Source organism: Pongo pygmaeus, chromosome 1 (genome assembly GCF_028885625.2).
Source record: "Pongo pygmaeus isolate AG05252 chromosome 1, NHGRI_mPonPyg2-v2.0_pri, whole genome shotgun sequence".
Lineage (NCBI taxonomy): Eukaryota > Metazoa > Chordata > Mammalia > Primates > Hominidae > Pongo > Pongo pygmaeus.
This window is the reverse complement of record NC_072373.2, coordinates 187988657-188234990: the sequence shown is the minus strand read 5'-3', so window position 1 is coordinate 188234990 and position 246334 is coordinate 187988657. Positions and strand designations below refer to the sequence as shown.

General features: G+C 40.5%; 3 protein-coding genes, 1 non-coding gene and 1 pseudogene across 13 annotated transcripts; 4 read left to right on the top strand and 1 right to left on the bottom strand.

The window, feature by feature from the left end:
- Positions 1 to 6746: 6746 nt before the first annotated feature.
- ZMYND12 (zinc finger MYND-type containing 12) lies at positions 6747 to 32534 on the bottom strand. Of its 2 annotated transcripts, none has more exons than XM_063657187.1 (8): positions 32346 to 32534; positions 25913 to 26054; positions 24468 to 24639; positions 16280 to 16449; positions 12842 to 12964; positions 11698 to 11809; positions 9575 to 9720; positions 6747 to 7288 (listed from the first exon to the last, which is right to left on the bottom strand). In XM_063657187.1, the coding sequence occupies exons 1-8, from the start codon at positions 32354 to 32356 to the stop codon at positions 7166 to 7168; spliced, it is 999 nt and encodes a 332-aa protein (XP_063513257.1). In that variant the 5' UTR covers positions 32357 to 32534; the 3' UTR covers positions 6747 to 7165. The 2 variants fall into 2 exon arrangements, with proteins under 2 accessions (XP_063513257.1, XP_054348300.1); XM_054492325.1 differs by lacking the exon at positions 32346 to 32534 and adding an exon at positions 31894 to 32263.
- PPCS (phosphopantothenoylcysteine synthetase) lies at positions 31999 to 49367 on the top strand. 5 transcript variants are annotated; one of them, XM_054492360.1, is made up of 3 exons: positions 31999 to 32278; positions 33254 to 33357; positions 35597 to 36416. In XM_054492360.1, the coding sequence occupies exons 1-3, from the start codon at positions 32002 to 32004 to the stop codon at positions 35918 to 35920; spliced, it is 705 nt and encodes a 234-aa protein (XP_054348335.1). In that variant the 5' UTR covers positions 31999 to 32001; the 3' UTR covers positions 35921 to 36416. The 5 variants fall into 5 exon arrangements, with proteins under 5 accessions (XP_054348335.1, XP_054348319.1, XP_054348325.1 ...); XM_054492344.2 differs by lacking the exon at positions 31999 to 32278 and adding an exon at positions 32521 to 33080; XM_054492350.2 differs by lacking the exons at positions 31999 to 32278; positions 35597 to 36416 and adding exons at positions 32573 to 33080; positions 49238 to 49367.
- On the top strand, positions 49363 to 239953 carry CCDC30 (coiled-coil domain containing 30). 5 transcript variants are annotated; one of them, XM_054492286.2, is made up of 20 exons: positions 49363 to 49419; positions 58822 to 58975; positions 66323 to 66394; positions 72392 to 72507; positions 74135 to 74233; positions 111889 to 112014; positions 114797 to 114934; positions 120703 to 120872; positions 131417 to 131666; positions 141562 to 141741; positions 152302 to 152511; positions 157203 to 157357; positions 167873 to 168035; positions 189638 to 189750; positions 219734 to 219875; positions 224974 to 225110; positions 227185 to 227299; positions 228627 to 228809; positions 235845 to 235912; positions 236291 to 237370. In XM_054492286.2, the coding sequence occupies exons 1-20, from the start codon at positions 49402 to 49404 to the stop codon at positions 236499 to 236501; spliced, it is 2820 nt and encodes a 939-aa protein (XP_054348261.1). In that variant the 5' UTR covers positions 49363 to 49401; the 3' UTR covers positions 236502 to 237370. The 5 variants fall into 5 exon arrangements, with proteins under 5 accessions (XP_054348261.1, XP_054348282.1, XP_054348287.1 ...); XM_054492297.2 differs by lacking the exon at positions 49363 to 49419 and adding an exon at positions 56615 to 56714 and having other exon boundaries at positions 236291 to 239953; XM_054492302.2 differs by lacking the exons at positions 49363 to 49419; positions 114797 to 114934; positions 120703 to 120872; positions 131417 to 131666 and adding an exon at positions 56615 to 56714 and having other exon boundaries at positions 236291 to 239953.
- On the top strand, positions 68482 to 69248 carry LOC129038889 (small ribosomal subunit protein eS1-like; annotated as a pseudogene).
- LOC129022947 (U6 spliceosomal RNA) lies at positions 144303 to 144409 on the top strand. Its single transcript, XR_008496612.1, has one exon. It is a non-coding gene; the product is annotated as a U6 spliceosomal RNA (small nuclear RNA).
- Positions 239954 to 246334: the final 6381 nt, after the last annotated feature.

Sequence of the window (246334 nt, the reverse complement as noted above, 5' to 3'; positions counted from 1 at the left end):
ACTCTCCCAGCTTCATGCTGCTGGCACCCACTTGTCTATCACGCTGGTATCCGCTGCTTTTCCTGCAGCTGCTGCTTTCACTAATGGCACTTCTTAAATCTGGTGAGAGGCTTCTCTCAAAAATGATCGCTCTTCACTAACCTTAGGTCTACTGTACTCTCGGTGAATCACAGCTCTTTAGAGCTCCCCAAGGGCCTAAGCATCTTTTGTTAGAAAATTCTGGCTGAAATTCTCATGAGATGGGTCAGGGAACCTTGGAGTGGCAGCACTTGTGTCACATCTAAAGGCACTCCTCTGACTAAACAGAAGTGGCAGCTGAGCACACTGCCTGCCCAGGAATTTTCTTCAGCTCTAAAGGACATTATTAAGACAACTGGTCTGTACTGTATTGCCTGATAGTATCATATCAATGTCAATTTCCTCATTTTGGTGACTGTTCTAATAAGAATACACAAGAATGTGTCCTTGTTTTTAGAAAATATGCATTAAATATCGAGGGATAGAGGGACATCATGTCTGCAATTTACTTTCAAATGGCTCAGAAAATAACGGATTTCTAGAGAGAGAAAATAAAGCAAATGTGGTAAGACATTAACATTTGGGAGATCTGGGTGAAAGGTATTACAGGAATTCTTTGCATGAGTAGGCTGAATAAGTCTGAAATTACATCAGCCTCCTGTGCTGGGTTCACCTTCTCTCCATTAAATGTTTCTTCCGGCATTTCCTTAGGCTTTCTTCTATTCCTTAGCTGCGGGTTTCATCCCTACATGATCTCCATTTGCTTGGTATTAATTACCATGTACATGATACTTTCAAATTTATCTCTGAACCCAGGCTTCTTTTCCTTTCTTTCTTTTTTTTTTTTTTTTTTTGTTTCTTTGTTTTGTTTTGTTTTGTTTTCTTGAGACAGAGTCTCACTCTGTTGCCCAGGCTGGAGTGCAGTGGCATAATCTCGGCTCACTGCAGCCTCCACCTCCAAGGTTCAAGCAATTCTCCTGCCTCAGCCTCCCAAGTAGCTGAGACTACAGGCATGTACCACCACGCCCAGCTAGTGTTTTTGTATTTACAGTAGAGACGGGGTTTCACCATGTTGGCCAGGGTCGTCTCAAACTCCTGCCCTCAGGTGATCACCTGCCTCGGACTCCCATAGTGCTGGAATTACAGGCGTGAGCCACCGTGCTCGGCCCAGGCTTCTTAATGTCAGATGGCATATCCAGTTGCCCACCCTTCATCTCTCTTAGAATGTCTGATAAGCGTCTCAAATTCACCATGTTTCAAGCTGAATTCATGTTTTTATCTCTCCCCGACAAACCTCCCCTCTTTCAGGGCCTCCTCAATTGAGTGCACAATGCCAACCACTTGCTCAAACCACACACACAAAAAATAAAACAGAACTACAGTGGTCATTTTTGGCTGCTACCTTCCTCAACCCTTACCTCCAACTTGGTTTCTTGTGGTAAAACTTGACTTTTAAACTATGAACCACCTTTTTTCACTGAAAACTTTTCTTTTTCTTTTTTGCCATGTTCATTAAGATGTTCTGGGAGATACACAATCCTGAAAAAGGTCTGCATGGGATAATGCTTATAATATATAATCCTGGTTTTACATCTTGCTCCCAATAGTAAACTTGTTCATATGTTTTTAAAACCTGCTACTGCTTATTTAAATATTAGCTGTTTTTAAGTGTGTGTGTATGTATGTACATAATATAAAATATTTATCTCTATCACATTGTACTGATCTTGATGAATATTAGGAAAGACATATGTTTTCTGTTTGGCAAAATGATTGCATGGTTCTGTCATCCAAATAATGCTTCACCATCTTTTCTGAAGCATTTTCTTTGCCAATTGTTTGTTTTGTGTGACCTATTGTGTTTGAGAAATGTCGTACCTCACAGAGTCATCATGAGAACAGAGACACCTCATTTGTACAATGTGTATCTGTAATGGGACATGGCAAGGCCTCTGGTGCTAGAGCAGTTTGGTTCCAGTCTTGGTCATCTGAGGCCCTGCGGCACAGCAGAAAGCCATGGAGTGTAATGATAAAACGTTATATAGTGAGAGCGTAGAGCAGCAACTCAAAGTGAATTTTTGTTAAATAAAGATTCATAGACGATATGATATATTTGTAACAGTGCATATGTGCTTGCTAGTGGAAAATTTTAATCAGGCCTTTCAGAGATGATCCTTCAGCTCCACCCTTATGAATTCTGCTGAAGACGCTTAGGAAAGATGTGATCAGCAGGTGGAAAGATAAGAGACACTCTATAGGGAACCTGCAGCATCACCAGAAATCCTGGCTCATTTCAACCTACTTATACCCTTTGGGGTCAAGTAAACCACATTTTTTTTTTTTTTTTGAGATGGAGTCTCGCTCTGTCGCCCAGGCTGGAGTGCAGTGGCGAGATCTCCACTCACTGCAAGCTCCGCCTCCCGGGTTCACACCATTCTCCTGCCTCAGCCTCCCGAGTAGCTGGGACTACAGGCGCCCACCACCACGCCCGGCTAATTTTTTTGTATTTTTAATAGAAACAGAGTTTCACCGTGTTAGCCAGGATGGTCTCAATCGCCTGACCTCATGATCCACCCATCTCAGCCTCCCAAAGTGCTGGGATTACAGGCGTGAGCCACTGCGTCCGGCCAAGTAAACCACATTTTGTAGAGCTGTTCAGAACTGAGATGATTTCCTGCATCAATAAATCATATATGAAAATGAAATACATTTTCATTAAAGAGTAAAAAAAAATTAGGGCAAAATAAGAACATTTTCGAATTAATGAAAGAAAGAAAATCTGAGAATTTGCCATCTTTAGGCCCTCACTGTAGGAAATACTGAAATATTTATCAGTAATGTGAGCCGAGATGGAAGATGTGAAAAGAAAGAACATGATGACTTTACAAAATAATTATGACATGAGTTTAAGATACATTTGAAATAAATAATAAGGTATAAGTTAGTGGGAGGTAAATATATTTAAAAGATTCTAAAGACCTTCTATTGTCAGGGATGAGAGTTTCCCAAATAACTTTAAATTTTGATAAGTAAGGAACAAATGCTTAGATTTCTGGGGCAATCACTAAAAGAACAGAAACACAGAATATAAACTACAAACTCACAGAGTGGAAGAAATGGAAGGAGAAAAAATATGTAATCAATCCAAAAGAAAGAAAAGGAAAAAATAGAACATGCAGAACAAATAGGAGGCATAAAATAAGATCATAGATTTAAACTCCAATAACTTTTAAAAACCCAAATCATTTAGTGTGTAAACAAAATGTAAATGGACTAAATGATTCTTTAAGAATGACAGATATAAAAACATCTAATCATATTATTTTTACAAGAGATGCATCACAAACATTACGAGCTGGGCCCAGTGGTGCCTGCCCCAATTCCACTACCCAGGGGGCTGGGGCAGAAGGATCTCTTGACCCCAGGAGTTCAAATCCAGCCTGCAAAACATAGTGAGAACCCCTCTAAGGATATAGATTGTTTGGAAGTATAGGAGACATATAGATTGTTTGGAAGAAATATCAAGAGTTTCAGTCAGAGTTTAGTCAGGGAAACAGAAACCTCTCTAGGCATTTTGAATAAAGAAATTTATTTAATACAGAGAATTAGAGGCATACACAATCTTTGAAGTAGCTAGGAGATCAAGATCAGGGGGTAAAGGGCAGCAAGCTGCTTCCACAGGAAATCTGCATCAAGGAAAACAACAGTGGATGACTTGCAGGAAGGTAAATGGTTGCTCCTTATGCAGCTTCCAGATTTTGAGCAGTTGGCCCTCATTGACAGAATGTTATCCAGAATCATAAAAGGAGAGGGATACTGAGAACTATAGCTCTAAGCTTCCCCTTAGAAGCAGAGGTAAATGATGAAGGGAATGGTGATGATGCCTAGCTGATAACGAGCAATCCAGCCCCAAAGGAAGTGAATGCAGCTATATTAATATGAGACCAAAATAAACTCTAAGGCCCAAAACATTACTAGAGATAAAGAGAATCACACTTCATAATACAAAAAAATTCCATTCACTAGGAAAATATAATATTTAAATGTGTAGACACCTAATAACAAAGCCTCAAAAAATATAAAGCAAAAACAGGCCAGGCATGGTGGCTCATGCCTGTAATCCCAGCACTTTGGGAGGCCGAGGCAGGTGGATCACGAGGTCAGGTGTTCAAGACCAGCCTAGCCAAGATGGTCTCTACTAATAATACAAAAATCAGCCGAGCATGGTGGCACATGCCTGTAATCCCAGCTACTTGGGAGGCTGAGGCAGGAGAATCACTTGAACCCAGGTGGCAGAGGTTGCAGTGAGCCAAGATCGCGCCACTCCACTCTAGGCTGGGGGATAGAGTGAGACTCCGTCTCAAAAAAAAGAAAAAAAAAATGTATATATACACACATATATATTATATATGTGTGTATATATATATTATATATGTGTATATATGTATTATATATGTATATATATAAAATATATGTGTATATATATTATATATGTGTGTATATATATTATATATGTATATATATATTATATATATGTGTGTGTGTATATATATATATATATAAAGCAAAAACTAACAGGACTACAAGGAGAAATAGATAAATCCACAATGTTAGTGGATAGATTTTATACTTTTCTTAGAAATGAACAAAAAGTCAGCAAAAATATTCAAGAATTGAAAATATGAACAAACTTGACTTACGGGGCACTGCTCCCAATAACTTCATTATTTTCTAGCACACACGGAACACTTAAAATATTGACCACATTCTATAAAGAACATTTCTAAAAATCAAAATTATATACAGTATGTTCTAGGACCTCAATAAAGGTAGAAATCAATAGCAAAGAAGTTGTTTTAGAACTTCTCTTTTGGAAATTAAGAGTCATATTTCTAAGTGACTCATGAATCATAAAAAATAGGAAACATTTAGAAAAATAAAATACTGCATTTTTAAAATATATGGGATCAGCTAAAGCAGTATATAGGGTAAAATTTATAGCCTTAAATACATGTGTTAGAAAAGAAGAAAAACGAAAATTAAATTACTAAGCATGAAAAAAAAGCAGAAAATTATGGCCTATAGCCAAGAAGTAAATCAGTCAATAGAAACAATAAATTGGCCGGGCGCGGTGGCTCACACCTGTAATCCCAGCACTTTGGGAGACGGAGGCAAGCAGATCATGAGGTCAGGAGATCGAGACCATCCTGACTAACACGGTGAAACCGCATCTCTACTAAAAAAAAATACAAAAAATTAGCCGGGCGTGGTGGTGGGTGCCTGTAGTCCCAGCTACTCAGGAGGCTGAGGCAGGAGAATGGCGTGAACCCAGGAGGCGGAGCTTGCAGTGAGCCAAGATCACACCACTGCACTCCAGCCTGGGCGACAGAGCAAGACTGCATCTCAAAAATAAATAAATAAATAAAAATAAAAAAATAGAAACAATAAATTTAAACAATAACTTTATAAATTTATTCAGTGCAGAAGGGTTAATGAACAGGAATTCAGGGAGAATAGATAAGACAGGAGTGAGAAGGCAGAAAGAGGCCAAGGAATAAAGAAAAGAATAGAGTGAGAGTCTAATAAAATGGACTTTTTAGAATGTTTTTAGAATAGGTAAGTTCTAATATTTTCTTTGAAATTATCTGCTGAAGAGTTGTTGATCCTCCTCCTTACCCCTCCAGTCTTCATTAAGAGTCTATTTGAAAGAGCTGACTCATATTTGGGGTTATGGGTTAAGAGCTAAGAAGAAGGGGCTCTGTCTTTAAAGGGAAGAAGAAAGTGCTACACAATGTTGACTGGAGAATGAGAATTCATCTGAGGCTGAAAATTAGATTAAGAGATGGCTGAAAGACAAGTAAGCCCCTGGGACTTCATAGCCATCATGGAGAAGCATAAGAATGCCCAGAAGTATGGAAATGGGGGGGTAGGAGCGGGGGGCCGGGGGAGCGGTTTCCAGCTGATTTTACCTGAAGGGGCAGGGTGTCTGAGTGAATTAATTTACAGTGAGGAACATAAAACTCTCTGACAGGTTCTTGACCTGCATATCTTCTCCCTGGGTGCAGATCTACTCACAAAGCAAAATGCTGCTTGGCAAGTCTGGAGAGGAACTAAGGGAGAAAAAAAAGGATATGCTAAATTACCAGAGTCATCAAGATGGGATGAGCTGATACAGCTGTGGCCACATCTGGGCCATTTTACAACAGTAATGGATGAGGCTATGGGGAGATCAAGGTCACAAACCAACGATGTGAGAGAGCTGGAATTTGAGCTCAGGCATGTCTGAGTCCAAGGCTCACCCTCTGTCCTCTCCATCACAGGGGATCTTTCAGAGTGCCTCTCCCCTAGACTGTATAGATGGCCCATGTCTGCTTCAAATTATTGTCAGAGATAAGAAAGATACCACCCTGGAATGGCATCTCAGTCAATCCATACTGAAGCTCCTTGACAGGCGCAGGGGCCTCCTCTGGCACAGAAAGACCTTATGTCTAATTTATGCCTGCATTTTGCTATTTGTTTTCTATGTGTCTCATGTCCTTTTTGTTCCTCTATCTCACCTTTTCTTTAAGTGGATATTTTCTAGCATACCATTGTAATCCCTTTGTTGATTTTTAACTATTTTTAGAGTTATTTTCTTAGTGATTGCTCTATTATAATGGGTACTGTATCACAATCTACCTCAGATTAACGCTAAATTAATTCCAGCATAGAATTAAGAATAGAGAAACTTTGTTCCAATATAGCTTTATTCCCTACCCCCTCCATTACCCCTCCATTTCCCCTCCTTTAGCAAAAGTATATGAAACATGCATCGTTGGGAGACTTCTGGGAAATGACAAACTACTTGTAGTTTAATTACAAATACCATATTAGTGGTTACAAATACATAGTACTCTGTCATACAAAGTCATGATAAATCAAGTAAAAAGGTCAAGACAAACACAGTTTTTAGTGATTTCTATGCCTAAAGCTTTATATTCCCTTAATATGCCGTGTAAGAAAAAAATAACAGCTATGTGTGCAATCCCAGGGGAAGAGGGTGGAAACTTCAGCAGTCTACAGTACCTCAAAGCAGTTGTGCAAGGCTGGAATATATTAGATCTTCAGTAGCCCCTGGAATAACCCTTGATGCAGAGCTCATGGGTCACTAAGTAATGGGATGGTCTTCAGTTGAAATGAGACTTAATAACTCTTGAATGGTGCTTTGCTCATGGACATCAAGCTGTTGTTCCTTGGCTAGACTGAGGGCCCTCATGCCATATTCCTGTGCCTGAAATAGAATTGCAGTGACAAAAGGAAGTTGTCACAGGAAAGCATAACAATGGGAAGCCCCATCTGTGCTCAACTCCAGAAACATGAGAGAGAACTCACCACCTTTTCATACCACCCACTGAGCTCTTGTTGATAAACCTGTAAACACACTGGGCCCTTACAGCTAGCCACATGTGCACTGGGCAAGGCAGCAGGCACCAGAAAAAAACCCCACCTGACTTGACGAACTAAGTACAAACTAAGTATACCTTCTTAACAAAGTGAGATCTTTGTAGGACCTTAATCAGGCCCTAAAGGCCATCACTGGAAGACATAGAGGTGACAGGTGCCACAAGTAAATTACCACTCTGGGGTGGTCCTGGGGACCATGTGGCCCAGAGTTTTGACTTGGAAAGAGGCTCCCATTTCTTCCTCCCTTCTTCTCTTCCTTCCTTCCTTCCTATAAATTGTTATTGAATGTTTACCATGTTCCAGGTCCTGTGAGTATAGGCAGAAATTCCTATTCTCATGGAACTTACAGTGTAGTAGAGGAGAAAGACAATAAAGAAGACAAATAAGTAAAACACGATAGTCTCTTAAATAGGGATAAATGCTAAGGAAAAAAATAAAGCATGAAAGGGGATAGGAAGCATTAGAGGTAGCAGTGGGGGTTTGCAGTTTTACACAGGGAGAGCAGGGAACGCTTCACTGAAAAGAAAACAGCTGAGTCAAGTGAAGGCCTGAAGGAAGTGAGGTGCCAGTCTTGATGGATAGATAGATGTGTGCCTTTTGTCTAAGGCCTCTTGTAGATCTAACACACCCTGGGGTAATGACTTCCTTGAGTATACAGTGGAAAATTGGACATTGCACCGTAGAAATGAGGTTTTGTCCAATGTAAATTTGAAAGTTCAGTGGAAATGTTTTCCTATTCCTCACCCATTCCTACCCCTATCCCAGACAGGGTTAGTGCCCTGTGCACTGTGCTCCCACAGTGCTCTGGGCTTCACTGTCACACTCTATTATAACCTGTGAGCTCCTCCAGGCCTGGTATACTGCAGGTGCTTAGTAAAAGTTAGCTGAAGAAAGAAAAGAAGAAAGGGAGGAGGGAGGAAAGGAGTCTTAAATTTTCCCATGTCACCCACACAAAAAGGCCTCCCTCCAACCAGCCTCCTCTGTCTCCCCCGCCTACTGCTTTTTCTTCTTCTTCTTCTTCTTTTTTTTTTTTTTTTTTTTTTTTTGAGACAGGATCTTGCTCTGTCACCCAGGCTGGAGTGCAGTGGCACAAGCATGGCTCACTGCAGCCTCAATCTCCTGGGCTCAAGTAATCCTCTTATCTCAGCCTCCCGAGTGGCTGGGACTACAGGTGCACACCTCTAGGCCCGGCTGATTTTTTTATTTTTATTTTTAGTAGAGAGTGGGTCTCATTATGTTGCCCAGGCTGGTCTTGAACTCCTGGACATAAGGAATCATCCCGGCTCGGCCTCCCAAAGTACTGGGAATACAGTCATGAGACACTGTGCCTGGCCTAGTTTTCTTTCTAGCAGTTTCTACTATCTGAAATTATATTAGACATACATGTTTATTTCCACTCCTCCAAAAAACACCAGAGCCATGGACATAGGAAACGTATGGATCACCACTGTATCCCCAGTCCCTAGATTAGTGCTTTACAAATGGTAGATTTTCAATAAATGTTTGAATGAATGAGAGAATCAACCAATAAATCAATAAACCTGAGATATGCCACTTACTGTCTGTAAGACATTGGGCAAAGAATTGACCCTCTCGGTGCCTCAGTTTCCTTGTTTGTAAAGTAGAGATAATAAAATAGCTACCTCATTAATGTTGGTGTAAGCATTAAGTATGATAATTATGTAAAGGGTTTAGGCCAACAACTGGTATGTAAAAGTACTCAAAAACAGTTACTTTTTGAATCATTTCATGGCAATGCATTTCTGCCTGAATCCCCGCAGCAACAGGGAACTCAGTAACTGAGTGGAGTTAGAGCGGCTACTTCATCCGTCCAAGGCTCCCCAGAGCCTTCCTGCCCTGCAGGCTTCCCAGCACTGCCCCAGACTCCCTTTATCTATGCAAGACTGGGAACCCTCGGGGGAAGAAGACAATCCAGTTTCCATTATGCAGGCTAGACTCAACACAGGAGAAACGTCGTGAGCATCTGAACCTCTTTGGAGTGAGGGCTTGCTCTGAGGGCAAAAGCTATTGGAATTTGGCAAAACACAAATGAGTTCAACTAGATGAATTTCTACCTTCATTTTAAACGTGTTGCTTTTTTAGGGAAACTTGCCTTTGAAGAATTCATCATTAGGTAGTAAAGCATGACCAGGATCTTCAGAACAAAGATGGTTTTTTGGGGAGCTTTGTCAGATGTAGATTCTCGAATGTTCAAGATTGAAGTCAGGATGCGAATGGCTTCTGCTTCCTGGGCTTCATCTGCATTGGAAGGGGAAGAAAGAAAAAACGGGCTTTTGGCAACTGAGTCTGCCTCATCAAAAGCACTCAGCTGTTAAAGGGCCTGGTCTGCTGAAGCCTTCCCAGGGGCACTGGTGGAAATAGCACCAATTACAGCAAATTTTTTACCTAGAGGACTCCCTCCAGGTGCAAAGCAGGAAGCCCCAAAGCAGGAGTTTCAGACCACTTTCCAGCTTTGCTTAGCATGCCATTATCAGAGTAGCCTAAAAATATGCTCACTCCCACAGGTCCCAAAGTTGCTAAGGTTTCTCTCTTTCGGAGTCCTGAACTCTAGATATCTTGGGCTTGCAAACACAGAGAATCTGTCACAGGCAGATTCCTTGGGTCCAATTCAGCTTCCACTCTATAGCTGAGAGGAGAGAACTGGGGGAAGGGACTTCTTGCAGCTGCAGCAGCTTAACTCTTCTCCTCTAGGCCATAGATGTGTAAGCAACAACCTTCATGCTTCCCTCTGAGAGTCTGTTTACTATTTTCCCCGGTAGTTTTTGGTCCTACTTTAGTCATCATTTACTGAGAAGTCACTACATGCACTTAAAAGCACTTATACAAGTACTAAGCTTAGAGAAAAAGACAAAAAGGATATACACCATCAGGTTAAGGTTGGCTATCTTTGGATATCTATGATTTCCAAGTTTTCAGCTGTAACATGAACTATTTATATAATGAGAGAAAATTCAATAAAGTTATTAATTTTTTAAACTTTAGCTCAAAATCTCTCCTCCAAAGAGTCTTCCTTCTTCAACACCACCCAGCTGTCCTCACCTCTTCATTCTGGAACTCATCTTGTAATATAATTTGGACTCACAGGAATGTTCTTTTGTTATTGCCTATAGGTTCTATATCACCAGCTGCACTGTATGTCTCTTTTGAGCAGAAACTAGATCCTCTGTGTCTTTTCATTGTCTTTGAAGGCATGATGCTGTACGGTACTATTCAACACTTAGCCCTTTGCTGCGCTGGGGAATACAGTTTAATCCAATTGGGCCCTGCCACTGAGAAGCTCACTGTTCAGTAAAGCACGAAGCTAAGGCACCAGAAGAAATCAGCAATGCACCTTCTGTGTAGAGTCTACGTTGGCTTACGTGTCCTGGAGCAAGAGTCCCCAACCCCCAGGCCATGGACCAGAACTGTTTTGTGGCCTGTTAGGAATCGGGCTGCACAGCAGGTAGTGAGCAGGGGTGGTGGGGGTGAGTAAAGCTTCATCTGTATTTACAGCCACTCCCCATTGCTTGCATTACCACCTGAGCTCCACCTCCTGTCAGTTCAGCGGCAGCATCAGATTCTCTTAGGAGCGTGAACCCTATTGTGAACTGTGCATGCAAAGGATCTAGGATGTACACTCCTTATGAGAATCTAATGCCTGATGATCTGTCACTGTCACCCATCACTCCCAGATGGGACCATCTAGTTGCAGGAAAACAAGCTCAGGGCTCCCACTGATTATGATGCATGGTATAATTATTTCATTATATATTACAATATATTAATAATAATAAAAACATAGTACACAATAAATGTAATGCACTTGAATTCTCCTGAAACCATTCCTCCCACACCCCCCAGTCCATGGAAAAATTGTCTTCCATGAAACGGGTCCCTGGTGCCAGGGAGAGATTGGGACTGCTGCCCTGGAGGGATAACATAGAAATGGATGCTCTGCAGAAATCACAGGGGGCTTTGATGGGGTCTTTTTTTTCCTCTAAATCTGTCCCTTAGTAACCCACGAATGGCTATGTGTGATGATAAGGATCTGAATTCTTCCCAACACTGGTAAAATCTCTTTGATCCCCGTGTCTCAGTTTTCTCCATCAGCAACATGGGGAAGGTGGCAATGGTGTGATTCATGACAGGGACAGATGCTTTCCCTCTTAGGGACAAGATCTGTGTATTGGATGAGATGAAGTCACTGCTCTCCCTTCAGGGAAAACTGCCACTTACCCAAGCCAGTGTCATTCTCAAATAATTTGCCCAGTAAATCCATTTGTTGGGTGTGAACCTGTGAGAGGACTTGATAGTGATTGTTCAAATATGCATGCCAGATCTCAGAGACCTGTTGGGAAAAGAGACAGTAATATGACAAGCAGGCCAGATCTCAGCTGTCGGACCAGGCAGGTGAGGAGAATAGCGCATTTGGCCGGGCTTCTGGACAACCTGGAGGTTCTCTCTCTTACTGTGCCTAGAGGCAGAGGGAACCCTAGGAGCCCAAACAGGCCTGGCCAAGGTAAGTGTGACAAGTGACGGGCTGCAAAGGGCCTGTGGCAGCTCATCTTGGGGTAGCCCTAGTGGGGTCTAATAACAGTGGCTATCTTTTGTACAGCACACACAACACGAAACCTTCACATCCTCACAACATCCTGATGTAATATTCTTATTATTCCCATTTTACATGTAAATAAACTGAGGCTCAGAGAAGATCACACATGACTTCTGGTAAGAGCTGTTAAGTGGCATAGCCAGAATTTAAACCCTGGTCTATCTGATTCTAAAGCTTTTAAGCTACAGCAAAATGCCTCTTTCTCAGAAGCAGGTCTAAAACATGAATCAACAATCAGCAGAAAGCCTATATTACACATTTATTACACAAATGAGTGCCTGCTAAGTGAGGTGTTACTATATGGATACAACTGACATTTTAATATATTGGAAACAGTTTAAAATATTTTATATGTAATTATGGAAATTTCTCATGTTCTTGGATCCCTTGACAGGATCTTGTAGCAATAGACTTCCCTTGGAAATCTCCTCTATCGCACACTTCAATATGCCCACATTAGCTTGCTGCTATGGGTATGACACAGCATACAACAGTCTATTTGAAGGGGTTTGGCTCTTACGGACCTGTCCTTCATTATTCGTTAATCACCCTATGGATGTTAAGGGTTAGTCTATTTTGGTAGTGGAGACACTGGAAGAAAGAAAATGGTGTATATCATGTATCAGGCTATATAATCTTGGGCAAGCCACTTCATCTCTCTGTACCTCTCTTTCTCATGAATGGTATGTTTTTCATGAATAGTCTAATACAAGTCGTAAGACACCAAGCCTAAGAGTGAGGGCTCAGCTCCCACATTCCCCAGCTCACCTTGGTGTACAATGTGTCTGCCAGGTCCAACTTTTTAAGGTCATAGAATATGTTAGCCAGGTGGAAGTAGCCTCCTGAAGTCCTAATGTCCTCTGTTCCAAAGGCACAACTGGCAAAATAAATCTATAGCAGAAGGAAGAAGGAGAGTGCTTAAGTTCCTTTTGCAAATCATATATCTGATAAAGGACTTGTATCTAGAATACATACAAAAAACTGTTACAACATTCCAATTTAAAAATGGGCAAAAGATCTGAACTGACATTTCTCCAAAAAGATATTCAGATGAATAATAAGCACATGAATAGATGCTAACATAGTAATTAGGTAAATGCAAAACAAAGCTATAATGAGATATCACTGGATGGCTAGAATCAAATACAGAAAATCAAAAGTGTTGGGAAGGATATGGAGAAAATGAAACCCTCACACACTGCCAGTGGGAATGTAAAAGGGTGCAGCCTCTGTGGAAACAGTTTGGTAGTTCCTTAAAAAGTTAAACATAGAGTTACTACATGACCCAGCAATTCCTCTTCTAAGTACCTACCCACAAAGACTTGTACATAAATGTTTATATCAGCATTATTTAAAATACACAAAACATAGAAACAACCAAAATGTCCATCAAGTGATGAACGGATAGACAAATTGTGGTATATCCAGGCAATGGAATGCTAATCAGCAATAAGAGGAATGAACTGTTGATACACGCAACAACATGGATGAATCTCAGAATAATAACCCTAGGTGAAAGAGGTCAGATGCAAAGGACCACACATGATTCTGTCTGTATGAACTGTCCTGAGAAGGCAAATTTGTAGAAACAGGAAGTGGTTGCCTGGGGCTGGAACAGGGATGGGAAATGACTGCAAATGGATACAAGGGATCTCTTTGGGGTAATGGAAGTGTTCTGAAACTTGATAGTGCTGATGGTTGCGCTACTCTGTAAATTTGCTAAAAATAATTTAATTGTATACGTAAAATGGGTGAATTTTATGGTATATATCAATAAAGCTGTGTGTGTGTGTGTGTGTGTGTGTGTGTGTGTGTGTGTATTTAAAAAGCTAGGCTAAGGAATCTGAGCTTGTGCTAATTTTTTTTTTTTTTTTTTTTAAAGACAGAGTCTCCCTCTGTCGCCCAGGCTGGAGTACAGTGACGCGATCTTGGCTCACTGCAACCTCGCCTCCCGGATTCAAGCGATTCTTTTGCCTCAGCCTTCCGAGCAGCTGGCACTACAGGCACGCATCACCACACCTGGCTAATTTTTGTATTTTCTTTTTTTGGAGACTGAGTCTCACTCTGTCGCCCAGGCTGGAGTGCAGTGGTGCAATCCTGGCTCACTGCAACCTCTGCCTCCCAGGTTCAAGCAATTCTCCTGCCTCAGCCTCCCGAGTAGCTGGAATTACAGGCATATGTCACCACACCCAGCTAATTTTGTATATTTAGACAGGGTTTCACCATGTTAGTCAGGCTGATCTCAAACTCCCAACCTCTGGTGATCCGCCCACCTCGGCCTCCCAAAGTGCTGGGATTACAGGCATGAGCCACTGCGCCCAGCTAATTTTTGTATTTTTTATAGAGACGGGGTTTCACCATATTGGCCAGGCTGGTCTCGAACTCCTGACCTCATGATCTGCCTGCTTCGGCCTCCCAAAGTGCTGGGATTACAGGCGTGAGCCACCACACCTGGCCTACTAATTCTTAACTGTGTGGCCCAGCTCAGGACAGAATGTGCCTCTACTTAATTTGTTGGAGGATGTAGAGTATAGAGAGGAAACGCAAAGAATTGTATTAGTCAGGAGCCCAGGTGGAACTAGATGGCACCCTCAATAAGATTGCCTGAAGATAGTTTAGTGGAATTATTATTTGACATGTACAAGGGTGAAGAAACCAACAAGGGCTAGGGAAAAGCCCTACGAGTAAAACCAACAAGGCCTAGTGAAACACCAGGGACTACCAATAGCAAGAAACTATTACCATCCCTACACCTGAAACAGCAAGGGGAGGAAACAAGGTTACCAGGGCCCAGCAAGAGCTAGCACTATGGAAGAAGGCTGCCTGACAGGAGCTGTGGCCACAGAGGAACACTGTTCCTGCCAGATTAGGGGTGGGGCAGAGAGGCAGCAGAGAGAATCAGTGCCCCAGCCTTTTTCTCCTTCTACTCTCCACTCCCCAACTGTGCCTTCCACTCTCCAAACCCAACCAAGGCCAGAGAGCAATGGAGTCCACAGAGGTTGTGGAGTCCATAGAGGTCAGGCTCCCAGGGCACAGAGTAGGGCAGAGAATGGATACGGGGTAGTGGAATTTAAAGAGTAACCAGCGTAAAATTTAATTTATGGACATTGTACAGGCAGGCAACCAGAGTAAGGGCTGCTTGGTGCAGAGGCCAGAAGAGAGGCTGAAGAGAGAACCAACCTGCATGGAGACTGCAGTCTGACTCTACGCTAACTCAGATTTCACACCCAGGAACTCTTTTCTCTGGTAATATTTTCCAGTACTGAAATCCTAATAGAAACCCCTTAAATTTTGAAAGAACAATTCAGTATCACCCTCAACATCCCATCTAACCTTTGTACAGAGTTTTATCATCGATAAGTGCTTTCTTATACATTTAGCTCTTTTAAATTTAATAACCAACACTCTGAAGTAGAGATATTACTGTTATTTTTAAAAATAATAGCCAAAGTACTGTACATATATTGCCCTATTATTAATCTTCGCAATGACCCAATGAGGCAGAGACTATTTTATTATTCCTGTCTTGCAGGTGATGAAAGAGGTTAAATAAATTTTCCAAGACTATGTGGCTAGTGAAACAACAGATCTGTGACTAGAAGCAAAGCCCTTCTCTCTCTCTCTTTTTTTTTTTTGAGACAAAGTCTTGCTCTGTCGCCAGGCTGGAGTGCAGTGGCGCGATCTCAGCTCACTGCAACCTCCACCTCCTGGGTTCAAGCAATTCCCCTGCCTCAGCATTCCGAGTAGCTCGGACTACAGGCGTGCACCACCATGCCTGGCTAATTTTTTGTATTTTAGTAGGGACGGGGTTTCACCATGTTGGCCAGGATGGTCTCAATCTCCTGACCTTGTGATCCGCCCACCTTGGCCTCCCAAAGTGCTGGGTTTACAGGCGTGAGCCACCATGCCCGGCCAGCAAAGCCCTTCTCTTAACGAGTATGCTGTTTTGCCTCCCTTTACTCTTCAGGGCAACTGAAACTTCAGGAATATGTGACCTGGCCAAGGTTGAATAGCTATGAAGTAGAAATGCTTGAACTCAGGCCGGTAGAATTGTGTTATGGCTAACATCCCACCAAATAATCAGTTGTAAACAGAAAGTTTTAGAGAAATGCACAGTTTTAAAAAAATTAAACAGATTTCGGAAATATACAGGTGTTATAATTTAGATTTTGGAAATATCCAGGTGTTATAACTTAGCTTGTTTACATCATTGGCCAGATGATAACGGGCTTCTTCATAGTTTTTCTTAGCTATATAGAGAAGTCCCAGGTTCCGATGCAGTAAAGAGTGGGTGGCATTACTACAGTCAGTTGATTTGAGGACTGTCCACTGAGCTTGGAATAGATATTCTTCAGCCTGAACGATTCGGCCCAGACCTGCCCAACAGCAGAAAAGAAGGTTATAATTCATATCCAGGCCAAAGAACACATGAGGAAATATGAGTCATTACCCATTCACTCATTTATTCATTGACTCAAGTATTTATTGACACACAAAAACTCATACAGGAATGTTCATAGCAGCCTATTTGGAAGAGCCAAAAAAAAAAAAAAAAAAAAACAGAAACAATGTAAATGTCCATCAGCTGATGAGTGGATGACCAAAAGGAGGCATCTCTATCTCCATCTCCATATCCAAGAGTGGAATATTACTCAGTTATAAGAAGGAATGAAGTAGTGCTACCTGCTATAATTGGATGAACTTTGAAAACACTATACTAAGAGAAAGAAACCAGACACCAAAGGCCACATATTGTATGATTCCATTTATATGAAATGTCCAGAATAGGCAAATCCATAGAGATGGAAAGTAAACTAGTGGTGACCAGGCGACAGGGAGTCCAATGCAATGGAGGCACTAACAGGGGGTCCAATGCAAGGGAGGAACTAAGAGGGAGTAACTGCTGACAATTACAGGCTTTCTTTTAGGGGTGATTAAAATGTTGTGGAAATAGATCATGGTGATTGTTGCACAACCTTCAGAATGTGCTAAAACCACTGGATTGTCTTTTTTTTTTTTTTTTGACGGAGTCTCACTTTGTTGCCCAGACTGGAGTGTAGTGGCGTGATCTCGGCTCACTAAAACCTCTGCCTCTCGGGTTCAAGTGATTCTCATGCCTCAGCCTCCCAAGTAGCTGGGACTGCAAGCATGCGCCACCACGCCCCGCTAATTTTTGTATTTTTAGTAGAGACAGGGTTTCACCATGTTTGCCAGGCTGGTCTCAAACCGCTGACATCGGGTGATCCACCCACCTCGACCTTCCAAAGTGCTGGGAATACTGGCGTGAGACACTGTGTCTGGCCTGAATTGTTCTTTAAAACGGTGAATTTTATGATATGTGAATTATATCTCAATTGTGAAATATATTATGCATATTTAATACCCTTTATGTGCCAGGCCTTGTGTTGAGTGATGGGGATTCAAAGTGCAACATGAAAACAAATGTATTTACAATATAGTATAATTGCAATAGAAACATAAGCTTTGGAAGTGTGAGAGGATAGGAAATGTTTAATTCTATAGATGAGATGGAGAGGGACACTGAAGCAGAGTCTGAGCTGGGTTTTGAGGATGAATAGAAGTTTTCCAGGTAGATAAGGCAGGGAGAGCATTCCAGGCAGAAGTAACAGCATGTGCAATGTCAGAGAAATATGAAATAATATGTTATGTTCATAGAACTATACAGAGTCATAGCTGCAGGGAATTGGTTCCAGAACCCCCATCAGATACCTAAATATAAGGATGCTCAAGGTTCTAATATAAAGCAGTGTAGTATTTGCATATAACCTATGCACATCATTCCTTTTACTTTAAACCATCTCTAAATTACTTATAATACCTAATACAATGTAAATGCTATGTAAATACTTGTTCTACTATATCATTTTTGTCTTAAGTTTAAATTTTTTCTTTTTTTGTTTATAAGCCCACAAGTAACATCATGTATTGTTTTTATTTGTATCATTTTTAATCATTGTATTATTTTAAAAAATATTTTTGATCCGTGGTTGCTTGAAAGGGCAGACGCAGAACCTGCAAATATGGAGGGCCGACTATATTGGCTTGTGATGCTGGAGCACAAATTGTGAAGGACAGAATGGCAGAAAATGAGGCTATGGTGATAGGCAGGGGGCAGGTCACAGAGGGCTTAGTGAGTTATGCCAAGGAACTTGATGCATGCGGATAAAAACGAGGATTTTCAAAAAGGGTGAGAGAATCGGATTTAAATTGAGAAAGATCCTCTGGAACCAATGTGGAGGAGGGACCAGAGGAGAGGAATAAAGGTAGAAGATTCACTGGAAGATGTCTGAAATAGTTCGGGCAAGCACGCTTAAGAGCCTGAAATAAGACAGTGAACTAAGGAAGAGGAGATCAAAAAGACAGGAGGTAGAATGGACAACACACAGTTACTAAGTAATGTGGGAGGTGAGAGAAAGGAAAGCCACCTTTATTGCTAATATTTAGACACTCTTGACACTTAAAGCTTTTTGTTTATTACATATCATCTTTACATATACAGAGGCCTGCCTACCTGCTTGGCTCCTGGGGAAATTTGTCTGAACTGAATAGAAAGCCACTATGTCAGCGTGCTGCAGGGCAGGAGGCGTGCTCTGGGGGTGAAGCATTGGTGTGATACGTGCTGCAGCAGAAACGGCATCAATGAAGGGTCAGGAGATAAGGACACGAACCCCTCATAAGCCAACCCTCTGCTCCTCTGTGTCCTTCCTGTCAGACCTAGTTCATATGTAAGCATGCTTTTATTCTACTTGTAACCCTACATCACTGAATTAAAGGAAAAGAGATGAAGAGGAAGCAGTCTACAAGAAGAAGCAAGTAACTTTGCCTGACGGAAGGTCAAAGTGCAAACTAAAATGGGAAACTACTAGATTAGGAGCATGAGGCCTAGTCCCTGATCTTGGCGCATGTGAACATGGCAAGTCACATCTTCCCTCCAGGCTTTGTCTATAAAATATGAGGTTTAGGCTGAAGTCCTCTCACATTTGAAGAATGTTAAACAATCTTAACTAAGATTGTTTAGATGGGGAAAAAATGGTACAGGGCATTGACAAATATTGGAAGTTTAAAATTTTCAACATCCAGTTCTCACTCAAGGAGGCAATGCCAAAGAAGGAAGACTCCAAGGCCCAGCTGAACTAGCATCTAAACAAGCATCAGTCCTAAAGGAAAAGGCGTACTTGGGAGAATAAACTGTGAGGCTAGAGAGAGAGAGTACGATGAGAAGAATGGGCTGCTACTAGCCCATGAGATTACAGTCAGAACTAAGACTGTGACCAGTGAGTGCGTAAGTTCAGGCCTGCCTCTTATGGACATTGCCTATATGGAGAGGCACAGGGTGAAGTGGAGGTGGTGGAGACACAAAGGAAGAGATACTACCCCTTAGGGTGATTTTCCTAGTGTATGGAATTGAGAAAGAACAGCCACTTACAGATCAGTGGTACCTGTCCGAAGGGTGAGGCAACAGGCTTACACTGGGTTAACGGCAGATCTGGGAGATATTACGGGGGAAGATTTTGCAGGACTTGGTGATGAAAGTGAAGGAATGCAGCATACGGCAGTCACAGCTGAGTCAAAGGTTGTGGCTGTGAGGTGCCCAGGGGAAGAAAAGGGAATCTGCATTTATTGAAGACCTGTTATTTGCCCGACATTGTGCTAGTCCCTTTGCATCTGTGGTCTAAGTCTGCCAACAGCCCTGTGAAATAATCATCAGATGAGGAATTTGAAGAGGAGGCAACTTCATTCATTCAACCAACCATATATTCACCTAACTGATTGAGTCTCTATCACAATGCATTATGCTCAATGCACACTAAGACATGATCCCTGACTCCAAGAAGCTTAAAATCAAGTGAAGTAGGCATACAATAAATAGACAAAACATGAGTGCTGTGAAGGAAATGAACGGAACACAGTAACCAAAATCCTAGGTCACTGCAGCCTCCACCTCCTGGGCTCAAGCAATCTTCCCACCTCAGCCTCCCAAGTAGCTGGGACTACTACAAGTGCATGCCACCATGCCCGCCTAATTTTTTTTTTTTTTAAGAGATGAGGTCTTGCTAGGTTGCCCAGGCTGATCTTGAATTCCTGGGCTCAAAAGATCCTCCCATTTCGACTTCCTGAAGTGCTGAAATTACAGGTGTGAGTCACCACACCTGGCCAGTTTAAGCAGACACCTGAAGGATGATCAAAAGCCAGCCATGTATGAGAGAGGAAAGAGCATCCCAGGCAAAAGGAACCATATATGTGAGAGCTCTGAGTGAGGAAGAGCTTGGTGCCTACGATCACTCAGCCAGTAAAGAAAGAGCTGATATTTGAACCCAGGCTCTCCTGCTTCCAAAACGCTGGTAACAGTGGGGGAAGATGAGTAGGGTGGCTCCTCCTTGAAGTGTTACTGAAAATGTCATTTCTAGTTGATTAAAATTTCAAAGTTTTACTAAAAAGAAAAAAAAAGCTGAATTGCTGTTATCTGTCCACTCCAGTCTGAAGGAATCTCTAAGATGGGAAATAAACATGTGCACAGGAAAGTGATTTCTTTAGACTTCCAAAAATGTTAGCAAGGTTTTAAACCAATGACTGTGGAGTTACAGTGAAATCTTCTATTTAGACAGCACTTTCTAGACTTCAAAGCACTTTCATGGTCATTACACTCGAACTCATTTCATCCTTAAAAGAATCCTGTGAAGAGAACTCAGATTCAACACATACTTACACAGTGCTCGCAAGGTTTCAGGTACTATGAAATTATTTTTTTAGTACCTTCTCTGTGCTAAGTACTGGGCTGAGTGTGAAGACATCTGTGATGAATAAGAATAGACACAGATTCAGTTCTCCCTGAGCTTACAGTCTACTGGAGCAGGGAGACAATTAAATAATCTCATCAATGAATACAATTATTAATGGAGTAAGTGCTCAGAAGAAAGGAGTAGGTCTTTAAATGAGTATATTAAAAAAGAGACCCAGCTGGGTGCAGTGGCTCACACCTGTAATCCCAGCACTTTGGGAGGCTGAGGCAGGTGGATCATTTGAAGCCAGGAGTTCAAGACCAGCCTGGGCAACATATTGAAACCCTATCTCTACTAAAACTACAAAAAATAGCTGGGCGTGGTGGCGCGTGCCTGTAGTCCTAGCTACTCGGGAGGCTGAGGCAAGAGAATCACTTGTCCCTGGGAGGCAGAGGTTGCAGTGAGCCAAGATCAGGCCATTGCCCTCCAGCCTGTACAATATATCGGGACTCCGTCTAAAAAAAAAAAAAAAAAGGGGGAGACCCAACCTGGTCTGGAGCCCTGGGAAATCTTCTACACAAGGCAGTAGTAACCCTTGAGCTGAAACCTGAAAGATGACAAAGAGTTAATTTGATGAAGGGAAGAAGAGGAGAAGCAGAGAGAGTGGCTACAGAAAAGCTTTTCCAAACAAGGAAAGCATCGTGCTTCTGAGGAACTGAGAAAAGGCCGGTCGGTGTAACTGGAAGGGAGGGAGAGAATAATTCAAGAGAGACAAGGTGATAGAATTGAGGTGAGAGAATTTGTTAAGGGCTAGATCAAGCAGAGCCTCATGGGTTGCTTTAGAAATTTGATCTTTATTTAGAGGAGTGATGGGTCACATTTTTGTATGCAAACCACATTGGAGGGAGGCCAGAGAAGATGTGGGGAGACCAGTTAGTAGGCAGTGGTCTAGATGAGAGATGATGAGACTTGGGCTAGGGTGACTTTTCCAGAATCCCATAGCTAGCCAGTGTCAGAAGTAAAGAGAACCTGGGCTGTATTTTTTTGTCCAGTGCTTTTCTCATTAGTTTGGAGGAAAGACAGTCTGGAATGGGGTGTCAGACCTGGGCAGGGTGAGCAGGGCATTCCTGCAGGCAAACAGCCTGGTATGGGGAGTTGGAACCCACACAAGTGAGGAGGGATCCATGCAGCAGAGGCAGCCTGGAATGGGGAGTCAGAGCCCATGGAGCGGGAGGAGGTATTTGTAAGGTGGAAAGGATGGAGTTAGAGAGCAGGGATTGATTCATATAGGGGAACTCATTAATATGTAAATAAACTAATGAAAGTGAAAGCTGTCAGCAAAGGGAGTTGCAATTATGGAATGGAAGTAAATCAGAGTGAACCCTGTGGTGCTGTATTAAATCTGGATCAAACAGTATAGACTAGTGGTCATACAGATATTGATGTAGATATATAGATATAGGCCAGACATGGTGGCTCACACCTGTAATCCCAGCACTTTGGGAAGCTGAAGCAGGTGGATCACTTGAGGACAGGAGTTCAAGATCACCAACATGGTGAAACCCCGTCTCTACTACAAATACAAAAATGAGCCAGGCGTGGTGGCACACACCTGTAGTCCCAGCTACTCGGGAGGCTGAGGCAGGAGAATTGCTTGAACCAGGGAGGAGGAGGCTGCAGTGAGCTCAGATTGCGCCACTGCACTCTAGCCTGGGTGACAGAGTGAGACTCGGTCTCAAAAAAAAAAAAAAAAGAAGATATATAGATGTAGAAATAAATACAGATGTAATGTGTGTATACGTACACCCATTATTATATTTACACTTACTCCCTAACTCCACTGAGAAGGCCTGGGAGCAGTAATACCCCAATAGCATGAGTACATCTAGTGCACAGCTTTCGGCTTCTGAATTTCACTTTCCACTGAAAGAAATCAGGGCTCTTTAGAGGTATGTTCCAGAAAGCAGTCAAGTGAGCAAAGAACAAATGGGGTTGTATCTAGGAGATGCAGAAGCCAGCTTGAGTGGGGGCTGTCACTGGTCAAATCAGGGACAGTTTGAGGATCAAATTAATGATGGTAATGGATTTAAGCCCATTGAATAAAGAGGCAGTACTGATATAAATAACTAAATGAATACATTGAAAATTCGATGAGGAATGGGATATTTATATAGTTTCAAAGGACCTCTCCATGAAATGAAAATTAAAGTTATTAATTACAGAAGGGTGAAAGAGTAACATTACAGGGAGGAAGCCTGGCAGACACCATCCTAATAAAGTAATTAAAATGAACACCATCAGTAATGAAAAAAATGAAAACATGCCAGTTTGTAGGATGGGATGAGAACACAGCATCACCTCTGTACTGTTTTTGCCAAAAATCCATAACGTGAGTCCCATCATTAGCAAATATCAGACAAACTCAAATTGAGAAATCTATTATACAATTGGCCTGTAACCTTTAAAAGTGTCAAGGTCATAAAAGTCAAGAAAAGGTTGAGAAACTATTCCAGAGTTTTGTTGCCAACACATGGCAACAAAATGAAAAGTGTGATCCTGAACTGTATCCTTTTGCTATAAAGATGTTATTGGGAAAATTCGAGAAACTTGAATGGGGCCTTCTTAGATGACAGGGTCCCCTTGTGTGGTTCCCACAAAGACATTCTCCTTCATAACCACAATACAATCTATCTCATTTACTAAGGGGACACTGAAGTATTCTAAGGATAGGGAATCAGGTGAACAACTTACTCTCAGAGAACTCAGGGGATAAAAAAGTTCTTTATATTGTACTTAATTTTAACAGTTTTACTTTTAAAAAAGTTTTACTTTTAAAAAAGTATTTTTTTAATGGTGGCTATTAAAACATATGAAGCATTTTTTAAAACGGTGGCTATCAAAATATAAGAAATGGTAGCACAGTGCCTAAAACACTGCAGATGCTCAAGAATATCAATTCCTCTCAAAATGCCAATTTTCCTTTTGTAGTAGCCACCACGTAGGGTATCTGCTAAGTCTGCTCTATACTCTCAGAATTGCCTCTCCCATCTATAGGGGTGGGTTCCTGTATTTCTAAACTATGTGGCTCTGATCCCAGGGAACAAAGGTGGATCCCACACTCAAGCCATGTCAACAAAATTCTGTCTTCTACAAATTTGTAATTGGAAATCAGAAACTAATTAGTTTCTACTGCCTACTTCAAACTTAGAAAACATGTAAACTGAAAAACTCCATCTGTCATTTTGGGGTAGTTGTCTTCTACAGTGAGCATAGGGTAGACAAATCTGGTCTGCAGAGAGGGAAAATAGCAAAGCAGATACCCAGAGAGAAGTACATACAGGAGACAAGGCCCGAGAGAGAACAAAAGGCACTCCAATTCTAGTCCCTCATGAAGCCTCAGCTCCTGTAGGATACTACAGCACCCTCACAAAGTTCCTCCTTTTTGTGCAGGCCAGCGTGAGTGGATTTCTGCCAGCTGTAGACAAAAGTCTGTGACATCTCCTTCCCTACCTTGTGCTTAACTTTACAGCAACCCTGCTCCTTCTACAATAGGTCTCTTGGTGCCACTGTCAAGAGTGACTCTTTGATCACTGGTGTGACCCAAACATAACACCACTTAAGGGATCCAAGGATCTCAAGTCGGTTTCACTCACCAAGGCTGGCCTCGGCCAATAGCAGGTAAGCAGGCACAAGCTCTACGGAGCTCAGGCCGTACAGGTTCACACGGAAGCGAAGGGAATGCAAAGCTGCTGGTACAGCATCTTCGTGTTTCCCTTCAAAGAGGTATTTCTGGGCTACGGTGTAGCAGAATTCAATCAAATACTTCTGTGGAAGAGAGAAACAGACTATCTGAGACAGTCTAAAGTTAAAGGCAAAGGTGGATGTAGACGGCCCTGGGGATAAGGCCAACACCTAATGACCCAGTTAAAGTCACATAGTGAGCCTGCCTGTATTAGAGTGGACGTGAAGCCCCACATAAGTGATATAAGAAGGCAAACTCTGGACTATGAGTTGCTTAAGGCCCAGGAACATGTGTATTTTCATCTTAGTTCAGTGCTTGGCATAGATGAATGCTCAATATAGTTATCAGATGAATAAATGAGTATTATTTTATAGTTCTAATAAAACTTTACTTTAGCAAAGCTAGCATGTCTCAGGACAATCTGAAACTTTCTGCCTTCCTAATTGAGTTAATTTTGAGAGAAACATCTCATTTTCCCTTCCAGAATTATTGTTTAGCTAATATCACAAAAAACTTTAACTCTGCATTGTTCTAAGGCCACTATCAAAGTGTCATAACAGTAAAATGGATGGATCTTATGTTTAGAGATTTATGGCTTATAATAAGGGGCTAATTTTTTAGAGTGATTGAGATGCTCAATACTCAATAATACTCAACACTATACATAATAATAGTGGCAGGTTTTGCTAACCTCCTTTATTCAGTAGTATATCCATACATCATTCTTAACCCTCCTATTATGTGGCCAGGCTCTTGGTATCTGTGGATGTTATGGGCTGAACTGTGTCCCCTGCCAAAATTCATGTGTTGAAGCCCTATCCTGCAGTCTGTCACAACGTGACTATAATTGGAGCTAGGGCCTGTAGAGAGGTGATTAAGTCAGAATGAGGCCATTAGGGTGGGCCCTAACCTAATCTGACTTGTGTCTTTATAAAAAGAGGAAACTGGACACACAAAGAGATACCAGGCATGCTTGCACACAAAGGACCATGTGAAGACACTGCAGGAAAGCAGCCATCTGCAAGCCAGGAAGAGAGGCCTCAGAAGAAACCAAACCTGCTGACCCCTTGATCTTGGACTTCCCAGCCTCCAGAGCTGTGAGGAAATAAATGTATGCTGTTTGAGCCACCAAGTTTGTGATATTTGATTGCGACAGTGCTAGCAGACTAATACAGTGAGTATTTAGTAAATGGGGAAAACAATAGACTGGATGGTGTTGAGGACTTAAAAAGATATAAAACAAAGTCTCTGCCCTCAGTGAGGTTACAATTTAGTGATCTCAATACAGTTCGACCCTTGTCTTGGGCAGCTTCACCGCACCTACGACTTAAACTTGGAAAGTGCCATAGGCCCTACCTGCCGCTGCTGCAGCTGCTGCAGGCCATGCTGCCGTTCTTCCTCTGAATTGTAGAAGGGTATGGAAGTGCGCAGTGGAATCAAGAGCTGACATATTTTCTCATGGATGCTGTCCCAGTCAGCTTTCTGATGTACCACCCCACTGACAACAGAAACATAGACTTCATGATCTTTATATTTGGCATGACTTAAGATTCCATTAACCCTCCTACTGGCCTATCCCTAGACACCAGAAAAGTAAGCCAAACACAAACCAGGCAGGGAGCTCAAAGCCATTTCTGAGACTCAAATCTCTTTCCTTTCATGTGGTTATTTGATGATGTATAAACTGTGTTGGGATTGGAGAGTATGTTGTTTCTGCAGGCACTCATTCACATTCTGAAGTCACACAGGGATGTTGGCATGCAATTGCTCATAGTGTTCTCTTATAATCTCTTTTATTTCTGCAAGGTTGGTAGTAATGTCCTCACTTTCATTTCTGATTTTAGTAATCTGAATCTTCTTTTCTAGGCCAGTCAACCTAGCTAAAGGTTTGTCAATTTTGTTGGTCTTTTCAAGGAGCCAACTTTTGGTCTCATCGGTTCTCTCTGTAGTTTCTTTATTCTGTTTTATCTCTGCTATAATCTTCAATTTTCCTTTCTTCTGCTAGCTTGTATCTATACCCAACACAGGGCTGTGCATAAAGGAGTTTATAAATATGTTTTAGTTTGCTCTTCTTTTTCTAGTTTCTTAAGATGAAATGCTAGGTTACTGATTTGCGATCTTCTTTTCAATGTAATGTATATTAGTATAAATTCATATGAGTACTAAATTCATATAGTAACCTCTGAGTACTGCTTTGCCAGCATCTAAGTTTTAGTATGTTGTTTTTGTTTTCATTTATCTCAAAGCATTTTCTAATTTCCCTTGTAATGTCTTCTGTGACTCATTGGTTAAAAGTGTGTTATTTCTACATATTTGTAAATTTACCAAATTTCCTTCTGTTATTGACTACTAATTTCATTCCATGTAGGTGGAGAACATACTCTGTATGAAATCAATCCTTATAAATTTATTGAGATTTATTTTATGGTCTAACATATGTTCTATCCTGAAGAATGTTCTATATGCACTAGAGAAGAATACGCATTCTCAAGTTATTGAATGGTGTTCTACAGATATCTGTTAGGTCTAGTTGGTTTATAGTGTGGTTCAAGTCTTATATTTCCTTGCTGATCTGTCTAATTGTTCTACATATTACTGAAAGTGGGATATTTGATCTTCTATCTAGTTGTTCTATTCATTACTGAGAGTGGGACACTGGATCTTTCATCTAGTTGTTCTGTTCATCACTGAAGGTAGGATATTGAAGTCTTCAACTATTATTATTAAATTGTCTATTTTTCTCTCCAGTTCTGTCTGTTTTTGCTTCATGTATTTTGAGGCTCTGTTGTTAGATGCATACAATCATGGGTTTTTGCATTTCTATTGCTTATTACAGATTTTCACTTAAATGTGAGTTAACTGTTTGATTCCATTTATACATATTTCAAAACAGGTAACAATAATCTAGAGGAGGGATCAGAAAAGTTTTTCTGTAAAGGGTCAGATAAATATTTTAGGCTTGAGAGCTATAGGGTCTCTGTTGCAACTACTCAACTCTGCTGTTGTAGCACAAAAGCAGCCACAGACAATATACAGCCATGTTCAAGCACCTTCTTGGACAATATTGCCACCTTCTTGGACAATAGAAATGCAATTAAAGTATTTTCTTTACAAGTTGTGACTGCTACCAAAGAAATGACAGAAACCATTTAAAATGTTTTTGGGGAGGTAGAGAATTATTATAAACAGATCAATAAAAGCACTTAGCCAGGATATAGCTGAGTTCCACAGGGAATTTATCAAGTGGGGCTTGTAAGCAATGGAAATGTTAACTTAGATGCCTGAACTTTTGTTCCACTGAGAGCAACTGACATATCTTGCCTTTCTAAAAAAGTGAGCTTTATTTATATATTTGCGGGCTTCCTGCTTATTGATCTGTCCCATCCGTAACACCTAACACAGGGTCAGGGATAAAGTAGGAATGGATAAATGCTTTCAATCAGGGCTCACAATTTAGTAGCTTGTGAGCCAGACATGTTTTGTTTGGCTATTATCATGTTTTTTTTAAGCTGAATTTGAATGTCTTTAGGTAGGGCATTCATTCTACAATTCACCACTGATCCTACAGCTTCCTATTACTGAATACCACTTCACTGTTTGTTTTCTTAGTAATCTGCAATATTTTTTGCAATAATTTTTCCTTTTTTTTGACATATGAAGTGCAAATTTAAATGCCATCACTGGCAGTGTGGGGGAGACCAATGGTGAAATGGTATTCAAGAACAGGAAGCAATAGTATCTGTAGTGATTTACAGAATGACCCCCCTGACTAAAGACATTTAAATTCATGCAAACCTATGGTACTGAAGTCTCTTTTACCTGTCACCAATGTCTTAGCATGTACTTCCATAAAATTACCTTTTCTTAAAAATGTTCTAGTGTCCTGTAATCCCAGCACTTTGGGAGGCCGAGGAGGGCGGATCACAAGGTCAGGAATTCGAGACCAGCCTGACCAATATGGTGAAACGCCGTCTCTACTAAAAATACAAAAAAATTAGCTGGGCGTGGTGGCACATCCCTGTAATCCCAGCTACTTGGGAGGCTGAGGCAAGAGAATTGCTTGAACCCGGGAGGTAGAGGTTGCAGTGAGCCAAGATGGTGCCATTGCGCTCCAGCCTGGGCGACAGAGCAAGACTCCGTCTCAAAAAAAATAATAAAAAAAAAGTTCTACTGTGTCTCTAAAGTAAATAAAAATGTGCTATTCTCTGAGAATGGTCATAATCCACTACACAGCAATATGCACAAGATTACACACAATATATAAAATAAATGTATTCAGAGAAAAGAAGGAAATTCACCAAAATTTCAGGTTATTAATCTCTGGGTTGTGGGATTATGGATTATTTTTCTTCTTTATTTTTTATATTTTCAGATTTTCTGCAGTGAGCATGAATTGCATTTATAATCAGGAAAAATATTCTTTTGCAGAAAAAAACTTTCACAAATTCAAACTGACTTTCTTGCTCCTTAAACTTGGGATGATGAAAAAGAACATTTATTGTGTGCCAACGTGGTTCCAGGCAGGGTACTAGATGCTTTACATTCAACCATCAAAAGCTATAGAACAACGACCTCAGTTTTGTTTTATCAAAAAATCTTGAAATCTCCAAGACACAAAGACATAGAAATCTGGAGAAAAGGAAGCAAAGAAACAAAAGGAGAAGGTCTTAAAGAGAATTAAAAGCAAGTAAAAGAAAAAAATTGAAGGGCATAGAAGATGATAATTTATACATGCATTCATCAGGTATAAGTGCCAACTATGTCTTTCTTTTTTTTTCATGTTTTTATTTTTTATTTTTTGGCCCAAGGGATAAAAGCACAAGTGCCAACTATTTCAAGACACTTTGCTAGAGACTATGGGGCATACAATGACAGGTCAGACATAGATCAAAAGTTAGCATACTTGACAGTCCCTCTGTACACATTTAACATAATATCTAGCATTAATGGAACATAACAAAATTGAAATAACACACTCACCAACAATTAAAATGAAGGGAAATATGAGTCATCTGAGAGATACAGAGTACTGTAAAGTTAGTTCAGAGGAAGAAGGAATTACTTCCGGCTGGAGGGATACAGAGGACAGGGGTGTTTTAAGGAAAAAGTCAGTGCTCACACCAAGCAAAAGGGTTGAATCTTTCCCAAGCCTGAGTGGCAGGTTTTACTCACGGCGGTTTACTGGCCATCTCTCCAGGGGTGACCCAAAGCCTCTCAAACTCTATGCCCAAAACCAAATCTGACGCCCGTCATCTTTTCCCCCTGTGTTCCTTGCCCAAGTTAATGGGTTTATTATCCATTTAGTTTTATTCAACAGATGTTCATTGAGTGTCTGATATGTGTGGGCACTGGGTCTAGTAAAAGACATAGACATCAGACAAGCAAACACAAAAATACAAAAGTACAGAAAAAGCAAAGAAAAATGATACTGTGAGAGAGAAAAGTATGACGGGGAGTTGAGACTGGGTTTAGACCTCTTTGAAGAAATGACATTTAAACTGAGAACTGAAGGATGAAAGGGAGCCATGAAGGCTTGTACTTGAAGGGGAGTTTCCTAGCAGAGAGAACAGTCTGGGAAAAGAAACTGAGGGAAGAAAGGGCTTAGCAAATTAGAATTTCAGTTCTCTATAACTACAGCAAAGAAAAAATGGGGTAAGTGTGGTGGGAAGTGAAGGTAGAGAAATAACCAGGGCCTTGTATTTTCTGTTACAAATTCTTAATTATATTCTAAATGCAATAAAGCCACCAAAGAGGAGATAGCAACGAAAACACAGATGCCATCCCTGCCCTTGTGGGGCATACAGCCTAATGAAGGAAATAAATAAATGATTTCAGTCCATGTCCTAAGTGTTAGGATAGGGGACATACTCAGTGCTTTGAGAGCACTGAGGAAGGACACCTAGGCCAGTATGAGAAGGTACTGCAACAGCTTCTTAATCTGTTATGCAGCCGTCAGTGTCTACCTTCCTCTGTATCTTCCACACTGCAGCCCATCCTCTTAACACAAATGAGAGCATGTCAGCTCAAAACCATCCATGGTTTCCCAGGGGATAAATTCCAAACCCTTGATCTCATGTCACTGTCTAGCCCTAACCTTTATTTTCTTAGTTTAAACTTCTACTACCTATCACAATGATGTTCCAACTTTTTTTTTTTTTTTTTTTTGAGACACAGTTTCACTCTTGTTGCCCAAGCTGGAGTGCAATGGAGCGATCTCAGCTCACTGCAACCTCCGCCTCCTGGATTCAAACGATTCTACTGCCTCAGCCTCCCGAGTAGCTGGGATTACAGGCCCGCGCCACCACATCCGGCTAATTTTGACTCAACCTATAGTAAGAAATACATTTTCCCTGTACACACACACACGTCCACATAAAACACTAAGACAAAAGTTTTAAGAAACAATTCAGGTAGAATTAACCTGATACTTTCTACTCATTCTATGCTCTTTTTTGTTGTTGTTGTTTTCTCTAAATGGTGATTGTGACTTATTCATAAATTGCTAAAGGGCCCTGGCCTGCAGTTTGAAAATCACTGACTGCTCCCTCCACTACTATGTTCTCCACTCAGCTCTTAGCAAACTCTGTTCTTTTGCCATTTGCCCTAGCAGTCCCGGATGCCAGGAATGCCCTACCCTTCTTCACTACTCCTGTACACAGCAGGTTCTGACTGCTCTCTCAAAATGCAGCTCAAAATGTTTCTTCCACAGAGAAAGCTTTCCACATACTGCCCCATTCACTATGGTCTCACTCTCGTTGCCCAGGCTGTAGTGCAGTGGCGCAATCTCCACTCACTGCGAGCTCTGCCTCCCGGGTTCAAGCGATTCTTCTGCCTCAGCCTCCCGAGTAGCTGGGATTACAGGCGCCCAGCACGACTCCCGCCTAATTTTTGTATTTTTTAGTAGAGACAAGGTTTCACCATATTGGCCACGATGGTCTCGAACTCCTGACCTCAGGCGATCCGCCCGCCTCGGCCTCCCGAAGTGCTGGGATTACAGGCGTGAGCCACCGCGCCCGGCCTGTTTCTTTACTGATTTGTCTCCCACATTGGAATGTTAGATCTTTGATGGAACTGATCTACCGAGCTGCCCCAGTAACTTTAGCACCTAAAATAGTGCATAACACATAGTACGCCTTCAGAAAACATGAGTGACGAATGAGTAAGTGGGAGATGAGGCAGACGAGGCCACGGGAGTCTTAGGGGCCTGTCTTAAAGCCCTTTTGAGGTGTCCCTTGCAGAGTCAGGGGCAACGGCTAACGCAAGGTACCCAAGCCAGACCCGGGAAAGGGAGAGAGGGAGGGAGTTAAAGCGCCCAGGTGCCACGTTTCAGGGCCTACCAGTAATAAGTGACTGTGCAGGCCGCGCACACCCGCTCGGCTGGGGCTTCGCACACCTCACAGCAGAGTCTGCGCCCCTTGGGGACCGCCAGTGGGTAGATCACATTCATGGTGCAGCCAGCGGTGCTGGTCTCTAAGACGGTTGCCCAGCAAGGATACGCTGAACCCTGGCGTCACGTGACGATCGCAGGGCCGCGTACCTGCCAGCATTTCAAGGGCAGACGGCGGCGGAACGTGACTCGACTAACATCTGGGTGTATTGTTGAAGTTGAAAAAGGGGAAGAAAGAAAGAAAAAGAAGCACAAAACCCACAAGTCCCACAGGTCAAATGGCCAAGAAACGACTCCCATGGAGTCCAAGTCCAGGAAGGCTCGTACAGTGGCCGGTAAGCGTCAAACATGGCCAGTTCTTCACCCAGGCTAGGAAACGAAAGTGAGGGAACGTGACCCTACCAGATGCCCATCCAGCCGGGGAATCCCCCTCTTTGCAGTGTCACTTTCGCTGGGCTCTGGGGCAGAACAACTATGCATTTCCAGACTTGGCGAGATCGGGACCTAGTGTCAAAAGAAGGGTAGTGAACCGCCCACTCAGTACGACGCGGCGCGTACACCAGGTAGGGGAGAAGGGGCGTGGCGCGGCGGCCGCGAAACGTGCGCAGGCGCTGGCTGCTGCGGTGCAGATGGCGGAAATGGATCCGGTAGCCGAGTTCCCCCAGCCTCCCGGTGCTGCGCGCTGGGCTGAGGTTATGGCTCGCTTCGCGGCCAAGCTGGGCGCGCAGGGCCGGCGGGTGGTGTTGGTCACGTCAGGCGGCACCAAGGTCCCACTGGAAGCGCGGCCGGTGCGCTTCCTGGACAACTTCAGCAGCGGGCGGCGCGGTGCAACCTCGGCCGAGGCCTTCCTAGCCGCTGGCTATGGGGTCCTGTTCTTGTATCGCGCTCGCTCCGCCTTCCCCTATGCCCACCGCTTCCCACCCCAGACTTGGCTGTCTGCTCTGCGGCCTTCGGGTCCAGCCCTTTCGGGCTTGCTGAGCCTGGAGGCTGAGGAGAATGCACTTCCGGGTTTTGCTGAGGCTCTGAGGAGCTACCAGGGGGCTGCGGCTGCAGGCACCTTCCTGGCGGTAGAGTTCACCACTTTGGCGGACTATTTGCATCTGTTGCAGGCTGCGGCCCAGGCACTCAATCCGCTAGGTGCGTGCCCTAAGAGTACCCCTTTTGCCTGGAAGCACAGCCTTTCTATCCAGATACTTATCCCCTTACCTCCCGCTTACCCACGGATCTCAGCTGGGGAACGCGAGTTGAGAAGGAGCTGATCCTATATCGTACCTCGCTGATTTGTTAACACCTTGTGTTTCTCTTTGCAGGCCCTTCTGCGATGTTTTACCTGGCTGCGGCTGTGTCAGATTTCTATGTTCCTGTCTCTGAAATGCCTGAACACAAGATCCAGTCATCTGGGGGCCCACTGCAGGTGATAGGCACTTCTCTTCCAGAGATCTAATCCCATATAACCAATCTTGGGTTAATTTCCTCTTGATCTGGAGATGGCCTTTCTGCATCTGTATTCGCTAGGCACAGGGGATACAGAGATGAATAAGACACCGCCCTCCCTCATGGACCTCACAATCTAGTGAGGGAGCTGGACACAGACATAATTACAATACAGAGTGATAAATGCTCTAGTGGAGGTATGTACAAAGTGCAGTCAGATCATGGGGCGAGTGAATCCTGCGGGAGTCGATGAAGCTTCTTGGAGGAGATGAATTGAACTGGGTTTAAAAGATGAGCAGAGCCGAGCGCGGTGGCTCACGCCTGTAATCCCAGAACTTTGGGAGGCCGAGGAGGGCAGATCGCCTGAGGTCAGGAGTTCGAGACCAGCCTGGCCAACATGGTGAAACCCCGTCTCTACTAAAAAAAAAATACAAAAATTAGCCGGGCGTGGTGGCAGGCGCCTGTAATCCCAGCTACTCGGGAGGCTGAGGCAGAAGAATCGCTTGAACCCGGGAGGCGGAGTTTGCAGTGAGCTGAGATCTCGCCATTGCACTCCAGCCCGGGCGACGAGAGCGATACTCCGTCGCAAAAAAAGAACAAAAAACAAAACAATATGAGCAGTGGGTGTACGAAGTGGGAAAGGTCATTCCAGGTGGAGTATGGCAGTTGGAATTTGAAAGTGGGCAGTGGGCTGTGAACCGAAGTGCTTTGGTAAGGCTGGAGAGCTGACTGAAGAGATGGCTTGCTTTGTAGAAGACTTTGTTTTCCTTTTTTAAGGAGCTTGGACTTTTTCTTGTGGAGCTAAGGGACATATAAGTAGGAGAATGAGATAAAGTTTTTGTTTGAGAACAGCATTCTGGCATCAGTATGAAAGACGTAGTAGAGAGGGAGAAAGTGGAGTGGGTAGATTAGTTGGGGGCTATTGTAGGTTAAGGAAGAAATATGGATAAGGTAGGTGTGGTTGTGATTTTAGATGATCTGGCTTCTTGGAACCTTCAGGAGTTCTTAGTCATTTATTGGGTGATACAGGTAGGATTTTATTAGGAGAAACTCTTACCTGTGGGGCATTTGCCGACTTTGTAGAATAGTTTATTGAGGTTCTACACTGCTGTAGGACCTGGAGATGAAAGCAGTGAAAAGAAACATACCCTGCCTTTGTGTTGCTTCCTCTGCAGAGGAGACAATAAATAAGTCAAATACATAACTCGTTTAGTAGTGATAAATGCTAAGGAGAAAAATAAAGTATAAATAAACTGGTACATGATCCCTATCACACTAACAGCTTTTTTTTTAGGGGAAAGTCTGATGATTAGCTTAGTGATTTCACACTTTTAAATCTCTGGGATCTTTAGTTTATCCCACAGTTTTTAGTTCTATCTTGAAAGTAACAAAGCAACTGAACATTACCCTGAGAAGGGATTGGGGATGAGGTACTAGGAGTTTTGGTCAAGTGAAAATAAAATCAGTTTCCTCACTGCTAGGTTGTGTTACACGTGACAATTTAAAAATGGAGTCTAATAGCCATTCTACCAATGCAAGAAATATTTTAGGCTGAGAGGTTTAAAAACCCAACTTTATTTGGGCTTCTGCCAAGCATTTGTATGAACAGATTATTTGTATCTGTTTATTTGAGAGTTTGGTTCAAAAATAAAGGGACATGCTTGAGAAAATATTAATGGTGGTAAGGGTGGCAGAGCATGGCAGGGCTTATTCAGAAGGCATGGTTTGCCCCAGAATATGTATGGGCCTTGAATTTAGGCATCACTGTGAACTCTACAGAGCCAAGGCTTTTGTGTGTGTGTGTGTGTGTGTGTGTGTGTGTGTGTGACAAGGTGTCGCTCTGTTGTCCAGGCTGAAGTGCAGTGGCACGAATACAGCTCACTGCAGCCTCAACCTCCCAGGCTCAAGTGATCTTCCCATCTCAGCCTCCTGAGTAGCTGGGACTACAGGTTTGTATTTTTTTGTAGAGACATGGTTTTGCCATGTTGCCCAGGCTGGTCTTGAACTGGGCTCAAGCGATCCACCCACCCTGGCCTTCCAAAGTGCTGGGATTACAGGCCAAGCCACTGTGTTCCCCTAAGACTTTAAACTAAGCATTTAACTGAAAAGTTTGATGGTTGAGAAATCCCACTTAAATTTGATTCCTTAGTTTCCCATGAGATTGACCTGGTAGGTAATGACCATTGTTTGCTTATTAAGCTTTTCTTTTTCCAATACAGATAACAATGAAGATGGTGCCAAAACTGCTTTCTCCTTTGGTTAAAGATTGGGCCCCCAAAGCATTTATAATTTCCTTTAAGTTGGAGACTGACCCCGCCATTGTAATTAATCGAGCTCGGAAGGCTTTGGAAATTTATCAGCATCAAGTGGTGGTGGCTAATATCCTTGAGTCACGACAGTCCTTTGTGTTTATTGTAACCAAAGACTCGGAAACCAAGTTATTGCTATCAGAGGAAGAAATAGAAAAAGGCATAGAGATAGAAGAGAAGATAGTGGATAATCTTCAGTCTCGACACACAGCTTTTATAGGTGACAAAAACTGAAGTAAAAAGCCCTTATAGGATCAGAAATTGTTCAGGGCTCTTAGAGATGGTGAAAACTACAAAAAAACCATGGCTTTCATATGGACAGAGAAAATGAAAGAAAGGGAAAAGGCAGTGGTGTGCAGGCAAATACGTTTGGCATTTGTCTTTTAATGACACCTGATAATGCTCACCTGATGTCATTTTGATTTTGAAATTGAACACTAGAACTGTTAATCACCTTTAAAAAGAAGAGCTTATTGGGAATTATATATTCCTTAAAATATACGTGGGGGCCTGAATATCAGCCATCTTTATACTATAAAAAGAGGATTATGGATGCATGAATGGTCATGCTTTGGAGATCAAATATTGGTTGAATGCCTATGTATGTCAGGCCCTGTGCTGAGCCATGAGGATTAAAAAGATGAATAAACATATCTTGTTTAGGAGATGGATGTATAAAAAAATCAAGTGCAATAAAGTGTGTGTCCAAAAGCCGACACAATGGAAAGGATGTTTTGTTTTGTTTGAAATTTATCAAATATAGTAGTAGGAAAGAAGGATACCTCCCTGAAGATAGATTGTAGAATGGTGAGCTTTTCACTGCATTTACTTTTTGCTTCTTACTGTAGATTCACCTCATGTTTGGGTAATAGTTTACATTTCAAGTATTTTAGGACTGCTCTTCAGTTTAACTTAATATGTCCTTCCACCTGGGACCAGGCAGGGGCCACTTGGTGATCTCTGTCCTGAGGGATGCATTACAGTGTGGTAGAGTATGGGCTAGGAGTCAACTTAGCCAGCTGTGCCACCTATTAGCTTTATAAACTTAGGCATTTGATTTAATCTCAGTGTCCGCATGCATAAAATGGGGATAATCTTTCTGCAAAGTAATGCCATTTATTGTGAGGATCAAATGAAATAGCAAAAAGAAAGCATCAGTCTGGTGCCTAGCATTTGATTCACACTCACTAAATGGTTGCAATTATTGTTTTTCTCACTTAGCAAAGCAGTGTTATACCAGTGCCCTGCTTAATCTTTGAATCCTTGAGAATCTTTGAAAAACTTTCAATACTTCTCTTGCTGTCCTACGTTTTGGGTTTGGAGTGCACAAGTAGCATAGTGCAAAAAAATTCCCTAAATGATCTGTAGGATAGTCTAGGTGCAATTTGAAAAATTAGCATTGATGACTAAGGTAGAAGCAGGTACTGTGTTTCACATAAATATTTGACTTAAAATACAATTCATGGTGTTTCATGGAGTAGGGAAGGGTAGCCCCTGTGTCTGTCTGATAATAGAAGTACAATAAATTTAATTGAGAAGATTTGACAGAAATTCTAAGACTGAAATAGTTCATTAATCAGGAAGTGTGACCTTGAACAGAGGAAAAATAACTGCAGCAGTCCCTTTGAACAAAAAAATGTTTTTCTTAAGAGATAAGGTCATGCTTTGTCACCCAGGTTGGAGTGCAGTGGTCCAATTATGGTTCACTGTAATCTTGAACTCCTGGACTCAAGCACTCCTCCTGCCACAGCCTTCTGAGCAGCTGAGACTACAGGTGTGTGCCACCATGCCTGGCTAAATATTTTATTTTTCATAGAGACAAGGTCTTACTATGTTACCCAGGCTCCCTTTTTTTTTTTTTTTTTTTTTTTTTTTTTAAGCGGAGTCTTGCTCTGTCGTCCATGGTGGAGTGCAGTAGCACGATCTCGGCTCACTGCAAGCTCCGCCTCCCAGGTTCACACCATTCTCTTTCCTCAGCCTCCCTAGTAGCTGGGACTACAGGCGCCCGCCACCACGCCCTGCTAATTTTTGCATTTTTAGTAGAGACGGGGTTTCACCTTGTTAGCCAGGATGGTCTCCATCTCCTGACCTCGTGATCTGCCCGCCCTGGCCTCCCAAAGTGCTGGCATTACAGGCGTGAGCCACCGCGCCCAGCCACCCAGGCTCCTTTGACAATGATTTTAAGTGAACTTCAGGTCCAATTTGCAAAACCCCAAAAGCAGTGGGCTCTGTCGGTGGCTGCAGTACTGAAGGGCAAGAAGTAGAATATGTTCTTCTCTGCATTCATAGCTTTATGTGGATGATGACTGTCATCATCTTTGAATGTACAGTGGGGATATATGGCGTTAAAAGTAGAAGTGATCTTAATGTCTGTCTTTACCATAATTATTACCTCCCTTGGGAATTTTATATCCTGTCTTGTTAACGCTTAAAAACAATCAGTGTTCTACATGAAATTATTTAGTGTTTTCCACTTCGGTTTAATTTATATTCAGAGCACTTAAAAAGATTATTTACACAAGTAAAAATTCCAGGGGGGTGAGAGAGAGAGAGAGTGTGTGTGTGTGTGTGTGTGTGTTTTAACAGCAAATGGAAGTGTATAAAGAAAAGGAACATGAGTCAATGTTCCTTAGCTAAGAACCTGATCTTGGATGGAGGATCAAGGAATGTCTCCCTGAGTAGGTGATACTTAAACTGATAAACAGGAGTGAAGTGGGCTACAAGTGCTGGTGGTGAGCATTTTAGTTCAGAAAAAAACACTTGCAAGAGGTCTAGTGCCAGAAGGAGAGGTTGAGGCACTTTATTATATAAAGAGTAAGATACGTCCAGATAATGCATGTAGAACCAGCAAAATGTGGAAAGTATTCTCTTGGGGAACTAGAGTAAGACCAAGAAATGTTGTGTTTGGGATACCAGCAAAATGTAGAACCAGCAAAATGTGGAAAGTATTCTCTTGGGGAACTAGAGTAAGACCAAGAAATGTTGTGTTTGGGATACCAGCAAAGCAAGGGCCCCCAAAACATGAGTAAAATCGAGTTTGATAATTAACTAGAATTTTGCAATAAGAGCATCTAAAAAGATGACATAAATTGAGTATCTTAAATTTTGTGTCATTTATAAGTTTTTATTTTGCATTACATAGGTGGGGAAGATAACGTTCACCTTACCTGAATTTTCAGTGCTTAGGACTTCTAAAGGGCTTCAGCCTTAGGGACAATTCTAGTCAAGCCCAGTTTCTTCCTTTTTACAATAATAAGCTGGATCCAAAAATTGTGATTTATCTTGCGTGCCCCACGTGGCTAGTGACATGATCTACGCCTAAAATTCAGAACTCTTGAGCTAGCACTCCCTGTCCCTTTAAGAATGAAGGAACTTGTAGAAAAACAAATCCAAGGTTAGTAGGCAGGGGCTCCAGCTGAGGCCTGGCGGGAAGTTCTTTGAGAACTAGAAAGCCCCAAGACAAAATGTATTCGCTAAGTCGCAAACGCTGGACATGACGTTACCATGGTTACAGCTGTCTCCAAAGCCAATGGAATGAGTTGTACTATCGATACGGCCGGGACAACTCCGCCCCCGACCCGAAGGCCAGTGGTGTGAGCCATAATAACAGTCTCCACAAGAACCACAGTCTCTGGGTCCATTGGCGTGCGTCGTCTCTATGGTTCCCGCCGGAAGGACGCGTGTGCGTCTCTGCGGCGAGCGCGGTTGCTATGACGCCCAGGTCTCCGTCGGCACCTGCAGCTAGCAGCTGAGCGCCTAGGGGCCTAGCGACCCCGGGACGCTCGCGGCACCCTCCGCAGGAAAATTTCCGACTTGGTTCCTGAGGTTCCTGCCTCAGCCCCAAGGAGGAAAGCACCCACTCTCCCCTCTTTTCCGCATTCCGGGCCTTTTCTGCTTCTCCCCAGTATGGTCCGAAACTATAGGAGGGGAACCCCTCCTGGCCCGGCCTTTCTATTCCCTGGCTGGAGTGATTCCGCCTGAAGGAGAATTCGCCCGTTTTCCCCGGACCCAGCTGCCACAAGCATTTAATATTAGGCTGCCGCTTATTATTAGAGCGGGCTTAGAACATCCTCAGCGAGGTAGGTCGGCGTTCCTTTTCTCACTTAAAGGTGAGGTGTCGAGACGCGCCCCTGGACAGACAACGCCCGAAGGTCCAGGCCACTACGAAGTCCACGGAGGGGCAGCTTTCCCCTACGTGTAGGCCCGCGAACAAAGAACTACCGTTTTCTGGGTTTTTTTTGGCCGATGTTCGTCATGCAGAACCTTGAATCCCGATGAAGATTTGGAGGCCTTTTGTATCCCTCAACATCAGAGGTCATGAAGTCAGTTACCTTCTGCCTTTCAAGCTACAACTTTTTCCACTTCTCTCATCACTCCAAGCACCAGTTTTCTCATCCTGCTTATTTCACAGCCATTTTAACCTTTCCCTGTTCACGCTGCACATTATTGAATGTCCATTTGTCTGCACCACCTCTGTCATCTATAGACCACCTCCTTCTGCTTTCCTGCTGCAATGCTTTGCGTACCTAAGTATTTCGCATTCTTTAGCTCTGCAGTCATTGGGAAGATTTTCTGTTTTTCTTTGCACTATGGCAACCTTTCAGTCTTGGGTAAACTAGAGACTAGGAGAAGTGCACATTGGTAAATATAAACATTAAATACTGCAGGTCTAGTGTGTTTTGAAAATGGAAAAACAATCAAAATTGCAGTATTGAACGCATTTCAGGCTTACATAATGAAAGAAGGTTGTTCCTTGTTTAATTAAATTTTATTGATGTGTTTATCAATGTGAAAAGGGCATTCAAAATGATCATGTAAGACAGGATTTCAACTTTAAGCCCATATGAACCCAACACTGGGGATATGATGTAATTTTCTGGAGAGGAGATGATTGAAATAGTACTTGTGCCTTCTTTTCCTGTCAATTTCTGAATCAGAAAACATTCCTTGTGATGTAAGCCAATAAATGAAAACAATAAGGAGTGATTGAAAATAAATATTTTTGGCAAGGGAGCAGACACAATAGTTCTAAAAAGGCTGGAACAGAGGGCCTTAAATATGGCATAAGATTAATTTAGATCCAGTGCAATTTTATTTTAGCTTGGAAAGCTTGACTTAATTTGTCTTACAATACGCATTCCTTGTTGAATCTTACTATTTCTTCTTCAGTATTCAGGTTTGAAAGTAAACCTATTTTGAGGACATACAGAACATACACATTTTAAACAGCTATTTGGGGCTACAATGATTTGGATATTTTGATTTCTCAGTCCAATAGAAGCAGTTGTTTGTGATGTCTCATGCTTAGAGCCAGGTCAAGTTTTTAAATACTGAGAAATTCAGCTTTCTCCTCTAGAATAGATCGGAAAACAAAAACAAGTTCTGCAGCCTTTTCAATCTTGCACATTAAATTGGAACTGGATAAACCCTAACTCTTGAAAAAAGAGTGTTAGATGCTATATTGTAAGGGGCTTTCCTTTCCTCTTCTAATATGTATTTATTGAATAGCAAGGCATAAATTTAAAAAAAATTTAACCTGGGCAAACATGGCAAAAACCTGACTCTACAAAAAATGCAAAAAATTAGCCAGGCATGGTGGAGCATTCCTGTAGTCCTGGCTACTCTGGAGGCTGAGGTAGGAGGATCACTTGAGCCTGGGAGGTCAAGCTGCAGTGAGCTATGATCGCACCACTGTGCTCCAACATGGGCTACAGAGTGAGATCCTGCCTCAAAAAAAATAAATTCCTGTCATTCTAGCACAGTTTTTTTGTTTTTGTTTTTGTTTCGTTTGTTTTGTTTTGTTTGAGACGGAGTTTCACTCTTGTTGCCCAGGCTGGAGTGCAATGGTGCGATCTCAGCTCACTGCAACCTCCGCCTCCCGGGTTCAAGTGATTCTCCTGCCTCAGCCTCCTGAGTAGCTGGGATTATAGGCATGTGCCACCACACGCTACTGATTTTGTATTTTTAGTAGAGACGGGGCTTCTCCATGTTGGTCAGGCTGAGTCTTGAACTCCCGACCCCAGGTGATCCGCCCACCTCAGCCTCCCAAAGTGCTGGGATTACAGGTGTGAGCCACGGCACCCGACCTCTAGCACAGTTTTAAACCTGGGGAGTGGGGTGGGGTTTTGCCCCCTGTGAGACATTTGGCAATGTACCTAAGCATTTTTAGTTGTCGCAACTAGGGATATGCTACTGGCATCTAGTTGGTAGAGACCAGGGATGCTGCTCCATATCTTAATATGCACAGAACTGTCTCCACAACAGCTCAGAATATCAGTAGTGCCAAGGTTGAGAAACTCTGTCTTAACACATCAACAGTTCATTTTTTTGTTCTGTGTCACTCTTGCTTAGCTGTGTACATTTTTACATAGTTATGTACATTTTGCCTTTCTTTTTCACTTAATTTTATATTTTAAACATTTTTTACATTGCTACACTGTTTTCAACTTTTGAAAAAAGTATACTAATTTTATTTGGGAATTGAAAAACTGTGCATAATATGTATTGTATTTAAGATGTGTGTGAGTTTTAAATTATATTTGTGTGAAAGGAGTGGAAGATAGAAGAAAGAAAGGTTACAGTGAAAAGTCACCTGACCGCATATTTCAGTTTTTGTGGCCGTGCTATGTACTTTGTTCCCCAGTGTCACTCAAAGACTTTGGAATCCAAAGCTCAGCCTTTGCTCAGAGGCAGGAGATCTGCTATGGCATAAGATAGGGTCCTGGCCCCTGCAATGCAGTTGGAGAGTACCTACTAGGAGAAAAAACAAGGAGACTGCACCCATTCTCCTTGCCCTCTTCTCATTTAAAATTCTTTGTCTCAGTTTGCTTTACCACCTTATTCTTTACATCTAGAAGTTTTTGGAGGCCTAAAGCCACTTCAGGATGCGCTTCTTTCCAGAGATTGGATTTTTAAGAGATTTAATGAACATTTACTTAGTATCTACTTTGGACAGAATAGTTTTTTTTTGTTTTTTGGTTTTTTTTTTTTTTTTTTTTTTTTGAGATGGAGCCTTGCTCTGTCGCCCAGGCTGGAGTGCAGTGGTCAGATCTCGGCTCACTGCAGCCTCTGCCTCCCGGGTTCCAGCGATTCTCCTGCCTCAGCCTCCTGGGTAGCTGGGATTACAGGCACATGCCACCATGCCCGGCTGATTTTTGTATTTTTAGTAGAGACGGGGTTTCTCCATGTTGGCCAGGCCAGTCTTGAACTCCTGACCTCAGGTGATTCACCTGCCTCGGCCTCCCAAAGTGCTGGGATTACAGGCATGAGCCACCACACCCGGCCAAGAGTAGTATTCTTACGTACTTTGTTGTGTGGGCAATTTTAGGTACAGTTTAGATGTCAGAGCATTTATAATTTAGTTTTATTACTTCAAGATCTGGTTTACTGGAATTTAAAAGTTAATCATCAGGTCTCAATAAATCCACTGGGAAAATGTCTGTTTGGGGATCTCATAGCACCATTCCAGGCAGAGTGACCTGAATGTCAAAATTTGTGGACATATAAGCAGCATGATGGGGACCAATAAGTATACTGACATGAATGGCTAATGTCAAGGCGCAGCAGAAGACAAGGCTAGAGAGACTGGGAGGAACCAGATTGTGAAAAATATCTGGTCCCAAGCTAAAGGGTTTGAACTCTACCTGAAAGCAACGAGAAGGTTAAGCAGCAAGTGATTTGCATTCAGGAGGATCAGTCTGGAGTTCTGCTGAGAATGGATTGGATGAGGGCCAGCCTGGCAGCAGGAACATCAGTTAAGGATGCTGTTATACTAAATTGAACAAATAGTAGGCAAGCCTAAACTAAGGCAGTAACCCTAGACATGGAGAGGATGAATTAGAAAATGATGAAAGAAGTACTGCAAATTCAGTGACTGGTTGCATACCAGAGTAGAATGAATAGGAAGGAGGATCAAGGATGACTCCTGGGTTTCTGGCTTGGGAAACTATGTTGACAGTGATTTTAACTATGAGATACAGAAGGAGGAGGGAAAGATGAATGGGTTGTTCAAGCTGAGTTGTTCACTAGAAAACTGGACACGCATTGGTCTTAAACAGTAGACTCATTTTATATTGCCCTCCTAGCTTATAGCCTCTTCTCTGGAACTTGCATCTGTCTGCCAAATCTTGCTTAAAGAGTAGGCCTTTAGAGGCCATATTTGTACCTCTACTTCCAATCCATTCCATGTACAACTGACTGAATGGGGAAAATACAGGTAACTTTGGAGAAGGGGGCACAGCCTATTTCGTGAGCAACAAACAATTGTTTCTTTCAAAAATTTGAACTAAGAGATACGAAGATAGAAATGGCTTAATCTAAAAAGTCACATAGACTAAGGACTTGAATAGCTGTTTTCAGCCTTGCTGATGAGCAAGCAGAGGAAGTTTATCTCTGTAGAGAAGCAAGAGGGGCAAACTCACAGGGAAGCTCAGAGACAAAAGACCTCTTGGGTCAGGAGAGACTGTTAGTGGCTCTGTAGTTCCGTATCCAATTCCTGTATAGCCACATTTAGTTTCCAGCATATGTCCTTGTACCTCATCCACTCAATAACCCTCGTATAGTAGTTGGGATTAGCTGGTTGTGTGAGGGACAGAAAGCCCAAAATAATAATGCGTTGAAAAAGAAAGAAATGTATTCCTCCCACATAAAAGTCAAAAATAAAGCAATCTATAACTGGTAGAGCAGCACCTTGAAATGGTCAGAGACCCAGATTTCTTCTCTCCTGATATTATAGCATCCATGGCATGTGGTTTCCAGCTTATGGTGCCCAGGATGGCTGCTCAAGCTTCAGCTATCTTGTCTGAATTGCAGCTAGTAGAAAGGAGAAAGGAGCAAGAAAGGGGGCATCACGTTCCTTAAGGACAGTTTCTGGAAGCACCACATAATTCCATGTACACCCATTGGTCAGAACTTGGTCACCTGGCTGTATCTATCAGTAAGGAAGTCAGCCTTGTGATCAGTCAAAACACTAAATATCTTATTTCTGTGGAAGAAGGGAATAGTAAATATTAAAGGACACCAGCAGTCTCTGCCACACTCACCTGTATTTGTTTGAACTTCAGTGTGTTTCTGTTTCTTTCCACTTCTTCTAGATTGATCTGGAGCATAGCAGAGAGAGGTTCTTATTTAATCTTTCAAATAACAGAGTGAGGTAGGCATTACTATTACATTTATTCTACAGACAGAATAAAAATTTAAAGAAGTTACCTGACTTGTGTAAGTCACACAATTACAAAGTAGCGAAGCCAAGGTTTTGAGCCAATGTATGTTAGACTCTTGTGCCCAAGCTATTAATCACATGGTAGTGAAAAGGACAGAGAGCTAAAGGCAGGGTTTTCTTGGAAATGGCAGCATTTGAAGGGATGGAAGAGGAGGAACCCAGGAAGAATACCGAGAAGGAAAGGCTAGAGACATAGGAGTCAAAACAGGAGAAAGTGACATCACAGAACAGAATTAAAAAAAAAAAAACTTTCAGGGAAGGAGTGAAGAGGTACAGCAAAGAGATCATATGTTAAAACAAACAAACAAAAACAGGGCCAGACACAGTGGCTCACGCCTGTAATCCCAGCACTTTGAGAGGCTGAAGTGGGAGGATCACTTGAGCCCAGGTGTTCAATTCCAGCCTGGGCAACATATCAAGACCCTCGTCTCTAAAAAAATAATTAAAAAAAATAAGATGGGTATGTTGGCACATTTCTGTAGTCCTAGCTCCTCATGAGGCTGAGGCGGGAGGATCACTAGAGCCCAGGAGTTTGAAACTGTAGTGAGCTATGGATGTGGCATTTGAGTTCATTGTTGACTGATAATTTGAGTACAATGGTAAGAGCAGAAGGCAAAATGCAGCGAGTGTGGGAGTGTGGAAGCCAAATACAGAAGCCACAATATAGGAGTGTGGGAGACAAATTGTCCAAAAGAGGACAGTAGCTAGAGAGGTATATGGTGGGGCTAAAGGAAGGTTATTTTTTGTATCTTTAAGACCAGAGATGTCTTGAGCTGAGGACAAGAGAACAGTAGAGAAGGAGATAAGGAACATACAGAAAAGAAAATGCTTCCCTAAGGAAGCAGTATAGGATGGGGCCTAGAATACAGGTAAGGGGATTAACCTTGATCAGGAGGATGGGAAGCTCTTCCACTGAGAAGGGAAAGAGGACAAGATTGGTAAAGATGAAGATTGGTATGTTGGTGAGGAGAAGCAACTGACAGTTTTATGATGACCTTAGTTTTACTAGTTCTCTGGGAGACAAGGTCATTTGCCAAGAGTGAGGGGAGAGATGAGATATTCAGTTCGATGGGAGAGGTGAAAGTTTTGAATAGTTGCTGAGTGAAATAGTAACAGAAACTAGCAACTCATAAATGACCCAGCGGTTGAGAAGCTTGGCTCAGACCAGAGGCCATGAATTTGTAATGGTTCAGATTTGCATGCCTGTTTGATTTTGTTCTCTATCAGCACTCAGCAACCTAAAATATGTGGAGAATAGTCAAATGCATGAACTTTTCCAGGGCTGAGATTTGCAAGGAAGGTGGGACAAAGGGGTAAGATAACTGGGGATGTTGGTGAAGGATTGAAATGATCCACAGTTGGGTTTAGGCTTGAGGGGCAAACAAGTGAAGCCAAAGAGTATCTGGTAGTTTGAGAGAGGATGTAATGGTCCAGAGACTGGAGGTCTCACTGTAATTGTAGAATTCTTTTAGTTTAAGAGAGCAACTGCTTCACACCCATTAGGATGGCCATTTTTTTTAAAGTAACCCGAAGTAAGTGTTGACAAGGATGTGAAGATATTAGGACCTTCTGCATTGCTGGTAGGAACGTAAAATGGTGCAGCTGCAGTAGAAGACAGTAGGATAGTTCCTCAAAAAAAAAGTTAAACATAGAATGATATATCTAGCAATTCCACTCCTACGTATATACCCCAAAGAATTGAAAACAGGGACTCAGATACTTTTATACCAGTGTTCATAGCAGCATCATTCACAGTAGTTGAAAGGTGGAAACAACCCCAATGTCCATCAACAGGTGAATGTATAAATAAAATGTGCTATGTACATACAATGGAATATTATTCAGTCTTAAAAATAAATGAAATTATGATTAGCGATACAACATGGATGAACCTTGAAGACATTATGCTACATGAAATAAGCCAAAACAAAAGGACAAATATTGTATGATTCCACTTCTATGAATTATATAAAATAGGCAGGTTTATAGAGACAGAAAGTAGAATAGAGATTCCCAGGGGCTGGGGAAGAGGGGAATGAGAAGTTATTGTTTAATGGGTATAGAGTTTCTGTTTGGGATAATGAAAAATTTCTGGAAATGATTGTGGTGATGGTTAGACAACATTGTGATTGTACTTCATCCCATGGAATTTTATTAAAAATGGTTAAAATGGTAAATTTTAAGTTATGTATATTTACAACAATTAAGAAAAAGAGGGGAAGAAGCATAGAAGGTGTTAGAGGGAGACACATGGAGTTTAGGATGGCAGGGTTTCAACATTAGTTCAGGCTGTTGATAAGGACTCAGGTGTAGCCATGAGGATGGGCAGCTAAATAAAATGGTGAATAAAGATCACTGGCTTTGGGAGAAGGGTCAAGTGAAGGAGCTTGGGTGATTTGTGCACTTGAGTATTGACCTGAAGCCTATACCGTCCTCCTGATCAGCAAGGATCAGATCCAAAGGTATTTTCCAATATCCCTGATCCCCTTTTCCTTTTAACATCCTCCAACCTAAGACTCCCCTACTCCACCCCTACAGCATGGGGATTATGCTCTTGGGCAAGCAACCCACAGTACAGGACTTATAATAATTTAAGCATTTATTTTCTAGTTACCTCATCAGTTTATCACAACTGCTTTTAGCACTTTGAGGTATTTGCTTCCAGTCTTTTCTTTCTGTGTCTCGTGTTCACATAGTTATAATAATACTTTTGCATTGTGCCTTTTCTCAGCATTATCACATAAGCATTTTTCCATATTGCCAAATAGTTCTCATAGGATGCTATGTATTCTTAGTATCTTGGGCTCTCTGCTACCCAGGACTAAAACCGCAAGTAACTGTATGACGCTCAGAGACCTTGTAGGGAGAAGGGGGAAGATATGAGTGGGGACCAGGTGAAGGAGGTCGGGGGAACAAAAGAAAATTTTTAGTTATGTGTCATGAAGAGGACCCACAGAGGTGCAGAATTCAGACTTGGGTGCTTTTTCATCAGTATGAGTATCAGCTGATAATTAAAACCATGTATCTATAAATATTGTTGATGTGGAAATGGTAAGATTCTAGAAAACTTAGCAATCAAGGAGAAAAATAATAAAAATATGGTTTTGCTTTTTAAAAAGCAAAATAGTATATTTATGTGGACTGAAGTACAATAACAATTATGTCTGTCACTGCAATTTGGGTCAGATTAACTTGGTTAAAAGTTGTATTTGATTAGAACAGCAAGTCCTATTAATAGTCAGTGGTTCTAATCACTTGAGGTCAGGAGTTTGAGACCAGCCTGACCAACATGGTGAAACCTCGTCTCTACTAAAATTACAAAAATTAGCCAGGTGTGGTGGCACACACCTGTAATTTCAGCTACTCAGGAGGCTGAGGCAGGAGAATCACTTGAACCTAGGAGGCAGAGGTACAGTGAGCTGAAATCATACCACTGCACTCCAGCCTGGGTGACAGAGCTAGACTCCATCTCAAAGAAAAAAAAATAGTTAGTGGTTCTAGTAACACAGATATCACTTCGCCAATCAGCAGATATTTATCTTTCATATACTGTCATACTGCAAACTGTTATGTCATGATTACTTGCAACCTAAAAAAATTAATATTGATAGCAGGCTTAGATCAAGAAGTTGCAGAAGAGAACTGAATTAATGAGAAGTCAACATAAATTATAAGACATATTCTGTGAGTAAAATAAATCCTGGATAGTACAGAATTAGGGGCCTCTCTAGCTTCCAGAGGAATCCTTTTATTTCTAAATATGCAATAAAAGGAACAAAGACTTCTTTGGACTTTAACAAAGAGACAAGAGCCCTTTGGGAGGCTTTTCAGATAAAAGTTGCAAACTTCAGACAGAAAAGCTTTTTTTTTCCATCGTACATAATTTTCATTAAGTATATCATGTCATTTGTTATTTTAGAAGATATACAGTTGTTCAAAGCTTAAAGTTTTCGATGTTACCAGCTGTTTCATTTAAGTGCTCATAACTAGGTAACAACAGGAAAAGTAAAATATACATTGTAGAGAGTCTGACTCTAGTCATATATACATAGACTTTATTCCTGCTTTCAGTTTTCCTCACATAGCAGCTTTGTATGTATATTGCCAGCTATATTTTGTTCTTTAGAAATATCTTGGATTTTCCAAGATATATGTACCTACACATACATAAGTGTGATGAAGGATCAGGTGGCTTACTAGCTTTCTGTTACTCATACCCTAAAGACTGGTACTCTAATAAGGAGCCTAAGGTGGCACCCACATAGATGTCTTGCATCCTCAGTTGTGTGTGTGTGTGTGTACATACACATATGCTTATTTCTTCTATCAAGGGAAAAGTTCAGTTAGAAGACATACTTCACCATCTTGAAAAAGAAGAAATCAATCCCCTTGCTACTACAGAAGAACAACTCTCTTTGGTGCTTATTCCAGCCAGCACAGTGAAGACAGCCTGAGGACCGCGACCAGAGATGTAGAAGAGCTTATAGTGAAGCACATGGACGAAACAAAAGAAGTAAGAACTAATAGCATAGAATTTTAAAGACACCTGTGATTTTGTTCATTGCCCTTCATTAAATTGACATATTAAAAACTAATGTTTGGCTATCACTGTATAGTTTGAAAAGCACCCATGTGTAGACTCTTTTTTTTTTTTTTAAATGAAACATGGCAACAGTCTGTGTTGGTTTCCATTAAGACTACATGTATAGGATGTTGCCCAGTGATGACTGGTTGAACATCTAAACAGGACTGCTCCAGGTAGCTTTTATTATCTTGGTAAAGTCATCCTTCTCTCAGGAGCTGACCTTTTAGGTGATTCTTTTCTTTGAAGGCTTAGAAACGAATGTCAGCATAGTATCAGTGGATCTGCTTCTCAAAGGTGGACTTGTATTAACCAAAGTCATAGAGATGAGACACCTCCTTTTTAATTGACAATAAGAAATATAATTGCCAGAGGAACTAAACGTGTATTTTTGGTGGCTGATGTATTCTCTTACAGGCACATTATGTGGGAAGCCAACTTTTAATTAGATGTTTACTTGGTGAACAAATGGTTCTAAATTTTTATAGCATTGGCTGAGATAGCCAGGTTTCCACAATAGGGCTATCTATATCTACCCTCATTTCTGGACCTCATATCCTAGGACCAGGCACCTACTGCTTAGAGGAGTAGATAAAGCTATTTTTTTGACCCTATTGTTACTCTTCTGGATGTTTCCAATACTGATCAACATACTTTCTTTAAATGAACTAATGAATTATCTCAGGTTGCCTGGGAATCACTCTGCTATGTTTTCATGTCTCAGCTCACACAGGTAACATTTTTAAATTTAGTTCTTAAAGGACAATCCAATCTCCAAATTCTAAAGAAGAATGCAGCTCCTTTAGAGTGACAAGCAGTATAGCATCATAGAGTGTGAACTTTAACATTAGGCACATGGGGGTGAAAAGTTGCCTTTAGCATTATCTTTCTGTTTAATCCTGGGCAAGTTACTCCAACTGCTTTGAGCTTGAAATTTCTGTCTGTAAGATGGAGATGTTAATGCACCTTCAAAGGGATTTGTGAGATTTATACAGGTTAGTGTGTATAAATTACCCATGTACTTGGCACCTAGCAAGTGTTCAATAAATGATAGCTATTATCATTAGAAATGGATATTGTTCCTGCCATTTTAAAGAGGAAACTGAAGCTTGCCAGGAAGTGATAAAGTTGGACTGTGATTCCTATTCCTTCTATACTATTCATCTTTTTGTACATATTTTGAGGAGTTTTCCTATAGGCTTCCAAAGAATCCACCAAAATGCAATTCAGTTATTTTGGTAGTCTACTTCCAAGCACTTTGGCATAGTAAGAGCTCAGTCTCTGGTTTCTACCCATGAGAGTATGAATTCTAGCTCCTCCCCTTATTCCCTATGTGACAAGGCAAGTCTCTTAGCCTCTCTAAGCCTGCTTCTTCACCTCCAAAGTGGGAAAATAATAGTTCCATGTGGTTGTGGTGACAATTAAATATTTGATGTACTTAATATAGTGCCTGGAGCATATTAGCTTTCTACCTGTTATTATGCACATAAAAGTAGCTTTTTGTGAAGCTGTTATATTAACTGGAAAGTTTTCAAAGAATACCCAACAATTTGTTTTAATGTAATCTCCTGTTAACATTTAATCATCTTAGCCATCAGTTTCAGTATAGCAATATAAACCTAATTATTATGTAGATTTTTCTCTGTTCATGGATATCATGACCATATTTCCTAAACCACAGATAGGGAGACTTGATTTGAAACCTGGTATGTTGATAGAAAAAAATATTAGAGATTGGGACTGTCCCAGAAATTTGTGGTTACGTATCATCATACCTATGAGAAACAGTGTATGATAATGTAAGACAGCTGGAAGGAAGTTTAGAGCCAGATGCTAACACTTGAGGAAAGCTGAGTTTTCTGTTGATTTCTCAGATTATAGTCATATTAGAATGGTGATCTCTTAATTGCTGTTTCACTTCCTGGACCTTTAATATGGATTAAAATATGAGCCATGGACTAAAAGTAAGAAAATGTGTTTTTTTTAAGGTGGAAAATTATGCAAACTATATTTGTAACCTAACAGAGGGAAGAGAAGCATTTTTTCATGGTTATGATGAAAAGGAAAATGAACAGCTTAGACATGAGTTTAAAGAGCTCCAACTCAAACAGAGTTGTTTTTCCTTTTGTGGGCATGTCATTTTAAAACTTCTTCCCTAATTCTAGAAATTAACATATGACATTATAGAAAATTTGAGAAATGTATACAAGTATAAAGAAGGGAAAAATTATATCTTCTACCCCAAGAAAAGTATACTTCTAATGTTTTAGGTGTATTTTCTGCCTGTCTTTTAAAAAGTATGTATTCTGAAATAGTCTGAAATGTGTATGAGAGTGCAGGGTATTTTCTTTCAGTGTCTATTACAGCACTTACCACACTATATTATAATCTGTGTCAGCTCCTCTGGAGTAGAGATCATGTCCTAGTTTTAGTGATTTGTGTCTCTCACAGTACCTGGCTTGTAAAGTACCTAGTTTAGGGGAGGCAAAACTTTACCTCTTCCTCTTTAGGTTTTTTTTTTTCGCAGCTGAGCCTGAGAATTACGTTGATATAAGACAGATTAACAGGAGAAAAGCATACAAATTTATTTAAACTGGAAATAAATGGAGATGAAGACCCAAAGAAGCACTTAGAATCAATGTCTCATCTGTTCAGTTGGACAGACAATAGTAAGTTGTGAAAAAGCAACTAAATATATGGAAAGGCTGAAAAGATAAGAGTTACTTTAACAAGGTCTGTACAGAATTCTCTTGGCCTCAACTTCCCATCCTTAATCATAAGAGTGTTGCTTTCCTTCTAGCAAAGGGAGGGCATCTTTCAACATGGGAATTTCATCTCCTGCTTTTAAGACATAGAAGGAAGATCAGAATGATCTTGCACCTGCTGTTTTTCAAGTGTGTTTAACTCAAAATAGTCAATACACCAGAGTGGTATATTTTTAACTCCTTCACTAGCATATTAAGGACTTAGAAAATATTAAGTACTTCAAAGCTGCAAAGGAAAATACAGATAGAACCCCTTTAGAATATTCTATATTTGTGTAGCTACACACTTAGGTGCTATTAGGCCAGCACTTTGGGAGGCCGAGGCGGGTGGATCACCTGAGGTGGGGAGTTCGAGACCAGCTTGACCAACATGGAGAAACCCTGTCTCTACTAAAAATACAAAATTAACCGGGTGTGGTGGCGCATGCCTGTAATCTCAGCTACTTGGGAGGCTGAGGCAGGAGAATTGCTTGAACCTGGGAGGCAGAGGTTGTGGTGAGCAGAGATTGTGCCATTGCACTCCAGCCTGGGCAAAAGGAGTGAAACTCCTTCTCAAAAAAAAAAAAAAAGATAAAAAAATTAGGTGCTGTTATTATACCTATTATTATATATGGTCAGTGATTATATTTACCACACATTTATTATTTTCTTTGCTCACCATTTTTCCTTGCATCTCAGATATTCCATTCGGGATCATTTTCCTTTTTTCCTTTTAGAAATTTATTTTACAAGAGTTTGTTGATGGACTTTTTTTTTGCCTCAGGTGCAGAGAAAATTGAGTTAATTATAGGACATATTACTGTACTGTACCCTCATTTTTTCCTTTCTTGCTTTCTACTGGGTAGACTGAATTTTCTTCTGATGATTTAAAGTTAATATTCTATTTTTGTTTGTATAATGGTTGCATTTTAAGAGTTTTCTTTAATTCCGGCTTTTTTTCCTCTACAAAGCTTCTGGAAAATTTCTTCTGGCATTTCTGGTAATTCTCAGTAGGAAGGTTGTTCAAGGGCTCTAATCTGCCACACTGCAAGAAACAGAAGATACTGTATGTCCTACTGCCAACATGTGTTTTTCTTTGTTTTGTTTTTGTTTTTTGTTTTTTTGAGACGTAGTTGCACTCTTTTTTTTTTTTTTTTTTTTTGAGATGGAGTCTTGCTCTGTAGCCCAGGCTGGAGTGCAGTGGCGCGATCTCGGCTCACTGCAAGCTCCACCTCCTGGCTTCAAGGGATTCTCCTGCCTCAGCCTCCCTAGTAGCTGGGACTACAGATGCATGCCACCATGCCTGGCTAATTTTTGTATTTTTAGTAAAGACAGGGTTTCACCATGTTGGCCAGGATGATCTCGATCTCTTGACCTCGTGATCTGCTCACCTCAGCCTCCCAAAGTGCTGGGATTACAGGCCATGTGTTTTTGCAATATAAATTAGCTCATGATGGTTGATAAATAGGAGAATGATGTCATTATAATGCAAAAGTTCATATACAGTTTTCCCTAGCATGTTAATGATTTGGACTACCAGTAAGCCTCAATTTGTAAATGAATCCTATTCATCCCCCATTCTTCAAATTAGACTTGATCTGGACTTGCAATAAATCTGTAAACTATGAAGGAAAGAGATAAGCCAGTGGTTGTAGTTCAGTGTGGATAGTCCTATGCTAAGGGAAAGCACAGAACACTAGGAACATTCAGGGGAGGTGATGAGAAAGACAGGATGGATAGGGTGACCAGAAAAGGCTTCCAAAGGAGATTGTATTGAGTTGTGTTTTGAAAGGTGCTAGCTAGATTAAGAAGCTGGGAAAAGCATTCCTGGCAAAGGGAGCAGAGTCGATAATATATACTGGTTCACGTGAGTGAATGCTAAGAAGAAATGTGGCTGGAGATATTTTCAGGAACCACATCATGGTGAAACCATATGCTAAACTAAGGCATTTGGATTTGACACCTGGACTATGCTTGATGTTCCTGGACTATGCTAAAGGCATACAAATATTTTTGAATATATAAATTATTGACTTTGTTATAAAATATCTGGAGAATCACTAAATATTTTAAGAGGGCAGTTAACATGATCTGATTCATGTTTTAGAAAAATTACTCTAGCAACAGTAGAGGGATGGATTACATAGGGAACAGATTGGAAGTGGGAAACGTAGGGGTAGTTTTGCAGTAATAATCAAAAAATGAGAACAAAAACAAGGCTCATAGTGTAAATGGTGAAGGGAAGATGAACTCAGTTATTAATGAAAAGGAATCTATAAAACAAATTGAGAATGGTGGGTGAAATCTTGGATGACTCTAATGCCATCTACTCAATCATTTTTAGATCATAGTTTTCCAATAATCACCAGAAAGAATTAACACAGATTCTCTGGCCGTGCACGGTGGCTCATGCCTGTAATCCCAGCACTTTGTGAGGCCAAGGCAGGTAGATTGCTTGAGGCTAGAAATTTGAGACCAGCCAGGGCAACGTGGCGAAACCCCATCTCTACAAAAAATACAAAAATTAGCCAGGCATGGTGGCACACACTTGTAGTCTCAGTTACTTGGGAGGCAGAGGTGGGAGGATCACCTGAGCCTGGGAGATCGAGGCTGTGGTGAGCCATGATTGCATCACTGCACTCCGGCATGGGGAACGGAGTGAGACCCTATCTCAAACAACAGAACAAAACAAAACAAAAACCAACCCCCGCCCACCCCCAGATACCCATTTTATGATAAAATATAGCCTGTAATATTTGTGTTGCATTCCCAATTTGATTAAAGCTAATATTTTGTTTTAGCTAATGTTGTAAAGAGCCTGAGCATAAAATAATCAGCAGAGTCACTTTTTTTATTTGTAGAAACTGACAAACTGATTCTAAAATTGATGTGGACATGCAAGGTCCTAGACTAGTCAAAAAACTGAAAAAGAACAAAGTTGGAGCACTAACACTTCCTGATTTCAAGACTTAACCATAAAGCTGTAGCATTCAAGAAAATATACTCTTGGGCTGGACGCGATGTTTCACACCTGTAATCTCAGCACTTTGGGAGGCCGAGGTGGGCGGATCAACGGAGGTCAGGAGTTCAAGACTAGCCTGGCCAACATGGTAAAACCCCATCTCTACTAAAAATACAAAAATTAACTGGCATGGTTGTGGGTGCCTGTAATCCTAGCTATTCAGGAGGCTGAGGCAGGAGAATCGCTTGAACATGGGAGGTGGAGGTTGCAGTGAGCCAAGATTGCACCATTGCATTCCAGCCTTGGCGAAAGAGTGAGACTCCGTCTCAAAAAAAGAAAATGCATTCTTGGCATTCAGATAGATCTATAGATCAATGGAACTCTCAATAGAGAGTCCAGAAATAAGCCCACAAATACACCATCAACAGATTTTCAACAAAGGTGACAAAGTAATTCAATGAGAAAAGGATAACCTTTTCAACAAATGATGCTGGAACAGTTAGATATAGACATATGCTAAAAAAAAAAAAAAAAAGGCCCCAAAATCCTGATCAAAGTTCTGTTCCCCATTGGTGAGGAATGTCTGCTCTAAATACCACAAGATGGCCAAATACATGACACCTGACACTGGAGAGAGATGAGATTGATAACAGTTTATTAGTAACATATACTCACAGCCCAGGGAAGAGGATAGATATGCTATGCTATGCAGGGCCACAAGGGGTTACTCTCAGGAATAGAATGATCTCATAGGGGGTATGGGAGGCAGGCTTTGTAGTAACAAGAAGATGAGGTGCCTCCTGGTTCCCATGGGAAGATGTGATTGGCTTGTCTGAAAAATTCCGTGGGCTGGCAGGGAAGTGAAACTCATTAGTTTGAGGACTGGGTGGAGTACAGCTGCTCCGGCTGATAGAGGAACTGGCCAGATGGGGACTCTTTCTCTCTGGATGGGGGACATCTCAGGTGCAAGCCGAGTAACTGATGGCTAGGCTTTTTTGGGGCTTCTGTGAGGCTGAAAGATGTCAAGGCAATACATGAAATTTTAGACCTTGCAATAAATTTATCTCACACCATATATAAAAGTTAACTCAAATTGTTTGATAGATATGATCTGTGATTATGAAATATCTATTCATTTTCTAATGTATATAGGTAAATTTTTATAATTTTCCCCACAAAGATCTTGCACATTTTTGTTAGATTTATTCCTAGGTGCTTCATATTTTTAGATGCTATTAATAATAAATGCTATCTTTTTAAAAAAATTAATTTTCTACTTATTTGTTACTGGTATTTTAAATTATAATTATTTTTATACATTGACCTTATATCTAGCAATCTTGCTAAAATTTATCATTCATTTTTATACTTTAGTTGAAGATTTAAACATTTTCTCTCTCTTTTTCTTGTCCAGGTTGGAGTGCCAGAGTGCAGTAGCACGATCTCCATTCACTGCAGCCTCAACCTCCTGGGCTCAAGTAATCCTCCTGTCTTGTCCTCCCAAAATGCTGGAATTACAGGTGAGCCACCACACCCAGGCAAAATGACATTTTTGTTCATGAAGACTGATTTATGTATGTTGCATTTATATGTTGAATTTTGTTAAGAAGAAATTGGAACAAATCTACCAGTCTCTACAAAGAGAACATCAAGAACCTGTGTAACAGTCTAAAAAAACTGAGTGAGGTAAAAAAGAAATTATAATCCTTTACTTAATAATTGTGGCTAATTACAAATCAGCTTTTACCTTAGAAGTATTTTGTTTGAATATATGATAATGTATAGATTCATGGCCAGATGTGGTGGCTCATGCCTATAATCCCAGCACTTTGGGAGACCAAAACTGGAGGATGACCTGAGGCCAGGAGTTCAAGACGAGCCTGGGTAACATAGTAAGACTCAGTTTCTATGAAAAAAAAAAAAAAAATTAGCTGGGTGTAATGGCACATGCCTATAGTCCCAGTTACATGGGAGGCTGAGGTGGGAGGATTGCTTGAGCCCAGGAGTTGGAGGCTGCAGTGAGCTGTGGTTGCGCCACTGCACTCTAGCCTGGGTGACAGAGCATGACCTCATCTCTTTAAAAAAAAAAAAAGAGTCATGCTGTAAAAATTATCAAATTATGCATAAAAGTATTTTGAACACATCACAAAAATTTGAGGAGGAAAAAATCACTCATTTGACATGATAGCTGATTTTTTATTGAATGTATCAAAATTTAAACAATCAATGTATGTTATGTCCTTTTAAAAATCACCATGGGACTAGGCCAGGTGCAGTGGCTCATACCTGTAATCCCAGCACTTTGGGAGGCCAAGGCAGACAGATCGCCTGAGGTCAGGAGTTCAAGACCTGCCTGGCCAACATGGTGAAACCCCGTCTCTACTAAAAAATACAAAAATTAGCCAGACATCGTGGTACACAGCTGTAATCCCAGCTACTAGGGAGACTGAGGCCGGAGAATCACTTGAATCTGGGAGGCGTAGGTTGCAGTGAGCCGAGATTATGTCACTGCACTCCAGCCTGGGCGACAGAGCAAAACCCTGTCTCAAAAAAAAAAAAAAATCACCTTGGGACTATACATATTTTTTATTTACAAATATGTTTGTAGTTCCCCTTTTAAGGAGTTCTTTAGAATATATAGCACATTATTTTAAGTATATTCAATTCTGTTCATGGAATTTAATGTTTTTGATCTAGGGAAATGTTATTAAAAGGTAAGTCTGGTGAATAAAGTGTACACTGTGAATTTAAGTATGGGAGGTAACCCAAGATTAAACTGTACATCACAGTATTATTTTCAATAGCAAAAATCAGAAGCTATCCAAATTTTTAAGTGAGTACAGAAATAATGTTATAGCCATGCTAGAACACAGTACAGCCTTTAAAAATTATCATTACAAGCTGGGCACGGTGGCTTATGCCTGTAATTCCAGCACTTTGGAAGGCCAAGGTGGGTGGATCACGAGGTCAGGAGATCGAGACCAGCTTGGCCAACATGGTGACATCCCGTCTCTACTAAAGATACAAAAAATGAGCCAGTCGTGGTGGTGTGTGCCTATAATCCCAGCTACTTGGGAGTCTGAGGCAGGAAAATCACTTGAACCTGGGAGGCGGAGGTTACAGTAAGCTGAGATTGCGCCATTGCACTCTAGCCTGGGGGAACAGGTGAGGCTCCATCTCAAAAAAAAAAAAAAAAAATTATCATTACATTACAAAATCTGTACAGCAATTTAAAGAGAAGTGTTCCTGTATAATGTTAAATTTAAAAAGCCAGACAAAACTTGTACATGTGTTAGTATTATGACTATGTAAAAATGTATATGAATAAAAAATACTGCAAAGAAATATAACAATACGTTCATATCTCTTGGATGTTAGGTTGAACCACATGAAACCAAATATTTATAAGTAAAAGCAATCAAATATCACCAGTTTTATTTGGTTCAACCTAAGAAAGGAAATACACAGACACACACACATACATACACACTCACACACAGAAAGAAATACACATAGATATTGTTTGCTAATTTTCTTTATTGGCTTTTAAACATTAATAGAAAATAGCAAAATGTCATGAGAGTACATTTGCTCTTTGTTTTATTACTAATAGCAGTTTTATTTCAGTATCATAATGAAGACCTGGAAAAAGACAAAACATCACAAAACTGCCTAGGAAGAGGAATGGAACAAGTAGCAAAGAAGTTAGGGGTGGCTCATGAAGAGATTCAAAGGCTCACTGATGAACTCCAAGTGAAGGAGAAAGAACAGTGTAAATTAGGTAAGCTGTGGTTTCAGATGACCATTTCCGATCATGCTTTAACTGTACTGATCTCATCTCAGGGTGCAACATGAGAAAAAAAAACACTGAGAAAAAAAGTCTTTAAGATAAACACATAAAAGTGATGAACAGCCTCATTTTCTACCATGCTAGGAATTTTTGTCAAAGCCCAAACATATCTACCAAAAGTGCACAACTCATAAGTGTATACCACTCACCACAAGAAATTCCCAGCCTCTCAGAAGCCCCCTGTGTTCCTTCTTTCTATCTCTACATCCTTTCTCCTCCTTCAGAGTAACTACTGTCCTGACTGAATGCAGTTTCTGCGTTTGACTATATGCAGTATGCCTTCTATGGTTTGCTTCTCCTGCTCAGTCCTATAAGATTCATTCATTTTGTTACATGTAGCAGTTTTTTGTTCACTCTGCTGTTTATAGTATTTCATTAATAAACATACTGCAATATATCCATTCTACTGATGGACGATTGTGTTGTCAGTTTTTGTCTATTATGAATATTGCTGCTATAAACATTTTGATATATGTCTCAGTGTGCTTATTACACATTTCTGATTGTGGTAAGAGCAGAATTACTGAATCAAAGGGCAGGTTCTACTTTGGTCTTCCAAGGTAATTATACTAATTTAAACTTTCCTCAGTTGTATGTGAGATTTTAGTTCCTCCACCTTGGTTTTCAATACTTGGTACTATCAGTCTTATTAACTTCACCTTTTATGTTGAGTGTATCATGGTATTTAAGTGTGGCTTTAATTGGTATTCCGTGACTGCTAATTAAGTTGAAAATCTTTTCATATGTTTGTTGTTGTTGTTACTTGTTTGGATATACAACTTTGTGAAGTTCCTACTTGAGTCTGTTGTATATTTTCCTATTTTATTTATTTGTGGGAGTTCTTTATATATTGTGGATATGAGCCTTTTGTTGGTTATAAATGTTATGTTGTTGTTATTTTTTTTACCATAATTGCTAATATTCATCAAGTTGGGTTTAAGTGAATTATTCTTTATGCTTTCTGAGTTTTCATGTTTAAAGCCTTTTCTTCACTACAAGATTATTGAAAATATTTACCCCTGGTTTTGGGGGGGTACTTTTATTGTTTATATTTACATCTTTGCTTTATCTAGAATTTAGTATAAAAATTTTAAATTATAATTGTCTCCTTTCTATATTTTTAATCCGTGACTGATTCTTTTACAAATGCAGTATATAGGTTACTTTAGAATCATAAACATTAAAAATGTTAAATGCATAAAACAATAATGATTATGCCAAACTGTGTGATTAAAAACAAATAATAAAAAAACAAAGAATATCAGGATGTAAATTTTTTATAAATACATTTTAAACAGTGGACACAAATAACTTTTCAGAATGATGGAAATGTTCCATATCCCTTTTGAGTTGGTGGGTATACGGTTGTATATATTTGTCAGAATTCTTCAAACTATACACTTAAAAGGGTGAATTTTACTGTATGCAATTTATTCCTCAGTAAACACTATCTAAAAAGAAAATAAATTTGGTCACATGAGCATGATAAGAAGCAATATTTGCTGCTTGCCATACAAGAAGAAAAAGGAAAAGCTTGATATTCAGTACCCTTAGTAGTTACATTTGGACACAACAGAACACAATCACAAAGCAACCTGTTCTATCAGCAGTTGCTCTGTAGAGTAAATCCCAAATGTATCAACTGAAAGCCATCTCCACAGTGAGTCTATTAGGACTGTTGGGAAGCTGAATTAGCAAGTCCTTTTGGAATGTTGTATGCAGTATCAGTGTGTGCGCCATCTGTAACTTCCTGAGTCATCCACTTATAGCAGAATTTGTAGCTAGGCATGTGTTATATGACAGTGTTTCCCAAGTATTAGCTTGTTTCTTTCAACAAACTCTTTTTAAAATAAATCCCTTTAGCTCTCTTTAGTTTATTCTTTAGCTCTCTGTCACATCATAAAATTTGGATGAAAATGAAAAATTTTTTCAATGATAATTTTTTCAAGAATAAAAAAGAATTTATATAAAATATTTATTCCTCAACAAATGAATATCAAGAAAAAAGATGAATTTTTAAAGATTTAAGAGACTTATTAACCAATTATGATGTGTGGCCTTTATTGAATCCTGATTCAAATTTTTAACATTTATAAAACAATTTGAAATTTGAACACTTGCTAGACATATGAGTTAAAGAATTATTGTTAAATTTTTGTTAAATTAATTTTTTGTTTAAAAAGAGTTCTTATTTTTTAGAGATATATAGTGAAATATTCATAAGTGAATGAAATGATGTCTAGGATTTGCTTCAAAATATTACAGGTCTCTACCTTACACCTACACAAAAATTAATTCAAAATGGATCACAGAGCTAAATGTAAGTTAAAACTGTAAAACTGTTAGAAGAAAACAAGGAAAACATCTTCATGATCTTGGGTTAAGCAGTGATACATTATATATGATGCCAAAAGCAAAAATGATGAGAAAAACTAATACATTGGACTAAATCAAAATTTAAAACCTTTGCAGTTCAAAACATACCATCAGAAAGTGAAAAGACAACTCATAGACTAGAAGAAAATATTTGAAAATCATGTGTTTGATATGGATCTTACATCCAGAATATGTAACAAATTCTTACAATTTAATAATTAAAAGCCCAATTTAAAAATGGGCAAAAGGGCTGGGCGTGGTGACATGCGCCTGTAGTCCTAGCTACTTGGAAGGCTGAGGTGGAAGGATAGCTTGAGCTCAGAAGTTTGAGGCTGCAGTAGGCGATGATTGTTCCAGCCTGGGTGACAGAGCAAGACCCTGTCTCAAAGAAAAAAAATGGGCAAAGGATTTGAAAAGACATTTCCAGGAAGAAGATATGTGAATGACCAACAAGCACATGAAAAGATGCTCAGCACCTCCCATCACAAAAATTGATAAGTATGTGAGGTGATAGATGTGTTAATTAACTTGATTTAATCACCCCACAATATAAATATATATCAAAACATTACATTGTACCCCATAAACATATACAATTATTATTTGTCGATTAAGAAAATGATGTTCGATACCATTAGTTATTAGGGAAGTGCAAAGCAAAACCACAATGAGAGTCTACTTCATACCCACTAGAATGGCTATGCTAAAAAAGACAGACAGTGACAAGTGTTGGTAAGGATGTGGAAACATTGAAACCCTTATACATTGCTAGTAAGAAGGTAAAATAGTGAAGATACTTTGGAAGACATTTAACAGTTTCTCAAAATATTAAAGGCGACCCAGAAATTCTACTCCTAGCTATCTACCCAGGAGAAATGAAAACATGTATCAACACAGACTTGTATGTAAATGTTCATAACAATATTAGTTACAGTAGCCAAGAGTTAGAAACAACCCAACTGTCTGTCAATTGGTGAACAGATAAACAAAATGCAGTATATCTATACTGTGCAGAAAGTAGCTAACAGCACACCCAACACTGCTATTCTTAAGAAAGGACTGCTTATAACAGTCACAAGCATCTGGCTGACATCTGGGAACTTGGATTTTGGGAGGGTTTCCACCATTCCTTAACCAATACTGGCTCACTGTGCCTAAGCTGTTTATACAATGTGGTCCATGCAGAACACCTGCTTTCCTTTAAGAGTCTTGGTATATGCTAGGCAGAAAGTGTGTGTGTGACCAGCCCTCAACAAAACCTTAGGTTCTGAGTCTTTCATGAACTTCCCAGGTAAACATTTTACATGTATTGTCAAGGTTCACTGCTGGGACATATCCTGTGTGACTCTACTGGGAGCGGACTCTTGGAAGCTTGTTCCTGGTTTCTTCTGGCCTTTGCCCTATGTATCCTTTCCCTTTGCTGATTTTGCTTTATCCTTTTGCTGTAGGAAATCTTAGCTTTGAATATGAACATATGTTGAGTCTTGTGAGTCCTCTTAGCACATCACCAAACCTGGGGGGTGATCTTGGGAACTCCTGACACTCATATGATAGAATACTATCTGCCAGTAAAAAGGAAGGAAGTACTTATACCTGCTACATGGATGAATCTCAAAAACAAGCTAAGTAAAAGAAGTCAGATGCAAAAGATCATATATTGTGTGATTCCATTTAGATGAAATGTACATGAAAGGCAATCTTATAGAGATAGGAAGTAGATTGGCATAGCTGGGCACAGTAGCACATGCCTATGTCCCAACTACTTGCCACTTGGAAGGCTGAGGCAGAAGAATCACCTAGCCTATGAGTTTGAGTCCAACCTGAGCAACATAGTGATGCCCTGTCTCAAAAAAAAAAAAAAAAGGAAAGTAGATTAGTAGTTGTCTAGGACTAGGTATGAAAATTGGGATTGACTAAGTGCATATGATTTTCTTAATAGGGTGATGGAAATGTTCTAAAATTAGATTGTGATGGTTGCATACCTGTAGATATACTAAAAACCATTGAATTGTCCATTTGAAATACGTAATTTTGAAGGTATGTAAACTGTACCTCAAAGCTGTTAAAAATATAAGAACTGGGTGAAATAAGTGTATTAGGTGAAAATCTAAGGTGGCCTCCAAGAGCCCCACCCCCTGGTATACACACATCTTTTCCCAGTTATTCAACCAAATACAATCTAGATGCTGCTGTGAAGAGATTTTGTAAGTGTAGTTACAGTCCCAAACCAACTGACTTTAAAGAAGGGAGATTATTTTACATGAGCCTGATCTAATCAGGTGAGCTCTTAAAAGAGTCAAGGCATTTCCTGTCAAAAGAGATTTGAAGTGCAAGAGGGATTTAACATGAGGGAGATTCTTCATTAATGACTTTGAAAAACAAATAAATAATGACTTTGAAGATGGAAGAGACCACGTAACAAAGAATGTGGGCAGCCTCCAAGAGCCAAGAGAGACCTCTAACTGACAGTCAGTGAGGAGATGGGGACCTCAGTCTTACACCCTCAAGGACTGATTTCAGCTAACAAGCTGAATCAGATTGGAAATGGATTCTTCTGCAGAGCCTTCAGAGAGAAACACAGCCTGGCCAACACCCTGATTTCACCCTTGTAAGACTTTGATCACAGAACCCAGGCACACTGTGCCCGGACTCCTGACCTAGAGAACTGTGAACCAGTAGATGGATGCTGTTGTAAGCCACTAAGTTTGTGGTAATTTGTTATACAACATTAGAAAATTAATATAATATGTAAGGGTATAAGTGAAACAAGATTGACCGTGAGTTGGTAATTGTTAAAAGCTGGGTGATGGATGTAGGTATTACCATAACTCTGCCCTAGCTACTTTTGTATATATTTGAAATTTTCCGTAAGTAAAAAAGTTGTTTTTTAAATCGATGCTAACCAGACTTAGAAAGAGACTTAGAAATAGACTAAGAAAGTAAAACTGTTAATCTGGTAGAGAGATCTCAAGAAAAGTTACAACCAATACAGTTTTAGAAATATTACTGGTTTAGGAGGACTGTTGGAAAGCTACAATTTTCTTTTTTTTCTTTCTTTATTTAGAGACAGGGTTTCACTCTGTTGCCCAGATTGGAGTACAGTGTCACGATCATCACTCACTCACTGAGTTCCTGGGTTCAAGTGACCCTCCTGCCTCAGTCTCATGAGTAGCTAGGACTACAGGTGTGTAGTGCCACAGCTGGCTAATTTTTAAATCTTTTGTAGAGAAGGGGGTTTTACTTGCCCAGGCTGATCTCAAACTCCTGGCCTCAAGCAATCCTCATGCCTCAGCCTCCCAAGTGTTGTATAGGTGTGAGCCACTGTGCCCAACCCCAGAAAGCTATAGTTTTCAAGTATCTTCACAAACATGGCAGAAACTAACCTGACCATGCAAGTTAATAAATTTGGTAGTCTGATATTATCTAAATTTGGAGCAATATATTTCACTATGTGTGCTATTCTAAAAATAGTTAATTTTTTTCAAATGGCAATTAAGTCAAATGTTTTCAGAACACCTGAAGTAACTCTTCAGAACTTTGAGGTTCATAGAATACAGTTTGGAAGCCCCTGGTTCACATAATAAATTCTGAGCTCTCTTATGTGGCAAATAAGGTCTTTCTGGTTTGGCCTCTGCCTATGTATCCAGGTCATATCCCACACTGTCCTAATTCTCTGCACTACAGACCAGGCAGTATTAGACTATATGTAGTTCCAGAACTACTCAGTGTTCCCTCCTATGTCATCTCCTTTGTTCTGTCCTACCTCCTATACTACTCGTCTTATTCCCTCTTTCCAGAATATCCTTTCCACCTGCCCTCACTTTACTTTCTCTCCTTCTTCCATAGAGGAATACATTTGGAAAACCGTTCTTTTAGTAAAACAGAAGCTATTTTTACATCTTTGGCTCAGTGTAAACAGACCTAGGTTCACATCCCAGCCATACCGTTTACTAGTTGTGTAATGTTGACCAAGTTGCTTAACTTTTCTGAGTCTTGTTTATCTTATCTATAAAATGGAAACATGAATATCTACTTTGCAGATTTGTTATGATGATACATATATCTGGCACTGTTAGTTGCTGCTATGGTAACAGTAGTAGTAATAGTATTGCTATAGTTAGGAATGCAGTTTTAGGTGAATCTGGTAGGTTATCCTGGGATTTACTCTAAAGAACTGAGTGTTAACAGATGTAATAATAAAACCTTCACAATTGTGCTGATGTACTCACTCTGTGGTTAGAAGTGACCTGTTATAAAATTCAAGTTAGTCTCTTACTTCTGGGAGATTCTTCATTCTGATAATATAGGAGATCCACGAGCAATATTGCTGGTGATGAGGAGACCATAGGAGACAAAGGGATAAAACCTGAAGTAGAGAGCCCAAATCCAATAGACTCCAATGCGTCATGTCTTCCTAAATATCACTGTGCCATCCTTATACAGTTCTTGCATAGTACCAAAAGCTATTTCCTGGAGTTTTGTTATTTTGATATTTCTAGCAGCTATTGGCAAAATTCTAAATATGATTGATTGCAGGAATTATTTTTACTTATTTCTGGGTGTAATTTCTTTTTACTAAACTGGTAGTACCATACCTAAAAACTTTCAGCTTTTCCTATTGTTTACAGTGGTTTAAATTCCTCTTCATCATGAAATCTGGTGGAGGAAACTATTAGGGAAAGACAATTACAAGATCAGATAATCAGGGATAGGGCTAAATATAGGGTGCGGTAGGAACTCAAAGAGAGAAGTCTGGGAAAATTCCCTGAGGAGCTGACATTTAAGCAGAAACTCCTAGGACAGTAGCCAGGTGAAAGAAAGTGTTCCAGAGAGAGAGAGTCATTTGAAATTTGATTATTATACTAATCATTTGCTCCTTATACAAATATTTTATTTTTTTAGATTCTGCACTTAAGAAGTCTCAACTAGAAATTGACAAATTGAAGGAAAATTTGGTAAAGCTGAAAGAAAATGGTAAGTCATTCTAGAAGATATGATAATTATTATTTAGTAGCCAAGAACGGTGGTACATGCCTGCGTCCCAAAGACTTGGGAGGCTTGGGCCCAGGAGCTGGAGGTTGCAGTGAGCCATGTCTGTGCCACTGCACTCCAGCCTGGGTGATAATGCAAGACCCCATCTCAAAAGAATAAATTTTTTTAAAAATTATTATTTAATAGTAATATATTAAGAAATAATATAATATATATTAGTAATATGCTTTAAAATAATAATATTTAGGAATTAAAATAATAAGTACTACTACTATTATTGCTGTTGCTACTCCTATTATTATTACTGCTACTACTACCACTACTACTACCATTTATTGCTCACTAAGTGACAGGTACTCTGCCAGGCACTTCACATGCGCTATCTCTAATCCTCACAACAGTCTATGGCCATACCGCCCTGAACACGCATACCTCATCTAATCCTCACAACAGTCTATGGCCATACCACCCTGAACACGCATATCTCATCTAATCCTCACAACTGTCTATGGCCATACCACCCTGAATACGCATATCTCATCTAATCCTCACAACAGTCTATGGCTATACCGCCCTGAACACGCATATCTCATCTAATCCTCACAACAGTCTATGGCCATACCACCCCGAACACGCATATCTCATCTAATCCTCACAACAGTCTATGGCCATACCACCCCAAACACGCATATCTCATCTAATCCTCACAACAGTCTATGGCCATACCACCCCGAACACGCATATCTCATCTAATCCTCACAACAGTCTATGGCCATACCGCCCTGAACACGCATATCTCATCTAATCCTCACAACAGTCTATGGCCATACCACCCTGAACACGCATATCTCATCTAATCCTCACAACAGTCTATGGCCATACCGCCCCGAACACGCGTATCTCATCTAATCCTCACAACAGTCTATGGCCATACCACCCTGAACACGCATATCTCATCTAATCCTCACAACTATCTATGGCCATACCACCCTGAACACGCATATCTCATCTAATCCTCATAGCAGTTCCAAGTAGTGAGTAGTAGTATCCCCATTTCTTAGATAAGCAAACTGAGTCATGGCAGGTAAGAGAGTTATCCAGTAGCTACATTAAGTATCAGAGCTGGTATTTGAATCTTTATATGTCTGACTCCCAAACCTGTGATCAACACAAATCATGCATATTTTATTGGGACCACTGACACCAATATACTTTATAATGCATTTAACAATACTTTATACATATTTGTTAACTGGGAAGCCAGTAGGCTTGAATCAGTGGTGAATTAATCTGACCCTAGCTTGCCTATATAAAAATGCTACCAGTTATCAATAATATAATGAAATTTGACTATTTTAATGGTAACAGCTAAACAATTTTTAAATACGTTTACCAATTTTTCAATTCTAAAACTACGCATACCCTCCTTTTAAAAATGTATGAATGCAATTATAAAATGAACACTGCTTTCTTAGTAATTAATAGAACAAGTAAACAAAAAAATCAGTAAGGATATAAAAGTCCTAAAAATACTAGCAGTCAACATGACCTAATTGATATTTATAGAAAATTTTACCAGAATACACATTCTTTTCATATACCCATGAAACATTCACCAAGAGGAACCATCCTGGTGGAACTAGAGGTCATTTTGCTAACAGAAATAAGCCAGGCATAGAAAGACAAACATTGCATGTTCTCACTTATTTGTGGAATCTAAAAATCAAAATGGTTGAACTCATGGACATAGAGAGCAGAAAGATTGTTACCAGAGGATGGGAAGGAGAGTAGAGGGGCAGTTTCAGCGGGAGGTGGGGAATGGTTAATGGGTTAAAAAAAAAAAAAGAAAGAATAAGACCTAGTATTTGATAGCACAACAGGGTGACTATAGTCAATAATAATTTAATTGTACCTTTTAAAATAACTTAAAGAGTATAATTGGATTGTTTGTAACACAAAGGATAAATACTTGAGGAGATGGATAACCTATTTTCCATGACATGATTATTACGCATTGCATGCCTGTATCAAAACATCTCATGTAGCCTTTTGGCTCTGTGAGCAGCACCATGGCTGTTGGCAAGAACAAGCACCTTATGAAAAGTAGCAAAAAGGGAGCCAAAAATAAAGTGGTTGATCCATTTTCTAAGAAAGATTGGTGTGATGTAAAAGCACTTGCTGTGTTCAATATAAGAAATACTGGAGAGACACTAGTCACCAGGACTCAAGGAACCAAAATTGCATCTGATAGCCTCAAGGGTCGTGTGTTTGAAGTGAGTCTTGCTGATCTGCAGAATGATGAAGTTGCATTTAGAAAATTCAAGCTGATTGCTGAAGATGTTCAGGACAAAAACTGACTAACTTCCAGGGCATGGATTTACCCCTGACAAAATGTGTTCCATGGTCAAAAAATGGCAGACCATGATTGAACCTCACGCTGATGTCAAGACTACTGATGGTTATTTGTTTCATCTACTCTGTTGATTTTACTAAAAATCACAACAATCTGATACAGAAGGCTTCTTATGCTCAGCACCAACAGGTCTGCGAAATCCAGAAGAAAATGATGGAAATTATGACCTGAAAGGTACAAATGACTTGAAAGAAGTGGTCAATAAATTGATTCCAGACAACATTGGAAAAGAGAAAAGCTTTGCCTATCTATTTATCTTCTCCATGATGTCTTTGTTAGAAAAGTAAAAATGCTGAAGATGCCCAAGTTTGATTTGGGAAAATTCATGAAGGTAATTGTTCTGGAAAAGCCACTGGGGATGAGACAGGTGCTAAAGTCGAATTAGCTGATGGGTATGAAGCACTGGTCCAAGAATCTATTTAAAGTTCAAAATTAAAAGAAAAGAGAGGCCATCCTGGGCCATAAAGCAAATCTCTATGAAAAAAATGAAATCATACAAATTATTTTCTCTGATCATAATGGAATTAAACTAAAAATTGGTAACAGAAGTAGATTAGTTGGAAATATTTGGAAATTAAAAAGATTTTTTTTTTTTTTTTGACAGATTCTCACATTGTCGCCCAGGCTGGAGTGTAATGGCATGATCTCAGCTCACTGCAACCTCTACCTCCTAAGTTCAAGCATCTCTGCCTCAGCCTCCTGAGTAGCTGGGATTACAGGAAACTGCCACCATGCCCAGCTAATTTTTGTATTTTTAGTAGAGACAGGGTTTCACCATGTTGGCCAGGCTGGTCTTGAACTCCTGACCTTGTGATCCACCTGCTTCAGCCTCCCAAAGTGCTAGGATTACAGGCGTGAGCCACTGCACCCGGCCTAAAAAGATATTTATAAAAAGACCATGCCTTCAGAGAAAAAAATTAAGAGAGATATTAGAAAATATTTTGAATTTAAGAAAATGAAAATGCAACAGTATCATCATTTCTGTGACATAGCTAAATCAGTACTTAGAGGGAATTTTATAGTATTTAATGCTTATACTAGAAATCAAGAAAAGATTTAAAATAATCTAAGTCTATACCTCAGAAACCCAGAATAAGGTGAGCAGAATAAGAACAATAAGAATATAATTAAATATAATAAGAATAAGAAGAATAAGAACAGAATAAGAAGAGAAAATTAAATCCAAGGCATGCAGAAGGAAGGAGATATTAAAATAAGAGTTAAAATCAACAAAAGTGGCTGAGCACAGTGGCTCACACCTGTAATCCCAGCACTTTGGGAGGCTGAAGCAGGTGGATCACGAGGTCAAGAGATCAAGACCATCCTGGCCAACATGGTGAAACCCCGTCTCTACTAAACATACAAAAATTAGCTGGGCATGGTGGCACATACCTGTAATCCCAGCTAACTCGGGAGGCTGAGGCAGTAGAATCGCTTGAACCTGAGAGGCAGAGGCTGCAGTGACCCAAGATCATGCCACTGCACTCCAGCCTGGCCACAGATCGAGACTCCATCTCAAAAAAGAAAAAAAAATCAACAAAACTAAAAACAGAACCACAATAGAGTAAATCAGTGGAACCAAGAGCTGCTTCTTCAGAAAGAACAACATTGATAAACTTTTAGCTAGATTGGTCATGAAAAAAGAGAGAAGTCACAAATTACCAATATAAAAAATAACAGAATAATTCTACAGAATAAAAAGATAATATGGGAATATTATGAATAACTTTATGCCAGTAAATTGATGACCTGGATGACGTGGACACATTCCTTAAGAGATACAAACTATCAAACCTCAGCTAAGAAGAAATAGCTCTAAATCTATGTAAAGAGGTAGAACTTTTAGTTAAAAACCTTCCCATGGGCCGGACGTGGTGGCTCATGCCTATAATCCCAACACTTTGGGAGGCCGAGGTGGAGGTGAATCACTTGAGGTCAAGAGTTCAAGACCAGCCTGGCGAGCATGGTGAAACCCCGTCTCTACTAAAAATACAAAAAAAAAAAAAATTATCCAGGTGTGGTGGCCTATGCCTGTAGTCCCAGCTACTCGGGAGGCTGAGGCAGAAGAATCACTTGAACCCAGGAGGCAGAGGCTGCAGTGAGATTGCACCACTGCATTCAAGCCTGGGCAACAGAGCAAGATTCTGACTCAAATAAAAAATAAAACAAAATAAATAAATAAAAATAAAAATCTTCCCATGAGGAAAACTCCAGGCTCAGATGGCTTCATTAGTGCATTCTAATAAGAGGAATTATTTAAGGAATAAATAATACTAAATTTATATAATTTCTTCCAGAAAATTGAAGAAGAGAATACTTCCCACCTTTTTAAGTGGCCAGTTAACAAAGAAGTACAGAGAGTAAGAAATAACTTGTTGGATAGTAAAATTAAATGCAGTATGCTTACCAACAATAGATTGTTAAATAAGTGACTATACGAGGCATACTTTGCAGCTATTAAAGATGACATGGAGCCAAGTGTGCACTGACATGAATAGATTTCTGTGATATATTATCAAGTGAATAAGGCAAGTTGTAGAGTAAGATGTGTGGTGTAATGTCATTTGGGTTTTTTATTTGTGGAGTGTGTGTGTGTGTGTGTATGTGTGTGTGTGTGTGTACCCACAGGACCTCTGTGAGCTGGTATATACTAGTATGGCAGTAATGTTGTGAAGATACTGGAATAATTCTGTGTTGAGTTGTAAGTAGCTGTTGTCCTGAGTCTTCCAAGCATTTCTACCTGCCCTAATTGTCTTAGCTCCTTCCAGCCCCATGTCTTCCCAGCCACTAAAGAGATAATATTTAGCACAGCAAAATGTTCTCTAGCACTCTACTTCAGAGCTACATTCTTATAGATGAGGGTACATGCTTAACCAGCTGTTAAATATTTTTAACACAACTTTGTCTGTTTGTATATTACTATAAATATATATATAAATGTCTGAAAATATTTACTATGTGTTAAAAATATTATTTTGGGACACGGTACTAGGTGAAGGTGGGATAAAAATATTCACTTTGAACAAAACTATGTAGTTTGATTAACAAAAAGCCTGTGTTCCGTTTGTGATCAATAAAATTTGAGGTGTTAACACTTTACAATTTCAAGACTTACAATAAAGCTACAGCATGGAATTGTTCTAAGAACGGATATATAAACTAATGGACTAGGAGGTATGTAAAAGAGACAGGACTGAAAGGCATGTAGGAAGACCATTTTTTTGGTCATTTAACTTTTAAAAGGTAGGCTAGGCTAAATTGTTTTAAAATTCTAGGTCCTAGAAGAACCTCTATTGCTGCAAACCCTACACTCAAAAAGTCCAATTCATTGGTCTTGTGTGAGTAATATAAAACTTTCTCTGTTATTTCTTTGAGTTGGTAGAATATTCTAGGACTAGACTTGAGAGCCTAGTGGCTCTCCTGCACAGAGAGCCAGCCACATATGCAGAGACATGGTAGGACTGACAAGAAGGGCAGGCAATAGCACTTCTTTCATTTTTAGAGTTAGTGCCCCTGAAACGAAAACTTTGATCCAGTTGAGTAAACTGTGTTCTTCTCTGTTTTAGATGCAGCTGACCTACAGAAAGCAAAGGAACATAATCAGAGACTGGATGAGGAAATTCTGGCTTTAAGAAATAGGGTTCGATCACTTCACTTAGAAAAAAAGGTGCTTGGTGAAATGGTAAGTTTAATTTACTTCTTAGAACTTATTTAAATGTGTCTATAACAATCAAATGTGTTGATACCATAACAATCAACAGCATAAGCAACACAGGTATACAACATGTAAGTTGGTCTTTAGCAGGGACCAATACTGGTGGCTGTAATATCTCAGGGGGATGCCAGGCTTTGACCTAGATGCATTCTATCAGTACTTATATTTTATACATTTTAACTACCTATGCTAAACAGCAACATTGTTGCTATCATGTAAATCTAGGATCTTTTAAATAAGGAATTAGATAATAGTTTATAGTTAACACGTTCACCACGTAGAAAATATTACTCTATTATATTGGATAAGTTTAAGATTATTAATACTAAATCTTTAACTGTTTATACTTTTAACCATTTCTTCTTAGCAATTTACTGATTTTTATAAATATGTACTTCCAAATTTTAAATACATCTCTTCAATTTTAGTTTATATTCATTAAATAATCATATATCTAATATCTAAGAAAATACCTGGCATAATACTAGGTGCTTTAGAAATTTTTTTGCAAGAGTGACTAAAGACTCATCAGGATGGCTACTATCAAAACAACAGAGGATAATAAAGTTGATGTGGAAAAATTGGAACCCTTTTGCATTGCTGGTGAGAATCTAAAGTAGTGCAGCCACCATGGAAAACAGTTACTCTAAAAGTTAAATATAGAATCACCATGTGGTCTGACAATTCCACTTCTGGATATATGCCCCAGATAATTGAAAACAGAGACTCATACATAGATTTGTACGTCCATATTCATAGTAGCATTATTCACAATAGCCCAAAGTTGGAAGCAGCTCAGATGCTCGTTGATAGAGGAACAGATAAGCAAAATGTGGTATAGCCGTACAATGGAATATTATTCAGCATTAAAAAGGAAAAAAATTCATACACATGCTGCAACATGAATGAACATTGAAGACATTATTGTAAATGAAATAATACAGTCACAAAAGGACAAATAATATATGATTACACTTATATGACATGCTTAGAGTAGTGCAAGTCGTAGAGACAGAAAGTATTAATAGAATGGTCGTTGCCAGTGCCTGGGGAGAGGGAGTAACGGGAGTTATTGTTTAATGGGTATAGAGTTTCAGTGCAAGATGAAGAGTTCTGGAGATGGATGGTGGTGATGGTTGCACAACAGTGTGCCTGACAATGTACTTAATAATATGCTTAATGATGCTTAATGCCACTGAACTGTACACTTAAAAATGGCTAACATGGTAAATTTTGTGTTATGTGTATTTTACCACAATAAAAATGTAATCATAAAAAGAATGAATAAACAAGTGAAGATCGGTAAGTTGTCTAAGTCTTCGTAAATTTATGTATCTAATACATTTATATATTTAATACATGTGTGTATGCGTGAAAAAGTTCAGGTAGGGTACATTCCAAGCAGTGTTATTTCTGGAAAGGGAGGACCAGTTGTAATATGAAGGAAAATACCATTTTTTATTCTGTATACCTATGTGTTGAAGTTTTACAAGGAGAATGTATTTATATATTACTTGTATAATTAAAAAACAAAACAATAATTTATCCAAACAAAAATTGAGAAGTCTACAAGATGTTTACTTTTGTGTTTAAGGTTGAAAGACTTAAAGGAGAGGTGTGTGAATCTCAAGAGAATAAGCAACTTGGAAACCACTCCCCTGGAAAAACTGTGGGTGGTGAACAGAGAGAACAGGTATTGTATTTTAAAGTTCTGTTCTTTCTGATTTCTAATTTTTGAGTTGCTTTTTACAGTGTATACTAGAGTGATTGGTGCTAATCATTTGCTACTCTTCTTATTGGGCTGTCTTTTTCTATTGCTCAGCTAGTTAGAGTGGAAGAGGAAAGAGGGCTACAGAGGATGTGTTTCTGTTTACTTCTTCCTCATAGAGAACAATTAATTTGGAGAATATAGTAGATTGTTTCTCTGAAGAGAAAAGAATCTTATGAAGATACAACCAATTTGAGCATATCATGGTGAACTAATAAGATGTAGGCTCCAGTGTGTACAGTATCTACTATATTCAGCATGATCAGCCTCTGAAGTGGTGAGCAGAGCAATCAAACCCAAAACAGACTGATAAAAGTGCCAGGGTATATCTAGTAAATAGTGGTTTTAATTTGCCTTTTGAAGGTGTCTAATGACCATGAATATGTTTTGGCCATTTATATATGTTCTTTTGTGAAGCATCTGTTCAAATCTTTTATACATTTTTAATGGAGTGGTCTGTATTCTTAAAAAATTTATTTTATTTTTATTATTATATTTTTTTAGAGATAGGTTCTCACTCTGTTGCCCAGGCTGGAGTACAGGGGTGCAGTCCTGGTTCGCTGCAGCCTCAACCTTCCAGGCCCAAGCCATCCTCCTGCTCCAGCCTCTCAAGTAGCTGGGACTATAGGCATGCAGCACCACACCCAACTAATTTTAAAAAATCTTTTTTGTAGAGATGAGGTCTCACTATGTTGTCCAGGCCAGTCTCAGACTCCTGGCCTCAGGTAATCTTGCCTCTCAAAGTGCCGGGATTACAGGCATGTGCCACTGTTTCTGGCTTGTATTTTCTTTTTTTAAGTTTTTAAACTTTTTATTTGCATATTTAAAACATTGTGCATTCCAATAATTAAAATCATTTGAACAAAAAAAATGGCACTCTGATTAAACTGCATTACAGCCTGCAGGACACCTTGGGCCAGCTTGGTTTTACTCTAGATTTCACTGTCGTCCCACCCCACTTCTTCCACCCAGAAGGTTGTTCCTTCACCAACATGCAAATTCTTTCCTTCCCTGCCAGCCAGATAGACAGATGGGAGAGACAGGCGCAGCCTTCGTTGTCAGTAGTTCTTTGATGTGAAAGGGGTAGCACAGTCATTTAAACTTGATCCAACCTCTTTGCATCTTACAGAGTTAAACAGCTAAAAGAAGTAAAATAAGAAGGCAATGCTTGTGGAATGTACAGTGCATATTGGCGGTGCACGCCTCATTACGATTCGCCTGCTTGCTTCTCCTGTTCAATCATTTCTTTGGAAGGCAGTGGATTTTTCTCTTGCTTCTCTTCAGTTTCGACTTACCGAATTTCTCGATCTCAGCCATATCGGGTTTGTCAGACATAGTTGCCGAGGAAAAGCGGAGCAAGGCGCGCAAGAACGAGCGAAGTCTGGTCTGTGCACTGGCCACCACCTAGTTCTCTTTTTTTTTTTTTGAGACAGAGTCTCGCTCTGTCGCCCAGGCTTGAGTGCAGTGGCATGATGTCGGCTCACTGTAAGCTCTGCTTCCTGGGTTCACACCATTCTCCTGCCTCAGCCTCCCGAGTAGCTGGGACTACAGGCGCCCGCCACCACGCCTGGCTAATTTTTTGTATTTTTAGTAGAGACAGGGTTTCACCGTGTTAGCCAGGATGGTCTCGATCTCCTGACCTAGTGATCTGCCTGCCTCAGCCTCCCAAAGTGCTGGGATTACAGTTGTGAGCCACCGCGCCCAGCCTCTGGCTTGTATTCTTTCTTTATATTGAGTTGTAGAAGTAGTTTTGTTTTGTTTTTTACATATTAGAGATGATGTCTCACCATGTTGCCCAAGCTCTCAAACACCTGGCCTGAAGCGATTCTCCATCTTTGGCTTCTTAAAGTGCTGGGATTACATGCATAAGCCACCACACCTGGCCAAGAGTTCTTTATATATTTTCAATACCAGTCCTTTGTTTTAGATATATGTATTATAAATCTTTTCTTATTCTATGACATGTCTTTCATTTTCTTAATAGTGTTTTATAAAGAGTAGAAGTTTTAAAATTTTGATGGAGGTGAATTCATCAAAATTTGTGATAGGACACAAAAAGCCTATTTAAGAAATCTTTGTCTACTCTAAGGTCACAAAATATGTTTCTTATACTTTCTTCTAAATTTTTTATAGTTTTAGTTGCTACATTTAGATTTATTGTCTACTGCAGGTAATTTTTGTATATACTGTGAGGTAAAATTGAGGGGTTCATTCATTTTTAGTGTATATCCAGTTATTCCAGAAAGATTTGGTAAAAAGAGTTATTTCCTTACGGATTAAGGTTGGCACCTTTATTAAAAACATTTATAAAGATCTACTTCTGGACTCTGTATTCTACTCTGTTAACCCATGTGTTTATTCTTAGAACAATTCCATGCTGTAACTTTATTGTAAGTCTTGAAATTATAAGGTGTAACACCTTCTTCTCTCAACTCATCAAAGTCATTCTCTGTCCAGCTTTGTTCCATTGCTGGTGAGGAGCTGTGTTCCTTTGGAGGAGAAGAGGCGCTCTGATTTTTAGAATTTTCAGGTTTTCTGCTCTGGTTTCTCCCCATCTTTGTGGTTTTATCTACCTTTGGTCTTTGATGATGGTGATGTACAGATGGGGTTTTGGTGTGGATGTCCTTTCTGTTTGTTAGTTTTCCTTCTAACAGTCAGGACCCTCAGCTGCAGGTCTGTTGGGGTTTGCTGGAGGTCCACTCCACACCCTGTTTGCCTGGGTATCACCAGCAGAGGCTGCAGAACAGCAAATATTGCAGAACAGCAAACGTTGCTGCCTGATCCTTCCTCTGGAAGCTTTGTCTCAGAGGGGCACCCGACTGTATGAGGTGTCAGTCTGCCCCTACTGGGAGGTGCCTCCCAGTTAGGCTACTCGGGTGTCAGGGACCCACTTGAGGAGGCAGTCTGTCCATTCTCAGATCTCAAACTCCGTGCTGGGAGAAACACTACTCTCTTCAAAGCTGTCAGACAGGGACGTTTAAGTCTGCAGAAGTTTCTGCTGCCTTTTGTTCAGCTATGCCCTGCCCCCAGAGGTGGAGTCTACAGAGGCAGGCAGGCCTCCTTGAACTGCGGTGGGCTTCACCCAGTTCGAGCTTCCTGGCTTCTTTTTTTACCTACTCAAGCTTCAGCAATGGCGGACACCCCTCCCCCGGCCTCGCTGTCGCCTTGCAGTTCGATCTCAGACTGCTAGCAGTGAGTGAGGCTCCATGGGCATGGGACCCTCCGAGCCAGGCACGGGATATAATCTCCTGGTGTGCCATTTGCTAAGACCGTTGGAAAAGCACAGTATTAGGGTGGGAATGTCCTGATTTTCCAGGTACCATCTGTCATGGCTTCCCTTGGCTAGGAAAGGGAATTCCCTGACCACTTGCGCTTCCCGAGTGAGGCAATGCCCCGCCCTGCTTCGGCTCATGCTCCATGGGCTGCATCCACTGTCTGACAAGCCCCAGTAAGATGAACCCGGTACCTCAGTTGGAAATGCAGAAATCACCCATCTTCTGCGTCGCTCATGCTGAGAGCTGTAGACTGGAGCTGTTGCTATTCGGCCATCTTGGAGCCTCCCTCATGAATTCTTGTCAGGAAATTTTTATCCCTCAAGAAATAAACTCTAACCATTAGTATTCATTTCCTATTTTTCTACCTGCCCCCTCCCCACAGCCTCTGGCAACCACTAAAGTACTTTCTGCCTTTGAATTTGGCTATCTTGTACATTTTACATTAGTGGAACTGTACAATATGTGGACATTTGTGTCTGCCTTCTTTCACTTGGCATAATGTTTTCAAAGTTCATATTGTAGTATGAATTAGTACTTTATCCCTTTCTGTGGCTGAATACTTTATTGTATGGATTTTCTTTTTGAGACAGGATCTCACTCTATAACCCAGGCTGGAGTGCATGCTCACTGCAGCCTTGACCTCCCAGGCTCAAGCAATTTTCCCACCTCAGCCTCCTGAGTAGCTGGGACTATAAATGTGCACCACCACACTCAACTAATTTTTGTGATTTTTTAGTAAAGACAAGGTCTGGCTATGTTGCTCAGGCTAGTTTCAAACTCCTGAGCTCAAGCAAGCCTTCCACTTGGCCTCCCAAAATGCTGGGATTACAGACATGAGCCACTACACCCCACCCTTAGTGAAGTGGCATTGGTGTCAGGGGTAAATACCCGGGGTTTGTCATCTCACACTAAGAAGATTAAAGACATAGACACACATGGGTGAGCTAAGGAGTGGAAAGTTTAATAGGCAGAAGAAAAGAGAGAGGAGAGCAGCTTTCTCTCTTGTGAGAGAGAGGGGCATCCAAAAGATAAAAGCTGGCCTGCAGCAGACCGCATCAGATTTTATAGGCAAGCTTGAGGGGGCAGTGTCTGATTTATGTAGGGCCTACAGATTGGTTCAACTAGGTGTGACGTCTACATAGCATGTGGGGAAGGCTTGTCACCCCACCCTAATCTTAATATGCAAATGGGCTTTCTACTTGGCCAGCACCATCTTGTCTGCTCCATACTGTACACGTGGCTGGCAAAGAGAAGGAAAGATGGAGCCGCCATTTTGATCATGCCTAGTCCCAGGTAGCCTTTTCCTATTGGCACAAACTGCTAGCATTCACCTTTGCAAGCTTCCAGATTACTTGTCTATTTCTGCAGCTCAATTTTACAGGCTTCTCTTTGTTACAGAAGAAAATGATTTGGGGGCTGCTTTTCATTAAAATTAAAACCTTAATGAGGACTTCCTTACCCTCACTATCTGCCTAAATAATTTCTTTTTAACTCCTATCTTATTCCCCCCCTCAGGAGTGGTAACCCTAACTGCCAAGACCAGCTTGGTTGGGGAGACCCTAACCCAGCGGCGCTAGAGGAATTAAAGACATGCACACAGAAGTATAGAGGTGTGAAGTGGGAAATCAGGGGTCTCACAGCCTTCAGAGCTGAGAGCCCCAAACAGAGATTTACCCACGTATTTATTAACAGCAAGCCAGTCATTAGTATTGTTTCTATAGATATTAAATTAACTAAAAGTATCCCTTATGGGAAACGAAGGGATGGGCTAAATTAAAGGAATAGGTTGGGCTGGTTAACTGCAGCACGAGCATGTCCTTAAGGCACAGATCGCTTATGCTATTGTTTGTGGCTTAAGAATGCCTTTAAGCGGTTTTCTGCCCTGGGCGGGCCAGGTGTTCCTTGCCCTCATTCTGGTAAGCCCACCACCTTCCAGCGTGGGCGTTATGGCCATCGTGAACATGTCACAGTGCTGCAGAGATTTTGTTTATGGCCAGTTTTGGGGCCAGTTTATGGCCAGATTTCGGGGGACTTGTTCCCAACACCTGTTATTAAGGGGTATTAGATGATGACTCTTTCTGACTACTTTCTGCCGAAAAGGGGTGCCCTGTGGAGAACACCAGCTAGGGCTTCTCCTGGGGTCCTCAGAAGAAAGGTATGTCCATGCATGGTTCTGTCCACAGCACCATTTGGAGTTTGATTGCTGTCTGCCATTCTGATGGGTTGTAATACTTGTTTGCCTCCACCAGATGCTGCTGAAATGTTAATAGTGTTAATATAAAAGTAACATTAACAAATGTTAATAATGTTAATATAAAAGGGTAAGAGACATTGGATTTGGGTGGCTAGAATAACTAGTGTTAACCTTGGCTAAATCTTTCCTGCAATTATTAATTCTTTTGCGACTCCCACACACCATTTATGACATTCTTAAATTTTCTGACTTTTCCTAAATATCCCTCTTTTTAAACAAGCAGTTATTCTCTTCAGGATAAGAATTTACCATACAAGATCCTTTCTTATATAAAATCTATTTTCTTTATTAACTTCTTTGCATAGCTAGGGTGTGACATATTACCAAACTCATTAAAAAGTCCTGGTGGACTCAGTGATAATAAAACCTTCATGTTTACCTCTTGTCAGTAGCTATTATTCCTGCTATAAGGATAATAATTAAGCAAAATACTACAGCAGTGGAAACTCTGTCCAATATTTCAGTTAGAAGGTGCTACCATGTATAACTCTACCACAAATAGTAGAGTGAGTGTAGCGATTCCCACAACGGTGGTGTAGTAGATCATTTCCATCTAAAATTTTAGTTGCCAAGATATAGAATTTCCCTTTTGGAAGGTCTATGAAGTTTCTTGGTTTTATTTTCCTAAAGAAATCTCTGGGTTATGAGTAACCTACTCACTTTTATTACCTGGCAGGATTTGCAGGATAATTGGCCAGAACTAGCATATTGATCCAGATTTTTACATTACCCATACATTTTTCTTTTTCCCAAGCTGCAGGAAATCATTACTTGATTCACAAGAATAAGCAGGGCTAGTCTAAAATGTAGGGAAAAAAAAACTTAAAAATAACCAGTGAAACTAGAATTTAATGACAAATGTATAAGTTTTGGAGCATAATTTTTTTCTCTCCAGTCCTCATTTTCAGTAAAAACAAATTATGTTAGGACCATCTTGTTTGTAGAATAAAGTTTAGTCATATACTTGGCCTGATTATTTGCATAAAGTGCAACAAGAATAATTATTTCTACATAGGGCTTTTGGATTGGATTTGATGAAACTCTGTTCCAGGAGGAATCTCAGATAAGACCTTTTAAAGCCAAGTCCAGCCATGGGTTTTTATCCTTAAATACCTGTGAGTTGAGTGATCCTTTCCTCTTAAGTTCCTAAGATAAGCTTGGAGCAACTGGACCTGTTAGAAAGTGACATTTTTACTGACCATAGGTCAGGAATCTACCTGAGGGACTGTGTAGGCAAGAGTATGAGTCCAGTCTTCCCCAAAGGGCTTTTATTGGCTCTCCAAGTCAAGCTTGATTCCTTTAGAAGAAATACAGCCTTCCAGTCAAAGTCTTGATAAAGACAACCAGTTTCTCCAATTGTATTCTGTTGAAAAAGAAAATGGATTCTTATTGTACTGATGCAAATAACTATATTGCCGTAAGTTAAGAATACGTTTCAAAATTTTAGAGGAACCAGGCAATGAAAAAGAAGTATGCCTTAAATTTTGTTCGCAAGAGTATACCTTACTTAATTGTTAAAAACTGTAGATAGCTTAAAATAAAAGTTTCCTTGACACTGAAGGACAAAATAAGGATGAGCAATGTTTCAAGCAAAAAGTTAAAAAAGATTATGTCGGACTTCTTTTAGTGTAGTTCCTGCAGTTACCTCCTGTTTGATATTCATGAACATTTCAGCTCCTCATGAATCCTCTATATTTTTTCTCTATTCCAATGTTAGAAACCTGCATTTGAGAACACCTGTAAAAGTCCTATAGCTTGATTATAAACTATCTTTTGAAAAGGAACAAAGCAAGACAACAATTGCCTGCAGATGACAAAATTGCCAGCATAGTTACAGTTAAAAACACGACTGACAAAGAGATTTGGTTATCTTTGTGGTTTACAATAACTTCAATCTTAATTATGATTAATAGCATATACATAGACATTAGAATTTTAGAAATCCCATACAATTTTGGAACATGTATTAGTATTGTTCAACAAAATATAACCTAAAGAATATTGGACATCATTTTAGCAATTCCGTGTAATTAAATATGTCAAATAATCCTGTTTACCTCTTCTCTGGATGGTTTAGAGGCCCTCTGAACCATCCAGAAAGCCAGGCATCAGGAGAGACAATTTTGAAACTTGAAGTTTGATTTTTGGAAGCCTGATATATATGTTAGAGGTTTAAAACACTTGATATGAAATAGAAGTCTAGATTACCATAAATTATTTATTTTGCCAAAATGATACCTCAAAAAGCAAAAATCTTTCATTAACCTTTACTATTACGTGAAAATCCTGTTCAAAGCCAGAATTTATCCTTTCATTAGTTTAATGTTAACCCCATTTTTTTTTAGATGGAATTTTGCTCTTGTTGCCCAGGCTGGAGTGCAATGGTGCAATCTCAGCTCACTGCAACCTCTGCCTCTCAGATTCAAGTGATTCTCCTGCCTCAGCCTCCCAAGTAGTTGGGATTACTGACATGTGCCACCACGCCTGGGTAATTTTTGTATTTTTAGTAGAGACGGGGTTTCACCATGTTGTTCAGGCTGGTCTCTAACTTCTGACCTCAGGTGATCCATCTGCCTTGGCCTCCCAAAGTGCTGGGATTACAGACGTGAGCCACCACCCCCAGCCTCAATTTTTTAATGAAACCTCATAGACAATACCATCTAATCTTAACCAATTTGACCATGAGGTGAAATCTTTACAAACCTTTTGTAACCCTTTTGCTGAAATGCGAATTAGCGTCTTAAGACAACTTTGCTGTGCTTTTATTTCAATGCTCAATTTATGAAAAAACCATACAATACCCTTTTGAATTTAGTTAAGGTTTACACGTGGGATTTTTGCCAGATTAATTTTTATAATCTTTCCATAACTTGCTTAAACCTTCAGCTTTATCTTATCTAATTTAAGACAATTCTTTATGACTAGGTAAAATTTACATTTCCATGCTTTCTTATAATCTCTTACTAAAAAACATATTTTACTGTTTTTACACACCTTGCATGTAAATCTATTTTTAGTAGTCAAAATTACATATTATGATAGTAACTCATAGCAATTTTTAACTTTAATGTGAAACCTGGTAAGTTGTTTTGATTATGTACTAGGCACAGAGAAAGTCACTTACTTTTTCCAGCATAGTTAGGGGATTGTTAATTTTGTGTGTCCCCAGTCCTTACCAAATTTTGAAGCAGGTGGGTTACAACCTTGAAACCTTTAGCAAACCTAGTATTTGACTTATATGATTTAGATCACCTGTTTATATTGGTAACACTTGTATTTTACCGATAATCTTTAAGACTTTTTTATTTCTTAAAAATTAAAGTCACGTTAATTAAGCATTACAGCTTTTATCTTTCCTTTAAAATATTTAATTTAAGCATTTATTTTTCTCTAAGCCAATTAATTAGAGCTCTTTTTTATAGATATTACACACAACACGTATATAGCTACCCAGACAGAAGATTTAGCACTTGTAAAATTTTTCATTTGCTAGTTTCTTAATTGGATTACTGGCTTCAGGGTGGAGACCTTGGAGGAACATGACTAGGAAAGCATGCATTTTTAGGGCTGAATAAGCTGGCACAGCTGAAGGCAAAGACAGATCCTCAAAATTAAGGGTGCCATTTTATAGTGGATCCTGGATTCCCAAAAGGAGGGAAATACTATGGGGAGAAGACAGTGTAGTGCTTCTACCATGCATTTCATTGCAAGGCAACCCAAAGGCAATCAGCCCATTTTGTAATCAGCCCACTCCCCATGGGAGCCTTATCCCTTAATTTGGGGTGGGGATGTTTCCAAATCTTCCAGGTAGCCAAGAGCATGCTTCTCTGATCCAGATGTGCAAAGAATTAAGTATCCCTCCATAACTACCATTAGCCATCCCTTAAGGTATATTTTTTACCTAGTTGTTACACAAAGCCCTCTCATAATGCAAAGTAATTTGATACCCCCAAAACTTAAAACCATCAGATAACACAATGCAAAACAGAACAGCACCTTTGATTTTGAGAGAGATCTAGCTGCTTTTAATTCCTGGGGTTTCATGAGGGAAACAGAAGGTGTGTGCATGTGTGTGTGTATGTGTTTTCCCAAAACAGGGTCTGTGGCACCTCCTCTGTTTTTTCCCAAGAAGTCTCAGACTACCAGAAGTTATCTTAGGGCCTGTTATGTGTGCATTAAGAGTGGCAAGACAAAAAAAAATGGAGAAAAATAGTTCGGTCGACTGAGAAGAAAAAAGCCCTTTTTCAAAAAAACAGGATCCAAGAAGAGAAAATCATAAAGGTTTTTAAAATATACCCTTGCTTGGATATTCACTTTTAATCAAACTGAGCACTCTTTAAGAAAATCCTTTTAAGTCCCTTGTTACTTGACTTTAGCCACACCAAGCAGTTAAGTTTTTCAGCTTTTGAACTTTACAAAAAGTTACCTCACAGGCGAAACCAACCAGCCTAAATTAGGTTATGACTTAGCTGCGAGTGTATGAGGTATTTTCAAAGGGGTGGTAAGCAGCTTTTGAAACCTTCACTGCAAAACTGTGACTGAGACAGTGAAAGAGTTTTGACCCAACCAACTCCATCTTGCTTCCAGCCCCAAAGCTGCCCTTCCCCATCCGTAGACATAGGCTGAACCAACTCTGGAAGGAGTGTGGTTTACAGTTTATAGTCTAAAACAAAGATGATAACCATCCCTCTTTCCTGGGGAGCAGACCAAGAAACTAGTCACAAGATTAGAAACCATTGCTTGGGAGCCATGCAGCTGGAGGCTACAAGATTTTGACTCTCCCTAAACTACTCTCAAGGTCAGTGCTTAAGATATTTTGCAAACCCTGCCCTTGATGGATCAACTAGCACCACCCAGATCGATAAACTGGCTTATCTGAGTTTGTGACCCCCACCCAGGAACTGACTTAGCACAGAAGACAGTCACCATTTCACAGTGGTGGGGACTAAAACAAAGCATTGCCATGTGGTTACGGGTCATGTTCCCAAGGACATAAAACAAGATAGAGGCCTGTAGCAAAATTTGTTACTGAACATTTTGTTGGGCTGGCTTGATCAACAGGCTTATGACGTCTTGGGCCTGTATCCTAACCCAAGGTACCCTTTCTTTTAACAGAGTCATGCAGAAAGACACACAATGCACACTAGACTGGCTGCAACTTAAGACCAACCTCACAAATCCTCTTTCATTAATTAAAACTTTACAGAGAATATAAACAGTGATCTTATTATTCATTTTACCAGTTTTCACAGAGAGAGAGAAGCCAAAAGCCCAACTGGTTAAAAAAAAAAACACCGTAAAACTTTTACCCTTTTGCCAGCATGTCAAGTTTCTGGGTTCCCTTCCTCCAGCTCAACTCTAAGCCAGGCATTTTAAGGTTTGGGGAAATTAACTTTTCCCAGTTTGCAGGAACATTATAAACCATGCAAAAAGGAAGGAAAAATACCATAGAAAAGTCTAGGGGTTTGTGTTGTAGAATTGGAGGAGCTGACAATGTAGATGGTGGGCAGGAAGAACCAGGGCATCTGGAAGTTGCATTTGAGGGTTTCAATTAGGGTTGTCAATAAGTACTGCCTCTCTTCCAATTGGGAATGATGATTCCCCTGTTTCTTTACTCTCTCTATTTTCTCTTTTCCTTTTGACCTACCATAGGAGGCATATTGCTCATCTCTGAATTTCTCTGCTGTCTGCAGAGCTGCCTGGTTTTCAACCTTGGTTAGAGTTTGGCTTAGGAATAGCATAATATCCCTTTGTGAGAGGTTAAACACTTGAGTTAAATTTTGGAGGCCAGGTGTGGTGGCTTACACCTGTAATCCCAGCACTTTGAGAGGCCAAGGTGGGAAGAGCATGAGGTCAGGAGATCAAGACCATCCTGGCCAATATGGTGAAACCCCGTCTCTACTAAAAATACAAAAATTAGCTGGATGTGGTGGCACACGCCTGTGGTCCCAGCTACTTGGGAGGCTGAGGCAGGAGAATCACTTGAACCTGGGAAGTGGAGGTTGCAGTGAGCTGAGATCATGCCACTGCACTCCAGCCTGGGTGAGAGAGCAAGACTCCGTCTCAAAAAAAAAAAAATGTGGAAAGCTTCTATATACTTATCAGCATTGTCAGAAAATTGGCCTAAATCTCCCTTTATTTGCCTAAGGTCCTGCAATGAGAAGGGAACTTGAGGGGGGCCCCGAATAAAGGGGATCCTCATATGGTTTCCCTGGAAGTTGCTTCTCTAATTTGGGGGAATCATTCTCTGTTGGTCGCCTAATATGACTGCTATAAGGGCTGGGTTGATTGTGCAACTCTTGTGAAGATCTAGTAAAAAGGCCATGCTCTTGTGTAAAAGAAAATGAGCCACTTTTTCTTCAAAGTCTCAGGGTCAAAGCAGTCTTTGTGCTTCAGAATGCACTACAGAGAGGTGCAAGCTGAAGATGATCTGTTACCCATTTAGAAAGAGAAGCAAGAAAAAGACGTCCCTTTAATCCCATTCCTTTCAGTGTGACCCAGGGTGGAGGGGAAGACAGTGAGGGTATCCCCCTTACTGTTTTCCCTCCTTGGTTCCTGGGTCCCAGCACCTTGTTAGATGTGCCACCCATGGTTGCAGGCACGACCCCCAGCTGTGGAACCAGAGGAACTAAGCAATTGGGATTAGTCACGATTACTCATGTAACTCTAGTCCTCCACTTGTGATTTCCCTTTGACTTCCTAGACTTATGTGATCTGCATGGCTCCCTCAAAGATGGATCTCAGGAAATACTATGTAATGGTTGCATTTGGACAAGGCCCCTTTAATGGAGAAAGGGTACTAGATTGAACTCTATATCCTACTATTATGGCCCATGCTAAAGCATTTCCCCTTAGAGAATGGTTCCAGTTAACTTCTGGACCTAAAATTCCCTTACTATTTAAGTACTGTTCTAATTGGAGGTAGAATAGGTGCCTTAAAAGAACATAGGGACCAAATGGCATTTTTCCTGCTGATGGGACAGTATCAAGACTAAAAGTTGGTGCCAGAGGCCATTTGTGACCAATTAGGACTCCTAATTGTCAAAAACAGAGTTTTCCCATTTACAGAAGGGGCATAGAGCCTGATTTTTAGTATATCGGTGCAAAAAGGGAGGAGAATTGGGAAGCTAGAGTGTTTTGGCAAAGGGACGACATTGTGCCTCATGGAGAGGATTTTTATTCCTCTAGGTGGCACTATTGACCTTGAAATGCCATGTGCTCTCCAGACCAAGGTCAGAGAGTGACCTTGACATGCCATGTGCTCTCCAGACTAAGGGCAGAGAGTGACCTGTGCTGAGGCCAGCTTGGTCGTGGAGACCCTAACCCAGCAGTGCTAGAGGAATTAAAGACACATACAGAAATATAGAGTGTGAAGTGGGAAATCAGGTTTCTCACAGCCTTCAGAGCTGACAGCCTTGAACAGAGATTTACCCACATATTTGTTGACAGTAAGCCAGTGATAAACATTGTTTCTATAGATTATAGATTAACTAAAAGTATTCCTTACGGGAAACAAAGGGATGGGCCAAAATAAAGGGATGGGCTCTGGCTAGTTATCTGCAGCATGAACATGTCCTCAAGGCACAGATCGCTCATGCTATTGTTTGTGGTTTAAGAACACCTTAAGCGGTTTTCCACCCTGGGTAGGCCAGGTGTTCCTTGCCCTCATTCCGGTAAACCCACAACCTTCCAGCGTGGGCGTCAAGGCCATCATGAGCATGTCACAGTGCTGCTCAAAGAGATTTTGTTTATGGCCAGTTTTGGGGCCAGTTTATGGCCAGATTTGGGGGCCCATTCCCAACAGACCTGGAAATGCCATATGCCTTCCTGACCAAGGGCAGAGAGTGACCTGGAAATGCCATGTGCTCTCCAGACTAAGGGCAGAGAGTGACCTCACTGTGGGGCGTGGGGGGAGACCCTCTGATCCTAGAAAATCACAACAGCATTCCCCTGAGTTATATCCTTTGTTACTATAGTGTTTCCTGATCTTGCCTAACGGGATCACTTCCCTGAGCTGTAAAACTTCCTGCATATTGCACACACAGAGAGGATAGGAGACATGGCAACCATGGATAGAAAAGAAGGAAATTTTGCAACAGGATAGCTGGAGATCCTTTTTGCCAACACCCAGTCAAGCAGTCAGAGGCTGGAATTAGTCCAGAAGCCTTTGGATAATAGCAGGGTGTTGCCCTGACCAGAAATCCTCAGTTGTTTCAGGACCTCACTCAGCCCCATGCGGTGGCTAGGCCCAACATGAAAAGAAACTCATTAAAACATGGCCAACATACCCAGCAACCCGTGGGTGCTGGGGGATTCTCCATGTTCTCCTCAGTACACCTCACCCCTGTGTCTTGTAAGGCTGGCAGCCACACTAACCGTGTTTTTAAATGGTTGATGGGAGCCCAGTATTTTTTATTTAGTTTGATTTGATTCTAAAATGGAGGCCAAGAACCTCAAAATTAAAGGACAGATTTGAGGTTTGCTCCCATTCTTACCACTCTGATGATTATACCTTCTGTTCCTGTTCTGATCCTGGACGAGCATCATTGTCTGGGGAAATATCCAGGGTTCATTGTCTCATGCCAAGAAGATTAAGGACATGGACATGCGTGGGTGGGTTAAGGAGGGGAAAGTTTAATAGGCAGAAGAAAGGAGAGAGGAGAGCAGCTCTCTCTTGTGAGAGAGAGGGGCATCTGAAAGGGAAAAGCTGGCCTGCAGCAGACCACAGCAGATTTTATAGGCAGGATTGAGGAGGCAGTGTCTGACTTATGTAGGGCCAACAGATTGTTCTGACCAGGTATAATATTTACATAGTGTGGGGGGAAGGTTTGTCACCCCACCCTGATCTTAATATGCAAATGGGTGTTCTATATGGCCAGCACCATCTTGTCTGCTCCTTACTGTACATGTGGCTGGCAAAAAGAAGGGAAGATGGAGTCGCCATTTTGATCATGCCTAGTCCCACGTAGCCTTTTCCTATTGGCACAACTGCTGGCATTCACCTATGCAAGTTTTCAGTTTGCTTGTCTATGTCTGCAGCTCAATTTTACAGACTGCTCTTTGTTAGGAAAGAAAATGATTTTGGGGATGCTTTTCATGAAAAGTAAAACCTTAATGAGGACTTCCTTACCCTCAAAGTCTGCCTAAATAATTTCTTTTTAACTCCTATATCATTAGTGTATTTTGTGTTGCTATAAAGGAGTACCTGAGGCTGGTTAATTTATAAAGAAAAGAGGTTTATTTTGGCTTACAGTTCTGCAAGCTGTACAAGAAGCATAATGATGGCATCTGCTTCTGGTGAGGGCCTTAGGAAGCTTACAGTCATGGCTGAAGGCAAAGGAGTAGCAGGTGTGTCTCATGGTGAGAGAGGGGGAAGGGCTTAGCCTCTTTTTAACAACCATGTCTCATGTGAACTTATTACTGTGAGGAGGGTACTAAGCCATTCATGAGGGATTCACCCTCATGATCAAAATACCTCCCACTAATGCCCCACCTCCAACATTGGAGATCACATTTCAACATGAGATTTGGTGAGGACAAATATCCAAACTATATCAGATATACATCACATTTTGTTTATTTATCAATTGGACATTTGATAGTTTATACTTCATGATTATTATGAATAATGCTGTTATGAATGTTCATTTATAAGTTTTTGTATAGACATATGTTTTCATGTCTCTTGGGGATATTCCTAGAAGTGGAATTATTGGGTCATATGCTAACTCTACATTTAACCTTCTGAGGAACTGCCAGACTGTTTTCCAATGAAGATGTACTATTTTACATCCCATCGGCAGTGTATGAGGGTTGCAGTTTCTCCACATCTTCTCCAACACTTATCCTTCTTTCTTATTATAACCATCCTAGCTGTTGTGAAGTAGTATCTAAATGTGGTTTTGATTTATATTTCCTGAATGACTAATGATATTGAGTATCTGTCCTTTCAAGTGCTTATTAGCCATTTGCATATCTTCTTTGGTGAATATTTTTTCAAATCCTTTGCCAATTTTTAATGGAGTTATTTATTCTTTTTGCTGAGTTTCAGGAGCTCTTTATATATTTTGTATATTAGTCTCTTGTGTGTTTTGTTTTTGTTTTTGTTTTTGAGATGGAGTCACGCTCTGTTGCCCAGGCTGGAGTGCAATGGCGAGATCTCAGCTCACTGCAACCTCGGCCTACCAGGTTCAAGTGATTCTCCTGCCTCACCCTCCCAAGTAGCTGAGATTACAGGCACCCGCCATCATACCCAGCTAATTTTTGTATTTTTGTATAGATGGGGTTTCACCACGTTGGCCAGGCTTGTCTTGAACTCCTGACCTCAGGTGATCCACACACCTTGGCCTCCCAAAGTGCTGGGATTACAGGCATAAGCCACTGTGCTTGGCCTCTTAGGTGTTGAATTGTGTCCTCTACACCAAAATATATTGAAGTCCTAACCCCCAGGACCTGTAAATGTGACATTATTTGGAAATAGTACTTTTGAAGAAATAATCAAATTAAGATGAGTTAATTAGGGTGGGCCTTAATCCAATATGACTGGTACAATTATAACAAAAAGAAATGCCATGTGAAGACAGTCATCCACAGAGAGAATGCCATGTGATTACAGAGGCAGAGACTGGAATGATGCAGCTACAAGCCAAAAAAAAAACAAGGATAAGCAGCCATCATCCGAAGCTAGGAAGAGTCAAGAAAGGATGCTACCCAGAGTCTCAAAAGGAATATGGCCCTACTAATACCTTGATTTCAGACTTCTAGCCTTCAGAACTGTGACATAATACATTTCTATTGTTTTAAGACCCCAGTTTGTGGGATTTTGTTATGGTAACTAGAATGCAACAGTATTAAGAGATGTGGCCTTTGGGAGATGATTTGGCAGAGCCCTCATGAAGGACATTAGCATTTTTATAAAAGGCCTTGAGGTTGAAATGAGAGTGTGTGGACAGTGTTCATTTATTCTGGAAAATGCAGCAACAAGGTGCCAACTTGGAAGCAGAAAGGTGCCTCACCAGACACCAAACCTACCAGCACCTTAATCTTAAACTTCTCGCCTCTAGAACTCTGAGAAATAAACTTCTATTGTTTGTAAATTACCTAGTCTATGGTATTTTGTTATATAGTCCAAAGGGACTAAGATACTCCCTGCGTCCAGCCTCTGGAAACCACCATTTTACTATCTGTCTGTATGATTTTGACTACTCTAGATATTTCATATAAGGGGAATCATGTACTATTTATCTTTTTGTGATTGGCTTATTTAATTTAGAATGATGTCTTCAAGGTTCATCCATGTTATAGCATGTGTCAGAATTTCCTTCTTTTTTAAGGCTGAATCGTATTCCATTGTGTGTATATACCACGCTGATCTATTTGTCTGTCAGTGGACACTTGGGTGGCTTCCACATTTCAGCTTGTGTAAATGATGGGTATACAAATACATATTTGCATCCCTGCTTTAAATTCTTTGGGGTATATAACCAGAAGTGAAATTGTCAGATGATATGGAAATTCTACGTCTACTTTTTCTTGAGGAACTGTCATACTATTCTCCACAGGAACTATATCACTTTACATTTCCACCAACCATGTAGAATCATACTAATTTCTCCACATCATTGCCAAATTTGTTGTCTGTTTTCTTCATGGTAGCCATCCTAAGTGTGTAAAGTGGTACTATGGTTTGGATATGGCTTGTCCCTGCCAAAACTCCTTTTCATATTGAAATTTGATTCCCAGTGTGGTGGTATTGGGAGGTGGGACCAAGTGACAGGTGTTTGGGTCATGGGGAAGATCCCTCATGAATAGATTAAGGCCTTCCTGTGGGAGTGAGTCTTGCTCTTGCAAGATTTAGTTTACATGAAGAATCTGACTTCCTCGGGAGGCTGAGGCAAGAGAATCGCTTGAACCCCGGAGGTGGAGGTTGCAGTGAGCTGGGATTGCGCCACTGCACTGCACTCCAGCCTGGGCGAGAGAGCAAGACTCCATCTCAAAAAAAAAAAAAAAAAAAAAAAAAAGAATCTGTCTTCCTTGGTTTCTCTCTCGCCTTCTCTTTTTCCACGTGCTCTCCTTGCTCATGCCTGCTCCTCTTCCATTTTTCACCATAAGCTGAAATAGCATAAGGCCCTTACCACATGCAGCTGCTCAGTCTTGAACTTGCTAGCCACCAGAAGCATGAACAAAATGACCCTCTTTTCTTTATAAATTATCCAGCTCAGGTATTCTGTTATAGCAATACAAAATGGACTAAGGTAGTATCTCATTGTGGTTTTGATTTGCATTTCCCTAGTGATTATTAATTTTAGCATCTTTTGAAGTGTTTATTAGTCATTTGTTTATATTCTTTGGAGAAATGTCTATTTAAATTATTTCCCCATTATTGAATTTGGTTTGGTTTTTATTATAAGTGTTAAAGTTCTCTATATAGTCTAGATGTTAATATTCCTTATCAGATACATGATTTGCAAATATTTTCTCCTACTTTGTAGGTGTTATTTTATTTATTTATGGCACAGGGTCTTGCTCTGTCACTCAAGCAGGAGTGCAATGGTAAGATCATAGCTCACCATAACCTGCAACTCCTGTGCTCAAGGAATCCTCCTGCCATAGCCTCCTGAGTAGCTAGGACCAAAGACAAATGCCACCATGCCTAGCTAATTAAAAAGAAATTGTAGAGATGGGATCTTGTTGTGTTGCCCAGGCTGGTCTCAAATTCCTGGCCTCAAGCAATACTCCCACCTTGGCCTCCCAAAGTGGTAGGATTAAAGGTGTGAGCCACCACACTTGGCCAGTAGTGTTATTTCCATATTCAAAAGTTTTTAGTTTTTATGAAATACAATTTTTAAATTTTTCTTTTGTTGCCTGTCTTTGATGTCATATCCAAGAAATCATTGCCAAATCTAGTCATGGAGAGTTCCCCCTAAGTTTTCTGCAAAAGAATTTTATAGTTTTAGCTCTTGTGTTTAGGTCTTTTTATCCTTTTTGAATTACTTTTTGTGAATAGTGTAAAGTAAGTGTCTAACTTAGTTTTGTCATGTGGATGTTCTGTTTCATCACCATTTACTAGAAAACTTTCTTTCCTCAATCGTCTTTGCACTCTTGTTGAAAATCATTCAACCAAGAAAAGCCCTAGACTTGATAGCTTCATTCTACCAAATATTTAAATATCAAATATGCAAGATCAAATATGCAAGAGTTTGTTTTTGGGATGTCTGTTGTATTCCCTTGGTCTATATATTTGTCTTTATTCAATTATGATACTGTTTTGAACACTGCAGCTTTGTAGTAAGTTTTGAAATCAGAAAGTGTGAGTCCTCCAACTTTGTTTTTCTTTTTCAAGATTGTTGTGGCTGTTTGGGGTCCCTTTAGGCTCTGTACAAATTTTAGGATGGATTGTTTTATTTCTGCAAAAAATATTGTTGGAATTTTGATAGGGATTATATTGAATCTGTAGATAGCTTCGGATAGTATTTACATTGTAACAATAGTTTTCCAATCATAAACATGAATGTCTTTCCATTTATTTTCATCTTCCTAATTTTTTCACCAATGTTTTCTATCTTTTATTGTACAAGTTTTTCATCTCTCTTCATTAAGCTAATTCCTAAGTATTTCATTCTGTTTGATGCTATTATAAATAGAATTGTTTTCTTAATTTCCTTTCCAGATTGTTCATTGTTAGAGTATAGAAATGCAACTAATTTATGTATGTTGACTTCATGTCCTACTACTTTTTGAATTTATTAGTTCTAAGAAGTTTTTTTGGTGAAATATTTAGGTTTCTACTTATGAGATCATATAATCTGCAAACAGAGATATCGTTATGCACCATAATGGACTACATTTGCGACAGCAGTCCCATATGGTTATAATACTGTGTTTTCATTGTACCTTTTCTGATTAGATATGTTTAGATATACAAATACCATTTTGTTTAATTGCCTGTAGTATTTAATACAGTAACATGCTGTACAGATTTGTAGCCTAGGAGCAATAGGCTAAACCATATAGCCTAGGTGTGTAATAGGATATACCATCTAGGTTTGTGTAAGAACATTCTATGATGTTTGCACAATGACGAAATCACCTACTGACACATTTCTTAGGATGTATTCCTGTCATTAAACAATATACGACTCTAATTTTACTTCTTCCTTTTCAATTTGGATGCCTTTTATTTCTTTTTGTTGTCTAATAGCTCTGGCTAAGACTTCCAGTACTTTGTTGGATAGAAATGACAAGTGCAGGCATCCTTGTCTGATCTTGGAGCAAAAGCTTTCAGTCTTTCCACCACTAAGTATAATGTTCACTGTGGATTTTTCATATGAATTTTATTATATTGAAGCAGATTCTTTCTGTTCCATGTTTGTTAAGTGTTTTTATCTTGAAAGGATGTTGGATTTTGTCAAATACTTTTTCTGTATCAACTGAGATTATTATATGGGTGTTTTTCTCCTCATTCTGTTAACCTGATGTATTACATTGATTTAGTTTCATATGTTGAACCATCCTTGCATTCCAGGACTGAATTCTACTTGGTCATGGTTTATAATCCTTTTAATATGCTACTGAATTCAATTTGCTAGTATATTGTTGAGGATTTTTTCATCAACGTTCTTTAGGGGCATTGGCCTGTAGTTTACTTTTCATGTGGTATCTTTATCTGGCTTTGCTGTTAGAGTAATTATGTCCCCTTCAAATGTGTTAAGAAGTATTTCTTCCACTTCATTTTCTTAAAGGAACATTGGGAAAAAGGATATTAGTTCTTTTTTAAATGTTTGATAGAATTCACTAATGAAGCCTTCAGGTCTAGGGCTTTTCTTTGTTGGGAGATTTTACTTACTGATTCATTCTTCTTACTAGTTAGTCTGTTCAGATTTTCTATTTCTTTGTGATTTAGTCTTGGTAGGCTTTGTGTTTTTAGAATTTCTTTTTTGTTGTTTGTTTGTTTGTTTGTTTTGTTTTATTGAGATGGAGTTTCTGTCTTGTTGCCCAGGCTGGAGTGCAATGATGCCATCTCAACTCACTGCATCCTCCACCTCCTGGGTTCCAGCGATTCTCCTGCCTCAGCCTCCCAAGTAGCTGGAATTACAGGCACCTGCCACCATGCCTGGCTAATTTTTTTTGTAGTTTTAGTAGAGACAGGGTTTCACCATGTTGGCCAGGCTGGTCTCAAACTCCTGACCTTGTGATTCGCCCACCTCAGCCTCCCAAAGTGCTGTGATTACAGGTGTGAGCCACCATGCCTGGCCAAGTTTTTAGAAATTTCTGCATTTCATTTAGGTCATCCAGTTTCTAGGCATACAATTATTCATAGTACACTCTTATAATCACTTTTATTTCTCTAGTATCTGTTGTAATGCCCTCACTTCCTAATTTAATAATTTGAGTCTTCTCTCTTTTTTCTTAGTAAATATAATTAAAGATTTTCAATTTTGTTGATCTTTTCAAAGAACAAAGCGTTTTGTATATTTTCTCGATTGTTTTTCATTTCTGTCTTTCATTTATCTCTTTTCTAATCTTTATTATTTCCTTCCTTTTGCTAGCTTCAGGTTTGTTTTGTTTTTCCTTTTCTAGTTCTTTAAGTTGTGAAGTTAGCTTGTTGATTTGAGATCTTTCTTATTTTTTAATGTAAGCAGTTACAAATTTCCCCCCTTCACTTTGCTTTTTCTGTATCTATAAGTTTTGGTGTGTTATGGTTTCATTTTCATTGATCTTTAAGTATTTTCTTTCTTTTCTTTTTTTTTTTTTTTTTTTTTTGATATAGAGTCTCACTCTGTCACCCAGGTTGGAGTGCAGTGGCATGATCTTGGCTCACTGCAACCTCCGCCTCCCAGATTCAAGCAATTCTGCTGCCTCAGCCTCCTGAGTAGCTGGGATTACAGGCATGCACCACCACGCCCAGCTCATTTTTGTATTTTTAGTAGAGACAGGGTTTCACCATGTTGGTCAGGCTGGTCTCAAACTCCTGACCTCATGATCTGCCTATCTCAGCCTCTCAAAGTGCTAAGATTACAGGCATGAGCCACCATGCCTGGCCTCATCTTTTTTTTTTTTTTTTTTTTTGAGACAGAGTCTCACTCTGTCGCCCAGGCTGGAGTGCAGTGGTGCGATCTCAGCTTACTGCAGGCTCTGCCTCCTGGGTTCATGCCGTTCTCCTGCCTCAGCCTCCTGAGTAGCTGGGACTACAGGCACCTGCCACCACGCCCAGCTAATTTTTTTCTTTGTATTTTTAGTAGAGACGGGGTTTCACTGTGTTAGCCAGGATGGTCTTGATCTCCTGACCTTGTGATCCACCTGCCTCAGCCTCCCAAAGTGTTGGGATTACAGGCGTGAGCCACCGCACCCAGCCCCCGGCCTCATCTTTAAGTATTTTCTTTTTACTTTTGTTTTGAGACAGTGTCTTGCTCTTTTGCCCAGGCTGGAGTGCAGTGGCGCAATCTTGGCTCACTGCAAGCTCCGCCCCCCCGGGTTCACGCCATTCTCCTGCCTCAGCCTCCCGAGTAGCTGGGACTACAGGCGCCTGCTACCACACCTGGCTAACTTTTTTTTTTTGTATTTTTAGTAGAGATGGGGTTTCACCATGTTAGCCAGGATGGTCTCAATCTCCTGACCTCATGATCCACCCGCCTCGGCCTCCCAAAGTGCTGGGATTACAGACATGAGCCACCACACCTGGCCAAGTATTTTCTAATTTCTTTGTGACTTATTTTTTGATCCATTGGTTGTTTAAAAGTGTGTTCTTTAGTTTCTACAAATTGTGAAGTTTTCTGTTTTCCTCCTGTTAATTTCTAACTTTATCCTTTTTCAGTTGGAGAAGATACCTTGTATGATATCTATTTTTTAAAATCTATTGAGACTTAATTTGTGGTTTAACATATGATCTATCTTGTAGATTGTCCTGTGTGCAGTTGAGAAGAATGTGTAAGCTATTGCTATTGGATAGAGCATCTTGTATATGTCTGTTAGCTCTAGTTGGCTTATTGTGTTTTTCAAGTCCTCTATTTCCTTACCTACTTTTGGTCTGGTTATTTAGTATATCATTGAGAGTAGGGTATTGACTCCATTTATTCTTGAACAGTCTGTTTCTCCCTTCACTTCTGTAAATTTTTTCTTTATGTTTTTTGATGGTCTGTTATTATTTGCCAAAATATTTATAATTATGATATATTTTTACTATATTGAAGCTTTTATTAATATATAATATATTTTACAATATTTTGTAAGCTTTTTGAAATTGAATGTTTATTTTGTCTGATATTAGTATAGTATAGTAATTTCCCTGTTCTAATTTGGTTACTGTTTGCCTGAAATGTCTTTTTTTATTCTTTCACATTCAATCTACTTTTGTCTCTTTTAGACCATATATACAGTCATCCTGCAGTATCATAAGGGGATTTATTCCAGGACCCCTCACAGATACAAAATTTTCAAGTCCCTTATATAAAATGGTGTAGGTATTTGCATAGAACTTATGCACATTTTCCCATATGTTTTAAATTATCTGTAGATTACTTGTAATAATACAGTGTAAGTGTTGTATAAATAGTTGTTATGATGTATCATTTTTATTTGCATTTTATTGTCATATTGTTATTTTTATTTTTTAAAAATATTTTCAATCCAGGGTTGGTTGAAATGGCAGATATGGAACCCACAGAAGCAGAGAGCCAACTGTAGTTGGACTTTTTTTATCCAATTTGCCAATCTCTGTCTTTTTATTGTAGAGTTTAATCCATTTACATTTAAAATAATTACAGAAAAGGGGGGTCTTACTTCTGTCATTTTGCTATTTGTCTTCTATATGCTTTGTTAGCTTCCCCCACATATTTCCTGCATTACCCTTTTATGTTTAGTTGATTTTGGATAGTAAAACACTTTACTTTTCTTCTCATTTCCGTTTGTGTATATTCTGTAAGTATTTTACTTAAGGTTAATGTGAAAGTTACATTTAACATCTTAAAGTTATGATACTCTAATTTGAATTTTTTTAGGTTAACTTCAGTATCATACAAAAACTCTGCTCATTTACAGCCATCACTATCCCTTTCAGTTTTGATGTCCCAAAATTACATCTTTGTACAAATGTGTTTCCAAAAACATAAACTAACAACTAAAAAATAAATGAATCTTTTCAATTATGTGGAAGCCAAAATGTGGAGTTATAAACCAAAGTTACAATAATACTAGCTTTTAGACCAATAATTTTCTTAAAATATACTTTCTTAAATCATGTAGACAACAAAAAGTAGAGTTACAAACTATTGTTACAATATTACTTTTTTTCTTTTTTTTTGAGATGGAGTCTCACTCTGTTGACCAGGCTGGAGTATGTGATTTTCCAACCTCGGCCTCCCGAGTAGCTGGGATTACAGGTGCACACCAGTATACCTGGCTAATTTGTGTATTTTTAGTAGAGACAGGTTTTCACCATGTTGGCTAGGCTGGTCACAAACCCCTGACCTCAGGTAATCCGCCCACCTCAGCCTCCCAAAGTGCTGGGATTACAGGTGTGACCCACTGCACCCAGCCAGTACAGGTTTTTATAATAGCCAGTGTATTTACTTTTACTGAGATCTTTATTAATTTCATATAGCTTTGAGTTATTGTCTACTGTCCTTTCATTTCAACCTGTAGGACTCCTTTTAGCATTTCTTGAATAGCAGGTATGATGTAAACAACTTTACAGCTTTTTTCCCCCAGACATACCTAGGAATGTCTTAAATTCTGTCTCATTTCTGAAGGACCAGTTTTGCCAGATATAGGATTCTTGACTGACAATTTTTTCCTGTTAGAATTTTGAATATTTCAGCCCACTGCCTTCTGGTTGCCAAAGTTTCTGAGGAGAATTCTGTTGTTAATCTCATTGAGGATTCCTTGTGTGTGATAAGTTGCTTCTCTCTTGCTGCTTTCAACATTTTCTTTTGGTTTTGTCTTTCAACAGTTTGATTATAATGTGTCTTGGTGTGGTCATCTCTGAGCTCATCTTATTTCAAGTTGGTTGAGCCTCTTGGTTGTTTGTATTCATGCCTTTCATCAAATTTAGGAAGTTTTCAGCCATTATTTCTTCAAATAATCTCTGTGCCCTCCCTTTCTTCTGGGACTCCCCAGTGTGTATGTTGCCCCACCTGATGATGTCCCACAGCTGCCTTAGGCTCTGTTCACTTTTCTTCAATTTTTTTTTGTTGTTATTGTTCCTCAAAGTCAGTAGTTTCAATTGTCGTATCTTCAGGTTCACTGATTATTTCTTCTGCCTGCTCAAATTTGCCTTTGAATCCCTATAGTGAATTTTTTATTTCAGTTGTTGTACTTTTCAGTTCTAGACATTCTTTTTGTTTCTTTTTAGGTTTTCTATCCCTTTATTGACATTTCTCTTTTGTTCATACATTATTTTCTTGACTTTCTCCATGTGTCCATAAGCTTCCTTAATATAGTTTTTTAAAAGTCTTTGTGTAGTAGATCTGCCATATGGTCTTTTTCAGGGACAGTTTCTGTTGGTTTTGTTTTCTTTTTTTTTTTTAAGTTTTAAATGGGCCACACCTTCCTGTTTCTTTGTATTTTTTTTTTTCTTGAAAATTTAACATTTGAATCTAATGTGATAACTCTCAAAATCAGATTCGCCACCCTCCCAGGGTTTGCTGTTTTTGCTTTATTTTGTTTTGTTTTTTGTTGTTGTGGCACTAGCCTGATATATAAGCTTAAGGTCTTCTAGAGTCTTTTCTGAGCGTGTGCCTTTCCCTTATCATATGCAGTGGATTTTCCAGTTTCCTCTCTATATGCAATTGCTTTCAAATGTTCTGCTCTTTAATGACTGGCTTCCAAAAAGGGAAAAAGAGAAAAATTAAGGAGAGAAGAAAAAGGATGCTAGCCCTTTGAATCCCCTGAATGTCACCTCTGCCAGAGGGGGAGGGGCTTGCAACAATGGGTGGAGGTGCAAAAACAATGGCCACCTGACTCTGTGTCTGTACCTACATAAGCGAAAGCAGCAATCACCCATCAGAACACAAATCCCCAATACTTAAAGGAAAGCATCCTTGTCCATTTTGACTCCCACACGTTGCATGCAAGCTGTTCCAGGAACTCATGCACACTGCCTGCCACAGGGGTGGAGGAGAGGAGATGGCTGCTGCAGGACTAAGAGCTTAAACTGATAGAAATTAACAGCAATTGACCATCCAACCCTTTCTCTAGAAGTTTCAAGCCTTTAATAGACTCCAGAGTTCGAAAATATTTGTATCAGACAGATGCCACCAGCAGGATTATTGTTTAGGTGGAGAGACAGATTTCTGGTGCTTCCCAATCTGTCATCTCTCCTGGTCTTCATTTTTGAAGAATGTTTTCACTGGATATAGAATTTTAAGTTGACTTACTTTTAACAATACTTTATAGATATCATTCCTTTGTCTTCTTCTTGCTTTCATAGTTTTTGACAAGCTCATAGTCATTCTTATCTTTGTTTTTCTATATTTACTATTTCTTTTTTCTCTGGCATTTATGAAATGTTTTTTAGCAGTTTGATTACAGTTTCTCTTGGTTTTCGTAGTACTTATCTTGCTTGGGAGTATTTGAGCTTCTAGATTCTGTGAGTTTATAGTTTTCCTCAAATATGGAAAAAGTTTAGCCATTATTTCTTCATTTCTTCAAAATTTTTTGTATTGCTCCACTTCTGTGACTCCAACTACATGTGTTTTACATCCTTTGGTATTTTCACAAAGGCTCTGTTCATTTTTTCCCCAGTTTTTCTCTCTTTGTTCTAGTTTGATAATTTCTATTGTTGTTTTCAAGTTCACTCATTTTTTTTCTGTAGTGTTTATTGTGTTTTTAATCCCATCCCATGAATCACTCATTTAAAGTGTTGAAAATTTTATCTCTAGAAATTTCATTAGTTCTTTTTTGAATATCTTTTATCTTTTATTCATTAGGTCTCTTAAAAAATACATTGTCACTTCTAGGTCTGTTTCTATTCACTGATTTTTTTCCTAGTTGTGTTGTACTTGCTTCTTTGAAGGTTTAATAATGTTTTACTGGATATTGGACATTATGAATTTTATATTGTTGAGGATCGAATATTATTGTCTTGCTGAAATAATATTAAACTTTGTTTTCACAATAGGTTAAGTTACTTGCTGAATAGCTTAATTCTTTCTGGATTGTTTTTAAGCTTCCTTAGGGCAGATTTATAGGAGCTTTTATTCTAGGGCTAGAATAGTCCTACTCTCATGGTGTGATCCTGGGTGTTCAATAAGGACTGTCTGATCTAGCTGGTCAGAACTCAAACATCTCCCAACCCTGCTGACCTCTGAGAATTGTTCTTACAGCTCTCTCATTGTTCTTTGCTTATCTTTGTGGAGTTTTGCCCTACTCACGTGTGGCTCAGTATTCAGGAAAGACTTGAAAAACTGCAGATTTCTGCAGTTCTTTTCTCTGTGTGGCTCCCTTTTCTCTGGTACTCTATCCCACGTATTTCTGCCATTTCATCTTTCTGAACTCCTTTCTCTGTCTCCTCAATTCCACAAGATTGCTATGCTCTATACAGGATTTCCCTCATATCACCACACTCTAGAAAGTATTTCAAGGCAGAAATCCCTGGCAATTGTAGTGTCACCTAATTTCCATCCATCTCTAGTGGAGTAACGTCCCCTAATGTCTCTTGTCAAGTGTCTGAGAAGAGTTGTTTTATAAGTTTTTTTCCACTCTTCCACATGTAAGGGTGAGGAAAATCTCATCCTCATTATTCCATCATGGCCCTTTTTCTCTTTTTCCATGACCTGTTTTTCATGTCTATTTTTTTGTTGGAGGGTTGGATTTTGAGGTCGTTTTCTTCTCCCTGAGTAATTTCTAAGTTCTGGCTCATTTTGTCAAATCATACAAATGATATCATCCCAGAACTATCTCTGCTTGACTACCTGAATAATTCATATCCTTTTCCCAGGTCTTGTTTTTATTTGGATCTCTTTTCTAGGTGCTAAAGGAATTGATCTTTTAAATATTGATCTCCAAGGTTTTTGTCCTCTATCAGAGGGAATGGCTCTCTAGACTTAATGTTCTGTGGTTTAAAATCAATTTTTTTTTATTTTTTAAGTGAATACACCAAAATTTATTTACCCTAATATTGTATATCCTTCAGTACAGTTTTCCTGGGGTGCTTTAGTCATGTTTTCCACATGCATTGGATAAAAACTATTTTTAAATTTTTCTTTACAAATTGACTGCATAGTTACATAAGATAGTTTGTCTTATAGAATGAAACTTCTCCCAAACTGTTACACAAGTAAATTTTCAAATTTGTCTCTGAATATCTGAACATATTAACTGTTCCCCCTAAAATCAACCTTTCCCAGAAAGATGATTACTTATCATCTGGGTTTGTTTTTGTTTTTGTTTTCTTGCGTGTATTCACCATTTCAGAGGTGATTTTAAACATGGATTTCCAGCATACTTTGTGTTCATCATTTTTCAAAATAACTACTCTGAAGGGTGTAAAGCTGACCAGGAAGGTAACCTGAAAATAAATACATGTGTTTCTAGTAAAACTTCTTGCAAGTATAAGGATTTGGGTCAATACATAATGTTTTCCAACTGCCTCAGTACTTGTTGTGCACCACTACTACAGAGCTGATAACTTTACAGGGTTACTTATCTGCTTGCCATATCTGTGCTTTCCCACTGTGACACTCTACTAGGATAGGACCACAGGGATATTTGTAACACAGAAAGATGTGATCAAGCAAGTTTAGTTTAGATGTTGGGAGCACACTTTGGAACCAGTCTGCCTAGGTTCACATCCTAGCTCTTATCAATTACATTGTGACCTTGAACAAATTACTTAGCTCTCTGTCCTTAACTTCCTTATCTGTGAAATGAGAATAATAATGTCCCTAGGACTCAGCAAAGTATGAAGGCATATTTTGTACTCAGTAATCGTTGAGTGAATTAATGAGTAAACATACAAACAAATCAATAAGAAGAAAGGTGATTTTATTTAACAAGATAACATTTTCTTTAGAATTACTGAAGGAAACTGTTGTACACATGTAACACTACAGTTTTTAAAAGGTCGAATTTTTCAAACAAAACATAAAGAAAAGCAGGCTGAATCTCTTATGCAAATCTCACTAACCTCCCATTCTTCCTTCCCACATTCTAGGAAAAAGATTAATGACGTTGAGTATTGCTCCCTCCTGTGGTGTCTGGGAAGGAGGGTAGTTGTGTTTTCTAATCTTTTAACCTCATCTTCTCTACTCTTTCTCTTTTTTCTTTTTCTTTCTTTCTTTTTTGTTTGAGACTGAGTTTTGCTCTTTGTCGCCCAGGCTGGAGTGCAATGGCGTGATACCGACTCACTGCAACCTCTGCCTCCTGGGTTCAAGTGATTCTCCTGCCTTAGCCTCCCGAGTAGCTGGGATTACAGGTGCCCACCACCACGCCCAGCTAATTTTTGTATTTTTGGTAGAGATGAGGTTTCACCACATTGGCCAGGCTGGTCTCGAACTCCTGACCTCAGGTGATCCACCCGCCTTGGCCTCCAAAAGTGCTGGGATTACAGGCATGAGCCACTGCACCCGGCCTCTTCTACCTTTTCTAGTGGCAATGAAGTCTAGAACAAACCAGTTGGAACATAGAAGAGGTGTGCTAGCTCTGATAAGTTGTCTTCCAAAAGAGAAATATTTTTCCAAAGACTACCTATGTGAGAACGGCTTAAATTCTGACTTCTTTTTTCTTTCGTGGTGACCACAATTGTGGCCCACACCTTGCTCTGTCATTCATATATCCACGTGAAGGAGGCTTGATATGGGAAGCAGGCCCCAAGATGAACATAGAATTTCAAGAGTTATTGAGGGGGGCATCTGTGAAGAATAAAGGAAAGGAGCAGACATGGCCAGGAAAAGCCTTCAGATCACAATGCAGGTCTAACATCTGTTAAACGAGAGGGAGAAAGAAGGAATATTGATTGGGTAGGAAGAGCCTCAAACTGTAGTGTAGCTCTGAGAAAGTCTCTGCCAGCCCAACAGACGGTTTTGGAACATTGATAACCTGTAGAGGAATTACACATTGGGCAGAATTGGGTGGGCCTTAATATTCCCACAATGCTCAGTTATTCACTGGAGGCTATCTGGGAAGAGTGGAAAGTACTTTCTTGAAGGGAGGTATCAGTGGTATACCTCCACATGGCTCTCTGTATCGTAGAACTTGTGCTTGGAGAAGATTGCTGGAGAATACCTGGTTAATCTACCTCCCTCTTTGACAAATGTTATCTGTGACATTCTGGATAAATGAGCATCTGTTTTATTTCAAAAGATGTTCAGAAAAGATCACATAGTTTTCCCTAATGTTTAACGTTAAGTACCAGAATTGTGTACGTGTGTCTAATCTCAATCCTCTAAGTTGTGATGTAAACCAGTTTTCTTTTCCTTGTCATCGAGACTGAAGTTTGTGTGGATTTCTAAAATTAGAAAATAAAGCTTTATATTGACTCTAATGATCCTTTCACTTACATCATCCCACATAAAGCAAGCTGGATTGGACTAATGAACACTGTAAATATTTCTTCTTTTTAAAGATGTTAGCAAGTAGAAATCTTTAAAACTGGAAAATGAGTTGGCACGGTGGCTCACGCCTGTAATCCCAGTACTTTGGGAGGCCAAGGTGGGCGGATCATAAGGTCAGGATTTCGAGACCAGCCTGGCCAACGTGGTGAAAATACAAAAATACTAAAAATACAAAAATTAGTTCATGTGTTTATCTCCTGACCTTCTCTCCGCTATTATCCTATGACCCTCCCATATCCCCCTCTCCGAGAAACACCCAAGAACGATCAATAAATACTTCATAAATTTAAAAAAAAAAAAAAAAAAAAATACAAAAATTAGCTGGGCATGGTGGCGGCCGCCTGTAATCCTAGCTACTTGGGAGGCTGAGGCAGGAGTATAGCTTGAAACCAGAAGACAGAGTTTGCAGTGAGCTGAGATTGTGCCACTGCACTCCAGTCTGGGCAAAAGAGCGAAACTCCGTCTCAAAATAAATAAATAAATAAATAAATAAATGGTCTCAGTAATAATCAATTAGAGTTAAATGACCTTCTAAAATCATTTCCTAAAGAAAGATTTTGCCTTCCAAGTTCTCTCTTAATCTTTCATGAAGGAAAAGCCTCAAGATTTCTTGATGGTGTTTGGCAGCCAGATGATGGTGATAGCAATAACTATTAACCGAAGGATCATTTTCAGCATAGGAATTAAGTGAACTGAGTGCTGTAGTCAGCAGGTGAGGAGTAACAGCCCATTCCCATTAACTTGTTTCCAGACCTTGACCTAGTAATATGCTATTCCTGGCATGGGTTATTTCCTTCAGTCATTCCTTCCTTATTGCTGACTACAGTAGTTCCCCCTTATTCTCAGTTTCACTTTCCACAGTTTCAGCTACCTGCAGTCAACTGCAGACTGAAAATATTAAATGCAAAATTCCATAAATAAGCAACTCATAAGTTTTAAGTTGTGAACCATTCTGAGTACCATGATGAAATCTTACACTGTCCTGCTGGGATGGGAATCATCCCTTCGACCAGTGCGCCTACAGCATACATACTGTATACCCATTAGTAATGGGCATTAGTCAGCCTGCTCCTGACATGCAACCATGGACATCATCATGGCTCAGTGATCCAAGATCACTCAAAGCAGATGACTACTTTTCATGTATCATCAGAAGGTCAGTAGTAGTTTAATGCCACGTCATAATGCCTAAGTCATTCACCTTCACCTCATTATTTAGGCATTGTACCATCTCACATCATCTCAAGAAGGATAAGTACAGTACAATAAGATATTTGGAGAGACAGAGACCACATTCACATAACTTTTATTACAGTATATTTTTATTATTGTTGTTGCTAATCTCTTACTATGCCTAATTTACAAATTAAACTTTATCTTAGTTATGTATACATGGAAAAAACAGTACAGTTGGCTCTTCATATCTGTAGGTTCCACATCTCCCAATTCAACCAACTGTAAGTTGAAAATATTAAAATAAAAAATAAAAATACAACAATAAAATAATATAAAATTTAAAATATAGAACAGGCTGGCCATGGTAGCTCACTCCCAGCACTTTGGGATGCTGAGGTAGGAGGATTGCTTGAGCCCAGGAGTTTGAGACCAGCCTGGGAAATATAATGAGACTCATCTCTCAATTTAACATTTTAAAAATAGTGTAACAACTATTTACATAGCTTTTACATTATATTAGGCATTGTAAGTAATCTAGACATGATTTAAAGTATATGAGAGGATGTGTATGGGTTATATGTAAAATACTATACCTCTTATATGAGGGACTTGAGCATCCATGGAATTTGGTATCTTAGTGATCTTGGAACCAATCTCCCTCAGATATCAAAGGAGGACTGTATAGAGGGTTTGGTACCATTGGGAGTTTCAGGTGTCCACTGGAGGTTTTGGAACATATCTTCCAAAGATTAGGGGGACTGCTGTACTTTATTTTCTGTTTCTTACAAAAAGGAAGTAAAAGGATGGTGGTATTGTTTGGATTTGTGTTCCCACCCAAATTTCATGTCGAATTGTAATATTAAATAAAAACCCCAATGTTGGAGGAGTGGCCTGGTGGGAGGTGATTGGATCATGGGGGCACACCTTCCTCCTTGCTGTTTTAGTAATAGTGAATGAGTTCTCATGAGATCTGGTTGTTTAAAAGTGTGTAGCACCTCACCCTCTCTCTCTTCCTCCTGCTCTGGCCATGTAACACATGCCTCCTTCCTCTTCCCTTTTTTGCCATGATTGTAAGCTTCCTGAGGCCTCCCCAGCCATGCTTCCTGTATAGCCTGAGGAACTGTGAGTCAATTAGACCTCTTTTCTTTATAAATTACCCAGTCTCAGGTAGTTTTTTATACTATTATAAATGCAAGAATGAACTAGCATAGATGGTGTACTGGTTAACTTCATATGTCAACTTGACTGAGGTTTGGGATGCCCAGATATCTGATTAAACATTATTTTTGGGCTGGGCACAATGACTCACACCTGTAATCCTAGCATTTTGGAAGGCCAAGGTGGGTAGATCACTTGAGTCCAGGAGTTTGAGACCAGCCTGGGCAACATGGCAAAACCCCACCTCCACAAAAAAATACAAAAGTTAGCCAGGCGTGGTGGCACATGCCTGTAGTTCCAACTACTCAGGAGGCTGAGGTGGGAAGATTGCTTGTGCCGAGAGACAGAGGTTGCAGTGAGCTGTGATCATACAACTGCACTTCAGCCTGAATGATAGTGAGATCATACTATATATATATAAAATCTTCTTTTGGTTCTGTTTCTCCAAAGAACCCTGTCAAATACAGATAGAAACTAATATATGAGTCTCTACAGTGTTATAATGACTCTCCTGGGGGTTTGACATAACTTATTTTAACAGAAATTCGGAGAGGGTAGGTATTGTTCACCCTGATTTACTGATGAGAAAACCAAGATCACAGATTTGTAAAATGTGAAAGTCAAGATTTCAAATCTCAACCTAACTACGAGACCTATGTTTTGGCTGGGTGCAGTGGCTCATACCTGTAATCCTAGCACTTCGGGAGGCCAAGGCGGGAGGATTGCTTGAGCCTAGGAGTTTAAGATCAACCTGGGCAACATGGCGAGACCCTGTCTCTTAAAAAACAAACAAAAAAAGACTTAATGTTTTTGCCATCGTGGTTTCCAAACTGTGTTCCAGGGATCTTTGATGTTCCATAAATAGAAAGCTGTGGGTTTTCTACCTCCACATCAGTCAGAGAAATCTCCACTTCTGGGAACTCTGTAGAGGGCTTTTCCATAAGAATTATTCTGAAAATAAAAGGGAGAGGGGAGTCCTGTGACTTAAAAAGGAAAAATAATTTAGGAAATCATTCCCTCATATCAAGCACTCTTCTCAAGATGTAACTGTGTTCCTTACCCATTTCTCTATGGAGATAGACTTATCACTAAATAGATCATCTTAGTGCTATTATTACACATGTTCTCAGAGAACATGCTTAAAATAGAAGAAATGCTAGGTATCTGGTAGGAAAATAATAGCCACAATATATTGAACATCTATCATGTGTCGTGATCTGTTCTAGGCGTCTAACAAACATAATCTCATTTAATCCCAATAATACCCTGTTAGAAATAGACCTTGGAGTTGTAAGGAAAATGAGCACTTAGATAAATGATTTTTCAGCAAAGCAAATTTACTTTTGTGCAGGGGGGTGCCGCCCATATGGCTGGTCGTTATGAGAGCATATAGAATAAAGGAGGGTGAAAGTTTTTATTTATTTATTTATTTATTTATTTTTTGAGACGAAGTCTTGCTCTGTCGCCCAGGGTGGAGTGCTGTGGCACCATCTGGCTCACTGCAAGTTCTGCCTCCCGGGTTCACGCCATTCTCCTGCCTCAGCCTCCCAAGTAGCTGGGACTACAGGCGCCTGACACCGCACCCGGCTAATTTTGTTTTCGTATTTTTAGTAGAGATGGCGTTTCACTGTGGTCTCGATCTCCTGACCTGGTGATCCACCTGCCTCAGCCTCCCAAAGTGCTGGGATTACAGGCATGAGCCACCGCACCCGGCCGAAAGTTTTCATTTTTGATGTAAATCTTGTCCCTGTGCCCTTTCCCCACTGGCTGGAGTTGGACTGTATAATTTAAGCTAGACTTGATTGGATAAACATTTAAACTTTTTTTTAGATAAGGTGGACACATAAGGGAGAGAGGAGAGAGAGGGAAGGGGTTGTCTGTGGCAAGTTAGAGAGTCAGTTTTTTAAAAAATAAGGAAAGGAATGTGAGCTGGTGTTGATAATGTCACTGGTGTTGTGGCATGCCTGGGCATGTAGTAAAAGCAGAAAGAAAGAAGAAGAAGAAAGAGAGGTGGAGGGGTATTGAGAATTAAAGAATAAAGGATTAATCAGGTTGTTTGAAGAGAAACCTTGTCATATCTTACACAGCCCTCCCCAGAGTAAGCAGTAGTATTCCCATTACATATTTGTGAGAACTTAAGGGAACTTGACCAAAGTAATAGTTGCAGCCAGGAGCTGATCCAGGTTTATCTGGCCCCAGGGCTCATTTTCTACACCATAACAACTCTTGGGGCAACTTATAGAGGAGATTTATATAGGGGACTTATTATAACTCATGGGGGCTACAGCATGCCCAGCACTGAGCACATAAACCACCTCCACCTAGGTGATGACCAGGCAGTATTTTATTTTCCACAGTGCCTGCATTCATCTTTTCATTTGACTGTGCCTGTGAGAGGGCACAGCACAATGCAAGCACATAGTGGGATGACAATAAAACTTGTCATACTATGTAGGGAGGCACAGTTTAGTTCAGAGCATTATTAGGTGATCCCCACCTTTCAGGGAGTAGAACATTGAAAGTGGAAAATTCTGAGCCGTTACACCATCTCCAGAGTCGTTGGTGGCTACCCATGCTAAGGCATTAGTCCTCTTTGCTTACTGCTGGCTGGCAGGTGAGGTAGGCTCCCTCAGCTACTCAGAGATCTCTGTATCCTATTGCTCATCTCTCACATTATTTACTGCCCCTTTCTTGTGTTTTTCTGCTTTAAACTTTGGTTACTGGGCTCATTAAGTATACAAATTGCCTAAAGGCATAACTATATTCAATGTGCCACAAATTATGGTAAATTTTAAATATATATTCTTTGGGAAAGCTATCTTTTAAAAATTATAGCATTGAAATACATGACATTCTTACTCTAGGAAAAGACAAAGAAAATGAGGGGGGGTTCATATTTAAGAGTTGAGATGTTTCTTCTACTTTGTACTGAAGCATCTCAGGTGGCATAAGGGTGGGGCTAAAGGAATTCTTGCCTTGAGTGTTGAATGCATCAGCATGTCATGTGTGAATTTGAAAAAATATTCACCAGTGCAGATGGTGGCTGATGGGAAAAGGTACTCTGGGAAAAAAACATTTTTTGTTCTCCATTTCCTTGTGCAGTGCTGCTAAGCTGACATGATTCTTGACTACATCTTTTGTCCATACCACTGGACAGGAGGAATTATAAAAGTTACGCTAGGATTTTAGTATCAATTTCTCTAATAGCATTCCCCATTCTTTCCAACTCATCAGCTTGGGATTATTATTTCTGTTTTATTAACATTAAACATGAGTAAGGTAAATTAGTAGTTTGATTAATTCAGAACAATCAGGATTCTGTAGTGTATTTTTCTAATACTTGTTCCCTTTGGCTCAGCTACCAAACAACAGCAAAGTCTCAAATCCATAATAAAGCAAATCTCTTAAGGATCCAAGACCAGATAGGAGGTGAAACTTGTTGCTAGGAAGCGATTTCAGGGCTACTAGCTCAGAAGAAGATGCTTAAGAAATGTAGCTTTTTTTCAGTATTTTTTAAAATGACATTTTGTAACTGGTGATTTATTTAGATTGAGGCTTCCATTTTAGAGCCTGAATTATCAGTAACATAGGAAGATAGAAGAGAAACCAGTACAAAAGATCAAGAGACAAAGTACAAGATTTTAATGAGGTAAGAAAAAAGGGATAATTTTCAGTTACGTTTTCTAATACAGGTAAGGCAGACACCATAAGGATGCTCAAGAATCACTGAAAATAGGCAAAAGGAGAAAGCACACTTCTAGGAATATACATCCTATGATTGTGACCAGTGGTTACAGAAAACCTTGCCAGGAGTACTCAATCAGTAAGGAGCCCATTTACTAATGTATTTAGGATAAACTGGTGTGTTGAAATTATGAAAGGATTATGAAAGGATGATTTAAAGGTATTGCCTTACTGACAAATGAATGTAAAAATTTGGAACAATCCAACAATAATATAAACTGCCACTTACAGAGCATTTTCTATAAGTGAGGAGCCCATATATATCCAGGCATCATTATCCGTATTTTTAATATGAGGAACTAAGGCTAAGAAAAGTGAGGTAACTAGCTCAGGATGCCATTGTTGGAAACCAGTAGAACAGGACTGGGAGGGCTGTTCCTACATACCACTCTGCATTTCCCAAGTTACAAAATATAGATGTGCCAATTTCAGCTGCTTCCTGACTGGCCAAATCAAATGTGCAATTAGTTCATTTGACAGGTTGGCTTTTACAATGGAGAGGGGTCGGCCAGGCACGGTGGCTCACACCTGTAATCCCAGCACTTTGGGAGGCCGAGGCGAGTGATCGCTTGAGCCCAGGAGTTTGAGAACAGGCTAGGCAACATGGCGAAATCCCATCACTACTATATATATATATAAAATATATAAAAAATATATATTATATATATAATTTTTAAAAAATTTAAAAAATAAACAATGGAGAGGGGTCTGCTGCTTGGTGATAGTGTGATCATCAAAGAAATTGGCTCAGTTTTTGTTGTGTTCCTAAGTTGTATTTTGATCTCAATTTTATCTCCTAATAGGTTTTTGTACATAACAGAAAATCCACTTTGGCAAGGCTGAATAGAGTAGATATTAAAAGTAAGAGATTTAAGTTAGACTTGACTTAGAATCCCAGTACTGACTGTGTGAACTTGGACAAATTATGTAACGTATCTGAGCCTCACATGTCTCCTCTGTAAAAATAATGTAATAATAATTCCAATCTCATAGGGGTCCTAGAAAAACAAAATGAAATAATGCATGTAACATACTTACCATAGTCTCTTACATGTGGTAAGTCCTCAATATAAAGTAGCTGTTATCATTATGACTCCAATTTTTATTATTGTCAAATAATTTGGAAAGATTTCAATAATGCTTTATATTTGATAAGTGATTAAATTTTATAAAATACTTTCAAAATCACATTTTATTCCTACTGTGATGGCTATAATGTAGGTAGAACAAGTGTTACTACATTTTACCATTGTGTAAATTAAGGCTTAGAGAGAAAAATGTATCTTATGAGCTATAAACTAGTTTTCCTAGGTTCATAAATCCCCTGGATGATTTCATTATTGAGTTAGAAAGTTGTTATTATCAGAATTTGTAGGAAACATTGCTATTATATATAAAATTAATTATGTAAAATGCTTTTTACAGATCCTGAAAATGAGCCAAGAAAAAAATGAAATGTTTGAAAGTGAGTGGTCAAAAGAGAGAGAGAGAGAGAAGCAGTTGGCATCTGGTCTTGACACTGCAGAGAAGGCCTTGAAAGTTGAAAGTGAGGTATTACCATTCAGGAAGCTGTTTTCTTCTTGTTGTAGTTCTAATTTAGGGATTTCATGTTATCATTTTTAAATAAAGTATAACTGTATGTCTCAGCTTGGGCTGCCATAACCAAATACCACAGACTAGGTGGCTCAAAGAACAGAATTTTATTTTCTCACAGTTATGGAGAATGGGAAGTCCCAAGATCAAGGTGCCAGCCAAGTCAGTTCCTGGTGAGGGTTCTCTTCCTGACTTGCAGATGGCCACCTTCTTGCTGTGTCCTCACATGACAGAGTGAGCAAGCTCTGGTGTCTCTTCCTCTTCCTATAAAGGCACTAACCCTATTGGATTAAGGCCCAACCCTTATATCCTCATTTGACATTTATCACCTCCTTATCAACCCTATCTATCTCCAAATACAGTCCATATTGGGAATTAGGGCTTCAACAATATGAATAGGGAGGGAGAGCACAATTCAGTCCATAGAACTATAGAATATGTGTTTCTATAATAATAATGGGGTAGCTCTGTTGTTTCTCCAAGCTGAGTTCTAGCACTAATCAAAGAGTCCTTTATTTAGCAGATGTTTGATTGTTGTAGTGTTCATAGAGTTGTGAGCTTATCATTTGTTTTAACTTTTTGTCCTGCCATCTTGGAAAGATCTATCAGGAGACATAATCAGCCTATATTATGAAAAGAGACCTGGAAGTGAGTTCATGGAAGTCTAAATCAGTAATTTAGAGAATAGTGACACTCAATCAGTTTGTAGTTTGCAGTGCCCCTAATCTCATCCTAATGACCTACAGGAATTTTTAGTGAAATAAGATAGGAAATCAATTATCATTTACCCTCTTCCTATGGTTTCGGGAGGCCACCCTCTACCTTCTTGCCTTGGAAATTTTTTGTGAAAAATTTTGCCTTTTTGTCTAAGCCTTTCTATTCAGCATTTACCTCCCACTTTGACTTCAAGGCTTTGGGAAGATACCAAGTAGCTCCTCTCCTAAAGTAAATTTTATGTAACCTATTCCCTTCATTGAGCACCACAGGCTGACTCTCAACCCAAAGTCTTCCACCAGTCAATCAGTGCACATCCTGTGTCATCAATGTAAAAATCTGATAAAAATCTGCATTTAGGCTGGGCGCGGTGGCTCACGCCTGTAATCCCAGCACTTTGGGAGGCCAAGGTGGGTGGATCACCTGAGGTCACGAGTTCGAGACCAGCCTGACCAACATGGAGAAACCCCATCTCTCCCAAAAATACAAAATTAGCCAGGCGTGGTGGTGCATGCCTATAATCGCAGGTACTCGGGAGGCTGAGGCAGGAGGATCACTTGAACCCAGGAGGCAGAGATTGCAGTGAGCTGAGATCACACCATTGCACTCCAGCCTGGGCAACAAGAGCGAAACTCCGTCTCAAAAAAAAAAAAAAAAAAATCTGCATTTAGCCAAAGTGTTTTCTCTCGTGGATATATATTTTTAAAAATCAAGCTGGGCACAATGGTTCACATCTGTAATCCCAGCACTTTGGTAAGCTGAGGCAAGAGAGGCACTCCAGCCTGGGCAACAACAGCGAAACTCCATCTCAAAAAAAAAAAAAAAAAATCTGCATTTAGCCAAAGTGTTTTCTCTCGTGGATATATATTTTTAAAATCAAGCTGGGCACAATAGCTCACATCTGTAATCCCAGCACTTTGGGAAGCTGAGGCAAAAGGATCACTAGGAGCTCGAGACCAGCCTAGGCAACACAGTGGGACACTGTCTCCACAAAAAAAAAAAAAAAAAAAAAAAAAAATTTAAGTTAGCCAGGTGTGGTAGCATGTGTCTGTAATCCCAGCTACACAGGAGGCTGAGGTAGGAGGATCACTTGAGCCCAGGAGGTCAAGGCTGCAGTGAGCTGTGATCGCACCACTGCACTCCAGTGTGCGTGACAGAGGGAGACCCTGTCTCAAAAAAGAAAAAAAAAAGAGAAAGAGAAAAAACATCAGAGGATTAAAGAAAACCCTGGTTAATTAAGTCACTGAATATAATTAAATAAGCATAATTTGTAGTTAGGAACACAGAGTTTAAGCTGTCCATCATGGCACCCTTATAGTACGAGGTACTTGGGAGACTGAGACAGGAGGATGATTTGAGCCCAGGAGTTGAGGACTATAGTGCACCATGATCACACCTGTAAATAGCTACTGCACTCTAGCCTGGGCAACATAGCGAGACTGCATCAAAATAAATAAATAAATATATATATATATTTTTTTTTAAAAACCACAGAGTTTAAAGTCAGACAGATTTATGGATTTGGAATCTCAGCTTTATACTTCCTGGCTATGTGAATTTAGGCAGGTCACTTAAGATCTCTGAGCCTCACTTTCAACAATTCCCTTATAAAGTTGTCAGAACTTTAAAGGTAAACCACATAGCACTTTGTTCTATAAATGGTACTTCTAAAAAGATACATCTTAGAAACAGATAATATAACTATTGGTAGTCATTGCAAGCATTGCCAAAGAATTTACCTGTATATAAGCCTTGCTTAATGTAGGAAGGACTCTAGAAACTAAATCTTTCAACCTGTGAGTGATAGAAACTAAGAATGCTCAGTTTATTTAACTGATTTAATTGATTTAGGTAAACTTTGTTTTAACTACTAAGAAAGGCATCGGTCTGCCAGAAGGATAGGTTGGAATATTTAAAACAAAAAATTTGTCAGGACCATTTCAAGATTCGTTCTTAAAAATATTATATCTTTTATGGGGAAAATAGTCTTATTTTATTCTACTAAATGTCTTCATTTCTTAATCAGGAATTGCAAAAATCAAAGTCAGAGCTTATATGCCTTTATAATGAAGTTCACAATCTTCCGGGGGAATCAGAAAGCAAAGACCATTTTTTAATAGCATGTGACCTGTTACAAAGAGAGAATTCTGAATTAGAAACAAAGGTGAGACTGAGTTAGGTATTTAAATGTTCAATATTTAACGTAGCTTTTATGAGGATAGGTTAAAAGGAAATTAATTTTAAGCAACAGATGATTTGGGAATTGGAGTTTCTTCTATTATTATAGCATAAATTGCCATATACTGCCATATACTGTGGATTATGAGTCAAGCTATATGTCAAGATAAATATTCAGACTTCAACCAGTACTTGGCAATTAGGATTAATCTGCAAATTTTTTTACTTTAAATCAGCTTCCCACCAACTTAATTTGTGGAGCACATATTATAATGTAAAATATTTATTTAAATGTCTTCAATTTAAAAATTTAGGATCAAAGCATCTTTCTATAATGTAAAAGATTTATTTAAATGTCTTCAATTTAAAAATTTAGGACCAAAGCGTCTTTCTCAGTTACACTGAAAATTGGGCTTAGAATTAGGAAAATGTTCAAATGTCCTGATTCAAGCTTGTTCCTTAAGTTTAAAAATGGCTTCCAGGGAGCCTAAGTTTAAAAATGTGCCCAGGAGTTAGAGGCTGTAGTGTGCTATGATTGTGCCTGTGAATAGCCACTGCATTTCAGCCTGGGCAGCAGAGTGAGAACCCATCTCTAAAAAAAAAAAAAAAAGAAAAGGCTATCTGGCCAGGGCAATGAATTCCCATCTAGTCCAATACTAGACTGAAAGGGTGCCTGTATAATTTCTAGAGTCCCACCTATTAGGTTATCACTATCTCCTCCTGGCTGAAAATTCCTTTCCTCAATCACTCTTTTGACCTGGACTAAAGATTAAGGAGCAAAGTCTTGAATACAGCAGTTAAAATATATTAGGCTATATTTTAACACCATATGTAAGGTGAATAACTAAATCAAAGCCTAATTTAACCTATGTGTAGTTATCCCAGAAAATCAGGAGCAGGTTGCTGAGGGATTGGGACATAGATCAGATAGCATGTGACATGGGAGGGAAAGGTCCAGAACATAGGGTTTGCTGCCTGGGAGAGTAGCTATGTAGAGCATAATATACAACTAAGCCTTTTTTGTGGGACCTTGTCAGCAAGGTAAGTTATCATCACGTTGTACAGTTAAAGGACCAGGCCTTTTAAAATATCATTGAAAAAGTTAACAACAGATGAGCTGAAATGAGAAGAATATAATATAAAATGAAGAGATCCAGATCTGCTCTTCTGGTAATCTGGGTCTCCTTTTTTCTTAAACTTTTTATGTTGAAATAATATCAGACTCACAGAAAAAATTATGAAAGTACAAAGACTTCCCATATACTTTCACTCTTCCAAATATTAACATGGTATCGTGTTTACCTTATCATTGTCTCTCTTTCCCTCTACACACACACACACATACACACACACACACAGATAGTTTTTTGTAAACTCTTTGAGAGTAAGTTGGAGACACAATCTCTTTTACCCTTAAATATTTCCATGTGGGTTTACTAAAAACAATAACATCTCCTATTACCACAGTACAAGTCTCAAAATCAGGAAATTGACATTGACACAATACTATTAACTAATCTATAGCTCATATTCAGATTTTATTCTGATTCCCCTCTATAGCAAGAGAATAACTTTTTTCCTAGTCTGCAATCCAGCCCAGGATCATACATTGCATTTAATTGTCATGTCTCTATAGCTCCTTCAATCTGCAAAAGTTCCTCAGTCTGTCTTTGTCTTTTATGACTTTGATATTTTCGAAGAGTACTGTCTCAGTCAGTTTGGGCTGCTATAACATAATACGATAGACTGGGTAGATTAAACAACAAATATTTATTTCTCTCAGTTCTAGAGGCTGGGAAATCAAAGATCAAGATGTTGGCATATCTGGCATATTCAGTGTCTGGTGAGGGCATTCTTCCTGATTTGCAGACAGCTGTCTTCTCATTGTATCTTCACATGGCCAACAGCAAAGAGAGAGAGTGCAAGCTCTTTCCTGTCTCTTCTCATAAGGGCACTACTACAATCATGAGGGCTGCACCCTTGTGAATTAATTACTTGCCAATGTGTCCTCCTAATGCCATCCCATTGAGGGTAAGGCTTTCAACATATGAACTTTGAGTCAACACAAACATGCAGTGCATAACAAGACCATTGATTTTGAAGAAAGTCTTTTAATTTGGGTTTGCCTGGTGTTTTCTCACAATGTAATTCAGATTACCCACACTACAGAGATAATGTTGTATCCTTCTCTGTGTATTTTATCAGGAGAGACATGACATTTTTTGTTCTATTGCCCATGACATTAATTAACTTGGATCGTTTGGTTAAGGTACTGTCTGCTAGATTTCTCCACTACAGAGTTATTACTTTCGCCTTTGCCATTCATAAATATCTTGTGGGGAGATACTTTGAGACTATGTGTTATGTTTCCCATCAAACTTTTACTCATTAAAAGTTTCTGTTTTGAATCTTTGATTTTTAAATTATATTCTAGTTTTTCTTCAGAATATAGAGTGCTTTAGACTTAAAGATAGTCTTGCTAAAGAAGTTGTATGTATTTGCTGAAGCCCACATTTTACAGGCTGTCGTTTTGTTTGGGTTACAACATCTAGACTCATACAGAATTTTAGAGCTGAAAGGAGTATGATCATATAGGCCAACTCCTTCAGTTTACACATAAGAACAACAAGCCCAGGGATATTAGACTGCTGCCAAGTTACATGGTGATTCTCAGCCTATGCTCTTTTCTACCCTAGCCTAAGGCCTCAATCAGAAAGTGGAACCATAAGCTTAATTCTTATGCTACTTAAACATGGCTGATTATTAAACTGAGCTGTATCACTAAGATATAATTTTGGTAGGAAGAAGTCTGTGGAACAGAGTTGGTCCTGTTCCACAATATCCATGTCATGGAGGTCTGATGGCTTTAACTTTCTTTGTTATAAAGAATAAAGCTTCTACTCACTTAAGATATACACTACTTTGTCATGTGAGAATTCAGAATACCTAGAAAATGCTTTGTGTTAGTGTCACCATCCTTTGCAGAAACCCTCAGCAGCTTTCAGTTTGCTATAACATCAAATCTAAACTCCACTGTTTTAGCCTTTTTTTTTTTTTTTTTCCGAGATGCGGTCTCTCTATCACCCAGGTTGGAGTGCAGTGGCAAGATCATAGCTCACCTCCCCTTCCTGGCCTCAAGTGATTGTCCTGCCTCAGCCTCCCAAGGAGCTGAGACCACAGGCACATGGCACCACACCTGGCTAATTTTAAATTTTTCTTTAATAAAGACACGGTCTCCCTATTTTGCCAGGCTGCCTTTCTTTACTTCTTAAGTGACTAACATTTATTATCTGTAATGTTTACATTTTTACAATGACCACAAAGATTAGTGATTAAGTAGCATTTTGGAATATTTTTTCCTGCTTACAAAAATAATGCAAGCTCATTAAGAAAACTGTCTTTTACGTTCCTTTATAATCTGACCTCTCCCTTCAATCTTGCCTTATTCCTTCCGAGTAGCTGGGACTACAGGCACCTGCCACCACGCCCAGCTAATTTTTTGTATTTTTAGTAGAGATGGGATTTCACTGTGTTGGCCAGGCTGATCTTGAACTCCTGACCTCATGATCTGCCCACCTCAGCCTCTCAAAGTGCTGGGATTACAGGTGTGAGCCACCATGACCGGCCTTCTTCTTTTTTTTTTTTTCCCCTCCTTCCCTCCCTCCTTTCCTTCCTACCTTGCTTTCTTTTCTTTCTTTCTCACTCAGTTGTCCAGGCTGGAGTGCTGTAGCACGATCTTGGCTCATTGCAATCTCCACCTCACAGGTTCAAGTGATTTTCATGCCTCAGCCATCCGAGTAACTGGGGTTGCAGCATGTACCACCACACCTGGCTAATTTTTCTATTTTTAGTAGAGATGGGGATTCACCATGTTAGCCAGGCTGGTCTCAAACTCTGGCAATCTTGCCTTATTTCTGCAGCTCCTTACTTTGTAGCCTCTATTCCAATGAAATCATCCTCCTTACTTTCCCCCAAATTACTCTGTACTCAGTTCTACGTCACTGCCTTTGACCATATTGTTCCCCATGCTTAAAATGTGCTGTTTGTAGTCTCTTCTCTTATCTATATCTTCCCAACTCGAAAGGACTAGTTTAAGACCAACCTTCTCCCCTAGAAAGGTTATAGTCCATATGAGATTATATAGATTTTATGAGATTATAATCCATTTTACACACTGTAGTTTCTCTTCAGAGAATTGAAAAGGCATAGGAAACCAAAGGGATCTCTTAAAGTAAACTTAAATTGATCTTTATAATTAAGTCCATTGTGTTCTTAGAATCAAACATGTAGAAGCTTTGCATTTTCAGACAGGCTCAGGATATGAATCAGGCAGGCTATTGTCTACCTTAGCACAATACTTTGATGGGGATCCATTTTCCTTTCTTATTTTTTATTCAATTCTATTTGTTTGTTTATTTGGGTACAGACACAGGGTCTTGCTATGTTGCTTAGGCTGGACTCAAACTCCTGGCCTCAAGCAGTCCTCCCACCTCAGCCTCCCAAAGTGCTAGGATTACAGGCATGAGCCACTGTGCCTAGCCCATCTTCCTTTCTTAGAATCATTCCCCACCCATCCTTTCTACTCCCTGAAGGAAATGTTTTTTCATTTTATATGAAGATATAGAGTAACCTTTCAGGAAAGGAAATCTTTAGAATCTGTTTGTCAAAACAAAACAAAAAGACTGAGCAAATGGTTTGCCAAATCACAAAAGGCAGTGACTCTCAAAGCATCTACTTACAGAATTACATGGGAGGCTTATTTAAAGTACAGATTTCCATTTCCGCCCCCAGACCACTGATAGTGAATCTCACTCAGGATAGGGGCTACAATATAAGATTGCATTTTCTTTAACAAATATTTTATTTTTTATTTTTATTTTTGAGACAGGGTCTCACTCTGTCATCTAGGCTGGAGTGCGGTGGCCTGATCTCAGCTCATTGCAATCTCCACCTCCCAGGCTCAAGCCATTTTTCCATCTCAGCCTCCTGAGTAGCTGGGCCTACAGGTGCACACCACCATGCCCAGCTAATTTTTCGTAGAGACAGGATCTTTCCATGTTGCCCAGGCTGGTCTTGAACTCCTGGACTCAAGCAATCCACCTGCCTTGGCCTCCCAAAGTGCTGGGATTACAGATGTGAGCCATTGCACCCGGCCAAGACTGCACTTTTAATAAATTCTTCAGCTGATGCTTTTATATCATAGTGGTTTGAGAACCACTATGGAAGAAAGTTCTTCTCTGTAAGATATATCTAATATTCTTATAGATATAGAAGATATCTCTGTAAGATATGTCTAATATTCTTTCTAATGTTTTCTGGCAGCAATATATTATTGCTTTTTATTATATATTATTGCTCTTATGAATCAATGAAGTACATTCAAAACTTGAAAACAAAAATGTGTGGTGATAGTGTAAAACTCTGTAGATCACATATTTGTGCTTGTTAAAAGGTATAACCAAATGCTAAACAGCACTCTGAGAACCCAACCCCAGAGACCAAAAATACCTTTTAAAAAAAAAAAAAAAAGGAATTTACATACCCTTATGCCTGTGGTAAAAAAAAAAAAAAATCGATTAAGTTATATAACAACTGCAAAGTATTAAATTAAGTTGGAATCAGACTTCAATTAGGATGTCATTTTATATTATATAAGCCAATAGTTAAGCATTTAATGAAATCAGTATACTTTTTTCACAGCTATAAATAAAAGTATGCAAAATAGAATATTTGTCTTTTCACTTAATTTTGCAGGTCTTGAAGCTTTCACAAGAATTTGCACAATTAAATCATTTTACTCTAAGGGGAAAAACTGCACCTTCTAATTTAATTACAAGTGAAAATACCTGCAAAGATCCTGAATCTAATGAACCAATTTTGGAAACACAAATTCAAAGCCCAAAGGAAGAGAGAGAGGAACTCTGGTAAATTGGGAAAATCCTATATCACATTAATTATTCGGAGAGGGTATATTTTATTTGGCTTGATCATTATAAGAATTTGACATTCGGCTGGGCGCAGCGGCTTAAGTCTGTAATCCCAGCACTTCGGGAGACTGAGGCGGGCAGATCGCTTGAGCTCAGGAGTTTGAGACCAGCCTGGGCAACATGGCAAACCCCATCTCTACAAAAAACAAAAATTAGCCTGGTGTGATGGTGTGTGTCTGTAGTCCCACCTACTCGGGAGGCTGAGGTGGGAAGATTGCTTGAGCATGGGAGGTGGAGGTTGTAGTGCGCCATGATTTTGTCACTGCACTGCAGCCTGGGCAACAGAGCTAGACCCGGTTTCAAAATAATAATAATAATAATAATAATAATTTGATATTCATTTCCAAATTATGTGAGTGGAAAAATTAGTTATAAGCATTCTCCAAAAAGTTCGTCTTTTGATTTATTACATTTTAAAACTTTTTTCCTGCTTTTAAACAACGAATATATGCAGCCTGTTACATATGCGCAGTTGCTCACGCCTGTAATCCCAGCACTTTGGGAGGCCAAGGCGGGCGGATCACCTGAGGTCGAGAGTTCAAGATCAGCATGACCAACATGGAGAAACCCCATCTCTACTAAAAATACAAAATTAGCTGGGCGTGGTGGTGCATGACTGTAATCTCAGCTACTCGGGAGGCTGAGGCAGGAGGATCACTTGAACCCAGAAGGTGGAGGTTGTGATGAGCCAAGGTCACGCCATTGCACTCCAGCCTGGGCAACAAGAGTGAAACTCTGTCTCAAAAAAAAAATATATATATGTATATATATATATAGTATTCTAATAAAAGGACATATATATATATCCTTTTATTAGAAGACTTAGAAAGCATGCAAAAGTATAAGGAGATTATAACAACCCTTAATTCTCACCAGGGAAAGGTGTTAAGATGTTAAAATACTAATTTTTCTTTCTTTTTTCTGTATACATACACATATGTATATTTTTACATAATTATGACTATACTCTGCAGAGTTTGTTTTTTGCTGTCTCTATTTAACATTGCATTTGATAATTTTTTGACCACTTTTCTCTTATTTATCTGTCTTTCTATCTATTTGTCTGTCTGTCTATCTATCTATCTTGTTAATTTTGCCCTCTAAAAGTGCTTCTACTTTTTTAACCAAAAGTACCTTTCACAGAAACGTGAGGCTTTGGCAAGTGCACTACTCTTCTTGGGCACATAAGTTAATAGTTGCAATCAAATTTTGTCTGGGAAGAAGTCTAGAACTAAATAATCAAAAGGAAACGATGCTGTCAATTTTGACATATACCATACTAAAGGACACATTCATCAATTAAGTGAGAAAATATAGTCTAGATGTAGACAAATTTATATCTTTGTAAATGTTCTAAAGATAGAAGGAGATTATTTTGCCAGTTTGGGGTTCCTGAATATTATGCCCTCTTAAAAGTTGCTTTTAACTTTAGAGTAAGCTTTGAGTCCAAGATTCACAATCATGAAACCTAGTTGCAGATGTGGGAGAGCATCTTGGAGAGATGATGGGGAAGGGGTATGATAATGATCACAAAAACAGAGAGCCAAGAAGCTACATCACAGCATTTAGGTTTGCTGTAGGGAAAAAGAAAGTCTAGTTCTTAAGCACTGGAACAGTGTCTTACAGGATTTTTGAGGAAGATTGTTCTAGTATCTCTTTATTAGATAAAATGGAGATGTAAGATAGACCAATTAATCTATATATGAGTGATAGATGAAGAGATGGTTGCCTACATTGAGTAAGTGGCAATGAAGATGAAATGGTCAATCTGAAAGTTCTTCAAAAAGGAGCTGACATAAATAATCAAATCTGACAAAAGTCCACCCAGGTGATTTTGGGTAGTTGGCAGGGATACTTGCCTTGGGGAGCAAGGATGTGGCTTTAATTCATCTAGGGGTGGGAAACCTTGCCATAAGAAAGATAATGGCCTTTCCTCTTAAGAGCTCTTTGATGCCACCTGTTTCCAGGACTTTGTCCCATCTGCTTCCCATAACTGGGACTCTGAAAAGTCTAGGTATCTGCCATCTGCCTCCTTCTCCTTTTTTTCTCATAATGTTTTCCTACTTGTTTATCTCCTATTCCCCTCTTCACAGCCTCCCCTCATCATGGGTCCATAACACAACCACATTCAGCAAGACATTGTGTATCTACCATGTGTCAGGCACTGTAGGGAGGAACTGAAGATACAAAATAAGACACAGTTTCTTATCCTTATGGTCCACATAGTCTGATGGAGAAAAATGGTTAAACAAGGCAGTACTGAGTACTATGGGAACACAAAGCATGGGCCCTGGCCCAGGCTAATGAATCAAAAAATATTCTTAAAGGAACTCTGAGTAATCAGAGGCCAAGCAAAAAGATGGGAGAATAATTTTCAGGGGAGATATGGCATGTGCAAGAGAAAGCATGATTTGTTTGAGGCCCTAAAAGTGACCTCTATGCTGCTATAGCATGGAGTGTGAAGAGAGGAAATGGGGAACGGGATGATGAGAATGAAGAGGCAGGCAGAAGCCTGATCATGAAGGGACACGGAGACCTGTATTAGGGAGTTTGGACAGTGGGAAACTACTACAGTGTTTGCTAGCGTGGAGGATACTAGAACAGGCTAGAGAACCTGAATTTATTTGGCTCATCTGTCTTTGAGAATAGATGATATTCTTTAGTAATATTCAGTAGTTTAGTATAGGCAAGAGAAGACAGTTGCATTTATCCAGGGTTGGGGTTTTGCCATGTGAGTGCAGTGGAAGGACAATGGGGTAAGAGAGTTGACCATTTTATTTAGACAGTGATTGAAATAATGAACTCTAAACTCTATATTGGATTTGGAAGCAAGTAAAAAAAGGGCTTTTTATCAGTAAAATGGCTAGAAAAATAGATAAGGAATTGCAGATACTATGATTGCCCTGGGACCAAGTTATATAAAAAGGAAAAGCTGGAATCCAATATTTAATTTTAATATTTCAGAAGTGAAATAGTTGCTGCTGTTGACAACTCATGACATGGTCATGCAAGTAGTTGGCAAAATAGGAGAGATGAGAAATGAGAAGGTAATTGGAGAGAAGGAGATGGAAGAAGCGATGCCAAGGCATTCATGGGTGGTCTCTATGGGACTTGCAATCTTCCAGTATGATGGCAGGACTTGGGGTGAAGAAGGTGACAGAAAGCCATGAGCCAGAGTCTTCAATTGAAGTGAAGTAGCAAGTGGTACAGCATACCTAGCATGGTCTCATGCACACAGAAGCTGCTTATAAGCCAAGTTGATTGATTGATTCTTACAGTACATCTCTTCTACTAGATTTTAAGCTCTTTTAAGGTATTAAGGTAATGGGCCATGTCTTGTTTTTCTGTTTATGGTGCTGTTGTCATAGAGTAACGGACTCTTAGAATTGGAAGGACCTTCAGGAGATCTTCCAACTTAGTAGTTTTCAAACTTCTACTTCCCAAAACTTTAGGAATTCTGCAGAGGGGCCTCAGAAATTACCTTGTAAGATGAGGAAAGACTGATGAGCGGGACCATTGAGCCCTCCATTCCCATTTCACCCAGAGAAACTCCACTTTTATGTTTCGTATATTGGGTTTTGTGTAAGATTTTTAATTCAATAAAGGGTCCACAGCTAAAATAAGTTTGAAAACCACTGATATTTAGCTAAGTCTTCTTTTTTCACAAATGAGGTCTCTGAGACCAAGAAAACTGAAATGACTGTTTCATTCACAATCACATACACAGCAAGTTACCAGCAGGACTGGGATGAGGACCCAAGTCTCCTAACTCTGAGTCATGAGAAGTACTACTTTATCTGCTTTAGAGAAGATGTAGTCACAAATATCGCAAGGGCAAGAAGGTCTTGGGACACTTGGGTTCTAGGTCACTTTCTCAGAAAATGAGCTTTATGGTGCTGAAAAATTGCTTAGGGCACAGTCTCTCTATATGTATAACATGAGAGGTAGGGTGGGAGGAACTCTTCTAAGCCCAGCCTCTCTTGTTCTTGACTATGTCTCCAGTGTCTAGAACAATGCCAGACACATAGTAGGTACTCACAAAATATTTGAATAAATGAAATTTTCCCCCTACTCCTACTGTGTACAATGGGTATACAGTTGCACTATCTTGCAACTGAATCTGAAGTTGGAATTCCAATAGCAGCCCCAAGCTTATAGAGCCCAGCTGATCTCAGCCTGTCCTTGTTTTATTAGGAAGCTTGGGCCAGAACAGCTGGTGGCTTCCTTGACCTTAATGAGCTTTGTTCTTTCCAACACACTCTCATTCACTATTTCATTGCATTATTTCTACCTTTATCAAGGGTTGTTTGATAAGTGTTCAAGTCCATTTTAATTTCAAGTTCAACTTGATGCTGACTTTCTGTCTCCTTCACAGACTACCAATGTATTTTTTGTCCTCTTCCAAACTATTTCTTCCCCAGTCCAATCTGTTCAGTGAATAGCCCCTCCATTCGCACAGTTGATCAAACCAAAACCTAGGAGTCACCTTTGATTCTTCCGCACATCTGTTCCACCAACACATCCTGTCACTTCTACCATGAAAACATAAAATATTGAATCTATTCACTTCTATCTATATTTCCACTGTTGCTACCCTACTCCATAGCACTGATATCACTCATCAGGACTGTTATGTATCTTCCTAATTGTCCTCCCTGCTTCCATACCGTCCTCCCAATCCATTCTCCATGGAGTAGCCAAATGGTCTTTTTTAAATGCAAATCGAATAATATTGTTCTCTCTCTTAAAACCCTCTCCATGGCTTCCTATTGCACTTAAAATCTAAACCCTTACCATGACCCATAAGGCCCTCCATGACTTGGCCTCTACCTACCTCCTCCTCATCTTGCTGCCTTTTAGATCCTCCAACTTTTAAAGCACTTTCCTGCTTCAGGACCTTTGCACTAAAAGGTTCCCCTGTTCAGAATAGTCCTCCCCCAGCTTTTCATGTGGCTAACTCCTTCTCAGAGTGGTAATTCCTAACTGCCATGTCTAGGAAAATCGTAACTCCTACTTTCCAAATACTTTACCGTGTTACCTTGTTTGTGACTTATCATAGTCTGTAATTATCTTATTCGTTTGTGTGTTTGTTTTTTGTCCTCCTCTAGATGTAGGCTATGTGAGGGCACAGACCTGGCTGTGTTGATCACTTCTTTGAATCCTTAGTATGTGGAGTAGTGCTTGTCATATAATTGATACTCAACATATATTTGACAAATAAATGACTGAATCTTTTTCTTCCTCTGTGGGAACAAAGTTTCATTGTTAGCCACCCCTATTCTGTTCTACTAGGCTTTAATTCACTTTAATGATTTTTTTATTTTTTATTCTTTTTTATTATACTTTAAGTTCTAGGGTACATGTGCACAACGTGCTGGTTTGTTACATATGTATACATGTGCCATGTTGGTGTACTGCCTTGCGGGTTTTCAAAATGCCTTTACATTTTACTTCAAAAGATCCCAAAAAGCTTATGAGAAAGGAAAGACCACCTTGCAAATGAAGAGATTGAGACTCTGAGTGATTGTGCCTTGTAGAAGGTTACATAAATAGTAGGTGGGAGATACAGGACTAGCACTCATGGTTTCTACTGTACTGTGCTCTTTCTTGAATCTGTATATGTCTAAGACTGCTATGCATGTACGCTACTAGAAAATGAATAGGATAGGGTTGCTGCCTAGATACCTCCCACCAGCTGAAGACTGGTGACAATTGCAAAAGTATTGCATGATATAAAAAAGCAGAAGCTGGGGGAAGGGAGGTGTTTCAATAAGAACTAGGTAATAAATCCTTTCAGTTAAAAATTAAGAACTACAACAGGAGGAAGCAAAAATTTGAGAGTCATGGTGGGTTTTCCAGTTCTTAAGATGCAGATATGCTGGCTATAGGACATGTTCTCAACTCCATATAATTTTTGGCTGATAGTCTGCTTTTTGCCCACATAACTTTAATGCAATACATAATATTATTATTATGTGAACATAATAATAAAGTAATACATACTATTAGGTATTACTTTTAAAAATCTGTTCAGCCTTCCTTTGGTTTCTAAGTATACACATTTTCTCTTATACCTTTTGAAAGGATAAATTCTGGTGTGTGTGTGTGCGTGTGTGTGTGTGTGTGTGTATGTGACTGGATCTTGCTGTGTCATCCAGGCTGGAGTGCAGTGATGCTATCACAGCTCACTACAACATCGACCTTCTGGGCTCAAGTGATCCTCCCACCTCAGCCTCCTGAGTAGTTGGGACCACAGGCACATAGTTACATGCCACCACATCCAGCTAATTTTTAAAATTTTTTTGTAGAGACGGAGGTTTCCCTATGTTGCCCAGGCTGGTCTCGAACTCCTGGGCTCAAGTGATCCTCCCACCTTGGCCTCCCAAAGTGCTGGGATTACAAGCATGAGCCACTGTACCTAGCCAAATTCTGTTCTTTTTGGGGAGCATTTATTTTCATGGATTCTTGTCCTGATGTATCAATATCACTTAAATATTAAATCCCTGTATTCCCAGGTATTGCTAGTTCTCCTTAATTTACTAATTAACTGATTCATGTGAATGCAATTTATTTATCCAGCCCATGAATAAAAATGTAAAATGGCATTAGCCCAGAATTGCATCCTGGAGAGCACTGCTCATTCCTTCCAAGTCAGGGAAAACTCCTTGACTGCCATGCTCTGAATGTGGCTGTACAGGCACATCTCATGGACCCATCAAAGAGGAGGGACACTTAAACCTTGTCTTTAAACTATGGAAACAACAAAGGCCACTTCTGTTCTTGTATGGCCATTGTGTATTTACAGAAGGAAATTAAATTGGTCTGGTTAAGTGTGGTCTTTACAAAGTCATTCATCCTTCTTAATGTGACAAATGAAGCACCTTCATATATATTAAAGCACCAGTTCATGGATTTTCCATTTTTTAAATGGAAAAATATACTTTAAATGGAAAAATTAAAAAAAAATTATTTTGAGGTAATTGCAGGAGGAGGGGTTCCTTATTACAGCTGGTGAGGGTGGGAGTTCCTGTTCTCCAGTAGCCTCCACTTACAGCACCTGGCTGAGAAGGGGAGGAGTGCCTTGTGACTTCTCTCCCTGGGGCCACCACTGATACCACAAGGCAGGTGGGTGGGGGTGGCTTATTGTACTAGGTAGTGGCCTCCTCTGACACCGCCCCAGTGGAAAGGGAGAAGTGTGCCTCCTCCCTTCCAGGTGGGTTGGAATTCTAAACTCACCACCTGGTCTCCCCTCACACTGCAGGGTAGGGGAGCTCTTTACTAGCCGGCAGGGATAAAAGTCCCTTATCCCTACTTGGCCTTCTCTGACACCACCCCAGTCAGGATTGGAATCCCTTATTACAGCCTGGTGAGGGTGGAAATCTAGGCTCCCAATTCGGGCTTTGCTGGCATAAGTGGAGGTGAAGCCACAGTTTTTTCTGTGACGTTCAGCTGGAGTAGGTAGGTGTTGTCCAAAATTGTGTTTCTTCCTTGGCCTTTTCTGGTGCTTTGGCTAAAGATGGCAGACTTTTGTTGGGACTTTTTTGTTTTTTTTTGTTGTTGTTTTTGTTTGTGCTTATTGACATTGTCTGGGTTGCTGTCTTCTTCAGCTCCAACTCAGGGATCTGTGAGGCAAAAAGAACACCCAGGAAACCCACAGCCATGTCATTCCTTGGGTCTTGAGTTCTCTAGCTGGTCTGCCTTCTTCTCTCTACCTTTCAAAGTCTTTTAATGTTTGTTTTATATATAATGTTCAGGGTTTTTAGTTGTACTTAATGGTAAAAATAGGGGGAAAGTGTGTCTACTCCATCTTCTTCGAAGAAAAAGTCCATTTTCTCCATTTTAAAAAAATATGAAACTTCTGGATGCAGTGGCTTACACCTGTAATCCCAGCAACTCAGGAGGCTGAGGCAGGAGGATTGTTTGAGCCCAGGAGTTCAAGGCTGCAGTGAGCTATGATCGCCCCACTGCACTCTAGCCTGGGTGACAAGGTGAGATTCCATACACACACACACACACACACACACACACACACACACGGTATATATTTGCATTTTCCCAGTCTTAATGTGTGTCTAGCTTCCACTGGATATAAGAAAAGGAAAGGGGTTTATAAATGATGGAAAATTTCATCGTTGTTTTATAAAAATTTTTAAAGGCATTTTACCCTTTATCTCATACTGTTTTGCATCATTTGAATATATTATCTTTTAAAAACTGCTAAATTCAAAATAAAATATTTATTTTCTTTATAGTATTAGAGGAATTTTAAAAGGAATAAAACACTCCCTAGACACAATTTTTCTCCCTGTTCCTTTCCAGCTTTTTCTAGACATTTTCCCATAGTATATATATGTATGTATGTGTGTACACACGTTAATACATATATGTTTGTTTTTGTGCCACAATTTTACTTTGATAAGTAGTTTTCATGTTTATGAATAGTCTTGAGGTCACTTTTAAGTTGAAGCATCTTTAATTCTGTTAGCCATTTCCATATCTCTATTTAGTATGGGCATAATTGTACAGTCATCTTTTTTCTTCTTATGAATTATTTTAGTGCAGTAAATTCATTCATATGCAATTATTCGAAGAGTATGGACATTTTATGGCTTTTTTTTTTTTTTTTGTGGAGACAGAGTTTCCCTCTGTCGTCCAGGCTGGAGTGCAATAGTGCAATTTCTGCTCACTGCAGCTTCTGCCTTCTGAGTCCAAGAGATTCTCCTGCCTCAGCCTCCCAAGTAGCTGGGACTATTGGTATGTACCACCACACCTGGCTAATTTTTGTATTTTTAGTAGAGACAGGGTTTCACCATGTTTACTAGGCTGGTCTCGAACTCCTGACCTCAGGTGATCCGCCCACCTCACCTCCCAAAGTGCTGGGATTACAGACGTGAGCTACCACACCCGACCATGGCTCTTGATCTGTACTGCCAAATTGCTTTCTTGAAGAATATGATTACCAACTATAATCTGTGAAGCATGCTGTGCTAGGTTTCAAGGTATGCAAAACAAAATTTAAGATTGAGGGAATAAAAATAAAACAAGCATATTTGTGTTCATTCTCCTTGTCATCCACACTCTCTAACTATTGAAGGTGCATTCCCTCCTCTTGGTTTCTGTGGCTTTCACCTCCTCTGCTTGTTCCTTAGAAGTTTTTAGGCTTCTGTCTAGGATGATCTGCCTCCTCTTACTTTCCCCATTCTCCCTGGTTCGTCTTATCCAATCCCAGTGTTTCTGCTCACATTCTTCTGTGTCTGTATCCTCACCACAGACATCTCTGTAGTCAGTCTATAGCCACATTCCCCCATGTTGGTCTACCATCCACTTGCCGATTTCCCAAGTCAGAAATCCAGGTCATGATGATTCCTTTTTCTCCCTTACCTGCCACATCCAATAAATGACAAACCTCATCAATACTGTCTTTTAAATATCTCCAGAATCCATCATAGTTCTATTTATTGTTATTTATTACATGGATTATTACAACAGTCTCTCAAATGGTTTCCCTGCCACATGGCATCCAAATAATATTTCTAAAGCACCTTCTCTCTTTTGCTTTGGGGTTTTACATATTTATTAAATCATTTTGGCACACCTTTGCTTGTTCATGTTCTCATCTATACCAACACCCACCCTCCCCAACATCCATACACACATGCAAGTACATACACACTCCTTCCTCCCTTTACATTTGTTTAGCTTGTGCCTACTCATCCATCAGGCCTTGTATTACTTACTACTCATTTCTCACTAAATTGTAAGCTCATTTCTTATCCTCATTCATCACTAAATTGTAAGCTCCTTGGGGCAGAGATCATGTCCTGTTGAAGCCCTAGTACCTGCCAAAGTGGCTAGTGCTTATTAAAATCATTATAACCTGTGTCTGCTCAATGCCGCACTAAAAGTTGAAAAAGTATAAAACTCATTTAAACTGGCAGTTTGGCTGTAAATGAAAACCTGTGATGGGTCATCTCCCTGAATGTAAGTAAAAAATGTGACTCATCTGTGGGTTTTCTTTTATTTTTTATTTTGAGACACAGTCTCACTCTGTCACCCAGGCTGGAGTGCAGTGGCACAATCTTGACTCACTGCAACCTCCACCTCCTGGGCTTAAGTGATTCTCATGTCTCAGCCTCCTGAGTAGCTGGGACTACAGGCATATACCACCACACCTGGCTAATTTTTGTACTTTTAGTAGAGACGGGGTTTCACCATGTTGGCCAGGCTGGTCTCCAGCTCCTGACCTCAGGTGATCCGCCCATCTCGGCCTTCCAAAGTGCTGGGATTACAGGCGTGAACCACCATGCCTGGCCGACTTATGTTTTTAAAGTTTATTTTTAAGAATAAGATGACTGCTGTGCTATAGAATTCAGGTTGAAAATCTTCTTTGCGACACTGTCTTGACTTGTAGCTTTTTTTTTTCCCGATTCTACTACTATAATAAGCATTTTGATAGATTTTATTTTTATATTTGCACCAAGTCCCAAATTAGGAGAAAGAAAGCAGAAGGAAATTCCAGAAGAGTCAGTAAAGGAGGGCAGTTTTCCAAGAGAGGGGCAGAAGGAGGAGGGCTCACAACAGAATCGAGATATGAAAGATGAAGAAAAAGAACAGCAGTTAACCATGAAGCCTGAGGAAGTTGTGAGGCTTAGAGAAGAGCTGAGCCGTATAAATCAGAGCCTCCTTCAGTCTCAGAGCTCTGGGGATAGTTCAGATGACAGTGGTGCCCAGGTAGGTGCTATAAACACATGCCCTGACTGGGTTCATTTCCTCTGATTGGCTGTTGATATAAGCATCATTTTAAATACCATCATTCATACATATGTATTTTTTTATTTTTCTAGGTACATAGTAGATGTGTGTATTTATGGGGTACATGAGATGTTTTAATACAGGTATACAATGCATAAAAACCACATATGGAGAATGGGGCATCCATCCCCTTAAGCATTTATCCTTTGTATTACAAACAATCCAGGTACACTCTTTGAGTTATCATATACATTTGTGAGCAATATTATAACCTTGGCCTGAATAGTAACAAAATAGCAAGTAAAATCTGAACTAAGTCCATCAGTTGGTGCACTTTATTATAAAATGTTCGTAAACTCCATCTAAGCTCAGCAGGAAAATTACTGATTGACGGTTGACATCTGCCCTAGCCAGATGAGATTTGGGGATGGTAGGATGCACCACATTTTCCATTTCTGGTATGTAGCTTACTAGACAGAGTACTTCATTTTAGTGAGGAAAAGACGACAGACATTTTATTATTTTAATTATGGCTTTTGCTATTTTACTAGGGATCTGCCTGTAGGAGAAATAAAAGTAGTGACTGTAGCCACATTTTGGTTCTTATACCTCATTTTACAGGTTCTCTCTTACACAGATTAAAATTTCCCTACATACACCTTTCCAGAAATTATTTTGAGATCCACAGAAGGGAGGCCTTTGTACTCATAAGTAAACAGAAGGCCGATAATATACATTTGAAAAGTGATTCAAGTATACATTTAGAAAAAGAAAGAGTAGCAATAAAGGAAGTTAAAAAATATATTTGAAAGGATTCAGATACAGAGTTTGAAAACCAGACAAGTCACAGTAAACGGGGAAAATATTTACCTGTAAGGAGATTTAGATACACCTGTAAAAGGAAAAGGAGTCACTGAATTTGTTCAGAAGACCAAAGGGGAACATGACATCAAATATTTAAGAAGAGATTACTTTTACAGCTCCGGATGGACATTGGTCAGTGGACATTGGCCAGTGTGGGAGGCTTGAGCAGAAGCTGAACACTGTGATCACAAAGATTATCAAATATTTTCTTAGCCAGTAGTCTTCACTCTATTGCCACAATAGGAACGAACTTGCCATTGGGACCAGTATTTTATGAAGTTCATTTGTACTTAATGTTTATTTTATTAAAATAAAATGTTAAAAATTTTAAACAATAAAATATTTAAATAAATAAAATATTTATATTAAATATATTAAATAAAATATGTAAATAATATTTAAAATTTTAAAATATTAAAAGCTGATAAAATTAGGATAGTTAAGGCTAGTTCCAATTTGTTTTATTTTAATTCTTAAGGAATTTGTAATTCTTTAAGACGGAAAAGATGTTAGGCATCATCTGGTCTTATGTCTTTAATTTACAGATGAATAAACGAAGACTAAAAAAGGGTAATTGGCTTAATAGATCTGTTGACTGAGAAAAAGACAAAAGACCCCCGTGTACTTACCTTGCTCTTTTATGTGGTTCCTAGTAGCCTGATTGAGTGTATATGCTCTGCAGTAACTTTCTACCAGGATTATATGGTGGGAAAAAAAACAGAGACTCTTGTTGGCTGCTTGTCTAGTAGCTAGCTGCTTCAACAGTTGACTTTCTTGAAAAATAATTTGCATTTCTACTCTGGCAGAGTGACTGAACTGGAAAATGTAGATGGGAAGAACTACTGTTCTGGTTTTTCCATCCTTCAAAAGAAGCTAAAACTTTTGGGCCTTTGTCTTCTTGGTAAAACTGGGGTGCATCTCTTGTATACAGTATCTCTGTTTTGGTATGTTAACCTATAGGCTGTTGATTATGAATTAATTATTAAAAGCTGTTATATAATGGTTAAACAAGAAGGTAGAATGGTGATCAAGGCATTCCATGTTGTTTGCAAATGGAAAATGAGGACAGTTAAGGGAAAGTTAGGAAGCATCAACAGTAATGGGAAACATTATTGAGTGCTTATTAAGTGCCAGACATTGTGCTAAGTGCTTGCATGTGTTATCTTTCTAACTCATCACCCCATCCAGCAGTAATCATTATTATCCATATCTTAAGATGAGGGAATTGAAGTGTAGAAGATGAAGTAATCTTTCCAAGATCACCCATTGATAAGTACTAGATTCAGGATTAAAACATACGCGTATCTAATTCCAAAGTGAGGGTTCTGCTACGATTGATTGGAGTACCAGAAGGAGACGGGGAGACTGGAAATAAGCTGGAAAACACACTTCAGGATATTATTCAGGAGAACTTCCCAAACCTAGCAAGACAGGACAACATGCAAATTCAGGAAATGCAGAGAACACCATTAAGATACTCCATGAGAAGATCAACTCCAAGACACATAATCATCAGATTCTCCAAGGTTGAAATGAAGGAAAAACTGTTAAGAGCAGCCAGAAAGGCCAGGTCACCTACACAGGGAAGCCTATCAGTTTAACAGATAGGACCTCTCAGCAGAAACTCTACAAGCCAGAAGAGATTAGAGGCCAATATTCCACATTCTTTAAGAAAAGAATGTTCAACCCAGAATTTCATATCCAGCAAAACTAAGCTTCATAAGTGAAGGAGAAATAAAATCCTTTCCAGACAAGCAAATGCTGAGGGATTTCATTACCACCAGGCCTGCTCTGCAAGAGCTCCTGAAAGAAGCACTAAATATGGAAAGGAAAAACCGGTACCAGCCACTGCAAAAACACACCAAAATATAAAGACCAATGACACTATGAAGAAACTGTATCGACTAGTGTGCAAAATAACCAAATAGCATCGTGATAACAGGATAAGATTCACACATAACAATACTAACCTTAAATGTAAATGGGCTAAATGCCCCAATTAAAAGACACAGACTGGCAAATTGGATAAGGAGTCAAGACCCATTGGTGTGCTATGTTCAGGAGACCCATCTTACGTGCAAAGACACACACAGGCTCAAAATAAAGGGAGGGAAGAAAATATACAAAGCAAATGGAAAGCAAAAAAAAAGCAGGGGTTGCAATCCTAGTCTCTGACAAAACAGACTTTAAACCAACAAAGATCAAAAAAGACAAAGAAGGGCATTACAAAATGGTAAAGGGAACAATTCAACAAGAAGAGCTAACTATTCTAAATATATACGCAACCAATACAGGAGCACCCAGAATCATAAAACAAGTTCTTAGAGACCTACAAAGAGCTTAGACTCCCACACAATAGTAGTGGGAGACTTTAACACCCCACTGTCAGTATTAGACAGATCAACGAGACAGAAAATTAACAAGGATTTTCAGGACTTGAACTCTGCTCTGGATCTAATGGACCTAGTAGACGTCTACAGAACTCTCTACCCCAAATCAACAGAATATACATTCTTCTTAGTGCCACATGGCACTTATTCTAAAATCGACCACATAATTGGAAGTAAAACACTCCTCAGCAAATGCAGAAGAACTGAAATCACAACAAATGGTCTCTGAGACCACAGTGCAATCAAATTAGAACTCAGGATTAAGAAACTCACTCAAAACCATGCAATTTCATGGAAGTTGAACAACCTGCTCCTGAATGACTCCTTGGTAAATAATGGAATTAAAGCAGAAATCAAGAAGTTTTTTGAAACCAATGAGAACAAAGAGACAATGTGCCAGAATCTCTGGGACACAGCTAAAGCAGTGGTAAGAGGGAAATTTATACCACTAAATGCCCACATAAGAAGGCTAGAAAGATCTCAAATCGACACCCTAACATCACAATTAAAAGAGCTAGAGAGGCAGAGCAAACTAATCCAAAAGCTAGCAGAAGATAAGAAATAACTAAGATCAAAGAAGAGTTGAAGGAGATAGAGACAGGAAAAACTCTCTAAAAAATCAATGAATCCTGGAGCTGTTTTTATTGTTGTTGTTGTTGTTGTTGTTGTTGAGTCAGAGTCTTGCTCTATCACCCAGGCTGGAGTGCAGTGGCGTGATCTTAGCTCACTGCAACCTCTGCCTCCTGGATTCAAGTGATTCTCCTGCCTCAGCCTCCCAAGTAGCTGGGATTACAGGCACGCACCACCATGCCTGGCTAATTTTTTGTATTTTTAGTAGAGACAGAGTTTCATCATGCTGGCCAGGCTGGTCTCGAACTCCTGACCTCATGATCCACCCACCTCAGCCTCCCAAGTGCTGTTATTACAGGTGTGAGCCACTGCGCCCAGCCCAGGAGCTGGTTTTTTGAAAAAATTAACAAAATAGACCACTAGCTAGACTAATAAAGAAGAAGGGAGTTAAGCATCAAATAGACACAATAAAAATGATAAGAGGATATCACCATTGACCCTACAGAAATACAAACTACCATCAGAGAATACTATAAACACCTCTATGCAAATAAACTAGAAAATCTAGAAGAAATGGATGAATTCCTGGTTGCATACACCCTACCAAGACTAAACCAGGAAGAAGTTGAATCCCTGAGTAGACCAGTAACAAGCTCTGAAATTGAGGTGGTAATTAATAGCCTACCAACCAAAAAGAGCCCAGGACCAGACGGATTCACAGCTGAATTCTACCAGAAATACAAAAAGGAGCTGGTACCATTCCTTCTGAAACTATTCCAAACAATTGAAAAGGAGGCACTCCTCCCTAACTCATTTTATTAAGCCAGCATCATTCTGATACCAAAACCATGAAGAGACACAACAAAAAAAGAAAACTTCAGGCCAATATCCCTGATAAACATTGATGCAAAAATCCTGAATAAAATACTGGCAAACCAAATCCAGCAGCACATCAAAAAACTTATCCACCACAATTAAGTTGGCTTCATCGCTGGGATGCAAGGCTGGTTCAACATACACAAATGAATAAACATAATCCATCACATAAACGAAACCAAAGACAAAAATACATGATTATCTCAATAGATGCAGAAAAGGCCTTTGATAAAATTCAACATCCCTTCATGTTAAAAACTCTAAATAACCTAGATATTGATGGAACATATCTCAAAATAATAAAGAACTATTTATGACAAACTCATAGCCAATATCATATTGAATGGGCAAAAGCTGGAAGCATTCCCTTTGAAAACCAGTGCAAGACAAGGATGCCGTCTCTCACCATACCTATTCAATATAGTATTGGAAGTTCTGGCCAGGGCAGTCAGGCAAAAGAAAGAAATAAAGGGTATTCAAATAGGAAGAGAGGAAGTCAAGTTGTCTCTGTAGATGACATGATTTTATATTTAGAAAAACCCATCATCTCAGCCCAAAAACTTCTTGAACTGATAAGCAACTTCAGCAAAGTCTCAGGAAATAAAATCAGTGTGCAAAAACCACGAGCATTCCTTTACACCAACAATAGGCAAGCAGAGAGTCAAATCATGAATGAACTCCCACTCACAGTTGCTACAAAGAGAATACCTAGGAATACAGCTAACAAGGGATGTGAAGGACCTCTTCAAGGAGAACTACAAACCACTGCTCATAGAAGTAAGAGAGGACACAAACAAATGGAAAAATGTTCCATCCTAACATCGTAATGGATAGGAAGAATCAATATCAGGAAAATGGCCATACTGACCAAAGTAATTTATAGATGCAATGCTATTCCCATCAAACTACCATGACATTCTTCACAGAATTAGAAAAAACTATTTTAAATTTCATATGGAATCAAAGAAGACCCCGTATAGCCAAGACAATCCTAAGCAAAAAGAACAAAGCTGGAGGCATCACACTACCTGACTTCAAACTGTACTACAAGGCTACATTAACCAAAACAGCATGGTACTGGTACCAAAACAGACATATAGACCAACGGAGCAGAACAGAGATCTCAGAAATAACACCACACATCTACAACCATCTTATCTTCGACAAACCTGACAAAAACAAGCAATGGGGAAAGGCTCTCCTATTCAGTAAATGGTGCTGGGAAAACTGGCTAGCCATATGCAGAAAAATGAAACTGGACCCCTTCCCTACACCTTAAACAAAAATTAACTCAAGATGGATTAAAGACTTAAATGTAAAACTCAAAACCACAATAACCCTAGAAGAAAACCTAGGCAATACTATTCAGGACATAGCCATGGGCAAAGACTTCATGACAAAAACACCAAAAGCAATTGCAACAAAAGCCAAAATTGACAAAATGAGATCTAATTAAACTAAAGAGCTTCTGCACAGCAAAAGAAACTGTCATTAGAGTGAACAGGCAACCTACAGAATGGGGGAAAAATTTTGCCATCTACCTATCTGACAAAGGTCTAATATCCAGAATCTACAAGGAACTTAAACATATTTACAAGAAAAAAACAAACAACCCTATCAAAAAGTGGGTGAAGGATATGAAGAGACACTTCTCAAAAGAAGACATTTACGTGGCCAACAAACATATGAAGAAAAGCTCAACATCACTGATCATCAGAGAAATGCAAATCAAAACCACAATGAGATATCATCTCATGCCAGTCAGAATGGCAATTATTAAAAAGTCAGGAAACAATAGATGCTGGCGAGGTTGTGGAGAAATAAGAATGCTTTTACACTGTTGGTGGGAATGTAAATTAGTTCAACCATTGTGGAAGACAGCATGGCGATTCCTCAAGGATCTAGAACCAGAAGTACAGTTTGCCCCAGCAATCCCATTACTGGGTATATACCCAAAGAAATATAAATCATTCTACTGTAAAGACACATGCACACATATGTTTATTGCAGCACTATTTACAATAGCAAAGACATGGAACCAACTCAAATGCCCATCAATGATAGATTGGATAAAGGAAATGTGGTACATGTACACCATGGAATACTTTGCAGCCATACAAAGGAATGATATCATGTCCTTTGCAGGGACATGGATGAAGCTGGAAGCCATCATCCTCAGCAAACTAACACAGGAACGGAAAACCAAACACCGCATGTTCTCTCACTCATAAGTGGGAGTTGAACGTTGAGAATACATCGACACAGAGAGGGGAACAACATACACCAGGGCCTGTTGGGGGTAGGGGGTGAGGGGAGGGAACTTAGAGGATGGGTCAATATGTGCAGCAAGCTACTATGGCACACGTATATCTATGTAACAAACCTGCACATTCTGCATATGTATCCTGGTTTTTTTTAGAAGAAATTTTTTTTAAAAGTGGCTGGGCGCGCTGGCTCACGCCTGTAATCCCAGCACCTTGGGAGGCCGAGGTGGGTGGATCACATTCAGAAGTTGGAGACCAGCCTGACCAACATGGTGAAACCCCATCTCTACTAAAAATACAAACATTAGCTGGGCATGGTGGCACGCGCCTGTAATCCCAGCTACTCAAGAGGCTGAGGCAGGAGAATTGCTTGAACCCAGGAGGCGGAGGTTGCAGTGAGCCGAGATCGCACCACTGCACTCCAGCCTGGGCGACAAAGCGAGACTTCATCTCAAAAAAAAAAAAAAGTGAGGCTTCTTCATAATTACATTATAACCCATTGAAGATTTTTTTTTTCTAGGGATGTTGCAGCTCTAAGAAAAGCAGATTGTATTTAGATTGCCTTTCTAGCTAAACCAAAATAGGAATTGAAGAGCTAACAGGACTTGAGGGCTTCTGTGTTACTTTAGGGACATAAGCAAGATAAAACTAAAATAATGACATGGGCTTTTTAGAAAGTTGTAGACAGGAGCATACTGGACCAGGACTAAGGAAACTCTAAGAATATCTTATCTATTGAATTGTATAAGATTGAATTCTTTATCTATTCAGCATACTACTTGTGCCTACCTTTTGTAGAAAATCCAAATGACTATTCTCTTATTTCACTGGAGAAGCCTGATAGGAAAGTGTATTGCTGGTGTTTGATACATGTGCTTTTTTTACAGCTTTATTCAGGATTTTTTTTTTTTTTTTTTTTTTTTTTTGAGACAGAGTCTCTCTCTGTCACTCAGGCTGAAGTGCAATGGCATGATCTTGGCTCACTGCAACCTCCACTTCCTGGATTCAAGCAATTCTCATGCCTCAGCCTCCCAAGTAGCTGGGACTACAGGTGCACACCATCACACCCAGCTAAGGGTTTCACCATGTTGGCCAGGCTGGTCTTGAACTCCTGACCTCAGGTGATCCACCCACCTCAGCCTCCCAAAGTCCTGGGATTATAGGCGTGAGCCATCACGCCCAGCTTATTCAGGATTATTGACAAATGTTGTATATTTGTGGTGTACAACCTGATGTTTTGATTTACGTGTACATTGTGAAATGATTAAATCAAGCTAAGTTACGTATGTATCATCTCACATACTTTTTTGTGGTGAGAACATTTAAGCTCTACTCTTTTAACAATTTTCAAGTATACAACACATTAAGTATAGTCACTATGCTGTATAATACATATCCAGAATTTATCCTGTCTATCTGAAACTTTGTACCCTTTGACCAGCATCTTCCCATTCCATGCCTCCCCTCCCCAGCCTCGCAACCACCATTCTACTTGCTGCTTCTGTGAGTTCAACTTTATGAGTTCAACTTTTTCAGAGTCCACGTATAAGTGAGATCATGCAGTATTTGTCTTTGTGTGCCTGGCTTATTTCACTTAGCATAATGCCCTCCAAGTTCATTCCTGTTGTGACAAATGACAGGATTTCTGTCTTTTTAAAGGCTGAACAGTTTTGCATTGTATGTGTGTTTGTGTTGTGTGTGTATACTATATTTTCTTTTCCATTCATCCATTGATTGACACTTATGGAAAATGTTTCACATTTTTCTTAGCAAAGATTTTTTGGATGTGACTCTAAAAGCAAAAATATACAAATGGGGTTGCATCAAGTTAAAAAGCTTCTGCACAGCAAGGGAAACAATCAACAGAGTAAAGAGACAACCTACAGAATGGGCAAAAATATTTGTAGATCATACGTCTGATGAGGGGTTAATACCCAAAATATAAGGAACTCAAACAACTCAATAGCAAGAAAACAAATAATCCAGTTTAAAAATAGGCAAAGGATGCAAATAGACATTTCTCAAAAGAAGACATAGAAAAGGCCAACAGGTATGTGAAAAAATGTTCAGCGTCGTGAATTATAAGGGAAATGCAAATTAAAACCACAATGAGATATCACCTCACACCTATTAGAATGGCTTTTATCAAAAAGACAAAAGATAAGTGTTAGCAAGGATGTGGAGAAAATAGAACACTTCGACACTGTGGGCCGGAATGTAAATTAGTACAACCAATATGGAAAACAGTATGGAGGTTCCTCAAAAAATTAAAAATAGAGCTACCCATATGATCCAGCAATTCCACTTCCAGGTATATATCCAAGGGATTTGAAACCAGTATGTCAAAGAGATATCTGCAGAAGTGATGTGTGTGTGTGCACACAATGTAATACTATTCAGCCTTGAAAGAATGTGTTTTATGGGAGTGTGTTTATGGGAGAAGAATCATCAGGAAATAAAAGAAAGTGATGAGGAAGGCTAGAAACTTAAGGTCTCTTACTAAATTTCCTCTTTCTTTTTGCCAACAGACACCACACAGACACACACACACATTCACACTCTACTTCTTAACATATGGACTCTTTGAACTTCCCATTTTAAATGTGTTTTACTCTAAAATTGTCTGTGCTTCTATCATTGATATGAAAAATAAGGTAAGTTGTCTGTGCCTAACTGCTTTTGTTAACATAATTTTATTGTTATTTTCACTCTAATATAACATGTATTATATGAACATGTATCAACTATCCATAAATGTAAAAGAGTAGTTTGTTGTAGATAAGCTAACTCCAAAAACATTTACATGTGAATAATCACATTCTGACGATTCCGGTTCTGACAACTTGAACCCATGTTTTACCAATATTCTTTCCAATTGTCTGTGTTTCTCTTTTAAAATGTTTGCTTTAGCATCCATCATCTGGAGAAAAACTAAAATACAACCAACAAGGGGAAGTACAACAACTTCACCAGAATTTGCACCGGCTCCAGATTCTGTGCAACTCAGCTGAAAATGAGCTTCGATATGAACGAGGGCAGAACTTGGACTTAAAGCAACATAATAGCTTACTTCAGGAAGAAAACATTAAGGTACCTCTTGTGGGCACATGCTTTATGGAAGGGTTTCAGTTGGCCCTGGGAATAAACGAATCTAAGTTCCTCTACTTGATAATTCATGATAGGATCCACAAATGTGTGGACAATGTGAGCTATCTGGTAACTTCCTCCTTTAACTTTTCCCTGCTAAGTAAGAATGTGTGTATTATCAACCTGTAAATAGAAAAAGGCATTAAATTACATAATTTTCTGAAAACGCTATCTAAAATTTTTAGTACTTACTAAACTTCAGTGACCTGAGCCCTAAACCCTGGTTGTCCTGCCTGGTGTATCACTAGACTTATTTATCCCTATTAGATGTATCCATTATTATTGGTTCAATCAGATCTCAACTGCACCAAGGTACAATTAGTGGGAGAGCAAAGTTGTTCTTCCTAATACAACAGCATGAAATAGTTAAGGCAACATCCCCCAAAAGCTTGTTTAAAAATAATCTATGTAGAACTGCCATACACAGATTCAACTAAATTTTATGAACCACATAAATGTTTAAAATTAACCTCCATGTAAAATAGTACTTCCTCTTAATTATGGTTCAATTCTGTAAATATATATTAAGGACTTAGTTTCTATAAGCCTCTATTGAAGGTTCTAAAATTCAACATTCAATATTCATATGCAATCTTGTAGACACACTGAGAGTTTAATGGTAGGCACAATAGACACAATCCTTATCCCCATGGTGCAGGTGTCAGCAAACTTTGGCATGTAGGTCAAATTCTGTCTGCCTTCTGTTTTTATAAATAAAGTTTTATTGGCAGCCATATCTGTCTGTTTATATATTATGACTGCTTTTGCGCTACAGTAACAGATTTGATAGTTGTGATGAAACCATATGACCCACAAAATCTAAAATATTTACTACCTGGCCCTTTATGAGAAAAGTTTGCCCACACCTGGTCTAGCAGGATAAAATGATCTTATTTGAAAAGTGACATAAACATGGATAAGAAAGGTCCCTACTTTTCAAGAGCTCACAGTCTAGTGGGGGAGATATAGAGGAAAACAAATATCCGTTTATCCCAAACTTCAAGGAAGGCCTTCTAAGGGAGTTCTCGTATTCCGGGATTATTTGAATAAACCTCTTCCCTGTCCTCACCCTTCATGAGTTTTTGAAGACTGATCATATTCCTTCAAGCCTTTGTAGTTTTAAATTAAATTCTAAATCTTTATCACATGTTCTCATAAGACAGTCTTTCACTTTCCCTTCAAGGACATTTCTTAGATCATTTTAACTCTCCAACTCGGGACATATTCTAACCATACTACATATTTCTTAAGGAACAATGGCCAGAACTACACAGATTATAATGCCTTACATATGATTGGTACCCTATAAATATTTATTGGATTAATGAACAGTCTTTCAGGGATGGATAAATGATAGCTTGGTAACAAGAGAAGATTTTTATTTTTCACTGCTTGTAAAGAGCATGCAGTAAATTTAAAAAAAAAAAAAGAGAGAAGTTTTTTATCTATTTTAATCTCCATGGTGGATAAATTATTGGCCATTTAGAAATAAGACATCAGCCTCTTGATTAGCTCCTTTGGCCAGGCACCTATGAAAGTTATATACGATGAGTATCCTTTATTGAGAGTTTGTCCACTTTATCTCTTTTCGTTTGTTTGTTTCTGAGACGGAGTCTCGCTCTGTCGCCCATGCTGAAGTGCAGTGGCATGATCTTTGCTCACTGCAACCTCCACCTCCCAGGTTCAAGAGATTCTCCTGCCTCAGCTTCCTGAGTTGCTGGGATTATAGGCGCATGTCACCACACCCAGCTAATTTTTGTATTTTTAGTAGAGGCAGGTTTTCACCATGTTGGCCAGGCTGATCTCGAACTCCTGACCTCAGGTGATCCTCCCGGCTTAGCTTCCCAAAGTGCTGGGATTACAGGTGTGAGCCACCAGGCCCAGCCTGTCTACTTTATCTCTTATGAACAGCCTCACAACCCTAAAGGGTCAGCACTTTATGGATGAGGAAACTGTTCAAGATTGCAAAGCTAACAAATTATAGAGTCAGAACTTAAACTCAAGTCTGTTTCTCTCTTTCCTGTATAGACATCTTTCCATATTACACCCCTCCTCAATTTGGGTCATTTTGGAACCTCAGCTTTACAAACTTAAGACTCACTTTTAAAAATCCACTCAAGGCCAGGTGCAGTGGCTGACGCCTATAATCGTAGCACTTTGTGGGGCTGAGGTGAGCAGATCATTTAAAGTGCTCACGAGTTTGAGACCAGCCTGGCTAACATGGCGAAACTGCATCTCTACTAAAAATCCAAAAAAAAAAAAAAAAAAGTTAGCCGGGCATGGTGGCACACGCCTGTAGTCCCAGCTACTCGGGAGGCTGAGGCACGAAAATTGCTTGATTCCAGGAGGCAGAGGTTGCAATGAGCCATGATCGGGCCACTGCAATCCAGTCTGGGTGACAGAGCGAGAATCTGTCTCAAAAAAAAGAAAAATCCATTCAAATTATCAAACTTGAGTCTCTAGCTAATGTTAGGCATACTTATGAGACTAAGAAACAAAAATACGTGCTCACTTTAGCAGCACATATACTAAAACTGGAATGATACAGAGAAGATTAGCATGGCCCCTGTGCAAGGATGACACGCAAATTTGTGAAGCGTTCCATATTTTTTAAACTAAAGAGTTTCTGCACAGCAAAAGAAACTATCATCAGAATGAACAGCGAACCTACATGGGAGAAAATTTTTGCAATCTGTCCATCTGGCAAAGGGCTAATATCCAGAATCTACAAGGAACTTAAACACATTTAGAATAAAAAAACAACCCCATCAAAAAGTGGGTGAAGGATATGAACAGACACTTCTCAAAAGAAGACATTTATGCAGCCAGCAAACATATGAAAAAAAGTTCATCATCACTGGTCATTAGAGAAATGCAAATCAAAACCACAGTGAGATGCCATCTCATGCCAGTTAGAATGGCGATCATTAAAAAGTCAGGAAACAACAGATGCTGGCGAGGATGTGGCGAAATAGGAACAATTTTACACTGTTGGTGGGAGTGTAAACTAGTTCAACCACTGTGGAAGACAGTGTGGCTATTCCTCGAGGATCTAGAACCAGAAATACAATTTGACCCAGCAATCCCATTACTGGCTATACAGCCAAAGGATTATAAATCATTCTACTATAAAGACACATGCACATGTATGTTTATTGCAGCACTATTCACAATAGCAAAGACTTGGAACCAACCCAAATGCCCATCAATGATGGACTGGATAAAGAAAATGGGGCACATATACACCGTGGAATAATATGCAGCCATAAAAAAGAATGAGTTCATGTCCTTTGCAGGGACATGGATGAAGCTGGAAACCATCATTCTCAGCAAACTAACACAGGAACAGAAAACCAAACACTGTGTGTTCTCACTCATAAGTGGGAGTTGAACAATGAGAACACATGGACACAGGGAGGGGAATATCACACACCGGGGCCTGTCAGTGGGTGGGGGACAAGGGGAGGGATAGCATTAGGAGAAATACCCAATGTAGATGACGGGTTGATGGGTGCAGCAAACTACCATGGCACATGTATACCTATGTAACAAACCCGCATGTTCTGCACATGTATCCCAGAACTTAAAGTATAATTTAAAACTAAAATAAGTTAATTATTTAAAAATTTAAAAATAAATAAAATTAGTGGCTGGGTGCAGTGGCTCAAGCCTACAATCCTAGGGCTTTGGGAGGCCAAGGCAGGAGGATTGCTTGAGCCCAGGGATTTGAAGCTGCAGTGAGCTATGATCACACCACTGCACTCCAGCCTGGGTAATAGAGTGAGGCCCTGTCTCAAAAAAAAAAAAAATTAAATAAAAATTAAAATATCATTTTTTCTTTAAAAAAAAAAAAAGAAACCAAAATACTAACTTATTGCTTTTAAATCATTTTGTTATAAAATATAACACTTAGAAAATGCATAAAACATACAGTTTACCTAGTTGTCATAAAGTAAATAGACATCTAAACACTACCCAGGAAAAGAAATAGAACAATGCCAGCACACTAGTGGCCCCTGCACACCTTGTCCCCATCATAATCCCATCACCTTACCACCCCAGTAGTAACCACTAATTTTGGTAATAACTCTCTTGCTTTACTTTATAGTTTTATCAACTATTTATGAATCCCATACAATATAGTTGTCTTCCCTATTTCTCATATTTCAAAAATATGATCAGTTATTTATACCTTGTGTCTGCCTTATGATAACTTTGTCTGCAAGATTCATTCCTGTTATAGTGTATAGCCATTATTTATTCATTTTCTTTGCAATATAGTATTCTATTGTAAGAAAATGCCATACTTTATTTATTTTTTCTGTGGCTTATGGACACTTTACATGTTTCCAGCTTGGGGATGTTAAAAAGAATGTTGTAGGCTTGCAGAGCCTCAGGCAGATTGCTGCTCTGTCACCACCAGTACCAAGACGCTGTTGTAGATCCTCTTCTTGGTGCTCCACTGTCCCAACTTGAAGCTGAAGAAGCTGCCTTGGATGCATAGGTCATTGGCCATAACAGTGTTTGCCCCAGTGTTGTCTTATTTCATCATTACCAGCATCGCCAAAACCCTAAGTGTTGACTCTTTGATTACAGGCCCAAGAGGCCTTTACCTTTCTTGGCCTGTGGAGTAAATAGACAATATATTATGAAAGGACTTGTATATACCCTTTCTGTTTACAATGAGACATTTAGGTTTCTTAGTTTTGAACAAATTCAATTTACCAAATATTCCAGAACACTTGATTTCTTCTTTTTATTTGATTTGTTTCTTATCTATTCATTGTCTGTGTCTTACTTTTTTCATAGTAAGATTGTCCTTGAAAAATTAAACTTCTAGGCTTTCTAAAAGGCTAGAGTGCCTTTTTAGAAGAAGTCAACAGCTAATAGATTTGTTCTTATCATTGAAATTTCAAAAGTTATACCAACCCTCCAAAATAAAATGAGAAAATGAAAAAAAAATGAGACAGAAGGTGAGCTGGTTTAGAATGGCAAGGTGGGAAATGGGTTTTTACTAGAAAAATAGGAAGTTTATTAAAACTTGATTGAGAATTTCTTTTCAGTAATATCAATGAGATAAGCTTATTACATTTTTTCCTGTTGACCTACATTGATCCACCAATTATATTAAGGCATTTTGCTCTTAGGGTTTAATTTCTTTACTTCTACATACACTCATTTCATTCTGTTTAACAAAGCGTTTGACCATTTTTATGTGTCCGCTAACATTTTTGGAAATGGCATTTCTGGTCTTCAAAAATTAATGCAAAATGAGGAAATGAAGTTTCATAAGCTAAGCACTCTACACACTTGAGCAGCTTTTATTGAAAGAACTTTGCCTTTGAACAGAGGGTTTAACAGCACATTATTTCAGATATGTTCAGTCAATGAATATCAGATTCTTTCCTGAGTAGCAAGATATATGAATAGAACTGAGTAATGTTTCTACTTTTTAAAGAGTGCTGCAATGAGCATTCATGCACATGTATCCTGATGTCCATAAGTACACATTCCTCTAGGAAGAGATTGGGAGTGGAATTATTTTATCATAGAATATGTATTACTTCAACTCCTTCTAAAGTCTTCCACCAACAGTGTCTGAAGGTTCCCATTGCTTTACATCCTCACCAACTCTTGGAACTGTCAGACGTTAAAATTTTTGCAAAGCTAGTATACATGTATAGTGGTAGTTCCTTGTGGTTTTAGTGTGCATTTGCCTGTTTGCAAACAAGGTTGAGCAGCTTTTTATATATTTAATTGGCATTTGAATTTCTGTTTTGTGAAGTGCTTATTCAAGATTTTGTTCATATTTATTTGGGGTTTCTGTCATTTTAATTTTTTCATTAATTTATAGAAGTTTTTTAAATACATGAACCCTTTATCAGGTATGTATTATAAACATCGACTCTGTGGCTTGCATTTTCATTCTCCTTATCTATCTTTTGATGAATCAAACTTTTTAATTTTAATAATCATTATTTTTCATTATAACTAGTGATTTTTGGGGTCTGATTTAATAAATATCTTACTACTTCAAAGTCATAAAGCTATTCTACATTGACATTTATTTATGTATTTATGTATTTGCTTATTTATTTTTGAGATGGAGTCTCACTCTGTCACACAGGCTGGAGTACAGTGGCATGATCTTGGCCCACTGCAACATCTGCCTCCTGGGTTCAAGCAGTTCTCCTGCCTCGGCCTCCCGAATAGCTGGGATTACAGGCACACACCACCATGCCTGGCTAATTTTTTTGTACTTTTAGTAGATAACAGGGTTTCACCATATTGGCCTGGCTGGCCTCGAACTCCTGACCTCAGGTGAGCTGCCCACCTCAGCCTCCCAAAGTGTGGGATTACAGGCATGAGCCACCATGCCCAGCCTATTGTGGTGTATTTCTGAGATCCCTATTCTGTCCATTGTTCTATTTGTCTGCCCTTGTGCCAATACTATGCTATCATGATTATTTTAGCTTTATATAAATATTAACATTTGATAGAACAAATCTTTTCGCTTTGTTCTTCTTTTCTGGGATATCTGGGCTATTCCTGGCCTTTGGGGTTCCTATATAAGTTTTATAATCAGTTTGTTAAGCTACACACAAATACTCACATGAACTCACATAGAACGCATGTATATTGACACACAACCTTTTGGGATTTCAGTTGGAATTACATTGAATCTATAGGTCAATTTGGGCAGAATTTAAATCTTTGCAATATTGAATCCTCTAATTTAAGAAGAGAGTGTGTGTATTTAGGTTTTTAATTTCTCTCAATATTTAAATTTTCTTATGTATCTTTTGTTAGACATATTCACAGGTGATGATATTTTCCATACTATTATAAATGGTAACTTTAAAAATGTTCATTTTCTAATTATTTCCCAATATATAGAAAATATATAATCATTTTCTAATAAAAACTTTCCCATACTTTTTTATTCTTACAATGTATGTATATGTTATTTTGGATTTTCTATGCAAGTAATCATATCACCTAAAGATAATTTGCTTTCTTCCTTTCCATATGTTAAACCTTTCATTCTTTTTTCTTGTTCTGTTTACTGGCTAGCACAGTGCTGAATAGAACTGGTGACAGTAGGCACCCTTTTCTAATTCCCAGTCTGAAAGGAAAAGCTCTCAAATTTCACCATTTAGTATGTTTTTATAGCTTTTTAAAAATAGATAGTTTATCCAAATGTACTTTAGAAAGAAAGGAAAATAAAAATATATTATTTATTACATTAAGGAAATTGCTTTCTAGCATTAGTTTGTTCAATGTTTTATGACAAATACATGTTGAATTTCATAAATTTTTTTTCTGAATATTTTGAGAAGGTTTTTAAAAAATTTTAATCTGTTAATATGCTGAATTACTTTGACTGATTTTCTAATGTTAATCCAATTTTGCATTCCTAGGATAAACCTAACTTCATCATAAATTATCATTCTTTTCCTACAGTGCTGGATTTGGCTTGCTAATATGTCTTTGGGATGTTTGCAACTTTGCTCAAAAGTGAGACTAGTCTGTCATTTACTTCCTTGCAATGCCCTTGTCAGATTTTGATATCAAGGTTATCCTAGCCTCTTAAAATAAAAATGGGTAATATACCCTCTTTTTCTGTCTTCTAGAAGAGTTTGTCTTCTAGAAATCATTGTATTACAATGATTTCTTCTTAAATTATTGCAAAAAACTCATCCCTAAAGCCTTCTGATTTTGCTTTCTTTTGGGTAGGTTTTCAATTTCTAGTTCCATTTCTTTAATAGTTATGAGAAGTCAAGTGCTTCTTTTTTTTGCATCAACTTTGTTATATTTTATTTTTCTAAAGTTTCCATTTCATTTAAATTTTTTAAAGTTTTACAGAAATTTATTCATCTTGTCTTCTTTTTAAAATATATATATTTTAACAAAGGTAGCTTTTGAAAAAAAGAAGAAAAGATATATAATGATGGTCATTTCACTTTTATAATATTAGTTACCTTTGCCTTGTTGCTTTTTCTTTGGTCAGTCTCGCTAGAAGTTTATTCATTTTATTAGACTGTTTAAAGAACCAAATTTTAGCTTGTTGATCCACTCTAATGTATTCTTTTTAGAGAAATAATAAATACACATATTTCACAGTTTAGAGTAAATATAGTATAGAGTACTGGATTAGAATCAGAAAATCTATATTCAGACCTTGATTCTATCATCTGGCAACTATTTGAGATTCAGTTTTTTATCTCTAAAATGGGCTAAAATACCAATACCAGCCACTTCATAGATGTGAAAGCCTAACAAATGTAAAGTAGTAATATTAGCATATGCTTCAGCTCTGTATTTCAAATGCAGTAGATATTCTAAAAGCAATTATTGAATAGCAACACTTAACTGTTGTTAGGTCTTTCCTATGTGTCTGGCTCTATTCTTGAGGCTTTAATTGCTTTGTCTCATTTAATGCAGCCTCACAACTATCCTATGAGGTAAGTGGTTATTATCCCCATATTACAGATGAAGAAACTGATGCTCAAAGTGGTTGAACACAATTAACTTTTAGATTCACTTTATATAATCTGATTGGTTAATATAGAGAAAGCACAGATGAAGGACATTATAGCTATCATCCCTATTAATTCAGTTGAAAAGCTTTGAGACCAGGGAATTCTATTTACCATTAAAACAAAGTAAATTCTCTCTCTCACCACTTTTGTCTATGAGCCTTCCCTGCCCAGTGTACACATTCACTATGTTCTGATACTTTTTAGAATATCATTTATTTACTTGCTCAGTAAATAATTGATTAATCACCTACTCTCTGGTTCTTTGATAGGCCTTGGTATTAAGACATGAATTAAAAACATAGTCTTGGCTGGGTGCGGTGGCTCACGCCTGTAATCCCAGCACTTTGGGAGGCCGAGGCGGGCAGATCACAAGGTTAGGAGATCGAGACCATCCTGGCTAACATGGTGAAACCCTGTCTCTACTAAAAGTACAAAAAAATTAGCCAGGCATGGTGGCGGGTGCCTGTAGTCCCAGCTACTCAGGAGGCTGAGGCAGGAGAATGGCGTGAACCTGGGAGGTGGAGCTTGCAGTGAGCAGAGATTGTGCCACTGCACTCCAGCCTGGGCGACAGAGAGAGACTCTGTCTCAAAATCAAACAAACAAACAAACAAACAAAAAACCATAGTCTCCGCTTTCTTGGAATTTAAAGTGAGGAAAGGGGATATAAACAGGTATATAAATGCATACTTAATTATAAATCATAGTATGTTTGATGAAGGAAACAAATGTGGTAGTGATGAGTAAGGACATTTCAGATTAAATGATTCTGAAAATTGCCCCCTGCAAAGTGACATTTAAGCTAAGACCTGCAGAATAGGCAGGCAACTATACAATGAGAAGGGAAAAGGGAAAGCATTTCCGGCAGAGGGAAGTATGGAAAAAATTTGGTGTATCGGAAACTCTTAATACAAACCAGTGTGACAGGAGTTACAGTGGGAGAAGGAGAAATAACAAGATGGTTTTAAAGAGATAGACAAGGGCCAGAGAATACAAAGCCAGGCAAGCTGGTGGGATCTGGAGTGCGGGACCACTGAAAGATTCTAAGCAGGGGTGTCAAGTAGTTCAATTTATGTTTTTAAAAGAAAATTTGGCCACAGCATTAGAGGATAGATTAGAAGAGAGTAAAAATGGAAGTGGTAGGACCAGTGCAGAGGCAGTTGCTATAGCCCAGGCTAGAGATGATGCCCCAGACTAGGGTGGTGGCAAAAAAAACGACACAAATGGATTAATGCAAGTTGTATTGTGGGGATAGAATGACAGCATGTGCTAAATGATTGGAATTGGTTCATAATGGAAAAGGAAGACTCAGGGATTACTGACCTGCACAAAAGTTTGGATGGTGGCATTATTTACTGAAATTGGGAAGACAGAGAAAAAAAGACTTTGGAGATATGGGCAGAATCAAGGAGTTTCATTTTGGCAAGTATTGGCATAAAATGGCATTTCAAATTATAGAAAAGAATAGCAAATCATCTACTCTCTAGGCCTAGAAGAGTCCAATAATGCTCACATGTTGGGTAGCATTGGAAGAGTCTACAAAGAAGACCAAGAAAGAACAGCAGAGAGCTAAGTGAAAACCAGCAAAGTTTGGTATCACAGAATGTTACTGAGAAGTCACTTGTCCATTGGATTTATTTTGGCAGCGAAGAGGTCAGTTAGTACCCTTGGCAGAAAGTTTCACTGGAGTAGTGGGGATGAAAGCCAGTTTGGACTAGATTGAAGAAAGGATGGGAAATGTTTAGACCATGCATATATAGAAACTCAGGAAAATTCCTTTGTCTAACTGCCATCTGTCTAAACTTTGGAAACTCTTACATGGCAGCTCTAAAGAGGTACTCAGCCATGTGACATTGGTATTTGTTGGCTTTTAGGGGACTATACTCCTTTGAAAGCGGCTTATTCTAGTTCACATTCATTCCACAGTTATTTATATTACTCTTACTTATTCTTTACCTCTAGATAAAGATTGAACTAAAGCATGCCCAACAGAAGTTATTAGACAGTACAAAGATGTGCTCTTCACTCACGGAAGAGTGCAAGCACTGTCAGCAGAAAATCAAGGAACTGGAGTTGGAAGTACTTAAACAGACTCAGAGCATTAAATCACAGAACAACCTACAGGAAAAGCTGGCTCAGGAGAAATCCAAAGTTTCTGATGCAGAGGAAAAGGTAATTATCCTCATGCTTAATAAATAGCATACACTGAATACCACCACTGAAATCTTATTTCCCTGAGGATTTTAAGAAATAAATATGATGCAGACTTGATAGAATTCTAAGATTTTTTTTCTCTCCCATGTTTTCTTCTGTTTTGATTTCACCTGTTCCTACAATTTTAGGAATTCTTGTGTATTTGTAAAAACTTCATGGGCTTAAAAAGGTTAGTTTTATTAAAGCTATAACATGAACTTAAAGAACTGAGTGATCCCATATGGCTTTTGTTTTATATTTTCACATTTGAGAAGGCGTATTCTCTCATTTGGATTGGCTGTTCATGTAAATGTTGTTTTAATTTTGTTTTTTTAATAGACAAACAATTGTACATGTTCATGGGGTACATAGTGATGTTTACTTTTTATTTATTTATTTATTTATTTATTTTTGAGACAGAATCTCGCTCTGTCACCCAGGCTGGAGGGCAGTAGCGTGATCTCACTGCAAGCTCCACCTCCTGGGATCATGCCATTCTCCTGTCTCAGCCTCCCGAGTAGCTGGGACTACAGGCGCCCGCCACCACACCCGGCTAATTTTTTGTATTTTTAGTAGAGATGGGGTTTCACCGTGTTAGCCAGGATGGGCTCGATCTCCTGACCTCGTGATCCACCCGCCTCGGCCTCCCAAAGTGCTGGGATTACAGGCATGACCCACCGTGCCCGGCCCACAATGATGTTTAAATAGATATAATGTATAGTGATCAGATCAGGGTAATTATCATATTCATCACATGAAACATATTTTGTAATTTTGTAGGGGGATTTGTGTTGTGAAATGAACCATTTTGAAATATTGTCCCTTCATTTTAGATTGCCCAACACTAGGTGGCAGTAGTATGTAACAGTTGTACATTTTGATGTGCAAGTTTGAGAGTTAAATTGGATAAAAAAATAATTTCATCAAACCATATAATATGAAGCAAACATCAAAAAGTAGATGACAGCAATCTGAATTAAACTAAAAAATCTAATGTTGAGTTAAAGAAACCAGAACAAAAGAGTTCTTACTATACAATTCTATGTATACTATAAAGTTCAAGAATAGATAAAACTAAGCTATGGAAATAAGATAGTGGTTATTCTTGTGACAGGTATTAACTGAAGGAGGCATGAGGGAATCCTCTGTGGTGCTGCAAGTATTCTATATCTTGGCCGGGGAACTAGTTATACAAGTCAGATTTCATTGAGTACACTTAAGATATGTATGTTATTCATCATATGTATATATGTATGTTACTTTACCATATGGATGTTATTATTCCATTAAAAAGTAATTGGTAAAATTGGTAAAGATTGGCAAGATTTTAAAACTTAGACAATACTAAATATTGGTGAGGATTTGGTGCAACAAGAACTCATATATATTAACTTCACTTGGAAGAGTTAATTAGTATAAATGTTTTAAAGATGTGTGCATCATACAACTTAACACTTCTACTAGGCATAAGAAAAACTGTTATATGCATGTATGTATCAGGAAACAGGAACATAGTCATGTTCATAATATCATTGTTCCGAATAGCGGAAAACTAGAAACAACCCAAATGTCCCCTGGCACAAGATCAAAAAAATAAATTGTATATTTATATGGTAGTATTACTGGTAATCTGAGTTCTTTCCCCCAATTTGTATCAGTTGCAAAGAAAGAGCATCCAGGCTACTCTGCCTATGGGGTAGCCCTGCTCTGTCTATGGAACAGCCATTTCCCTGGAATTACCTTTTTTTTTTTTTTTTTTTTTTTTGAGACAGAGTCTCGCTCTGTCACCAGACTGGAGTGCAGTGGCGCGATCTCAGCTCACTACAGCCTCCGCCTCCCAGATTCAAGCGATTCTCCTGCCTCAGCCTCCTGAGTAACTGGGACTACAGGTGCACACCACCACGCTCAGCTAATTTTTGTACTTTTTAGTAGAGATGGGGTTTCACCATGTTGGGCAGGATGGTCTGGATCTCTTGTCCTCATGATCCACCCACCTAAGCCTCCCAAAGGCGTGAGCCACCGAGCCTTGCTGAATTAACTTATTTTTAAGAAAGGAAAGGAGAGGCGAGGTGAGGCAAGTGGCCAGGTGAGGTGAATGGCCAGGCGCAGTGGCTCACACCTGTAATCCCAGCACTTTGGGAGGCCAAGGTGTGTGGATCACCTGAGGTCAGGAGTTTGAGACCAGCCTGAACAACATGGTGAAACCCCATCTCTACTAATAATACAGAAATTAGCCAGGTGTGGTGGCACGTCCCTTTAATCCCAGCTACTCAGGAGGCTGAGGCAGGAGAATTGTTTGAACCCAGGAGGCGGAGGTTGCAGTGAGCTGAGATCACACCATTGCACTCCAGCCTGGGTGACAAGAGCGAAACTCTGTCTCAAAAAGAGAGAGAGAGAGAAGCAAGGAAGAAAGGAAGGAAGGAAGGGAGGGAGGAAGGAAGGAAGGGACTATTAGCATGGTGGCTCATACCTGTAATCCCAGCACTTTGGGAGGATGAGATGGGAGCATCACTTGAACCCAAAGTTCAAGACCAGCCTGAGCAACATAGTGAGACCCTATCTCTACAAAAATAAAAAAGTTAGCTGGGCATAGTAGCGCATGCATGTAGTACCAGCTACTCTGGAGGCTAAGGCAGGAGGATCACCTGGGCAATATAGCAACACCCCATCTCAAAAAAAAAAAAAACCTCTCATATATTAAAAAGAAACAGCAAGGATGCGATTAACACAAAATTCAGGATATTGGTTTTCTTGGGTGGGGAGGGATGAGGGATAATCAAAGACGGTCACAGAATGGGCTTCAAAAGTATTGGAAATGTTCTCTTTCTTAAATTGTGTGGCAGATTCAAAAGTCTGGATGTATCCTTGACAGAGAAACCAATGAGGTGATGATTTTGTCCGTGGAATTCGTACTGAATTCCTTAAGTAAGAATTCTCCCTAGACAGAACTAAATAGAACAGCTCCAAGGAACTTGAGCTGGCCTCAGGTGGCTGGCTGCCTACTACCATTCCCCTTGAATCATTCTGCATCTTCTCCTCTCTCATGCTGTGTGGGCTATGCAGAGACCTAGGTGCAGGGGCTTGGGATTGATGCGGAAAGCCCCTCTCTTAGAAAACGGGTGACACCCACTGGCATTCACTGAATATTTGTGGGGAATGTGATGCCAAGCCATTGTAAAAGATTCTTTGTTGGGTCAGAAATATATTAGAGGGATAATAGCTACCCTGCTGAAATCTATTCATTCAATAAATATTTATTGAGCACCTACTATGTATGAGGCACAATTTAAGGTGACACAAGAGTTTATAAAAATAAGTAAACAAGTGTAAAGGAAATTTATCTTTAAAAAATGTGGGGTTTTTTTTGCTGCTACATGAAAAAGGCAAGAAAAAATGTTTTTAAATGACACTTTGGCATATAAACTCTAAAATATAATGGTCTCTCTTTCAAATTCATAAATTGTATTTTTAGTTATCCCAGAGCATTAAAAAACCTATTATTGATGCTAAGCAATATGCTAATAGGTGCTTGGTTTATAAGAGACTTCTATTTTGTTTTGCAGTGTTATTCATGAATCTAGCCACACTGTGGAGAAACTAGGTGCACTCACAATGCTGTTGGGAGTATAAATTGGTCTAATACCTGTGGAGGCAGTTTGGCATTATCTATCAAACAAACAAATACTCATAACCTTTGCCCTAGTAAATCTACATCTTATAATTTAATCTGCAGACATTGTTTGTAATAATATTGTTTATAATAGCAAAAGATTGGAATCAGCTTAAATGTTCACCAGTAGAGCATTGGTTAGATAAGTTATGGTATACCCTTGCAGTGGAGTGGTATGCAACTATGAAAGAGAAGACAACTCAATATGTGCATATAATATGGAAAAATGACCAAATGTGTATTGCTATAAAAAAGTAAGGTGCCTAATTATATATGGTATAGTATGTCATTGTTTGTGTAAAATTTATATGTATGGGGGATAACTATATAATATGTGTTTATATATGCATACATAAATCTCTGGAGGGATACATAAGAAATTAAAAACCATGGTTACCTATTCAGTGGAGGAAAATTTGGAGGAAGCAGGAGAGGGATGGGAAGGAGACTTTCCACTATATAGCTTCTTTTTTTTTTTTTTTTTTTTTTGAGACAGGGTCTCACTCTGTCACGCCACGCAGGCTGGAGTGCAGTGGCACAATCATTGACTCACTGTAACCTCAGCTTCCCTGGGCTCAGGCGATTCCCGCCATCTCAGCCTCCTGAGTAGCTGGGACTACAGGTACTCACCACCATGCCCAGCTGATTTTTGTATTTTTTTGTAAATATAGGGTTTTACCATGTTGCCCAGGCTGGTCTCGATCTCCTGAGGCTCAAGCGATTCACCCAGCTCAGCCTCCCACAGTTCTAGGATTACAGGCATGAGCCAGTATGTCTGGCCTGTAGCCTCTTTTATATACACACATTGAATTATATGAATGCATTACGTACTGCAAAAATTAAACAATTTATTTTAAAATTAAATCTAGCTACTCTTTTTACGTCAGGTCAGATTAATATGTTAGCACTGCTATGTTTGCTATTTATATGTTATTCCCCTAATTTGAAAAAAGGTCACACTCTTCTTAATGCTTTACTTGTAAACGTTTTTTCATTCAAGATTTTGGACCTGCAGCGGAAATTAGAACATGCTCATAAAGTCTGTCTCACAGACACTTGTATTTCAGAGAAGCAGCAGCTAGAGGAAAAGATAAAAGAAGCAACAGAAAATGAAGCTAAAGTAAAGCAACAATATCAAGAAGAACAACAGAAGAGGTAAGAGGAGCAGAGATCTCAGTTTCCTGTGGATTTAGCCATGACTGAGTTAATCAGCAATATCGATTTTTTCTAACAGAATATCAGAGAGTATTTCTGCTCTGTCCCCACTGAAGTAAACTCAGCCACACACAATTCCTGATATACTGCACTTACCACACTGTATTCTAATTGTTTATTTGCTAGTTTACCTCTGGCGCTAGAGTGTGAGATTTTTAAAGGCAGAGATTATTTCTTCTGGTTCTGGGGCACACCTAGTGGTAACAGTAAATATTCTTGACTGACTTGCCTATGAAATACTCTGGAATTTGCTCTGACATGTAGTCTGACAAAATTCAAACTACAATGAAGTTGATATTTTGTACAAGGGGACTTCAGAGAGTTTGTGGAAAAATTGAATTGAAAGATAAAATAAAAAATATATTGGCCAGGTGCAGTGGCTCACACCTGTAATCCCAGCACTTTGGGATGCAGAAGCAGGAGGATCACTTGAGCCTAGGAGTTTGAGACCAGCCTGGGCAACGTAGTGAGTCCTTGTCTCTACCAAAAAAAAAAAAAAAAAAAATCATCCCTCTCCCTCTCCCTCTCCCTTTTTCGGTCTCCCTCTGTTGCCGAAGCTGGACTGTACTGCGGTGATCTCGGCTCACTGCAACCTCCCTGCCTCGGGCTCCTGTGATTCTACTGCCTCCGCCTGCCGAGTGCCTGGGATTGCAGGCGCACGCCGCCACACCTGACTGGTTTTTGTATTTTTGGTGGAGACGGGGTTTCCCCGTGTTGACCGGGCTGGTCTCCAGCTCCTGGCCTGGAGTGATCTGCCCGCCTCGGCCTCCCGAGGTGCTGGGATTGCAGACGGAGTCTCGCTCACTCAATGCTCAATGTTGCTCAGGCTGGAGTGCAGTGGCGTGATCTCGGCTCGCTACAACCTCCACCTCCCAACCGCCTGCCTTGGCCTCCTAAAGTGCTAAGATTACAGCCTCTGCCCCGCCGCCACCCCGTCTAGGAAGTGAGGAGTGTCTCTGCCTGGCCGCCCAACGTCTGGGAAGTGAGGAGCGCCTCTGCCCGGCCGCCCCGTCTGGGAAGTGAGGAGCACCTCTGCCTGGCCGCCCCGTCTGGGAAGTGAGGAGCGCCTCTGCCCGGCTGCCACCCCGTCTGGGAGGTGAGGAGCGCCTCTGCCCGGCCGCCACCCCGTCTGGGAAGCGAGGATTGCCTCTGCCTGGCCGCCCCGTCTGGGAGGTGAGGAGCGCCTCTGCCCGGCCGCCACCCCGTCTGGGAAGCGAGGATTGCCTCTGCCTGGCCGCCCCGTCTGGGAGGTGAGGAGCGCCTCTGCCCGGCCGCCCCGTCTGGGAAGTGAGGAGCGCCTCTGCCCGGCCGCCCCGTCTGGGATGTGAGGAGCGCCTCTGCCCGGCCGCCCCATCTGGGAGATGAGGAGCGCCTCTGCCCGGCCGCCCAACGTCTGGGAATTGAGGAGCGCCTCTGCCCGGCCGCCCCGTCTGGGAAGTGAGGAGCACCTCTGCCTGGCCGCCCCGTCTGGGAAGTGAGGAGCGCCTCTGCCCGGCCGCCACCCCGTCTGGGAAGCGAGGATTGCCTCTGCCTGGCCGCCCCGTCTGGGAGGTGAGGAGCACCTCTGCCCGGCCGCCACCCTGTCTGGGAAGCGAGGATTGCCTCTGCCTGGCCGCCCCGTCTGGGAGGTGAGGAGCGCCTCTGCCCGGCCGCCCCGTCTGGGAAGTGAGGAGCGCCTCTGCCCGGCCGCCCGGTCTGGGAAGTGAGGAGCGCCTCTGCCCGGCCGCCCCGTCTGGGAAGTGAGGAGCGCCTCTGCCCGGCCGCTACCCGTCTGGGAGGAAGTGAGGAGCGCCTCTGCCTGGCCGCCCCGTCTGGGAGGAAGTGAGGAGCACCTCTGCCTGGCCGCTCCGTCTGGGAAGTGAGGAGCACCTCTGCTCCGCTGCCCCGTCTGGGAGGTGAGGAGTGCCTCTGCCCGGCCGCCACCCTGTCTGGGAGGAAGTGAGGAGCGCCTCTGCCCGGCCACCCCGTCTGGGAAGTGAGGAGCGCCTCTGCCCGGCCGCCCATTGTCTGGGAGGTGAGGAGCGCCTCTGCCCGGCCACCCCGTCTGGGAGATGAGGAGGACCTCTGCCCGGCCGCCCCGTCTGGGATGTGAGGAGCGCCTCTGCCCGGCCACCCCGCCTGGGAAGTGAGGAGCACCTCTGCCCGGCCGCCCCGTCTGGGAAGTGAGGAGCACCTCTGCTCCGCTGCCCCGTCTGGGAGGTGAGGAGCGCCTCTGCCTGGCTGCCACCCCGTCTAGGAGGAAGTGAGGAGCGCCTCTGCCCGGCCACCCCGTCTGGGAGGTGAGGAGCGTCTCTGCCCAGCCACCCCATCTGGGAAGTGAGGAGCGCCTCTGCCCCGCCGCCTTGTCTGGGAGGTGAGGAGCGCCTCTACCTGGCTGCCCATCGTCTGGGATGTGAGGAGCGCCTCTGCCCGGCCGCCCCGTCTGGGAGGTGAGGAGCGCCTCTACCTGGCTGCCCATCGTCTGGGATGTGAGGAGCGCCTCTGCCCGGCCTCCCCGTCTGGGAAGTGAGGAGCGCCTCTGCCCGGCCACCCTGTCTGGGAGGTGAGGAGCACCTCTGCCCGGCCGCCCCGTCTGGGAAGTGAGGAGCGCCTCTGCCCGGCCGCCCCGTCTGGGAAGTGAGGAGCGCCTCTGCCCGGCCGCCCCGTCTGGGAAGTGAGGAGCGCCTCTGCCCAGCCGCCCTGTCTGGGAGGTGTACCCAGCAGCTCCGAAGAGACAGCGACCATCGGGAGTGGGCCATGAGGACGATGGCGGTTTTGTTGAAAAGAAGGGGGGGAAATGTGGGAAAAAGAAAGGAGAGATCAGATTGTTGCTGTGTCTGTGTAGAAAGAGGTGGGCATAGGAGACTCCATTTTGTTCTGACTAGGAGAAATTCTTCTGCCTTGGGATGCTTTGATCTATGGCCTTTCCCCCAGCCCCGTGCTCTCTGAAACATGTGCTGTGTCAACTCAGGGTTAAATGGATTAAGGGCGGTGCAAGATGTGCTTTGTTAAACAGATGCTTGAAGGCAGCATGCTCTTTGAGAGTCATCACCACTCCCTAATCTCAAGTACCCAGGGACACAGACACTGCGGCCGCAGGGACCTCTGCCTAGGAAAACCAGAGACCTTTGTTCATGTGTTTATCTCCTGACCTTCTCTCCACTATCATCCTATGACCCTGCCATATCCCCCTCTCCGAGAAACACCCAGGAATGATCAATAAATACTTAATAAAAAAAATCATCCAGGCATGACAGTGCACTCCTGTAGTCCCAGCTACTCAGGAGGCTGAGGCAGGAGGATCACTTGAGCCCAGGAGTTTGAGGCTGCAGTGAGCCATGATTGAAACACTGCACTCTGGACTGGGTGGCAGAATGAGACCCTGTCTCAAAAAACAACTTTATTTCTCAACATAAGCTCCATCAAGGTCAAGGCACTTTTGTAAGTGATGATGCACGCCATTTAGTCCATCCCTAAAGAACTGAGTGAGAATCCTGGGAGTTTAACCATATCATTGCAGTCTTTTGTACATTATTAACTGAAGAGAAATGGGTGCCCTTTAAATATTTTTTAAGATTGGGAAACAAAAAGAAGTCAGAAGGAGCCAAATCAGGACTGTAAGGTGGATGCCTAATAGTTTCCCATCAAAACTCTTGGAAAATTGCCCTTGTTTGATAAGGGGAATGAGTAGGAGCATTGTCATGGTAGAGAAGGACTCTGGTGAAGCTTTCCCAGGGATTTTTTAAAATAAAGCTTTCTCAAAACACTCTCATAATAAACAGGTTATCATTTGGCTTTCTAGAAAGTCAATAAGCAAAATCCTTTGAGCATCACAAAAAACTGTTGACATGACCTCTGCTCTTGACTGGTCCACTTTTGCTGTGACTGGGCCACTTCCTCCTCTTGGTAGCCATTTCTTTGATTGTGCTTTGTCTTCAGTATCATATTGGTAAAGCCATGTTTCTTTTCCTGTTACAATTCTTCAAAGAAATGCTTCAGGATCTTCATCCCACTTGTGTAAAATTCCTATTGAAAGCTTTGCTCCTGTCTGTAGCTAATCTGAATGCAACAGTTTTGGCACCCATCAAGTGGAAAGTTTGCTAAACTTTAATTTCTCTGTCAGAATTGTGGTAAGCTGAATCAATTGAGATGTCTATGATATTGGCTATTGTTTCTGCTTCTAATTATCAGTCTTCAATTAGGGCACAAAAAAATATTTTTTTTTCTTTGTAAATTGGTGTGGATGGTCTGTCACTGTGGGCCTCATCTTCAACATCATCTCATCCCTTCTTAAAATGACTTATCCATTAGTAAACTGCTGATTTCTTTGGGCTATTGTCTCTTTAAACTTTTCATTAAAGCATCAATGACTTCAGCATTCTTCCACCTTAGTTTCACCATAAATTTGATGTTTGTTCTTGCTTAGTGTCCTTATGTCTAAAGTGGGAATTGTAATGTCAGTTCTATACATCTTTTGTGAAGATTTGCTAAGAAGAAATATGTATGCACTATTTAAACTAAGTGTAGGAAAATAAAATATATAGGGAAATTCTTCTACCAAAAGGGGACTCTATAGTATATATTGTTTCATAATCTGGAAGAAAGTAACCCTGATTTAAATAGTTAGATTGTAACCTACTTTTTCACTTAAAATATTACGATCTGTTTATCTGACATTACATTTTTTTCTAGAATATTCTTTTAATGATATGTCACATTTTATTTAATAAATCCTTTATTATTGAACATTTAGATTTTTCCCAGTTTCTTCTATTTCAGTGACATAATATATATCCTGACACATAATAAGCACTTCTACCAGGAAATAGAATCAGTAGGAATATATATTTAATAAAAGCCTTATTACAGGGACTTGGTCTTATGCAATTGTGGGAACAGGTTATGCAGTCTGTATGGCGTCATCTTTGCATCTTATGCTAGAGCTTGAAGTCTGCAGGACTTCAAACAATCAGGAAATGAAGTTGAATGTAAAGTGGGAGAGCAACAAGGTGGAAACCATGAAGATGGACTGGAACCCATGTCAGTTCTTGCTGCCTCTAACCTTGATAAAGTGTAGGTATCCTACAGGAGAAACTGGCACCCTTCATCAAGGAGCTAAATAGACATCTGGCCCAGGAGATGGAAAATGTGAAGGAGGATTCAAGGGAAGGTGGAGCAGTTGTAGGCCTGGCTGTTGCATCATGCCAAGGTGAGCAGGAGATATCTAGCAGTGTTTATAAACTATAAAAGTGCCTGCTCCAACCTTCCACCTGGAAAAACCAAAATGTTTCAATTCTGTTCTCTAAATCTTACACAAATATTATCTCCTGTGGCCCACTATAACCAGAAACTTACACAGAAGGAATTCTGGGAAACTAGACAAGTCAAAATGTTACAAAGCTACTCTATTAAAAATATATTTGTTAAACTATAGTTAATTTTATTTAGTTTAAATTAGGCCTGGCACCAGTGGCTCACACCTGTAATCCCAGCACGTTAGGAGGCTGAGGCAGGCAGATCACTTGAGGTCAGGAGTTTGAGATCAGCCTGGCCAACATGGTGAAACCCCATCTTTACTAAAAATACAAAAATTAGCCAAGCATGGTGGCAGACACATGTTAACCCCAGCTACTTGGGAGGCTGAGGCAAGAAAATTGCTTAAACCCAGGAGGCAGAGGTTGCAGTGAGCCAAGATCGCGCCACTGCACTCTAACGTGGGCAACAGGGCAGGCTAAACAGGTGAGAATCCATCTCAAAAAAGAGAAAGTGTTGTTGTTATTATAATATTGGATGTTATTGTTGTTACTATTGTTGTCATTATCATCATAATCTTCTCAGTAAGATGAAAAAAGTTCATTTGGCCAGAACAAAATGTTTAGAGACAAGGAAAGTGGCAAGAAAATGAGGCTAGAAAGGTAAGCTAGACCTAGGTCATGTAGAACTTAACAGACCACACTGAGTTTGAACCTGTTCATGAAGGTATTGGTCTGTGGTTTTCCTATCACATAATATCTGTATCTGGTTTTGGTATTAGGGTAATGTTTGTCTCAAAAAATTACTTAGGAAGTGTCCCCTCTCCTTCAATTTTTTTTGGAAGAGATTGCAGAGAACTGGTATCATTTCTTTCTTAAATGTTTGGTAGAATTCACCATGAAATCATCTGGGCCTAGTGCTTTATTTTTTGGAAGGTAATTAATTATTGATTCAATTTCTTTAGCAGATATAGGCCAACTGAGATTATCTATTTCTCCTTGTGTGAGCTTTCGTAGTTTGTGTCTTTCAAAGAATCAGTCCATATAATGTAAGTTATCATATTTGTAGGCAGAGTTGTTCATAATATTCCTTTATTATCCTTTTAATGTCCATGGAGTTACTATTGGTGGCCCCTCTTTCATTTTGATATTTTAAAAAAATGTTTTATTTGTAAAATAGAGATGAGGCTTTGCTGTGTTGCCCAGGCTGGTCTCAAGTTCCTGCATTCAAGTGATACTCCTGCCTCAGCCTCCCAAAGTGCTGGGATTATAGATGTGAGCCATTGTGCCTGGCCACATTTTTTATGTTATTAATATTTGTCTTCTCTATTTATTAGTTAGCCTGGCTAGAGGTTTATCTATTTTATTCATCTTTTCAAAGAAGGAACTTTTGGTTTCATTGATTTTTCTCTATTGTTTTCTTGTTTTCAATCCCATTGACTAATACTCTCATTTTTACTATTTCTTTGCTTCTGCTTGCTTTAGGCTTATAATGTTCTTCTTTCTCTAGTTTCCTAAGGTGAAAGCTTAGATTACTGATTTTAGATTTTTCTTCCTTTATAATATATGCATGTAATACTACAAGTTTTCTGCTATGTTGTATCCTATAAATTTTGTAAGTTGTATTTCGTTTTAATTTAGTTCAAAATATTTTTAATTTATTGAGACCTCCTTTTTGACTCATGTATTATTTAGAAGTGTGTTGTTTATCCCAAATATTTAGAATTTTCCATCTCTCTTTTTCTTATTGATTTATGGTTTCATAATATCAGTTTAAACAGTTGTATGACATTCTGTTACATAAATATATCATACTTTATGTAATACTTACATCTTTTAGACTTTTTTGCTATTATAAAGCTATAATAAATATCTTTATACATAAGACTTTGCAACTGCAATGAAGTATGATGAAGTGTGGTAAGTGTTATACTAAAGAAGGTTTAGGTTGCCATGATAGTACATAACACGGCTACCTATGGAGTGAGGGAGCTTAAGAAAGACTTCCTCAAAGAAAGTGATTTAAGTTGAGAAGGAAGTAGTTGGTATCAAGAAGCTAAATAGAGAATAGTATGGAGGACCACTTTGAGGAAGTGAAAAAGTTCATTGGCTGAAAGAAAATGAGGTTAGGGACAGTGGTGAGAAAATGAGATGAGGAGGTGAGGTAGGTCTAGCTCATTCAGAACCTTAGATTTTGTTTGTTTGTTTGTTTGTCTAGAGTCAGGGATCTTGCTTTGTTGCCCAGGCTGGAATACAGGCACAATCATGACTCACTGCAGCCCTGAACTCTTGGGCTCAGATGATCCTCCTGCCTCCACCTACTGAGTAGCTAGGACTATAGGCATGCCCAACATGCCCAGCTAATTAAAAAAAAAATTTAGAGACAGGATCTCCCTATGTTGCTCAGGTTGTTTTAGAACTCCTGGCCTCAGGTGATCCTCCAGCCTCAGACTCCCAAAGTGTTAGGAGGTGTGAGCCATAGTGCCACAGATCCTCATGAGCCACAGTGCCCAGCTCTTGTGAGCCACAGTGCCCATTTCTCATGCAGAATATATCAAGCCATGGTGAACAGTTTGGACTTTACCTTAAGAGTATGGGGGTTCGTGAATCAAGGAACAGAAGAAATATATATATAAGAAAAAGTAATGGGGAGCCACTATAGGATTTTAAGCAGAGGAAGTTATGTGATTAGTTTGCAATTTAGAAAGAACACTCTGACTACTAAAAGAGGCCCAGGCTGCAGAGAATGCAGGGAGTCTTATCAGTACACCAATTTCTTAATTTTATTCATTGGCAGACCTGGTTTGTTAGTCTTTTATTTTTCAAACTCTTTATCAATTAACTTCTCGCATATTCTTGAGTTGCTCTTTTAATTTTGACTTCCGACTTTGCTTTTCTTCTTTTTGTAGAGATGGAGTCTCACTCTGTCACCCAGGCTGCAGTGCAGTGGTGCGATCACAGTTCACTGCAGCCTTGACCTCCCAGGCTCAAGCACTTCTCCCACCTCGGCCTCCTGAGTAGCTGGGACTACAGGTGCATGCCACCATGCCTGTCTAATTTTTAAAAAATTTTTTATAGAGACGAGTTCTCACTATGTTGCCCAGGCTGCTTCTGAACTTTTGGGCTCAAGCAATCCTCCCACCTTGGCCTCCCAAAGTGCTGGGATTATAGATGTGAGCCACCATGTCCAGCCAACTTCCTATTTTCCAATTCTAGTTTTCAGCTCTCAAATTTTACTGCCAATAACTCAAGTGTTTTTAGTTTCAGTGGATCAAAACTTTTCTTTTAGTTTCAAGTCTTATCTCTTAGTCTGGAAATTGAGAGTGGAACCAAAAAGAAGTAGGCCATAATAGCAGGTATACAGTGAATCAGATGAAGGAGAGATGAAAGAGAGGATATTGCTGTAGAAGTGGATATGAATGGTAGAAAATTAGCTATAGCAGTCCTTGGAGAGTCTGCACTTACATCCAAGAAACATAAGGAGAAGAACTAGAGGTGGAGAGATGTGAGCCCATGTCTCAAATATAATTGTCCCCCAATAACCTGTTGATTTCTCAGAATACTGAAGTTAGAGAAAGCAAACTTAATTGTCTAATGTCAGGATTTTACTGCCCTAGCATGCAGGTGAGACTTTTGCCCACCAGTACTATTTCATTGTCATCATCACAGTCTTCAAGATGAATCTCCTAAGTCCAGAGAACCTTGGTCTGAAATCCTCAGAAAACTCTTTCCACAAACTGTACTCTATTACTGAAATGCCAGGGGTTTGGTCTAGGTCCCATTGCTTAGTGCACAGAAAGCCAATTACTGAGACAATGAGTATTGCCAGGGTAAAAGGCTTTATTAGGGTGCCACAGTTGAGGAGAATGGGAGATCAGTCTCAAATCTATCTCCCTGACCAACTAAAATTTGGGGGGTTATAGCAGGGAAGGAATGTAAAACAGGAATTAGTGAGGGGTAAGGAACCAATCATGAGGAATGAGGCATCTCATTTTCTGGATGCTACGATCTGGTGAATTTTAGTTTCTTGCCTGAGGGTCAGTCTCCTGAGGGAGGAACTCAGATATAAATTTCAAGTTTTAAGACTGGGAGGGTACATTTCTACTTTGTTTAAAAAACTGTAAGTGTAATTTCTATGGGACAGTTGGGCTGGTTTCATGATGAGACTGAAAGAGCAAAGTGCTAATGGCCTTTGTAGGGGTGGAGGGAAAATTTCCCCTCCCCTACTGAAGGTTTTCTGAAAAGTCAACTGACAAAAGACAGATTAATAGGAGAAAAAGCAAACACAATTTTATTAACGTGGGGTGGGGAATATCAAGTATGATGACCCAATGTCTAAGTGTGTTGCAGAAGCTCATATACCCGTTTCCAGGGGAGAGGGAGATGAGGAATGTAGACAATTCCAACGGACAGTAACTCATTAGGGAGAGTGAAGGGACCCTGGAGACAAAAATTAATTCATAAATTATTCACCTGGGAATTTGAATGAGTTTAAGAGATAACCGTTGTCTTGTGAAAAGGGCTGTGGAGGTGTTGTTACATTCCTCAGTCTTCTTTTCTGAAGATCCATAAATAATGCAATTTCAGGGAGGGGATGGGTATAATTGTTCTCCTTGGTAAGTCCAGTCTTCATGCAGATAAGAGAAAAGCCTCTTCTAACATCTGCTGATCTCTAAGGGCCTTTCATTCAAAATATTTAGTATACCAGGGTACCATATTTGAGGTAAAATTCTCTGAGTTCCTTTACCCTCTTTTGGAAAATGGTAAATTTTCTCATAAAATGCAGGCTCATTTATGATTCATTTATAGCAGTGTTAATGTGTGCTTATTATTATCAATAGTGCTTGTAACTAACGTTACCTTAAACCCAGAAGATGAAGGGCTCAACTCGTAAAGCAGTAAGGAAGAAAGAATATGGGATTCAGGATTCAAGCCCTACCTCCACCTTGTCTTAACTGTTCTCTCTACCACAACTTCCTCATCTCTGAAATAAGGACAACTACTTTTTCCTCATAGGGTCATTTTGTTGAGTGAGTGAGAGAAGTAAGGAAAGCTTCTATCACAAAAGAGGTTCCCTGTGTTGGTCCCTTTAGCTTATAGACGCATACCCTACTTCATTGAACCAAAAAAAAAAAAAAAAATCCCTTGTGGTGCCATAAAAATTTTAGGTCTGAATTTCATTTGCAATTCATGGTGTGATTTAATGTACATTAATTGCCCTCAGGAAACTTCTATATCAGAACGTAGATGAGTTACACAGGCAAGTGAGAACCTTACAAGATAAAGAAAATCTACTGGAAATGACCTGTTCTCAGCAACAATCCAGAATTCAGCAACAGGAGGCCCTACTTAAACAACTGGAAAATGAAAAAAGAAAATATGATGAGGTAAGAAAGTAAATAGACATGCTTCTCAGTTTTCCTATTCCAATTAGTAACAGCTAATTATTATTGAGTGCCTAGCACTTTACTAAACGTAATCGTTTAGTCAGGGTTCAGTCAGGAAAGTAGAATCTACTCTAGGTATTTCAAGCAAGAAGAGATTTAACACAGGGAATAAGAGCTTACAAAACAGTTGGAAGGGACCAGGGGAGAGTAGAGTCAGAAAGGACTGCTGCTAGCTTTCAATAAATCCAGAAGTTCAGAAATCACAGAGAAGCCACCTCCTGCAATGTCAAAGTGGAGAATTTGCAGGAACTCTCCTGAAGCTCCTACAAATGTCTCATCTGTTGTCTGCCCTTTTATCCATCTGCTAGTGCTAAAGAACTGTTGGGGGGAAAGACAAACAAACCTGTTTCTTCTTTCTATACTTGTACAACTCTCAATACTTCACTTCTGATATAGTTTGGATGATTCTCCTCTCCAAATCTCATGCTGAAATGTAATCCCCATCATTGGAGGTGGGGCTTAGCGGGAGGTGGTTTGGTCATGGGGGTGGGTCCCTCATAAATGGCTTGATGCTGTCCTCATGATAATAAATTATCGCGAGATCTAGATGTTTAAAAGTGTGTGGCACCTCTCCGCTCTCTCTTGCTCCCACTCTCACCGTGTGACATGTCTGCTCCCATTTCGCCCACCACCATGATTGCTAGCTTCCTGAGGCCCTCACCAGAAGCTGAGCAGATGCCGATACCATGCTTCCTGTATAGTCTGCATATCTGTAAGCCAATTAAACTTCTTTTCTTTATAAATTACCCAGTCTCAGGTATTTCTTTATAGCAGTGCAAGAACAGCTTGACACAGAAAATTGGTACCAAGAAGCAGAGCATTGCTAAAAAAGATACCTGAAAATGTGGAAGCAACTTTGGAACTGGGTAACAGGCAGAGATTGGAAGAGTTTGGAGGGCTCAGAAGAAGATAGGATGACCAGGAACAGTGGCTCACAACTGTAATTCCAGCGCTTGAGAGGCTGAGGTAGGAGGATTGCTTGAGGCCAGGAGTTCGAGACCAGCCTGGGCAACATAGTGAGCCCTTGTCTCAACAAAAAAATAAAAAATTAGCCAGATATGGTAGCATGGACCTGTAGTACCAGCTACTCAGGAGGCTGAGGTGGGAAGATCACTTGAGCTGGGAGGTCAGGGTTGCAATGAGCCATGATCATGCCACTACACTACAGCCTAGGTGACACAGCAAGACTCTGTCTCAAAAAAAAAAAAAAAAAAAAAAGAGGATGAAAGTTTGTAACTTCTTAGAGACTGGTTAAATTGTTGTGACCAAAATACTGATAGAAATATGGACAGCGAAGGCCAGCCTAGTGAGGTCTCAGATGGAAATGAGGAACTTATTGGGAACTGGAATAAACGTCACTCATGTTACACCCTAGCAAAGAACTCCTGCATTGTGTTCATGTACCAAGGATCTGTGGAAGTTTGAATTTAAGAGTGGTGATTTAGGGTCTCTGGCAGAAGAAATTTCTAAGCAGCAAAGCATTCAAGATGTGGCCTGACTCCTTGTAACAACCTGTGATCAGATATGGGAGCAAAGGAATGACTTAAAGTTGGAACTTATATTCAAAAGGGAAGCAGAGCACAAAAAATCAGCAAATTTGCAGCCTGGCCATGTGGCAGAGAAAGAATCCCAGCAGGGTATGGAGCAACTACTTGCTAGAGAAACTAGCATGACTAAATGGGAGCCAAGTGCTAATATCCAAGACTGGGAAAAAGGACTCAAAGGCAATCTCAGAGAACTTGGAGACAGCCCCTACCACCACAGGCCCACAGACGTAGGAGGAAAGAATGGTTTAGGGGGCCAGGCACTGGGTACCACTGCTCTGCTCAGCCTCAGGACACTGCTCCCTGAATCCCAGCTACTACAGCTCCAGCTGTGGCTCAAAGGACCTCAGATACAGCTCAGGCTGCCTGTCCAGAGGATGCAAGCCATAAGCCTTGGTGGTTTCCATGTGGTATTAAACCTATGGGCACATAGAATGCAAGAGTGAAGGAGGCTTGGCAGCTCCCACATAGATTTCAGATGATGTGGGAGATAGCCTGGGTGCCCAGGCAGAACCCTGCCACAGGGGCAGAGGCCTCACAGAGAAGTTCTAATAGGGCAGTGCTGAGGGGAAATGTGGGGCTGGAGTCCTCACACAGAGTCCCCACTGGGGCACTGCCTCGTGGAGCTATAAGAAGTGGGCCACTGCCCTCCAGACTCCAGAATGGTAGATCCACAGGCAGCTTGCATCCTGTACCTGGGAAAGCCTCACACACCCAACTCCAACCAGTGAGATCAGCCACAGGGGCTGCGGCCTGCAAAGCCACAGGAGAAGAGCTACCCAAGGCCTTGGGAGCCTACGCATTGCACCCTTGTGCCCTGGATGTGGGACATGGAGTCAAGGGAGAGTATTTTGGAGCTTTAAGATTTAATGACTGCCCTGCGGAGATTTAGACTTGCATGGGGCCTATTGACTCCTTCTTTTGGCTAATTTCTCCCTTTTGGAATTGTAATGTTTACCTAATGCCTGTACTGCCACTGTATCTTGGGAGTAAATGACTTATTTTGATTTTTACAGGCTCATAAGTGGAAGGAGATAAGTCTCAGAAGAGACTTAGGACTTTGGACTTGATGCTGGAATGAGTTAAGACTTTTGGGGACTATTGGTAGGGAATGATTGTATCTTGTAGTGTGAGAAAGACACGCAATTTGAGGGGTCATGGGTGGAATGATACGGTTTGGTTCTTTATCCCCTCCAAATCTCATCTTGAAATGTAATCCCTGTTGTTGGAGGTTGGGTCTGAGGGGAGGTGTTTGGGTCATTGGAGTGCATCCCTCATTAATGGCTTGGTGCTGTCCGCATAATGGTGAGTGTGCTCTTCATGAGATCTGGTTGTTTAAAAGTATGTAGCCAGGCATGGTAGCTCATGCCTATAATCCCAGCAGTTTGGGAGGCCAAGGCGTTTGAGCTTGACCTTGAACTTGAGCTCAGGAGTTTGAGACCAGCCTTGGCAACATGGAGAAATCCATCTGTACAAAAAAATACAAAAATTAATTGGGTGTGGTGGCATGCACCTGTAGTCTCAGCTATTCAGGAGGCTGAGGTGGGGAAGATGGCTTGAACCTGGGAGGCGGAATTTGCAGTGAGCTGAGATCACGCCATTGCACTCCAGCCTGGACAACAGAGCCAGACCCTGTCTCGAAAAATAAATAAATAAATAAAATTTAAAATATAAATAAATAAAGTATGTGACACCTCTCCCCATTCTCTTGCTCCTCTCACCGTATGACATGTCTGCTCCCACTTCACCTACCATCATGATTGTGAGCTTCCTGAGGCCCTCACCAGAAGCTGAGCAGATGCTGGCACCATGCTTTCTGTATAGCCGGCAGAACCGTGAGCCAATTAAACTTCTTTTCTCTATAAATTACCCAGTCTCGGGTATTCCTTTATAGCAATGCAAAAATGGCCAAATACAACTTCTGACACCAGTTATCTGAGTTTTTCCCCGTACTAAGCAATTCTCCAATTCTTTGTGGACACCAACTGGATGTACAAAAATGTAAGTCAGTCTGACACTATCTACCTGAAGATAGCATCAGATCCCATGAGTTAAGCTCTCAGTCCCACAATACTGCCCCCATTCGACATGCCAATTGCAAGTCCAGGTTTTTGCTTATGCTTCTGACCAACCAGTTATAAATCAGAGGTCCCCACAACCCTCTCCTTGGGTTTGATCTTTTTCTAGGATGGCTCACAGAATTCAGGAAAACAGTTTGCTTACTGGATTACTGGCTGATTATAAAAGGGTACAACTCAGGAACAGCCAGATGGAAGAGATGCATAGGGCAAGGCATGCGGAAAGGGATGTGGAACTTCCATGACCTCTGATCACACCACCCTCCCAGGACCTCCACATATTCAGCAACCTAGAAGCTCCCCAAACCTTGTCCTTTTGGGGGTTTATGAAGGCTTCATTATGTAGGCATGATTGGTTAAATCATTAACTGTTAGTGGTTAACTCAACCTTTAGTCCCTCTCCCTTCCTGGGAAGTCTGGGTGAGTCTGAAATTTCCAACCCTGTAAACATATAGTGGTACCCCTGGCAACTTGCCCACATCCTGAGGCTACCCCAGAGTCTCCCCACCCCTCTGCCATCAGTCTTCTCATTAGTTTACAAAAAGACACTTACCACTTAAGAGATTCCAAGAGTTTTAGGAGCAGCGTGCCAGGAAATAAGACAAAGATCAAAATATGTATGTATTATGCCACAGTAACACAAGAAAAATTACTTTTCCTTCCCTTACGCTTTCCAAATTTGTGCAAGTTCCTCTCATCTGCAGAAACTACACTTGATCCCTGCTAGCAGAGGAGTCTGGAAAATGCAGTTTTCAGGCTTCCAAGCTCATGGCCCAGGGGAAAGCTTAGAAGAGTGGGGTCATGTTGAGTTCTAGCACAGTCCACTTCGGATACTCAGCATCCATACAAATGCTTTTACTTTGTGGCTTAACTTCTAAACTACAAGAAGAATATCGTGCTTCCACTTAATATGATGCACAATAATTCATATAAATAAAGACACACTGTCTCCATAAAAATAAAGAATACTCAAAGTCCAATCAGTGATTATTTTGGGGTGATGTTCATTTTACTTCAGTCTCAATCCACATGCGTGGATATACTATAACATTAAAACTTAATTATAGGCCAGGTGTGGTGGCTCACGACTGTAATCCCAACGATTTAGGAGGCTGAAGTGGGAGGATTGCTTGAGCTCAGGAGTTTGAGACCAGCCTTGGCAACATAGCAAGACCTTGTCTCTACAAAACAAAAATTTTTTTAATTAGCTGGGCCTGATGGTGTGCACCTGCAGCTCTAGCTACTTGGGAGGCTGAGGTGGGAGGATTGCTTGAGCCCAGGAGGTCAAGGCTTCAGTGAGCTGTGTTTGTGTCACTGCACTGCAGCCTGGGTGACAGAGTGAGACCTCAAGTGAAAAAATAAAAAGCTTGATTAGAAGCCAGGAACTTATAATTAAGCAAGTGCCTATAGTACTAGCTGCTTAGAAGCCTGAGGCAGAAGGATTGCTTGTGGCCAGAAGTTCAAGGCTCAGTATGCTATGATTGCATATGTGAATAGCCCCTGTATTCCTGTCTGGGCAACATAGCCAGACCTCATTTCTTAAATTAAAACATCATGGTCTTCTGCTCTGAATAAAATAAAAAAGAAATGAACATTTAAAAAATTAAAACAAAAAATTATAAAGTTAACTACCAGTAATACAATAGCACACATTTTGCTAATGGGTATTGGCATAAGAAGCCACTCCCAATTTCATCTCTTTGTCCCTTTTCATGTATTCTGGCTAGGGGAGAAATAGTATCATATATCAATCACAGTTAAAAGTTTATACATCATCTTGTAAGACAGCACCTCAAACCTATGAAGTGTTGTCACCTGGCCAACATCATAGCTAAGTCTTCCATAGGTAATTTCACTGTTTTTTTTTTCAGATTGGTTTTTCTGCATGATAGGATATACGGTAGAACCAATGAGTCATATGATTATATGAGCCATTATTTCACTTTTCTTACTATAAAATGATTTTCTTGGTCAGAAGCAATTTTTTTTTATTACTACAAGTCTAGATCTGAGTTATATATCATGATGAGAAATAAGGAATTTGGTAAGTCCACAAATGGTGGTCCTGGAAAAAGGGTTATGGACAGAAAAAGCAAATCCAGGCCGGGCGTGGTGGCTCACGCCTGCCATCCCAGCACTTTGGAAGCCCAAGGCGGGCGGATCACTTGAGGTCAGGAATTTGAGACCAGCCTGGCCAACATGGCGAAATCCCCTCTCTACTAAAAATACAAAAATTAGCCAGATGTGGTGGTGCATGCCTGTAATTCCAGCTACTTGGGAGGCTGAGGCAGGAGAATTGCTTGAGCCCGGGAGACGAAGGTTGCAGTGAGCTGAGATTGCACCACTGCATTCCAGCCTGGGCGACAGAGCAAGACTGTGTCTCAAAAAGAGAAAAAAAGAAAAAGAAAAAAGAAAAAGCAAATCCATATTTATAATAAGTGTCTAGTCCACTGAGAGCAAATTGTCATTCTATCCATGATATTGATGATAGAAAGGTAATGAACCTGCTACCAAGTTGCTTGCTGGTTCTCCCAGGAGATGGTGCCATATTACTTGCTCAGCATTTATATTGGGATCTTGGCATTTGGCAAATTAAGTGGATTAGCCTTAGTGACTCCCTGAAAAATATATATTCCTGCTACCATGCACCTTGTCCATGAGCCCACTAAGAAGGCAAATGGGTGCTAGAAAGAGGCTAAATGACATGTACAGAAAGCACTATTTGTTCCATCTGATTATTGAGAGGTGCCTCTGGTGCGAATGCAAAAACATGTGAAACAGACTTCTAGGTTCTGATCCAGCATGTAAGAAGCTTGGAAGTTGTCACTGTATCCTGACAACAAGTGAAATGCCAAACAAACTGAAAAATCAACACATTTCCCTAGATCCTTCAGAGAAGAGAGGTCACAGTCCAAACCACTACCCCGAAAATTAGAGATACCTATAGACAAATACAGACAATCACAACTTACTGGAGCAAAACCTTCATGAGGACCAGTGCCCAGGTATGGAAACCTGAACTGTAAATGATGAATTGCTGGAGGCTCAGTGTATCAAGTCTGAGAGAGAGAAACTCCAGAGGGACCCAGTCATTAGGGGACTTAGGCACATTTGTGAGTTTTACCTCCTGTGGCATACCAGGTTCTTATAGTGAATATCTGAGAAAAATCCTCTTTTGCTTCCAGCAGGCGGAGAAAAGGGGAACATTTGAAACTTCCTAACAGGGTCTGCTGGCAGGAGAAACTATTTAACCAGAGCCTAAGCTGCTGGGGTTTTGTCAGAGGCTAACAGACCTAGCGGAATAGAAATATCCAATTCCAGCCAACTCTAGCCATCTCATCCCACAAAAGGGAGGTGGGTGGAGAAAAAAAAGCTAGCACATGTGAAGTTCACAGTCCAGGGGCACAGGCTTACTAAAAGATTGTACCTAATCATAGAGCTATAGAATGCCACCCATCCACCCCAACACTTCACCACCACATCACTAACGGCCCATTTAACAGCAGTTTCCCCTACCCAGTGCATCATGTTTCACTATCAAGAAAAAAATTAGAAGACACACTAAAAGGCTAAAAAAAAAAACCAGTTTGAACAGACAGAGCAAGCATTAGAACCAGGCTCAGATACAGCAGTAATATTGAAATTATCAGACCAGAAATTTAAAATAACTATGATTAATGTGCTAAGGGCTCTAACGAATAACGTAGACCACCTGCAGGAAGAGATGGGTAATGCAAGCAGAGAGAGGGAAATCCTAAGAAAGAACCACATAGAAATTCCATTACAGTGTTTTTGATTTTTAAGTAAAGATCAAAAACACTGTAACACAAATGAATACCTTGTTGCGCTTATTAATAGACTGCATACAACTGAGGAAAGAGCCTCTGTCCTTGAGGACATCTGAATAGAAATCTACAAAACTGAAAAGCAAACAAATGCTAAAACAAACAAACAAAAACAACAGAATATCTAAGATCTGTGGGATAAATGTAAGGGGTATGATAGATACATATAGATACATATGGGAAATAACCAAAGGAGAAGAAATAGAGAAAGGAACAGAAGACATATTTGAAATAATAATCATGATTGAGAATTTCCTGAGATTAATGACAGACACCAAACCAGAGATCCAGGAAGCTCAGAGAACATCAAGCAGGACAAATGCCCAAAAAACTACATCTAGGCATAAAATTTTCAAATGACAGAAAATCAAAGAGAAAGAAAAATCCTGAAAGAGGAAAAAATAAACAACCTTAGTCAGAGAAGAACAAAGATAAGAATTACTTCCAGCTTTTCTTCAGAAACCATGCAAGCAAGAGAAGAGTGGAGTGAAATATTTAAAGTGTTGAGGCCAGGCACAGTGGTTCACACCTGTAATTTCAGCACTTTGAGAAACCGAGGCAGAAAGATCACCTGAGATCAGCCTGGGCAACATGGTGAAACCCCATCCCTACAAAAAAAAAAGTTCTTTAATTAACTGGGTATGGTGGTGCACACCTTTGGTCCCAGCTGAGTGGCCCTAGAGTTTATAATATACAACTAACCCAAGTCCACTTTCAAATAACACTATACCACTTCAGGAGGCTGAGGGAGGAGGATCACTTGAGCCCAGGAGGTCTAGGTGGCAGTGAGTTGTGATCATGTCACTGCATTCCAGCCTAGGGGACAAAGCAAGAACCTGCCTTAAAAAAAAATCACCAGGCACAGTGGCTCACACCTGTAATCCCAGCACTTTGGGAGGCTGAGGCGGGAGGATCACTTAAGGCCAGGAGTTCAAGACCAGCCTGAGCAACATAGTGAGACTCCAATCTCTACAAAAAATGAAAAAAAGAAAACCTTAGTCAGGTGTGGTGGAGCACCACCTGCAGTCCCAACTACTTGGGAGGTTGAGGTGGGAGGATCGCTTGAGCCCAGGAGTTCAAGGCTGCAGTAACCATGATTGCGCCACTGCATTCTGGCCTGTGAAGTAAATAAATACATAAATAGTAAAGTATTAAGAGAAAAAATTACCAACCTAGAATTCTGTACCTTGCAAAATTATCCTTCAAAGATGAGGGAAGCTGGGCATGGTGGCTCATACCTGTAATCCCAGCACTTTGGGAGGCTGAGGCAGGAGGATCTCTTGAGCCAAGGAGTTCAAGATCAGTCTGGGCAACATAGTGATAACCTTATCTCTACAAAAAATATATATATTAGCTGGATGTGGTGGCATGCATCTCTAATTCCAGCTACTGGGGGTGGGGGTGGGGACCGGGAGTGGGTTGAGGTGGAAGGATTTTTTGAGCCCAGGAGGTTGAAGCTGCAATGAGCTGATGCAGTAAGAAAGGAGGGACAATGGAATTATATAAAATGCTCTTTTAAAATTACAAAAGGCAGAAAAAGCATGGAAGACAAAAGTAGCAACAAAGAACAAGAACTAATAGAAAACAGTAATAAATATGGTAGATATAAATCAAATTACATTAATAATCACTTTAGACATCAATGGTTTAAATGCACCAATTAAAAGAGAATGTCAAAGTTAGTCATGCCACTGCACTTCAGCCAGGGCGACAGAGTGAGACCCTGTCTCAAAAAAAAAAGTAAAAGTGAGGGCCAGATGTGGTGGCTCACACCTGTAATCCCAGTACTTTGGGAGGCCAAGACGGGAGGATCACTTGAGACCAGGAGTTTGAGACCAAACTGGGCAACATAGTGACACTCTGTCTCAACAACAACAACAAAAATTGTTTCTAAGTGAAGGAGAAATAATTTATCAGACAAAAAAAATTAAGGGAATCTGTTACCTTGCAAGAAATGTTAAAAGAAGTTCTTTAGAGAGAAGGGAAACAAAATATAGATCAGAAACCAGGATCTACATAAGGAAGGAAAAGCAATGGAGAATAAATTAGTGAAGGTAAAGTAAAAACTTTCATTTTTAAATTTTAGTTGATCTAAGAGATAAGTTGTTCAGCATAATAGGAACAATGTATTTGATTATGTGTGTCATATATAACTGTGTATAAATATATATACACACACATACATACACTTAGATATGCTTATGTGTAAGTGAAATTAATGACAGCAATGATATAAGGGACAAGAAGGAAGAATTAGGATTATCTTCTTATTATAAGGTACTCACACTACCTGTGAAGTGGTATAGTGTTATTTGAAAGTGGACTTGGGTTAGTTGTATATTATAAACTCTAGGGCCACTAGAAAAAATAGAAAGAAGTACAACTGATACCCTAAGAAAGGAGGACAATGGAATCATATAAAATGCTCAATTAAAATCACAAAAGGCATAAAAAGCATGGAAGACAAAAATAGCAACAAAGAACAACTAATAGAAAACAGTAATAAATATGGTAGACATCAATCCAATTATATTAATAATCACTTTAGACATCAATGGTTTAAATGCACCAATTAAAAAAGAATGTCCAAATTGGTCAAAGTTGAACAAAACCCAACTATATGTTGTCTACAAGAAGCCCACTTTAAATATAAAGACACACGTAAATTAAAAGTAAATGGATGGAGAAGGATGTAACATGCTAACATTAATCAAAAGAAAGTGAGAGTAGCTAAATTAATTTCAGACAGCACATACTTCAGAGTAAGGGAAGTGTGTTAGTCTGTTCTCATGCTGCTATAAAGACATACCTGCAACTGGGTAATCTATAAAGAAAAGAGGTTTAATTGATTCACCATTCTACATGGCTGGGGAGGCTTCAGGATACTTACAATTATGGCAGAAGGTAAAGGGGAAGCAAGGCACATCTTACATGGCTGGAGGAGGACGAGAGAGTGAGGCTGGAGGTGCTAAACACTTTCAAACAACTGGGTCTTGTGAGAACTCTATCACCAGACAGCACTAGGCGCATGGAGCTAAACCATTAGAACCACCCCCATGATCCAATCACCTTCCACCAGGCCCCACCTTCAACACTTGGGATCACAATTCAACATGAGATTTGGCGGGGGGACACAGAGTCAAATCATATCAGGAACTTATCCAGGATAAAGAGGAACATTATTTAATGATTTAAAAGGTCAATTCTCCAAGAAGACAAAACAATCTTTAATATGTATTTGCCTAACAAAAGAATGTCAAAATATGTGAGGCAAAAATTGATACAACTGCAAGGAGGAGTAGGTGAATTCACTGTTATCATTGCAGATTTTAATACCCCTCTATCAGCAATGGACAGATCCAGCAGGCAGAAAATCAGTGAGGACATAGTTGAACTCCACACCACCATAAACCCACCAGATACAGTGGACATCTATAGACTACTTCATCCAACAACAGCAGATTACACATTCTTCTCAAGCTCTCAAGGAACGTTAATCAAGATAGACCACATTCTGGGCCGTAAAACACACATTAACAAACATGAAAGAATAGAAATCATGCAATGTATGCTCTCAGACCCTGATATGGTTTGGCTCTGTGTCCCCACCCAAATCTCATGTTGACTTGTGATCCTGAGTGTTGGAAGAGGGGCCTTGTGGGAGGTGATTGGATCCTCGGGGTAGTTTCTGATGGTTTAGCACCATCCCCCTAGTGCTGTCTCCTAGAGTTCTCACAAGATCTGGTTGTTTGAAAGTGTATAACACTCCCCCCATGCTCGCTCGCTCTCTCTCACTCTCGCACTTGCTCTTGCTCTCGCTGTCTCTCTCCCTCTCCCTCCCTCCCTCACTCTTTCTCTCTCTCTCCCCGACTCCATGGTGGTAAAACATGTCTTGCTTCCCCTTCACCTTCCACCATAGATTGTAAGTTTCCTGAGGCCTCCCAGTCATACTTCCTGTATAGCTTGTGGAACTGCAAGTCAATTAAATCTCTTCTCTTCATAAATTACCCAGTCCCAGGTACTTCCTTATAGTTGTGTGAGAACAGACTAATACAGACCCTAATGGAATTAAACTAGAAATCAGTAACAGAAAGATAGCTGGAAAACTCCCAAATACTTGGAGATTGAACAACAGACTTGTAAACACAAAAGTCAAAGAAGAAATTGCAAGAGAAATTTCAAAATATTTTGAACTAAATGAAAGTGAAAATACAACTTATCAAAATTTGTTGGAAAGTGGTTCTTTGAAGGACATTTATAGCATTGAATGCATACATCAGAAAAGAAGAAAGATGGGAAGCATTGTGAGTGTCTGAAGGGAGAAAAACCCCTGAAGGCAGCTTGAAACAAAGAGAGGGGATTGGGACTAACAACCCCAGCCCACAAAATCATGCTATTTATCTCAGCCAAAGGAGATGCAAAACCAGAGTGGCTGTTCTGCACCACCATGCTGTAGGAGGCACAGTCCATGAGTCTTCTGGGCATGAACCCCTAGCTAGCCTTCCCACATAGCCAGGGCATCCCATTTTGGGACACACCTAACCACAATCCAGGATGGGCAGCACTGCAAATGTTTTGGAGAACTGAGGCAAACCTTGGCTTAAGGCACCCATCTAGTCCTGAAAAGGAGGCCGTGACCTAGAGTAAAGGGGATTCAACAGGTGAACTGCAAAGAACCTGTAAGCAAACACACCCTAGAAAGACAAAAAGAAGCCAGTCAGCAAAGACTGGAATAAATAACTAATCCTTCAATGTGAAGACAAATATGTAAGCCCAAAGGAACAACAGCAAACAGGAAACCATGACCTCCCCAAACAGACAAAGCAAGGAAACAGTGACCAGCCCTAACAAGATGGCGATGTGTGAGGTTTTGGATCAAGAATTCAAAATGGCAGTTTTAAGGAAATTCAGTAAATTCCAAGATAACACAGAAAAGAAATTCAGAAATTCATCAGATAAATTCAACAAATATATTGAAATTTTTAAAAATCAAACAGAAATCCTAGAACTGTGAGACATGCATTTGCCGAACTGAAAAATGGACTAAAGGCTCTTGACAGCAGAATGGATAAAGTAGAAGAATCAGTGAGCTCAAGACAGGGTATTTGAAAATATACAGAGGAGGAAAAAAAGATCTAAAATCAATTATCTAAGCTTCGGCCTTAGAAAATTACAAAAAGAAGAGCAAATTAAATCCAAAGTAAGCAGAAAAAAAAAAGAAATAATAAAAATTAGAGGAGAAATCAATGAAATTATCTAACATGGTGATGTTTGTGTAAAAAAAAATTTAAAGAAATCAATGGAATTTAAATGGGAATTCAATAGAGCAACAAAACTAAAAACTGGCTCTTTGAAAAGATTAATAAAATTGATAGGCCTCTAGCCAGGCTAACAAAAAAAAAAAAAAAAGAGGGAGAGAGGACATAAGTTACAAATTACAAATAACAGAAATGAAAGAGGGAACATTACTACAGATGCCACAAACATTAGAGCAATCATCAATAAATATTATGAACAACTTTATGCCCACAAATGTGATAACCTAAATAAAATGGACCAATTCCTTGATATAGTCTGCCAAAATTCACACAAGAAGAAATAGACAATTGAATAGAACTATATCTATTAAAGAAATTGAATCCACATACTAACCTTCTAAAACAGAAAGCACCAGGCCCAGATGGTTTCACTGGTGATTTCTACCAAACACGTAAGAATAAATTGTATCAATTTTCTGTAGTATCTTTAGGAGATGGAAGCAGAGGGAATACTCCCTAATTAATTCTATGAGGCTGGAATTCCCTTCATACCAAAACCAAAGACATTACAAGAAAAGTACAGACCAGTATCTCTCATGTAGATATAAAAATCCTCAACAAAATATTAGCAAACCAAATCCAACAATGTATACAAAGAATTATGCACCATGATCAAGTGATTTATCTCAGGTATGCAAAACTGGTTCAACATTTGAAAATAAATTATGTAATTCATCGCATCAACAAGCTAAAAAGGAAAATCACATGATTCTATCTATTGATGCTATCTTAGTCTGTTTATGCTGCTATAACGAAATACCTGAGGCTGGGTAATTTATAAACAACAGAAATTTATTTCTTACAGTCCTAGAGGTTGGGAAGTCTAAGATCAGGATGCCAGCAGTATTGGTGTCTGATGATGTCTGCTGTCTGCTTCCAATGGCACTTTGTTGCTGCACCCTCTGGAGGGGAGGAACTCTGTGTCTTCACATAGTGGAAAGGATAAAAGGGTAAGAGGGTGCTCCCTTCAACTGGGAGCCCTTTTATAAGGATGCTAATTCCATTCATGAGGACAGAACCCTCATGACTTAATCACCTCCCAAAGGCCATACCTCTTAATATTGTTGCATTGGGAATTATGTTTCAATAGGAATTTTGGAGGGAACCCCATCATTCAAACCATGACAAATGCGTAAAAAGGATTTGACAAAATCCAACATCCATTCTGTATAAATGCTGTCAGTAAACTGGAAATATGGGAAACTTCCACATCATATGTCATCAGGGAAATGCAAATTAAAACAACAATGAGATACTACTGCATACCTATTAGAATGAACCAAAATCCAGAGCACTGACAACACCAAATGCTGGCAAGCATATGAAGCAATATCTTTGCACTCATTTATTGCTGGTGGGAATGCAGAATGGCACTGTCACTTTGGAAGACAGTTTGCTGGTTTTCACAAAACTAAATGTACTCTTACCATATGTCCAGCAACCATGCTCCTTGGTATTTACCCAAAGGAGTTGAAAAAGTTATGCCTACCCAAAACCCTGCATACAGATGTTTATAGCAGCTTTATTCATAACTGCCAAAACTTGGAAGCAAGAAAAATGTCTTGCTTTGGACACCACTAAAAACTTGTAGCCCTCACTTAATAAATGGGTTGAAGGGACATGCATACTGGCTCACACCTGTAATTCTAGGACTTTAGGAGGCTGAGGTGGGAGGATTGCTTGAGGCCAGAAGTTCGAGACCAGCCTGAGCAACATAGTAAGACCCTGTCTCTCCAATTTTTTTTTTAATTAGCTGGGTGGTACATGCCTGTAGTCCTAGCTACTTGGGAGGCTGAGGCAGGAGGATCACTTGAGCCTAGGAATTTGAGGCTGCACTGAGCTGTGACTGCACCACTGCACCCCAGCATGGGCAACAGAGCAAGACCCAAGCTCTGAAAAATAGTAATGCCAGCAAAGAATGGTTTGTTAATTTTAGAAAGGCATTTGAGAGTGAGATTCTGTCTCTTAAAAAATTAAATTAAATGAGTTGAAGGAACAAATGTGGTATATGTTGATTCCAGAATCTAAAGAGGCAACTCCAAGCACTTGGACTTTTCTTCCATCAATAGCCCTCACTCCTCAGGTGGAAAGCCAGTATGGAGAGTCTGCTATCCCAGATTATATATTCTGACTATACATTCAAGAATTAGGGAAATAACCACTGAGGAGATTCAGAAACATACATGTAGCCATTGAATCACTGCGGACATGTCCTAAGATACACTGTGATTTTAAACTCCATTTTTCACCTCATTTCCTTAAGGTCTACACCCTGAATTATGAAATTCAATGGTGTTTTGGGTTCCAAGCTATTACTGTTGACTCGGAATCACTGTACTGCCGTTCTCCAAAAGTCTATATAATTCCCTTTCTCCAATGCCCAGTCCCCTTGATAAAGAGACAGCAGGTCCTCTTTGGGGAATGTTTGGAAGAAGATCACATACTTGTGTCGGTATCACAGCGTTTTTCCTGAAGAAAACCTAGCATTCCCATCATTCAAAGGACTCTGGATCTGTGAGTTGGCCCAGGTCTAGGGATTGAACAAGAAGAGGCCATTACTTTCCATTCTTGTCATTTAAATTGGGCCTTTGTTCACCAGACCTAAGGGGTTCTATTTATTTATTTACTTACTTCTTTATTTGAAAATACATTTCAAGTACGACTTTAATTGGCTACCCGTATATTTTAGTCCTACAGTCATTGTCATCAATTAACTATGACAAGATAGCTATAGGTCAAACCCTTTGATTGTATCTCTGGCCCAATTTCCTACTAACATTAGTAATATTTACCTTGTATCTGAAAGTTAAGCACTGCCGCTTGACCTCTGAAACTGTGTAGTACCATCATCCCCATTAAAATCAGGGAGCCATTTCAATGTTGGCACCTCCACCATTATCCTCAATAGGTTAGCATTATATAGCATTTCAAGTAATTTGGCGCTTTTTCACCAGTGTTATTTGGTAAAGCCTTGGTGAGGAGAGTATCTTTTGGATTCCCATGGTTATGAAGAGTAACTATAAACCCACTCCAAATTTCCTATCTGCTTAAACCTTTGGATGCCTTTTTCTCCCTTATGCCAAAGAAGTTTGGCACCTTAATATCATTTAATATAAGTCACTTGTGTGTCCAAGTTTCTGTCAATCAAAAGAGCAAACAAAGTCATTATTTTTTTTTAGGCAGGGTCTCACTCTGTCGCCCAGGCTGGAGTGCAGTAGTGCCATCATGGCTCACTGCAGCCTCAACTGCCTGGGCTTAAGTGATCCTCTCACCTCAGTCTCCCAAGTAGCTGGGACTACAGGCATGTGCAACCACGCCTGGCTATTTTATTATTATTATTATTGTTATTATTATTATTATTATTATTATTACATGTAGAGACAGAGTTTCAATATGTTGCCCAGGCTGGTCTTGAACTCCTGGGCTCAAGTGATCCACCTGCCTCGGCCTCCCAAAATGCTGGGATTACAAGCATGAGCCACTGCACCTGGCCCAAAGTCACTCTTAGATGTTCAAATTAACACATTAAATCCTGAATGTCCAATAAGTGCATTCATATTAATAAATTCAGCCTATTTAACATTACAGTTGACTGTGAACAACATGGGTTTGAACTGTGTTGGTCCACTTGTATACAGATTCTTTTGGAAAATTTTCTGGAGATTTGCCAGTATTTGAAAAAACTTGCAGATGAGCCACATAGCTTAGAAACATTGAAAAAGTTAGGCACGTTGTGAAAGCGTATATGTAGATACTATGTATTTTATCTTTACTCCATAAAGTATACATAACTCTATTATAAAGTTAACATTTATGAAAACACACACACGAACACTTATAGACCATACATAGTGTCATTTGCAGTTGAGAGAAAGGTAAACAAATGTGAAGATGTAGTATTAAATCATAACTGCATAAAATTAACTATAGTACACACTGTACTGCTATAATAATTTCATAGCCACTGCCTTTTGGTATTGCAGTAAGTTTATTTATTTATTTATTTTGAGACAGATTCTCATTCTGTTGCCTAGCTGGAGTGCAGTGGTGTGCTCTCAGCTCACTGCAACCTCTGCTTCCCGGGTTCAAATGATTCTCCCATTTCAGACTCCCTAGTAGCTGTGATTACAGGCGTCTGCCACCACACCTGGCTAATTTTTGTATTTTTAGTAGAGGTGAGGTTTCACCATGTTGGCCAGGCTGGTCTCGAACTCCTGACCTCAGGTGATCCACCCGCCTTGGCCTGCAGTGAGTTCACATGTTGCAAGTATCCTCTTAAAATGCCATGTGACGCCAATCTTCTTTGCATGAGCAGGTTCCTCCCGCCAGTAAATTTTGTGTTGAATTAAAAAGAAATCTCTCGTGGGTCTCAAGTATTTTTCACTGTGTTTAGTGCAATACCAGAAACCTTAAATTACAGCATGGGACTCATACAAAGTAGCCACTAGTGATGTTGGAAATGCTGCCAAGAAACAAAGAAAAATTATGACATTACAATAAAAATCTGAATTGCTTCATAGGTACCATAGATGAGGTCTGCAACTGTGGTTGCTCAACATTTCAAAATAAATGAATCCAACATGAGGACCATTATAAAAAAGGAAAAGCAAATTCATGAAGCTGTTGCTGCAGCTGTGCTAGCAGGCATAAAAACCATGCACTTTTTGTGAAATACCTTTTTATCCATATTGAAAATGCAGCTTTTATGTTGGTGCAGGATTACTATAAGAAAGGCATATCTATAGATTCTAATATGACTCAAGAAAAAGAGAAGTCATTATATGACAATTTAAACCAAAAGGAAAGTGAAGAATTTAAAGTTAGAGAATTTAAAGCTAGCAAAGTAGCAACTACTAGGGAAGCCGAGGTGGGAGGATCTCTTGAGGCCAGGAGTTTGAGGCTGTAGTGAGTTATGATTGCACCTTTGTACTCTGGCCTGGGCAACAGAGAAAGACCCAATCTCTAAAAAATAATAACGCCAGCAAAAGATGGTTTGTTAATTTTAGGAAGAGGTTTAGCTTTAAAAAGGATGGTTTGTTAATTTTAGGAAGAGGTTTAGCTTTAAAAATGTCAAGAAAACAGGAGATGCAGTTTCTGCTGACTGAGAGACAGCAGGTGAGTTCCCAGATGCCGTTAAGAAGTGTGACCAGGCACAGTGGCTCACTCCTGTAATCCCAACATTTTGGAAGGCTGAGGCAGGAGGATCACTTGAGGCCAGGAGTTCGAGATCAGCCTGGGCAACATAGCAAGAACTTTTCTCTATTAAAAAAAGAAGAAAGGAAGGAAGAAGATGATTGAGGAAATAGGATATCTGCTGAACAGTTTTTGAATGCAGGTGAAAGTGCCCTATTCTTGGGGAAAAAAAAAAGAAGTCACAAAGGACATGTATTAGTAAGGAAAATCAGTGAGCACGGATTTAAGGCAGAAAGGGATAGGCTGACTCAACTGTTTTGGGCAGATGCAGTCGAGTTTATTGTCAGAACTGCCCTTATCTATGAAGCTTCTAATCCCCAAGCCTTGAAGGAAAAGGTAAACACCAGCTGTCAGTCATTTGGTTGTATAAAAAGAAGGTCTGCACAACAAGAACCCTTTTTCTAGATTGATTCCATCTATGCTTTCTGCCTGAAGTCAAGAAGTACCTTGGTAACAAGGGGCTGCCTTTTAAGGTTCTTTTGATGTTGGACAAATGCCCCTGGCCACCCAGAACCACATGAGTTCAACACCAAAGATGTTGAAGTGGTCTACTTGCCCCCAAACACCATGTCTGTAATTCAGCCTCTAGAACAGCGGTCATAAGGCCCTTTAAGGCTCATTACCATGTCTGTAATTCAGCCCCAAACACCATGTCTGTAATTCAGCCTCTAGACCAGGGGTCGTAAGGCCCTTTAAGGCTCATTACCATGTCTGTAATTCAGCCCCAAACACCATGTCTGTAATTCAACCTCTAGATCAGGGGTCATAAGGCACCTTAAGGCTCATCACACACGGTACTCTGTGGAAAGGATTGTCAACTACGGAAGAGAACCCTGATAGAGAAGTCTGGAAGGATTGCACTATTGAAGATGCCATCATTGTTTTTGTTTGTTTTTATTTTTGTCATTTTTAGTTTATTTGTGTGGCAAGTGACAGGCACGGAGATGCCATCATTGTTATAGAAAAAGCCATGAAATCCATCAAGTCTGGCCGGGTGCGGTGGCTCACGCCTGTGATCCCAGCACTTTGGGAGGCTGAGGCGGGTGGATCACGAGGTCAGGAGATCGAGACCATCCTGGCTAACACGGTGAAACTCGTCTCTAGTAAAAATACAAAAAAACAAATTAGCCGGGCGTGGCGGTGGGCGCCTGGGTAGTCCCAGCTACTCGGGAGGCTGAGGCGGGAGAATGGCGTGAACCTGGGAGACAGAGCTTGCCCTGAGCCGAGATCGCGCCACTGCCCTCCAGCCTGGGCGACAGAGCGCAACTCTGTCTCTCCATCTCACACACACACACACACACACACACACACACACAAAAGAAAAGATATGAATCTTGGAGAAATTCAAGAGCAAATAGACATCACACCCAGAGGAGGAATTACCATAAGACAACTTGATGGAGATTAGCACTTTCAAACCAGTGCCACATGATGAGGAAGAAAACAGAAAAAGCAGTACTAGAAAACAAATTGACTTTAGACAATCTGGCAGAAGGATTCCAAATATTCAAGACTGCTTTTGACATATTTTACAATATGGACCTTTCTATATGATACAGGCACTGAAACTAACACAAACAATGAAAGAAGGATTGATACCGTATAGAAATATTTTTAGGGAAATGAAAAAGCAAAAAAGTCAAATTACAGTATATTTCTCTAAAGTTATACTGAGTGTGCCTGCCTCTCCTGCCTTCCCTTCCACCTTCTCCACCTCTTCCAGCTCTGCCACCCCTGAGATAACAAGACCAATTCCTCCTCTTCTCCTCCTCCTCAACCTACTCAACATGAAGACAATGAGGATGAAAAACTTTGTGATGATCCACTTCTACTTAATGAATAGTAAATATATTTTCTCTGCCTTATGGTTTTCTTAATAAAATTTTATTTTCTCTAGCTTACTTTATTGCAAGAGTACAATACATGATACACATACAAAATATGTGTTAACTGCTTATGTTGTTCATAAGGCCTCTAGTTAACAGTAGGCTATTAGTAATTTGGTGGGGAGTCAAAAAAATCATAATGCAGATTTTCAACTGTGTGGGGGGTCAGTGCCCCTAACTCTCATGTTGTTCAGGGGTTAGGGGCACTGATTAGTGTAACTCCCTACGAATACATTCCTGCATATAGTCCCAGAGTTTCTGCCAATTTAAGTTGGCAAAATCTTGCCATTCTTTCTATATGGCAGTCCCAAAGTCAGTCCCTACACTTAACCCCAACACACCATGATGTGCTGGGATCCAACTGTAGTTACAGGATTGGAGACAATGAGAAGTGGTGGTGGTATAGAGGTGGGCCTCGAGGACAATAGGCATCCCCTTACAAGGTAAGTGCCTTGGGTGAAATCAATACAGAATCTTCAAACTTAATCTCCTTAGACAGGAGAGGAGGGAGTGCTTGTGATGGCAAGAGAGGCACTGTAATTCTCAGGTTTCCATGCATTCCCAAAGCCTGTTTCTCACATAAGAGACCTGGCAAGCCTGTGAAATCAATCAGTGCTGTAATTCTGCAGTCCACTTGATATTTGGGATTTGGTTTTTGGATATATTGGTATTCTGACTACAAGACAGAAATTATTTTAGGACACTCATAGAAGGTCTGTGGTTCTCAGACAATGCCTTGTTCCAGTAATTAAATCCCCAAGTTGGACATTTTCTTCTAAGCTCAGTAACATGATCAGATGTGGCTAGCCCACCTCACAATCCTTGTAGTCCTCAATTCCATTATAACATTTTTTATACCAGTCATGTGGTCTTCCGAAGTACTTCATTACCAGCAACTATAAGTGATAATCAGTTCTTTTGCCATAGATTGCTAGAACTAGTGACAAGACTACATCACCTTCAAAGCTAGCCAGGTCAGATAACCAATCCCAAATTCCTAATTTTGAGTTTCTCATCACTGCAGTCACTTCTAGAACCAAATACTTTATCAGAGTTAATTAATTGAAGAGAACAGCTTTCACTTTATATACTTTAAGCTGGGAGATTTTTGTTTTTGTTTTGTTTTGTTTTGAGACAGAGTCTGGCTCTGTCACCCAGGCTGGAGTGTGGTGGCATGATCTCAGCTCACTGCAACCTCTGCCTCCTAGGCTCAAGCCATCCTCCTACTTCAGCCTCCCAAGTAGCTGGGACTATAGGCACACACCACCACACCTGGCAAATTTTTATATATTTTTTGTAGATATGGGGTTTTACCAAATTGCCCAGCCTGGTCTCAAACTGCTGAGCCCAAGTGATATGCCTGCCTCAGCCTCCCAAAGTCCTGGGATTATGGGTGTGAGCCACCACTCCCAGCCTTGGAAGATTTTTATTAAAGGGAATTAGATGCTTACAAAATTATTGAGAAGGCTGGGGAAGCAAAAGGCAAGGGGAAATAGTTGCTGACTTTCAGAAAATCTGGAAGTACAGGAATCCCGTGAAGCTACTATGATCTCAGAAGCAGGAGTGACTATAAGCTTTTTTTTTTTTTTTTTTTTTTTTTTACCAGAAAGACTTTGCATTTCTTCAACATCATACCTTTGTCAGGTCAGAGTTCTCATTATTTTTCAATGTTTTTCAGCATGTCAAAAGCAACCAGGAATTGTCAGAGGAGCTATCTAAGCTACAGCAAGAGAAGGAAGCTCTACGTGAAGAATATTTGCGATTATTGAAGCTGCTTAATGTCCATGTGAGGTAAACAAAGACAAGTTCTCTTTGGAAGAAAATTATGTAGAGTAGTTATTTCTTGCTGAGCAGGCTCTAGGGCTAAATAGTGGGCTGCTCACTGAAGCAACCTTTCAAGAGGGCCATCACAAAATTCCTGTGTTTCCAAAAGTGCTATCCATAGGGGTTTTCCTAGGGAGATATGGGGCCTAATTTCTTCTCCAGAGAGGGAGGGAGAAGGGAATTACCATTCATTGAGCTTTGATGGTATTGAACTTGTTTTTCCCCAAATACACCCTTCTCACTTGCCTTCACACTTTTTTTCACCTCACATACTTCCCTCAGCCTGAACCACCCTCTCCTCATTTAAAGAGCTTTTTTTATTTTTTATTTTAGAGAATTGACACAGAATATTACTAATAAGTATATTATATAGATGTTATATATAATGATATACCTATTACATATATGATACTTATATAGTCTCTCTTTCTATACATATATACATACATACATATATACATATATGTATATCAGGCAAATGCCATTGTCCAAAGGCAAAATGACATTTGGTTTTTAGGCAGTTAATTTTTTTTTCATTTAACATATAATGAAACAACATTGCAAAAAAAAAATTCTTTTTTCAGGTAGGATCTCACTCTGTCACGCAGGCTGGAGTGGAGTGGCACGATCACAGCTCACTGCAGCCTCAACCTCCTGGGCTCAAGTGATCCTCCCACCTCAGTCTCCTGAGTAGATGGGACTGCAGTCATGTGCAGCCTCACCAGGCTCACTTTTTAATTTTTTTATAGAGACGGGGGAGGGTCTCACTATGTTGGCCAGGCTGGTCTCAAATTCCTGGCCTCAAGTGATCCTCCTTCCTTGGCCTCCCAAAATGCTAGGATTATAGGCAGGCGTAAGCCACGGTGCCCCATGCAATTTTTTTTCGTAATTATTTATGGCACACCTCTCAGTGTAAAATTTTTGAATGAAACAAAACTTATGCAGACATTCTCCCAAGTTCACTCCTAGTGTCTTGTCAATAAACATAATTTTATGGTTTTATTATAGTTTTTATAAAAGTTTTATACTGTCTCTCTTAATATCATATGATAAGCATTGTGTTTTGTTGCTATAGTCTTCAAATTTGCTATTTCCATAAAACTTAATATTTCATGAAGTTGATATGCCCTTGCACTAACAGCAGCAGTTAAACAGGGTACAACTGCTAACAAACTAACAGAACCTACAATTACAGTGCTAACAAATGTATACCTTATTTCAGGAATAGGGTATCATACAGAAACAGCATTAGAGGAAGAATATGCATTAGAGCCCATGTGTGTTTCACAGCAAGGGGGCCAGAGAAGTCAGGCAGCAGCTGCAATGTTGTTCACTGTGTAAGGGTTGTGGCTGGATGCACTTCCTCTCTCAGATCAGGAACCACTCATGTGTGCATTGACCACCTCAGAACCAGGGAGCCCAAAATCGAGTCTCAGCTGAGATTTTATTAAATACTTTTTATATTCTGTTGTTCACATAAGCATATTCCTGCCATGTAACCTCCTTCAAGAGCAGAGACTTCTTGGGGGGTCTCAATGAGACCAGGTGCAAGTCATCATTATCACTGTTATTGATAAACAATGCTGATAAACTGGTACAAACTGCAGTGAAACTACTTGGACCAGAGGTTATGAAGCCACACTATTTTAATCGTTATATTTCCCTCTGTAATATGCTTGACCAACAGTCAGTGCCAAACAGGCACTTTAGCAAAACAGTTTAGGTTAATCCTAGACCTGCTGGAATTAACTCACACAACATAATCCTAATTTGGTTAAGAATTACTCGCTGGTCTGATGGTTGAATATTTTTATTCAAAACAGTGCTGAAAAAAATCATTTTGGTATTATATTTTTCATTTTTAAATTTATTTTTATAGAACTATAGATCTTAAAATGTATTGACAAACATTCCAAAGTATCCTACTATTACCGGAAAGGGGTCCTGAACCCAGACCCAACAGAGGGTTCTTGGAAATCATGCAAGAAAGAATTCAGGGCGAATCTAAAAAGTAAAGTAAAAGCAAACTTACTAAAGGAGTAAAGAAATAAAAGAATGTCTACTCCATAGACAGAGGCTGCCCCGAGGGCTGCTGGTTGGCTATTTTTATGGTTATTTCTTGATTGTAAATATGGGGTGGATTATTCACGTGCTTTATTTTATTTTATTTTATTTGAGGTGGAAACTTGCTCTGTCGCCTAGGCTGGAGTGCGGTGGCATGATCTCGGCTCACTGCAAGCTCCGCCTCCCGGGTTCACGCCATTCTCCTGCCTCAGCCTCCTGAGTAGCTGGGACTACAGTCGCCCGCCGCCACGCCCAGCTAATTTTTTGTATTTTTAGTAGAGACGGGGTTTCACCGTGTTAGCCAGGATGGTCTTGATCTTCTGACCTCGTGATCCACTCGCCTCGGCCTCCCAAAGTGCTGGGATTACAGGCGTGAGCCACCACGCCCGGCCTAGTCATGTGCTTTCTGGGAAGGGGGCAGGAATTTCCCAGAACTGAGGGTTCCTCTTTTTTTTAGTCTATGTAGGGTAATTTCCAGATGTTGCCATGGCATTAGTAAACTGTCATGGCGCTGATGGAAGTGTCTTTTATTATGCTAATACATTATGATTAGCATATAATGAAGAGTGAGGACGACCGGAGGTCACTTTCATTGCCATATTGGTTTTGGCGGGTTTTGGCTGGCTTCTTTACTGTATCCTGTTTCATCACTGGGATCTTTGTGACCTGTATCTTGTTCCGACTTCCTATCTCATCCTGTGATTAAGAATGCCTAACTCACGGAAATGCAGCCCAGCAGGTCTCATTCTCATTTTACCCAGCCGTTATTCAACATGGAGTTGCTCTGGGTTCAAATGCCTCTGACATTACGAAATTTTTCTGCCTTCATTATATAAAAGTAGCAATTTTACCACATCCTCGTTAGCATTGAGTACTACTATTGATGGGGGAGAGAGGTTCTGATGAAATTTTCCCCAATATTCTTTTTTTTTTTTTTTTTTGAGATGGAGTCTCGCTCTGTCGCCCAGGATGGAGTGCAGTGGCCCGATCTTGGCTCACTTGCAAGCTCCGCCTCCCGGGTTCATGCCGTTCTCCTGCCTCAGCCTCCCGAGTAGTTGGGACTACAGGCGCCCGCCACTACGCCCGGCTAATTTTTTGTATTTTTAGTACAGACAGGGTTTCACCGTGTTAGCCAGGATGGTCTCGATCTTCTGACCTCGTGATCCACCCGCCTCGGCCTCCCAAAGTGCTGGGATTACAGGCGTGAGCCACCGCGCCCGGCCAATATTCTTTAACTGAGATATAATTTGCATATAATAAATGCAAAGATTTTTAAATGTACAATTGGATAAGTTTTGACAAATGTTTGTGCCCATATTACCACCACCCCAATGAAGATACAGAACAGGGCCAGGCGCAGTGGCTTATGCCTATAATCCCAGCACTTTGGGAGGCTGAGGTGGGCAAATTACATGAGCTCAGGAGTTCAAGACCAGGCCAGGCAACATGGTGAAACCCTGTCTCTACCAAAAATACAAAAATTAGCTAGGCATGGTGGTGCACATCTGTGGTCCCAGCTACTCGGGAGGCTGAGGCAAGAGGACCACTTGAGCCCAGGAGGCAGATATTGCAGTAAGCCAAGATCATGCCACTGCACCCTAGCCTGAATGACAGAGTAAGACTCCATCTCAAAAAAAAAAAAAAGATACAGAATATTTCCACTGTCCCTTAAAGTCCTCTATGACCTGTTTGCTGTTGATCTGCACCTACTGCTTCTCCCATCTCCCTCCAAGTAGCCACTGTTCTGATTTCTGCCTGTCCTAGAATTTCTCCTAAATGGAATTATACTACACGTAATTGTAACCATAATAGGTTTGTTGCCCAATGCACACAGCAAGTCAATATACCAAGCCATTGGGTTGCAGCAGAGAAAGAGGTTTAATCGTAGAGTCATCAGATAAGGAGATGGGAGGAAACCTCAAATCCATCTCCTTGAGGAACTTAGGTTTAGGGTTTTTAAGGGTTTTGGATTGGGCCAAAATGTGAAGATGGTTGATAGGTCAAAGAGTCCAGGGTGAAGTCATAGGACAAGGAGATGAAGTAGCTATATTCTCATGCTGATGCTGTTCCTCTCTGGGGGTCTTCAAACTGGTTGCTGGAATTTGTGTCTGAAAAACATCTTAAGCAATCCCCTTTGTTTGTTTGTTTGTTTTTTGAGACAGGATCTCACTCTCTTGCCCAGACTCTGGAGTGCAGTGGCCCGATCTTGGCTCACTGCAACCTCCACCTCCCAGGCTCAAGCGATTCTCCTGCCTCAGCCTCCCGAGTAGCTGGGATTACAGGCGTGTGCCACTACTGCCCGGCTAATTTTTATATTTTTAATAGAGATGAAGTTTCACCATGTTGGCTAGGCTGGTCTTGAGCTCATGACCTCAAGTGACCCACCTGCCTTAGCCTCCTGTAATCCCTGCTGGGATTATAGGTGTGAGCCACCGCGCCCAGCCAAGCAATTCTTAAAAAAAAAAAAACCAACGATTCTAATGTTAGAGGTCCTGTCTGTAGGAACAATGGGGATGCGAATGATCAGTATCTAATGCTGTGTGACTTTTAGCAACAAGGAAGTGGACCAAAGTGAAGCCTGATTAATGCTTTATTATAATTATATTGCTGTCCAGAACCCAGCATGTACTTCCTGTCAATCTTGTTGGGGCAGCTTCATACTCTTGTGTCTGACTTCTTTTGTTCAACATATTCTATTATTTTTAAATGCACTTAAAGACAGAATTACTTACTTGTCATTTTATTTTGAACTTCTTTTTTTTTTTTTTTTTTTTGAGATGGAGTCTCGCTCTGTCACCCAGGCTGGGGTGCAGTGGCATGATCTCTGCTCACTGCAACCTCCGCCTCCTGGGTTCAAGCGATTCTCCTGCCTCAGCTTCCCGAGTAGCTGGGACTACAGGCGCATGCCACCACACCCGGCTAATTTTTATATTTTTAGTAGAGACAGGGTTTCGCCATATTGGCCAAGCTGGTCTCGAACTCCTGACCTCAGACGATCCACTCGCCTTGGCCTCCCAAAGTGCTGGGATTACAGGCGTGAGCCACTGCGCCCGGCCTATTTTGAATTTCTTTGATGGCTAGTGAGGCTGAATGTTTTTCCACATTATTTGTACACAGCCTTTTAGGGTGGTGGATTCTGACCCCACTGCACATGCCTGGGCTCCAACATAGATGAATAAAATAAAAACCTGTTGGCATAGGGTCTGTGGATCAATACTTTTCTAAAAGCATCCTTGTGTGATTCTAATGTGCATCCGAGGTTGAAAATTATATTTAGGAAAGAAAATGGAAGGAATTATGGAAACTCTACCTTTATTTTTGTTTTCATTTCCCTGATTCCAGTCCTGACTTTCACAGGCAATGGTTATTTTTTACGTTTTCTCTACCACTTTTCTAGAGGAACAATTCCCTTGCTTTTTTCAAATCAAAGTATAGACAACCTGGTTTTACTTGAACACAAGCTAAAAGTTGTTCCTAAATTTTAGAACATAAATATTGTGTCACTTCATAACATTAATAGTTAACAAAGCCAAAAATAAGCATGGAAAATCTACATGTTCTTCAGGCAGGGTAGACAACAGGACTTCAGACCGAACCAATAGTAGCAACAAATAGCCAGCAATGACAAGGGAATCTATAAGTTCTCACCAGCTGTACTACATCAACATGCTTTCCAAACCATGTGTAACATTACGGAGAGTATCCTAAATATCAAATAATAGGAGACTAATTAGGTGAAGTATAATACAGTCACTAATAGGACATAATACAGCTGTAAAGGATGATGGCTGTGAATATTAGATAACAATGTGGGAAAATGCTTATAATGTAATAAGTGAAAAGAGCATATGATAAACATTTTGATGTAGACAATGTTTAAACAAAAGATGCTTATAAAAGGAATTAGAAGGAAATACAATATCATAGTAGTGGTCATATTGGGAGTGGGGGATTTCCCCAAACTTTCTGTAATTAATTATTTTAAATAATAAATTGGCCTGGCATGGTGGCTCACACCTGTAATCCCAGCACTTTCAGAGGCCAAGGCAGGAGGATCACTTGAACCCAGGAGTTCAAGACCAGCCTAGGGAACAGAGTGAGATCTCATCTCTACCAAAAAAAAAATTTTTAAGGAATAAATTTATTTTTTTAATAACCCAAATGGCAGAATAAGAGAGCAGCTGTCTGGCATGAGAAGTTAGAGACTTGGGTTTTAATATTCCAGTACAGGATAGGTGAAAGAAATTCCAGAAGTGTAACACCCAATGGGTTCTACTTGTCCACTGTGTAGACAGAGCTGATTTATCAAGACAGGGGAATTGCAAGACAGAAAGAGATTAATTCATGCAGAGTCAGCTGTATGGGAGACCAGAGTTTTATTACTCAAATCAGTCTCCCCGAAAATTTGATGATTGGGTTTTTTAAGGATAATTTGGTGGGTAGGGGGTTAGAAAGTGGGGAGTGTTGATTGATCAGGTCGAAGATTAAATCACAGAAAGTTGAAGATGTCCTCTTGCACTGAGTCAGTTCCTGGGTGGGGGCCACAAGACCACATGAGCCAGTTTATCCATCTAGGTGGCATCAGCTGGTGCACCTCAACACAAGGTCTGCAAAATATCTCAAGCACTGATCTCAGGTTTACAACAGTGACTCCTAAACCATAATTTCTAATCTTGTGGCTAATTTGTTAGTCCTACAAAGGCAGTCTAGTCCCCAGGCAAGAAGGGGGTTTGTTTTGGGAAAGGGCTGTTATCAAGTTTGTTTTGAAGTTAAACTATAAACTAAGTTTCTCCCAAAGTTAGTTGGGCCTACACCTAGGAATGAACAAGAACAGCTTGGAGGTTAGAAGCAAGATGGAGTTAGTTAGGTCAGATCTCTTTCACTATCATAATTTCTTCAGTTATAATTTTTTCAAAAACAGTTTCAGAAGTACATGTTGTATTATAAATGATGTCAAAACATCAGAACAACTGTGAACATCTGGGAAACCCAAAGGATGACAGGTACACTGCTGGATCTTACATCTCTGAAGCTATAGACTGGAGGATGCTGAAAACCAGTGATATCTTTTTTTTTTTTTTTTTGAGATGGAGTTTTGCTCTTGTTGCCCAGGCCGGAGTGCAATGGTGCCATCTCAGCTCACCGCAACTTCCACCTCCCAGGTTCAAGCGATTCTTCTGCCTCAGCCTTCCAAGTAGCTGGGATTACAGGCATGCGCCACCACGCCCAGCTAATTTTGTATTTTTAGTAGAGACAGGGTTTCTCCATGTTAGTCAGGCTGGTCTGGAACTCCCGACCTCAGGTGATCCACCCGCTTCGGCCTCCCAAAGTGCTGGGATTACAAGGGTGAGCCATCACACCCGGCCGAAAACCAGTGATATCTTTTACCAAACGTTCCTAGCAGAAAGGAGAATGAGAACAGTTATGAAGTGTACCTTTTTGTAAAGAATACCTCCTTGTAAAGAATCTAAGTCACAGCTGTGGTAACTGTGAACACAGTCTGCAAAAGTACGTGCCTCATATTATGTAGCGGGTGCTGATGGTGGCTCAACGGATCAAAAGCCTAGGTTCCCTCTATCTTGTTATTGTTTCAACATCTTTAACATGTTGCCCTTATCCACATAGTTCAAAATAATTCACTACCATATCCACATTTCAGCCAGTAAGAAAGAAAGAGGGAAAGGCAAGGGTATTCCATTTTCCTTTAAGGCACGCTACTTCCATTCATATTCTGTTGGCCAGAACTTACTTACATGGCCTCATCTAACTGCAATAACTCATCCTATGCTGAGTAATATTCTGTTGGCCAGAACTTACTTACATGGCCTCATCTAACTGCAATAACTCATCCTATGCTGAGTAATATTCTGTTGGCCAGAACTTACTTACATGGCCTCATCTAACTGCAATAACTCATCCTATGCTGAGTAATATTCTGTTGGCCAGAACTTACTTATATGGCCTCATATAACTGCAAGGAAAGCCAGAAAATGTAGTTCCTATGCTGAGTAAACCAGTGCCCAGCAAAAAAATCTGGGTATATAATGTAGAAGAAGGAGAACTTGGATTGGGTACAACCCCAGCAGTCAGTCACTCCCGCATGCACTGACAAGCAAGCTATATCTAGCTTTGTATACATGCCTCTGGCCTACAGGAAGCCAAACTGCTCAGTTTGGTATCTGGCTAAATTAATCTCTTCAGGGAAAAACATGCAAAATGATTCTTTTATGTACACTTAGCAAATAGGAGAAAGAGGAGGACTATTTTGGAAAATGGAGGAGTCCTGCAAAAACACATTTAAGGGTAAGACATAAGTTAGCAGGGGCCAAGGGAAAACTTCTCCTTTACCCTCTGAAGGTTCACTGAAGAATCTACTGACAAAAGGCAGATAAATAGGAGAAATAGTATGCAAATCTATTAATGTGCATGGGGGAGAACCACAGAAAGATTACCCCAGTCTCCAATGAGGTGTAGAAGCTTATACACCATCTTGAGATTACAGAAAGAATGGGGGCTTAGATCATGGCAAAACAGGTTAAGGGAAGGGGAGAAGAGGAGGCCTCCCTAGCAAAGGTGGTCTTGTTATACAGATGAAACCTCACAGGTATTATAGCAGCACTCAGAGAGAATAGATGGTCAATATCACTTTCACGCCTTTAAAGGTTTCAGACTCTCAGTGAATCTTTCCTAGATCTGACATGGGAAGGAAGGCCCTCAGAGAAAGCCTGCCTGAACGTATTCTATTGTATAGATGCAAATCCCCACCCTCCATCTGCCTGCTCCCATGAAAGACAACTTTTCAACTGTTCTTGTATTTCCAGCCATTCTGAATAGGTATCCTGAAATATATCAAGGAAATATACTTTGGAGTGAAATATTTTCATTTCCTTCAACTTACAAGGATATAGGACTCCCTTGGAGTAGTTCTTCCATACCAGTTAAACTAAAATTAGCATCTAGATAAGTCTGCTTTGTTCTTCCAATCCCATCTGGTTGTACAAAATGAAATATATCTCATCAGGAGAAATCAGGGATATCTGTTTGCCTACTTTTGTTAGTATTATAGCAGTAGGGTATGATGGGAAGATCATAGGCTCTGGGGTCAGATTCTTCTCTTTAAAATCACTTCTTTTAAATAACTTCTCAGGAGCTAAATGATAAAAACCTATGAACACAAAGAAGGAAACAACAGATGCTGAGGTCTACTTGAGGCGTAGGGGAAGAGAGAGAGGAGTAGAAAAGAACTATTGAGTACTGGGCTCAATACCTGGGTGATGAAATAATATGTGCAATAAACTCCTGTGGCACGTTTTGACCTGTGTAATAAACCTTCACATGTGCCCCCAAACCTAAAATAAAATGTAAAAAAAAAGCTTTTATAAAACTAGAAAACACCAGTAACCTTGAACTACAATATTTGAGGAAGAGCTGCCTGCAGGGAAGTTCAAACAAGAGTGTGGGGAAATACCTACAGACCTCGCTGGCTCAAGATCTCAAATAAATCAGGCAGAGCACAGTTATTCAAAGTATGTGGGACAATACGACGGGCAAAAAAAAAAAGTAACTTGTCTGTCAGGAATCTCCAAGACTCCCCTCAGGTTTGATGACTCCCTAGAATGAAGTGCAAAACTCAGAAAAACAGCTATGGTTATGGTTTATTACAGTGAAAGGATACAGATTAAAATCAGCTAAGGAAAAAGGAACACAGCTCACAGATCTCAAGAAAAGACTTACTTATGTTACCCATGTATTACAAAGGATATTACAAATGATGCAGATGAACAGCCAGGTGGAAGAGATGAACAGAGCACATCATCCCTTCCCATGAAGGGGCTTGGAGTTTCTATACCCTCTCTGGGTGCACCACCCTCCAGGAACCTGTGTTCAGCTATTTGGAAGTCGCCCAAACCCAGTCCTTTCGGGCTTTTTTGAGTTTCATGAGATAGCCATTGTCAACCTAAAGGGAAGAAGCTGAGGCAAAATTAATATAAGTAGAGAGTTTATTTGATCCAGGCTTAGGGATTGCAACCCAGAGCATAGATTCAAGTTGCCCTGAATATACAATCTGATTAGCAGAAGTTACAAGGGGATTTTTAAATAAAAATTTTATTTTTAATTTTTATAGATACATAGTAGGTGTGTATATTTATGCAGTACATGAGATGTTTTGATACAGGCATGCAATGAGTAATAATCACATCATGGAGAAGGGGTACTCATCCCCTCAAGCATTTGCATTACAAATAATACGATTATACTTTTTTGGTTTTTCTCTTTCTTTTCTTTTCTTTTTTTTTTTTTTTTTTCAGGGTCTTGCTTTGTTGCCCAGGCTGGGAGTGCAGTGGTGCAATCTCAGCTCACTGCAGCCTTGACCTCCTGGGCTCAAGTGATCCTACCACTTCAGCCTCCACAGTAGCTGGGACTACAGGCATGTGCCACCACACCTGGTTAATTTTGTTTATTTAATTTAATTAATTCATTAATTTATTTTTTGAGACGGACTTTTGCTCTGTGGCCTAGGCTGGAGTGCAGTGGTGTGATCTCTGCTCACTGCAAGCTCCGCCTCCTGGGTTCACACCATTCTCCTGCCTCAGCCTCTGGAGTAGCTAGGACTACAGGTGCCTGCCACCACGCAGGCTAATTTTTTGTGTTTTTAATAGAGACGGGGTTTCATTGTGTTAGCCAGGATGGTCACGATCTCCTGACCTTGTGATCTGCCCGCCTCGGCCTCCCAAAGTGCTGGGATTACAGGCGTGAGCCACCGCGCCTGGCCTAATTTTGTTTATTTTTGTAGAGTCAAGGTCTTACTATGTTGCCCAGGCTGGTCTCGAACCTGTGTGCTCAAGCGATTCTCCTGCCTCAGCCTCCCAAAGTGCTGGGATTACAGCACTGGGATTACCACTGCAACTGATCTGTTTCTTTAGTTATTTTTAAGTGTACAATTTTAAAAAATGTACAATTATTGACTATAGTCTTATTCATTCTTTATTTTTTATAGTTAAAGACCTTTTTTTTATAGTCATACCCATTAACCATCCCCACCTCCCCCGATTCCCCCACTACTCTTCCCAGCCTCTGGTAACCATCCTTGTACTCTCTATCTCCATGAGTTGAATTGTTTTGATTTTTAGATCCCACAAATAAATGAGAACATGTGATGTTTGTCTTTCTGTGCATGGCTTATTTCACTTAGCATAATGACCTCCAGTTCCATCCATGTATTGCAAATGAGAGGATCTCATTCTTTTTTATGGCTGAATAGTATTCCATTGTGTATAAGTACCATATTTTCTTTATCCAATCATCTGTTGATGGACATTTAGGTTGCTTGCCAATATTGGCTATTGTGAACAGTGCTGCAACAAACATGGGAGTGCAGATATCTCTTCGATATACTGATTTCCTTTCTTTTGGATATATACCCAGCAGCGGGATTGCTCAAATATATGATAGCTCAATTTTTAGGTTTTATTGTTTTTTGTTTTTGAAACAGTCTTGCACCATCTTGCTCACTGCAACCTCTGCCTCCCAGGTTCAAGCAATTCTTCTACTTCAGCCTCCTGAGTAGCTGGGATTACAGGCGTACTTATGCACCACCACACCTGGCTTTTTTTTTTTTTTCTTTGTATTTTTAATAGAGATGGGGTTTTGCCATGTTGGCCAGGCTGGTCTTGAACTCCTGAAGTGATCCGCCCGCCTTGCCTCCCAAAGTGCTAGGATTACAGGCATGGGCCACTACGATGCCCAGCCTCAATTTTTAGTTCTTTGAGGGACCCCCAAGATGTTCTCCATAGTGGTTGTACTAATTTACATTCCCATTAATAGTGTACGAGGGTTCCCTTTTCTCCACATCCTCGTCAGCATTTGTCATTGCCTATCTTTTGGATAAAAACCATTTTAATAGGGGTGTGATGACCTCTCATTGTAGTTTTGATGTGCATTTCTCTGATAATCAATGATGTGGAGCACCTTTTCATATGCCTGTTTGCCATTTGCATGTTTTCAGAAATGTCTATTCAAATATTTTGACCATTTTAAAATCAGATTATTGGATTTTTTCCTACAGAGTTGTTTGAGTTCCTTATATATTCTGGTTATTAATCCCTTGTCAGATGGGTATTTTGCAAATATTTTTCCTATTCTGTGGGTTGTCACTTCACTTTGTTGATTGTTTCCTTTGCTGTGCAGAAGATTTTTTTTAACTTGATGTGATTCCATTTGTCCATTTTTGCTTTGGTTGCCTGCACTTGTGGGGTATTACTCAAGACATTTTTGCACAGACCAATATCCTGGAGAATTTCCCCAGTGTTTTCTTATAGTACTCTCATACTTTGTGGTCTTAGATTTAAGTCCTTAATCCATTTTGATTTGATTTTTGTATACAGTGAGAGATAGGGATCTAGTTTTATTCTTCTGCATATGGATATCTAGTTTTCCCAGCACCATTTACTGAAGAGACTATCTTTTCCCTGATGTATGTTCTTGGCACCTTTGTCAAAAATGAGTTCACTGTAGGTGTGTGGATTTGTTTCTGGGTTCTCTATTCTGTTCCATTGGTCTATGTGTCTATTTTTATGCCAGTACTATACCATTTTGGTTATCATAGCTCTGTGTATAATTTGAAGCCATGTAATGTGATTTCTCCAGTTTTGTTCTTTATGCTTAGGATATTTTTGGCTATTCTTGGTCCTTTGTGGTTTCATATAAATTTTAGGATAGTTTTTTCTATTTCTGTGAAGAATGTCATTGGTATTTTGGTAAGGATTGCATTGAATCTGTAGATTGCTTTCGGTAATATGGACATTTTAACAATATTGATTCTTCCAATCCAAGAACATGGAATATCTTTCTATTCTTTGGTGTCCTTCAATTTCTTTCATTGGTGTTTTATAGTTTTCAGTATAGAGATCTTTCACTTTGTTGGTTAAGCTAATTCCTAGGTATTTAATTTTATGTCTGGCTATTATAAATGGAATCGCTTTTTAATTTCTTTTTCAGATTGTTCCCTGTTGGCATATAAAAATGCTACTGATTTTTGTATGTTGATTTTGTATTCTGCAACTTTACTGAATTTGTTTATGAGTTCTAGTGCTTCTTTAGTGGAGTCTTTAGGTTTTTCCAAATATAAAATTATATCATCTGCAAACAAGAATAATTTGACTTCTTCTTTTGCAATTTGGATGTCCATTATTTCTTTCTCTTGTCTGATTGCTTGAGCTAGGACTTTCAGTACTATGTTGAATAACAGTGATGAAAGTGGGTGTCCTTGTCATGTTCCAGCTCTTCAAGGAAAGACTTTCATTTTTCCCAAATTCAGTATGATACAAGCTGTAGGTCTGTCATATATGGCTTTTATTATGTATAGGTATGTTTCTTCTGTACCCAGTTTCTTGAGAGTTTTTATCATGAAGTGATGTTGAATTTTATCAAATGCTTTTCCAGCATCAATTGAAATAATCATATGGTTTTTGTCCTGTTGATATGATGTATCACATCATTTGTCCTTCTGTTGATATAATGTATCACATTGATTGATTTGTGTATGTTGAACCATCCTTGCATCCCAGGGATAAATCCCACATGGTCATAATGATCTTTTTAATGTATTGTTGAATTCTGTTTGCTAGGTTTTTCATTTGTTTGTTTTGAGACAGGGTCTCACGCTGTCACCCAGACTGGAGTGCAGTGGTGTGATCTTGGCTTACTGCAAACTCCACCTTCCAGGCCCAAGCAATCCTCCCACCTCAGCCTCCTGAGTAGCTGAGACCACAGGCATACCCCATGATGCCCAACTAATTTTTAGTTTTTTGTAGAGATGGAGTCTTGCTATGTTATCCAAACTGGCCTCGAACTCCTGAGGTCAAGCTATCCTCCTGCTTCAGCTTTCCAAAGTGTTGGGATTACAGACATGAGCCCATCGCATACAGCTGGTTTGCTACTATTTTGTTAAGGATTTTTGTATCAATATTCATCAGTGATAGTAGCCTGCAGTTTTCTTTTTCGTATGTGGCTTTGTCTGGTTTAGGTATTAGGATAACACTGGCCTTGTAGAATGAGTTTGGAAAGATTTCCTTCTCCTCTATTTTTCAAAATAGTTTGAGTAGGATTGGTATTATTTCTTTAAATGTTTGGTAGAATTCAGCAGTGAAGCCGCTGGGTTCTGGCCTTTTCTTTACTGGGGGACTTTTTTTATGGCTTTGATCTCATTATTTGTTATTGGTCTGCTGAGATTTTAGATTTTTTCATGGTTCAATCTTTGTTATGTTGTATGTGTTTAGGAGTTTGTTCATTTCTTCTAGGTTTTCCAATTTACTGAATTTAGTTGCTCATAATAGCCACTAATGATACTTTGAATTTCTGTGGTATTAGTTGTAATAACTCATTTTTTGTCCCTGATTTTATTTATTTGGATCTTCACTTTTTCTTAGCCTGCTAAAGGTTTGTTGATTTTGTTTAACTTTTCAAAAAAACAACTTTTTGTTTCATTGATCTTTTGTAGTTTTCTTCATTTCAATTTCATTTATTTCTGCTCTGATCTTTATGATTTCTTTTCTTCTACTAATTTGGGATTTCATTTGCTCTTGTTTCTCTAGTTCTTTAAGATGCATCATTAGATTGTTTATTTGCAGTTTTTTTTAATGTAGGCTCTTACAGCTATAAACTTACTGCTTTTGCTGTATCCCATAGGTTTCGGTATGTTGTGTTTCCATTATCATTCGTTTCAATAAATTTTTCAATTTCCTTGTTAATTTTTTCATTGGCCCACTGGTCATTCAGGAGCATATTGTTTAATTTCCATGTATTTGTATAGTTTCCAAAATTCCTCTTGTTATTTATTTCTAGTTTTATTCCAATATGGTCAGAGAAGATGCTTGATATTATTTCAGTTTTTTAATGTTTTAATACTTGTTTTGTGACCTGATGGTTTATCTTTGAGAATGATACATATACTGAGGAGAAGAAGGTGTATTCTACAGCCATTGGATGAAATGTTCTGTAAATATCTATTAGGTCCATTTGGTATATAATGCAGATTATATCCAAGTTTCTTTTTTTTTTTTTTTTTTTTTTTTTTTTTTGGTAATCATTTTATTTTTTTTTATTTATTTATTTATTTTTTTAATTTCTGAAGTATTTATTGATCATTCTTGGGTGTTTCTCGGAGAGGGGGATATGGCAGGGTCCTAGGATAATAGTGGAGAGAAGGTCAGGAGATAAACACATGAACAAAGGTCTCTGGTTTTCCTAGGCAGAGGACCCTGCGGCCTTCTGCAGTGTTTGTGCCCCTGAGTACTTGAGATTAGGGAGTGGTGATGACTCTTAAAGAGCATGCTGCCTTCAAGCATCTGTTTAACAAAGCACATCTTGCACCACCCTTAATCCATTTAACCCTGAGTTGACACAGCACATGTTTCAGAGAGCAGGGGGCTGGGGGAAAGGCCATAGATCAACAGCATCCCAAGGCAGAAGAATTTCTCCTAGTCAGAACAAAATGGAGTCTCCTATGCCCACCCCTTTCTACACAGACACAGCAACAATCTGATCTCTCCTTCCTTTCCCCACACTTCCTCCCCTTCTCTTCAACAAAACCGCCATCGTCCTCATGGCCCGCTCCCGATGGTCGCTGTCTCTTCGGAGCTGTTGGGTACACCTCCCAGACAGGGCAGCCGGGCAGAGGCGCTCCTCATCTCCCAGACAGGGCGGCTGGGCAGAGGCGCCCCTCGCTTCCCAGACGGGGCCGCCCGGGCAGAGGCGCCCCTCGCTTCCCAGACGGGGCCGCCCGGGCAGAGGCGCTCCTCTCCTCCCAGACGGGGCGGCCGGGCAGAGGCGCTCCTCACTTCCCCGACGGGGCCGCCCGGGCAGAGGCGCTCCTCGCTTCCCAGACGGGGCCGCCCGGGCAGAGGCGCTCCTCAGTTCCTCCCAGACCGGGTGGCAGCCGGGCAGAGGCGCTCCTCACCTCCCAGACGGGGCGGCCGGGCAGAGGCGCTCCTCACTTCCCCGACGGGGCGGCCGAGCAGAGGCGCTCCTCACTTCCCAGAGGGGGCGGCCGAGCAGAGGCGCTCCTCACTTCCCAGAGGGGGCGGCCGGGCAGAGGCGCTCCTCACTTCCCAGACTGGGCGGCCGGGCAGAGGCGCTCCTCACCTCCTAGACGGGGCGACCAGGCAGAGGCGCTCCTCACTTCCCAGACGGTGTGGCGGCCGGGCAGAGGTGCTCCTCCCTTCCCAGATGGGGCAGCCAGGCAGAGGCGCTCCTCACTTCCCAGACGGTGTGGCGGCCGGGCAGAGGTGCTCCTCCCTTCCCAGATGGGGCAGCCAGGCAGAGGCGCTCCTCACTTCCCAGACGGTGTGGCGGCCGGGCAGAGGTGCTCCTCCCTTCCCAGATGGGGCAGCCAGGCAGAGGCGCTCCTCACTTCCTCCCAGACGGGGTGGCGGCCAGGCAGAGGCGCTCCTCACTTCCCAGAGGGGGCGGCCGGGCAGAGGTGCTCCTCACTTCCTCCCAGACGGGGTGGCAGCCGGGCAGAGGCACTCCTCACCTCCCAGACGGGGCGGCCGGGCAGAGGTGCTCCTCATCTCCCAGACGGGGCGGCCGGGCAGAGGTGCTCCTCATCTCCCAGACGGGGCAGCCGGGCAGAGGTGCTCCTCACTTCCTCCCAGACGGGGTGACGGCCGGGCAGAGGCACTCCTCACCTCCCAGACGGGGCGGCCGGGCAGAGGCGCTCCTCACCTCCCAGACGGAGTGGTCAGGCAGAGGCGCTCCTCACTTCCCATATGGGGTGGCGGCCGGGCAGAGGCGCTCCTCACTTCCCAGATGGGGCAGCCGGGCAGAGGTGCTCCTCACTTCCTCCCAGACGGGGTGGCAGCCGGGCAGAGGCGCTCCTCACCTCCCAGACGGGGTGGCCGGGCAGAGGCGCTCCTCCCTTCCCAGACGGAGTGGCCAGGCAGAGGCGCTCCTCACCTCCCAGAGTGGGCGGCCGGGCAGAGGTGCTCCTCACTTCCTCCCAGACGGGGTGGCGGCCAGGCAGAGGCGCTCCTCACCTCCCAGACGGGGCGGCCGGGCAGAGGCACTCCTCACCTCCCAGAGTGGGCGGCCGGGCAGAGGCGCTCCTCACTTCCCAGAGTGGGCGGCCGGGCAGAGGCGCTCCTCACTTCCCAGAGTGGGCGGCCGGGCAGAGGCGCTCCTCACTTCCCATAGGGGGTGGCAGCCGGGCAGAGGCGCTCCTCACTTCCCAGATGGGGCAGCTGGGCAGAGGTGCTCCTCACTTCCTCCCAGACGGGATGGCGGCCAGGCAGAGGCGCTCCTCACTTCCTCCCAGACGGGGTGGCGGCCAGGCAGAGGCGCTCCTCACCTCCCAGACAGGGCGGCCGGGCAGAGGCACTCCTCACCTCCCAGAGTGGGCGGCCGGGCAGAGGCGCTCCTCACTTCCCAGAGTGGGCGGCCGGGCAGAGGCGCTCCTCACTTCCCATAGGGGGTGGCAGCCGGGCAGAGGCGCTCCTCACTTCCCAGATGGGGCAGCTGGGCAGAGGTGCTCCTCACTTCCTCCCAGACGGGGTGGCGGCCAGGCAGAGGCGCTCCTCACCTCCCAGACGGGGCGGCCGGGCAGAGGCACTCCTCACCTCCCAGACGGGGCGGCTGGGCAGAGGCGCTCCTCACCTCCCAGAAGGGGCGGCTGGGCAGAGGCGCTCCTCACTTCCCATATGGGGTGGCAGCCGGGCAGAGGCGCTCCTCACTTCCCAGACGGGGTGGCGGCCAGGCAGAGGCGCTCCTCACTTCCCAGATAGGGCAACAGGGCAGAGGCGCTCCTCACTTCCTCCCAGACGGGGCGGCCGGGCAGAGGTGCTCCTCATCTCCCAGACGGGGCAGCCGGGCAGAGGCCCTCCTCACTTCCTCCCAGACGGGGTGGCAGCCGGGCAGAGGCGCTCCTCACATCCCAGATGATGGGCGGCCGGGCAGAGGCGCTCCTCACTTCCCAGATAGGGCGGCCGGGCAGAGGGGCTCCTCACATCCCAGACGATGGGCGGCCAGGCAGAGACGCTCCTCACTTCCTAGACGGGGTGGCGGTGGGGCAGAGGCTGTAATCTTAGCACTTTAAGAGGCCAAGGCAGGAGGCTGGTAGGTGGAGGTTGCAGAGAGCCGAGATCACACCACTGCACTCCAGCCTGAGCACCATTGAGCATTGAGTTAGCGAGACTCCGTCTGCAATCCCAGCACCTCGGGAGGCCGCGGCAGGCAGATCACTCGAGGCCAGGAGCTGGAGACCAGCCCGGTCAACACGGCGAAACCCCGTCTCCACCAAAAATACAAAAACCATTCAGGCGTGGCGGCACGCGCCTGCAATCCCAGGCACTCGGCAGGCCAAGGCAGGAGAGTCACAGGAGCCCGAGGCAGGGAGGTTGCAGCAAGCCGAGATCCCGGCAGTACAGTCCAGCTTCGGCAACAGAGGGAGACCGAAAAAAGAAGGAGAGGGAGACCGATAAAAGAGGGGAGAGGGGGAGGGGGAGGGGGAGGGGGAGGGGGAGGGGGAGGGGGAGGGAGAGGGAGAGGGAGAGGGAGAGGGAGCCCAAGTTTCTTTGTTGATTTTCTGTCTGGAAAATCTGTCCAATGCTGAAAGTGAGGTGTTGAAGTCTCCCTCTATTACTGCATTGGGATCTGTCTCTCTCATTAGCTCTAATAATACTCCCTTTATATATCTGGGTGCTCCAGTGTTGGGTGTATATATGTATTTACAATTGTTATATCCTCTTGCTAAATTGACCCCTTTATTATTATATAATGACCTTTTTGTCTTTTCTTATAGTTTTTGTTTAGAAATCTATTTTGTCTGATATAAGTATAGCTACTTCTGCTCTTTTTTGGTTTCCATTGGCATGGAATATCTTTTTCCATCCCTTTGTTTCCGGTCTATTTGTATCTTTATAGGTAAAATGTCCTTTTTGTAGAAAATGGATCATTGGGTCTTGTTTTTTAATCCATTCAGCCAGTCTATGTCTTTTGATTGGAAGGTTTAATCCATTTACATTCAATGTTATGATTAATAAGTAAGGACTTAATACTCCTGATGTTTTCTTATTTGTTTTCGGGTTGTTTGTAGTCTTCTCTTCCTTCTTCCTTTCCTTCCTGTCTTTCTTTTAGTGAAGGTGATTTTCTCTGTGATATGATTTAATTTTTTACTTTTTATTTTTTGTATATATGTTGTATGTTTTTTGGTTTGAGGTTACCATAAGGCTTGCAAATACTATCTGATATGATTTCGCTGTGTCCACCGCCAAATCTCAACTTGAACTTTATCTCCCAGAATTCCCAAATGTTGTGGGAGGGACCCAGGGGGAGGTAATTGAATCATGGGGGCCAGTCTTTTGCTGTGCTATTCTTGTGATAGTGAATGAGACTCATGAGATCCGATGGGTTTATCAGGGGTTGCCGCTTTTGCTTCTTCCCCATTTTCTCTTGCCACTGCCATGTAAGAAGTCCCTTTCACTCCCGTCATGATTCTGAGGCCTCCCCAGCCATGTGGAACTGTAAGTCCAATTAAACCTTTTTTTGTTCCCAGTTTTGGGTATGTCTTTATCAGCAGTGTGAAAACGAACTAATACAGTAAATTGGTACCAGTAGAGTGAGGCATTGCTGAAAAGATACCCAAAAATGTGGAAGCGACTTTGGAAGTGGGTAACAGGCAGAGGTTGGAACAGTTTGGAGGGCTCAGAAGAAGACAGGAAAATGTGGGAAAGTTTGGAACCTCCTAGAGACTTGTTGAATGGCTTTGACAAAAAATGCTGATAGTGATATGAACAATAAGGTGGTCCAGGTTGAGATGGTCTCAGACGGAGATGAGGAACTTGTTGGGAACTGGAGCAAAGATGATTCTTGTTATGTTTTGGCAAAGAGACTGGCACCATTTTGCCCCTGCCCTAGAGATTTGTGGAACTTTGAACTTGAGAGAGATGATTTAGGGTATCGGGTGGAAGAAACTTCTAAGCAGCAAAGCATTCAAAAGGTGACTTGGGTGCTGTTAAAAGCGTTTCATTTTAAAAGGAAAACAGAGCATAAAAATTCAGAAAATTTGCAGCCTGATGATGCAATAGGAAAGAAAACCCCATTTTTGAGGAGAAATTTAAGCTGGCTACAGAAATTTGCATAAGTAGCAAGAAGCCTAATGTTAATCCCCAAGACCATGGGGAAAATGTCTCCAGGCCATGTCAGAGACCTTCACAGCAGATCCTTCCATCACAGGCACAGAGGCCCAGGAGGAAAAAGTGGTTTTGTGGGCCGGTCCCGGGGTTCCCATACTGTGTGCAGCCTAGGGACTTGGTGCCCTGTGTCCCAGCCACTCCAGCCATGGCTGAAAGGGGCCAACGTAGTGCTCGGGCTGTGGCTTCAGAGGGTAGAAGCTTCAAGCCTTGACAGCTTCCATGTGGTGTTGAGCTTGTGGGTGCACAAAAGTCAAGAATTCAGGTTTGGGAACCTCCACCTACATTTCAGAAAATGTATGAAATGCCTGGATGCCCAGGCAAAAGTTTGCTGTAGGGATAGGAACCTCTGCTAGGGCAGTGTGGAAGGGAAATATGGGGTTGGAGCCTCCACACAGAGTCCCTACTAGGGCACTGCCTAGTGGAGCTGTGAGAAGAGGGCCACCATCCTCCAGAACCCAGAATGGTAGATCCACTGACAGTTTGCACCATGCACCTGGAAAAGCTGCAGACACTCAACACCAGCCCACAAAAGCAGCCAGGAGGGAGGCCATCCCCTGCAAAGCCACAGGTATGGAACTGCCCAAGACCATGGAAACCCACCTTTTGCATCAGTGTGACCTGGATGTGAGACCTGGAGTCACAGGAGATCATTTTGGAGCTTTAAAATTGACTGCCTCACTGGATTTCAGACTTGCGTGGGCCCTGTAACCCCTTTGTTTTAGCTAATTTATCCCACTTGGAATGCTGTATTAACCCAATACCTGTACCCCCATTGTATCTAGGAAGTAACTAGCTTGCTTTTGATTTTACAGGCTCATAGGCGGAAGGGATTTGCCTTGTTTCTGATGACACTTTGGACTGTGGACTTTTGGGTTAATGCTGAAATGAATGAAGACTTTTGGGGACTGTTGGCAAAGCACGATTGGTTTTGAAATGTGAGGACATGAGATTTGGAGGGGCTGGGGCAGAATGATATGGTTTGGCTTTGTCCCCACCCAAATCTTATCTTGAATTTTGTCTCCCAAAATTCCCACATGTTGTGCGAGGGACCCAGGGGGAGGTAATTGAACCATGGGGGCCAGTCTTTCCTGTGCTATTCTCGTGATAGTGACTAAGTCTCATGAGATCTGATGGGTTTATCAGGGGTTGCCACTTTTGCCTCTTCCCCATTTTCTCTTGCCACTGCCATGTAAGAAGTGCTTTTCACCTCCCACCATGATTCTGAGGCCTCCCCAGCCATGTGGAACTGTAAGTCCAATTAAACCTCTTTTTGTTCCCAGTTTTGGGTATGTATTTATCAGCAGCTTGAAAGCAAACTAATACACTATCTTATAGCTAATTATTTTAACATGATTACAACTTAATATGGTTTGCATAAACAAAGAAAGAAAAAGAAAACTAATACTCAATACCGTAACTTCATCCCTCCGCTTTTAAACTTTTACTTGTTTCTATTTATATCTTATTGTACTGTCTGTCTTGAAAATTGTTGTAGTCGTTATTTTTTATTGATTTATTGTTTAGTCTTTCTACTTAAGAGTAGTTTACACACCACAGTTACAGTGCTACATTTTGTGGTTTTCTATGTACTTACTATTACCAGTGAGTCTTATACCTTCAGATGATTTCTTATTAATCATTAACGTCCTTTGCTTTCTGATTAAAGTACTCTCTTTAGCATTTCTTGTAGGACAGAACCAGTGTTGACGAAATTCCTCAGCTTTTGTTTGTCTGGGAAAGTATTTATTTCCCCTTCATGCTTGATGGATATTTTCACTGGATATACTACTCTAGGGTAAAAGTTTTTCCTTCAGCACTTTAAATATGTCATGCCGCTCTCTCATGGCCTGTAAGGTTACCACTGGAAAGTCTGCTGACAGACATATTGGAGCTCTATTGTATGTAATTTGTTTCTTTTCTCTTGCTGCTTTTAGGATCCTTTATTTTTGACCTTTGGCAGTTAGATTATTAAATGCCTTGAGGTAATCTTTGGGTTAAATCTTCTCGTTGTTCTATAACCTTCTTGTACTTGGATATTGATATCTTTCTCTACGTTTGGGAAGTTCTCTGCTATTATCCCTTTGAATAAACTTCCTACTCCTGTTTCTTTTTCTTTTTTTTTTTTTTTGAGACGGAGTCTCACTCTGTCACCCAGGCTGGAGTGCAGTGGCACGATCTCGGCTCACTGCAACCTCTGCCTCCCGGGTTCAAGCGATTCTTCTGCCTCAGCCTCCCAAGTGTGTGCCACCACACCCAGCTAATTTTTGTATTTTTAGTAGAGATGGGGTTTCACCATATTGGCCAGGCTGGTCTTGAACTCCTGACCTCGTGATCCGCCGGCCTCAGCCTCCCAAAGTGCTGGGATTACGGGTGTGAGCCACTGCACAGGCCCCTATGTCTTTTTCTACCCCCTCTTTAAGGCCAATAACTCTTAGATATGCCCCCCTACTTTTTTTTTTTTTTTTTTTTGAGATGAAGTCTGGCTCTGTTGCGCAGGCTGGAGTGCAGTGCCGCAATCTCAGCTAACTGCAACCTCTAGCTCCCGGGTTCAAGCGATTCTCCTGCCTCAGCCTCCTGAGTAGCTGGGATTACAGGCATGTACCACCATACCCAGCTAATTTTGTATTTTTAGTAGAGATGGGGTTTCACCATGTTGGCCAGGCTGGTTATGAATGCCCCACCTCAGGTGATCTGCCCACTTTGGCCTCCGAAAGTGTTGGGATTACAGGCATGAGCCACTGTGCCTGGCTAGATTTGCCCTTTTGAGGCTATTTTCCAAATCCTGTAGGTGTGCTTCATTCTTTTTTAATCCTTTTGTCTTTTGTCTCCTCTGCCTTTGTATTTACTTTTCTTTTTCTTTTTTTTTTTTTTTTTTTTTTCAGATGGAGTCTCGCTCTGTTGCCCAGGTTGGAATGCAATGGCATGAACTCAGCTCACTGCAACCTCTGCCTCCCAGGTTCAAGCAATTCTCCTCCCTCAACCTCCTGAGTAGCTGGAATTATAGGTGCGTGCCACCACACCTAGCTATTTTGTATTTTTAGTAGAGACAGGGTTTTGCCATGTTGGCCAGGCTGTTCTCGAACTCCTGACCTCAGGTGACCTGCCTGCCTTGGCCTCCCAAAGTACTGGGATTACAGGTGTGAGCCACCGCACCTGGCCCTGTGTATTTTCAAATAGTCTATCTTCAAGTTTACTAATTCTTCTGCTTGATCAATTCTGCTATTAAATGACTCTAATGCATTCTGCAGTGTGCCTATTGCATTTTTCAGCTCCAGAATTTCCTCTTGATTCTTTTTAATTATTTCAATCTCTGTTAAATTTATCAGATAAAATTCTGAATTCATTCTCTGTATTATCTTTAATTTCTTTGAGTTTCTTCAAAACAGCTATTTTGAATTTTCTGTCTGAAAGGTCACATATCTGTTTCTCCAGGATAGGTCCCTGGTGCCTTGTTTAGTTCATTTGGTGAGATCATGTTTTCCTGGAAGGTCTTGGTACTTATAGATGTTCATCTGTGTCAGGGCATTGAAGAGTTAGATATTTATTATAGTCTTTGCAGTCTGGGCTTACTTGTACCCATCCTTCTTGGGAAGACCTTCCAGATATTCAAAAGTACTTGGGTGTTGTCATCTAAGCTCTACCTGCTTTAGGAGACTCCCCAAGCCCAGTAATGCTATGGTTCTTGCAGATTGGTAGAGGTACTCCCTTAATGGTCTTGGAAAAGATCTGGACAAATTCCCTGGATTACTAGGCAGAGACTCTTGTTCTCTTCCCTTACTTTCTCCTAGACAAATGGAGTCTCTCTCTATGTTCTGAGCCACTTGGAACTGGGGGTGGCATGACACAAGCACCCTTGTGGCCACCACTAGGACTGTGTTCGGTCATACCTGAAGCCAGCACAGCACTGGGTCTCTCCCAAGTCCTGCTGTAACCACTCCCTGGCTACCAGCTATGACCGCTCGAGTCCCTGGGCTCCACAATCAGCAGATGCAAAGCCAGCAAGGCCTATGTCCTTCCTTTCAGGGCAGCAAGCTCCCCCATGCCCCAGGCAGGCCCAGTGGTGCCATCTGGGAGCCAGGGACTAGAATAAAAAAACTTGAGAAGTTCACCTGGTGTTCTGTTGTATTGCGGCTAGGCTGGTACTCAAACCCGAAAATCCGGTCCTTTCCACTCTTTCTTCCCATTTCCAAAGGTAGAGGAGCCTCACCTCATAGCCACTACCATCACAGGCCCATGGGGAGTACTGCCAGACTACTGCCAATGTTCCCTTAAGGCCCACTGTCTCCTAAATCAGCTTGTGGTGAATGCTGCCTGGCTTGGTACTCACCCTCAGGATAGTGGGCTCCCTTCTGGCCCAGGGCACGTCCACAAATGCTGTTTACGAGCCAAGTCCTGGAATCATAGACCCCAAGAGCCTTCCTGGTGCTCTACCCTACTGTGGCAAAGCTGATACCTATGCTGTAAGACTAAGTCCCTTTTACTTTTCCCTCCAGTTTTCTCCAGCAGGAGTTTCACCCTGTAGCCACCACAGCTGGGAATGTGCTGTCACCTGAATCCAGCAAGTCTCAGAGTCTCACCCAAGGCCCTTAATATAGTATCTGGGTATTGCTGCTGGTTATTCAGGGCCCAAGGGCTCTTCAGTTAGCAGATAATGAATCTTGCTGGGACTGGGTCCTTCCCTTCAAGGGAGCGGGTTTCCTTATGGCTTAGGGTATGTCTAGGAGCTAGGGCCTGGAAAGGGGGCCTCATTACTCTGACCAGTGCCCTATCCTGCTGTGGTTGAGGTGGGCGTGGTGGCACACACTTGTAATTCCAGCTACTCCGGAGGCTGAGGCAGGAGAATTGCTTGAACCTGGGAGGTGGAGGTTGCAGTGAGCCAAGATCATGTCACTGTACTCTAACCTGGGCAACAGAGTGAGACTCTATATTAAAATAAGTAAATAAGGCCGGGCGCGGTAGCTCACGACTGTAATCCCAGCACTTTGGGAGGCTGAGGTGGGCGAATCACCTGAGGTCAGGAGTTCGAGACCAACCTCAACATGGAGAAACCCTGTCTCTACTAAAAATACAAAATTAGCCGGGCGTGATGGTGCATGCCTATAATCCCAGCTACTTGGGAGGCTGAGGCAGGAGAATTGCTTGAACCTGGGAGGCGGAGGTTGCGGTGAGCTGAGATCGTGCCATTGTACTCTAGCCTAGGCAACAAGAGCAAAACTCCATCTCAAAAAAAAAAAAAAAAAAGTAAATAAATAACATAAGCTATACATTGATTGGCAATACATTGTTCTGTTTTTTTCAGAGACAGCCTTGCTCTGTTGCTCAGGCTGGAATGCAGTACACGATCTCAGCTCACTGCAACCTTTGCCTCCCAGGTTCAAGCAATTCTGGTGCTTCAGTCTCCTGAGTAGCTGGGATTACAGATGTGCGTCACCACGCCGGCTAATTTTTGTATTTTTAGTAGAGGTGTGGTTTCGCCGTGTTGGCCAGGCTGGTCTTGAACTCCCGGCCTCAAGTGATCTGCCCGCCTCTGCTTCCCAAAGTGCTGGGATTACAGGTGTGAGCCAACACGCCTGGCCAGCTATACATTATTCTTTGTATCACAGATTTCAAGAACAGAAAATAATGAGTGAGGCAGCTAGTCAGAAACAAAATGACTTTAAAACAGTCACCCCCAAGCAAATTCAGTTATAAAAAGTCTGAATGGGGGCAGGTAATGACTGAAGTTCTATACTCTTGTCTCTGGGCCTGATGAATTTTGCATGCTTCACATAGCTCAGACTGCTCTGAGCTATTTTTCTTTTCTTAGTATGATTGATTACATCCTTGGCCATTGGTGATTCAACTCAACCTTCATCCTCTCCCCTCCCTGAATGATAAGGGTATGCGCCTGGAAGCCCCAACTCTCTAATCATACCTTAGTATCCTGAAGTTCTCTAAGGGCCTCCAGACACCAGTCATCTCATTAACATACAAAAGACACTTATTACTCCAGAGAAGATTCCAAGGACTTAAGAGGTTGTTTTTTTGTTTGTTTTTTTTCCACCAGGAAACTGGGAGGGACACCAAGTATATCTTTGTCAATATCACAGCCTCCCAGGCCAGTCTCCATGTCTCATATCTGTAATCTTAGCACTTTGGGAAGCTGAAGTGGGAGAATCATTTGAGGCTAGGAGTTCGAGACCAGTCTGGGCAACATAGCGAGACCTTGTGTCTACTAAAAATTGTTTTAAAAGTTAACTGAGCATAGTTGTATTAGTCAGTTCTCATGCTGCTAATGAAGACATACCCAAGACTGGGCAATTTATAAAGGAAAGACGTTTAATTGACTCACAGTTCAGCATGGCTGAGAAGGCCACAGGAAACTTACACTCATGGCACAAGGAGAAGCAAACACATCCTTCACATGGTGGCAGCAAGGAGAGGTGCTGAGCAAAAGGGGAAAAACCCCTTATAAAACCATCAGATCTCATGAGAACTCACTCACTATCAATAGAACAGTATGGAGGAAACCGCCCCCGTGATTCAGTTACCTCCCACCAGGTATCACCTCCTGCTCATGATACATGGGGATTATGGGAACTACAAGATAAGATTTCGGTGAGGAGATAGCCAAACCGTATCAATAGTGATGCACACCTGTAGTCCCAGCTACTCAGAAGGCTGAGGTGGGAGGATCACTTGAGCTGGGGAGATCAAGGCTGCACAACAAGACTGTCTCAAAAAAAAAAAAAAAAAAAAAAGATTACAGCCTTCCAGGGCAAAGGGACATTTGGCAATGTCTGGAGACCATTTTAGTTGTTACAACCGTAGGAGGTGCTACTGGCATCTGGTGGGTGGAGGCCAATGATGCTACTAAGCATTCTACACTGCACATTATAGCTTTCCACAACGAATATTTATCAGGCCTAAAATGTGAACAGTGCAGAGGTTTGTTTAGAGTTATTTGGTGTAATCACATCTAGTAGGTTCAAAGTGAAGCTTCTCCGTAATTTTAAAAAACAACTTTCTTTTTGTTTGTTAGCACACTCATGCTCCAAGAGGTTTGGCTAGTGGTAGTATGGATGCTTTAATCTATTTTCTTGTTTACTCTGATTAGATGTTATAGTAGCTTGAAATGGTAACTTAGACTTTTGTTTGTTTGGTTTTTTAAACAGCTTTATTGAGATATAATTCAAATATTATACAATTCACTCGTTTAAAGTGTATAGTTAATGGCTTTTGTCCATGTTTTGATTGTTACCACAATCAACATTAGAACATTTTATCAACCTAAAAGAAACCCCATGCTCTTCAGCTATCACTCTATCCCCAATTCCCTTCCCACCACCAGACTAGGCAACCACTAATCTACTTTCTTTCTCTCTAAATTTGCCTATTACTGACATTTCTTATAAGTGGAATCATACAATATTTGGTCTGTTGTGCCTGGCTTGTTTTACTTAGAATAATGCTTTCAAGGTTCATGTTGTAGCATGTATCAGTACTTCCTTTCTTTTTATGACATTGTATGGATATACCCTATTTGGTTTTTTTTGTTTGTTTGTTTTTTGAAATGAAGTCTCCCTCTGTTGCCCAGGCTGGAGTGCAGTGGCGTGATCTCGGCTCACTGCAACCTCTGCCTCCTGGGTTCAAGTGATTCTCCTGCCTCAGCCTCCTGAATACAGGCACCCGCCACCACACCCAGCTAATTTCTGTATTTTTAGTAGAGACAGGGTTTCATCATGTTGGCCAGGCTGGTCTTGAACTCCTGACCTCAAGTGATCCACCTGCCTTGGCCTCCCAATGTGCTGGGATTACAGGTGTGAGCCACCGTGCCTGGCCAGATATACCCTATTTGTTTATCCACTCATCAGTTGATGGCAATCTGGGTTGTTTCCACCTTTTGGCTGTTATGGATAATGCTGCTATGAACATTTGTGTATAAGTTTTTGTGTGGACATATGTTTTCATTTATCTTGAATATACAGACCTAGGTAGAATTGTTGGGTCAAATGGCAACTCTAGGCCAGGCGCGGTGGCTGGCGCCTGTAATCCCAGCACTTTGGGAGGCCAAGGTGGGCAGATCACGAGGTCAGGAGATCGATACCATCCTGACTAACACGGTGAAACCCTGTCTCTACTAAAAATACAAAAAGTGAGCCAGGTGTGGTGGTGGGCGCCTGTAGTCCCAGCTACTCGGGAGGCTGAGGCAGGAGAATGGCATGAACCCGGGATGCAGAGTTTGCAGTGAGCCAAGATTGCGCCACTGCACTCCAGCCTGGGCAACAGAGTGAGACTCCATCTCAAAAAAAAAAAAAAAAAAAAAAAAGCAACTCTATGTTTAACCACTTGAGGAACTGCCAGGCTGTTTTCCAAAGAGACTATACTATTTTATATTCCTGCCTGCAGTGTATAAGGGTTCCAATTTCTTTGCATCCTTGCCAGCACTTGTTATTATCTGTCATTTTATTCTAGCCATCCTAGTGTGTGTGAAACAGTATCTCATTGTGCTTTTGATCTTCATTTCCTTAATGGCTGGTAATGTTAAGCATCTTTTCATGTGCTTATTGGCCATAACTTAGATGTATCTAAGAATCAGAGTCTTGAAAGTGACCTATACGGAACTGGCTTTTAGAAGTCCAGATTCGCTGGATGGCTTATGCCTGTAATCCCAGCACTTTGGGAGGCTGAGGTAGGAGGATAGCTTGAGGCAGAGTTTAAGACCTGCCTGGGCAACATGTGAGACACCCATCTCTACAAAAAATTTTAAAAAATTAGCCAGGTGTGGTGGTGTGCACTACTTGGGATGCTGGGGTGGGAGGATTGCTTGAGCTCAGGAGGTCGAGGATGTAGTGAGCCGTGATTGTACCACTGCACTCCAGCCTGGGTGACAGAGTGAGACCCTGTCTCAAAAAAAGAAGAAGAGGTCCAGACTCAATGCAAGGACTGAGAACAGGCCCAGTCATCTGGAAATTAGATAAGATTGAAGTGAGTATATCACTGTCCAAGATACAGCCAAGAACGAGGAAATTTTAAGTTAATGACTGAATTAGTGGAACAGGAGTCAGAATTTAGATGTCAGGGATAAAAAATCAGTTATACCACAATAAAAAAATCAAGGAGTTTCCTAAATTAAACTCAGATGCTAAAGTTATACCACAACCATCAGTACAAGACCAACGTAGTCCAGGTGCGGTAGTTCACGCCTGTAATCCCAGCACCTTGGGAGGCCGAGGCAGGCGGATCACAAGGTCAAGAGTTCGAGACCAGCCTGGCCAATACGGTGAAACCTTGTCTCTACTAAAAATACAAAAATTAGCAGGGCATGGTGGCGGGTGCCTGTAGTCCCAGCTACTCGGGAGGCTGAAGCAGGAGAATCGCTTGAACCCGGGAGGTGGAGGTTGCAGTGAGCTGAGATCCTGCCACTGCAATCCAGCCTGAGTGACAGAGCAAGACTCCATCTCAAAAAAAAAAAGATCAAGATAAGCCAAATACTTGAGTCCACAGCAGTAGTTAAAGCTGGTGTTATGTAGGGAGTTATCCTTGGCCCACTCCCTGAAATGGAGGGCAAGAAGATGTGAGGCAGGATAAGTATCCACATTCAGTGCCAGTCCCCTGAGTTAAGCAAGAAGAGGACACCCAAGAAAGGTGCATATTGACGACGCAAAATAAATTTTAACTGTGTTCAGATGTGTCTAAACTCAAATTTACTTTTATAGAAACTATAATGAGAAACATCACCAACAAAAAATCAAGCTTCAAAAAGTCAAGTACCGTTTAACTAATGAAGTAGAACTACGAGATAAGAGAATTAACCAATTTGAAGATGAAATTGGAATCCTGCAACATAGAATAGAAAAGGTGAGGAAAAAATAAAAGGTGAAGAGCTCACTGGTGATTCCCATGGTCGGCCATTTGGAGAAAGCCTTTTCATTTTAAAAATTATTTGAGACCCCTTCGTAGTCCTCGTTTTCATTTCTTTTCTTTGCACCATCTTTCAATAAGTAATTCTTTAAGCCCTGACCAAAAGTACATAAGACTCCTAGTGCTGCTAAACGGAATTGAATACTGAAAATACTCTGTACTGCCAACTTATGATCAATGTCTTGCCTTCAGATGGAAATGCCTTTTCTTGAACACCCCCGAGCACAGACTTCCAAACCACTCTCAGTAACTCATTTCTGCTTTGTGGAGCCCTCATTTTGCCTCAGACTTCAGTGTCAGTTTTAAATGGCAGTGAAAACAGGTGATCCTTACTCCTTTATCAGTCTTTGCCTTCAAGCTTTTTTCTAAATATCTATGGTTTCTTTATGTTTGTCTTATTGCCCTTGTGACTTACTGGTGGATGAATAAGCAGGAAATGGGACAGATGAATAGAATCAAATGCAGAATGGTTGTGGAATTATTAAACTACATAAATTCAAGATGGAGAGTAACTGATTAGGCCAGTAAGGTTTTCCCTTCTTGGGATCACTAGCCCTTTCAGAATTTTGAGAACTCTGTCATCACTCCTAAAATATTCATTTCCACACTCAACAAATTTTTATACCACCACTATGTGCCAAGGATACCATAACCATTAATGTAATTTCAGTGATTCCATCAACTATCCTGGGACTCTAGGTCAAGAATTCCCAGACTATACACAATAAAGCATTTTTGGAGTATAATAGGTGGGTCACAAACATTGCATTCTTAGTTTTAAAAAATTGGCTGGGTGCAGTGGTTCATGCCTGTAATTCCACCACTTTGGGAGGCCAAGGCAGGAGGATTGCTTGAGGCCAGGAGTTCAAGGTTACAGTGAGCTATAATTGTGCTTATAAATAGCCACCACACTCCAGCCTGGGCAACATAGAGAGGATCTGTCTCTAACTAAAATAAAAAATCCTCTTGATACTCTAAACTATAGTGAGAGAAGAAAAATAAGTTGGATTTTTGCAGTCCTCCTTTTTTTTGCCGTTAATTTGTCAAACTTTTAGAGACTGAGATCCAGCTTAGAACTAGGAAAAGACTATGGAAAGTGTATAAGAAAAAGTAGCAATCCATTTTAGTAGCACCCATGGGCCAAAAAAAAAAAAAAGAAGAGGCAGGGCACGGTGGCTTGCGCCTGTAATCCCAGCACTTTGGGAGGCCGAGGTGGGCAGATCAGCTGAGGTCAGGAGTTCGAGACCAGCCTGGCCAACACGGTGAAATCCCATCTCTACTGAAAATACAAAAAAATTAGCTGGGCATGGTGGCACACACCTGTAATTCCAGCTACTCAGGAGGCTGAGGCAGGAGAATCTCTTGAACCCAAGAGGCGGAGGTTGCAGTGAGCTGAGATCGTGCCATTGCACTCTAGCCTGGGGGACAAGAGCGAAACTCCGTCTCAAAAAAATAAATAAATAAAGGGAAGAGAAAGAAAGGGAAAAAAAAGTAGCAACCCTAGTTCATGGGTCCATCAGACATATCATCAGCCTATTTCTATATTATCAGTTCTTTTTCATACTTTTGCATTTTGCTTCTAGGCCAGAAAAACAGTCTTCTGCTTTCAACAGGCATGCTAGCTTTCTTCCTGACTACACTGGGTTGAATAGCGTCCCCTCAAATTCATGTCCTAGAACCTTAGAATGTGACCTTATATAGAAATAAGGTCTTTGCAGATATAATTAGTTAAGTGAGATTATCCTGGATTAGGGTGAATCATAAATCTAAGATGATTGCTGTCCTTATAGGAAGAGGCAAAAACACGCAGACAGACACAGACAGGGGAAGAATGCCTCATGATGATGAATTCAGAGACTGGAATGATACAGCTACAAGCCAAGAAATAGCAAGGGTTGCTGGCAACCACTAGAAGCTAGGAGAAAGGCATGCAACACAATCTCTCTTGGAGCCCCCATGAGTAATTAACCCTGACAACAATGTGATTTCAGATTTCTATCACTCAAAACTACGAGAAAATGTTATGGCAGCCCTAGGAAACTAATGCACCTACCCAAAGAACCACAGGTCTTCATAAAATATGCTGGAGCTCTCAAATAAGCAGAGGCTGAGAGAATAATTGGATCTTTTGCTCACTGCCATTGAAGGGTACTGTGGGCTTTGGCCTTAAATAGACTTAGATTCAAATTCTAGCCCTGCCTGTAAGCTTGGACAAGTCTCTGTGTATCACTTGCCTCATCTGTAAAATGAGGGAAATAATCCCTACCTTACATACACAAGGCTTTTGTGAGTATTAAAACTTAAAATTTCTAAAGTGGTACTTGGTACATACACATTTTTCATAGATGTTATTTTCCTTTTTTTGGTATATAATCTCTTAGAAGGGTCGGGTGTGGTGGCTCATGCCTGTAATCCCAGCTACTTGGGAGGCTGAGGTAGGAGAATTGCTTGAACCAGGGAGGTGGAAGTTGCAGTGAGCCAAGATTGCACCATTGCACTCCAGCCTAGGTGACAAGAGTGAAACTTCGTCTCAAAAAAAAAAAAATCTTAGAAGAATGTTAATTGGTGGATTCATTGTTCACATGAGAAATTGTTAACAGAATTAGAACGACTTAGCCTAGAAAAGACTGATGTTAAAGCTTTTAATGCCACAGAGGTACAAACCTAGGAATTCTTATTTTATGTATTTTAGGGTCCAAGGACCAGAGCACTGAGCACAAAAATGCCAGATTTGCTTTCTAAGTCTCCAAAAAGTATGCCACTTCTTTTGGCTTCATTCCTTCAGCTTTTTCTTTATATAATGAGTCAGTCAAGACTTCTGTTGTGACCACTCAAACCAGACTGTCCCATTTTATCCTATTATCACAGCATGTGTCTGGAATTTTTGTTTGTTTTAAAAAATACAGTATTTCCCAAGGACAAGGTATCAGTCACCTTCCTCATGCAGTACACTTTTTAATCCAGTTAGGCTGTCTAGGATTTATCTGTGGGATGATTGCTTCTATTCTCAATCCTTACCAATACATTATTAATTAAATGTCTTTAAATTATAGCAGGTGAGACTACCATTAGATATTTCAGGGTCTCTGAGACGGACTTTAAAATCTGGAATAGTTTTTTCAGAACATAATCTAATCTACATCCTATAGGTCTTAAATAATAGATGGATGGCCAGGCATGGTGGCTCATGCCTGTAATTCTAGCACTTTGGGAGGCCGAGGTGGGTGCATCATCTGAGGTCAGGAGTTTGAGACTAGCCTGACCAACATGGCAAAACCCCATTTCTACTAAAAGTACAAAAATTAGCTGGGCATGATGGTGGGCACCTATAATCTCAGCTACTCAGGAGGCTGAGGCAGGAGAATTGCTTGAACCCAGCGGGCAGTGGTTGCAGTGAGCCGAGATTGCGCCACTGCACTCCAGCCTGGGTGAAAGAGCAAAACTTTATCTAAAAAAAAAAATTAATAATAATAATAGATGGCCAGTCTTTTCTGAATGACCTACATTAGTATCTTATTTAAAAGAAACATGTAGGTTGGGCACAGTGTCTCATGCCTGTAATCCCAGTCCTTTGGGAGGCTGAAGCAGGAGGATAGTTTGAGGCCAGGTGTTTGAGACCAGCCTGAGCAACAGAGCAAGACCCTGTTTCTACTATTTTATTTTATTTTTTATCTTAAAAAAATTTTTTTGAGACAGAGTCTCATTCTGTCACCCAGGCTAGAGTGCAGTGGTGTGATCCTAGCTCATTGTAGCCTTGAACTCCACACATGGCTTTTGTGTGTGTGTGTGTGTGTGTGCGCGTGTGGAGACGGGGTCTCACCATGTTGACCAGGCTGGTCTCAAACTCCTGGGCTCAAGCAATCCTCCCACTTTGGCCTCCCAGAGTGCTGGGATTACAGGTGTGAGCCATGGCACCAGGCATCTGACTCTACAAAAAATTTAAAAATTAGCCAGCTGTGGTGGTTCATGCCTGTAGTCCTAGCTACTCAGGAGGCTGAGGCACATGATCACTTGAGCCTAGGAGTGTGAAGTTACAGTGAGCCATGATTGTACCACTGCACTCCAGTCTGGATGACAGAGCTAGACCCTGTCTAAAACAAACAAACAAACAAACAAACAAACAGCTGGACACAGTGGCTCACGCCTGTAATCCCAAACCTTTGGGAGGCCAAGGTGGGCAGATTATTTGTGATCAGGAGCTTGAGAGCAGCCTGGCCAACATGGCGAAACCCTGTCTCTACTAAAAATATGAAAATTAGCTGGGTATGGTAGTGGATGCCTGTAATCCCAGCTACTCGGGAGGCTGAGGCTGAACCTGAGAGGCAGAGGTTGTAGTGAGCTGAGATAGTGCCACTGCACTCCAGCCTGGGCAACAAAGCAAGACTCCATGTCAAAAACAAAACAAAACAAACAAACAAAAAAACAGCATGATCTCACTACTTTCAGGGTCATGAAAAAGAAGAAAAAAAAAATACATGACATGGGCTGGGCACGGTGGCTCATGCCTGTAATCCCAGCAATTTGGGAGGCCAAGGTGGGCGGATGACAAGGTCAGGAGATTGAGACCATCCTGGCTAACACGGTGAAACCCCATCTCTACTAAAAATACAAAAAACTTAGCTGGGCGTGGTGGCAGGCACCTGTAGTCCCAGCTACTTGGGAGGCTGAGGCAGGAGAATGGCGTGAACCCGGGAGGCAGAGCTTGCAGTGAGCCGAGATCACACCACTGTATTCCAGCCTGGGTGACAGGGCAAGTTCTGTCTTAAAAAAAAAAAAAAAAAAAAAAAAAAAAAAAATATATATATATATATATATATATATATATATGACATGACATAAAATAACTTCTTGAAAATTGAAAAACTAGCTACAGTGCTACAGTGAATGACAATGTCAGCAAACAGAAACAGACTAGCGGACAGGAGAAAAAAAGTAAATAAGGGAAAATTTCTGCTAGATTTAGAAACAGGCTTATGCTCTTAAATTTATCATTCTTTCTCCTGCTGTGGTAATTAGGAGACTTTCTAATCCCTAGGAGAAGGCAATACAGGACCAGATCACTGCCCAAAATGATACCCTGCTTCTAGAAAAAAGGAAACTTCAGGAGCAAGTCATAGAGCAAGAACAGTTGATCCACAGCAACAAATGGACGATATCTTCCATCCAGAGCAGGTAGGTGCCATCCTGCCTGGGAGCCAATAAACTCCACAAGAGGATGTTTCTCCCTCAACAAAGAGATGGTTCTAGAGACTGTCCTTTGAGTTTGTAGCCTACCCTATAACTCTCGCTCTGCTGTCTGCTGTTTTCGGCAGATCATACAGTGGCAGAAATTGTTAAATTAAAGAGAAAAATATCATGGAGGAGGCTGGTTGGCTATTTAGATAGGCTGTTTCATAATGTCATTGCCTCACTGAGGACTTGGCTGTGTGCATTCTGGCCTGTCGTTTTGTGTGTGTTGATCCACATTTTTATTATTTGATACCTATGGAATCAAGGTAGAACAAGAGAGAATTAGGCTCACAGAAGTAACTTAAATTCATGAAATCCACAGGATATCAGTGTATTAATTTTTAATGAGAAATATTATAGGCAGAAAATAAGTCATATATCAGCCGGCCTGAGCATTCTCTTCTTCATAGGAGACTTTAATTATAATCAAAGAGAGTGGGTTAATGTTAACAAATAATATCACCAATAATAACTGGAATGATTAAGATTTGTCTGAGCAATTACTATATGCTAGGCACTGTTCTAAGCTCTTTCATTCATTTAATCCTGACACCAATCCCAGGAGAGAGGCACTATTAGCCTTATTTTACAGATAGGAAGCCAAGGTCTAGAGAGGTGAGGGAACTCAGTGACAGAGCAGCATGTGGACCTCAGCAGCCTGGCCCTAGACCATAGCACCATAGTCTGGGGAGAGGACTGCCAAGCAGACTGGAATGTTCTTGTCCACTGCTTTGGGCACACGTCTCTGGGCAGGCTTGGAGAATCTCTGATCTTTTACTGTCTGTGTCTCCCCTTTTAGATGTCCCATATAAATCATTGCTCTTCTCAAACTGTCATAGCTTCTGACAGTCAGGATCCAACACAATTAACTCATTACCTTTGCATTAACATGAATCATCTTTCTATCTTGCCCTACTGATGACACAATCACCTGGACTGGACTTGAATGTTTTCCTTAGAGTAAATTTCTTCCAAGGAGTATTTCCTCATTTTACAAATAAGGAAACTGAGGCTCAGATTTGTCACAACAGTGTATACTTCATCAGGTTGCTGTGCATATTAAATGAGCTAATACATGAAAAGTTTTAAGTGCTTACTGTGTGGGTAGGTTACATTGCATAAGTACATGGCAAGTACTTGAAACATGGTTGCTGCTGCTGCTACCACTATTTCTACTTCACAAGAAATCAGAATCAGATCAGTATGAGAACAGAACCAGATACAAGCTATGTAGCTACAATATTTGAAGGGATACAGAGTCTCTCGTTTCATTCCCACCCTAAATGGGATCATATCCTTCCTTAAATTTTTCAAGCGCTAGAATTAATACTCTTGTACATGTATTTAATAACCATGTACAGCCCAGAAGTTTATTAACTTTTACTTGGTGTATTAGGGTTCTCTTAGAGGAAAAGAACAGGAGACACAAATATGTATATGTAAAGGAGAGTGTGTGTGTATATATATATATATATAAAGAGGAGTTTATTAAGTATTAACTTACACAATCATAAGGTCCACAATAGGCTGTCTGCAAGGTGAGGAGCAAGGAGAGCCAGTCTGAGTCCCAAAACTGAAGAACTCAGAGTCCTGTGTTCGAGGGCAGGAAGCATCCAGCATGGGAGAAAGATGTAAACTGGGAGGCGAGGCCTGTCTCTCTTTTTCACGTTTTTCTGCCTGCTTTATATTCACTGGAAGCTGATTAGATTGTGCCCACCAGATTAAGAGTGGATCTGCCTTCCCCAGCCCACTGACTCAAATGTTAATCTCTTTTGGCAACACCCTCACAGACACACCCAGGATAATACTTTGCATCCCTCAATCCAATCAAGTTGACACTCAGTATTAAACAACACACTTGGTCTTGGAATATGGTGGGAATTATTCTGTCAAACTTGCTTCTATAATCTGGACAGTGGTCTAAGATCCAGGGCCAGTGGGAAGTGGGACGTAGTTTTGGGTTTTTAGTAATGAGACAGAAATTTCTAATCATGCCACTGATTTATACCATTCTTAGGGTACTTTACATGGATAAAGAAAATAAGCAATTACAGGAAAATAGTCTTCGTCTCACACAGCAGATTGGCTTCTTAGAGCGAATTATAAGGAGCATCCATATTCGCAGAGGAGAGGTAAGATGTGTGCTTCCTATTGGGCCTGCCTTTAATGTGAAGTTCGGGTTGCTACGGCTGCTGTGCCGTCTCTTGCCTTCATCTTTATATAGCTGTAGCTGGGCTCTTGGCCTCATGGTAGGCTGTGGCAAAGAGGCTCTTGGCTGCACACCAGGATAGCAGACCCTGAGACTGCTCTTGATTAGCCAGATTTTAGTAAACTATCTCCTCCTGTGTGATCTCCAAGCAATTTGTATATGCCTCATAGCTTCTTCCTTAATACACTGTATTGTCATTGCCCTTTTTCTTCTCTATCTCATTAACTCAGCAGTGAGCTCCTGGAGGGCAAGGAGTGTATCTCATATATTACTGTATCTATGGACAGGTACTCCATAAATATTTGAGAATGAATAAATATTCAGTGTTTTAACATATGTGCCTCATTCTCAACAGCATTGTTTGCCATGTATGATTCTAGCCCCATCTAAAACATGAGCAAATCTGAGACTCAGTGAAGTAAAGTGAAGTTTGCTATGGCAAAGAGTCAAGCCTAAAGAGAGCATCTGAGTGAAAGAAAAGCAATTTATGTTCCAAAAGTCCAAGCAGACAAGTGGCCAAATACAGACAGATGCAGAAAATAGTACAGGTTCAGATCAGGTCCATAGTCTGTGTGGTAAGCAAGTCAGCAAGAGGGACTTCACTGAACAGAATCATATTCTGAAACCAAGATGGAGGCTGATTACTTTCTTCTCTGGTTTATATCACCTACTAGGTGTTTCTTCCCAAGATACTGGACAGTAGATCCTGCTTGTTGATCACTGTTGCTGTAAGACTTGTTTGGTCTCAGAGAGGTGATTATTTCCAAGCTATATGAGTGGGTTTTTGTTTCTTTTTCTGATTTTGTCAAAAGTAGAACTGCCAAGTAGTGTGGCTTGATATCCAGTAATTTATGTCTTTCCTTGAGCTACAACTGTTTTCAATTGTCTAGTTATTCATTCTTTTACTTATTCATTCAACAAATACTTATCAATTCCAGGAAATGGCCTAGGTCCCAGGAATAAAAAGATAGTCCCTGTTTTCAGAGGCCTTTGGTCTAGTAGAGAAGGACAGACACATTTGTAAATAAGTATTATAGTATTACAAGTGCTGAGTTAGAAGACTTAATGGAGTATATCTGGGACCAATAGCTTTGCGATCCATATTGTTACCCTTGAATCAAGATAAGAATGGTCACATGGATCAGAACTATAGCACATCAAACTCAATATTCCATACGTGTCAAAGGTACTAACTTCTAACATCTTGATCCTATTGGAATAAGTAACTCCAAAATTGTTTTTAAACTTAGAATCTTAAGGAGTTTCCTGTTCCAAAATGGTGGCATAGAGGCAAGCTGGCTTCTCTCCCTCCAACAAAGAAACAGAAAGAAATATACAGCACTGAAGTCTTCACCAGCAACAATGCAGAACTCCAGCATGAGGATGAGTCAGTTCCTGAGGCCACAGAGAAGTGGAAACACTCCGAGCAGATGGTAGGAGAATCCAACTTCCACATCCACAATGCCCTTCCCCACATTCTTCCAGGCACCCACTGTTTGGAAAATCTCTCAACTTATGGTTTCTACACTGGAAAAAGTAAAACTGAGGTAGTCAAACAGATTCCCCACTTTCTTGGGTTTCCTAGCCAGAAAGCTGTCCTTGTCTTAACCCACAGGTAGTATCACAACTTCCTGCAGGCAAAAATATCCCTGAAGACAGGCATATCCCTGAAATATCCCTGAAACAGAAGAGGTGGGACTCTGCTCTGTAACTCAGCCAAAGAAGACATAAGAGAGGCTGTAGGAGCTATGTCCCCCAGGTCTCCTGGGCATGAGCCCCTAGACAGCCTTCCCTCACTGCCAGGATAATCCCTTTGGGACCTCCCCTATTTGGGACAGGCAGTGCTGTCACCATTTACTAGAGCCAAGGTGAACCTGGGCTTAAGGTGCCACCTAGAGCCAAAAAGGAGGCAGGGATCTAGCATTAAAGATTTGGCTGTGTGCGGTGGTTCATGCCTGTAATCCACTTTGGGAGGCTGTGGTGGACGGATCACCTGAGGTCAGGAGTTCGAGACCAGCCTGGCCAACATGGTGAAACCCCATCTCTACTAAAAATACAAAAAAATTAGCTGGGCGTGGTGGTATGTGCTTGTAATCCCAGTTACTCAGGAGGCTGAGGCAGGAGAATCACTTGAACCTGGGAGGCAGAGGTTGCAGTGAGCCAAGACTAAGCCACTGCACTCCAGCCTGGGTGACAGAGTGAGACTCCATCTCAAAAAATAAATAAATAAAATCAATGCAAAAAAATAAAAGTCCCCAAGTAGCTGAATGGATAAAGAAATAAAACCCAACTATATGCTGCCCTCAAGAAACCCATCTCATCTATAAAGATACACAGAGACTGAAAAGGAGTGGAAAAAGATATTCCATGCAACTGGAAACCAAAGAGGAGCAGGACTAGCTATAGTCATATCAGATAAATTAGACTACAAGTCAAAGACTAAAAACGACAAGGAGGGTAACCTATATAATGATAAAAGGGCCAATTCAGCAGGAGAATATAACAATTATAAATTATGCATCCAACACCAGAGCTCCCAAATATATAAGGCTGACATTAATAGACCTAAAGTGAGATAGACTGCAACATAATAATAGTGGGGACTTTAACACCCAACTCTCCTAACAGAAAATCATCCTAACAGAAAACAGATCATCCTAACAGAAAATCAACAAATAGTGGAGTTAAACTACACACTAGACCTAGTAGATCTAACTGACACTTATGGAACATACCCACTGTTGCAGAATACACATTCTTTTCATCAGCACATAGAACATTTTTCAGAATAGACCATATCTTAGACCACAAAACAAGTACAAATTCGAAAAATAGAAATTGTGTCAAGTATCTTCTTTGAACACAATGAAATGAAACTAGAAATCAATAACAGGAAAAACCTTGGAAACTATACAAGCACATGGAAATAAAACAACATATTCCCAAATGACCAATGGGTTAATTAAGAAATTAAGATGGAAATTTTAAAATATCTTGAAACAAATGGAAATGGGAATACAAAATCTACGGGATATGATAAAAGCAATATTAAGAGGGAATTTTTTTGTTGTTGTTTGTTTGTTTTTAGACGAAATTTCACTCTTGTTGCCCAGGTTAGAGTGCAATGGTGCAATCTTGGCTCACCACAACCTCTGCCTCCCGGGTTCAAGCGATTCTCCTGCCTCAGCCTCCTGAGTAGCTGGGATTACAGGCATGCACCACCATGCCTGGCTAATTTTGTATTTTTAGTAGAGACGGGGTTTCTCCATGTTGGTCAGGCTGGTCTGGAACTCCCAACCTCAGGTGATCCACCCACCTCAGCCTCCAAAAGCGCTGGGATTATAAGCATGAGCCACCATGCCTGGCCTTAAGAGGGAAGTTTATAACAATAAACACCTACATCAAAAAAGTGGAAAGACTTCAAATAACCTGAAGATGCACCTCAAGAAACTAGAAAAGCAAGAACAAACCAAACCCAAAATTGATACAAGGAAAGAAATAATAAAGATTAGAGCAGGCCGGGCGCAGTGGCTCACACCTATAATCCCAGCACTTTGGGAGGTCGAGGTGGGTGGATCACAAGGTCAGGAGATCGAGACCATCCTGGTTAACACAGTGAAACCCTGTCTCTACTAAAAATACAAAAAATTAGCTAGGCGTGGTGGCACGCATCTGTAACCCCAGCTACTCGGGAGGCTGAGGCAGCAGAATCACTTGAACTTGGGAGGCGGAGGTTGCAGTGAGCCAAGATCATGCCACTGCACTCCAGCCTGGGTGACAGAGCAAGACTCTGTCTCAAAACAAAACAAACAAACAAAAAGATTAGAGCAGAAATAAATGAAATTGAGATTAAAAGAACAATATAGAAGATCAATGAAACAAAAAGTTGGGGGTTTTTAAAAGATAAACAAAATCAACAAATCTTTAGCTGGACTAACTAAGAAAAAAAGAGAGAAGACCCAAATAAATAAATCAGAAATGAAAAAGGAGACATAACAACTGAGATCTCAGAAATACAAAGAATCATTAGAGACTATTATGAATAACCATATGCCAACAAATAGGAAAACCTAGAAGAAATGGATAAATTTCTAGAAACATACAACCTACCAAGATTGAACCATGAAGAAATAGAAAACTTCAACAAACCAATAATGAATCATGAGATCAAAGCCATAATAAAAAGTCTTCCATCAAAGAAAAGATCAGAACCTGCTGGATTCACTCCTGAAGTCTACCAAATATTTAAAGAAGGAATACCAATCTTACTCAAACTCTTCAAAAAAAATAAAGAGGAGGGAATACTAACAAACTCATTAAATGAGGCCAGCATTACCCAGATGCCAAAACCAGGCAAGACTATAAAAAGATCATTCACCATGATGAAGTGAGATTTGTCCCAGGAATACAAGGATGGCTCAACATATGCAAATCAATAAACATGATACACCACATTAATAGAATGAAGGACAAAAACCATATGATCATCTTATTACATACAGAAAAAGCATTTGACAAAATTCAAATCCTTTCATGATAAAAACTCCCAAAAGATTAGGTTTAGGAGGAATATACCTCAATACAATAAAGGCCATATATGACAAGCCCACAGCTAACATTATACTCAATGGTGAAAAGTTGGAAGCTTTTTCTCAAAGATCAAGAACAAGACAAGGATGCCCATGCTCACCATTTCTATTTCATATATACTGGAAATCTTTGCCAGAGCAATTAGGCAAGAGGAAGAAATAAAAGGCATCCAAATAGGAAAGGAAACAGTGAAATTGTGTCTACTTGTTGACAATATGATCTTATATATAGAAATCCCTAAAAACTGTTAGAACTAAGAAGCAAATATAGTAAAGTTGCAGGATACAAAATCAACACACCAAAATCAGTAGTGCTTCTATACACCAACAACACATTATCCAAAAAAGAAATCAAGAAAATAATACCATTTACAATAACTACAAAAGAAATAAACTACTTAGGAATAAATTTAACCAAAGAGGTGAAAGATCCGTATACTTAAAACTACAAAACTTTGATGAAATAAATTGAAGAAAATACAATAAATGAAAAGATATTAGTGTTCATGAATTGAAATAATTAATATTGCTAAAATGCCCATACCACCCAAAGCAATCTATAGGTTCAGTGCAATACCTATCAAAATTCCAACGTCATTTTTCATAGAAATAGAAAAAACAGTCCTAAAATTCATGTGGAACTACAAAACCCCCAAATAGCCAAGGCAATAGTCAGCAGAAAGAACAAAGCTGGAGGCCTCATACTACCTGATTTCAAACTATATTACAGGTTGGGCACGGTGGCTCAGGCTTGTAATCCCAGCACTTTGGGAGGCTGAGGGGGGCAGATTGCTTGGGCCCAGGAGTTTGAGACCAGCTTGTGCCCAGGAGTTCAAGACCAAAATGGCAAAACTCCATCTCCACAAAAAAGTAAAAAATTAGCCGGGCATAGTAATCTCAGCTACTTGGGAGGCTGAGGCAGAGGATTGCTTGAACCCAGGTGGTAAAGGTTGCAGTGAGCCATGATTGTGCCACTGCACTCCAGCCTGGGTAACAGAACAAGACCCTGTCTAAAATATATATATATGTGTGTGTGTGTGTGTGTGTGTATAACAGAACTACAGTAATTAAAACAACATGGGACTGGCATTAAAACAGACACATTGACCAAATGAAACAGCATAGAGAGCCTAAAAACAAACCCACACATTTACAGTCATTGATTTTTCTTTTTCTGTTGCCCAGGCTGGAGTGCAGTGGTGCAATCATAGCTCACTGCAGCCTCAACTTCCTGGGCTCAAGCAATCCTCCCACCTAAGCCTTCCAAGTAGCTGGAACCATAGGTGCATGCCATCACACTCAGCTAATTCTTTAAATTTTTTGTAGCAATGGGGTCTTGTCATGTTGTCCAGGCTGGTCTCAAACTCCTGAACTTAAGCAATGCTTCTGCTTGGCCTCCCAAAATGCTGGGATTATAGGTGTCAGACACCACACCTGGCCTACAGTCAGTTAATTTTTTGACAAAGGATGAAAATGACATTGAGTAAAGGACAGTCCCTTCAACAAAACAGTATTGAGAAAACTGGATATCTACGTGCAGAAGAATGAAAGTGAACCGTTACCTAACGCCACATTAAAAAAATCAACTCCAAATGGATTAAAGACTTAAAGACAAGACCTGAAATTGTAAAACTACTAGAAGAACACTACATAGGGAAAAAACTACATGATGTTGATCTGGACAACGATTTTTTCAATTTGACACAAAAAGCTCAGGGAACAAAAACAAACATATACAAATGGGATGGGATTACATCAAACTAAAAAGCTTCTGCACAGCAAAAGAAACAATTAACAGAGTGAAGAGGCAACCTATGGATTGGGAGAAAATATCTGTAAGCTACACATCTGATAAGGGATTAATATCCAAAATATATAAGGATCTCAACTCAATAGCAAGAACACAACCCAATTAAAAAGTGGGCAAAGGGCCTGAATAGACATTTCTCAAAAAAAGACATACAAATGAACAACAGATATATGAAAAAAAAAAGCTCAACATCATGAATTGTTATGGAAATACACATTAAAACCACAATGGGATATCACCTCACACCTGTCAGAATGACTGTTATCAAAAAGATGAAAGATAAGGACCAGACATGGTAGCCCAAACCTGTAATCCCAGCAGTTTGGGAGGCTGAGGTGGGAAGACTGCTTGAGGTCAGGAGTTCCAGACCAGCCTGGGCAACACAGCAAGACCCTGTATCTACAAAAAAATTTTTTTTTGTTTTAATTAGCTGGGTGTGGTGGTGTGCACCTGTGGTTGTAGCTTCTCAGGAGGCTGAGGTGGGAGGATTCCTTAAGCCCAGGAGGTCAAGGCTGCAGTGAACTATGTTCATGCTACTGCACTCCAGCCTGGGTGACAGACAGACAACACCCTATCTCAACAAACCAAAAATATGAAAGATAATGTGTTGGCAAGGATGTGGAGAAAAGGGAAACCTTGTACACTGTTGTTTGGAATATAAATTAGTACAGCAATTATGGAAAACTGTGTGGAGTTCCCCAACAAAGTGAAAATAGAACTACCATATGATCCAGCAATCTTACTTCTGGGTATACATCCAAAGGATTTGAAGTCAGTATGTGATATACACTGTGGTGTGTGAAAATGTGGTATATATATACGATACAATACTATTTAACCTTAAAAAGGAGGGAAATTCTGTCATTTGCAACAACATTGGTGAACCTGGAGGACATTATGCTAAGTGAAAAAAGCCTGGCACAGAAAAACAAATACCACATCTTCTCACTTAAATGTGGAATCTAAAACAATTGAACACATGTAAGCATTGAGCAAAATGCTGGTTACCAGAGGCTCAGGGGTGGGGAGGCAATGGGGAGATGTTGGCCAAAGGTGCAATGTTTCAGTTAGACAGGAGTATTTGAAGTGATGGATATGTTAATTACCTCAATTCAATCATTCCATATTATATATCATAGCATCACTTTGTACCCCACAAGTACAGGCACTTATAATTTGTCAATATTCAACAGTATAAATAAAAATTTTAAAAAACTTTCTGACCATCATAATATCCAAGAGAAATAAAAATATATGTCCTACCAGAAACTTGCACATAAATATTCATAGCAGCATTATTCATAATAACTAAAAAGTGAAAACAACCCACTCTCCATCCCCTGATGAATGGATGAACAAAATATGTTTTATCCAAACACTGGAATATTATTCATCCATAAAAGACATAAAGTATTGATACTTACTATAACATAATGAAGCTTGAAAACATGATAATATTTTAAAGAAGGCAGACATAAAAGGCCACATATTGTATGATTCCATTTGTATGAAACATCCAGAATAAGGAAATCCATAAAGACAGAAAGTATATTAGTGATTGCCAAGGATTCAGGGGAGGAATAAATGGGGAGGAAACTGCTCCTGGGTATGGGCTTTTTTGGGGGGTGATGAAAATGTTCTGGAATTAGTGGTGATGGTTGCATAAGTGTGTGAGTACATTAGGAAGCACTGAATTGAACCTGTTAAAAGGGAAAACTTTATAGTATGTGAATTACTTCTCAACAAAGCAGTTATTTTAAAAATAAAATTTTCTGCAATATCTCCAAAATATATATAACAAAAGAAGCAAGGTGAAGATAGTATGTATAGTACCATGTGTGTAAAACTAGATAGACAGACAGATATAGATAGATCGTCTATAGATAGATATAGATTATATACATATAGAGAGAGAGGGCAACCAGCTTTTCATTCTATACCCTTTTATGTTTTTCATTGTTTGTACTATGTGCAGGTATTGTATCTATTATATATATTTTTTTTCTAGGATCATATAGCTAATGGCTTATCATTATAACTTTTCACATTCATCCTTTCTTTCCTTTTAGGAAACAACAATTAGTGACATCCTTGAATCGGAAGTAGTGAATGAAATACTGCCTTTATCAAACTCCAGGTTAGTAAAGTCAAGACAAGTAAAGTCAAGTCTATCTGAGATGGACTCTCAGCCATGCCTGAGAGTCGTGGCTGCCTAACTAGTCCTGGATTGCTGGCTTGAGAAGGCATAGCATTCTGGGGTCATTTTCTCTACATGAATTATTTGAATCTTCTTCCAATTCCTCCCCTTGCCACTCCTTCAACCCTAAACCCCACAGAATCCTGACTTAAGGTAGGAAATAAAATATGAACATAGGTTTAAGGTAAATTTTATTTGGCTTTCTTTGTGTAACAGTTGCAAAAAATTGAAATTCTATCAATGCCTGTATCCCTGTAACCCCAAACTGCTACCAACAAACTCTGTCTACATGATGTCCTCACATATGGCCTTTCTTAGTTTTTCAGGGAAAGGTTTGGTAGAGTCATTTGTAAGTCTTCAAGAGACTGAAGAGATCAAGTCAAAAGAAGCAATGGCAAGTTCAAAGTCCCCTGAAAAGTCCCCTGAGAATCTTGTGTGTTCACAGAATTCTGAGGCTGGATACATAAATGTGGCTTCTCTGAAGGAGACACATGGTATACAAGAACAAGACCAAAAGTCAGAACTATAAAATCACTGGTGCCTAAAGCTATACCGAACAAAACTGCTAACTTAAAGCCTGGACAAAAAGGTGGACCATGACATTGAGAAGAGTTACCACAGATCCTAAATGGATATCAGCCAAGAGTCTTCAAAATTGCTGATAAATTCATTAAAGCAGTTGTAAAAATGGATTTCTCAAGTTTGATATCCTCAGATGCCTTGTATTGACCAAAATATTGACTTTAGTTCAATGATTTATTTAGGTTTCTCTTCAGCAGAGCACATGTATGGTTAATTCAACATTCTTTCCCATTATCATGGGTATCTTTTCTGATTTATTTTTTAAGAGTAAAAACAATACAGTCACATTAAAGCAAATTTTGTTTTTAAAAAAACCCTCCTATGCTGGGCGTGGTGGCTCACGCCTGTAATCCCAGCAGATTACAGGAGGCCAAGGTGGGCAGATCACAAGGTCGGGAGATCAAGACCATCCTGGCTAACACGGTGAAACCCTGTCTCTACTAAAAATACAAAAAAATTAGCCGGGCGTGGTGGCAGGTGCCTGTAGTCCCAGCTACTCGGAAGGCTGAGGCAGGAGAATGGCGTGAACCTGCGATAGCGCCACTGCACTCCAGCCTGGGTGACAGAGTGAGACTCCGTCTCAAAAAAAGCAAAAAACAAAAACAAAAACCCTCCTATAATACCATAAGCTTTATTTATTTATTTTTTTTGAGACGGAGTCTCTTACTCTGTCACCCTGGCTGAAGTGCAGTGGCATGATCTCCGCTCACTGCAACCACTGTCTCCCAAGTTCAACCAATTCTCCTGCCTCAGCCTCCCGAGTAGCTGGGATTATAGGCGCCTGCCACCACACCCAGCTAATTTTTGTATTTTTAGTAGAGAAAAGGTTTCACCATGTTGGCCATGCTGGTCTCGAACTCCTGACCTCAGGTGATCCACCCACCTCGGCCTCCCAAAGTGCTGGGATTCCACCAATACCACAGTCTTAACACAACTATTTTTATTTTACAATTATTCCCTTTTGGTCCTAATTCAAGTACATATATTCTAAATGGTTATTATTATAATATTGTATATTCATTTTCACAGTTTGATTTTTAATTTACTGTATATACCATGGAAACATTTTCAATCGCCATATGATATTCAATCATGTTGATGTTCTATAATTATTTTTATGGGAAAAGTTTAAAATGTTTAATGAAGAAGATTTAGAGCAATACATTATTTAAAAGTGGATAGGAGGTTGGGAACGGTGGCTCACACCTGTGATCCCAGCACTTTGGGAGGCCGAGGTGGGCAGATCACCTGAGGTCAGGAGTTCGAGACCAGCTTGGCCAACTTGGGGAAACCCCATCTCTAACAAAAATACAAAAACAATTAGCCAGGTGTGGTGGTGCACGCGCCTGTCGTCTCAGCTACTGGGGAGGCTGAGGCAGAAGAATCGCTTGAACCCGAGAGGCAGAGGTTGCAGTGAGCCGAGACTGCACCACTGCACTCCAGCCTGGGTGACAGAGCAAGACTCCATATCAATAAAATAAAATAAAATAAAATAAAAGTGGATAGGAAAATACCAAGAGCTTTTCCTGGGGGAGGGGGTATGAGAAGAGAGTTCACATAAACCCCATTACATAGAAACTACCCCTAAATATTTCCAAACAAGAGTACAAAGTAGGTGAACAGTCTCCAGCTCATCTTTAGTGTAGTGGGACTGCTTCTTCAGAAAAGATCAGCAACATTCACATCCATTTCATCTATCAGGGTGGAACAGTACTGCTCAGTATCTCTGAGGATGTGGATGTTCTATAAATTAAACATTCTCTTGTTTGGCATTTAAGTTGTTTTTACTTTTTTTTTTTTTTTTTTTGAGACAGGGTCTCACTCTCTAACCCAGGCTGGAGTGCAGTGGTGTGATTACTGCTCATGCAGCCTCAACCTCCCATGCTTAAGTGATCCTCTCTCCTCAGCCTCTCCCAAGTACGGGCATGTGCTACCATGCCTGGCTCATTTTTGTACTTTTTGTAAAAATGAGGTCTCACTCTCACTCTGTTGCTCAAGCTGGTCTCAAATTTCTGGGCTCAAGTGATCCTCCCACCTAAGCCTCCTAGGTGATAGGATTATAGGATGAGCCTCTATGCCAGGCCTGGTTTTACTTTTTTACTATTTAAGATTATGCTGTGTTGAAGATCTTTGTGCATGTAGTTCTTTTCTTCTTTTGAATTATTCCAGAAAACAAATTCGCAAGATTGGACTGACTCAAAGGATATAAATGTTAGTATTGCTCTAGGACATCACTTCCTTTGCTTTAAAAAGGGTTCTGCCTGGCCAGTTGCAGTGGCTCACACCTGTAATCCCAGCATTTTGGGAGGCCGAGGCAGGTGGATCACTTAAGGCCAGGAGTTCAAGACCAGCCAGGCCAACATGGCAAAGCCCTGTCTCTACTAAAAATACAAAAATTAGCCGGGTATGGTGGTGCACACCTGTAGTCCCTGCTATGCAGGAGGCTGAGGCACGAGAATCACCTGAACCCAAGAGGTGGAAGTTGCAGTGAGCTGAGACCACTCCACTGTACTCCAGCCTGGGCAAAAAGTGAGACTCTGTCTCAAAAAATAATAATAATAATAAATAAATAAATAATAAAATAAATAAAAAGTGTGTCAACATACTGTTTTCATAGTCAAGTTACTCAATCTCCTTGAGCCTCGATTTCTTGATTCATAAAATGGGAACAATAATAGTTCTCTATCCCATAGGGTTGTGAGGACCAAATGAAATGAAGCATGTAAAGTATTCAGCACTTAGTAACTGCTTAATAAATGCTATCATCATTTATTTTCACTAGTGGTTTATCAATGTACTATTTTTTTCACAACCTCATCAACATTGGATATTATCAATTTTAAAGATTTATTCTAAAACAGTTGGTATAAAATTATACTGAAGCATGACTGCTGCTGTTCCTTTTCCCCCTCCTCCCCTTTCTTCTTTTTCAGTTGGAGGAGACCAAGAGGAGAGGATCAGTAACCAGAAATAAAAATGACCCTTTAAATTGAGACACACTGTATTTTTATATGTAATCCTTGCTTTCTCAGACGACAGAGCTAGAAAAGATGATCAAAGGACCTAGGAAATAATAACTATTATATTAAATGCATGCTGTTATATTGAATGAGCCTTGCCCAAGGTCCCCTTCTTTCACTAAATTCATTGCATCTATTATTTATTGAATACCTACTATGTGCTATTCAGTAGGAGACATTGCAGCTACAGCTGCGAATAGGACCAGGAGAGTCTCTACTTTCAGGGAGTTTATATGCTATCAGGGAGGAAGATTGTGTGTGTGTGGCAGGAAATGAGGTGTAGACACATACCATACGAAGATAATGTGGAAAGGGGGGGTGGTATGAAGAAAACAAACCAGTGATCTGAGTGACCAAGGGCTACTTTAGATTAGGTCTAATGTTGCCTCTGAGGAGGTAACATCTGGGGTGACCCCTGAACTACAAGGAGCATTACTTTCCACACGCATACCCCAACCAACCCCCGCCATCCCCCGCCAACCCACATTAAGATCTGGAAGGAATATTTCAGACAGAAGTAACAGCTATTACAAGGCCCTAAAGAGAGGAGGTATCTCAGTGACCTGGAGGAACAGACAGGTCAGAGCACAGTAACTAAGGGCAAGTGGTACAAGATGAGGTCAGGTAGGTGATAGCCAGATAAATGCACTGTAGGGCTTCGTATGTACGGAATTGGATTTTATTCTAAATATAGGAAGCCAGGAGTTATTTTAAAAATAAATAGGGGGGGAGGAGCCAAGATGGCCGAATAGGAACAGCTCCGGTCTACAGCTCCCAGCGCGAGCGACGCAGAAGACGCGTGATTTCTGCATTTCCATCTGAGGTACCGTGTTCATCTCACTGGGGAGTGCCAGACAGTGGGCGCAGGTCAGTGGGTGAGCGCACCGTGCGCCAGCCGAAGCAGGGGCGAGGCATTGCCTCACTCGGGAAGCGCAAGGGGTCAGGGAGTTCCCCTTCCAGAGGTGACAGACCGCACCTGGAAAATCGGGCCACTCCCACCCGAATACTGTGCTTTTCCGACGGGCTTAGGAAACGGTGCCCCAGGAGAGTATAGCCCGCACCTGGCTCAGAGGGTCCTACGCCCACGGAGTCTCGCTGATTGCTAGCACGGCAGTCTGAGATCAAACAGCAAGTCGGCAACGAGGCTGGGGGAGGGGCGCCCGCCATTGCCCAGGCTCGCTTAGGTAAACAAAGCAGCCTGGAAGCTTGAACTGGGTGGAGCCCACCACAGCTCAAGGAGGCCTGCCTGCCTCTGTAGGCTCCACCTCTGGGGGCAGGGCACAGACAAACAAAAAGACAGCAGTAACCTCTGCAGACTTAAATGTCCCTGTCTGACAGCTGTGAGGAGAGCAGTGGTTCTCCCAGCACGCAGCTGGAGATCTGAGAACGGGCTGACTGCCTCCTCAAGTGGGTCCCTGACCCCTGACCCCCGAGCAGCCTAACTGGGAGGCACCCCCCAGCAGGGGCAGACTGACACCTCACACGGCCGGCCAGGTACTCCAACAGACCTGCAGCTGAGGGTTCTGTCTGTTAGAAGGAAAACTAACAGAAAGGACATCCACACCAAAAACCCATCTGTACATCACCATCATCAAAGACCAAAAGTAGATAAAACCACAAAGATGGGGAAAAAACAGAGCAGAAAAACTGGAAACTCTAAAAACCAGAGTACCTCTCCTCCTCCAAAGGAACGCAGTTCCTCACCAGCAACTGAACAAAGCTGGACGGAGAATGACTTTGACGAGCTGAGAGAAGAAGGCTTCAGACGATCAAATTACTCCGAGCTACGGGAGGATATTCAATCCAAAGGCAAAGAAGTTGAAAACTTTGAAAAAAATTTAGAAGAATGTATAACTAGAATAAGCAATACAGAGAAGTGCTTAAAGGAGCTGATGGAGCTGAAAACCAAGGCTCGAGAACTACGTGAAGAATGCAGAAGCCTCAGGAGCCGATGCGATCAAATGGAAGAAAGGGTATCAGCCCTGGAAGATGAAATGAATGAAATGAAGCGAGAAGGGAAGTTTAGAGAAAAAAGAATAAAAAGAAACGAGCAAAGCCTCCAAGAAATGTGGGACTATGTGAAAAGACCAAATCTACGTCTGATTGGTGTACCTGAAAGTGACGGGGAGAATGGAAACAAGTTGGAAAACACTCTGCAGGATATTATCCAGGAGAACTTCCCCAATCTAGCAAGGCAGGCCAACATTCAGATTCAGGAAATACAGAGAACGCCACAAAGATACTCTTCGAGAAGAGCAACTCCAAGACACATAATTGTCAGATTCACCAAAGTTGAAATGAAGGAAAAAATGTTAAGGGCAGCCAGAGAGAAAGGTCGGGTTACCATCAAAGGGAAGCCCATCAGACTAACAGCGGATCTCTCGGCAGAAACCCTACAAGCCAGAAGAGAGTGGGGGCCAATATTCAACATTCTTAAAGAAAAGAATTTTCAACCCAGAATTTCATATCCTGCCAAACTAAGCTTCATAAGTGAAGGAGAAATAAAATACTTTACAGACAAGCAAATGCTGAGAGATTTTGTCACCACCAGGCCTGCCCTAAAAGAGCTCTTGAAGGAAGCGCTAAACATGGAAAGGCACAACCGGTACCAGCCACTGCAAAATCATACCGAAATGTAAAGACCATTGAGACTAGGAAGAGACTGCATCAACTAACGAGCAAAACATCGAGCTAACATCATAATGACAGGATCAAATTCACACATAACAATATTAACTTTAAATGTAAATGGACTAAATGGTCCAATTAAAAGACACAGACTGGCAAATTGGATAAAGACTCAAGACCCATCAGTGTGCTGTATTCAGGAAACCCATCTCACGTGCAGAGACACACATAGGTTCAAAATAAAAGGATGGAGGAAGATCTACCAAGCAAATGGAAAACAAAAAAAGGCAGGGGTTGCAATCCTAGTCTCTGATAAAACAGACTTTAAACCAACAAAGATCAAAAGAGACAAAGAAGGCCATTACATAATGGTAAAGGGATTAATTCAACAAGAAGAGCTAACTATCCTAAATATATATGCACCCAATACAGGAGCACCCAGATTCATAAAGCAAGTCCTGAGTGACCTACAAAGAGACTTAGACTCCCACACATTAATAATGGGAGACTTTAACACCCCACTGTCAACATTAGACAGATCAACGAGACAGAAAGTCAACAAGGATACCCAGGAATTGAACTCAGCTCTGCACCAAGCAGACCTAATAGACATCTACAGAACTCTCCACCCCAAATCAACAGAATATACATTTTTTTCAGCACCACACCACACCTATTCCAAAATTGACCATATCCTTGGAAGTAAAGCTCTCCTCAATAAATGTAAAAGAACAGAAATTGTAACAAACTGTCTCTCAGATCACAGTGCAATCAAGCTAGAACTCAGGATTAAGAATCTCACTCAAAACCACTCAACTACGTGGAAACTGAACAACCTGCTCCTAAATGACTACTGGGTACATAACGAAATGAAGGCAGAAATAAAGATGTTCTTTGAAACCAATGAGAACCAAGACACAACATACCAGAATCTCTGGGATGCATTCAAAGCAGTGTGTAGAGGGAAATTTATAGCACTAAATGCCCACAAGAGAAAGCAGGAAAGATCCAAAATTGACACCCTAACATCACAATTAAAAGAAATAGAAAAGCAAGAGCAAACACATTCAAAAGCTAGCAGAAGGCAAGAAATAACTAAAATCAGAGCAGAACTGAAGGAAATAGAGACACAAAAAACCCTTCAAAAAATCAATGAATCCAGGAGCTGGTTTTTTGAAAGGATCAACAAAATTGATAGACCGCTAGCAAGATTAATAAAGAAAAAAAGAGAGAAGAATCAAATAGATGCAATAAAAAATGATAAAGGGGATATCACCACCGATCCCACAGAAATACAAACTACCATCAGAGAATATTACAAACACCTCTATGCAAATAAACTAGAAAATCTAGAAGAAATGGATAAATTCCTCAACACATACACCCTCCCAAGACTAAACCAAGAAGAAGTTCAATCTCTGAATAGACCAATAACAGGAGCTGAAATTATGGCAATAATCAATAGCTTACCAACCAAAAAAAGTCCAGGACCAGATGGGTTCACAGCCGAATTCTACCAGAGGTACAAGGAGGAGCTGGTACCATTCCTTCTGAAACTATTCCAATCAATAGAAAAAGAGGGAATCCTCCCTAACTCATTTTATGAGGCCAGCATCATCCTGATACCAAAGCCTGGCAGAGACACAACAAAAAAAGAGAATTTTAGACCAATATCCTTGATGAACATTGATGCAAAAATCCTCAATAAAATACTGGCAAACAGAATCCAGCAGCACATCAAAAAGCTTATCCACCATGATCAAGTGGGCTTCATCCCTGGGATGCAAGGCTGGTTCAATATACGCAAATCAATAAATGTAATCCAGCATATAAACAGAACCAAAGACAAAAACCACATGATTATCTCAATAGATGCAGAAAAGGCCTTTGACAAAATTCAACAACCCTTCATGCTAAAAACTCTCAATAAATTAGGAATTGATGGGACATATCTCAAAATAATAAGAGCTATTTATGACAAACCCACAGCCAATATCATACTGAATGGGCAAAAACTGAAAGCATTCCCTTTGAAAACTGGCACAAGACAGGGATGCCCTCTCTCGCCACTTCTATTCAACATAGTGTTGGAAGTTCTGGCCAGGGCAATTAGGCAGGAGAAGGAAATCAAGGGTATTCAATTAGGAAAAGAGGAAGTCAAATTGTCCCTGTTTGCAGATGACATGATAGTATATCTAGAAAACCCCATTGTCTCAGCCCAAAATCTCCTTAAGCTGATAAGCAACTTCAGCAAAGTCTCAGGATACAAAATCAATGTGCAAAAATCACAAGCATTCTTATACATCAATAACAGACAAACAGAGAGCCAAATCATGAGTGAACTCCCATTCACAATTGCTTCAAAGAGAATAAAATACCTAGGAATCCAACTTACAAGGGATGTGAAAGACCTCTTCAAGGAGAACTACAAACCACTGCTCAAGGAAATAAAAGAGGATACAAACAAATGGAAGAACATTCCATGCTCATGGGTAGGAAGAATCAATATCATGAAAATGGCCATCCTTCCCAAGGTAATTTACAGATTCAATGCCATCCCCATCAAGCTACCAATGACTTTCTTCACAGAATTGGAAAAAACTACTTTAAAGTTCATATGGAACCAAAAAAGAGCCCGCATCGCCAAGTCAATCCTAAGCCAAAAGAACAAAGCTGGAGGCATCACGCTACCTGACTTCAAACTATACTACAAGGCTACAGTAACCAAAACAGCATGGTACTGGTACCAAAACAGAGATATAGATCAATGGAACAGAACAGAGCCGTCAGAAATAATGCCACATATCTACAACCATCTGATCTTTGACAAACCTGAGAAAAACAAGAAATGGGGAAAGGATTCCCTATTTAATAAATGGTGCTGGGAAAACTGGCTAGCCATATGTAGAAAGCTGAAACTGGATCCCTTCCTTACACCTTATACAAAAATCAATTCAAGATGGATTAAAGACTTAAATGTTAGACCTAAAACCATAAAAACCCTAGAAGAAAACCTAGGCAATACCATTCAGGACATAGGCATGGGCAAGGACTTCATGTCTAAAACACCAAAAGCAATGGCAACAAAAGCCAAAATTGACAAATGGGATCTAATTAAACTAAAGAGCTTCTGCACAGCAAAGGAAACTACCATCAGAGTGAACAGGCAACCTACAAAATGGGAGAAAATTTTCGCAACCTACTCATCTGACAAAGGGCTAATATCCAGAATCTACAATGAACTCCAACAAATTTACAAGAAAAAAACAAACAACCCCATCAAAAAGTGGGCGAAGGACATGAACAGACACTTCTCAAAAGAAGACATTTATGCAGCCAAAAGACACATGAAAAAATGCTCACCATCACTGGCCATCAGAGAAATGCAAATCAAAACCACAATGAGATACCATCTCACACCAGTTAGAATGGCGATCATTAAAAAGTCAGGAAACAACAGGTGCTGGAGAGGATGTGGAGAAATAGGAACACTTTTACACTGTTGGTGGGACTGTAAACTAGTTCAACCCTTGTGGAAGTCAGTGTGGCGATTCCTCAGGGATCTAGAACTAGAAATTCCATTCGACCCAGCCATCCCATTACTGGGTATATACCCAAAGGACTATAAATCATGCTGCTATAAAGACACATGCACACGTATGTTTATTGCCGCATTATTCACAATAGCAAAGACTTGGAACCAACCCAAATGTCCAACAATGATAGACTGGATTAAGAAAATGTGGCACATCTACACCATGGAATACTATGCAGCCATAAGAAATGATGAGTTCATGTCCTTTGTAGGGACATGGATGAAATTGGAAATCATCATTCTCAGTAAACTATCGCAAGAACAAAAAACCAAACACCGCATATTCTCACTCATAGGTGGGAATTGAACAACGAGAACACATGGACACAGGAAGGGGAACATCACACTTCAGGGACTGTTGTGGGTTGGGGGGAGGGGGGAGGGATAACATTGGGAGATATACCTAATGCTAGATGACGAGTTGGTGGGTGCAGTGCACCAGCATGGCACATGTATACATATGTAACTTACCTGCACATTGCGCACATGTACCCCAAAACCTAAAGTATAATAATAATAATAATAATAATAATAATA

Excerpts from the sequence above, each read along its gene's own strand:
- ZMYND12 (XM_054492325.1), bottom strand. The coding sequence starts at position 32,003 with ATGAATGTGATCTACCCACTGGCGGTCCCCAAGGGGCGCAGACTCTGC. Across the intron at positions 16,450-24,467 it reads ATTGGCCGAGGCCAGCCTTG|GTCTGGGCCGAATCGTTCAG; the intron begins GTGAGTGAAACC and ends GCTGTTGGGCAG. Across the intron at positions 7,289-9,574 it reads TAATGATGAATTCTTCAAAG|GCACAGGAATATGGCATGAG; the intron begins GCAAGTTTCCCT and ends ATTCTATTTCAG.
- PPCS (XM_054492344.2), top strand. The coding sequence starts at position 32,573 with ATGGCGGAAATGGATCCGGTAGCCGAGTTCCCCCAGCCTCCCGGTGCT. Across the intron at positions 33,081-33,253 it reads CCAGGCACTCAATCCGCTAG|GCCCTTCTGCGATGTTTTAC; the intron begins GTGCGTGCCCTA and ends TTCTCTTTGCAG. Across the intron at positions 33,358-35,596 it reads CATCTGGGGGCCCACTGCAG|ATAACAATGAAGATGGTGCC; the intron begins GTGATAGGCACT and ends TTTCCAATACAG.
- CCDC30 (XM_054492286.2), top strand. Across the intron at positions 72,508-74,134 it reads AAAAGGTGCTTGGTGAAATG|GTTGAAAGACTTAAAGGAGA; the intron begins GTAAGTTTAATT and ends TTTGTGTTTAAG. Across the intron at positions 235,913-236,290 it reads CTGCCTTTATCAAACTCCAG|TTTTTCAGGGAAAGGTTTGG; the intron begins GTTAGTAAAGTC and ends GGCCTTTCTTAG.